This window comes from Ptychodera flava, chromosome 8 (assembly GCF_041260155.1).
Source record: "Ptychodera flava strain L36383 chromosome 8, AS_Pfla_20210202, whole genome shotgun sequence".
In the NCBI taxonomy this organism is placed as follows: domain Eukaryota; kingdom Metazoa; phylum Hemichordata; class Enteropneusta; family Ptychoderidae; genus Ptychodera; species Ptychodera flava.
In genome coordinates this window covers 1,468,509-1,756,866 of record NC_091935.1, presented here as the reverse complement: position 1 = coordinate 1,756,866, position 288,358 = coordinate 1,468,509, and the positions used below count along the sequence as shown (strand labels likewise).

The window sequence follows — 288,358 nt, the reverse complement described above, 5'->3', positions numbered from 1 at the left end:
ACTCATGGATTGTTCTGTGGAAGATGAGATGGCCAACTGGTATCAGTCGCAAAAGTGTTGTCATTTTCAAGACATAAATATCTGATGCAATAAAACTGATGGCATGAACTGCAGGCAACACAGGAATTAGCAACTGGCCTAAAGGCTGACATCCATGCGTGACTGTAATGCCAATGAAGGCATCATCTGAAACACAGACGTGAGCCATATTCCCGGGACTCTTACAGCTTCTGCTCTCATAAATATACATCTTGTGATTGTTAGTTCTGTATAGCTGTTAGTTGTAAGACAACTGAGTAGCTGTTATTCATTAAAAACATGGAGAATTTTAAGAGTTTTTTTGCATTTGAAAACAATAGCTGAGAATGAAATTTTTTTGTGAATTTATTCAAATCAAGCTTGGAGGCTTACAGGGACATTTTTACAGGAAGTTCTTGTAGCCGTGGAGAAATTTGTGTGTCCTTCATCAATATCTTGTTTTATGTGTAGATATACACCACTGTAGAGTAGATTAATTAGGTCAGAAAGCAGTCTGGTATGCTTGAAGACACTTGTGAGCAATTGATATAATATTACAGATTATATTTAGGCAACTGGAGGGCCTTAATGATTGACAGCAACACATGACATGAAAGCTGATGTCAATCATTATATTATCATGACCATTACTATGGGTATCAAAATTCTTATTATCAACAACTTTACCTTTTATAGTTTTGTATTATGTTTCAACATTGATAAAAATTTTCAGCATTGTGTCCGAGCAGTTAGCATTAAAAAACTATTTAATTGGAAGGCTAAAGTCTGCTGGAAAATGTATTACATAATATGATCACTGTGCATTTTGCTCATCAGAAACTATATGTCATGTACATGTGACCAAACACACGATCACCGTCAGCCAATCACAGCCATCGATTTACTACATGAACACAATTCCACACTCTCAGAAATACTGGCAATCCTGAACAAGACACTTCTATTTCCTCTAAAGCTATTTAGGAGAAAGGACAAAATATGGAAAGCTACATTTTCACAAAAACAAAACTACATGACAACAATAAACTGGCATTTGACTTGGACAGAAAAAGAAGCTTCACTCACAACATTCCATCTAACCTCCCTACTGTAAGAACACTCTAAAGTTTGAGTGTCTCTCACACAGAGATCTTCAAGAAATATGAGTAAATTCTATAAAAAGCTGTTAACATCCAGCATCTCAGTGATCTATTTAATGGGAAATTTTCAATTGACTTTGTGAACTTGAAAAACAAAAAATTTAATCATTTCAAAAACTAGCCAAAGAAAAATCTGAAAGCTAAGACTGCATATTAGAGATATCAGATTTGGAAGTTACAAAATTAATAGCATTTTATTTCAAAACATGACAAAATGTCTATTGTGATATACAAAACACGAATGAAAATTTAGACATTGAAATAGCACCACAGTATGTACCAGGTATAAAAAATTAAAATGAAATAGTTCTCTCACTGTTTGCTTGACACTGGCAAAAAATTGTGAGATCATGAAATACGTTTTGATCGTGCTCAGTAATTGTACACAAAAGACAAAGTTCAAAGGTCATGCAAGAGACATACTGTGCCTTTCACAAGCAGAGTAGTTTCACTTGGATGTTTCTGAGTTGTGGTGGGATAATTACAGGAAAGATTTAGAAAACGGTACGGATCTCAATAGCAATAGATTAAACCAATTCATTAGACAGACTACCGCTATGAATGAGATCTAAAATGGAAATAGCATTCAAATTGTGAGTTGTATTGGTTGAAAATTGATAAATTGGATGATTGGAGAGATCTTTGTCGACTGGCAGCATGAGTCCAGCTTCAAATTGTAAATATCAGTTCCCTGCTGTTGGAAAATCATGTTTTTATCAGTGATGGACTTCCAGTGAGAAGGAAAAGAAAGACTGAAAACAATCTGGTTTGTTGAAAATACTGTTGAATTTCTGTACGTGAATCAGGAATTAGGAACAACATTTTGGGCAGTGAATCATGTTTAAAAAGTAACATTTTTTTTTGGTATTAATTCATTTCATATCTTATCAAATTATAGAGTACAGAATTCAAAGAAATATGTGACTTTGGTGATGAAGCTAAGTTTAATTTTGACACATTTTTAGTTCATTGCGTACCAGTCCACATCAATACTTGATGTGCAAAATGAAAACACTTTCTTAAAAAAGGAAGCCTTATGAGTGTCACTGATGCATCGCACCGGACAAGATCATGTGATAATAATCATATGACTCATTGCACTTGGATTGTACTAAATAGATTGGAACCGATGAAGATATATTTGGCTGAAACATGACATTGAAATATGTATATATTCATGGCATCATGACTTTTGGTATGAATTGGTTCATGTGAGTTCGGGTACATGGTGCTTTGAGTGTGAAATCAAGACAACATGAATCCATCTTGGACTGTGGTATGGTAAATGTATAAAAAACTACATAGCTAACATTGATATGCTGTAAATCCAAACATGACAAGATGTATACCTTAGTAACATAACTGGCAAAGTTAGTAATTAAAGTTAAAGTGAAACAGTATAGACTACATCTGTCTTAAGAATCATTACAAAATATTTCATGAATCCACATTATAAAATACTAAGAGAGCAAGCGATCTGTAGCACAGATGTAACTTTGGCATGGCTTGGTGTCTGTAACATCTACTATGGTATTGTAGTTTTCCTGTTCAATGCATTTTCTCTCAGTTCAAATATCTGTTAAGGGCCATAAATCTATAAGAATCTTACTCGACTACCGTCAAACAAACTTTATTCCAAAGAGATGCGCAAAATTCAAAAACATTATTCTAATTTTTAGTAAATTTTTAAAGATTTTTCCCTCTTTTTTTTTGTTGTTCTCTTTTTTCTGTAAAGTCTGACATAAATTTCACAACAGCGCCACCTATAAAAAGTTGAAGAAGTAGGTTGGTATTGAAAGACACGTACTCTGCTTCGCTTTATCTCTGAAGAAAGCTCAGCAAATGTTACTAGATACACCAGTCATTGCGGTAGTGAGAATCAGTAAGAATGCCAAACCAAAATCATAATTTATGACAGGAAAATTATTCCTCATCCCCATTCTCTGAAAAAAACACTGAACTCTTCACAACATTTGTAAAACTTTGAGTAAGTAAAAAGCACCCAAATTAAGCTGTATTGCTGTAATTCTGTCATTAAAGTTGATTTTTCAAATTTTACCGAAATTTTTATCAAAACCTAATCATAAAAGCGTTTAACTGCTGTTTTATTTGGCTCCATGTCAATTTTTAGTTGGTCTGACCACAAAATTGAAAACACTACACTTGGATCACAGCTGAATGAGAGTTAGTTTGTGTCTCCAATGTGAATCAAAGATGCATAATTACAATACAAGAAATGTTAGCAGCTTTCAAATCAGAAATAACATTATTCATTAATGTACATTTTATACCAAGAAATTGTTTGTTTTTTTTTAAACTCGAATTTACATTTTTGAAAGAAATATTTTCTGTAAGCAAGAGTGATGTATTTAAAAGGCACATCTGAGTGTTCCTAATAATTTGTCCTATGATACAAATCTCAGACAGAAAATACATGACTTTGCTCTAATCTTCATTAGTGGCATGGCTTCCAAATTGCAGAACAGACACAGATACATCGTCAATACAGCTTTATTTGTGACTTTTCTGATAATGAATAAACAGAAATCACATCAGACAAAAAACACAACAAAGAGAATGGGATAAGAAACCTAGTACCTGTTGATTTTTTGTATTTTTTTTCTTGGCTAATGAGAATATAAAATTGCTAGAAAGGACACTAAGAATGATAATCTAGAAATGGCGGTATAAAAGATCACACAAACTACATATTCTACATACCATTTATACAATTTGCAAATCTACACTTTGATATTGCTTGCATATATCTACTGGTACACTGTGTATGCAAAGATCTATTGTCTGGACTTACCCATATCTGCTACACTATCACAGTAGTCGTCCAATCACAGACAGTCAACAGTGTACCCCTATGGCAGATCTCTATCACCCATCTGCAGTTCTACAGACAGACAGTTTTCTCAGGTCCATAAAAATTTTGCATGAGACCTTTTATGTCCATCTGCAGCTCGTCCACTACAACAGCTCCTCTACGACCAATATGTACTTTTTTGCTTAATATATTTCTTAATATTTCGTCAGTTGCTTATATTCAAATGCTATACAGATTTTACAAAAATAATGATTGTCTTCATTTTTTTTGAAATGGTCAAGTAAATAAACATCATATAAAATTACCTCATTTCAGAAATAGTACCTTTACATTTCTATATTTGAACTACAATGGTGAAAAATATCACCCATTTTGGTTAACGTGTGAAATATACGGTTAGTGGATTATGAAAGCTACTTTGTACACTAATTTTCATCTAGGATTGAGATATATTTGCATGGATTTATAGTAACCAGCCAATAATGAATCCTTCTCTCCATAAAGACACTTTGATAGGCATTTTTTATTTGATTCATGAAAGGTAATGATATTGTGAAACTCTGGGATAAATTTTGTTGCCCAGCTAAGAGTTCATCTAATTATGTGTACCCTAGCTTGCTGAAAATTCTCAGTTTGTCCTTGTAGGCTTGCAGGGGAACCAAATGCACAGAGGGCATGTTCTGTGTTACTCTAAAATGCATTAAATGAAAACACAGCCTTCCTGTTGTAACATGATGGCTTAGATGAGCACAGAAAAACCACAGGATACGTTATTGGCTGGTTGTGCACAGCTATGCAAAACTACCATCGGTAGATGCAATCTTGGTATTTATACTACACTCCTAGTACACTGCTACAGACACAACTACTCTGGACTGGCATTGTCCAGTAAAACAGTTCTAAAAAATAGGCCAATCTTCTCGCTGGCCTGATGCAGTTGATTCCAGTGGTGTCTCTCCAACATTCAAATTGATCCCCCAACATTGGTACAGTGAACTCTGATTCCCAACAGTGGTAAACTGGGGGTGAAAGGTTTTGTATCTAAATCTGTTGAAGTTTCGTGATTCACAGTTTCTTGATCTCTATCGGAACTGACTGACAACTTTCACCGTCAACATTGATGACACATTTGGAGTCTTGTAATCAACAGTGTCCAGGATTTCCACGCAGACCTTGCCTTCTTCAGAATCCATTCATATCCATGATTTAAGGTTACAAAAGAGGAAGAAATTAAACAGCTGTAATTATAATTCCCTGGAGTCTAAATATCAAGGTCTGTCATGCTGGAAAATCCGAAATCAAGGAGAGGTGAAACAGTGGAATATTGTTCAATCCAGTTCCTGACTTGAAGGATAAGTACAAAATGTTGAGATGACATCGACCAGCGAGGTTGTCGGTGGAATTGTAGATGCACGACGATGAGTACCTTGAAACTTAGCGAGTGCACAGCACCCATTACATTATTCATAAAAAGATTGTCTTTGAAATATGGAAGAGTAGCCTTGTGTAGTAAAAAAACTGGCAGATTTAATGTTCATTCATCTTGTAATGTTTAATCAAAATGTGCTCATCAAACAGTTGATTCTAGTCTGTTCCTTGGTTTATTTGGCAGAGACTGATTTCCTTGGCTAGATCTCTTTGTACTGTCACTACTGTTGCTTTCAACTGTACTGCTATCAAGATATTCCGTCATGACCTCTGGACCATCTCCAAGTGCATCAAGGGATAGGTAGTCCTACAAGGTTCAATAAAATGTACACATTACTGAGCTCAGCAATGTTCCAGACTGGTGGTTTTGGTATATGGGTGGCAGTGAATAATTGTGTTTTACGACTGACAAAGGTTAGGTAATAGATTTAATCTTTACCAAACCTCTTTGCACAAAAACTCTCTCTGAGTTGCAGATGATAAAACATTCACTGTTATGTTTCCTGACTTTATAACAGCGTTTTTGACAGAACACCTCCTAAAAATCAGTTTGCAATTCAACCAATATGGTTGTCCTTGCCTGATCATAAACATGATCAATGCAATCATTCTCTGTATTCAGTATCTCTCAATGCTCTCTCTTCAAATCTACAAATAATCTAGTGGTCAGAATAGCTCTGCTGTTGTATTTTGTTTTAATATTTTTTTCTAGGGTGACAAACTTTGCTCTAAAAAAGTGAAGAAACTTCCACTTTCTAATGCCAAACGCCAGATATCAAGGTTGAAATTATGACATTAACGATATTCAAGCTACATGAATTTTTTAGTTGTAAGACCAATGGTACATGAGAATGCGATTTTTTGACAAAAAATGAGAAAAGTCGCGGCAACATTTTGCAAATGCGAATTTCATCATCATTTGTACAAAGCTAAATGAGGCTATCCCTGGGAACTTTACGTTAAATTTGAATACCATTAGACTGACAATTACACAGAAAAAATTTTTTGAAGAAAATTGAATAAAGAGAAAAATTCCCATAAATTTCAAAATGCAACGTTTTGCTAATAAAGGAGTATCAAAAAGGCAGCACATTGAATTTCAAAGCTATACGGCCCCTGGTTGAGAGAAAAAGTTTGACTGTTTTGACCTTCAATGAAAAAACCAGCCCAAAAAAGCTTACTATGCAAATTTCATTCTGCGCAAAAAATGAAAATTTATAAAAAATTTACAAATTGATGCAAATGTGTGTTCATTTTCACAATACTCTACAAATCTCTGCGAGCTAATCCATTGTAATATATAAACAATATTGGACAAACAGTTTCAGAAAAGAAGTTTGAAAAAATTGAACAAACCACAGAAAAATATCATAAAAAATCTACCAATGAAAATTTAAGCAAAACTCAGTATTTTTTCAAAACTCAATAAGGGCATCACCAACACCTGCGGTACCGTAGAAGCAGTCTGATCATAAAAGAAGAAAATTCCAAAATTTGCTTTTGCAAATTTTCTCATCATGAATGACTTGTTGACCAAATTTGAAAATTTCAAAACTTTGGTTTCAGAAAAGAGGAGCAAAGTTGACGCTAACGGAGAATCAACCTTTCTTAACAGCTCAGCATTTCCAAAGGAGCTTAGCCATATTGTATTATAAAATATTCAAAAGATACTTTTTCTTTACTGGCCAATGAGTGAATGCTTACCAACAGAAAAATCATCTCAAAGCCACAACTAAGTCTGCATCTGATGGATCTAATTTCTATGAAATCACTTTGAATTCTTATTTGTCTTTCAACCAAAGCAAACTATTCCTTGTCTCAGATTAATTAATCCTAATGACTTTCATTCATGTCTTGTACACATATGATTCTTATCTTGGTATTCAAACTAAAATGTTATCTCTATGATTGTTTTTATTTTCAAAACCTAATATAGATGAAACTCACAATGAAAGAAATCTTTATCTAAACTCCAGTATAATTATTTACACTCAGTAATTTGTTTCATTTAAACACAGTTTTATTTCATTCCTGCTAAAAACAGAAATATGTTTTATCAGCCAGTGTGAAAACTGAGACACATTGCTCACACTGAAAATAAATAATTCAATAGCTGAAATTGTTTCCAACATGTACTTGTCTTTTTGAAATATTTAGACCACATGCCTTTAGGCAATGAGTAAATATTCAACGACAACCACTTATGTCATGTGACCCCTTTCACCCTGATTTCAATCTGTAAAGATCCAACTGTTCTATAGAAGATGGAAAAAGGCCAGGAAAGGGTTCACTGAAAGAGGAAAATGTATCAGTTTCACAATAAGCTGGGATCATATCAAGACTGGAGTTACATTAGCAGATAACTTTGTCTCCTTTATAAAATAAACCTCATATTTACCTTACATGTGTGCACATGCACTCATGAAGACACACACATTGACATATGCATATAAATAAATATGTATGCACACATGCATGCATACACATGCACAAACACACATACCGGTACATACACACAACCTTTAATAATATTTAATAATATTTACCTGGTTGCTAGACTGTGTTAATAAACCATCAAGCGTTTGTACAAGTTGGTTGAAGTTTGGTCTTTGGTTTGGTGATGTTCTCCAACAGTCTCTCATCACAAAATATCTAAACATGAAAGAAAAACAAACAAACCACACGTAATTACTTTCAGTTTCTAGTAAGTTTCTCATATATTGAACAAATCAGATTTCCAGTACATTCTGATCCAGGACAGCACTTGAATCTATGCAAAGTCTTTAAGACTCATTTTGAGTTTGTAACGGAAGATGTAAATGATACCGGGCCTAATGGAATTGAAGGTGTTCACCGTAATGTGAAGACATGGGAAATGAGAAGTGTAACATGAGAACTTATCCCAGAAAGTCACAGCTGATATTTCCTTAGTTCAAGCATTTGTGTTCACCCCACACTGTACGTTTTGATGAATTCAAGTGTGTATCTGTTGGTTTGAATGGTTGTTATAAGTACCTGACTGCAGGCACTGAACATTGATACAACAGAACAGAATGGAAAAGTGCTTGATAAGTGGTACTTCTAACTGTTGTACAGGTCAAGAGAATGCTGGAAAATCAGAAATTTCGGTAGAAAGGGCAGTAAAGTAGTGAGGGAGAATGTTACCCACAAAACTTTGAACATCAAAATCTATTCAGTCATTCAACAACTTCACACATTTTGTTCAAGCTTTCAAATAAATGATAAAATATCACACTGTGATTTATTTGTGGTTGATACGAATGCAGTCTTTTCATGGAAGGAGTGAGAGGAAAACTATTGAATTATAAAAAGTAGTAAATTTGTGTTCAGCTGGCTCTAAATTTTTCAACCAGGCTGTGAAGTCTGATGAATGTACCGATTTACTTAATAAAGAAGTTACACACTTGAAAATGACAAAAACCTCTGACAGTGCTCACTCATAACCCCTGACATAATTTTGCCAAACAAGATGAATTCAATGATCACTGACGACAATCTGACGTTGATGAGTCATTGTTTTTTTTTCACAAACAAATCATGATTACAAAGTCACAAATGATGACTATCTCCCAATCTGGTTTGCCCTCTAGAAATTCAATCAGCGACTGCATTCTGGTAAACCCTACTCCATGTCTAAACTCATAAACTCCACAGTTAAAATCACTTGAAAACGTGGCTTTATTGGTTTTTTCTTCAAGATGTGACTGACGTGAGATGAATTTCTGGTACTGTTAAAAGAAGCTGAAGTATCTGTATGTGAGCTTTTACTCTTGCTGTTTTCAACTTCAGGAATGACCTCGTAACCCCAGTAACAATATTAACTGATCAAAAAACTACCACCTTTCCAGTTTCTGACCTCACTTTACGCTGAAGTGACTCAGTTCACCGCAAAAGTACACTTCCATCTGATTTTATTATCCCTCACCAATCAGAGCATAACACATCCATGCCTACAAATGAACGTCAAAGATTTCTGTGTTCGAGAAATTCTGCGGCTGTAATTCTCCTTTATCACTTACTCCCTCCCTCTATCCTTCAAGATTGCCCCCCCCCCTCTCTCTCTCTCTCTCTCTCTCTCTCTCTCTCTCTCTCTCTGACACTTACACTTCAGGAGAACAGCCATGTGGTTGTTCCATCCTCTTGCCAGCTTTGAGGAAATCAAAGAGCATTTCCACTGGAAGACTGGGGTACGGTGAGCCACCCAAGGTCATGATTTCCCAAAGCAGAATGCCAAATGACCATACATCACTCTGTATGGTGTAAACTCTGTCAAAAAGAGCTTCTGGTGACATCCATTTCACTGGCACTCGACCCTAGAACCAAGCAAAAAGAAAAACATCAACATTTTAAACAGGAAGTGATTCATTGAACTTGGGAAAGCTTCTTTTTTTCTACAATTTTACTGCATCACAATTGTGATAAACACACAATGTACTTGTGCTGGTATATCTCTGAGGCTCTGCTGATGTGCAGCGTGCTTGGAAGGTTATATCTGATTGGTTGATTGTCACTATTCACAGCAACTTAGGAAGTCTACCTTGGTTCTTGTATTTCCATGAAAACTGTTATGAAACAGAATTGACAACAACAGCAGAGCAAATCATATTCTTTTGCGTGTCAAAATCAGTAAAACAAGCAAATTGTATCACTTTTCAACATGAGGTATGGGGCTTCTTGTAAAATAAAGTCAAACCCACAGACAGTTAATTTTGTAACATCACCTTCCACAATGGACATCTCACTTACGTTGGTATTTTTTCTGTAATAATCAATGTAGTGAACATCTCTTGCAAGACCAAAATCTGCAATTTTCATGATGTGATCTTTGCCAACAAGTACATTTCTGGCAGCTAGGTCCCTGTGTACACACTGAGAAGAGAACACAAATATTATCTACATATATGCAGCCCAGATGCAGTGGAAGTCTGTGATCTGTAACATCAGGAAAATGATGGTATAGAAAGGAAAATGCAGCTGGCAGATGGTGTGTAAAGAGTTTCCTCTTCATTGTACTATATCCATCTTTTCATTTTGATAATGCCCTTATACATACACACTGCAAAAGCTACTGTGGCTTGTGAAATAAATGTATGCCATGTTGAGGAGTGAAGTTTGACATTCACACCCCTTGCAATGAAAGTGGAATAATCCACACCCGACCGATATGCACGACTTTGACTATGAAACTACCAAACATCACAGGAGTCTCTATTTCACTGTCTGAAAGGCAGAGATTTCTGATGTGACTTTGGTAGATTCCCTTGTTTTCAATGGGAAAGACTGATCAAATACTCTTGGAAATAGGGGAGGCTGGGTCGATACACTGGGAAATAGGGGAGGCTGGACAGATACACAAGGGGATGATAGGGGAGGCTGGGTCGATACACTGGGAAATAGGGGAGGCTGGACAGATACACAAGGGGATGATAGGGGAGGCTGGGTCGATACACTGGGAAATAGGGGAGGCTGGACAGATACACAAGGGGATGAAATGGTTAAACAGCGCATCCTGTTCAATAGTGAAACAGGATTTTATGACAGTTCATCAAATGACTCTTACGACAAAACCACAAATCACATCTTATCTTCTTCACTACAAAAATACAAAGTATGATGAGATGGGTATTTTATCGAGTAACTCCAACTACAAAATCACAAATATAAACTCACCTTGTTCAATGACAGAAATGACATTCCCCTTGCTATTTGATATGCAAATGACACTAAGTCTTTATTTGTGAGTAAATCTATTTTTGGCAGTAGTTCGGCGTTTTCATAATCCGCGGTCTGCGGCCTATGACAGCGTAGGAAGTCACGTAGGTTACCGTGTGGTGCGTACTCCACAATAACTAACAGTGGGCCTGTAGGTTATAAGTGAAATCCGTCAGTTAAAATAAACATACAACAGAATTATTATGATACAGATGTTGGGATGAGAATACAAATTTTTGAGAGATAAGCTCAGGCGACCGTATCTGATTTTCACTGCATTGGAGAAAGTCTCTATTTTTTGCTAATACATGTACAATATACAATTTTCAACATGAATCTATCAAGTCTACATTAGTATGTGTAATTTATCAGTTGTACAGTTGTAAGAAAAGCACATTGTATAGATCATAAAAAAACTATGCAGCATACAGAAGAAAAACATGAATTTTCTTTCATTATGCCTGATAGTAAGATTTCTCTTTGAAATTTCATAGAGTTTTAGAAAACAACACAGTTTACAAGTCCACTTCGGTGTCGACATGAGTGGAACGTTTATTAACGCTTGGTTCGTATGAACAGATGCTCCACAATTCTACACACTGCTTTTAGGTTAGTAAATTTACTTTCATACTGGCATGGATTACGCAGACAAACAGACCACATCGCTATTCCCCTTCATTTGATAAACTCTAACATAAAACTGTTCCGACAATAATTATCTTCTTCGGCAATGCATACAGATGGGCGAATTTGATTTGCCATTGAGGAACGTACAGGCTATCAAATTTGATTGTCCATTAGAAGAGCAGCCAATCACATTGTAGCTTAATCTGTAATGTCTCCCATGAATTACACCTTTTTTTTTCTAAAAGGTATCATTGGGACACATATATTACCCATGTGTGTGACATTTTAATAGAATTTTGGAAAATTAATGTGATTATCTGAACTTTTCCATTTTGTTACCCATGTCTTTTTTAAAGTTTCTTTCATTAGACACCCTTAACCTCTGCAAAATGATTATCAGTTCTGATTGAAACCGACATTATTTCGGGTCAAAGGTCATGCCTGCCTGCCCTTACAATATGCTTCAAACATCCAACTCCAGGGCAGTTTTATGACACATTGTGAATACGACAGAAACAACTTTAGAATTTGAATAAATCAGTTTATTGAACCACTTTCAGAATCTGCAAATTACCATGACATCATGTATTCATTGTCGATACGCTGTGAATTTTTGAAAATTGGTCCCTGGTAGGAATGCTGAAGCAACTCAGCCCAGACTAAGGCTTGCTGAATACAAACTATACCCTTGAGAGTTCACTCGAGACAGTCCGTGATTCATGTATTACTTTGCAAAGTGCTGAACATCCAGACATTGGATAACAATTATACTTTAAAGGGCCAGTAATGCTAACTTTTGATAATTTTTTCACCATTTTTGTTTTTAATGTCAACCATAATTCCTTGTTCTACTGCCAAAAGGATGTTGATTTACCCAATATTCAGCTTGTCAACTCAGCCTGTACATCTGTAAACTGCATTGTTATTGTTTAAAAGTGACTTCTGGTCTAGACTGGAATTCAAATGTAAACAATAAAATGCATTTTACACATTTTAACGATAAGTTGACAAGCTAAATAGTGGGTGTTTCAACATTCTTTGGGGAGTAGAATAAGAAGTTGCAATTGATTTATAAAATAAAAATAATGAAAAGATCATTGAAAGTTAGCAGTGCTGGCCCTTTAAAGTCAGATATGTCAATTGAAAAAATCAATCTGTAATTATTAAATCTACAGATAAGATTCAAGTAATCTGCATTTTTTAAATTAAATTTTCATCTTCATTTCAATCACAGAGTTGATGACAAATCACAGCTGTCTTTGACATAAGACTAACTAACCATCCTGAGTACAGCAACCCAGTAAATTGATAATGTTAATATGTCTTTGACATAAGACTAACTCACCATCCTTAGTTCAGCAACCCAGTACATTGATAATGTTAATATGTCTTTGACATAAGACTAACTCACCATCCTGAGTGCAGCAACCCAGTAAATTGATAATGTTAATATGTTTTCCAATTTGTTTCATCATCTCCATCTCTGAAATAAGGTCGTTCAACTCTCTTTCAGTGGCATCATCTGCAAACAATGGAAACAAAAAGTCAAGCTGATAAACGCTGATCAGCTCAGACAACTCAAAGTGTAAATGGAGCACAGTTATCAAGTATGAAGTGTTTATCATGATGACTAATTCCAAAATGCATTGTGACTGATTCAGAGTACTGATACACAGAATGCAGGTACACAATACAATGGTAACAAATTTAATTTCTGAAAAGGTAAGCCACTTCCATGGTTGTTCCTGTCAGTGAAAGGAACATAAATAACAGAAAAATAAAAGCATTGCGTACCAATTAGGGACAGAAATATTGCATATCTGTGATTCGTGATCAGAATAATAAGGATATCAGCTGAGGACTGCAATCTAGATATAATCAGGGTTTTCACATCATACACACACATCATGAGAAAGGTCTATCTTTCAATATGGTACTTTTCAGTCAGGGCAAAACACCGAGCAGGAATGAAAAACGTGAAGGTCAGACAGGATCTGATGTGGAAGTCCACACACAAAGCCATTGACAAAGTCTAGAGTTCTCCACTCAATGACTCAACAAGATGCAAAACATTAACACAGCACAGAAGAATCAGCCTAGAAAGCTTCCTACTCCAGATGAGGACTCTGAGCAAACATAATTATGATCTACCGTGACAGATTTGAAGATCTAAACTGTTCAATTATTGATGAGCAGCTCACAGATATCACTATAATGATGGATGCTCAAGCAATTGACAAAAAATTTCTTAGACAGGAAAGATCATAATTTCATGGTTTTTTACTTTTACGATATTAAGGATTGGTTAATAACTAATTAACCATTAAATTGTCAGTTGACACAATGTCAAGTTCTAACCATACACTGAGGATTCTGATCAAGAAGAGTGCTATTGTAACTCTCACAGTAATTTACAAATACCAAGATCATTACAGAGTTGTAGTAATACTTGGCTTAATATCTATTGAATCTCTGAGTTCTCTGAATACATGTCTTTATACCAATACCAGTCTCTGTCAGCTAACATGCTAATTAGTGACATTTTAGGAACAGCATCACAAGCAGAAGTATTCTATATGAATGATACATGGACATTGAACTCTATAGTTACGCTGTATGGCTACCCTATCATCTTTAATCAACAACTCAAGACAGACAGAATGAAATCATAGATTACACAAAGTATAGAAATAGATGTCAAATGCTATAAAGAAGTTGATATAATTTTAGTATGCTATCAATATCAATTTAACTGGCTCTGGATAAGGCAAATATTCTAGTTCATGCATATTAAAATGTCATATTTTGTTTCAAATCCACAAACTAACAAAAATCAATGAAACGATGAGTATCTAAACACATAAAAGATTCCCTTGAGAGGATCAGTAATGCGGAAAACACACAGAGGAATTTCAAATTCATTTGATAGGCTTCTTATCAAGGTATTACAATCAAAGCTCATCAACAATCATTAAGTCTTTCAACTGTGAAGAGATCACATGTGGTACATGTATCAAGCAACTCATACCGGTACCTTGCTTTAAGTTATGTTTGTTTGTTTGTTTTCCCTTACCTTTTAACATTTTTACAGCACATGTTGTCTTGGTAGTATTACTTTCTTTTTTCATGATACCAATGGCACTTGCCTCACATACCAGACCAAATGCACCCTCACCGAGCGTCTTACCTAACGTCATTCTTCAAGTTAAAAAGATGGAAAAAATCTTAAATAAGGATCTGTGTAAATGTAACAGACAACACATGAAAAGACTTGGTGAACACATGAAAAGACATGATGAACACATGAAAAGACATGGTGAACACATGAAAAGACACGGTGAACACATGAAAAGACACGGTGAATGCATGAAAAAATATACAGTAGTTCCCTACATTCATGACCTTATTTTGATTTTATTTTCACTTTGTTTCATGTCATGATTTTACAATAAAATTATAATGTTAGAAAAAAACACAAGATGTCAAGAAAATGTAACATGATTGAAAACATATCCTCCATTATTTGTAATCCAATTTACAATTCAAATGAATACTGTTATATCAGCTCAGTGTACCTATTCCGAGGAAACTCCCAGTTTTCATCATATGGAATCTCTATTTCCGAAATGGATGTTATGTTGGATGAAAGCCGCTGGCCTCGAATCAACAGATGTGATGATCCGACAGATGAGCTGGACTCCATAGACATCTGCAGACATGAAGACGGGAAGAATAAAGAAAAGAAAAGATGAATAGATTGGCATGACATTGAAAAGAATAACAAGAATTATTCTACCATGATTGTTGACAAGAGCAAGACACAAGATGGATCTGCTCTATTTAGGTTGACAGCCTTGAGACAGATTTTCATATTCACTCTTACAAAACCACTCACACCCTTTTTTCCTGCGATGACATTTGACAAAATTAATCCGTTAATAATAAAGATTGATAAATAAAACTGCATTAGCTGCTCTGAAGACTTCAACGACAAAAAATAGTGATAATGACTTTGAAGCTTCTTCAGTGATAATATACATTTATTCAGTTAAATGTATGTGTGAAAGCAGTGCTATAAAAGCTAGGAAGTTCTATGGTATCATGATTCTGTTTGATTCTAACAGTTGTTTTTAGCTCAAAAACAAATTAGAATACTTAAAAAAAATTTGATTTTGGACCTATTTCCTCCAGTTACACACAATGGCAAGGCTGTGCTTTATGACTTTTGAACTGAGCATAAAAGTTGATTGTCAGATGGAACATCAACGCAAAAGTTGACAGATTTTGATGTAGTTCAAAGACAGAAACGGGTTCAAACTGACGGTACCAACATGCTCAGTTCTTTTGTCCTTTTGAGCAAAAACAATGCACATAGATGAAAAGCTACCACTGGTACATCACATGGATACACATACCTGGTGCCGGATAATGGATGGGTTTGGAGTGATCCGTCGTTGAGAGATTCCCGATCTATATGGTTTGGACCAATACTTGCGGATCAGCAGAAGAGACACAATTACCACGACAATCAAGACCACTATAATTACAGCAATGATGATATATTCATAATCAAACTTGGGTGACATTGGAGCTGTTAAAGTTGGCTCTGATGTCGGGTCTTCTGTAGTTACTGAAAAATAAAGGAAAGCAATACATGAAGGTTGAGGGAACCATTGAAATTACTTTGAAATATTACATTAATATTGATAGTGTATTGGAAGCTGACATCAGTGATAGTCTAACAGTTAAAATGCTGCAAAATAATGTGCACTGACCGAGTATTGATGTAATGGAAAGAAGGACATGTAACATTATCATGGATGAGTCACAGATATACGTCAATAAGGGTACTGGGTACATTGAAACTGTTACAATGGAAAAAATATGGCTACCGGCCAAATGTCTTTCTTGATAAAGCGTCTAACTTTAAATTACTTTTAAAGTGTGTGTGCAAGAACACGTAAAAACATCACAGGTCAATAATAAGAAAGTGGAAGAAAAAGCTTTTGAGTTCATTTTGATGAACTGATAAAGTATGGAATGCTAATTCCCTGATAAATTGACAAACAAATGAGGTGAACAGTGCACTATGCATAAGCAAGTGCCTGTAGCATGGTACATGTTGCACCACAATGAATGTTTTTACACTGATCAGATGTACATTGGCAGATAGGTAAAGACGGAAATATGCAATTCAAAAACTTCTGAACATTACTGTATACAGTTTACTTGTTTGCATTCTGAATGACATTTGCAAGTAAAATTAATATTTATTTAGTTCAGCGTACAAAAAGTGTAAACTCCAAAATGTTTGCTGTCTCATTGTCAGGAAAAAGGCATAATCATAAATTTTAGAATGCTTTCCATGAAAACTGACCTAGAAACTGTATTTCAAGTGTCTATATCAATTCTCACATCAAAATCAGATCAAAACACATCCATGGCTCTACTAAGTGGAGTACAGCACCAGCAAACACTCAATCAAATATATTTAATACTTTGTGAGAGTAAATTTTTTTGAAAAATTGACAAAACACTCAAGTTGGAAGCCTGAGTGGAATGAAAATTCAGTCAGACCATTGAGATGTCAGGCTTTCTTTAGAGAGTTGAAATGTGATTTGAAAAAGGAACAAATGACATTGGGGACTGTGTTCAGAATTTCTATAGGAACTGCATATGCAGTCTACTCTACAAATCTCCACTACTTTGGTACAGAAAACTATGAAGATACAAAAATTTAGAGTGAGATTGTGTCATGTTCAAGAAGCTGACTATACAAAATGGAAAGTAGAAATATTTGAGACTGACACAGTGCCCTTTAGAATACACCGTACTAATACAGAAGGCAGTGTAAGATTAATTTTACATATCACTTTCATGGCAGCTCTGACACATACATAACACATTTAGAGTAGCAGAAAGTCTACAACTTTCAAAACTTGTCAAACTCAACTGACAATATGTCCTTAACCAAAGATGGTTTCTGATCTCAACCAAAGATGGTTTCTGATCTCAACCAAAGATAGTTTCTGATCTCAACCAAAGATAGTTTCTGATCTCAACCAAAGATAGTTTCTGATCTCAACCAAAGATGGTTTCTGATCTCAACCAAAGATGGTTTCTGATCTCAACCAAAGATGGTTTCTGATCTCAACCAAAGATAGTTTCTGATCTCAACCAAAGATGGTTTCTGATCTCAACCAAAGATAGTTTCTGATCTCAACCAAAGATAGTTTCTGATCTCAACCAAAGATAGTTTCTGATCTCAACCAAAGATAGTTTCTGATCTCAACCAAAGATAGTTTCTGATCTCAACCAAAGATGGTTTCTGATCTCAACCAAAGATGGTTTCTGATCTCAACCAAAGATAGTTTCTGATCTCAACCAAAGATGGTTTCTGATCTCAACCAAAGATGGTTTCTGATCTCAACCAAAGATAGTTTCTGATCTCAACCAAAGATAGTTTCTGATCTCAACCAACGATGGTCTATGAAAAAACAATTCTTGGTGATATTTATCTATTTATCAATCTTTTGTGTGAAACATTATGTGAAAAATTTTTGAAACTGAAGTCACTTCATCCAGCAAATGATTATGTGTTTTATCATATCAGTGATTATTCCAAACCAAATCAAATACTCTTGTGAAGAGATTTAATGTTGCCTAGATAATGAACCTATGCTTTGTGTTTTCATTTCTTTATTTATGCATGATTCCAAAATCACTTCAGCTACCTGTTTGTCAGCAAATTGAAGAAAGATTCTGTCATTTATTAAGTTCAATCAAGAACATGTGCCTCTAGTTTTCATCTTGAAAATTCCAATATCAGTATCTAAAAGTTCAATGAGTCAAAAAGTGTGAACACCCTGACAACTGCAGCAATTTAACCCCTTGACTACCAAGGCCAATGTATTCCTATATACCAGGCCCCTTATGTAAATATTGATAAAATCTGGGGTGTGGTCATTGCATGAACACTGCTTAGAGTAAAAATTAAGTAAGTACCAATAAACCATATATTTTCTTAATCAGCATGAAATTTCCCACTTTTTTATACATAAATTTTGTATTTCCAGGTCACGTGACTGATCACATGACACGTCATGTGACCAGAGTTGGCAAAGAATATGAATATTTGAAGCATCAGGACGTGTTTTGAATCCATAAAATGATGCAAATTTGACTACAGTTGCAATTTTCATGGCATTGTCTTTACATATATGTAATAATAACTACCCTTTACTTTATTTATAGATGTACCTATTTAAGATTTTTCTCACAAAAGGCAGAGTAAATGAACCATAAACATCAGCATCTGACATGATTCTGTATTTGAAAATCAACACATTTTATATTTGTAAACACCTGCTTTAAGTCTTCCTTGCAGAAACATGCATCTAAAATGGTTATGATTTATCAAAAAATATTTCACAATATTTAAAAATACATTTTAGGGAACAATATATCACATGACCAAACATAGACCAGTCATGTGACCAGTCATATTGATAATATGGCTGCTATAAAATTTCACTGGCTTAAAGTAAAACACTGTATTTCCTCCAGTTTCATGCTCGAATATTGCTGTTAATAGAACATATTTACATTATCATTTGTTTTCAATAAATAAACATTTCATTTCATTAAAAAAAAACGATAAACATCTTCGCGATCGTCCGTACTTCTGAAAACTGTAAGCAATCAGCGCGACGCTTCAGTGATCAGCCTGACCTTTCAGGGTCGAGGTCATGGGTCACGACATTTGCTTCCGGATTTTGGCCATATTCGGACGTACGGGGGCGCAATCACATGCAGGCCAGATCGGAATACATCAATCTTAGTTGCACTGCGTGCAGGCGCCGAAATTACGGGATTTTTAGCAACAAAAACGAAGCAAATACGCCTATTTAACTGTGCCGGATATTTCCGGCACTCAAGGTATATGGTAATTCAATATGGCGCCGGAAATATCCGGCGCCATAGGTAGTCAAGGGGTTAACCAGAAATTCAAGTTAACTAACAGTCTAACTGGAACAGAAACAGCAACATGAGGGGAAAAAAGCTGGAATTTCTACACACTTTCATTTTTTCACCCATGTTTAGTTGATACTTACTGGGTTTTACTGTAAGCCATGCAGTTCTGTAATCCACACCAAGAGAATTACTGGCCCAGCAAATGTACTTTCCACTTTGTTCAGTTGTAACATTACGTAGATATAACACATCTTGGTTTCCTGTGACGTTAGACTGCCAAATCATGAAAGAAGAAAAAATACATTAAAATTTGTTTCATCATTATCATACATGATGTAACCACAAAATTCTGATGTGCCACATTATCCAATGTATTTTACAATTTTTATGATCCGTCCGAAAATAATACGGATGATATGCCATGTATTTGGCAACACACTCTAAACACATCACCAGTGACATAAAATTATATTTCAGAAAAACGAAAAAAATATCAGTTCATATACTGTGCAAAAGAATGCATGTATGATTAATGTTTCTTTTTACTAACTTTGGTGGTTTGAGATTTAATGTTAGTCGCACACCTGGCTTTATGAAAATAGAAAACAAAGTAACTTTTGTTAACTGTTATGGTGAGTTACATGCATTACCTCTTTGAACCTTTTTGTACAGTCTATACTGACTCACCCTGTTTTTGAATTCTAGCTACAAGATGGCAAAAAAGACATTAAAAAGTGGAGGAGATTGTTATCCTTGACAAATGGTGGGAAAGGTACAGTGTATCAGTGTGGGATGACAGAAAAACATGAGACTCACGATGAAAGGAAGATAAGATTTTCATTAGAAGGGGCCATAGTTTGATTAGAATACATACATAGAGGTTAGGTGAAATTAATGAAGGATATCAACACAAGATTGGTCTTTTCTCAATGATGAATCATTTGACACAGTCCATCAAAGATCATTGCTTGCCCTCTTTTTGCTTGAATACATTGATTAGACTTTTTGAAGTACAGTGCAATATTCAGGTAAAGATTGTTATCAGTACACACTGTGTCTCAAGGCGGAGGAATTGAAATCCATAGAAATGAAACAAATAATTGTTAATGATGATGATGTCACTGCGTGGTTGAAATCGAGAAATCTTCAGACAGTTGGTATCTTTCTGTATGATTCTAAAACTTTACCAGTTAGAGCTAAGACTGTGAGATATCATACTCCTTCACAACAGGAGACCTGATCCGTGTTTTTTTAATTTGTCATTTCATACCTTAGAATGTTTTTGAACCAACAGATTCCGATGAGAGAGATCAAGATAGATATTGTGTTATACACTGTGAGACTTCACATGGTTACAAGAGGACACAAGTAACTTGAATATCTATTCATAGCTAGGTCTAATAGTTTCCAAAATTCAAAAAGACAAAGTTAACGTTTAAAGACAGAACTCTTTAAACACATGTTATACTTGTCCCACTTCCATGCCATTTTGATTTCAAAATTTTGACAAAATGATGACAAATTGTAAAATTAATAAGAGGATAATACAAATCTGCTAACTGACAGATGTATTTGGCAGATATTTGTTGAAATTGTGGACATTAAACCAATATTTGCAATTTTTGCAGGCACATCAAACTTGGCGCCAGTTATTGATTATAAGACACCCATACAGTGAATAATAAATTTGAAAATGTACAGTCTACTACACCATTATGATCAAGATATATTCAAGCAAACCGTAATTGATTGAATAACCGTTTTTATTTGTAAGAATTACAAGTAAAATGTACTTTGAATCAAGCCAGTATTTCAGGAGTAAAATCACTGTAAAAAAAACCAGTTTTATTCATTCAATGCAAAGAGTATCTGTGTAAACCTAACCATGGCAAAACTGTACAATGATTCAGTTCATCTCATTAATGTTTGACAAAATCAAAGAGATGCCTGTTTGAGTTTCTTTCCAAGCAGCCAAGATGCCGTATAAAATTTTACAGCAAGAGTCAAACTACCGTGTTTTGCTCAATAAAAATCAAAGGATGAAACGTAGAGCAATGACATTAACCATCGGTCGTTAGACTGCGGTATCTTATTCAATAGATGTGCAGTAATGGCACTTTGCTTTGATTTCAGAATGACGTCATGGCCGAGTGTGAAAGTCTTTGTGACTGGGGGTAACAGAATGAAAACCCCAATCCCCTAATGAATTTGCCATTTTCAGTTGACCCTTTCATTCAGGGATTCTACCCATCACATATCATGTTGACAGCATACAGCTTGCGCCTCTTTTTTAACAGTACCATTCTTGTCTGACGATGCCATTACCATGGAAACCAAATCTAACGTTTCATTGTTATTCAAGGTCTATTGTGGAGTGCATGCATTTTTGTGAGTGAATTCTCATAAAACTTCACTCTTTGAGTAAAAGAAATATTCATCATGTATTGACCATAAATAAGAGACCATAAACTACGACCACTTCTAGTGAAACAGTTCATTCCCAATTTATGGAAACAAAGCATGGCATTGGTAGTAAACTGTTCAGGTAAAAATTGAATGCGGCAAGAGATACTCTCCTTACGCAGTAATGAACACCCTGCATATGCACAGCAAATGCCTGCAAAGTCTTCAATCTGTGAAATGATTTTAAGATGAGGTGTTTGTAATCCAGTAAGCTGAGTGCATTATTTTTTGGCCAATTGCTAGGTCACATATGATGATCTAATCAGTCGATCACGTAAGGTTTTAATTCACACAGCACAACTCTTGTATTTCTATCATCTTAGTATCCTACAGGACTACTAAAACAGCTGAGAACCGGTTTATCTCATTGCACGCCTTTTGAAAAATCTGCTGTTTGGGTGTAATTCACAATTAATACAAGTGAATTGGTATTCTGTGATACAATCATTCCTTATGGTTTCTTAAAGCCACAAATGCTGACCTGTAAAAGCACTAAGCAAGAGACAAGTCAGGACTTCTACTTAGCTTTCTAACACACTTCACAATTTATTGCATTTTCTCAATTAACCGCGGCTTGAGTACCTTACTTGTGCATTAACTTGTGACACACTCTTTGTGTTCTTAATTGTATTTGTTTATATTGCTAACTGAGTGAAATTGAATCACATGGTTTTAACACCTGAAGTTCATTCTTACTGACCTCAAAACGTTACATTGTACTGCTTTGCTTCCTTGTTTCCATGACGAACAGAATTTGGGATCACATCAGCTGTCAACCATGATGTATTATTTCATTTTGACTGATTGCCTTGTTATAATTAATAACAGATTTTGCTTCTCATTTCTCTTACCACTAAGGGACCGTCTCAGATTGTCGCATAAGTTCAAAAGCAAAATTCGTTTGATTACGGGGGAGGAGGTTTGACATCTATTCAATCAGTGAGTGAACTTCACTTTCGCACTTTTATTTTGTGATCACAAGTTTTCTTTACATTGTGCGTAAAAATAAACAAGAACTGCACTCTTGTAACAACAAATTTTGCTGTAACTGTTTCCAACTCGTTCGTGTTGTGCTATGGTTGATTACATTACTTGATGATGTAATGTGGTCAGGGGATACATATTCTTCAGAAGCTATTACAAAATGCTACATTGTACTCTCAGGCAGACATCAACATTTCGCACTTTTGAACTTTCGTTTAGGGGGAGGGGATTTTGATCTAACTGAAGGAATTTCATTTCTTGAACTTATGTGACAATGTGAGATGGTCCCTAAAAACTTGCAAAAATGATATTGATTTGACATGTGATTAATGCATGAAATTATGTATGTAAAACATATGTACACATAGATGTTGCAATATAAACACAGTTGAGGTGAACAAAGAAATTGACAATCAGTTTACTGTTCTGAAATTGAAAAAAAATAAAGTACACCCCAACTTCCACAGTCTTGGACCTCTCCTTGATTAAAGGTATACTGTCATCTGTTCCAATTTTGCCACAGTTTATACCATGGAAATGGAAAATCTAACCAATCACAGATTTTCAGTGGATGGCCGCTTTTAAAAAACAGCATCCTCACATGAGCATTTTGATTATCAAGGAAAGCTTCTTTGACCATATATGGGCATATTTAGATTACAGGTGACCTATAAGGTGTATGCTACGCATACACCTTAACCAATGAGAGGTCCTAGACTACAGCCACTAGGATTTAGCCAGGACATGAGAACTTATGGTACGTGCTCAGGGATTATCAAATGAAAATAAAATCTTTTCCCATAAAAAAAACATGAATGGCTCTTCATTTTTTCATTTCTACAAATTTAATCTTTCGGCAGTCAGTCATGTATTAGTCCTCATAGACTAAATCTTGTACCCATATTTGTATTTATTTATCACTGCTTGAATTAGTATTTCTGATATTAAAACCACACATGTATGTGTAATCAGGATTATTCTCAAGCACGAACGACCACTCCCAGGGACTACTGTATATTCGTAACTTGCACTGCCACTTTATGACTGTTTGTCCAACGTAAACCTGATTAACATACACAACTGTGTGTTTTGGTTTTTATCACAGACAGTAAAACCATAAAACACCTATACCTCAAAACAAGTCCAAATACTGGTTACAGAATAATTTATTGAGGAACATATACCTTGTCATATTAGTTTGAAAACACAATATTGAGATTATGATGAAACTAACTAAAATATACCATCTGTTTATTGAGATTACAATTTAAATCTCACACAAAATAATATTCTGAATTCCATAAATTACTAGACAAACATTTTTATATTGGGCCAGATGGTCAACTGGAAATTTTCAAAACCTGACTGAAATACTGCAGTGTGAAAATACATGCAAATCAAACAATATCCAACAGGTACACTTGTTAATGGAACTTTATATTATTTTCACACTGAGAGGAACTAAAACCTAATTTGCATTTCACCTGCTATTTCAGAGTGAAAATTTCACAGAAAAAACTGCTACTGGATATAATGCAACTGCCTTGTTAACTGTGATTACGTTGAAAGCTATATGGAATGGCATTCAACATCTGTATTGTAAACATTTATCACCAGTGAAATATTGGCTTATAGATTTGAAGAGCATGCATGGTAATGTTAACATGTTTTGTCTCCATTATGTAGAAATGAAAATTTAGAGAATTCTTCTAATCTTTTTCACAAGAATTGACAAATTCAAGACAATCAAAGATAGCTGACAACAAGTCTGTCATGTGGACTAAAGGCATGTGACAGCACAGTGCTTCACTTTCACACAAGCAAGCCAATAAACTTCCTGTCATTTGTTGATTTTGCATGAAAATCAAATCATAACCAAACATTGATTTCAAACTTTTAAGCTTACACTGGTGATTGCTGGGAAAATAAAACAGAACCGGAATGCAATTTCTTTTAGGATTAGTAAAGTTTCCTCATTTTCTTCCTAATTTCATGAAAGATTGACACATAACTTTAATTGCCATCATTACTTAAGATGAAGACTTCCACTTTGCCGATCCTACTGCATCCAGCATAACCACTATTGGCATGCTGTCATTTGCCGGATATCAACAGGATATTGGAATGCCACAAATTACAACACCTTGAAACATGCGACTTCAATGCATGGAAAAATTTTTAAGTCGCAGAAAATCTCGGCAGGGAAGTTGTTGGAGATATCACTCAATACAAAATTTATTCACAAAAACTTGTCATGCATGAAAGAAAAACTACCTGATTGTATTTGATTTTGCAGAGTCACCGCACAAAACATTGTATTTGGTCTTGTGAAATAACCTTATGTATGTTTCACTTAAAAACATTCATATGTGTATATGACGTCTAGATTTCTGTAAACTATCTATTTCTATTTTACCTATCTAAATAAACAAGTTAAAATGGAGGATCACTGACAGTAAAAATCATTACGAAACGAAAAATCCATGTGAGGGTAAGAGTGGAGACTTAGGTCACAGAGGGAAAAATCCAGCTGCATGCCAGTGTAAAGGATTCTATTCCCCTCTGAGGCATACAGGGATTAGATGTGTACTTCTACACGTATCACAGACATACATCAGTGTGAAATGAAATTCATCTTCTCTACTATAGCAGAGCTTCATGTGTGAGCTCAACACTACACCAATGAAGTCATGTTTGTAAATTTCATGAAACCGGAATTAAATTAGCGCAATTAATACATCTGCTACGGTTGCAAGACTGACGTCATGGATAAAGATAAGTGAAAACTACCCAGCTTAACACTGGTGGTAATCTGATACTGGTCATGTTATCCATACCTTTTTCAGTTACTGAGTTGGTTCAGAAGAAAAGGGAATTTGATGTGATATATCTTGCATGTGTGCATTTAAAAATGTTGCGAGAAAATCTCAAAGCATGGCAGGAGAGTTTATGAATAGAAACCATCTCAGTTCTTCATCAGCGCATTGCATATCAATTAAAGTGACTTTCAAATATGTGAGGAGACATCTAAAATCTTCAAGTGGATAACATTTTTTGGATAGCCAGCTTGCGTAAGCCTCAGCCAGGATTGCAGTCAGTGTGAATTCAAACCGTTGAATCCTGATGAAGCCATCAGTCTGTGTTTCTGTGCAGCGTAAGAATGTAGAAGTCAGCATTTGATATTTCCTGATAGACTAAAATTTATTCTCCCTTGCGATGGGATTTGTCTGAGACAGTGTTCACTATTTTTTTTTCCCAGGTAAGGATTGACTTTGTCAAGTCCCCTTTCTATACCGTACATTTTGTAAGGCTTCTCAACTCAAAATGATATCACTAATAATCTTGAGATAATTAAACACAATTTCTAAATTTCTCAGTTAAATGTAAAATTATTTCTCCTGCAAGTGCCCTTACCATACACATATCCAAAACAGAGTAAACTGAAAAATTATTGATAGTAATATCTGCAGAAATGAATGATAATGCAATAATAATGCCACTGTCTATAATGTGGCTAAAAATCGTCCTAATTTATGTGATTAAAGATTACATTCTAGATATTCACAGAAATCAGGGCAAGTTTTCAAGAAAAGTCACTCCAATATCAACAAACTAACTTTCTAGGTTCAGACATGTAAAGACTACCTGCAGCTACAACAGACCTTTTCAACATTTTATGAAGCTGCATTTTTAAATGCACCATGTTGCCATCAGGTGATGGAGATAAATCACTATCATACTACCGTGTGGTATTCCCAAACTGCCACTGTCGTGCCGTACTGCCCATTCCAAAACTGCCACTGTCGTGTAGTACTGCCCATTCCCAAACTGCCACTATCGTGCAGTACTGCCCATTCCCAAACTGCCACTGTCGTGCCGTACTGCCCATTCCCAAACTGTCAATGCAGTGCAATACTGCCCATTCCCAAACTGTCAATGCCGTGTAGTACTGTCTATTCCAAAACTGTCAATGCTGTGTAGTACTGTCTATTTCCAAACTGTCAATGCCGTGCTGTACTGCCCATTCCCAAACTGTCAATGCTGTGCTGTACTGCCCATTCCCAAACTGTCAATGCCGTGTAATACTGTCTATTCCCAAACTGTCAATGCCATGTGGTACTGTCTATTCCTAAACTGTCAATGCTGTGTAGTACTGTCTATTCCCAAACTGTCAATGCCGTGTAGTACTGTCTATTCCCAAACTGTCACTGTCACGCCGTACTGTCTATTCCCAAACTGTCAATGCCGTGTAGTACTGTCTATTCCCAAACTGCTACTGTCGTGCTGTACTGTCTATTCCCAAACTGCTACTGTCGTGCTGTACTGTCTATTCCCAAACTGCTACTGTCGTGCTGTACTGTCTATTCCCAAACTGTCAATGCCGTGCGGTACTGTCTATTCTCAAACTGTCAATGCCGTGTAGTACTGTCTATTCCCAAACTGCTACTGTCGTGCCATACTGTCTATTCCCAAACTGCTACTGTCGTGCTGTACTGTCTATTCCCAAACTGCTACTGTCGTGCCGTACTGTCTATTCCCAAACTGCTACTGTCGTGCCGTACTGTCTATTCCCAAACTGCTACTGTTGTGCTGTACTGTCTATTCCCAAACTGTCAATGCCGTGTAGTACTGTCTATTCCCAAACTGTCAATGCCGTGCCCTACTGTCTATTTCCAAACTGTCAATGCCGTGCTGTACTGTCTATTCCCAAACTGTCACTGTCGTGCTGTACTGTCTATTCCCAAACTGCTACTGTCATGCCGTACTGTCTATTCCCACACTGTCGATGCCGTGTGGTACTGTCTATTCCCAAACTGTCATTGCCATGTGGTACTGTCTATTCCCAAACTGTCACTGCCGTGCGGTACTGTCTATATTCCCAAACAGCCAATACCCCGAAAAGCCTAGTATTCAGACATAAGTCTACTGTCCTGCCCTAGGATTCTATTAAAATAAATATCTCCCTAGTGTTGGCTATTTACCAATATTCACAAGTGAACAGTTAAAATTGACATTTCACGTTCCACTTTGCATTCATTGGTCATCACTAACAATTTAAATATCTTTTCATGAGGGCAGTAAGAATTTCTTCAGTTTGCTGTTATTGATCAATACATAACAGCTGAAAGACCTCTAGACTGGTGTTTATATCTCAGACATTTTAAATTTTGTGTTACATTTGCAATTAAGTATGACAAAACAATCAAACTTCAATATCTTATTAACCTCACAGAAAGCATCTCCTTTTACAGAATGAAGAGCAACTAGGTGCAATTGCCACACATATACCAGTTTTTCAAATTTGGAAACTTTCACTTATAAATTCATTCTTGATGACATGAATGAAGAGAATCCCATAATTTACACTGGCTTACAACTGCTCTGATATAATTTTCAACATTATTGCACAATCATTTCTGCTCTAAGTAATTTCACTTTGCCGAGTAGAAGACTTGACCAGACTACATACTCAGCTGTATCACTCTGCCATTTGTTGACACCAAGATATCTTGAAATTTTCTTACATATTCTTTGAATTCTACCCATTTAATGAAATAATCCTTCACTTCATTATAAAAAAAACATTTATTTGTGACTGAATTTGCAATTAAATTTGCCAGTTTTTCCTTAATTGAAAATTCCCACCAATTTCTTAACAGCTGTTCATGATACAAAGAATACAAATGAATACAGCATCTATATGTGGAGGACATTCAATGCCCTCTGTTACACAGACAACATGTTATCTCTGTGTAAAGGATCCCAATATCTGATATGTACCATAGTCGAGCTGGCATTGCGCATATTATTTTCCTTGTCTATATCTTCACATGTACCATAGCTCCGGCCCATGATTGATAATACTTGTGCACACATCCTTATTTTATGTACATGAACAAGAACTAATTTCATTTTGAAAGTAAGATCGTAAAATGAATGCGAAAAGCAGCAGCTGATGACCTTAAAAACAATCAAAACCACTCAATTTGAAAGTACTGCCATATCTTACAATCAATACAGCTTTCTCAAATGTGACCATTTGTCTGATTTTTACAGAAAAAAATACCGCAATTATACGGTGTCGCTCAAATTTGATCAGAATTGGTACATACCAGTATGGGTACCAAAGATCAACAATAAATGTTGTTTCTATCTGTTCAGTGCCCCCTCTACTGACGGTCTTCCTCCCCTCTACTGTCTATGGTTTGAGCAGGTCTGTTAATATGTAACAGTTCATAAACAATGACAGGAAATGACTCTAGTCAGTAGAGTAAGATTGTTTCAAGCCTGTTTCAGAAATTCGCTTTTTCTTACCTCATTTGCACATTTTTGACACTGATGTGTTCATTTGAACAAATTCACATCTCAACCTCTACATCTACCTGTACACCAAATACTGAGATGGTAGCTTTAGCGGTATGGGAGCCTTTGTGTGTGACGGACATATACATCCGCACATACCCACAAATATACAGACATATAGACTCATCATATAAGCTCTTTTTGGTATTTATATATAAAACCAAATATGAGCTAAAAATGAAGTTTCTGAAGGGCAAGGATGATTTTTATCATCATCAGAAGACTTTATACTGTGAATGAGAATATAAAACCCTTCAGTAAACATGGCTGGTTCAGTTAAATGGTGACATCAACACACTTGACATCTTTGTGTAAACCAAGGAAACATTCCTGTCTTGGCGTTATGCCAAACTAGCACCAAATAAACTCTTTTTGCAGATGAACCATGACCTTTGACTCATAACCTTTCAAGCAATTGGTTACTACTTTTATATAAAAGAATTATGCTGTCAAAGTTAAAAGCTCAAAGTCAATGTTGATAACATGACTTTGGACTAAACATTTTGAAATCTTGAAGTTTCACAGTTAAACTACTGTTCATATAAATAATTGTTCTGATGCTAAAAATAACACAAACATCTGCTTCTCTCCCTATCAGCTCTAGTACTGACAGAAGTTCAAAGAGTTGCATTTTGTGACTTTAATGCCATCAATTTTCTGACCAGTTCGCTGACAAAACAGCTGTATCCAGAACTGAGATGGCATAGTTTTCAATCACCAGAAAAAAATTCTCCCTGTATCTGGAATTTTTGCCAATCAAAAAGCAATTTCGTTTCCTTCTGTGATATGATGTATGTCCCTGGAATATTGATTTGCAATTGATCCATACCTTTTACTGTCAAAAGACGTATCACAGCTGCTGGCAACATTTCAATTTGTTCATTTCACCTCCAAGGCAAACAAAGTGAAAATTGCAAACAGAGAGAAGGGACTGCTATCATGTAAGTGACCTCTGACCCCGTGACCAAGAGACAGGTGTTCTGGTCACAGTAAATAATTAAAGGCTACAATGTCCTAGTGTGATTAGAGTAATTCACTCAGGAATTTCCCAGGCAATTTTTATTTGAAAATATTACTGATCGTTCTATATTGATAATTGGTGACTGATTAAGTCTTGTTACCAGGTGACAAGCTCTCTAATGCAATGACTATACTATTTTGTAATAATCAGAGTATGCCTGGTGGGTTAGCACGTTTGCTCCTTCTCGTCGCGGAAATGCCTCAGATACAAAGTGTAAGACTCCATCACGTTCTACTTTTCTCACAAAATTCAATGCAATTTCTCACTAAAACCAATCAGGAAAAACAGAGATTTTAAGGAGTTCAACTGTAGAATGCCAATAGCAAGTCAAGGGATACATAATTATATATTGCCTCAGTGTAATCAACAATGAAAGGTCTAACTATATGCTTTGTTCTGCTTTTGCTAGCTACAATAATTTAAGAACAGAGATGTCAAGAAAATGGTTGAGTTGTGATTTTTTTAACATAGTCTAAATATGCCAGGATCAGTTGTGGAAATCGCTAGCTAGTCACACACCAGTTGAAAAGGTAACGACTGTCCCAGTCCTAGGGCTAGACAGCATGCATACCTAGCAATCATCAAAATTTCATCATTTGAAGATGTCGTGCAGAAGACCACAGAGATTGGACTCAATGAATTGGCTTAGTCACTGAAAAGACACTGTCAGTTCTGGTGAGGCAAGCTGTATGAGTTGGTTAGCTGTTGAATGTTGAGGTGACAAAAAAAAAAACGCCACAGCCTTAACACCACTGTAAACAACAAATTACAGAATTTCTGGATAGGTGCTAATGATGAATTCACAACAAAACAATGGGTTACAGCCCCTGGATGGCAGGAGAACAGTCTGGGGTAAGCGTACCTGAAATATACACATACTTACAGAATTCAAATACCGGGAGAGTGTGGCAACATGATTATTTTTGCATCTGCATGGCAGGGAGCCTTACGGTCCAATTACAGCCTCCAATATCTCACTTGGCAAGCACTGTTCATGCTATGCAGACACTGCGGTCTACTGTACATACTATAGCAAAGATCAGGTTTCTCTGTCCATTTACAGAAATTAGAAATAGCATCTTAATCCCTACAACGTAATAAGCATCGCAGCATGGAGCTCAGTTTTTTTGCTGTTGAAAGACACACTGAAGCTGCTTGCTCTGGTTAACTAAAATGACTCAGCAAAAATTGTTTAAATTCTATCAACTGTTGGGATGTGATCTGACAGGCAGTTTCACTGTATAATGAGACAACTGACATTTGCTGATGAAAAACAAATAAAAGAAACATATTTGAGACGGTAGATTTCATGCAAAAAAGACTGTGACCACGAAGAAAGATATTTTTCTAGCTAGATAACATTTCTACCATTGTGAATAACAGCCTTGTTTTTATCAAAGACAAAGAGAAACGACAGACTCACAATGCGGCTTCCTCTTTGATCTATACTCTGTCTCAGACATTTTTGTGGTTGAAATTCCTATTCTGGTACAGTATTTTGCTGTCAGGATCATGCAACAATGATCATGCAGCGACTATCATGCAACAATGATCATGCAACAACTATCAAGTAATAACTGATACCCAACAACTACCATGCAACAACTACCATGCAAAAACTACCATGCAACAACTATCATGCAACAACTACCATGCAACAACTATCATGCAACAACTACCATGAACAACTATCATGCAAAAACTATCATGCAACAACTGTCATGCATAGTTGGCGATGATCATAGAAGATTATGTGACATTTACAAATTGATTCCCAGGAGTTCCCTGTGTGTACCACAGCTATAAAGTCAACTGAAGCATTGCTTCTCTGAAAGTGAACAACGCAGATGCTGTTATCAACAATGCTACACAAGATGATACAACAAACTGATGGTCTAAAATTTTGATAAAATCTTTAAAATTCCAATCCAAAACATGCTCATTATATTCATTGCAAAACATGAGTAATGGAAACTTGAAATAGTGCAACCACTTTGCTTGGCTCTGTCTTACAACCATTGTAGAAGAAAGACGATTTAAAATGACTAGCACATTAACTTTCACATAGACAATTTACTCACATGTTAATTGGCAAAAAACTGAAACTTACTGAAGAGTTCTCTTTTGTATAATGTTTGTAAACTCTACAAACAGACTAAGATCCAGGCTTTATTGCTGAGATGTCACTGATCAGTGAGAGTTCTTAAGATATACTGCTGACTTTTATGTGAGGCCAGTGGTGGAAAGAAAGCCATTATTTATTGATAATTCATAGAGCAAAGAAAAAAGTAGATAGAGTTAAAAGACAAGCACATCATCCTCCAAAACGTGACAGCTTTTGAGTTAATCCTGGTGTCCTGTTATATAATTCAGAATTAACTCTGATGGACACTGAATAATCAAACATCATCATCACTGTTGGCAAATCATTCCAACATCACTGTCTACGCTATGCTGCATAGATAATGCATGCTTCTTTACCAGCCATTGATATTGATACTTTTATTTCAAGAGGAGCAGTCCAGTCTTGTGAGACTCAACAGAAAAATTTTGTCTACCATCTGAACAACTCAACAGCAACTGAAGAATGCACAGTGTCAATGATATACACACACAGAGAGAAAGTAAGATGTACCATGTCAAAGAATATACCCCTTACACAGATAAACTCAACACTTACAGGCTGTTCTTAGCAGTGTATGGATTAGCAAAACCTCAGAGGAACTGCCCTCCATATTGAATTTGCATAAAGGTAATCAACACCAAACCTATATGACTGATATTTCTGATTGACTAAATGATTGATAACTGAAGACGATGCAAACAGATGGAACAATTAAATCATGCTTTGGTGCCAGGGATTATCACTGCATCTTCACTGCATCTTTGATGTCAATGAGAACTGAACTGTGAACAAAATACAATGCCTTTCAAATCAGACAACCTAGTTACAAAAGACTGCTGGTTTTACTAGTAGTACATCATCTGTTCAATTGAAACTCAAAGATGCAGCCAGTCAACAGCAACGCATCATAACACCGTGACGATGAAATTAAGATTTGAAGGTACCCATATAGCAACCAGGTTAAGGTTGTTAAGATGCTAATTTAGAAAATTCCTGCAAACTTAGAATTTCTTTTTAAAAAGTTTGGACCTCAATTGTATTGGCAACATCATCATAGACCTTGACAGCAGAACTTGTCATAATGCAACTCAAAGTAGTACACATCTTGATCTTGTGAGGAGGAAATTTCAATTAGCATTTGCCGGGGTAAGATGTTCGGAAAACTGAAAACTTGGCAGATTAAAAACACTCTAGGGAATGGACTTTGAACTTGCCGACCATCTCATCTCTACGAAAACAGCCAATCAGGTATGACACCTGTCTCTCAGGCAGTGGCACTTTAAACTCACAGAGAAGCGTAGCAGGAAAACAGTAAATTGATGGACAAAAATTGCTTGAAGGCAAAGACAGCCCAGTTAAACTTGCCGCAGTTCAGGTGTATTCAAAGAAAGCACATTGAACTGTGTGACTGTGTAGCTACAAAACACTCAATGGAAATTTCTTTGAAAGCACTAACGTTGATGAATAACGAAGACAACAAACAAAACCATGTTTTAAACCAATAAAAATAATGCACTTTGAAGTTTACTGTAATATCACACATTGAAACAATGACTACGTGCAAAAACTGTTTTTATACAAGAGCTATGAGAATCATATTTGAAAAATATTCCTGCTGATCAAGCTTCAAACTTATTTTGTACAAATTTTTTCACAAAAATCTCTACATACATTCAGAGATTAATTTTACAAAATCAAAATGGGTGAATAACTGAAAAAAAGAACAGACTATGGAGGACGAATAGGTGCCACTGACCTTTGTTTTAGGTGCTATATATTACATTGTTAGATAAATGGATAGATGGGTAGATAGATAGGAAGATAGATAGAATGAGATGGTATACAGAGAATATGTTAAAGTTATCAGCATATGATTGCCAGTGATGGCTCTACTTAGACAGCTGTGATACACTGCACTTAGAGAACTATCAGCAATATAAAAACCTATTTTCAATATCTAGTGATATACCGGTATTGATATGAAGTGTTATCTAAAGATGTAAAGGGTTTACTCGCTGGATGAATGTTAAGTGAGTATTGCCCAGAAGTGTCAATGAGACAGTCAGACTGACTGCAAATCTTTCAAGAATAGCAGAGGATAGAGTCTGAAAATAACAGAATTACCATTGAAAAACCCCATGGGTACTTGACAATATGTGACAGACAGCATAGCAAATCAGTTCCAACAAGCCTTGTGGCTTCTATCTAGCTATCTTATCTAGCTATTGGTGATTGCAGAAAATGATACTTTGAATGACTTGCAAAGTATAAATTGAATTTCTAGTGCCCTTAGAGCCTGAATGCTAAAAGTCAAAAGTTACATTAAATCAACAAACTATGGTGAGTAGGAAATCCTTTGAATTTTAAACTAGCTTTTACATTTCACGTCTTGTCACTCTGTTCAATTTCTAATTCTTTCAATTTTTCTGAACAAATTCATGTTCACCATTTTGAAGGACCAGCTACAACATTTGATGATTTTTTCATTATTATAATTTTAATTTCATACCTCAATTGCAAGTGTACGCACTGTTATTGTTTACATTTGAATTCTAGTCTGGACTAGAATTCACTTGTCAACAATAACAATACAGTCAATACATGTACAGGCTAATATTTATTTTTACCCGATATATATCTCTTTTTTAGATTCTAGCATAAATATACTGGGGATCATTTCACAATAAGAAATTATATAAATTGCTAAAATTTTCATCATTGTACATATTATAACACTGATACAGCTATATCTACATGTGTGACCATATTGACAGGTGGTATATTCCTCAATATTCATAAAATATGCAAATGTGTGACTTATACCAGTCACTTGCATTTTATAACTTCAAACACAAGTTACTAGAGCATGTATAGCCACAGCACATTTTCAAGAGCTAAATAAATTGGGTTTTTTGTTTGATGGCTATACCTCACTCAAGTCAGTGAGTAGAAGATTTCCTTCAAATTACTCAACTGAAAGGAATTGAAGTCCATCAGCTGCCCTCATTAGATGACATGGCATTGAAGCAAATACAAGTGTGGAATGAGAACTGACAGCCGTGACATCATCCTGAATAAACAACTGCCGCTATCATATCCTCATCTAAGAAATCATCCAACCTCCACTTACCAACACTTGTGTTTGATACCCCAACACATCCTGTAGAAGAAATCTGCGGCAAAGTGGATCGATATTCAAGGGCAATGCGGTGTCAAACTGTAATGAGCTTTATTGATTAGCTTTGAAGACTAGCCCAAGAGAATAACTTGCTTATTAACCCATTGAATTGATTCTCTAGCTGATAATGAACATCAAACGGAAATACTCTTGCCCCGGATGACCAAGTCAGCTACTGTAAAACCAAGTCAACTTTGTTTGATTTCAACATACATTACAGAAAATAGATATATACATGTGATAAAAGGTCAAACAGGTCATTAGGGATAGACTTTGTCTGTATGATGACTAAAAAATCACATATTTTACTGTGACTCAACCTGATAAACAGCATATTACTAAATATGATTAGGTCACTATTGGAAGTAATAACTCCTAAAATTGCATTTATCACCATGAAAAAGTCAAAAGATGATTTAATAGATAGTGTCCTTCTGATTTCACAATACTGGGTTGGTAGATGGAGTGATAAATGCACCAAAATGAGGAATATAGAAGAGGGCTTGAAGATAACAGCTTGACATATTTTATGAGAAGGGACATCATATGTTGCTGACAATTTATAGCATTTCTACTATAAATGGGTTGACAAATTTGAGGGGTATTATATAGAATTACACATATAATTCCAGACATTTTGTGAATCCTGGCATTTCCCACTGTGCATTTATGTCTTTGAAATTTTCCGAAACACCCCAGTGGTCTTTAAAAACTTCCGCAATGTCCCCATTTCACCTTGACTGGAAGATCTACCTTGCCAGAATGTTTCGGTGTTTGTGATCTCAGATTGAAAACCCACCATATGAATGCCATCATTTTCATATTTATTAAAAATACTCAACGGAATTTGGACCATATGATATTGTAAAGTTATGATTCACACAGATGTTCAGTAATAACAAATCATGCAGTTTTCACAATCTTTTTTCATTTTATGATGAAAAAAACATCACTTCAATGCTGATGGCTATGGTAAATTGAGCTCAAAATAAAATTTTCATCCTCTGGAAAAATTTAATGAATGGAATACATTGTGCATCGTTCCCTCAATTTTAGGGGCAAATATAATTTCCCTGAGGAAGGTTTATAGTCTCGTTGTGGAAAAGTTACGTTACACATTGCAGAGTAAATGTCATTTTTTTATTCTAGTTTGGAAAACTTGATCTACTGAAAAATAAAATTACTTTTGGGGAAAAATGGAAATCACAGAGACATGCAAAATTTGTCTAGACATTTTATTTGCAGAAGTTCTCTTCACCACTGAAATCCATTTCTCCTAGTCATACACCCATATCAACTCTTGTCGGTGTAATTTACTCGCATCATTCTTTGATGTGATCTGCCGTATCTGTTTCTGGGAAAAGCTGCAGTTTTTCATATCCGGTGTATGCCCTAAATCCTTGCCTGATTCACAATCCATTTCAAAACTATCCTACATTCCAGCACTTCCTCAATCTCCTTCTACCAATATTCCATAAACAATTTTCCTTGCTCCCATGACAATTTAACAAATGCAATCTTAAGCGAAGGTCTCTTTGATCCACCATTAATATCTCATAACTCTGAACTCACTTAAAATAAAATCACCACCAATCCATTGTTAATTTCAATCAAGCCTGTATTTATCTGATGCCTGAGATTCAGCTGCTGCTGTTTCCAAGCAGCGATTTTACAGGAAACTTTACAATCCATGGGCAATGTGCATAAGCCTGGCATTCAGCACAAACAAAATCTCACCGCTGTCACTTTAGACGCTGATGACAAACGTCCCTTCAACCATCATCCATTTTCACAGCTGACAAAAGCAATTGCATTTTGTCTCTGCATTTCACAGTCCATAATTTTTCACCAAAGCTCTGATGAGCCGTGTGTACAGCTCTGTAATCTAATTGATTCACACAACCTTGCTGTCACGAAATGCTCCATTCTACTATATGTCATCAGCAGACTTGATTTCCTTCTGAATGCTCAAAATCATCATCATTTATCAACCGCAGTTAGCATTTCATTCCCAAAATGCGTCACTCATGCTGTTTCTACTCATTGCAAGTTGAAGCGAAAATCAGAAGAATTTTCCATTACCACTTTGTGTGCAAGCATATTCCTATTATTAGAGAAATATTGATTCTTTTCTCCAATAATCATCATTTGAATACAATTAGTTGACCTTTGAGTAGTCAATGTGTAATAATATTGTTGAGTGTAAAACAGGAATTGTTCAACTTCTACATGTATATACACTAGTTGAAATTCACTTGACACAGTGTATCCAACTTTTTGACCTCAACAGCCAATAACATTTGATGAAGAAAAACACGTTGTAGTTTGGCACAGTGAAACACTTGTGACAACATGACCCCTTGGTGACTCTTACAAACAGCCATAATCAACCTCAATCATAGCTGTGCAATTGTTCACAGATCTTGATGGAGTGAACAGAAATGTTGGAAAAATTTAAGAATCGGTGAAATCAAGACAGAACTGAGCCAAGAAAAGTTTACGTTACATCTAAGAAAACAGCACTATACATTCCCAACAACATGATAACATTTTCAATTGTTATCATGGCCTGAGATTAAATAAATTGATGCACAATGCATCAAGACTAAAAATTATTGTACCTTTTATAAAATACCAAATGTTACTTTGAATTCAAAATATCGGGGCCATTGGTACACCAATGCAACTAGGCTCACAGATAAATCAATACAGAGATATCATCAAGGCATTAAAAATGAATTCAATCATGAATTCTGATTGTAACTGCAAGGAAATTCTCATCTCATCTGCTACCCATTACCTTATGAGATATTTCACTCTGAAATTATGATGAGACCATGGGGTATCGGTTTATCACAACCTTAGCAAACCTCCACGAGTTTAAAAATTTACAAGCAAGCCTACAGGTGGGACAAAAAATTCACAAGCTGGTGACTGAATTATTGAAATCGTGAAAATCCATTCCTTCAGAATATTCCAAATGAAAGCTATTTCTGTCAACTGCGGAATTCAAATCCGCAAATTAAGACAGTCAACGACCATCAAATCAAGCAGTTCAATCTGATAGTTACATACAACTGTCCATGTTCATTTCATTACAACCATTTTACTTCATCAGAAGGTGAGAGGAATTCATGATGCATCATGGGTAATCTGATTCTGCACATCAAGTACAGATCATGTACTCCTAAATTTCACCTGACTAAATCATCAACAGTCATTGTAAATTATGCATCCTCACTTTTCTCAAACAAAAGATAAGTAAGCGTGTCTCTTTTATCAAAAGAATTCCATCATGGCATCTGATTGCTTGAGTAAACTTCTCAGGTAAATTCTGAAGTTAAACAGGTTACAACACTGATTTACGATTCTTTGATGAAACTTTTCTCAGATACAATTAATGAAAATGTTTTCAACTCTGCGACCGGCCACTCACTGCATAGAATGTCACTACTTACATGTAGCTATGGCTGATCTGCCATACAGCAACAACTGTTGTATTATTGAATAATATTTTTCGTTTCTGTTCTTAAAAACATGAACATTCTCTGATTTGTCTTATTCTGCTAAAAAGAGTATCAGCATTGCAAACATCATTCATAGTGTAGAGACAGAATGCAATTGTCAACAACACTGGATGTTGCGCACATACAGACTGTGATGACAAGCTGGATGCCATGCATGCATTTTAAATGGATTTCAGGAACAGAATAAAACGCTGTACTTCACTTATACGGAATGAAAATACTGGAAAGTATATCAAAAGTTATGGCTAACCAAGCTTTCATTTTATTTGGTACGAGGTACAGCAGATTTGTATTTGCCATGGCAAAAAGATGATGATCCTGATAACTTCTTGATCATATTACGACTATAGTTTACAACAAATGAAATAACTTTTCCATGGAATGACTTACCCATCCTCACTATTAGATATAAAGGTCCACGGAAAATGGTTTCCCCATCATTACACTTATATATGTCAAGATTTTCAAGGTCATTGCACTGTGAGTTGCTTTTAATCTTGGCAACAGACAGTAGATCACACTATGGTCTGTATCTATTACAAATATATCACGGGCAGTGACTCATAGGGAGTAAACTATTATAAATACTCACACTATGTGCTAAATTTTGCTCAATAATTGCTCAAACAAGTCTGGGGTAGAAGAGTTTTGCAAGAAATAAAATCCATGGTGTCTTAACAATAAAATCCCTTGTAAGGCGTGTCATGACTCAGGAGTGTGTTAACAGTGCATTCTACTATGCATTCATGTAAAGGAAGACCAATGAATTTTGAAGAACACGGATAAGAGCCCTTACTCACTCCCCATACTGCATGAAAACAAAGGAAAACATTGATCTACTGTTTCATGTACGAAAATGACTACTTTAAAGGAGACAGTCCAATAAGTGCCACTTCAAGTTCCTGGGAAAGATGAGCTGACCAGCAAAGAGTGAGCTAACTTAATAGCTTTGACAGAGCTGGATTCTTTTCAATCTGATCTTTTGTTGACAAAATTAAAATTGCAAATGTAAATGTGGTTTGCTCACACAGGTTACTGCCATGGAAAGTCAAGCAGCTGATGGCATGAATGTTCACTTGTTCTCATTTGTGTTCTCCAATTAGGACTGCACCAGAATGCATTTTTAACAATTGACAGAATCTTGTACAACTTGAACCATACAGACAGGGATAATTTATTCATATTCCAGAGCCTGATGTTACCTCAGTTCATAGGGCGGACACATCTTTGTGAATCCCTACACTTACCGGTAAGGACTTAGTTATCATACGGTATGTTGGTTTCAATCCAGCAATTCTCTGTTCTGTCTCTTACCTTTGTCAGACACTCCAACACTGATGCTCCAAAAAGTTCATCAACCATTCGCTGGCAGGACCAATCCGCAGGCTGATGTACAGGCCACGCATGCTGCAAAAAGCCAATCATATGTGTTAAATTTTTTTATTACTGGTAGACACAGAACACATGATATCAAAATTCTCCCCTATCAGCTGGATTGCCTCTAACCATGCTCAACATTTTGATAGGAAATAAACATGGTCAGAAATGTTTTATTGAAAATGAAGCTTGTGCTCTCTGTCTCTCTCTCTCCCTTTCTCTCTCTCTCTCTTCACATATATTATGATATATATATCATAAAAAGTACACACATTATTAGTATGTCTTAGAGCAAACAAGCTCATCATGAAAAATGATAATAGTATCTGATCAACAAAGGTGTTGCTTACAATCACAGAAAGTTGTTAGCTCTTATGCAAATGTAGCTATTTAGCTACATTACTGTATCACTGCGGTGTCTGCTGAAAAACAAGAAAATCAGGAAAGATTTGGATATTTGCTGCCAAAATGTCATCACTTCCCTGGAGCTTGTTTTTTACTTCCTAACCCCTGCAGTTCACAAACTTGGATGCTACTTCCATTTACTGTAATTTAGTTTTGTTCGTTTATATCATTTGTGTTGTTATTAAGACAATCAATTTTCATTTGAGATATAATGCATTTGTGCTCGGAGCAAGTTTAAAATGTGAGTGTCATTTCTATCATATTTCATGGCTAACATTATCCCATGAGAGCCATAAAACTCTTGAGTCACAGACAATTAAAACCATCTAGGCAACTCTCAGTGGTATGTATATTCACTTTTGCTTCTCCAATCTAACGGTACATGATCCATTCACATTAGGAGAACACTTGCATGATATAAGTTTTGGTTCATTGCGGATAAAGCAGTGAAACTCTCCTCAGCTGGTAATACCATTCCATTATTTCACCTGGCATGTTACTTACAATTTCAAGTTATTACTTTCACTTCAGAAAGTTGCCTTGGATCATGCATTATATTTTAGGTCCTATGTTACAGGCTGTTTCAACACACAAGACAATGGCCTTGATGATACATCAATCTTATTTAAAGTAAATTTCAGTGTAACCTTGACAACAAGATAGATAAACAATGTCTTTCTTGTCTTTGAGAGTCTGCGGATCAGGCGATATTTTACAAGTAAGTGGCTTCAGGACATTTTTGAACATGATTTTTAATTAGGTACAGTATAAATGCTTCTCATTGTCAAGTTCACTGTTTTCTCCACTGAACACAATTGCATGGTTTCCTGCTATTTCACTTAAACTACATTCAAATCACATCTACCGTGCTTTTATTAAAGCAGTAACAGACAAGTCAGTTTATCACATAACTTTTGTTCTATGTCACTAAGTAGGCCTATAGTATCACGGCTTTAAATGAATTCAGCTATGTAGAGGCAGTCATGTACTGGGTGCATCCAAAACATTATGTGTACATTCAAATTTATCCACACCCTACTTTTAAGAGGGGAATTCCACGCAGACTTGCATCTCTAGCTGTTATAAGTACAACAACATGAAATAATGTTACTTTGGAACTAAAATGACGAAAATATTGTGAAAAGTCACAGATAATTAGGGTTTAATCTTACCTGTAGTGTTTCCATTGGTGTTCTGCCATCGACTAAGGATTGGTTGATTTGTCGAAACCACTGCATATGATGGCTCAGAGTGAATGCCATTACGGTACACGTCAGACTAACATCATCTCCTTCAGAGATGGTCCGATTCGTAATTACTTTTCCTCCAATATATGGTGGATTGTTTACTGCAAAAGTGAAAAAATTGATGTGACGATACAGAAAGTTGGATATTTTCATTATTATTGTCACGCTACCGTTATGCTTTTCTGAAGACAGTTATAAACCAGCTATACAGATTATTTGTAGAATAAGAGATGGGACATCACTGCAAGTGCCTCTCCAAAACACTTTTGCTCTTTTTTCTCACATTTACAGAAAAGCTGTTTCTTTGTTTAGATTTTTGTCAATAATGTCATTCACTCTGATTGTAATTGCTAAGGCTAAAACACACAGAATGGTGTCAAAGGAAGAAAGTTATCCAATTTTCAAATGATCTGTGCAGCAATCATCAGAGTTGAGAGTGATGATTAAAAGCAGGGAAGTTCATGGGTCATGAAAATGGCCTATTACAACATATTTGTCACAATCTGATATACTTTGGCTTAAGCCAGCAGTGAAATATCTTTTTATTTGTGAACCCCTACACCGATTACCTAAGATATAGAGTTCTGAGAAAGCGCTGGCAGCAGCTAAAACAGAGAAAATACATGTACACACCTCTCTCGCCAACAATGAGTTCATAGGTGAAGTTCAGGGTTCCATACAGGTTGCTAACGATACACATGTAACGACCACTATCGGATTTGACGATATCTCGCATAATCAACGTGTATCCCTTATAGCGTGGCTGTAACCATCCATGAAAGAAAAAATATAAATACAAGGGATGACATATTAGTTCATCTCTATTTCTTTGTTTTTCTGACACAGGTAAACTATATTTCTTGGTGTTATTCATTACATACACTTTTAGAACACAATTCATTATTTTCCACTAAATTTCAATTTGCTAAACAGCCTATAGCTGTGACTTTTAAAATGTTTCCATTCTTTGGTTTTAATGTCAGCTACAATTTCCTGTTCTATTCCCCAAAGCATGATGGGATACATAGTATTCATCAACTCAGCCTGTACATGTGTAGACTGCATTGTTATTGTCGTTTGGTGAATGGACTGTATTCAAATGTAACTGATAACAGAGCATTCAACACATACAGACAGTGTTGGCAAGCTGGGTATGTCAACATGCTTTGGGGAGTAGAACAAAAACTTACAATTGACAAGCCCAACACAGTGAAAAACTCTTGAAAAGTTAAACCTATTGGCCAAAGAAATAAACAAATAAATAAAAAAAATTATATATATATATATATATATATATATATATATATATATATATATATATATATATATATATATATATATATATATATATATATATATATATATATATATATATATATATATAACGGTTAAATAACACAAATTACTTCAAGTACAAAGTAATAATATCTGTTATTTAAAGTTTCATGCATCCTGCAATTTTCACACAGAAGTGAAATTGCAGTCTGGAGTCTGAAGATTATATATATATATATATATATATATATATATATATATATATATATATATATTATATATATATATATATATATATATATATATATATATATATATATATATATATATATATATATAATATCAATGATTATACCATAATATAAGAGTGTACATGTGTAATGCACAAATATTCAATACTGACATCCTATCAAAATCTACAAATGAGATTCTGGCTCTTACAAACTTAATTTCTGAAAAGTTCCTTGCTATGCCCTACACAAACACATAGATGTTTAAATGTCAATCATCATAACAAATTTTTAGTGCAACTGGAACGTCAACTGAGAAAAGAAGGCATTCTGGTCCACTCATGTCATCTCATACACCGCTATTTGTAACAGCGTGAACAATTATTGAACATTTCTTGGACAGGTTATATTTAATTTTATTTTTCTCTACAAAGGTCACACGCAGGTTGCAAAACATATATGGGAAGTATCAAGTGGAGTACATATATATATGCAATACATGTATAACCAGCTTAATAGTGATTCAGCCACTGTCAGTGTAAAGACTGGCTATAAGCCGCTATAAGAACTCTCTCCGATTACTAAAAGAACTCATCTACTGATATTACTGGTCCTGTAATCTATTCTCATTCAACCCGCTGCCCAGGATTTAGACTACAGACAACAATTGAATAAATGAGGGCACTTGATATTGCCGCTGGCTTTAAAGTAGTCGCACTGAAATTGTGAAACTTATCAAATCCATCTATTTGTGTGTAATCATGTGTAGAGCTCACCAAATCTGAAACTCTCTCTGCCTTTGCTTTCAATACAAGATAAGCCGAAACACTTATGTCTCTGTATTAATAGCTTTGGCTCGGGGCAGGATCAACTGTTAGTGCACATATACAAAGCCATTACAAGAACATGGTTAAATGGTGTATAATTTATCTAATATTCTAGAAATATTTCCTTGGAGCTAGATATAACTGATTAAAATCCAGTATGGTACATTTTTGATAAATCATATCAATTCCCCTTTAGAATCCCCAACCAGATAAAATGTGCAAGATAGGCTGCATTTTAGTATCACACTGCCATTAGACAGAGATACCGTATTGTAAACCACTGACAACTCAATATAAAATTTCACTAAGTCTGATATTTCCTGTGAAATGCTCTGAGGAAAAATCTAATGCTGGGTTTTTCATCGTTAAGTTTTCATCGACAGAATTCTTTGATATGCTACAGTACATGTAACTGACTGACATATTTGTCTAGCTTTCTTTCATTTCATGTTCAAGGCTATGGATGCTACAGCTGTATTAAATCCACTCTTGTAACAAGGATCACTTCACCTTTATGCTGATAATCCTTCAAAACATTTCCCCATCGTAACACATTTACGGTTAAATTCCATTCTTAATGTTTCGAGGCGCTGTAAGAATTGTTCAATTCTGCATAAACATTGCCATTAACAGTTTTATTCTCTTCATGACCGTTCTATATCTCAGATTTCAAAGCCCTGGTCGACTAATTTCTCTCTTATAAAGTTAGCTGTTATAGGAATGCTTTGAGGGTAAACTGAAACATAGAGTAAACAAAGTCAATGCAATTGAATGGTAATTTTCTCTACATAACTTCCATATCCAAAAGACATATTTATGATACATTAAAGACAAGTGACATAGTGACTGATATACATCTGCTAAAACCTGAAAGACTTTATTTTAATTCAAACTTTCCTCAAGGGAACTTTCAACTGTAGTCTTCAAATTATGAACAACAATCAGCAGTCTCTGTGCAAACTTTGATACTTGAGAAACAAATGACCTAACATTACTGATACTTGAAATTCAAAATGGCCACCATCTGTGTTTTAACTCTATGGGGAAAAGTGTATTTTTGATTTTCATGAAATTGACATGGTAAAAACTTAACACCTCAAAGAGTTTCAAAATGAGCCCAACAAGTGGTAGATCAGAAGAATATTGTAAAAATTTGAGAGTCCAAATATCTGTCCCAGAGGCACATATACATTGTCTTCTCCATATCGAAATCACCTATCCAGAAATGTGAAAACTATGTCTGAAATAACACCAGTTGGAGGTAAATTTGACACACTTCATGAATAATTTCTACATACTGCCAGTTGTGAAATGAATGACTAAAATAGGAAGAAAATGATGTTCCTTATTTGAACAATTCTGTATTTCTCAATTTATACTTCCACAACACAGAGTACAGCTAAATGATATATACTTTATCTGCAGGTGGCTTAAATTCAACTCCATTAAGGATAAGTATTGGGGCGACTATGACACTGCATTTTAACGTGGGCAAAAATTTACAAATCACTGTTTAGTCTTTCGCTTGGGAAGAATATTCCTGCATTTGACGTCACCTCCAGGGAATTGTTATAAGTGATATATATTGATTACAATACTAGGTTGGACTACTACTATCTCTGCCATCTTTAAGAGAATGAATTCACTTCAATCATGTTTCCACTGTCCTACAGATATTGGTCAAAGTTTATCGCATAAACTCTCTATCACTGATAGCTCATCATTCTACTTGGAATTTCATCATTCACAATCCTCGCAGGCTACCTTATCAAGATTTCAGATTTTTACGGTAAGTCATAGAAAGTGACCAAAAAGCTACACTCACTGATTTATGATAAAAAGTTTCCGATTTCCAATCTGTAGAGAGCTAATAAAGAGCTATTCAAATAGGAATTCAAACAGAAACATATGGTTCTGGGTAAATTATTAAAGGAAAATGTATGTCCAATAATTTCCGTTTGAAATTTGAATGATCTAACAGCTTTTTTGTTCATAATCCAGTACACATCTGTGACTAAAGAGGCCACCTTTGGATGAAAGGACACAGAAACGTTGACTTCCAGTATTTTTGACACGATTTGTCCAACGTGCATGTACGGCATCCACTGCTGTGCACATATGACTTGAAAAGATAAGTGATGATAGCTGGTTCTGAGAACAATGAGTAATAATAATAATAATAATAAATAACAATTTTATAATAATTGTGAAACTACCAGCATTTACAGGGAATGGGGTGAACTGGTTAAAAGCACGTAAAATGATTAATTTTCTTAATTTGTCTGTTTTATAAAATATAATAAAACTGAAAACTTTTGAGTCAGTCATTCTAATTTTTCTCTTAACAGATAAATACTACATCAATAAACAGTGTAATTCTAACTATTCATTTGTCATTTGATATTAATGACTGTGTATTCTTTAAGATCACAATGGTGTTATAAATGGTTTCATAAATACAACACCATCTCATTGATCAGGCCGTATATCGTCACCCATTGCATTATCAATAATATTCAATCTCTTTCAACTACAATCATCAAATGGGGATACCCTGTACTTGCTCCACTATATCATTTCATGAAATACATCTTGTAAACTGTAAGTATAGACATCCTAACCTCTGATAAAGAACACACACGCATGGATCATTTCATTGCAATAACAATGGTTAACCTTGTATTCACTCCAGGATAAATTCAAATTGTTTCCATTGAGTCTTCTTTATTGGCCTCTGTCCTCACATAATATCTTGCTATATGACACAGAACTTAATAAAACAAATAAATCTTGTATGTACTAATTCCTATACTCCACTGATTTATTTTAAATAATTTAACAGAAAACTCTTTCCAGAACATGTGGTACAGTTCCAAATAATGCTACCAAGCATTTGTTTGATCTGTCTTCAATGGCCATTTCCCTAATGGTAACTACCTAGGCTGTCTTGATCAGTCATTTCCATGGTAATCACCCGGTCTATCTTGATTGGTCATTACCATGGTAATTACACAGTCCATCTTGATTGGCTATTGTCATGGTAATTGCCTTAACAGTTTGATTGGCTGCATTTACAGCATTGACTTTATTCCAATGTTATCGTGATCATTGTTTTGTTGCTTCAAATTACAGAAACATGATTAGAGGTTTTCACTGGGAAATCTAGTTGTAGCTTCATTGAACTGTATCTCCACATGAAATTTATGACATATATGTGACTTGCAAAGTTGGCAGACCAATATTTTATTTTCACAATTATTACTGCACCAGAGACATAGAACATTCAATACCTAGACCTGTTGGCTATTTGTTCAATGTGACATCAAATTATTGATATAAATATTTTCCTGGAATGATGATTACAACTGGTACAGCTGACATCTCTAATAACTCTAATAATAGTCTACTATTAAAGTTATTTTAATCGGCAGAGGAATCCGTATTTTTGATTATCTATAATTAGACTTCAACTAGAAAATGACCTATTTACTTGGTGCAAGTTAAATATGCCAGTTTATGATCAACAATTAATATTCCGGGACCTGCTGATAAATTTGTCAGAATCAGAGAACAGCAGCTTACGATGCTGACAAATGAGCTGGTTGACAGGATTGTGAGGTGGGAAGTTTATCAAACAATGATAAAAGACTGGCTATAAATTGGCACTCAGTATATCATGCTTTGAATATTTTTAACGCATTGAAACATGCATCACTCTCATTGTAGACATTAATACTACTAAACTTGGTGCGTGAATTTGTATATATCATCATAAACTTTGACAGACGCACCAATTTGAACCAGCATTCATCACATTAAAACAGTAGATGTACGTGAAAGGTCGTGAAAATAACAACCATGTTCCCTTCAGTCTCAAGTTCTCATTGGCTTTCATATCACATCTAAAAACCCACTGAAATGAATTTTTATGAATCACTGCTCATGCACGCAGCCAATAGAGATTACTTGCAGAGCTGTAACTTATAAAGAATTTCCACAATTCCCAATGCTTCAAAGTAATCTAATCATATAACAATACCAGTGAAAATGAACTTGACTAAAGCAAACTGTACACGTAAAAAGAAGCAAAGCATATCTGCAAACAATGACATCTACTCACAAAGTTTTCAAAGCCGGCATGAAGCTTCATTACCTGTCCTAAGTTTAGGTTTTCCGAATCCTTGGGATGGACAAAAGCCAGAATGGATTACTATTGATGTTGGAATACCCTATGTATGCTTCACTACACAGAATACATTCAACTTGTAACTCATGAAAGTGATTGGACGAGCCATTTCAACAAGCAATAACATTCCACCGTACCGTACATAGCTGGAACCTAGTGCAGGACTCACAGACAGGTATCTGCCTGCGTTACAATGAATGAAACTTGTACATATCACACCTGTACATATGAAATGAACACGGACATTTTATCCGTTGAAACTCAATATTCTCTGCTATTTAAATTTTAAAAATAATCAAGAAAAAAGTACTTGTTCCTTTTATTTTAACTGGACACAAATTGAATACAATATTTGATTGGCAACCGGATATGAATTTATTAAATGACATTTAATTTACTAAATCCTATAACTTTAAAAAGGTTTGAAATGAAAGCATGCAAACCAATAATAAAAAATGTTTATCTACAAAAGGACCTGAACGACAGGAATGTTACAAATACCAGGATTCCTTGCTCAGTTTTTATAGGTTATAGTAAGAAATTTACAGGGCAAACCCTTCATAAATCCTACACACTGAGACCATAAAAACCCTTCATACATAAATTATAATAGGAGTTCATTTTAGCTTTCCAACTGGAGCTATTAATTATAAACATGATATGCTAAAGGGGTAATTCATTTTTATTACACAGGTATTGTGTCCTACTTTTTTACTGACATGAATATTGCTTTATCTAGAAGTGTTCCAATCAAAGCTACTTAAAAAGAGTCCCTGCCCAGAGACATTGCACATTGGCTACAGACCCTACACGGATACCCTACACAGATACCCTACACAGATACCCTACACAGATACCCTACACAGATACCCTCCATACAGACTCTAAACAAAGCATAAGATGTTATGCATATAGCTCAGTTTAACATTTATACATCAACAATGCAAGCTGCCTAGCCTACAGATTGGGTAATTTTCAGCACAGCTTTTCCTGGTTCTGCCTTCCCTCAATCTTCCTGATGACCCCTGGACATTAAGATTTGTCGCCAGAGTAGGAAATTTGCTGAGAAAATTTGTAAAGATGGAATACGGGTGTTATCATATTTACAGAAATCAGAGCTGATTACTTTGATTTGAATTGGACTCAACAGAACAATTTAGAGTAACATTCACAGATATTACCAATCGATCACACTGATCTCAACATATGCAGGATGTAATTAAAGTTTACATGCAGGGCTTCTGGACAGACACGGTCACACAGGGATCCAAAACACAATCTTTCTTCACAGTACTATTGCTCCCTTCTAAGCTCTATGTAGACCATACAGTATTTAACTAAACTGAGCTTTGTTTCCCTAAACTGAGCTTTGTTTCAAGTTTATGTTGGCCCAAGTGGAGGGATCACGGTTGGCCTATACAATCAACAGAAGACATGATGTCACTTCTCTTGCAGACTAAATGAGTTGCGAGACCATGTCTGACATCGCACAGCTCCCTAAGTGTGTACAATACCTTGAAGCTATCCAGAATACATGTTTAATTATCTATTGGTTCGATTATCTCAGACTTAAATCCTATCCAGCCAGACTCTAGAACTGAATAGTATACAGCCAGTCTTGTATTGGTAACAGAATCCCAAGGGCCAGCCTGAGGTGGAAACCACTGACTAAAGTCTAGACAAAATCAACTCATAGCCCAACATGTTCACCTGATGGTTGTACCACATCTATAAACGCTGGCTAAACATGATGAAAGCATGGTGTCTTCAATGGGTTTGATCGTCCATAAAAATAGTGCCAATGGCATGTAGCTACCATTGACTTACATTTGCATATGTAACACAATACCAGTTGGCAGTAGCAAACAGCTCCTTTAAAAATATTCTCATACTGTAGTCAAGGTATTGTTTTAGTACAGAATATCCTCATACTGTAAAGCATTTCATTTTAGCTGGCATCCTTTTTTAGCAAATTTATCGAATTCTGTCAATTCGCTGATTAAAGATACTGGTAATCTAAACTTTTCCCAAGATTTCCCAGAGGTTAGTACATCTTTGTCGCTGAATTAAAATCCTGCTGATTGCATGAAAATCTGAAAACAGTAAAAAGGCATGCATCTTATTCAAAGTGTTTTACAGTACTTGCGAACCCTACCCCTCTGCAAGCATACACAGACATACCATACTAGGACATATGATAGGCTGTTTCAACCACAGTCGCCATTCCCTCGCTTGAATTTACATCATCAGAGTAACCAACTATACAGGAAAGATCTTTTTGCAGATCAGAAACTACTGACTATTCCAGATAGGCTGTTCCAAGAATCATCAATACTCTCTGCAACAGACTTACATAAGAAGCATTAGCTTTGTACAACTACAAAGGTATCACATTGAATGTATCAGGATGGCAACTGCCACTCTACAAGAATTACTTCAAAATGCAATCCTATTTATTTCACCTCAAAGTGAACAAATAAGTGGACTGTAGTCAACCCCAGGATCATCTACATCAAACATGAAAGCACACATGTAGACAGACAGATTTTGAGATGTTCTTTTGACCAAAAGTGCAAAAATTGTCCCAAAATACAATCTCACCTATTTGCCATAATTTGAACAAATTAAGCTAGGGTCATCACAAGGATGATGATGTCCACCAAATCTCAAATTTATTCAACAAGTTGATTCTTAGAAAAAGATTTTTGACCAAAAATGACAAACTTGCCTTAAAATACTAATGCGCATACTTCATTACACTTTTTTAAGTTTCCAGTATCCATACTAGAAATGCTGCCATGAAATTATCATTACGGTCTTGAAGACAGATATGGAATATCAGTGCTATAAAACAAAGCATCAACACTTAACCCCAATATCACACTAAGCTAGAAATCGATACACCATGCTTGGCAGCCAGACAGCCAGCAGCAATAACATTGCTGTTTGCATGTAAAACATTATTTGAACTATTTTAATGACAAAGAATTAATGATTGCTAACATTACGGTAGCCTTGTTTCCAGACTTGACATTGTCGGGGAATCAGTACGGAATAAATGCTTTTTCTGTTTTGATCAAAGCTCAAAACTGACTACTGATGAAACTGTCATTCTTCACAGATATGTAGAATCTTTAAACAATATAGCTTAGCTACAAATTGGCAACATTGTAACTCCTGTGTCATTCTAGCTTTAATACAGAAATACACTGCCTGTAATTGACTGTTTGGAAGCGACAAAGGCAAAATGACACTCTACATGCTGTGAGGGATCCCAAGGGAATCGTTTTTCATGGAAAATGTTCTCATAACTCATTGATTTCAGGTTGATTAATGGTGTACTATCAGTCACACAAAGATTAATAATTACAAAGTTAAATGGTCTGTATAATGAGGTCATGATCACCTTACATGTACAGAGAAGAAATAAATTTTGAAAGTAATGCATTTTGTTCAGTAGGCTCCCTTCTGAATAATTTGAATGTTTAGAATACTTAATACTTTTGTCCACAAATTTGCATCTTTCTTGCCTAGGGACATATTGTTATAGATTCATTAATAACTACTGGTTTTATCAGAAAACCTGTTTGAACATCTGCATGACTCTGTGCATATGGCTTCACTTATGTACAGTACATGCAGTTGGATAGTTGTATATACACATACATGTACATACACACCTGCTACATCAGTGGTTAATCTTTGTTCAGTAATTTTTGCAAATTGTTATTATTATCGAATAATTCCAAACCTCAGCATACCCCGGTACTTCAGTCAATATAGTGTGGCAATCTATTGACCAATATATTCCCTGGTGATTATAAGTTGCAATCCACTATTTCACAGGATTCCCCATGACCCAATCCATTTCTATTCCATCTCATCAGCCCTAGGATACGACTCAGACTGGTTTTGTTTTATATCTTTCTACCCCTCCCCTAAAACCAGTTCAACACAGCTTGAGCCAATATGACAGTGACATCAATAAGAAGGTAAGTTTCACACGGCAACTACATGCACGGTATTTGTGTGTATAAGTAACAGCATACCAGATTACAGTAGATGTATTCAAAACCACAGTTTTTGAATTTCATTGGTTACTTCTTCCTGAATAATGTACTTGATTCAATAATATGTCAAATGAATTTACGGGGTTAGACCAGATTAGTTGCCACGCAATTATTTTCAACTCCTTTTTCCTCCTTATAGCCATATTAACTTGTAAATGTACTAATTTTCAGTGTACTGATGGGAATAAAGAACTCAATATTAATATCAATATCAATAAATGCTTTCAAATGTCTAATGACATCACTTCCAGAACAGTCAGTGTTACCAGACTAAAGGATTTCCCCACTTCCAGAACAGTCAGTGTTACCAGACTAAAGGATTTCCCAATGATCCTGCAGTGACCCCAGAATGAATGTGGGAAAGTGGTCTGGTTGTAAAATGAAAAGCTAATAGCTTGATGTACATCTTGCTGATCATTATACTGTCATGTTCAGAGAAGTTTGATCACTGAGAATCAGTGTCTTTGCATCCTAATCAAAGCGACACAAACCAAGACATTGTAACTTGTGTTTAATAGTTAAGTAAACCCTTTCAATAGAATGGAAATCATTGTGATATATAAAAATGAAGATATGTTATAATACTCAAAGATCATTATAGCTTACAAGTAACATTTCATTGCTAATATAAAGTCAGAGATGTTTGAAGTGTACTATTTTGTATTTATTATTCAGAAGAATGGTGTACAGAACTCACACCAACCTGTTTTGACATTTGACTTTCATGTGAAATATTACATAAGGAAATACACCATGAATTTTTTTCCTTAAAGAATAACACCGTTTAATTTGACACTCTTACAGCCCCTCTCTAGCTACATACTGTGGTTGATGCAGCCTGGCTCAGTGAGCTGGCAAGCCAGAGAGGTTACGCAAGCTTGTGCAGAGCTAGGCTACATTGTTCGTCAACTACGATACGCTGCCAGTGAGCGGCTCTGAGAGAGCTCAACATTGAACATGCAATTAGCTCTTACAAGTAAACAAGTGTACATTTGTCATGTATCATGAATTTTTAAAGTGTTACACAGAATCTGTTTGTACAGCATGCACGTATTTTCAACTGAGTAACCTCTGTTAAAGGGTTGTTGTGAAGAAATCAAGCTCAGTATTTGGCCGTTAGGATCAGGGCGATGAGGTGCATTGGGAATCAATGAAGTGAACCAGTATGGGAATCAACACAACACTGTTTATCACTGCCAGATTAAAATGACCATGTACGGATAAAATGTGAGAAGTACACAAGAGCAAAGTCACCAGACAGAATGACAAGTATTTGAGTCTTTTTCTACTTTCCCTTACCAGCATACATATGACATACAATCTCTGTCAGGGGGTGAGTATTGTAGAAGAAAAGGCGATGGTAAAATCAAATCCAATATGCATTGCCAAAAAAGTAAAAACATGATCACAGCTACATCAATGTCATCAAATCTAAATGTAATCCAATTCCAATCATTTTCTGATGATAAAGACAGGCATCTCCATCACAGCTACAGAGATTACAATGTTGTTGATGAGAAAATGAAGATGAAAGAAGAATTCAACATCAAGCAACAACAGTAATGCAATGGTTAGGCTACTTTCCTTGTTACATGATCTATAAATTTTCCGTTTGACAGATTGGAAGGACTGTCTGGCAAACGTGTCCTTTGATAGAACTTGTCAATTAAAATTTGATGAGATGGAATGTAAGTACATCTCGGTGTATTTATACAATGTCACGGAGATTCCATGACTTGCATAGGATAGTGCACTTTGATGGATGTCCGTGTCTTTCGAAGAAACGATGCAAGGCCTTAACGGAGGAAGCTCAGATAAGATACTAAGGCTAAGTTTATCCATCCTTCTCTTTTACAGGCAGGTGGTAACTTTACATACATCATCAAGAGATAATGATGAAAAGAAAAGTCATTTAAGTCTCAGAATTTTTTGTATTGATGAGTAGAACACAGGAAAGTATGCTAACCATGTGCCATCCAGGTCTATAAAATGTTATCGTTGTACCAGACAATAGCACAGGCTGGCAGGAGGGGTGATTGGGAATAAAGCCTTGGCAATAACACGTTATCAAGGGTTATAACGGATTACTGCCGGAGGGTAATAGTGAGTGGAACAGTGATGGGAAATTAACAGATCAGTGAAAGGTCAGCGGAGGGTCAGTCTGTCTATCTATTGGTGATCAGCCATAGCACTGGATCGAAATTCAGATAGGTATAGACACAAAGGTCAGTACAGGGACAACTAAGGGTCAACTGAGGTGAATTAGGGGTCAATCTATTGCTGATTTGGCACTGAATGCAATAGTTAGGTACATGTAGACATAAATGTCAAGTACAACTGTCTCTGCAAGGGGGATGTTCAATTCAAAAGCAAAGAAGAATTGGATCGCTTTCAATACAGATTCTGCATGCAGCAAATTTGTCCAACGCAGAATGATGATGTAACTATTGGCAAAAGTGTGTGCTAACCACAGTGTATGGCAGATGATAGGTCCTTCACAAGTCTGAGGTTTCATACAATTTTCTATGGCACTGAATACTTTCGAGGGTTAAAAACAGTAACTTTTCTCTGATTTTGGAAACATAACACATACAGCCATCATAATGGTTTCATCCATGAGACAACAGGAGATGCCTTGACTCCTTAACTGGCGATACTTTAAAACTAAATTTTCAAAGCACTGAATACGTTTAACTAAGGCAACTAATATTCTGGCAATACTTGTAAACCAAGATATCCTCACTGATGCCACACATTTCATACATATGTACAAGAAAAAGCAGAGAAAATTGGATGTTAAAATCTTCCATGAAATCCATGCGCACAGGAAAACTAGGATGCAATTCCATGGAAAACCACTAGATATGCGTCATCCGGAAAGGAAAGTTTGAAATGTTTATTTTATTTCTTGATTCAAAAAGTTTATTGACCTGCCAATTCTGATTCAGTGGTTCAAGTTACCATGACGAGTAGACATCTGAAGAGAGATAAAGTTATTTCCCACACACTCATTGTTTAATCTTTATCTTTAGTTGTTAGAGGATGGTTTCCGACAGCAGTACAACTCACAGTTTGTGTATACACAATGTACATAGCTTCTGGCATATTTCCCACAATGCCCACAGTTTTAGCAATTTACTCTCTCCCCTGAAGTTTAAGCCAACAGACAGAAATACCTATAAACAACTTAAAAAGGGACTCTTTTCTTTTTTTCGATATTTTGCAAATCACAGAATCAAATTTTATCAATTATTAATCTCATGCAGATGGAAATGTATATTATCATTGAAGATTATGGAAAACCCCATAGATTCTTTAATTAACTTGTGTGGTTGCAACGAACAAGCACCACTTTTTCCATGGTTTTTAACATTTGGTCAGGCAATCTAAGAGTCTGAAAAGCCTGATGCTGATGAAGTGTTGTATCTAGTTGAATACTCTAATGTTACTCAGTGATTACCCATTTCTAGAACTGACTGGCCTTTTATCAACGGCAAACAGAGGACTTTAACCCAAACAACTCCTGCAGGACCTTTCAATAACCCCTCACTTCAAATATTGTAGACATGCTTCAGCTTTAATCATGCTGTTTCATGTCACGATTTCAACCTACCCTGTCATCCAGCAAGTGTGGTAGTTTTACTCTTTTCCCACAAAATCACGCTTTTCTGCCATGTATCTCTTTCTGCACACTGAGCCCTGCAATTTATGACTGCAGAGGACATTACAGGGTGAAGGACAGTCAAAGTGGGGGGTGTTCAAGGTGGTGATCTTTGAGAAACAATGATTAACAAGTTCTGTGTTTACAATTGTGTTTACAATATTGTAAACTTTCATTATTAAGTACAAAGAAATAAACATTTGTCAGCTAAGCCAGTAAACGCACAGACAAAACTCTTACACATACATGTACCAGCCTTCAACCCAATCAACCAACAACTGCTGTTCAGGTAACCCACCATGAGTTCATCTTCAAACTGACTGGCAGAAAATGCTAATAGTTGCATATAGCTACATTGAAAATTTACATGGATTTGTAAGTCACGTCACATTTACTCCAGATCACTTAACTGACATTTTTTACAGGCCATGACATTTGGAAATGCTTAGGGCAGATGACACTCTGAAGAAATATCTCAAATAATATTCTGAGTAGATCATCCCAAATGGAAGAAGATTATGTGAAACTAGAAACGTCTTGAGAAAGTTGACCCACAAAATGAAAGCCTAGAACATGACAATATCTGAGTTTATTTGAGTGGTCAAGATGTATTCGTTTCTGACAAAAAATCTATCCATGAAAATGAAATGTATCATAGTCACAAATCATTGAAATGTAAGATGTATATCAAAGCATGTACTAATGACAGAGGCAGTGCTTTCAAACTTGGGTTATCATCTTCCTGTGACAGAATAGACGACAAACCGCCATTTCCATGACACAGCAGTAAAATCAAGACAAGGAATATCATTAGATGACACTGTTACTGTACTTGGATGAATAGAAAAATACACAAAGACCAGATATCCATGTTGTAGAACCAGTCCTTATATTGCCTTTACTTTATCATATTTCTGAAAATGTTACCTGCAATTATATTTCAATTGTTTGTAGACTTTGATTAGACTTCCTTGTAGTAACTTGCTTCAAGGCTGTTACACTTATACACTACAATGAGTCAAAACAAAAACTTAGGTGTTCCTTGTTCTCTTGTAGGATCTTTAGTTTAATTTTTATATGAAACTATGATAAAATATGGAAAGACAGCCTCCAGGTTTGATTAAAGGTTTATTAATAAATGAACTGTAAGTTACTTTACATACCTTTTGACCCATTCTCCTTGTTTCATTCAAGCGGACTCCATCTTTCAACCATTCTATCTTTGGTATGGGATTTCCTTTGGCCGCGCAGCGAAAATTCACTGACTTCCATTTTGACATTACTTTGTACTGATCCCTTTCCATTTTGTCCAACTTTGTCCATTCTGGTGGAGACGGTCCATCAATTCTCTGACTTGCAAGTTCTGTCTCTCTCTCTTCCTCCTCAATATCCTCCACTTCCTCATAATAGTCTAGCTCTGTTGTCATTATGGTGCCCTCTGAAACTAGACAGTATTGGAAATGCAGATGAATAACATCAATACAGAATTAAACAAATAATGACTACACCAGTGTCCATACACTCAATGTCACTTTATATAAATTCAAGGACTTTCAGAGATTTCTTCAGCAATTTTCAAGGGCTTCATTGAGGTCCAAAATACCATTTTCTGGATATCATCTTTACAATTTATTATGTATATCACATTTCAAGATATCATGACTGATAGTCATTGACTGACTGACAGTCATTTGCTGACTGACAGTCAATGGCAAACTGAGAGTCAATGGCAAACTGACAGTAAATGGCAAACTGACAGTAATTCACTGACTGACAGTCAATGGCAAACTGAGTCAATGGCAAACTGACAGTAAATGGCAAACTGACAGTAATTCACTGACTGACAGTCAATGGCAAACTGACAGTCATTGACTGAATGACAGTCAATGGCAAACTGACAGTCATTGACTAAGTGACAGTCAATGGCTAACTGACAGTCATTGACTAAGTGACAGTCAATGGCAAACTGACAGTCATTGATTTAGTGACAGTCAATGGCTCAATGATGGTACTAACAGTCAATGGCTAACTGACCGTCATTGGATAAGTCAGCAAAATAAAAATATACCAATCTTCCATGGAACAAAAAACTAACCCAAAATGTAAACAGACTTAACTCTAGACAGGTCAATGTCCTGACAACAAACACTTGTGGGAAAGAGAAAAACAGAAATTAATTAAAAATCAGTAAAGCTACTGAGTTTCCCACACAGCGAGGCAGGAAATATTGGTTTGGTACTGGTGTACATTTACAATAGTGAGGTAAACCAGACACTATTCCATGACTTGATATTCTTACACACATTCAATGGATTGGAATTTCAAAATAATTATTGCTGTTCATCAGCTACACTGCATTCTTGGGAGTTTGAAGCACAAAAGAAGGTTGCTGGTAATAACAAAGGATTATTTCAAAAACAGCAGAACAAGTCAAATTGCATTAGTTACCATAAAGTTTAGAAAAGCAAGCCATTTTCCACAGTATGTACCAGTCACATGCGTTTGAAGTCTAAACGTAAAATTCATATGAAAAAGACTTCAAAAAATCTTATTGCATCAGTTTCGTCAAATGTCTAGACAGCACTGTGATAAACTGAATCATGTCTTCTGAGCAAAACTCAATTGAAGTTTCAACAAGCAATTATTTCAGGCAATGACTTGAATCGAGGCAAGCTTAACTGAAAATTACAGCGGCTTTTCAGACAGACCAGAGTTTTCTCCGCTTCTGTAAATTCCTTTACCTACTTGAGGATGCTTGCCAGCCATTTTTGAAATGGAAACTTGTGAAGCCAATCACAGAACTTTGTCAATTAGAAACCTTTCCCTGAAGTGACATTGCCAACCTCTATTTCAGCAGGGCTCTGAAAATAGTGTTGCCTAATGACCTATCGGCAGTTTGTGCCATTATCAAGACATCAGCAAAGAGACATTTTCTACAAGCAGTATGAGTTTCATCCAAATTCACAAGAAAGTAGTGAAAACACTCAACAAATTCATCACGTCATCACCAAATTACTGCCCTATCTACGGCTAGATAGAAAATTTGCTCGTCATGGCCAATGGGTTCTAACAGCCTCAGAAAAAAACACTTGAAAATTTCTTCATGGTTATAACACCAGCTGCTTTTACAAACATCCTAATGCTCTTGATTAATGCTTGAAAAATCATCTAGTCGTATTGCATGAAAAGAATGTATCTATATTTCTGTATGGTCTGTATGGATAATATGGCACGTATACACTGTTATCTAGCTATCCTTTTCTGAACAGCTTTCTTTGCATTATGCATTCAGTTAGGGGTTCCACCTGAGGATTCTACAAGCAACAGCTTTGGTTATTCTGTTCATCAACGCAGATGAAATGATCACTGTGCTGCACTCTTCTTCAAAGAAAGTTATTATCACCTTCTGTCAGTTGCTGTACAGCATCTTTCAAAGTTGGTTAGCTTCTTTCTCCTTATACATACAGATTTCAAATGTTTTGAAGACAATATGAATACCACAGTGTAATTCAAACCAAAGAAATTCGTCTGATAAGTCTGAATATCATTGATTAAACTGGAAATCCAATCTTACAAGAGCAATGTGAATAGAGAATGCAACAGATGTTTCCGTGGAAACAGGACAACACACAAATGTTGCATTGTTGATTAACTTAATGCTAATCCAAACATTCCACTATATTTCAAACTATCAAAACTAAATTAACTTTTCCAATGTTACCTGGAGTGAGTTTGGTCACCAGTATATTCTCAATTTTCTCATACTCCCCTTGACAACTTAGCTGATACATTATTTTTCTGTATGTTTGTAGAGACTAAACATTGACAGTGGCGTTAATTTTCAGTGGGCAATAGCAATTATATTGCCTTAAATACAATATATTATGAATGTTGCAATTGTAATATTTACATAAATACTGAGGACAATGGTAACGTTGCCATAAATACAGAGGGCAATAGTAATTTTGCCATAAATACAGGGGCACTAGTAACATTGCCATAAATACAGAAGGCAATAGTAATATTGCCATAAACACAATACTAACATTGTGATAAATAGAGAGGGTAATAGTATTATTCTAATAAATACAGATGGCAATATTAATTTTGCCATAAATACAGAGGTTAGTTAGTAATTTTGCCATGACAAAATAGCTGAGAACTTTCTTTGTGAAGATGAATTGATCAAAATGACTGCAGTTTGCCAGTTTGACCATATTAGAATACGCTGTAGATTAAGTCCACCTTTCATAGTATGACTAACAAGAATCTTCATGAACTGTTGGTATACTGAACCTATTTACACCACTCTATCATGACCAAAGTAATAAAAACTCTGTTGTTGAACAAATCCATCACTTTATTGCCTGCGAAAATTATGCAGTACTTATAGGGTCAGAAAGGAATTGGTTCTTGTAGCCAAGAGTAATTTAATCTTACCATTTCCAATTTTCATAAATGTAAGACAATTTTGTAATGATAATCAATGAGGTAATAACCAAGTCGCTTGCTTTCTGCTGGGCATAAACATAAAATTACTTTTTTACCAAGTTACAAATGTCAAATTACTTCTGGTGTACACATTTCAATATTTCCAACTAAAAAGTGACCTGTTAAATTGACAGGAGAACCCACAAACAGAAAAATTTGGCTCAAAGCCTAGATTTCACTTAATGATGAAAGAATTAGAGTCACTTCAACAGTTACACAAAGGAGATATTAAGTATTCAATTGTCTACTTAGAAAAAGTTACATTGAAAATATCCAACAAAAGTTGATTACCTGTCTCTCTTGCCAACGAGGAACTATTATCTCCTCTCACCATGGTGATTGCCATGGCAACCATGATGCTAATCTTCATCAACAGCATGTCTGCAATTGTTCACATTTCCCAGAGGTCCACTAAAAAAATCTAGAAGACAGAAAACAGAAAAAAGTTGGCTGTTAAGCTGAGAAAAATTTCTTAATCTTGTTTCCTAGGAGATCCCAGAACATGTTTGAATGTAATGTCTTTAATCTACTTAGCCTACACTGAGAGTTCTTTCATTCTTTTGATGTCTGCACTTTGGTCAAAGGTTTTTACCGCATCTACAATCACAAACCCTAGTAATCCAATAATGGATTAATCTTTTAAATTTGAAGCACTTCTATTCTATAATCTGATGCAAACGTATTTACTTTCTCACTCTGATTTGTTTGTTTGGTATTGTCTCCTCCAAGGTCTCACCTTATCACTGCATTGTAACAAAATTATACACAATTGATATTGTAATTTGCATGTTTGGTACACGTTTCTATTTCTTGGCCGGCCAGTTTCAATTAAACATATTGTTCTTTGTTATATGAAATTCGTATGTAAGATGATGCTTTCCTATTGAAATTGTACGCATCCTTTAAAATCACAATATTTGCATTCTCACTGATCCAGGACATCTCTTTACAGTTCAGTATTTCATTTTATTCAAATGTGTTATGCAATTACGAAACGAAATATGAGGAGACAGTATGGTGTTCAAAAGTTGTAAGGAAATCATGCAAAAACACATACAATAATATCTCAGCTAATGTATGACTTAATTAACACAATAAAACAACTTGTAGGCTAAAAAACTTCTTGAAATTTTGAGAATTTACGTTTTAACACCATCAGACAAAAAAATCAGTTGCGCATGAGAATTTACCAGTTCTAACATTTTGATTTAATTCACTCTGCACATATAAAGTCACTGATAACACAACTCTTTCATGGGGTGACTTAGAAAATGATAAAGAAAATCCGTTAAGATAAACTGGATTTGGAAGACAGGAAGGTCAAAAGAGGTCACACAATTTGATTGGAAAAAAAGAGCACAACCATGGAGTCCCTTTCCAGCGTCCTAACAGAAATCACTCTTGATGTGATGAAAATTGTGTAATTGACTCACATACACAACTAATTCCAAATAATTTCCCAAGTGTTAAAACTTCAAACCTGCAGAAAGTATTCTGCTTGAAAACTTCATCTTCTCTCCTGTATGGTACAGTTACAGCTGGGAAATTCAAAACAATTGCCAAAGATGGGTTTGGTCGCATTCCTCATCATCTTGATTCAGTCTAAGAACTATTTTGAACTTCACTGCAGTAGTTAAGATGGATCTATTCAATTTAATTTACTTTTACATTCAAGTTTCTAAGGGAAAAATAGTATACTGCAATATGAAACGCTGAAAAGCGGACTCCATTTTGAATAATGGATCTTCTCTGAAGGCCAGAGGTTAAAGACTTTTGTGTTAACACAAAACCCCAGATGTAATTTTTATGCTACAATTTGAATATTTAAAATGGCACACTGTTCATTTTATCAGTCAAAATCATGGACCTCGACATTATTCAAGTTTAAACTTTCCCATGCTAAGATCCAATCCTTTGACCTGATATCAGCTCCTGTCATCCTGCACACACAAAAGTTATTCTGAGGTCACATGAAAATCAATCTAAGAAACCAGTCCGCATAGACATATTTCATAAACAAAATGAACAGAGACCTTAGACTTAAGATGCATCAAAAAAGAATTTTAATTTACCGAAATGAAGATACAGAAATAGTGTGCATGTCTGGGCCGCATTGTACCATGAACCATATTAATCTGTAATATTAACTTTTCTTTCAATACTTAAGGGGTCATTGAGCAGGGAACTTGCTAAGAATTGAAAAGCACTTACGACATCTATGCAGGCATGATTGGCCAACCTATGTTAATACCATTAGACTGTATTTACAGATGCAGGGACAAGCTATCGTACATACTAAAATGTAATAACCAATATCACTTGGATCGTATCTCCAAAACAGAGTTCTTCAAAAACTTGCAAATTTTCATAACTATATTGACTGTATGGCAAGGATAAATCAATTTCCAAACTTTCATTCCTGTGACAAGATGAGCAGCTCCAATCAGCACTGTCAAATCAATGTGGGATTTTAAAATGACCAGTCTGGAGTTGAAGAGACAAAATTATTTACCATTATGGTTTAACAAAACATTAATTTCCAAAATGAATTACTTTCCAACTGATTCACCACACCTTTGTTGACTAAAGCACAGGAAGATTGAAAGCAATTTCATACTGCTGTAACAATTCGGGCATTCAGGCATATGCTTGATACCCATATGTAGATAATTTCTTCATCCATAACAGAAACAGTACTGTCTACCTTCCAAGAGCAGCCTTCAACTTAGTGGTTGGCGGTTTATCTATTTTTAATCAATTTCAAAATCATTTTTGATGAAAGTTATACATCAATCTCATTTCAGTATTTCACACATGAATTTGTTCAGATGGAATTAAAAGCCATGTTTTCAAAGTATATATATATTTATTTTGTTAAGATGTAATTGAAAGCTGCGCTGTAGAAGTACATAATATATTTGTATTCATAGAAGAGGTCTTGCAAGGACATACTGACAATTAGATACAATTAACTAAAGAATAGAGATACGGAAAACATGGGAATTAAGGCAATATTCCCAAAGCCTGCAATCTTCACATCATTGAGAATGGTATCCCTATCAAGCGTTTGTGCCTTGATGAGTAGCGCAAGCATTAGTATGCTGACCAGACCTGAGGTTGGCAAAGTCAATTTACTCAAGCAATTCTGATCGTAGGCAGAACACACTCAAGCTTAAATTGTAGTTAGGAATTCTCTGTCAGTCCTGGCGGCCTGTCAAATATAAACTAACCTGATCATTAAACTTCAAAGTTGGTCTTTACTCAGACTTTATGGCATTGCTGCCATGAAGATTTGCTTCAGAGCGTAATTTCATGAGACTTTACAAAGTGAGTTAGTTCCCGCTTCTAAACCAATATTTCTTGGTTATCAAGGGAGTAAATATCTCAAGATACATGTACAGAGCCTTGGAGTTTACTTAATTCAGACAAACTTTGACAAGAAAGAATTATGACTGTGTTATGCACTCAGAGTCCTGTGAAAATTATGGGCAATACAGAACCAAATAAACATGGGTGAGTGTAAACATGGCTGTCTGAATATCTCAAAGATCAAAATGTGTGGAATTCCAAGTAGCCTCTTAGCTTGTAGTGGACATTACTCAGACTGTTGTGGAATCATCCACTTCAAATGGAGTTGTTTACTTTATTGATATTGGAACAAGCAGACCATGATTTCAGTGTTTGCAGTTTTCAGCACATCCTTCAATGGCATTACATGTAACTTTAGAAAAGGTAAAAACATTCACTCAAAGAAGTTTTTTCCTAAAAGGAAGTCCTGACAGACTGTCAGTATGACGTCCGATATTTGGGTTTCATCCCTCGTTAATACATTCATTTAATCTAACACCTGAACCCCCTCATAAACAATCCTAAGCTGTATAAACTTGAACTGACACTGTGTTTTTTGTGGTTGAGACTTTAGCCAGTGTAAATCATTGACTTATTTTGAAAGGTGCATTGTCTCACAACGATATCACATGCATGAACCAATAACTCATGGTGCAAGATGTCAGACTCGGATATTTATGTACATCCATGATTGAATGATAATCAGTGACAACTGTAAGCCAATCAGATGATTGGAATAACTTTAACAGCTTGTGCACAGTCACATGACATCTTCCAGCCAATCACTGACAGGCTCTCCAATGTACGTACTACTTGTTTCACCTTGACCCAAAAATACTATCAGAACGGAGTGTTGCCAGCCCACAAAACGATATGACATTTCTGAATTCCTGCAATAATCATGCTCACCTACACTGAATCTCTTGAACACAATATTAAATTCAATGAATACACAACTGAACTTCAATGACGATAGAACTCTTATAACGTCATTTTGCTTCTTAATGACTGTTCATTGGGTCAAGTACTGTGTACCCCATCGTATAAGGTTAAGGCCATCTTTTGCAACAATCACTGTACTTGGAACTCAGCATTGGAGGGAAGCCTTGCCAATACTTGCATATACATCCCCTTGTCCATAATGATTTCCTACACAGCATTATAATGGCTCCCCGTGGATATTGTTCTTCAGTCATGAGCTAATCCTGAATGTCATCATGACATACCTAGACTGTCCAAGTCAACAAGTACACTTTGATTATTATACAACACAGCTTTCCCTGCACAAATCAATAAATTCCTCCCAAGTATTATGATTATCCTGTTGATTATTTAAGGTTTTCTTAACTCTCATGATACGACAAGCCATAAGCATGGAGTATTCAATTTGTATCGTGTATCATATGAGTACATTTTACTGCCTGAGTACAGAGTTGCCTGGCATAATACAAACCTATCTAGCCAAGAACGCGGGACGACACAAACTTACATTAAACTTGCCAACAGAACTATACATAATATGCCAGCAATCAAACTTGCCCACAGAACTTTGAGTCAGCGTTCGATACTTTGCAATTAATAGACCTTAATCTAGGCATGCTAGGAGCCCTTTATAACAGTAATAAACAGACTAGGACCATTTTAACGACCTTAGATGACATTTTTACTCTTGGTGGAGGTAAACAGGGTTGTTTACGATTGCCTGTGGCCTGCTTGTCTTGTTTGACCTAGATAACAATTACAGTAACTTCTTTGTGTTGTTCCGGAAGCGTTACTCTATCCAGAGGCCAAAGAGTACCTGATACTGATATGCTATACTGACCGTCTGTCCACAGGCCAGACAGCACCTGATAAAGATACCTCTACTGACTGCTCTGCAAATCCTGTCCCCCTCAGGTAAAACTAGATCAACAAAAAGTACAGGAAGAAAGAGTTTTAGAATCGTAGTAAGGTCTGTGTTGGAAAAGGTTGGTGTCTTTCAGTAAACACAGCATGATGGATGTATCTAAAGGTTAAATGATGAGCTCAGAGAGGATTACCATCGTGGGTGATGCAAAATTTAACTGCATGTTATACACAATGTTCCATTCCTACTTCCCAATTCTTATGCATATCAGTCTATTAAATGTTACTCCAAGAAACACAGACTGCCCAGTATACAGTCATTATTTACATCTCTGATAATTAAATGCTTGGGAATAAAAGACAGTGTTCAAAACACTGTGGTGAACCAGCATTTGCTAATTTAAACACTCCCTTCTGATGATGAGAGGAAAATTATCACTACGGTAACCGACTGAAATTCCGGAAGATAGAACTGTAAAAGCTTCAGGGATTTCTGTATCTGAGCCAATTATCAAGATACCAGCGGCACAAAATCTACAATGTGCGTAGAACATGCAGTTTCCATGACAACTTCATTTGCCGCAATAATTATCAATGAACGTCTATTGATCACCATTGTATTGCTATAAAAGTTTAAAATTAAATCATTTTGTGTACGGAAAGAAGAAAATTCCTAAAAGTCGGTGTTACAAATATGTAATTGAATATACTGGTATGAGATTGCCATACAGGTATGTGGTATAAAACCACTTTATAATTTCAATTTGAGTTAAGAACTGAACACATACTGAGTATATGTATATGAACCTTGCCGCTGAAAACACATCAACTATTACACCGCACAATGTAGATACTCTTGGTATGTGTCATTCAACTCATGGCATTGGCAAGGTCTTGATAATTATCAGTTTTGTGTGTCACATATCCTGCTTACTGCACTTTTCACCTTCCAGGTAGAAAGGAACTGATAATAGTACTACTGTAAAGATGTTACACAAAACACCATCCCCCTTTCAAAGTTAACCAAATATTCGATAGTTGTAATTTGAAGCAATTAATAGTCTGCATTTTGAAATGACAAATCCTGAACACTTTCAATGATGATTCAACATTTCCTTAAGTCTGATTGTAAACTTGGACAGCTGAACTCAATATGCGTCAAGAACCACTGCTATTTCCACTAATGGCTCTATTTACAAGACTGGCTGCCACGCTAGAGCCAAAGACGCCTTATCCCTGAGACTAAACCTGATTTATGAAAGCTCATTATTTGCAAATCAAGCACACTGTAGGCTCTCAACTCATGTCGTGTTGGTGCATTGTGTGTTTTCCACACCACCAATGCTGATCAAATTGCTCCCTATTACCCTCACTAAATGCTATCCCCAGCACAGCACTATTTCATGAAAATTTTTCCGTCCTTGCTGAATAGTGAAATTTAAACTGTGCCCAATGCCTCAGAGCTCTACTCTCTGACAAACACAAGCTTAAATTGGATACTGGAGAGTTCACCATGGTTCAATACCAATTTTACACTGTTTGTATTATTCAAGTTTTCTTAACTCCCAGAACACCATTCAAGACAAACTAGCATATACCTACAGTGCTGTGTCACTCAACCTCAGCTACAAGCCATGCGGAATACACAGCAAAAAAGTGAAATAAAATTCAGAATATTCCTTTGTCTGACACTGTTATGCTTGGATTTACATCTGCAACAGATCAAGTACATTTAATACTGAAAATCTGACTGGTACTGCAAGGGGAGCATGAATTTCTTCAAAACACTCTATTTCTGATTCAAATCAATTTGAACGATATCCACTAAAAACATCACTTCTAAGTTCTTGCCATTGCGTGCCACAACCTGGCTGTGGTACAAGTACTGTATTTTTTCAGTCAGGATCTTGTCAAGTACACACAATTAAACTCTGAAAATGAGTAAACCAGGTCATAAGCATGTGCTCACAGCACTGTTTTATAGGTGTCTATGTTATCCTGGAAGATATTTTTGTGGCTGAAAAAAGTTACTGATTCCCGGTATTCAAAATGATGAAACCTGTGACTTTCTTTGCAATGAACCTGGGCACTATGTTGCGTAATATGTATAAATTACCCTAGAGCAAACTCCTCTGTGCATTGGAACTGAAAAACTCCACAAACTACCTCAGAAAACAGCTATGTTAATCAGAACAGGAAAACACCCTAAAGCTACCTCAGGCAGCAAAACACCACCAACTACCCTCAGCAAAACTGACATTGTGGAACCCAAAACACTGAATATGTGACAAATGATATTGAACTTTGACATTAAGATTGGCATGCAAAGACTGCAGCAATAGAATGGATATGTACATATAACCTGACAGGACATAAACCATTTACTGGTATTAGTTAGTCTGTAAATCTCAGGTCATCATGTCTACATTCAGGTTTAATGACATTGACATTGATGTCTAGTGAGAGAATCATCCAGTTTCTGTCATCCACTCGTCACTTTGAGGATGATGAAGTTTTAATGGGATGTATTTTAATGTTCTGGATAATTTGATTTCAAGCTCGATTTCCACGTATTTTGCAGCACACATGGCACTAGTACTTCAACGGACTTTCATAAAATGTACTAATCTGTCATAATGCCTCTCACACTGAAAGACTGGTCCAGTGTCAAGCTGAATTGACAGAAAAAAAAACACTTGTCATACATGTGACAACACATCTTTGTCAACTGATGCAAGTAAAATTGACTGTAAACTGCTCATCCTTGAAAGACGATGGCTGTATTTTTTTATCCTGTCTTGAAATCATACAAATGCCACAATATGAAACCATTTGTGTCAAATTGTGCATTTTTAATCAGCAAATATCATCCGCAGCATGACAAGATTGCAAATTATGTGGATTACTAGAGACAGGAGGGAGAAGTACATGTAAGTGGGGAAGAGAATATACTGAGGCAATGTATAGTTAATATTGGACGGTAGAGTAGATTATTACATTGGCTCTGAGCAATTTGTCACTTTGACCAGGGAATACCCTATGTTGTGAATTCACATGGTCTAGCTACAACAATTCATGTCTACCTGTATGATATTGCACAAGGGAAAGGGGATGATTTTCACAGCCCAGTGAACCAATCATGTCTCGTTTTCAGGGGAGTGGAACCGTTGCTACCTGCTTTTGCAACGCATCAGTGTTCACAAAAAGAAAGTGCTATTTCCACACAACTGCCAAGAAACGCATGCACAAGATAGATTATGGAAACCCCCATGGCTATCATTCTTGGATTTGCACTGCTCATCTTGGCAAACAAAAGACAAAGATATAAAATTCAAGCTAAAGGGAGTGGTGAACTCTTAACCATTTTAACTTTGAGATGGGATAAAAAAGTTGACAGCACTGGGCAGTCAGTTGTGTCATCTGATTCACTAGATCTTTTGTGATTCCATGAGAAATACTGAGCCTTTCAGCTTGTCTTGTCTTAAACGTTTTGCTAGCTCTCTACCATTCTCATGTCGAACCAATCAAGCTTTGCAACAGAAGACAACATTGTAAAAGAAACATACCAAAATGTGGCTGTTCAATACGTAACCTCATTGATTTGTTTCACAATTAACTTGTTTTAGATAATAGTTGATATTCAAACTCTAAACCAGATAGCACTGTCACAGTGTATGATTTTATAGCACTACGGTCACTATGCAATATATCTTGAAAACCCTTGATTCAACACTTGATCCAACACTTGTTCAAAGGACAGGTACATACTGCCACATCACTTCGCATTCCATAGCGCTGAAAAATTATCTAGATGTAGCTCAGCATATTACAAGAGCAAACACTGCACGCAGATGAAATCAGTTCTTGAAACCTGTGGGAATTTTATCAAAACGCAACGTGTCAATATCCTGTCAAAAGAACACTTTAAGTAAAGTGATACAAAACACACCAATTAAAATGCCCCATCACGAAGCCCTACTTCACACTCATTCACACTTATTTACCATCTCCTTGAGCTGTACAAAGATAAAAATATTTCTGATTTCAAACTTTCAGGTTATTAAATTTTCACTGCATAGCTTTGTAGCGGAAGATTATACCAGTTGATAATTTAATTATGACCCACGGATATTTGCTTTGCCTGAGTTGTCTTTGCATTGCCTAGTTCCGTGCATTCTCATGCATTTTACACATCAAATAAAAACCTTGGAAAGAGACAACCAGCAAGCCATGCCCAGATCATTCACACATAAATCCTCAATTTAACCATCCGTGATAAGGCTATCCATCAATTGACTATGATGGACAATCCTATCAAATGGTGGGAAACAAACTGTGCAACCTTGCTGGCTGTTTTTAGATCTATACCAACATGTAGAATCCAATCTCACATGTTTAAAAGAAAATAAACACTTTGGAAAGTGTTATCCTCGGTCAGTTTTCTGTGAGCAATTAACCTTGAAAGTCAATTGGTAGACAGCACATACACTGTACTGGTACCAGTCTGTATGAGACTCTGCCACTCAGTATAGGACACTACATGTACCGTACTACTAGTCAGTATTAAGACTCTACTAGTCAATATAAGACTCCACAAGTCAGTATAAGACTCTAGCAGTCAGTATAAGACTCTAGCAGTCAGTATAAGACTCCATCATTTAGTACCGGTACAAGACTCTACCTGTCAGTACTCTACCAGTCAGTGTAAGACTCTACCACTCTGTATACGACTCCACCAGTCAGTATAAAACTACATCAGACAGTCGTAAGACTAGTCAGTATAAGACTTCACCAGTCAGTATAAGACTACCAGTCCGTAAAAGACTCTAACAGTCAGTATAAGACTTCACCAGTCAGTATAAGACTCTACCAGTCTGTAAAAGACTCTAAACAGTCAGTATAAGACTCTACAAGTCTGTATGAGACTCTACCAGTCTGTATGAGACTCCACCCACCAGTCAGTATAAGACTGCACCAGTCAGTATTAAAGACTGTGCACCAGTCTGTATGAGACTCTATACCCAGTCAATAGAAAACTACCCAAAGGAATCACATTACCAGTGACAAGTAATGTAAGACTCTGAAAAGTGAATTGAAGTGAAACAATGCAGGTGCACAAACCAAAATCTACTCACTGCAAACTGCAAACTGCAATGACAGAAAGTCTCCTATCCCCATTTTCGCACACACTGAACCATGCACACGCCTTTTACATATTAAATTAAGAACAAGAAACCAAAAGTCTGTAGGAGAATTGGTTACAAAACAACCATCTTCCATTAATGTGGGAGGGGCTGAGATATTGCAGAAACTTGCATGCTGACCACAAGTTTCCATCTGTCATTTTAAGACCAATGATCTATACATATAGCTCACCCATGAACTTGTCAATCAGTCTATCTAACCATCCTGTGTTTAATTCATCTGATATGTTGTATCCGATCACATCACATATTGATGTGATTTCAACATTAAATTCAGTCAAAACTTTGAATCAAGTTTTGTAACACTGTGTCATCAGTAGTGACTGATTATCTTTGTAAGTTGTAAGAAATCCAGTCGATAAAAACCATGGAATACTTTTTCCTTCCGTCAACTGCTATCAAATCCAGACTTCACAATGGAAATACCATGTACAGTCACTCACAAGGAATGCCTTTGGCTTCCTTCTTGTATACACTACATACCAGTCAGCGAGTCACTCAGCCTTTCTCAACAGCCTGTACACATGGATAAACAATGCAGAACGATCAAGGCTTGCCAGCTAGAACTCAAAGAGCTGAAAATGACTTGTCCATTGCATAAACAAGTGATTAGATTTCACTTAGAAGGACGGGAAGTCAGCATGAATGATGTATTTAACAAAGGTGTATTTCACCTGCATGGACAAATGATGTTCACACAAACACTGATGATCTGCAGATGGGTTGGGTGACATCTCATCAATGTGGTAAACTTTACCAGTGATAACATGGTGTGAGGTAAATGTAATTGCCAGGTAGCGATGGCAAAAACATCCCTGGCATGTAACTAAGTGATTTCCAGCAACCCTTCATTGGCAATGGCTAATTGACGTTTTACCGTAGCTTCAGAGGAAATCCAAACAGCTGCAGCATAAATGTTGATGTTGTCAGTGTCATTCCAAGAGATTCCTCGATACTAATATTCGGAGCTGTTCTCACATACTGGAAAGGATGATAGCTGTGTACGCACAATGTTCATCAAACTGCTGGCTGAAACAGGAATCACCAAATTTGGAAAATTTATATGGGATTTAAATAACAAGAAAGGACGATATTTCATTGGGAGATTTGTGGCATATTCACACAAAGGAGGGAATACATTATGCCTAGCCTCTTTTGTTAAACGTTCCCATTTTCTGTAAAAGTCCGACCGCATAATTTAAACTCACCAACGCACGACGCGTGAAAACAGGGATGATACAACGTGCAGTGAATTGCAACGCAGTTCTCTTTGAAGTTCAGAAACAATATGCAACAGACCAGTGACTGACCACAAAGAATAGATTCAATCTTCAAAAAGAATCATTCTTTCAAACTAGTAAAGACTACTTTTTAGGAAAATGTTCGCGCTTCCAGGATTCTATAAAATAATTTCATTGCTCTGATAGTTACCTAGAATCACAAGTTGGAAAACTTGGCAATTAAACTACGTAGAAGACCAAAAGCCAAAAGCTCAGTTTATAGGAACTTTGATTCCCTTTGAACATTAAATGTTTGTAAATCTTGTATTTTGTCTATGGTTCAGTTATTAACTATAGTTTGAAATAATTTGAAAGAATGGTCTAGGAGAAATTCTTTCTGGGAAATAGAAAATAAAAGGTTGGCATATTATTAGTTGCATGTTAATGACAATTAATGATTTGAACAATCTTAAAGGCCATTTTCAGGTACTTTTGATGATTTTTTTCACCATTTGTTTTGTGTGTCAACTCAAGCTCTTGTTCAACTAACTGAAATATATTGAAACACAGACGGTCACTACAGTGTAATAGTATGTCACAGCTGAATTTTGTGTATTTCAACATGCTTTAGGGAGTAGAACAAAACTATAGTGACATGAAAAACAAAAAGTGAAAAAATCATCAAAAATATACTTATTGGATTTTTAACCCATGGACCATGGACAAAATACAAGACATACTACAAACATGTATTTGACACTCACAATCAAGACAGGACACAGATTAAGTTATAAGCATTTCATTTTTACTTAAAATCAACAACTCATCAGAGAATGATCACTAAATTCTGTAAGCTGGAATGTGTTTTATCACTGATTTGGAACAGAATTTTGTTTTGAAATAGTTAACTCTTTACCAATGCAAATATCGACATGCACGTTTTTTTTCTGAATATTTACATGTATGGTTTAGTTCAAACCCACAGATAATGTTGAGCGTCTTGTGTCATGTATCCCCTACAAAGGGTATTATCAAATTATCAAAAGCCATGCCAACATATCTTGAAGAATTCCATCACCATGACAACCTGTGCAAGTAATTTCATGAACTTTTAAAACATGATATATTTTAAAAGACGTGTATTTATGTGATAATATGTAACAAACCCTAGAATAATAGACATAAATCTTCTTAAATTGATTAAAAGCTGGAACGCATAAATTGTTCTGGAGTTAAAAGAGACTGGTGTACTATAGAAGTTCAGACCAATTTCTGCAATGTTATCATCTACCACAGACTAAAGAGTACATGTTCTGCACACATGCTACACAGCTTGAAAATGAGTAGTTTTAACAACAAGTTGTTTAGTTTTCTAGACTTTGAAACAACTGCCTTCCAAAACAGAATAAAAAAAACTTGCAGTAACTATGAAACTTTTTGTTATAGAAGCCAAATTACCCACAATTATTTTATTTGAAATTCAAAAATGGCTGCTAAATCCATGTCAATGAAATTGCTACATGTACTAAGTGCACTGTGATCTAGAATGGCTCTGACAAGTCAGACAGATAGGATGAGATTGCGAGGTAAAATCTCAAATCTGGCCCATCACCATATATACTTCATTTTAATTCATTTTAAGGGATGAAAACTACACTTCCAGACAGTAGTAGCTGTAGATCTACCGAGTACAAATGTGAAATGGCATTGCCGGGCACCACTCGATACAGTTATGACATGAATTACACCCTGGAAAAACAATTTAATCTGTGCAATCAGGCATCGTTTTCCACTGATGATTGCCTATGCTACCAGACACAGACTACGTAGGAAGCTTCAACGCTAAAATCCCTGACGTCCAAAAGTTGACAGTTCATTCAGTGCAGAGAGCACCAATCATCAGAATGACAATTACCAGTAACTGTCAAAACCACAAGATGTTGAGATCTCCGAAGGAATTCATCAAATCAAATATTAATAACCTGCAAATATTTCAAGTGCACAATGTGTAAAATTGACAAACACTGGATGTTGAGCTGTGAACTGCTGCGGTTCCCCGTACAGAATAAACCATTACTTCCCTTCATCACTATTAGTTACTAGTAAGATGTTTACACGTTTCATCTTGGCATTAACAACATTAATTTTCATTTCAAATGTTCATAAAAAGTAATGCCGTCATATTGTTCCACTGCTAAGAAAACTATACTGCATCATACAATAACATTTCACTTCACTCTTTAAACACATTTTATTTGCAAAAGTTGCAATATTCAATATTTTGCATGACCTTTGACCTGCAATCTAGACCCAATGGCTGAGTTTTATGTACCCATTACTTTCCCTTTTCTTTTATTACAATTACTTGCAAATTTTGGAGGAGATAGTTTAAGAGGATAGTTAAATTAAGACATAAGGTGTAATTGACTCCTCATTAACACACATCATTACTTCTATGGCCCGTCTGTGACAAGATCCTTTACATGGTCATAACAGGCAATAATTTCAGAGGGACAACAAAATCCTTGAAGCTGTTATTTTCTTACACATTCATTTGAAGCACACAAACTTCAGGAGAGAAATTATTAGAGCTATGGTACATGTACATCCACTGCTATGGAAATTCTAACTTCACATACAGAATGTCAATATCACGACCTTCTCTGGGTCGCTAGGCATACATCTACACTTTGTGTTCCACAAGTCTCCTTCTCTTACATCAAAAACTTGATGAAAAGGAAAGTCAGGTTCTACAGAGAACAAGTCTCAACGCAGTTCAATATACCTAAAAGTATGCACAGAGATGCTCTGCATTGGATAAGCACAATAAAAAGTATCAAAAAAAGTATCACAACGCTGGACAGTTGACAATATGCATGTGTACACGTACATTGTTTCATTTCACAGCTAGAACAGTAAACCGCACCACAATCACAGGACCAAAAACAACATCTTATTTAACACAAATTACTCATTTTCTGACTCTGAAAAACAACTGAACAGCATAACCAAACATGTTATTATCATGTGATATGTTGCCCATAACATCTATAAAGTACATGTACAAGTGTTGCTAGTAGTGTGTCAATGATTTCCACACTAATACGGTATATATCTGTGAGAATTACTGTACACTGCTACCCATCCTGGCTATTACAAACATACATAGCTAAAGGTTTGAAGTTCTTTAGCTTATTGACACTTTTATCGCTAGCTTTAAAATACACATCATCTTCCACTTGAACTTGATTCCATGTACTTTCTGTGTTGTCACAAGAGATCACTTCACGGTCAAGCGCAGTTGAATTGTTAAGTTTGCCCAGTTGGACATGTTCATACCTCGTTCAATTTAATCAAGTTTCATTCACGGTAAAGCATTTGGGAACTCTTGAATTGAAATGAATTCAGCACAGAGCCAATAATCTTGCACAAGAGTGACGAGAGCTTTCTACAATTATCCCTATGATTATCAATTCTGTAAAATCCATGTCAGGGTAAGAGAGCCACTGATACAATTCTCAGATAAATCCATTGAAATTCAAATATTCCTCAACGGCAGCTGCTCCAAATCGCATTCTTTCCATTACGCCCACAGTTCTCTCCCAAAATAAAAATTCCTGGCCAGTTTGCTGCCGTTTCACCGGAAGGAACGGTCTAAACGTCCATTGAAAGACCATGACATGAATAGCCAATGACAGCTTTCAGAGCAAAGGGCAGCCACTTCGACACGCATTCGCATCATTAAACCCTGTGATAACCTTTCTTTGCAATTACTGTCCCCAGTGTCAACCATGATTCCATCTTATAATTTTATGTAATGATTGATCCTGGCCGTAATCAGCAACTCTTTTATCTTTATGGCGCACAGTGACTCGTTACCATAGCGATAATTACCATGACCCCTACAAGGCAGAAACAACTCATGAGTTAGATCCATTCATTTTAATGTTGGCTGGACTCAATGTCATTAGTTTCCAACACTGTCTAATTTCCCATTATTTGTACATTGCGAATACTGCCTCCATTGGCCTGCATGAGAACTTATAGTCTGGTATTTATTGTACATCCAATTGAAACACAGACAAAGTTACTATGCTTTTATGCTTAGACGGAGCACACAGCACTGCACAGATACTGTCTGAGTGCCATTACTAGCCTAGAATCTATTCGTCCACTTGCCTCTGTACCTCTGACCCTCTCCCGGAGGTACAGAGGCAAGCGGACGAATAGATTTTAGGCTAGAGAGCCATGCAAACACAAACCCATCACAACAACAGCAATACTCCGACAGAGGAAGCCCTTCAATAACATCATTTCATAGTTGCTGCATTTCTCCCTTTGCATCCCCCCTCCCCCAAACAATGGACATGAATTATACCATGATGACCACTTTCCACTCTGCATGCAATGATAGTCTGAACCAATTGCAATACTCAAAGAAACTCATTAAGGGTGAACATTTACAACAAATCGATTGAGAAAGATAACCAGCCTTATTAGGTTACCCGTCTCCTCTCACAACAGCTGTTTCAGGTCACACATCTATTTTTTTGTCCCTCTTTTCCCCCAAACACACAGGCACTGCATAAAAGTTGATATCTTATGCAAGCAGTTATCTCTTTTCAAGAATAAACAATTGCAGATGATCAGTACTTGACTTGGGCGCTAGCCACAGTGTACTCAAAAGCCCGGCCATTACAAACACACCATCCAGTGGTAAGCATTGACAAGTGGGACATCCCTTTGTGGGATAATCACTGAGACTAATACATTAATCTCTATAGTGTTTCTTATTCATCTTCAGTGAGTCATGAAAAATGGTGGGATAATATGCACTACTTAAAGTCCTTCCTTTTGTACCATCACATCTGACAAAACTGTGACACGGCTATTACATTCTCAAAGCATGCATGCATTTTAAACTGACTAGTGAACATACACATGTACTACATTGTATGTATACACTCAGAATGCCAATTACCTTTCACATGCATCACACCCCACCTTTTTTTTTATGTCCCAAAGACTTTCCCGCCGAAATAATTTGTAATTATGCATAAAAATGTCCCGATCGTCTCTGACAACTATTTTTTAGAATCACAGGACACTTATTAAAGTTGATGGAGTCATGTCATGCTCTGGTGATTAAGACAGCAAGGGAATTTCGACAATTCTGAATTTTCTTAAATTTCCCCAAGTTGTGTAGAGTAATGTCAGAAAATCTATCCTGTTGTTAAACTTAAACAAAACTACATAGTCCTGTCAGTGCAGAAAGGTCATAGGTAACACTTTGGTTGGAGCCGATATTCTAGAATGACTTGTTACATTAAACTGAAATTCAGTTTAAGTAAAATCTTTGTGTAAAATCACTATTGAATATTTCGTAGAACGTGTTTCAAATCCATAGTATGACTGTTTTTTTTTCAAAATTCAGTTTTCCTTGCAGTACCAAATACTATAATTCACAGACATGACATCATTGCATTGATGCAACAAATCTTCTTGAGCAGCCTTTGAGGAGATACACAAAACTCAAATATCCATACATGTACCCTTTGTTCTACTTTTAGGACAAATTTGTCACTCATTTGAACTCACCAGTAAAAACATTGCTACTTTAAATCAGTCTGTGGCAATTGTGCCACACAAACAGGATGTTTACTTTGTCCAAAAGATACATTGTACATCTCCATGTGTAACTACATCACAGCTGATCCATAATGATGCAATTACAATATTATTCAGGACATAAAAATTAGCGAGATGATATCTTCTGTCATCAACAACAACATATTCACAGTTTATGAGTACAAGTGCTATCTTTCTGCACAATCACAATCAAAGCTTGACGTAAATGTTCATTCATATGGTTTTCCCTTCAGTGAAACTGACTTGGATAAAATATTTAACATTCTCATCAATTTCAATCATTCCATCTCTAGAAACTCCATAAAGTCATTCTCAAAAGAAAAACTACAATTGCATGCCTTTGAAGAACAATTTGTCAGTGTTATCCTAAAATACTTTTAACATCAACAAGAATTACACTATAACTTGTGGATACGACGTTACTTGGTTGTAAACTGCAACTACCATGGCAACCACACACACATAGATGCCTGACATTGTATCTCACCAAAGGGCAAAACAGACATGATTAACTTGAATTTCTCAGAGTAGCCTGCCCTTACAGCAATATTTATTTTTGGCACGGAGAACCAAATATGAAAGCATCTCCATGAATGCCTGGCTAAGTCTGGAGTAGATTGTTTTGCTAAACTTCACTCACAGAAAGTTTCAATTTTGAAGATTCTCTGAGAAAGCACAAAGAAAAGGTTCATTTTATTCAGGGTTGTCCATTTCAATCTTCAATGACTCTGTAAATGAGTTCAGCGTGACGGTTCTGACACTGAACAACAAAGACGGCAGTTACACACTCATCAGTTCAATTTACATGTACATCATTGAAAATCAATTTTTTTGTCAATGCCGGCACCTTGAAGAACTCTATATCTGGAAACGACACATTTGGGAATACAAATAGATAATAACTAAATGTCAAAGATCCTTACAACAGACGGGGCTTTCATTCAACTCACAACTGGTAAATTTTACAACTCCTCCTCCCTCTAATTGTAAACCATGGTTGCCACGACAATTTGCGTGGAACACATCTTTGCTGATTTTTCATCAGAGCTTCTGGTAATACTATTGATAATCTTCAAACCACCCCCACCCCTGAAATAATTGCTTTTGTAGATACACAGCAAAAAAAACCATGAAAACTGAAGAGTAATTTCTAACATACAATGAAGAAAACTTGTGTCTGAAAACCTTTCTCTGCAGCTTATTGATCTCCGGGGGATAAGTAGCCATTGATGTCATCAATTATGTCGCCTTGATAGTTGACACCGTTCAATTTCCATTCCATTTTTGTCTCCTAGCCATTGCGTAGGTGTCAAGACGGTGTTGAAAGAAATAGACTGCCTGTGACTCAAACCATGGACAGTAAAGAAACTGTCTATGTTGAAAACTGACAGCATCTGATGATATCCTGATACTGAGTATTATGAACCCTTTGAGTGTTGTAATTTTTCCCACCAAAACTTTAGTGCAACATTTTACCAATTTTTATGAATTTTTCTGTAATTTTTTTCATAATTTTGGATCAAATTGATATCACATTTCATTGGCTACAGTTTTTTAATCAAAATTTTAGCAAAAATCTGAAAAAATTTGACAGGGGCTTGTTTTATAAAGGCGACAAAAATTGACTTTGGCGCTCAAAGGTTTGACAAGAATTAGCCTCTTTTGAAGCAAAATGTCTTCAAAAAGACCCTTACAGACTCTTTGTCCTGCATGTTCTTGTGTGAAAGAAAACTGATGTCTGTGACCATGGCAAGCAAACATCTTACAGCATCCACAATGTCAGATGTTGTTGTAATTATTAAAGCTATCCATGATAGGCACTGCCTTTGTCATCAAACTTCTTTTTCCAAAAGTTCAGCACTGAACACAAACACTTATTGATCATTTCGTTTATAACATGCTTTATATATCATAACAATGTGTGTACAAACCTGTCTTTGCCAAATTTTACAGTATTTTTTGTTTTAACACTACAAGCAATTTATAATGCAAACTTTATTTGCATATGGACACACAAGAACAATATATAAAGGTAATATAACACTAAGACCACTATGGGTAGCAAAGTAGAATTTCAGGGTAATTATTTCCCGCTTGATTATTTTTACAATAAATTAATGAAAGTTCATGCTCCACTTCATTTTTCAGTTGATTTTTCAGGTTATTTTTAGAAATATACTGTGTACTCTAACCCGCACAGTCCAACTTTCATCCCAAGACAGACACTTAACAACATGCTGGTTCACGAAAACAATTAACTCCCATTTGCAAAAAAATTATTTCTCCCACACAAATGCTAAAAGACTGATATACAAGATATTTTTAAAAATTAAACACACTCATTCAAATACCTGAGGGAAATTTAGTTTATAAATAACAACTCACATTTCACTATAGACCTCCTCCACTGACTGATGATGAATTACTAAACCAGAGAGGAATTCAATCAAGATGTGGGGCAACGACCCAAAATTTTTGACCAAAATTCAATAGAGCACAGAATTATTCACCCTTTCCTCTGACTCATGGTACATACAGCATATATATCATAATTTTGCTGTCAATGAATATAAATGCTTGGCAGGGCACATGTTTCAATATGATTGACATTTTGCAATTTCATCCTATAATATCAAAAGGAACAGTTCTTGGTGCAGCATATATGTTTAGCCATTCTGTACAAAGATGAGAACACCAAGTCCAAACTTTTCATATTAAGGTGTTAACCGTTTTCAGTACAATTTTCCGGTGATGGAAGTCAAGGAGCAATGTAGCAGTGTTGATGGGTAGATATTTTATTCATTGCACACCTCCCATGGGAATCATTGTACTATTGAATTAATGACAACACATGTACATGTGTACAGTCAGCCACGCCAAGCAGTTCACCAGCACGGAAGTGTTTGATCACAATGGATGGTGCAATCTTCTTGACCAAATTTCATATTCTGACTTAGCCATCAATCTCTTGGAGGTAATTGAAAAATGGTGATATTTTCATATCAGGCTATCAAAGCAGTATTTGTCATCCAATGTGTAGATCATTGTCCTCATCTCTTGAAACAACGCTTTTCTAAAGTTAAGAATATCTCCCCTGCTAAGAGTTAACAAATATTTACCAGTCATAAAAAAACAAATTAAAGTCAAAATATTTGTTCAAACAATTATGTTTGTAGTAAACATAAAATGATCTGAAGCATTTTCCGTTCATCAGTGATGGCCAACGCCAGGTCAGTTCACACCATGGAATTGTGCCAAAGTTGTAAAACCTTCACAGTATGCCTTTGTCTTGTAATATTAACATTACAAACAACATCCTTCAACTTTGATGCAGACATTGTGTAGATAAAGGCAAAAATTTATAATTCATTAATGTGCAAATTAACAATTATTTGACCTTAAACTGAATTTTGTCTGTGCGTTCATTCATATACTCATATAAGTATCATTATGAGCATAATGATTTTAATTAATCTGATAACTCACCATAAATTATGGCTTTGTTCAAAAAGTGTCATTAACTATGCAAATTATTAATTAGTTGACACAAAACATCTTTGTGTTATCAATATCTGAAGCAAATTCTATGAATTTGTTCTGGGCCAACAAATTATATATTGCTAATTGCTAAAGTTAATTATTGCAAAGTATCAATCACTTCACATGAAACGGCTTTATGTATTGCACTATTGTTTTATCTCACAACAGGTACCAGTACGTTGTATCATCAATGTATAGTGTGTTTCATTAACTTTTTTAACAGTCATGTTTCTCAATATAAATATCTTTAACTGTGAGTTTTTGAAAATGCAAATATTCAATGCTATGATTTTAAAATCTGTCATGTTTTCATGATCAGTATTTGTACAGAAATTTACAAGATTTCATGCACAGACTCTGAGATTATGCAAATGAGCATTAATTATGCTAGCCACACCCAACATAAGCTAATCAGTTTTTGCAATTCCCAAACTGAATCTCCGTACCAGATAATTTATTCCAATCAAATGTGGAGTTCTTGAAATATGGAACTGACAAACAAACATACCGACAGACAGACAGACAACCAGCAGAACAAGGATAGCTAGCATGTCTGAACGCATGAACTAAATAAGGGACTGTCACAAATTGTCGCATAAGTTCAAGAAACAAACTTCCATCATTTCCATCAAAACCCTCTTCCCCTAAACAAATGTTCAAAAGTGCAAATTGGTGCTGTCTGCCTGAGATTACAATGTAGCATTTTCCTCTATCTAATGCAGAATATGTATCCCGAGGCCATTACATCATCCAGGAATCAATTGAATTTGAGTATTGACCATAGCATGACACAAACAAGTTGGAAATAATTACTGTAAAATTTATTGGTAGGAGATTGCAGTTTTTGTTTATTTTCCCACAAAATATACAGAGAGATTGTGATAACAAAATAAAAGTGTGAAAGTGAAGATCACTGATTGAATTGGTCAACACCCCCCATACACACACCCCCCACCCAACCCCCACCCCTGATAAATGTGCGAAATTTCACTTTTTGAACTTATGTGGAAATCTGAGACGGTCCCCAAGGCATTGCATAACTCTCACTGCAGAACAAAAATCTAAATATTCAGAGTTAATACATAGTGGCAGTTTACACGGCCTGTGGGCATCCAAGACTGGAAAACATTCCTCTCATATCTGTAATCTATTATTTCACTCTTAATATGGTGTGTGCATGTATTTCTAGTACATTCTTTCCATATGAATAAATAGTTCAGCTTATCTTTCACTCATCCATAGCTTGCTTAAAATAGAGTATGCATCACACAGAGCAAAAATTTGGATTCAAACGATGATGGATATTAATAGTCATGAATGTTATGTTGGATAAATTCATTTCCATATGCTGAATACGAAAAGGCATCTTCTTACAATTACATGTACACTGGCCAGAAGTAAATTATTTACCACCATAGCACCAGTTTGCAAATACTATGTTCAACTTTTCTCAGCAATTTTTTGAGCAGACAACTTTACAGGTTGTGGTCTAATTTTTTTCAACCGTCATTTCCACTGTGCAAAATGAATTCCAGTCTTTTTCACTTATGTTTCCCATTAATTAGACTTTGTAAACTTCCATGCCTTATCAACAAACTCTCTGCCCAGGATGTTGGCTCTCAAGAGACACACCAACCTGCAAGTATTTAACTTGGAACACTTTTAACAGACTGCAGACTATGGTGACTGACTGCAGGCTAAAAACTTGTAGCAAATAATTGCAACACTGTAACAAGTGGCTTTGTTTGTTTCCAATGGTGACCTTTCATCAGAGTTAAGATGGCAGACTTGATTGGACACAGAGGAGCCAGTCTTAATGGAAAAATGATATGGAAGCCATGTTGAATATTTTCTTTGTTCTCTTAATACTTCACAGATTTTTTGAATATTTCTGTGATTAAAAGATTACTAGTACAGACACCGTACATGTACTTACACACAACGCTGTCTTTGCAGCCCACGCATGTAGGAACTCAAATACGATTTACATTAAGATATCTAGTGACTGCTGGACAGCCCTGTAACTCAAAACTGATTTGCTTTAAAGATATATCCATGTTGACTTTAATGGAAGGAGGTTTTGAGTATTGTTTTTGAGTTAATGTGGAAAGCTGTTATCAGTTCAGATTTGAAGGGTAATTCAACATCACAAGAGTATACTCAATGTGGGAACACAGGTGTTGCCCTTGGCAACACACACAGTGCAAGTATGGCTTAGCCACTGCAGAGAAATGCCCCCAATTCTTTCAAACAATAGCTTTTCAAATTAAGCACTTCAGTTATTAAAGATCCAATTACAGGTCTAGTTCAAGTGTCAGGTTTCAGGTATTTTTCTTCCAAGGGTAAGTGATGGGTCAATGTACACAACACAGGCAGAACACAAGGGTTACCAACACAACCATAGTTACAAAAATTACGCAAATTTAAAGTGGTTAGATACATTTGGAAATATTTCAGAAAGTTTGTACACATGTAATACATTACAGGGCACTTTGTTTCATTTTTCAGAAAAGTATAAGAATTAAGATGTTGATTTTTAGGTGCAATGTTTGACTTGTTTACCAGTGGTCAGCTGACAAAGCAACTGGTAAACTGAAAACAAAAACACCCTTGTAAAAATATTTATCACAGACTTATCAACATACAATAGGTTTATAAGCATTTCAAAACTTCTTTGTCACAAATATCCTCAGAGAAGTGTTTTCAAAATGTTTGAAAAACTTAAGGTCACCTGTCCTTGATAATAAATCACAAAGTGTGCTTTCAATCTTTATAGTTGCATACATTTGCATATTTGTATCCCTTTTATTTATCAGAATTTTAGTCAAAAAAATACCGCAATTATACGGTGTCGCTCAAATTTGATCAGAATTGGTATATACCAGTATGGGTTATCAATGATCAACAATAAATGTTGTTTCTATCTGTTCAGTGGAGGAAAATTCTACGTTGATGTTTGCACATTTTTGACACTGATGTGTTCATTTGAACAAATTCACATATCAACCCCTGCATCTACCTGTACATCAAATACTGAGATGGTAGCTCTGGCAGTATGGGAGCCTTTGTGTGTGACGGACATACATCCGCACATACATACCCACAAATATACAGACATACAGACGCCACCGACTCATCATATAAGCTATTTTTGGTATTTATATACAAAACCAAATATGAGCTAAAAAATCAATTTGAAAGAGAATAAAAAGTAAGACCACGTGATTCAACAGGGTTTATTTATAATGAAATGTCAAGGTCCTGTCACTAGTATGCAAAATATATATTTGACTGAAACTTTAAACAAAACTTTCGGAAAATAAGTGTATGAGAGATGATGAATACATTACTAATTGTTATCACTGATGTCTTGATGAAAATTACTGAAATTGTCTTTCTTGAAACTGACTACTAACTGTAGTCTTAAATACGGAACAGACAGTATTGTTTTCATGACAATCAGCAGCAGCAAATTTTGCACTCACAATTCTATATTTAGAGTAGTAACACATTATTTATAATGACAATCAGCACAACAGCATTGGCAAGTAAAGTGCCAATTTATTTTTAGTGCAGCATCCATACAACCTGGACTGACACTAGATTACCATGTGTGTATTTAATTGTTAGTGTAATTAGGTGACAAACAAAAGTGCCGGTAAGTCTAGTTTGCTAATCACACCCTGCACAATGGTAACCATTGCAAACTGCCAGTTATACTCAGAATGTTTATCCTAAAAAAGTCTACATATATGTGTACACACATCAGTGTCTGGTCCACAACTTGACCACTTCCTGTACAATATTTTCAGCAACAACCATTACATTTCAAGCACTACAGTTTCAAATTTATTGCATTTTTATTGACACCCATAACTCAGCTTAAAATTAGTTCATAATTTCACTACATTTGATCAGCAACTCTGTGCATTGATACCGAGTAACAATGCTGATAATGCCAAGTGATAAACACTCACAGTCTCATGATCATAATTTAAAAATAAACAATAAGCGCATTGTAGGTCATACCCAATACTTTATTTTCACATAATACTAATATTGTGAGAGGTCTGAGAGTGGAATTTCTAAATCACTTGGACGACATCATGTTTGCTAGATCCCTGGAGATACATGTATTTACTGTCCACTGTGGAGTCACTCCTCAGTAACCAATGAGAAATGGTCCAAAGTTTATTTCACAGGTTGTAACATTGCCTCATCTCTAAGAGCGCACCGTTTTGATGAGGAGATTATTAATTGCAGTATGTGCAGAGAATAATTTTAACCTGTTCACCCCTAATTCCCTATAAACAGGTCCACAATTGCCATCGATAACGATAGGGTTGGGCCAAACCATGGCAATGAAAGGGTTTACCATTGGATACAAGTCAACACACCAAACATGAACATTGGAACTTGACAAGGCACACACCCATATAAATTATGAATTGAAACATTAAGTTATCAAGTATATCCGTCAGAAAGACAATTTTCAATGGTTGATGATTTGACTTCATCATAGAGAATTTCTTAAACTTGCTATCACACAAAAATACCTTCATGACAAGCTGATAGAAATTTTTTGTGAGCTTTTGCTGATACGTGTGAATGGCAAAACTTCAGAATGCTTTGATTTGCTTAAACAACATTTTCTTGAATTCCCAAAGGCTGCAAAAAGCCTGTAAAAAGGTCTGTTTAGTTTACAATTAGTAAGCTTTTAGCACTTGTAATTTCAAATCAATGCTGACTATACACATCACTACTGTGACTGGTAACAGAAAATCTGTAAGGAAATAGCCACTGGGAATCGTTTTACAACAATTTATGATTTTGTTTGATCTCTACGAGGTCTACAAAACCTTCATGCTGACTCCCAAAGTACCAGACAATAAAATGTTGTAAGTTGTCAAGGATTTTTCAAGCATTTAATATTTTTCTTCTTAGTATTTTACGACTCTACCCTGCCTTCTCTGGTCATAATTCAAACTTCTTTTCATGTTTCTTGATACAGTGAACTGTAAAGAAAAATCCCAAGCCACTAATATAAATTTACAGCAGAGTGCTACTGTATCGTACGAATGAACTTTGAATATGTAAATGTCTTTCAGGTCACCAGTTGGGGATATAAAAAGAGAATTTAATTTTTTTTTATTTCGAACACCAGCTGACACACCTTGACTACACTAAGGTTATCTTGTATCTTTGATGAAGATGTCTACATCGGTTCATGTTTTTCAATTAGGTGATGATGCATGGAATAATTGTTTTGGTTTTATGATATGAAAATCCCTCCATTGTGAAGCCTGCAATTTGGATTTTCATACTTGAACTGCTAGGTAAAGCTTGGCAGTTGCTGGCTCTGACAAAAGTTTGAAGTTGAAATCTTAAATCCATGAAATAACAGCAGTGGAGCAATTCTAAAACTCAAGATTTGTTTTAAAAAATTTGTTATTGATAAAATTCAAAGCATCAAAAATGATCGGTGAATGTTGACCCTTCCATCCCTATTCTGCAATCATGGATTCAGCCAAACTGATCGAAAAATGCCAGGTTAGAGACCAGTCAATAACAATGCAAGGGGTAAAATCCAAGATACTGTAACACATTTCACAATATCAGAGACAGATGGCAGCAAAGCTATACAGACTGTGCATTTCACAAGAGATTCTCCATGAAAGAAGTGAAAACTTACACCCAAGTCTTCACTCCATCAGAGTTGAAAAACTGCCAATAAATGGTTTTATTCAGAATTTTCCCAAACTGATATCATGCCAATCTGAAAAACACTAAACTGGTACATGTAGTGACATACAAAATGTCTTTCACAGACAACAGCATTCATCCAGTTGATTTCATTTCTATTTGAAAGTCTCTTTTTCCAAATCCTGCATGATGGACCTGCATATATCAAATAACACTCTTTGCTACGGATTATGACCAAAGTGTAAAGTAACGTACTACTTGGAATGTGTGACTAAACAAAGCTTTGGTTTATGCTGTCTGGTCCTGACATGGAATCCTTCACAGACACTGCCTAACCTCTGGCACTGAGTCAAAAACTACCGCTAATGTGCTAGTTATACATCTACACTACGTGATTCTGATATGAAGAGTAAAATTGCAACCTCCCCGTGGTCACTTGATGAATACCAGTCAATGCTTGACTATAACCAAGGTTTTTGGTGTGACACAGTGGAGTCTGTTTAGCTTCCACTAGGGTTTCTGGTCCACTTCATGCATCAAATTACAGTTGGCAAATCATTGTTGGAAAAAAGTTTATCACCCAAGAGAAACAAGAGGAGGCCAGGACTCCAGCAGAGATGTGCCTAAGCTCTTAAAATACTGACAGGGAATAGATGGCAATTGTAATTTACGGTTCAGCCTTCATGCATACATGCATTTGGCATTACTTACACGGTATATACGACGACTCTTTCCCAACCATTCAACCAGTGATGTCAGGCTTCATTGGATCAGTAAAGTCTGCAACTTTCAGTGACTGTCAATCAAAGAAAAGGAAGGAATTGATACTTTGATGTCAATTGCACTAGGATGGGTCTTTTCTAACCCAATTCAAAATGCCCTCACACCCCCAGGATGCGATCACTATCTCTGACCTGAGCAAATAAAATCTGATAACATTTGGTCTCTTGAACATAAAAATTTTGTATCAGTGAGCTGCACAGCAATTGGATTTTTTTTTATTTTTGATGATGCCTCTGATAGGGCTATTTCTCTGCGCTGGTTAAGTGTAACAGTTGTAACAAAAGTAAAGTTAGTGACAGATTCAAAGCATGTATCAAATGATATCATACAGATCAATTAGTTATAACTGATAAAAAAGAGAGTTACGATTTAAAGGTTAGGGTTTTTTATTTGCTCTGGATTTTGTCTGTGAATATCTGTCATATTCTGCTATAACTAAGGTAGAAGTGCCTCGGGCACAGGTATTTGGACTCGCAAACTTTTACAATTCTTTTCAGATCTACCACTTGTGGGGGTTCACTTTAAAGCTCTTGGTGTATAAGAAACATTTCACTGTCTCAGTTTTTCGAAAATCCAAAATTTTATTTTTCTATATAGAGTTAACACAGGGGTGGCATCCATTTTTAATTTCAAATATCGGTAAATCTAAGGTAATTTGTTTCTCTGGTACAAAAATTTGCACAATGACCCAAGATTTGTATTCTTGATGTTGAAAGAGAATGGTTGAAAGATTCCTTGAGGAAGGTTTGAGTCTTTCACTTTTGAGGCGCATACTACCTTAAATCACATATTTAGGGATACCAGTCACACTCCTGGAGCCAGAGTTGATAATTTGCACAGTGACACCTAAAACTACGTATTCAGTATCTATGTGCCAAACTGCTGTTCCTTCATACAGTTTTACATTTTAACAAATATATTGAAGAAAAATGTCTTGGTTATTTTCTGTATTTGTGATATTGAACAAGGCCTTTCACTTCACAAATATTGTTGAGACATTTTTGAAATATCTTGTATATGAGTAGATGTACATGTAGCAATGGGTGGATTGTCTGTGCCTGACATGGCAATGAAATCATGTTCCCATGTGGGTATCTGTGCTACAAATTTCATGTTTTTCCATAAGTCATTGAATATCTGTGCCAGACATGGCATGTAACTGTATTCCCATTGAGTATATGTGTGCCAGACATCCCATATGAGTATACCGGTATGTGTGCTGGACATTGCATGTTTTTCCATATGAGTATCTGCACCAGAGATGGCATGCAACTGTGTTCCCATATATGTGTGCTCAACGGTATCTAGACTTTTTCACAGTCAGAACTGACTGAAAAGCACCTTGGATCTCAAAAACGTTGATAAATACTCTACAACAGGGTTTTTCGGGCTGAATTGTTCAGTCCTGTTTTGCAGTTACTAATGAAATTTTTGAAAGAGTTTCGCCAACTTGGCTGAACATCTTTGAAAATCTACTTTACACCAGTATGGCAGTAAGACCTACTCCTAAGTCAACACATGCACAGTATAATGGTGACGGCGCAATATCATTTCACTACTCCCCAGTCAGTCGCCCTCCTGGCGGCCTTTATTCATGATGAAGATTAGAATCTATGAAATTAATGTACACAATGCCAGGAGTGATATCATGTAGTTATTGTAATGTATTGTATTGTTTTCACACCATCTTGCCAAGGGACAATCAAGGACTGTCGCCCAAGTTCAAAAGCAAGGACTTTATGCTCAATGCTATCAGTGAACTTCACTTTAATAAATACATGCATTTGTGACTGAGCTCTGAGAGAAATTTTTAAGATAAAAAATTGCAAACTTCTTCAAGATCGGTTCCACTTTTATGCAGATATTTTACTAAGGGACCTATAAATGACCAGTATTTAATACATACATGTATCTTTCATAACCTCAGTTTCAAGGTAGAGTACATGCATTTTAGGAACTGTCTTTGATTTTCACAGAAGTTCAAACAGTGAAATTATTTTGTTTATGAGTTTCAATTCAGTTCAATTACTGAACTTAACTTTTGAATTTATTTTGGAGACACCCCTTTTTTCTTCCTTTTTTTTAACCTGTACATTAAACAGAAAACCGCACATTCATACAGACGAATTTTAAAAATATTTTTAGTGCCTGGTTTCCCACTCACTCGCATTTTAATGATAAACCCTTATCTACGCTAATATTGTAACTTAAATTTGCAAAGAAGTGACAAATTTTTACATTAAACTCCGTCGATGACATAAACTGCACTTTTCAGGTTTTGCTGGGGGGAAGGTGTGTTTTCATCTCGACAAGAAATGTTGTTTGTTGAACTTACGATCTGAAACAATTTGTCATGGTTCTTTTTTGATAGCTGCTTCGAAACTTACAGTACATTATTTGTCAAAAATCAACACTTCACATTTTGAACTCTCCTTTAGGAGAATGGATTTTGATCTAAATGAATGAATTTTGTTCACTGCGACAATCTGAAATATGACCAATCTGTCTGGGTTTTATGTTAATCTACCAACTCAAGAGTACATCAGCTTCAGCAAACTTTTATGCAATCTGTGACAGATACATAACTTATAAATATTTGTTTATGATCTAAACTATGTGAAAAGGTTTTTTTGTCATTATTTGCACCATCCTCATTCTTTTGTACAACTCTTTCTTTAACCGAAAGTACAAGACCAGAAGCTCTTTGTTTGCATAATTTACATACTGTACTTTGGTTCCTGGACGTTGCATTATTGCTATTACCTGTATGTAAAATGTGAGGTGTATTGTATCTTAGTCTCTCCCTACACTGATTTGTCAAAACAGAATACACCGCCAAGATTTCCTGCACAGAACAAGGCCTATAATCAATTAAGGTTTCATACAAGACATAATGCATACAGCTTCCTAGATGCAATTTGCCAGACAGCCTAGATGCTATTCTCCGCTTTTGGCCTTCGTCGTAGTGTTGACGAAGGCCAAAAGCAGCGAATAGGGTCCAGGTTATTCACCAGAAAGACCCTCTACTTCCTTCCCGTGAAAATACAGATACAAGTATCTGTTTTACCAATGATGTCCTTATTTCTGATGTTTGTTATTATAAGAGGCAGAGGACTGGTACGCAAAGCAACCAATCAGCTGATAAACGCAGACAGACACTTCATGAGGGCATTATGACACTTTGACTTTCTTGTCACCCATGTGTTTACACAAGACTTGTCTTCCCACTATCACTACATAACAAAGTTACAGCTTGGCAAAAGATGACCTTGCCATATAATTAACATGTGTAAACATTCTCCCTAGAGATATTTGTAACCTAACTGAGAGTGTCAGCAGTGACACACCAAATAACAAAACGGACTAAAAAAGATTGATTTTCCACGAAAGCCCTCATTATTTCCTCTTTCCTATTACTGTAATTATACTTTCAGAAGAGACAAGAGCTGTCCATGATCTCCATGGTACATGTCGGTGATCTTTGACGACAGTTTCGGGTCTTCACCTTGCACCATCCAGCAAAATGAAAAAGTGAGCTTCAAATTTTGATTTACCGGAGGACAAATATGTTGGCAAGCCTAGATGAATGTGTGGCACACATTACTGAAGGACTACCATGTACCAGTTTTACTTCAACCTCACTCAAACAGCTATGGCCCAAAGATGAAAACTGACAGTGGGGCGAGTAGGCTTACACATGCCCTACTACACGCCTGGTTAGACCGTACAGACCTACTAACGTACACATGCATATCAAGGTGTCTGTATTTCACTATAGTAACTGCCACTTTGTGACTCAACATACACACAGCTCTGAAGAACATAGCGCTTTCTTATGCAGAGGTGGAAATCTTTGATAGCTCACTCAGTGGCCAGACCAAAATGGCAAAAAACAGCTGCAAAAATACACAATTGATGATTTCATTATAATTTGAACATATCACATTAAGATCATCCCTGAGAACATATCAACAAAAGCTATGAGACAAGTTCTTTTGAAAAACAATTTCTTTGACCAAAAAGGGCAAAAATTGCAGATTTCACCATTTCAATACATCATATAAAGAGAACCTCTAGGAACCTGTATACCAAATATCAAAGCTATCAGATGAGCAGTTTTTGAGAAACAAATTTTTTAACCAAAAATGGCAAAAATTGCCTCAAAATTACAAAATTGTAGATTTCATCATTATTTCAATACATCACATTTAGTTCTTATGTAGGAGCCTGTATACCAAATATCAAAGCTATCCAACAAGCAGTTTTTGAGAAATAATTTTTTTACCAAAACTTGCAAAAATTGTCCCAAAAATTTCAAAATTGTACATTTCATCATAATTTGAATATATCACATTTTGAACATCCCTATGACCTTGAATACTAAATCAGACAAGTGCTTTTGGTGAAATAAAATTTACAAAAATTGCCGTAAAAATACAAGTTTGCATATTTCTGCACAATTTGAATAAACATGAAAAAGGTCATCCCTAGGGACCTATATGGCAAATATCAAAGCTGTCTGACCTGCAGTTTTTAAGAAAATTTTTAAAGATTTTTTGACCAAAGATGACAAAAATTGTTTTAAAAATACAAATTCATATATTTCACCACAATTTGAACAAGCCTAACTCAGGTCACCAAAAGTAAACTTCATATCAAATTTCAAATCAATCGGAAATGTGGTTTCAGAGGAGAAGGCCATTGTTGACAGATGACAGAGGCAAATCAGCCTATTCAACAAGCTTCGCGTCACTGACAGCAGAGCTAAAAAAATACCGCAATTATACGGTGTCGCTCAAATTTGATCAGAATTGGTACATACCAAAGATCAACAATAAGTCATGTTTCTAATCTGTTCAGTGCAGGAAAATTCTACGTTGATGTTATGACAATGATTTCCGCACAACCAGAAAAACAACAAGAAATATTTAAACCAGAAAAACAAGATGTTGATGACACAGTCCCCACTTGTTAATAGGTACTTTGATTACAGTTCCTCAGAGAGGATAGAGTCCTCTTCATTAGGTCTGTGATAAAAATACTTTGAATAAATTCGCTTGATACATGTCTGAGTTGTAGTTCAGGACATGAAAAAATGGTATAAAATGGCCACATGGTGGCCATATTGGATCGTATCACAAAACAAATCAATGTGCATATGTATGACTTAGGTCAATGTCCTTGTACCAACTTTGATTAAAATCGGTTGAGATATGCCTGAGTTATGGCTTTGTACATGAAAAACTCATAACAAAATGGCCACACAGCAGCCATATTGAATCGTATCACAAAACAAATTAACGTGCATATGTATGACATTGGTCAATCTCCTTTTACCAACTTTGAATAAAATCGCTTGTTACATGTCTGAGTTATGGTCCTGGACATGAAAAAACGTAATAAAATGGCCACACGGCGGCCATATTGGATCGTATTACAAAACAAATCAATTTGCATGTGTATGACATAGGTCAATGTCCTTGTACCAATTTTGAATAAAATCGGTTGAGATATGCCTGAGTTATGGCTCTGTATATTAAAAAATCATAACAAAATGGCCGCACAGCGGCCATATTGGATTGTATCACAAAACAAATTGATGTGCATGGCTATGACATTGATCAATGTCCTTGTACCAACTTTGAACAAAATCTGTTGAAACATGCCTGAGTAATGGCTCTGTACATGAAAAAATCATAATAAAATGGCCGCCTGGCGGCCATATTGGATCGTATCACAAAACAAATTTACGTGTATATGTATGACATAGGTCAATGTCCTTGTACCAACTTTGAATTAAATCAGTTGAGATATGCCTGAGTTATGGCTCTGTACATGAAAAAATCGTAACAAAATGGCCGCACGGCAGCCATATTGGATCGTATCACAAAAAAAATTAAAGTGCATATCTATGACATTGGTCAATGTCCTTGTATCAACTTTGAATAAAATCAGTTGAAACATGCCTGAGTTATTGCTCTGTACATGAAAAAATCGTAATAAAATGGCCGCCTGGCAGCCATATGGATCGTATCAGGAAACAAATCAATGTGCATCTGTATGACATATGATGTAATCCTTGTACCAAGTTTGAATGAAATCGCTGCAGGTGTCTCTGAGATATCTGCGTGAACGGACGGACGCACGGACGCACGGACGGACGGACGGACGCACGGACATGACCAAACCTATAAGTCCCCTCGGATGATGTCCGTGGGGACTAATAACTCTGAAACTTTAGGTACTGGTGGTCAACTTTAGCAACATGCATAGCAGAGAATGTTTCAACCATGGATGTACAAAAATAGACATCCATGGTTTGAGCAGGTCTGTTAATATGTCACAGTTCATAAATAATGACAGGAATGACTAATAAGCTGTTTCAGTTACTGCCACCACTTCCACACATAATAGGTACCCTGCATACAAATAGGTTAAAGGTCAATAAACTCTTACTCAGATGTCTGGGCTGTTTAAGTTACTGCCACCACTCCTGCACATTTGCAGGATTTCCCCTTTTTCGTACCTCATTTGCATATTTTGACACTAACATGTTCATTTGAACCACCTCACATCTCAACTCCTGCATCTACCTGTACACCAAATACTGAGATGGTAGCTTTGGTGGTATGGGAGCCTTTGCGTGTGACGGACATACATACGCACATATATACCCATATACATACATACAGACGCCATTGACTCACCATATAAGCTCTTTTTGGTATTTATATCAATACCAAATATGAGCTTAAAAGGGATTGATAACTCAAGGCCAAAAGAAGTCATTTTGAAATGTAGGTGTATCAATTTTTCATAAGCTAAAAAGTTATATAGTGGGAGAGCTGCTAAAAAGAGTGACAAACACAACTAGAAAAGTGGAACAAATAGTACTAGCTGACAGCTCAACAGTTCACAAAGTATTCTATCGCAATTAAACTTAAATTATGACTGAGTTGGCATTTCACATGAACAATCTTCATGATAAAATATAACAGGATGTTAATACCTTAGAAAAGAAACAACGCGTCCAAAAACTCACATTTGTTTCTGCAGCTTGAGTTTACTATGCTTCATTGAACATGTGAATTTACTCTGTAAAAAAATGTCAAACCAATTTTACAGTCTTCAACGATGCACAGTGGCATAAGACTGGCTATGACGTCAGTTTCACAGGTATCTGGCATGTTTTCTACTAAATGACGTAAATCAGCAGAACACTGCAAGATGATGCTGTTATGATAAATCACAAATATCAAATCCTCAGGACAATGATAAAATGTCTGACTCTAATGCTTGATGAGCAACAGCTGCAAATGGCTCTGAATACCAGCACCACCGACCGACTTAGCAACTAAATTGTCAATTTCAACTGTGATTTGCATATCTCATTTAAATATTGCCATGGTAACAAATATCATACAGAAGTTAAATCATAAATTGAAAATATATTTGAACAACACTATCATTTCAGTGGGAAAGTATTCATAGATTCAAATGGCTTCAAAATGAATGCAGTAAGTTATAAATGAAATTTACATGTTTTGCTGATGTGAAAAAACATTCAAATTTAACACTAGCTAATTGCAGTTTACACAGTGTATAAGCAAACCTGATATGCTAAGACTTGGAAAATGTACATGTACAGTATAGAATGTTTCCTTCATGGGTATTTTAACACAGTATAAAAGACAGTGTGTGCAGTAATTTGTGTAACTGAACAGCTAACATAGCATTTCTGCAGAATAGAAAGGTCACAGTATTGCATGGATTGCACCTATATCATATTTCTCTTCCAAAACTACTCATTTTCGATAAAAATTCTTAACCTTTTCACTTACTGAGAGGGATGTCGTCTCTCCTACAAACACAACAAAATTCTTGTTGCTTTCTGTACATCCCTGAAACGGATGGTGTTGCCATAGCAGCTGAATTTTTTATTTCTACACAGAATTGCTGCAAGGCATCAGAAGGTAACTCTCCAAAACTTCGATATAAAAGTTTATGAGCTTCATGGGAAATAAATCATTTTATTGCAAATACATCCTGCAATCATATCGTCTTTAAAAATGTCAATAATTACGATGTTTTTTCACTCAGAACAAGGAAAAATATGCAAAATGGTGTAAATGAAGATGATCCGTAAGACAAGCAAGTATTTGTCATTATTGTACACAGAGCAAAGTCTGACAACAGCTGAAAAATAGCTGTGAACTGATTACGCAGCTCAGATCTACATTTTTATGAGTTAAAATTAAGAATTACACCCGAAGCCTCTCTTTTTATAAAGGATCATAATTCACACTTGTCATGGCTAGTGGAATTATCCAGTAGTGCCTGGAAATAGTGCAGCCAAGGAAACAAAGAAACACAGTAGCTGCAGCTACACATGCATGTTGGATTAAGACAGATTCTAGATTTACCCACAAACACTAAAACCACAAACAAGCATACAACAATTCCCTTACTCTGGGAATGTAAGTTGTGCAATACTTTACAATTTGTTACTGGTTACATATAACCTTCCAAAATTTAAAATAGGGAATTCAATAATATTTGACAAACATAGAAAAACCACTTCTTATCTGGTTTGACCACATTCACGTACCCTGGAAAGAAGCTTTCTAGGGTCTATGCTTTGACCTACCATTGAAGGCTATTCAATGGAAAGAGAAAGATCCAGTGTTGTTATATTTCACTTTGTCTTTTTTCCCCATAAAAATAATCATGCGCTACACGTCAGTCAAAAGAAAACAATGAGCCGCTTCAAAAAATGTGGGTCTTGTAACTTCATGTATTTGTATGCTATGCTCAGCAAATAACTATAAAGCAATCTTTTCTAGACAGACTTCATTACCGTGCTAAAACTTCATGAATTATGACATGGAAGTCATCAGATCTTTTTTCCCACTCAGGATGGAAAAGAAACAGGACAGTAATTGTGAAGGAAAATATTGTTGGCTCATTCATTTTTATCAAAATACAGAAAATTTTCACTAAATATTCTTGAGAAACTTTCGGCCATTTCCAAAACTGAATCCTCCTTAAGACGAAGGAAGAAACCAACAACAGCATGCGTTGCTTGTTGACTAAATTGGTTGTATAAACCTAATCAAAATTCAGGGCAACAACCTCTGCTTTGGCAAACAGAATTTTAATTGGCTTTGTCACAATTAACTGAACACCAGGGTTTTACTCAGGGTGGAAGAATATCATGTTCAGAACTGAATAAATATCCTGGTGTAATTTGAAATCAACGGCAAGGTCTATGGTAATTAAAACTTAAACGATAAAGCAGGCTGAAGCAGTTTCTAACAGTCTTTCATAAACAATCACCCAGTCTTTGCTACACTGGCCGCAATGATGTTCTGTGCTAGCTCAGAATCACAGGAGTATCACACACTCTACAAAGTACACTTGCTTGCAAATCTATCAGTCTATCTAGCTATCTATCTATATAGTTTTAATATTTACATATTGGAGAGTGCATATAACGTACTTTCAACATATGTACAGCTATCATCTATAAATTCTGTGCAACCATACATACAATGCTCTCATACATACATAAATATTCACATCAGCTTTTTTCACAAACAAACAGGACTTGCACTTGAGCAGAAGTCCTACAATTACACACCAATTTTGTCCAATTTGCTACTTTCTAACTATTATTTGATGGGTTCAGATTGGAGATGTGGGTGGCCAACTTATCATGACAAAGGATCTTTTGTTTTAAATTTGCATATGAATGCCTAGTACTTCCTCTGGAGAAAGACTTCTTGGAGTCAGAGAGGAGTAGGAAATTATCCTTCCTTCTTCAAACCTCTCTCTTAGACACTTGCCAGTCAAGGTTGCCAACTGCGTGCATGCTGTACATGTGACATAACACACACACACAACTTTCTAGCATTGAAAAAACCAACTACGGCTGAACAGACAGAGCGGATGGTCACTGCATGCTTGTTGTAGCAAAGTTTGAGGTCCAGTGATTTTTGCCAGGAGTCAGTTTCCTACACTACTTCCTAAAAGTATAAATCAATTGTACACCAAAACGGATAACAACCTATTAATTGTTACAAGGAGTTTAAGAACACCTGTTGAAAAACGCCTTGAAAATAACTGATATCTTTTATACACTGCAGTGTATACAGGGATGCTTAAATTAACGCATCGTTGTAAATTGACATGAAATTACACGTATAAATTAACCTTATATGCGCGGTTTGCACTTCATCTATACCTCTAAACGCACTGACTGACTAGACAATCTTTTTAAAAGAAAAGGGAGGATTAGCACAATGTATATTCTATGTCAACAAAAGCATGTGTGAATTGGGGATTGCGCTGAGAACAGCGACGTCATGAATGTTACATGGTAGACTGGTACGGAGAATTCTAGTCTCCATATATCACAAACACCCATCTATTTTTTTGCTATCGCTGTAATAATGGAAGCTTAGAAGGGCTTAATCAGCCTTGCCGATATGTTCCCAGTGCAGCGGCAGCGTTCTGTCAAAGCCGGTACTTTTGAACCATGCACCACGCTCTCGTAGCCGTAGTTATGAATTTCGACGAAAATTATGGCGGTACAAAGTACGCGACAGCAGGCGGGTAGTTGAGATCGTCGTTAAGGGTCGCTGAAAATTGCCAGTAAAAATAGCGATGACTTTTCTGACGCAGACCCAGCCACAGAATTTAGCATCCCGTCCTACACTTTCATATCATAATCCATGATCTCCCGCATGCTGGGTGATTCGGGGTTATTTCACGGTAAAGGTTTTTACAAGGCCGTACGCGATCGCTTAATGATCGTTTCGGCCATGACATTACTAAGGTTGGAGTTCTCGAGACCCCGGTGAAAATTTATGTTTACCGGACGAACGACACCCATTGACTCCTCTCCCGTAAATTTATTGACTTGCCGATGCCGATGCTACGACAGGCGTTCAGCTACGGTTACTGGTTTTTACTTTTGGAAACAGTATCTTGTTTAGTGGTGGAACAAACGTCATTCATTGCAATACGCCTTTCAATACGGTCAAACTCTGCACAAAGTTTACACTATGGCACTATACACATCGTCGTTCATTGCGAGACAAACTTGTTTGTAAAATCGCTTATAAAGTCGACAAAAATCATCAATGACTAGATGTATTCACGGTATTATCTCTAATGTCTTCATGACATGTGACTTGTCAATTCGATGAAGCACGGCGCGATCTTTGGGACAGTGATCTTTGGGACAGTGGGTTTACTAAGTAATAAAAACAAAAAACGGTCACCCTATGTCCCGAACCCTTTGCAGTGCTCCCATGTACACAGGACCCGAACCAGGACTGTCAAACTGGGCATGGCTGGATGACATTTCTGGTGATTTCTCGAGTTTCAACGCGCATTTATCACTTAATACAAATGTTGACAACTCGATATAACAACTGTTATTACTCGATACTTGCTATTTTAACGGGAAAGATTCTGACACATGTTGAAATGCCGTTTCCGGTGACACCGACACTGTCACACAGTTCGATCAGAGTATGGTAGCTTCTTAAGTTGCCCCTTGCTTCATTTGGCCCACAAGAAAACTCCCAACAACACACGAGTCGAGACAATAGAAATAAAACTGCGTAAGGTACATAGGAGGCACTCACCAGAAATATGTGCGAAGGATCCAAAGTAATTTGTGTAGTCCCGTTTGCCCATTCTCACTTGTAGACGGGACGATCGCGGAACAGCACGGCTACATTCCAAGGCATACCTCTAAGTGTTAGACAGCCAAACTAAGACACGATACTCGCAAACTGTCTAACAAGACCCCCTATGCATCCGGACAAAATCAACAGCGTGGTTTAGCAGGATCACGAGTGCGTGGTTCGCGCCGCGCCGACGCGTTCACAATGCCATTGTTAGGTTTCGCACTCTGACAGTTTATTTCACGCAAGCAATGACGTTTAATGGGTTACAGATAACGAATGGCAGTGTCAAAATGAAGAAAATGAGGGCAAAGTCAGGGCTTTATAATATCTCCACACCTCATGAACAGTCATGAATGGCGGGCGGTTTATAGTCAACATATAGTATTCATCAGTAACCAGTCTAACGTACTTCGCACCTTTAGGCCTATAGTAGTGTGCAATCTTGCCAGACGTCACAGTCAGACACGAGAGTTGACGTCATCAAACTAAGCGATAAACGATGGTACCGAAAAAAAGGAATTCGGCTCTTCAACCACCGGAAAGGAATTGTAGTGCATGCACGATCTTATGGTCAAAGCGATCGGAACGTCTGTTTTTTTTAAAGAGAAATAGTCATCGGAACTGCGCCTGTGCGGGTTTCTTGTTTACAAACAATCAGAACAATGTATTTCATGCATGATATCTAGATGCACCTCATCATCATAGCTGCAACATTTGAATTATATGATGAAGATTATGACAGACATGTTTTAACTTTCATCAATCACCATCGGACCTTAGATACAATGCTGGTCGTATGGGTCCCAACGACCTTGAGCGCAGTTCGGACGACTGTATTCCTTTAACACTTACTTAAGGTTGTCTCGGCATACATTATCAAGTCTATGGTTAGAACCCGATTTTGAAGTCCTTCAAAACTGAAAGCTAAATCTTTCAGTCCTGGGAAGGCACCGAGTGAACTGTTGTAATACTTGGTCTGCGAAGACGGAAAAATTTTCTCTGTTTTACGAAAATTCCCTATAACAAGTGCAGAATACCTGCATCTCCGCATGTCGTTTCCCAATACATGCATAGAAGCTTTGTAATTGTAGTATAGACCACGGTCCCTCCACAAAAACCGTATATAACATTAACATTTAACATGTATCAGTACTCAACATACGGCAGAGTCACTGGAGGAAGCAATTGTATTTTTCAGGAAAATTGCTAATGGTAATGTATTATAACTGATGATGTTGATGATAACAGTTTTTCTCTTGTAAACATCACTGAGTCTGTCATCTGTAATTTCACAGCTTCACAACTATTGTATTAATGTTTTCTTTCCTTGGTAAAATCAGTACAAGCAAAAATATAGACGTAGGCCCTGTCCCGGTTTTGGAGGGACCGTGGCTCTCTGAATTAAAAAGATCGGAATTCTCCACAGCGTGAACACCTCCTCCCCCCCCCCCCAAGTGTCCGTTCGTCACGTCAGTGAGACTTCGCATATTATCCCCAATCGCTTCATAAATGTGCGAATGTTTTCATTCACAATATAACAAAAGTGTCGACATAATTACCGGCAAACACATAAAGACGTAATTAGTACACCTGTAAATTACTGTTTTACATGTGCCGAAGAAGTCAATGTTATTTACTACAAAGCAAGATCTGTTCTATGTTAACATACAAATGATGGCCAAAGTCAATACGAACATTGTACATCAATCATCGACCCTTGGAGGAAGAACTACCTGGTGGATCTATATGGCAATCACTACAGTGCCCAAAGACGCAGAATACATCGACATTCTGGTTACCATGGAACTTATTCAGGAGACAGCTATCCAGGTTGGATTAGAAATGGCAATGCCTGTTCATTTCGAGGAAAAGTCAAATTCGGCCTTCATCATGTTATGTCATATGGTTGTCATGGAGTCTCGCTTACATCTCCATCATCCATGTGCTTGAGAAGACTCGAAATTCTAACTTCTAACGATGCAATGTGTGAGCGAAATTACCCTACAAACGAAAATTTCGTATGAGTCGAGATATTGAGCGCACTGTAATTTGCAGTCACGGTGTACAGATCGTTTCTTTCAAACAACCTGTCGCGGAGCACTGCAGATAATTGTAGTAAATTTACAAGCTCAGAAAAGCAAACGACGACATGAACATTCAACAAGAAGATTTGTCTTTATATTGGCCGTACAAACATGGACTTTTGAGTTGAAGGAATCGATCATGATACAGTAAAAATGATTCCATAACTATGTGATAAAAGGTATGATTGTGGTAAGATTTTCATTTCATAGGAAATTTAGAAAGAATGAAGGCGTAACCACTTTCTCGGCACGCTACAGCCTCTGGGTCGACGGGGAGTACCATTTGATTTCCTTGGAATGGTGGGGGATTTTTTGGGAAAATAACAAAATCAAAACCGTATTTTAAAGCTATGTGCTAAAACTACAATATTAGACCTAATTTAAAACTGCGACAGTCACGTTTGACATTGTTGCCTTTGACGGTTGGCTCAAACGTTTCGCTAGGCGCAAGCCTCGGTGCCTTCGGCACTCACCTTCGTCGGAGCCTTCGGCCCCCGTTTGTCGTAGGGAAAAACATTTTTGTTGTACATGTTTTGTCGTAGGGAAAAGCATGTTTGTTGTACATGTTTGTTGTAGGGAAAAGCACGCGCACATTCTACTGCCTGTACTGCACATGCAATGTCGGTATTTCAGGCAAAGCCGACACGAGGGACTGCCGACAGTCTCCATCCTAGGTTTAAGGCACGAAACCAACATCACCACGTGATTTCAAACTCCTGAAATCGTAGAGTGTACTCCGCATTATTTCTAAACGTTATTATGGCTTTCAGCCGTGTTTTCCACTTATGTCGTGAAATATGATAACATCGTTAGCTGGTTGAGTTACAGTCTGACAGATATAAATAAAATGCGCCGTGCACCATCGCAGGTGCAATTGGAAAGAACGCTATAGTACTATGCTGCTGGGTAAGTCGGTAGAGTTTCATCTTCATCCCCTGAGGGCGCAACACATACTAGTATTCAGACTTACCTTGATCCCCTCCGGTGTGCCGCATAGAGGCACATGGGGGCCAATGCCATCACTCGATCAGTCTGTGTGTCAGTCAGTCTGTCAGTCTGTCTGTTCATCCCTCCGTCCACCTGTAGTCCACTTTTGGAGCTCATAACTAAAAAATTAGTACAATAAATGTGACCAGCTTTATTGTGTGGAATGTTTGGATGATTATTTAGAAGTGAATGGAATCTTACAGACGTTGCTTGCAGAATTAAGAAACAGTTGTATGATTATGATTTTTCATAAATTTCATTATTATTTTGATAATTGGTACATACGTTGGTAGGAACAATTATTGAATATGTGTTCGAATTAACATAAAATTTGCATATTTGTATTTTTACGATTTTTTGCCATTTTCAGCTCACATTTGGTATATGTATATATCAAAAAGCGCTTATATGGTCAGTCGGCAGCGTATGTATGTATGTATGTATGTAGTAGTATGTATGTATGTATGTATGTATGTATGTATGTATGTATGTATGTATGTATGTATGTATGTATGTATGTCCATCCACATCCAAAACTCAAGAACCAAAGTACCTACAATCTTAGTATTTGGTGTACAGGAGCACCAAATTGGGGGGGGGGGGTTTGAAGTGTTCAGAAACATGTTTACTAGTATGTTGAAAGTATGCAAATGCGGTTAAAAAAGACAAAAGCCTGCATACTGTTGAAATTCTGTAAATGCATGCCAGATTGGGTCAAAACTTAGCGTGCAAGGTACTTTGGGTGACTTGAGTTAGGTCTGTTCAAAGCAGGTGACATTCGCACTGAAACTGCTTGTCCAATTTGAAACTTGGTATGGAGGACCTTAGGGGTAACCTCTGTCAGATTTTGTTCAAATTGTGTGAAATTTGCACATTTGTAATTTTGGGCTGTTTCTCCTGTTTTTTTTGCTCAAAAGTCTTCATCTCTGAAACCGCTCATCCAATTGCTTTGAGTTTTGATTACAAAATCTTCTTTGCAACTGCATGCCTGGTCACTTTGAAACTTTATTTGAAGTTAGCAGGAATGCCCTCTTCCAGTTTTGCACAAATCATGGCAAAACTAGCCAAGATATATTTCGCGGATATTTTGTCAAAATATTTACTTTTTCAGAATCTGCTTATCTGATTGCTTTGAAATCTTGTTTAAGGGTCCTTCGGGTATTTTTGTTATGATGTATTCAAATTATGGTGAAAATGTCAATATGGTTGATTTGGGGCAATTTTTATCGTTATTGGTCATTTCTTCTCAGAAAGCATTGAACCAATTGGAAGACAAAAGATAGTGAACGACCAGTTGTTCATAATTCACAATTATACAGGATGACATAAATATATACACATAAAACAAAACTGTTATCTCTAAAAATAGCAAACTTGTTCCCCTTATCCAGCTGCGTCAGGCTATGAATAGCAAAAGCAAACATCTCAGTGGATGTAGATATATCAATTTTGTATAAAAATTGCTAAGATTGCTGTGAAGATTGGTTTACAGGGTCTTTGTTATTTTTCATTATGATATTGTTTATTTATTGAATTGTTTATCACGTCTCGTTTAATTCTTCTTGGTTTGCAGGCTCCTAGAATACATATCTGTTGAGGCTCCTTTGTAGATGTAGGTTTTGTGCTGGACATTTCCCGATTTGGCTATGACACTGCCATCCTTGTTAAATAACCTGAAGGCACATTGGCGCAAACCTTTGTAATGCACGTTTGGCAGTATTGTTAGCACTTCAAGATTGTTCTCCATTGTTAAGGTAGAACACACCCCGGGGACAGATAGTCATACTCTCAAATTTCAACAATTCCTTTCTGATCTACCACTTGTGGGGGTTACTTGTGGGGGCTCTTTTTAAAGCTCTTGGAGAAAGAAAAACTTTCATCGTCTTAGTTTTTCGAAAATCCAAAATTTAATTTCCCTCAGAGAGTTAACCGTCACAAGGAATGGCGGCCATTTTGAATTTCAAATATGGCAAAATGCTGGGTAATTTGATTAGCTAGCTTTCAAACCTTGCACAGTGACCCCCGAATTTTATTGTTGATTTGGTAATAGAATGGATGAAAGTTTCATTCAGGTATATGTTTGAGCAAAAGTTTGTCTTTCACTTTCGAGGCGCATACTACCTTAAAGAAACCGTGCAGCCAAACACTACAGCTGGCATTGCGAGTACTTTGACCCACCACATCTGATCAAATGTGAGCACAGTGTCCTTGATGCTATTTTTTGTCAAAAGTCTTCAAGAATGGCTTGTCCGATAGGTCTGAAATTGCAATTTTAGGTTCCTCATATCCAAGTGGTGGTGAAATTTGATTTAAATATTTAGACCCATTTCGCCATTTTAGTCAAAATATTATGTTTTCTAGAACTGCCTGTGTAATAGCTTTCAAAGATATTGATAAGTTAAAGTGTAATTTGATTTTGACTTGTGCAGATTATTATGAAGTTCGTATATGTAAATTTTTAGGGTATTCTTACGGTGTGTGTGTGTGTGTGTGTGTGTGTGTGTGTGTGTGTTTGTCAGAATTGTTTTCGTAAAATGCCAGCCTAACAACTTTTAAATTTATTTTACAGGTTCCTTTACCTGATTACATTCTATTTGCGCAAATGATGATCAAATTTGCCCAATTCTTTCTTATTTCTAGTAAAACAAGTCGAGGTTATACCTTTTACAGCGTGCTCAGTTATTTCCATACTTGATTTTAGGTGCCATGGACTGATTGTCACAGAAAAAAATCTCGTTGATTACATTGTATTGTCTTTTCATCGTCACAACCGTGAAACATGACGGCATTTATAAAGTCTTACTTTGATTATTGAACATCGCCTCCGTGCAGGATGACATCCGTAATAAGGGCAGTGTCATGCCTGTAATAATGTTGTTTACATCGCAACGTTCGTTCCTTTCTGTCGGCAAAGTGCAGTCACCCTTTGAGGGAAGGTTCCTGCAAAAAAAAATACATCTTGGCTGGCGAAGATATTTACGTTATAGAGATACATGAGTTCATCCCTTTTCGGGGTTGGCGCCAAGGACAGTTACATGAACAGTTTCATCAACGAAAGGTATAACATCGTGATGTTTTCATAAAATATGAATAACGTGGTTCCCTTGGTGCGTGATAATAAAATTCTCATCCCGCATCTGAAAATGCGGCAAGTCACGCAGCTGTTTAATAATAAACCTGACAGTTGTCATTTGCTTATAATATCGGGCACTGAAACCCTGTTTTTTATTATTCACTCAGCACGTTTTAGTCGCACATGTTAAACATTTTGCACCACAAGTACGCGGCACGTAGTTCTGTTTAGTCACGGTCGTTTTGGGAGGGTAGCGAACCTGATCACCATGGCAGGTTTATCAGGTAATACGCCAGGTTGGTATCCGGCGGAGGGGGGGGAGCATTCACCCTCGGAAGAAGTACCCTGAATAGTGTGACCTCCAAAGTAGAAACTCTAGAATTTTCCGTAAAATCGCGGAGGGGGTGTTTTTAAAGTTTACGTTATTGCCTAAACAATGACGTTAAAACTCTACATTTTCTTCAAAATGATGAGTCAAAATCATTCTGGAGTGAAAAACAGGGATCAACAGTCTACATTTTACCAATATATCCTGATCAAAAGTGTAGTAATAAATGAGGCGGGAAAACCGCGATGCATATATGTATATACCCTTCTGATGGCAGTGCAACCCCGGGAGTGGTACGCGACATGGCTGACATCGCCAGACATCATTGACAAGCTTTATGAGTGACGATACCACAGGAAGTGCCCCTTTCGTAAATAACCCATTTGCGTCACAGGCAGAGCTTATAAATCTGTCAGTTACAACACGTCCTATGCAAAAGAGCGAGACCGCTTTACTTGCCCTGGGAGATTGTTTTCTTTGAAAGACTGGTCATGAATCTTAAGCTTGTTGCCGGTACAAAAAAATAAAAACATGTTCTTTTTGGATATCAATCGTCCAGGGTATCCTTTGGCCATTTCAGATTCCCTCTGTTGCAAGAAACTGTATGTCGCCTTTGTGCAGCACAGTGTTTATGGGTATGCAGTTTGACGATATTGACTGTGATGCGAGATGAGATATATAGTCAATGCGTTGTGAGTAGCATTTAGTGCTCACATATTACACATAGAAAAAGGTAGACAGAGAATGCTCAATTTGCCGAAACAAACAAGTAGAAGATGAGATACATTTCTTTTTTCATTGCAAAGGCTACACAGACATTAGACATGATTTTTCAGTAAACTAAACATTTGTAAAAACACATTCAGAGACACACAGACCTTATAAACACTTTTTCAAGAACAGATAGATCAATCATTATTTGAATTGGGAAAGTACATACATACATGTTTTAAGCTCAGACAAAAAAAATGAAAAAAGTAAAATATTATTCGACATGTAATATCCTCATATATATATATATATATATATATATATATATATATATATATATATATATATATATATATATATAAGTATTTTATTTAATACTATTTTGTTGTTGATTTTGCAAAACCTTTATTGTACTTTATGATCAAGATCCCAACTGGGATACAATTTCAATAAGAGCTTACTTTACTTTACTTTACTTTTACGTCTTCTTACCCTGTTTCAGTCATTTATTTTATGGGATATAAAGTGTACACTCCTTGTACATTGAAAAATAAGAGATCTTGCATGAAAGTTAATTTTTCACTATTCGTTGGAATATCCTTTGTGAAAGCATAATACTGACCTTGTTTGGCGGAATATTTTGCATATGATCCCAACTTAACTTGAAATGCCTTTTTGAAAACTTCTACTAAGTTCGGAACCAATTCGTTTGAAACTAATCTTGTCTTTCTATAGTTTTACAGTAGTAAGAGATTTGTAGTAAGGGATTTCAGATCCAAACATTCGTCGTCCTCATGAAGATGCGGTAATTGCATTTTCGAGACGTCAATCACATAGCTGGATTGTCAATTATTCTTGCCCCTCCGTCAAAATTGATGACACCTTCAGAAGATGAAGATTTCATGCGCCCTACACCATTGCAAAAGCAAATAGCGATAAATTTTGTTGTTGTTCTTGCGAAGGTAGAGTAACTGTAACTTTTGGCGTGTTTTTCAGTATTTTTGTTCAATGTTTCAACTACAGGTCTTTCTTCAACATTAAGCGAGCACGTGCCTAATTTCAGCAATATAGCATGCCATTCTGCGAGTAAAAACTGTCATGCTATAACAAGCCTCGTCTGTAAGATTTGCCAAGACAAGAACTTAAAGGGACAGAAAGTATTCAGACCGTTGTGCATTTGTACTGACTTCGGAGAATGAAGCAATGTACAGAATTACATTTATTACCCGGAACATTTTTTACACTTATATAGGCTTTTGGACTGGATGGACATTTTGGAAAATCAAGTGAACCCCCATTGTACCACTATATGTACGAAAAAGGCATGATCGCCTTCGCAAATTTCTAGTTTCAGATGATCCCCGCCCCACCTCAGAATTTTTTCTGTCCACTACAGCCATACACTGAAATGTTCCGCTAGTCTGTAGCGGGGAGTTTGATTTGCTTTATTTGTCACCTTTACATTTGATCCAACAAAACAGCATCGGCGAAGCGTGTCAGTGATCTACAAAGCATACTTTGACCACAGTCTGGAGGGAATTGTGCTTCAACTTTGGACAGATACCGTGATGTGATATCATCCAATAAGCCATCAAGAGGTCTTGTTGCTTACGAAGGACCATCCCCCTAAAAATCATAACCAGCGCTGAAGACGCCTTCGGGAGAACAGACGAACAGACGAAGCGGCTCAGAGATACTTTTGCACCAGAGATACTTTTGTCTGATCGTTCTATAGATTCCAGTTTAATATCGGTCTCCAAAGAGCTGCGAATATTTTCTGCAAGAATACTTCATTATATAATACGTAAAGTAGACGACATTACTCGATATCGGTTGTCAGGGAGGAGGAATGAAGGAGAATTTCACCAGGAAATGCCAGAAATACCATTTCTATTCTTGTCATTTCCGTGAATAGCTAAGTCAAAAGAAATTAAACTCCGCGATGTACGAAAAGCATCGGTAAACATAACTGCAACCATTTTGGGGGTTTTCCCCCAAATTCGCTACTTTATACAACGTTATGTTACAGAGTTAGCCTTATATTGTTAAATGTTTTTGATAATTATCACAAATCAAGACGAATATAAAATTCCAAAATGGACGACAGGTGGGAGATTTTCCAACTGTAGTGATCGCAAATTGGCAATATTAGCTTTGGTATTCATTTTATTTGTCATTCTTATCCGTGCGCCTCGCAATGGCAAATATACATGTAATGTGTCGAGTTACATTGCATATTAGTTGTAAATTTAGCATTTCAACACGATTTTGTTGGTAGAACAGGCAACTTTGTTTGAAAGCAGGACAAAATGGTGGGAAAATACACATAAGCTCAAAATACTAGAACTTAAGTGAAAAGAGGAGGTTTGATCTCGTACAACCCAGCTCACGCGCAGAGCAAAATGACAATTTATACGTTGGCTTAATAAAGCCAACATTTGCTAGTTTTTGATGTAGCAGACGTGTTTAATTTGAGGTGGCAAATATTGATTGAAAGCCGAAAACGGTTGTCGTACTGCTGTTATGTTCCAAATGAATCTTTTTTTTCTACAAAATACTCCGTACTGTAATAAATAATTCGATCTTGAGAGTAGTTGCAGAAATAATTCCCAATACGTACGCTGTATATAAAAACATAAATAATATCTATTTCGTGAACGGGGAATTAAAATATTTATGTGAATCTTCTGAAAAAGAGTTCAGAAGATTTATGAAATATTACGTATTCTTTGTTCTGTGTGGGTTTATGCAACACCTCCCACTTTGAAAACTGGAGGGTCACAACTTGACTGTTTGACACTCTTAAGCTGATAAGGAAAACGCCAAAAGGCGGTCATAGTATGTGCAGTATATGCGTAGGGAATATATTTTGAGAGGTTAACGACCGACATGCAAGGAGACTAACGTACATCACGATGTCAATGACAACGTGGGCTAACAGGCTAATTATTCTACTTGTATGCAATTTCTGTCATAAAGGGTTTCAGACGTTTTCAGATATACCATGAAAAGGTGTTTCCCTAGTAACCAATCGACAGGTGGTTCACTTACATAAGTTGTGATATATAGTTCACAAGACGTATTAGCGCGTGACATTTACTTCACCTCGTCGTGACTTCAGGATCTTAAGGCGTCGTGAAATATCGTGACAGAGACTACTTAAATCTTGTTACAATTCATTAATCGCATCACACTGGGATTTCCTGTTAAGTTAGATATATGGAGCCGTTAAAGAGTCAATGTCTAGCAACGCCCACTCTCCATGTAGCCAGAGACATAACAGTAATTTGTAATTGATGTTTAATTTATCGCTGTAGACTTGGTGGAACCCAAAATACTTGGAGTAGCTCCATCACGAATTTTGACAACATTGCTGGAATTTACACACATGTTTGACGGGTCAGGACCTCTCACCTCCCTGTTTGACGGGTCACGACCTCTCACATCCCTGTTTGATCGATCACATCAAACCTGTATAATTCTGTTTACCTGTCTATCTATCTGTCTATCTATCTATCTATCTATCTATCTATCTATCTATCTATCTATCTATCTATCTATCTATCTATCTATCTATCTATCGGTTTTAGCGTATTTAAACTTATTTTGCATAGATATAGTTTGATACCCACTTTGTATCGGAAATAAGAATTTTATTCGAGTCATTGGAGGGAAGAAAATCTAACAAAATCGAAAGGCTATCTCTTGGCAGTAGGACACGGCCTAATGACGTCATCAACCATAAAGTACAGGTACTTGGAGCATTTGATAAAGGGACACCGACGAAGTGAAAGTCTTTATCAAGGAAAAGATTAACAGTTCACACTTTTCTGTCTAGGAGGGTAGATCGTAATAGTTTATGAGTCGATGGCTGGCAGATACCTTTCCTGATATAGCGAATGAGCAAATAGGTTGGGGAGATATATTTTGTAATTTCCTCGCACCACTACACAGTATAAGTTAGAATTTTTGGACCCCTTGTTGCCGAATAAACACCTGGAGGCTGTATATGGAATCTATGATGCGTACGTGACGTTTTCTGATATATGATTCTCTTAAATCACTTTGAATGTGTGCAGTGACCTACAACCGTATCGACACATAACATGCAAATAACTCGATATATCTGTATGATGATGGGCGGACACTGAGAAAAAATTACAAAATAACTTTCTACACTGGCACCTCCAAATCTGCCGTCAATACTGTTGTACTTCATGCTGACACCACTGTTGCCACTAGAATACTAGCGATTGTAACAAAGAAGGCCCTCCCTAGAGATTACAAATATTGACAACCCCTCCCCTTTTTATCCTAATTTTTATGCCCCCATTTTACGTGTTTATCCCTACCTTTAGTTATAGTCATTCTCTCAATCAGGAATTGCTAGATGTCAACCCCTTGATTGTTGACGCACTGATAAGCAATATTTCTAATAATTCTACAAAATACTTGCCTTTTATTGTCTAAAACTCAAACATGAAAACCTGCTGTGGACCAGTGCATGACAAGCACTATAATAAAACTAAAATCTCGGGATTGTTTTGTTAGATCTCGATGTTTTTACAGATAACAGAAAACAAAAACAAAGATATCGGAATGCTATGTTTAGATTACAAAAAAAAGCTTACTTTAGTAATTTGAGAGCTCAAGATAAATTCGATTTTCTGGAATCTGAAAAAATAATTATACCTCCTACCGCTACTATTTTGCATGTCCCATACATGTTTCCATACTAAAAGGTTTAACTCCGTCGAAAACGTTTACAATGAACAAAATGTATATGAATAGTTTAAAACAGTCTCTCGATTGAATCACAGTGAATGCGTGAAACAAATAATGTGAGGTCAGAGTGAAAAAAGTGTTGTCTCTGTCTCCGATGGTTGTGGAGAGTATTCTTTTACATCAGACACCAGATGTAACCCGGATTCTCAATAGTTAAGGTAGAATACGCCTCGGAGACAGAAATTCCGACTCTCAAACTTTTACAATTCTTTCCTGGCCTCATTTTAAAGCTCTTGGTGTATGTAAGGAAAGTTTTCTCCGTCTTAGTTTTCGAAAATCGAAAATTTTATTTTTCTCCATATAGTTCACACGGGGAACTTGAAGGCAACCATTTTGAATTCCAAATATCGGTAAATCATGGGTGATTTGTTTCTCTAGCTCCAAAACTTGCATGGTGACCACCGATTTTTATTCGTTATTCTGAAATGGAAGATTCCTTGAGGAAAGTTTGAGCAAAAGATTAAGTCTTTCGCTTTCGAGGCGCATACTACCTTAACAATAAATGCGTAACCATGGATTGAGAACACTGATGGACGTGGTAGAAAGGACCTCAACCACAAGGGGTAGACCATTTGATATCCTGGGGGGGGGGGGGTCTGGAAGATTTTTTTATGAAAAATTTTCCAAGAGGTTACCTTTTGGAAAAAATGCTGCCAAAGATGACAGAAAAAAATAGCAAGCAGAAATAAGGTAAAAGATAACGCACCGATAGTTTCGGCGCGCCCTTCGCTCACTACATTTTCATGATATCGCTGATTTCGTTGCATATATTTCATTAATGCCGTGTTATGATTAATATTTTAATTAACATCTTTGCTTTTGTTTTACACATGTGCAGAGTTTTTCAATATGACACATGAAGTAGTAGTATTCATTTGTTATGCTCTGTTACATTTTCTCTGCCTTACTCGGAATCCCAATCATCTGGAATACGCAATTCTGATTGTCCAAATAGCCTGCATTGGATGTCTGATGTCAATTCTTATTCTTTACATCTCTGTCACCTGCCAACAAAAGTATTTGTTGTACATAAAGTGGTTTCCAAACCTACGCTATATATTAAATATTTCTGGAACTCATCTCTTGCAATTTCCAGTTACTTTAAACACAATATTTGCAGTGCAATATGACGAGGGTTAGGCAAAGGCGGAAAAATTTGCCTTCAAATAGAATGCTTATTTAATGATTTATTTTGTCTTTCGAGAAAAGTCATAGGATAAAACTATTGATTGTCAAATAGAAGCTGCATTCTAAAATGAATTACCATACCCTAATTTGGTCCCATTTATCCTCATAAACTTTGAAACGATAGAAATCCCATGCACTTCTGTAGTGTTTACATATGCAGAAGCTGCATTTTCTTGGCTTTAACAAAGAGTGTTGAAAAGGTTTCCTTATTTAAGATGTAGAGTCAAAGATATGTTTTTTCCTATTGGGATATTCACTTGTCTCTTTTGACAAGATAATTAATTATGGGAAATCATTTTGTGTCTAATATACTTTTGAGTTTTCATAAAAACTGCTTGTTTATAGCACTGAAAAATGGTCACCAAATGACCCCATTTTAATGAGTAATATTCTCATTTTTCTGTATCAGAAAGGGACTATTTTTGTATCGTTTCAGTGTTTATAATTACACACTCTTCATGCATTGTGCATGCAGTCTCTCAAATCCTCGGTGGGTTAGTGTCACATACTTTTAAGCCATTATCTAGAACAAACTTGACACTGAACAGTGGTTGTGGGGTTCTTAAAAATTGAATCCACTATGACTTGATTTTAGTTCTCCATCAGTAATCTTGCTGCAGTACAGCATTGTTTCTCTTCTCTTTCCAGCATTCTGAAGCAGATGCTGTTTACCTACAATTACATGCCAACATTGTGCTCTTGTACATTTAAATTTCTTTTCCAGCTGGCATTTTGTCGTGTCATGTAAAGAAAAGAACATCCTAACAAAACGAACAGGGAAGGTTGGCACATGAAAGATATCTCTGAAAGGGGAAAAGGAAAAACAATGTCAGAATTCGCACGGTCGGAAAAATAATTTCGAGTGAAGCAGGGAGAAAAATAATTCTCCAAAGTCAATCTTCTAACCCCTCGGCCACATTAAATGGTCCACCCCCGTCACATCAAATGGTCCACCCCCGTCACATCAAATGGTCCACCCCTAACCACGTTACACCGAGTATCGAACTGTATGGAAAAACGCTGTAACCTCGCGTTCATCTCCCACAAAAGCTGGGAAAGCAACACAGAATTATTGATTCAAAGCAATGAATACACATGGATGTAATCGGCTAATGAATTCTCCAAGGTAATGCGTTGAACAAAATCTTGTTTTCGATGTGACGTTCGCACGATGACGCAAAACTACTTTAGGGTCCTATTAAGGTAGAACGCGCCTCGGGGACAGAAATTCGGGCTGTCAAATTTTATCAATTTTCTTCTGACCTACCACTTGTGGGGCTCATTTTGAAGCTCTTGGCGAAAGAAATGTTTTCACCGTCTTAGTTTTTCGAAAATCGAAAATTTTATTTTTTCCCATAGAGTTAACACAGGGATGGCGGCCATTTTGGATTTCAAATATCGAGAAATCGCAAGTTATTTGTCTCTCTAGTACCAAAGTTTGCACGGTGACCCCTGATTTTTATTCTTGCTTTGGTAAGAGAATGGTTGAAAGTTTCACTGAGGAAAGTTTGAGCAAAAGTTTAAGTCTTTCACTTTCGAGGTGCATATTACCTTAAGTATCAAGCTCTAGCATGCAAAACACAACGAAAAACGACAACGACAAAGGAAAAATATTACAAACAACGACACTATAGGAGTATGTTTTTAGAATCTTTCACGACAGCGGTAAGCGATTGCTAAAATTAGATCAGAGTATTTCAGCTGCTATGCCCACGATTCATTTGCATCACAGAGGTGAGAGCTCATTCCTATCTCCATGACTGCAAGAAACTCTAAAATTTTGGCCAAATACTAGATAGAGCAGTTAACTCACACACTTTTGTGTAAGCACTTCTACGGAAAAAACACGAGCGCAGTCATTCCAAACGTTACTTACACTTGCAAAGATGTGTTTGAAAACCCAGTGATTATATTAAACCCATTAAAATCGGTAATCCCGGCTATAAGGAAATACGCCTAGCAGACAAATCCATATTGACTGTATTGACTATAGTGTGCAGTCACAACCAACAGGTTAGTGAACTTCGCTTGGTTCTCTGAAAGTGCATGCTTGTGGACCGCACTGGGATTTTACGGTAAACGGCAAGTGAACCCGATAACTTCCATTGCAGTAAATCGACAGGTAATTTCACAATGACGACACCACTGGTGCCACGGGACTCGCCTGGCTGTCGCATATCTACTGAGTACGAAAATTACTTTGTTACTTAAAGGTGAAGCATCTCAGGTGGCTTAACCTAATTTTACTTATCATCGACCACAATTTGTTTCGATGATCGAGTTTACAACACATAAATGAATGAGTCATTGGAGTGTCGTAACCCTCTATCTTTTTTTTCATATACCGAAAAAATAACCAGCATGCGACTCTTTCCTGTACTCTTCAAACCCGATATTTGGAAAATATTTTGATGTGATTATACATGAGTGATCTGGGTGATAGTATACTCTGTGGTGATAGTCAACACTGTGAGTACACTGTGAGAGTACACTGTGAGTACACAAGCACGGCCACAGGCTATGTGAGGACAGTATCCGTGGACCCACGGAATACACTCAGATAATAAACAATAAAGTCGTGTAAGGTCAATTACATCTTTCTCAGGCGAACTTCTCTTATCCTTATTCTTATTCTACCCTTAAGATTGAAGTATGTTTTTTACGTGCAGAAGAAATGAATAATTTGTATAATGAGTTCAAGGGAATCATATATTTGAATTTACTTATAGCAGTGCTGTGATGATCACGTGGAAGAAAGTCGTATAGATAATCATATTTCAAAAGTTCGGTGTCTTTCCGATTTTCCAAAGCATTTGAGTCTTGATGAAAAGAGAGAGAGAGAGAGAGAGAGAGAGAGAGAGAGAGAGAGAGAGAGAGAGAGAGAGAGAGAGAGAGGGGGGGGAGGGGAGGGAGGTAATAGGGTTGTTATTGATGAGAAATTTTATCCAGAAGATTCAGTCTCCGATATATAGAAGCACTGTAATAATTACTGAATGAGACACGTGGAATTCGCAATGTAGGTGATCATATACCGCGTAAACAGAGACTTTATCTGGTTTTTAAAAAAATCGATTTCAGCAGATCATTTGATAAAGGACAGAGTAGATTCTATACTTATGATAACAAGTTAATCAGAATAAATGATCTATGTCATTCCCTTCTAAAATTGACGAAAAAAACTATCTTTGATGCAGATAGTGTGGAATTGCAAGAATGAAAAGCTAACTGTGATAATAAAACACCATCCTCATTATCTAAGAAACACTGATAGATTGCTTGCTTGGAATCTGGTTATTTTTTCGAAGAGATGGGAACTCACAACCTAGGATACCATTTACCAAGCAAACAAGTGTACGCTCAAAACAACGCGGCTACATCGCCGCCTGAAATAACAATACCACTGGTGAAATTCAATAACCAAGCTTATTACGTTGTTGCTATACTAAGTATGAAAGTGTACTTTGAGATAGAGATCGCATAGGAAGAGTTATCAATATGCTGATTAATATGTAAATTAAAGATTGGCGTAGAAGGCACTGAAAACAGCTATTCAGTCATAATTATGAGATGATGTCACAGTTCAGTGGTCAACAAAAATTAATAATTAATAACCGAAGACTATGAATTGACTAAAATGACTTATTCATGTGTAAGTGATAAAATTAAAGATTGTGCCGATGTAACAGTATTCAATTCATAATCTCTACGAAAAGCGTGATACATGATCCATTCAACGCTGTTGGCGTATTAGAGAAGGAAACCCGTATGACAAGAAGGTTAAGACCATATACTGCCATAAGGATGACTGGAAGAATTATAAATTCTATTTACAGAGTGGGTTATTATCTCTGTAAAGTCAGATAAATATTAGTCTTCAAGTAAAGGCGCTTGCTGCAATGATCCGTGAAATGTGAAGTAGAATGACCCATGGACATTGTCTGCCAATCATGCATGCATGCATCTATTCCCATAAACCCTAGTTACATATTCGATGCCAAATGATACATATATGGTTATCTGCCGATTCATGTCGAGTTTGACGCTCAAACTTTAATATCTATCAAGTGCACTCATCGTTTATGTAATGCGACAAAATACTACATTCATGCCTAACCGTAAATATTTGACGTCACAAAATTGAAATATTTCTTACCGTATTTGCAAGCGGCATTCATGGATCAGTTTATCCAACCATAGTTTCTCTGGGGACATGTCACACAAATAACACCATTATTTTTAGATGCGTACTACCTGCACATAACCTTATTGGGGCCAACATCATCTCGGAAACAATAAATACCAAGACTTGGAGTAGCACGTTGTGGCTGTAGGTTAAGGGGTCAGTTTCGTACGTTTTCGGTATTTCCCTGTCAGGATTTTTTTTTGTCGAAAGCAACTATTTTTCTTCCACTTCTTCTCGCAAAGCAAAGACCCTCTCTTTAGGCTCTATGCGCAAAGTATGTCGAAATACGAGGTATACCAAACACACATATATTTTGACACATGGCACTGTACAATAAGTAACTCTTATAATCAGGACTAGAATTTACTTGTCAACAATAACATGGGACGTTACATCCATTGACAAGTTGAACCAAACACTTTAGACAAGAGTTTAGGAAAGGAATAAGCGGGGCTAACATAAGGTGGCAACCATATGAACTTTGTTGCAGAAACCGACGCCACCTAAATTTCATTGAAAAAACAAACAAACATGGCTTTGACTTGGAGACACGATGTGTAAAGACCGATGACAAGAGTCGCAATATGACTTTTTAATCCATTGGAAGAAATGCAAAAGAAAACACCAACTTAGCTTGATGACGTGAATCAATAAAGCCTTTTATCCCACCCACGGTGCTAATAGAGCTGCCGAAATACAATGGATTGAAAACAATACGAAAGTACACAATTCAATTCCCGATATCTGCCAATACATTACCGCATCTCAATACAAAGTTGACCAAAATCATAACTACCAATTTTTAAGTGTGCACCTGTTCCTTCATATTCACAGTTGCTTGCCACACGACTCAGGCAAGAAAGAGAAGGAATAACAAAAGGATAAAAATACTGGTGAAATAATAAGTTTGCATGTACGATCATTTTGCACACGATCACTCAACATTAGTGAAGAGCAATTGATAAGTGTGGAATAATAACTCGAGTAGTTTACCTTACCGTTTAACCAGCAGCAACTTCCTCAACCAAACCTCACTGATAGACACGGCCACTTTGTTTTCTGAAAATTCCCCTTGTTGTTCTTATTAATCGAACAAGACCTGACTCATGCATAATAAATGAGCAAATTAATGACTTGAAGTAATAAATGATAGTTATTTTGAGAATCACAAAATGTCATTATATCTTGACAGGTGATATTTTATCTCACAATGTATCCTGAAATCAACTTTAAAATGATATTGTAATTGTGGGAGATGGGACATCTGTTGACAAAAGACTTTAATATTTCATGATCGTGGAAATGCCGAATCAACATCGTAGCATAATTTAATGCGATTACACCAAATCCCATGACACCTGTCTTTCACTGTTCGTAATGAATCATGTCCAGGAGCATGCGCACTCGGAGATTTCTTTCAACCGCTGTTTCTGGAGGCAGGTGCGGACGATAAAATTTCACACCGTGAAGATGTTAAATGATGTTTTCGTGGGTCAAATTTGTGTTTCGGTATCATTTGCGCATTTAAGACCTTGATCAGGAAACTGCATAAGGCAAACTTCGATATGATCATGCATGACGTATTGGGTCAATTGAAATTAATTAATGTATGAAGCATGTTTTTGCATTTCTTGGTAAAGATATCTAATAATTCACCTCACGTTTTCTTGCGTAAAGAAAATCCAGTTCTTCTGTTAAGTTGAAAAATATATTGGTGCTCCGGCGTCAAATGATGTTTGGTTTTGAAAATAAATCTGCAAAAGTTGCAGAACATGAGAAGCCTTGGTTACCTTTCTGTATTGTCTCGGACGAACCTTCATATTTATATGTCCCTTCGCTTCAAACACGCAACAAACAAACAAACAAACAAATACAAGATCCATGAAATTTCTGAAAATGAGCGGAAGGTACTTTTCATTCAAGACTAACTTCACTTTCAACTCTTGGGTTTGGTTGTTTAATATTCCATGGTGCCTTAATCATTTGTAAACCATATTATATATATATATATATATATATATATATATATATATATATATATATATATATATATATATATATATATATATATATATATATATATTCTTTATATATTTCATATATCATATTATATATGTGTGTGTCTGTATGTCTGTCTGTTTGATAATGCGATTATTTGTACTATAATGTAAACCATATTCTTTATATATATATATATATATATATATATATATATATATATATATATATATATATATATATAAGAGTAATATGATTCAGCGAAACATACACACAAGAGTAATAATATGATTCAGCGAAACATTAATATTTAATATTTCTATTCTGAGATTATTTGCTTTCCCGACGGAACGTCTTTTATGTCTCCTTACCACGGAATCACTTCAACCCACTCTATATGATGTATACTATCAACATTCATTAACTATCTTTCATTTATATTTCATGAAAAAATAAGTAATTTGGCGATTGTGAATGCTTGTAGTCTGGTGCCGAAACCCTGATTTTTGGTCGAACCCAAAATTTCGGCCCCACAATGGTTCTCGGTGGTTTCTGTATCTTCAAAGCCTACTGAATCAGGATCTGCATGATGCCACCCTGGCACCCTTGGGCATTTTAATATATTCAAGATGGCCGCCAAGATGGCCGCCAAATGTGTAAATGGTGATATCTCAGCTGTGTGAAAAGTTATCAAAATGATGTTAGTGTCGTATGCCAGTTAAACAGGGCCAAGGAATTCATTTCTTTCATTGCCGAACATGTGCAACCCTTAATTTGCATAAAAATCCAAGATGGCTGCCAAAATGACCTCGAAAACAGGTAAAATGCCATATCTCAGTTCCATTAGAAGCTGTTGGAGTCATTGTGGTCTCCTTTGCCAGGCGAATGGGGCTAAGGAACTCATATCTTTCATTGCCTGATATGTACAACCCTTAATTTGCATAAAAATAATCAAAGATGGCTGCCAAGACGACCTCAAAAAAAGTTAAAATGTCATATCTGAGCTCAATGACTAGCTGTTGGAGTCATTTTGCTCTCCTTTGCAAGGTATATTGGGTCAAGCAATTCATATTTTTCATTAGCTGACATGTGCAACCCTTAATTTGCATAAAAATCCAAGATATCAGTTTGTAACAAGTCATATCTCAATAAACTATGCCACTGATTTGGTGTCTTTTGGCATGTTTTAGGTCAAAGAATCGGTATCTTTTGTTATATTTGCTGTAAAATCAAACATGAAAATCTGAAATAGATACTTACAATCCAAGATGGCTGCAAAGCTGGTTTCCACAACAAATATTAAGGTATATCTTAGCCGAAATTGCATCCTGGAGACTAATACATTAAGGGTTCAAGGCAGAAGGATAAGTTTCTTTCGTTATATAAAATGTAAAATATTTCATTGAAAGCCAAAATGACCACCCAATATCAACTATGGCCACAAAGATGGATGCCACAAAAACATTGAGTCGCATCTTAACCAACCAAGCATTCTTGAGACCTATTTTGTTTTGTTCCACAACAAATATCAAGGTATATCTTAGCTGAAACTACATCCTAGAGACTAATACATTTCAATATTTGTCGCAGAGTTTTCATTTCTTGTTTTCATGTTATCCCTCTAAAGTTGTACCCTTAGCTTTGCAATCATCATGCTGCAAACAATTTTATAGTGTCTGCCATAGGGGCATCAAGAATATGAATGTTTTGCGCTTGACACCCATCCATGGCACTTTTAACAGTTTAGTTGCAGTCAAATTATCCAATCTTTAAATGAATTGTTGTTGTTTTTATAATTAAACGTATAGACACCTTGCTCCTCCGAAAGCAATCTTCATCACCAGTTCAAATCCACTACCTGACATAAAAAGGTCTATACTGATGAGCATGTGCAATTTTCCTTGTGTCTTGGAATGAAACTGAAAGAACATAACAGTGCTGACGTGTTTCTTATCACCTCACTTCTCCAATAGATGGATTGCAGACTAACCTGTACTGTTTTGATGGCTTGTGCCAGCTTTATTGGACTGATATGATAAGAAACATACCAACAACCAAAATGTATGCATACAACGAGCCACAACTGCTAGGTGCCCATGCTGTGTCTTGTTATGGTGCAGTGGCCTACATGCTAGCCATGGGAGCCGCAACACATTAAACTGCAAAAATAACGGGCATAACAACTGGCACACTCATAAATATGAACGTAGACAAGAAAAAATGAAAAAGTAAAATATCGATGAACATGTAATATCCGCATATATAGATATTCATATTTATCTCTTATCTCATACTCTTTTGTTATTGATTTTGCAAATCTTTATTCTACTTTATGATCAAGATCCAAATTGGTATACGACTTCAATAAAGGCTTACTTTACTTCACTGAATTTATATATATATATATATATATATATATATATATATATATATATATATATATATATATATATATATATATATATATATATAAGGAACGCTTTTGTGAACAAAGATGGAAGGTCTCAAACGGATTTCTGTGAGTTCGGTTGGCTTAAAGATGAATCAGTCAAATCACTTTGCATTTAACTTTTAGTCGAGGCTAACCAGCTCCCTAGAAGTGCATACATTCATTCCTAATGGATATGCAGGTGACCCTTCATATTCCACAGGAAGTTACATATGCTCTTTAACTCAACTGGCTGTGACATCTGTATTTTCTACGAGTATAGGATAACAAGCAACTGTCAATAATAATGGCCCTGCTAATAACAAAAGCGATGAAGGATGATTTTGTGCAAGAATCTTACCGAATTTTACAGTTCTGGTCGAAAAATTGTAAATTAGTATTTGGGTACATTGTACAGATAAGTATTATAAACGTGTCACCAAATGCCACCAAAATCAATTTCATTAAATACTCAGTCAGCTGAAGTATCACATATTATTTGATATGGCAGCTATTCCGGAGATCATATTTTCATTGAATTGATAAATGGTAGGTAAACAGTTCATGTAATGGGAAAAGTGGGTTCCTCGGTACCTATCATGCCGCCAAATATTAAGAATCAATCTCAAAGATGAGCAATGATAATATAAGTTAAGGCTACATGCCTGTTTTGCAACTCTTTTTAGGGCATCGATGATGTTTTGACTTCACTTTTGATATATAAGTTGCATTGAACAGTATTATATACAATTGACCCTTAAAATGTATCCAAAGACGCAAAACTTGGTCTCGCAAGCTACTTAGTAAATAGAGACATGATGTAATATTTTTGACACCATTATAAGCATTAAAAGATAAACTCCCTGTTTGCAATGTTCTTGAAAGTTTTTTTCAGGTCAGATAACAAGAGATTCAAATTCTGCGACTAATAAAACATGACCATACTCATCAAAATAGGTCTTAAAGAATGCTTGATTGGCAAAGATGCAACTCACACCTCACTAAATCTAACATTGGTGTTTGTAATGCAATTAAACCGCTCAAAGTGCTCTGAATTGGTGCCAAATGCAAGAGGTTGGTATTCCTGCTGCCTATGAATGACACTTTAGCAGAAACTAGACACTTGTTTGCAGCATGACAGTTGCATAGCTCAGGGTACAACGTCTGATGGATGACATGAAACCTGGTCGTCATTGTCAAATCAGAAAACCATACCCGCAATGATAAAGGTATTTATAGAATGACTCTGCCACACCCACTTGCGGTCATATATTTAAAGGGCAGCAATATTAAAGATCCTGCTGAAATTGACCTGAGTGACTAAATTGGTGCAAAGATAAACAAGACAGATTAGTCAGGATGGCTCAAAGATGACCGAACAAGTCACTTCTCTGCAAGTGCACAAGCATGCTCAGCAAATTCGCCTCGAATAACTGAAGCTCATTTATTGTGGTTGATTGATAAATGATAAAATGACCCTTCACATTGTATGGAAAGGTACAGTTCATTATAATTTAATTTAAATGGATGGTTTGACAATTTATATGAATGAAAATGTTAATTCAATGACCTCTCAAACGGATCCAAACACATACAGCCTTGTTTCGAAGATGCCAGATAAATCTTGTTTGTAATGTTTTATGAAACCGTTATAGCGGCAATAAGGGATAAAATCCTTCCATTAGAAGTAAGATTTTTCCAGCTCAGAAAACAAGTAATGAAAAACCTGCGACCAATAAAACCTGACCAAACACAACAAAATAGGTCTCAAGATTGCTTGGTTGGTTAAGATATGACTCAATGTTTTTGTGGCATCCATTTGTGTGCCAATAATTGATACTGGGTGGTCATTTTTGCTTTTCATTTGTGCATTTTTGCTGAAATATTTTACATTTTATATAACGAAAGAAACTTATCCTTCTGCCTTGAACCCTAAATGTATTAGTCTCTAGGAAGCAATTTCAGCTCAGATATAAATTGATATTTGTTGTGGAAACCAGCTTAGCAGCCATCTTGGATTGTAAATATCAATTTTAGATTTTCATGTTTGATTTTACAGCAAATATAACAAAAGATACCAATTCTTTGACCCGTAAAACATGCCGAAAGACACCAAAATCAGTGGCATAGTGTATTGAGATATGACTTGTTACACACTTAAACAGATATTTGATTTTTATGCAAATTTTATGCAAATTAAGGGTTGCACATGTCAGCTAATGAAAGATATGAATTGCTTGACCCAATATACCTTGCAAAGGAGAGCAAAATTATTTAAATAGCTAGTCATTGAGCTCATATATGATATTTTAACTGTTTTGAGGTCATCTTGGAAGCCATCTTGGATTATATTTATGCAAATTAAGGGTTGTACATATCAGGCAATGAAAGATATGAGTTCCTTAGCCCCATTCGCCTGGCAAAGGAGACCACAATGACTTCAACAGCTTAATGGAGCTTCTAATGGAGCTGAGATATGGCATTTTACCTGTTTTGGAGGTCATTTTGGCAGCCATCTTGGATTTTTATGCAAATTAAGGGTTGCACATGTTCGGCAATGAAAGAAATGAATTCCTTGGCCCTGTTTACCTGGCATACGACACTAAAATCACTTTGATAACATTTCACAGAGCTGAGATATCACAATTTACATATTTGGCGGCCATCTTGGCGGCCATCTTGAATATATTAAAATGCCCAAGGGTGCCAGGGTGGCATCATGCAGATCCTGATTCAGTAGGCTTTGAAGATACAGAAACCACCGAGAACCATTGTGGGGCCAAAATTTTTGGGTTTTGTGCTTCGGCACCAGACTATTGGTTTATATGACAGCTGGAATTGTCGAAGATTGTTACGTCGAAACATTGACTACTATCAACGATGTGACAGAACCATTAGAAAACAGATTGAAAAGTGTCATGTCGGGACATGGTGAAGCTAGGAAAGAGAGACACAGACGGAGTCGTCGTCGATCACAAGAGTGGTCCTGGAAGGGGGGAGAGAGAGAGAGAGAGAGAGAGAGAGAGAGAGAGAGAGAGAGAGAGAGAGAGAGAGAGAGTGGAGATTGGACGACGCACAGCTCTGGCACGCACAAGCATACGTGTGTGGAAGAGGTGGCGTTGGAGGAACGTCAAAGGAATGAATAAATGAGAAGATCCGATTAGTGGGTCGATCCACTGTGTAGTTCTAATAAAACAAGTTGAAGGTGGAATAGAATGAGAAGGTTTGACTCCTCTGGTGGTTGCTGCAAAGCTAAAAATCAACATTGAGTCGATGGTGGGAGTTTACTATAAAGGGTTTCGAAAATCAGGAACAGCTGACACGTCATAATCCACGATGGTGTAAATGCGAGTAATTCTACCGTCCATCACGACGTCTGTTAGCTTTGAGGAGCTTCAAATGTCAAACGATCCAGTGAAGATTCTCTTTTTATCGCATATTTAATTTGCAGTTGCCATCGACGTTTGACTGTTCAGGGACCGTGGTTACCGTCACTGTTTGTATAGAGGACCAAGTTGTTTCAAAGTCTTTGCTAATAAACATCACACCACATCAAAGTCCCATCTGAAAACTTGGAAGTGGTAATTTGGAAAAGTGCCATCCAAAAACGGTCGTAGACGACATCGCGCGTGAAATCCTCAATATCTTGCTCGTCCTTACGTTTAGCAGCAGAAGGCTCCTAGTAAATCGACAAGGCCAAGTATAGTTTGTTCGCAGTAATCTGGCATTCTCGTAAGTGGCACAGACAAATATAGAAACAGACCAGCAACGCGGCATGCCTTTTGTTACATGGTCGTCTCGGTAGACTATGGCCTTTTCATATTAAAATGATATTCAAAGGTGTTAAACTTTTTGGAGACTTTGTTTGTGGTTGATAATTGCACGAGATTATGCGAAAAATGGCATTATGCGAGATGGCATCGTGCTGCCAGTCACGTAGCAACCATACTTACTTTGTGAGCTCTCAGGGCAGAAACACTGCTTCACGCCAATCAAAACATAACACGCCAGTAGTTTCATAAACATGTTCCTTGACGAACGCGTAAAAGACGGTATGACTGACCGTAAATCATTGAGTAAAACCAGACAGTATCGATAAAAGACTTTCAAATTTGGTTCAAACACACTCATTATATATTCAAAAAATATGAGAGGAATTTTTAAAACGGTAGAACTCACTTTCCTGAAGCTCAAAACACTCCCGTTTTCGCCAGCACGCCAATTCCGCTCAGCACCACACGACAACAACAACACAAATTTTGCCGAACATACTTTCGCTTAACAATTGGCGAAAATCCGAGTATTACCGAAGGATGCATGGTCGGCACTCTTCGGAAAAGAGAGGCGAGAGCAACCTGAGGCGAGGCGAACATGTATGGGTTACGTAACCGCTTCACGCCTTGAACAATACCCGTTGCTAGTCTGTTTCTATATTTGTCTGTGTAAGTGGTAAGTATATAAGAAAACATGAGAGCGTTTGTTCACAAAGAAGATGCGTATTCCCATTGTATGTGTCAGTTGCATGTACAATTTATTCACTTCATCAGTTATATTTTCTACTTGCTCTCTTAATGGCCTACAACGGACGCCTTTGTTGTAACACTGAATAACGTGACATAAAACTGCTGCTGGGGCACCAGCGTAGGCCGAAGTAAAGCATCAATGTATTAATTATTATTAATTGGGCATTGCGGTGATGAAATCTTATTAGCGCAATTTCCCTAGAGCTATCAACATAGAAAGGTACAATCGAGTTTTTTTTGTGGTTGCCGGTCTTTTACCACTGGCGTTCGACATCCAGATTCGTGGTGGATACGCACACTCAGAATTTCATGCACATCTGGACTTCCCTCACCTGAGCTGTCCTTGTGCCAGGCGCCATCACCGGCAGCTTTCCATGGGAATGCAACGTTATGTCCGTATATATATCTATGAACAAGACTTCAAGTGTAACTGAAATTTGGTGTACTGGTTAAGTAAAAGTTGATTGAAGACTGAAAATTTTACTGATCTGTAATCAAAACATATGCTAAAATATGTTGACTAGCTGTATCTAGATATCATGAACGAAATACACACGCGCAGTTACGACGACTGCACTTTTGTAATCGCTTAGATACCTCGTTTTGTATTCCTTTTTGAACAAGTGATCTTTGTATTTTGGGTTTTCAACAATATTGGTCAAAATATTTCACACAGCACTCATCCTAAAGCCTGCATTTGGTTTCAAGGTGTCTGAGAATGGCTTCACTGAAATTTATCCAAACAAGGTGATATTTGACTCTATGTAAATTTTCTGGGGTGACTTTCTCCTTTTTTGCTCAAAACATTTTCCTCTGTAGATGTTCATCTGGTAGCTTTCAAATCCGGCATAATTTCATCCAGGTGTGTAACACTTACGACAAATTTGCATATGCAAATTCAAGGAGGGGTGTTAACTTTGACAAATGATATCATTCAGAGATATTAAAAATAATAAAATTTGAATTAATAAATATTTGGAACCAGCATTCTAAATTATAAGTGGAAATAATTTTCTTGTAAAACCACCAGCCAGATTGTTCACAGAGTTGGTATACATGTTCCTAGGATAACCTCATTCACATACTTTTTTAAATTTTCTTTGTTATTTAATTCAGGAATTGTCTTATTTATTCAAATAATGAAAACATTTTCAAATGTAAATTTTACAGCACATTTTCTCATCTTTTGTCAAAACATTTCTCTGAAGGAACTGTTGATGCACTTTCACTGCATATGTGTGTGGTTAAAACGCAAAACATGAAAATTAATCATGGCAAAAAAATCATACATTACATAATTGCAAAAGAAAATATGAAATATTTCTTGGTTGACAGTATTTAGTTTAATATATATACATCATGAAGTTGCCATAAGTTCATGTTGAGAATAAGGATAAAATTCAACAATAGATGTGATAACTAAAAGATGCTTTGACATTCAATGGAATACATGAATGACTTCTTTACTGATGAAAACAAATAGCTATTGATAGATTATTTGGAATTTCATTCTCTGGGTTTTGGTACTTAATCTAAATGACAACGGTATCTTCATTTTGAACTTTTGTTCCGTGAAAAATAAGCTATCATGGAACAAAGACAATACATCAGTTTGTTGGATATTTTATGGGACTTGCTACACATATCAAAACTTGACAACCACATCTGTGTTTTAAAGTGATGTTGTTGAGATAGAGACATGTACCGTCTTTCAAAAGCAGAGAAACAGCGATATTTCTAGAAACATCACACTCAGAGTTGTATCATTCCTGAAGAATTTATGTTTCGTCTCTGTTCACCCCAATTGCCTGACAACAGGTCCACACTCACAATTGATAACAACGGAGTTGGGCCAAACCATGATTGTGAAAGGGTTAACAATTGTTTATCATACACTAATGCATTTACCGTACCAGTATAAAAGAACTCAGCCATCATTAGGCCAGCCATTACCACTCACTCCAGATGGGTACTCAGATGCATTGATCCCCTCCTGTTTAAGGTAAAATGCACCTCGGGAACAAATAGTCGGACTCTCAAATTTCTACAATTATTTTCTGTTCTACCACTTGTGGGGGTTCATTTTAAAGTTGTTGGAGAAAGAAAATCTTTCACCGTCTTAGTTTTTCGAAAATGTAAAATTTAATTTTCCCCCATAGAGTTAACATTGCAGTGGTGGACATTTTGAATTTCAAATATCGCAAAAGGTTGGGTAATTTGTTTTGCCAGTTCCAAACTTTGCACGGTGACCCCCCATTTTTATTGTTGATTTTGTAAGAGAATGGTTGAAAGTTCCACTCAGTAAAGTTTAAGCAAAAGTTTAAGTCTTTCACTTTCGAGGCGCATACTACCTTAAAGGGGCAAATCTTCATACAGTTATCCTGGTGTGAGTCATTGAGAACTTCCAAAATTTCTCAATTTTGCAGCTTTTTCACTGTTAAGCAAGCTGATTAACCCTTTGCACCCTGACCCCCTGGTACTCTATGACGTCATCGGACATTTCTCTCCGAGCCGGGTTCAAAGGGTTAACATACAAAATGTTCTTGACTTCCAAGTCTGCAATATAATTCTACTGTCATTACTTCAAAGGCTGTTTGTCATATCATTCATTTATGCCATATGGACCAATTCTATTGGCTGTTTGTCATATCATTCATTTATGCCATATGGACCAATTCTATTGGCTGTTTGTCATATCATTCATTTATGCCATATGGACCAATTCTATTGGCTGTTTGTCATATCATTCATTTATGCCATATGGACCGATTCTATTGGCTGTTTGTCATATCATTCATTTATGCCATATGGACCAATTCTATTGGCTGTTTGTCATATCATTCATTTATGCCATATGGACCAATTCTATCACGCAACAAATACCCATCCTAGTTTCAACAAACATTGAGGTAACTATCCAATCCAGTGTAAGTGTACCCATATGGACCAATTCTGTAACCTATTTGACACTACATGGTAACCACTTCACAGTTTTTGACTTTTATTGGCTGGTACCAGATAGCTGTGAAGTAAATTCATTTCCTCATCACTTAGTTCTTCATTCATTTTCCTGTCACTGCTTGTGCCATCCACAAGTTTCATTCCGGAGTGTCCACAAAGATTTCCCATGGAATCTTTCATGTCAGAAGATGGGTGCAAAATCAAATCCGCAATGTCAACATCTCCGGACAACATTGCTTTTGAGGTATTGCGTCGCATTTTACTGTTTCTTCCCCTGAGTCGTAGCCTGTCAAGTTTCTTGTCATGGCATTTACTAACATCTGTAACATCAATTTCATCATCAAATAATGGATGGTTCCGTGATGCAAACTGAATAACTGGAAAGTCATTGACCTTATCTTGCTGACTGATTTCCATGGAGTTGTGATCAACTTTCATTATCTTATCTAGATGAGAAATAAGAGTAGAAAGGACATGATTATCTTCTGACCAACACAAAAATAATTGTCTAATCAAAAACGTAATTGAATAATAGAGTAATTGAATGTGGTAAAACAATACATTATGAGATTTCATAGTCACAAGATTCTGTGTAATTTTAAGTGAGTAATTTTTTCTTGGAGTGGAGTCATTCTTAATTTCCTATCGTGGAGTGTAACCCAGAAGACGAGACTGAATACTGACATTTAATACTCAAGATCACAACTTAAAAAGTGATGTAGAATTGATCAAGACCCTCATCATTTCACCCTGCACATTTATCCATAGAAATTTCCTACAGTTAGTTGGTATATGATTTTACCAACATGAAAAGACAAACCTAGAAGTAGTTTGTCCAATGAGCCAGTTGATGCACCATTTACTCAAGAAATATTTACACTTTACATGTAGTAATGGTATGGAGCTGACTTGGGGAAATTTTGATGAAATCCCTACATGGACTCAAAGATTCACTAATATTAAAAGACAGAATACATGCCTAAAATAACTTACATTTTTTGTATGGATTTTTTGTCTTCACTGTTTTATGTTGAGTGTACATCATAATCCATTCTGCCATCAACGCTTCAGCCCATCCACATGTTTCAACTTTGACCTCATCAGCTATTCTGTTTTGTATTTTCACCCGTCTTAGAGTGGTGTTTCTTTCAAGCTTAGAAATACCACCTTCACACTGTTGCAAAGAAATGTATGTACATATTTACAACAGACCAACTCACCGGTACCATATTTTGATCAAATTACCAGTACCATATTTTGACTGTCAATTTATTAACATCTCTTTTAGAATATGAACAGTAATACTAATTCAATTTCTTATGTGAGATCAAATAGAAAATGTTCATTTAATTTTGATCTGGCAAAATGCTCTTCATGAACTATGCTTAACACACTCAAACAGTTAGACAGAAACCACAGACAGCACACATTATAAACACTATGACAAATGATTCAAAATGCCCAAGTGTTCACTTACAGTCAGTTTTGACGCAGACAGATCAAGAAAATCCAACATCTTGAAAATGAACAGGTAAATCACACATCTGTCTGTCAATTTTGGATTTCCTACAAAAGATCAACAGTACAGTACAATGTTCAGGTTTGTCTCAATACCTATACTACGAGATATTATGATAATATGCAAAGATTATTGGCCAGCAACAAGTAATAGACATATGATGAATGCAGGAGAATCAAAACAATAAATTATTCAAATACAATTCAACAGATATTTTAATGCAAAGAATGGTATTTTTTGTACAAGTAAAATATATTTCTTAGGGTTCTCCACTGGGATTTTGAGGACCTCTCTGCTTTTCCAAGGAGTGAACACTACATTGTTCTCTGTGTTTCAGTCAAAACCACTCCAGTGAATTTCAGGGATACACTAAACAGAGACTTTCTCAGTAAATAAAAAGAAGGTAGGTCATGGATTTACAATGAACACTTGAGGTCCAGGTTCTACAATTTTATAACAACTCACCTGAGAGATCTAGGTATTTGAGTTTACTTGGCCCAGTGCCAAACACTCTCAACTTTGTTGTTAACTTTTGGATGCCAATATCAGAAAGATGATTCTCCCTGAGTTTCAGACATTCTAAGCTGTGTAATGAAAAGTGAAATATTATAACAGAGCTAGATTGCTAACTGATCTTCAAAAATGAAAGAAAGCATGATCACTAAGTATCTGGTAAAAGTTTAAAACAAATGTGATAGAATAGCTGACTTTATTCATTGAAAGCTTAAATGTTAACAGCTGAGTACTCATTTGGATGATGCCATCTGCACCTAAACTATACAGACATCATTGAACCAAAGACATTCAATATTGATGAGATAAATCTCACAGATGGTAATGGTCTGGAACATTAAAGAGCCTGATTTACGAAAAAAAAAGGTGTTTTATAATAAGTTAGTCAGAAATGGTCACAACTTTAGAGATAAATTGAACTAAGGCCAAGAAAAATAAAAAGTTTGTTTCTCATCCTTGCGCGCGTCAATTCAGACCCGCCGCGCCATGTCAACCTTTTTTTCTGCTCATGAGGAAATAAAATAAATAAATGCAAAAATATGCGACGATAGTGCATAACACAGTGCTGTATAAAACAGAACGGTAAACAAAATAATTGACACTAACATTCCATTCAGAACTGTACACATATGTCACTGTTATATTATGCTGTCAAAACTGCATTGCTGCACTGAAGGTCAAACATCAGAACTGTTGCTATACAAAAATAATAAAGCAGCATGTGCATTTATCTCTGCGTGCATTCCTGTTGTTTTCAAATTTTTTTCTGCGTTGTTTATTGAAGAATAAAAAAAAATTTGAGAGTAAAAAAACACCCACGTCACCACATCATTTTTTGCTCACGTGTTGACACATGTGAGCATATGTCGCAGCGATGTCTGTCTGTCTGTGTGTCTGTCTGTCTGTCTGTGTGTCTGTCTGTCTGTCTGTCTGTCTGTGTGTCTGTCTGTCTGTGTGCTCAATATCTAAAAAACGGCTCACCAGATCAGAATTAAATCTGATATATAGATTCAGTTTGCAAATGGCAAGAACTGATTAGTTTTTGGTGGGTGTGGCTTGCTTACTTTTTGCTCATTTGCATAATTAATTATTTTAGAAAAAACTGATATATATTGACAACGATTGCACACAATTTAATGAGATTTGCTACAAATGTTGATCACACCAAGATATATCAGCTGTGAAAGATATTAAGGGGTGACATAAAAGATAATGAATAATTTGCATATTTAATGATCTTTCATAATTAGGATATATATCACATTTGACTTGATCAAAATTGACAAAACTTGGTATGTATATTGAAGATACTATGATTTAACATTACAGAAAGTCATTAAGCATTCCTACTTCATCAAACTCTTTATTTGCATATTTAACGAACTTTTGGAATTAGGGATATTTATTTGAATTGACTTGACCAAAATTGATGAAAGTTGCTATGTACATTAAAGATACTATGATATAACATTGTTGAAATTCATTAAGCATTTTTACTTCAGCCAAATACTTATTTGCATATTTAATAAACTTTTCTAATTAGATATATAAATCTGAATGGACTTTACCAAAGTTGATGAAACTTGCTATGTACATTGAAGATACTATGATATAACATTATTGAAAATCATTAAGCAGTTTTACTTCAGCCAATTCCTTATTTACATTTTTAATGAACTTCACTAATTAGGGATATATATCTGAATTGATTCGACCGAAGTGGATGAATCTTGCAACATATATTGAAGATACTATAAAACAACATTATTAAAAGTCATCGTTTACATCAGCCAATTCCTAATTTGCATATATAATGAACTTTCCTAATTAGGGATATTTATCTGTATTGACTAGACCAAATTTAACAAAACTTGCTCTGTACGTTAAAGATACTATGATACAGCATTAAAAGTCATTAAGCATTTTTACTTTAGCCGATTCCGTATTTGCAAATTTAGTGAATTTTCCTAATTAAGGATATTTATCTGTCTTGACTAGACCAAGGTTGATGAATTGCTTTGTACATTAAAGATACTATGATACAACATTATTGAAAGTCATTTAACATTTTTACTTCAGCCAATTCATAATTTGCATATTTAATGAGAACATTTCAGTCAATTCCTAATTTGCATATTTTAATGAACTTTCCTGATTGGGGATATATACTTGGATTTAAAATTAATCTGTGGTGAATATTATTCATTATGTTGATCATAACACTTTCAATGAAGTTGCAAACATGTGGCAAAGGTTCAAATTAACACATAACTTCAACATATAATTAAACACGTGAGCATTTTCAGTTCATATCTGGTTGAAATATGTCGAAGATGAGAAACAAACTTTTTATTTTTCTTGGCCTAATTTATACATTCTACAGATGCAGTAATATCAATATCATAACAATGTCACTCCTAACCAGATATGTGTTTAACTCTTTCACTATGGTTTGACAGAATCCCATCGTTTTAAATGATGAAGATCTCCATACAGGGAACTGAGATTGAAAGTGTTATTGGCTTTATTTTTCCAATTATACCATATTCTTAAGACATATCACATACATGTACCCTTACATTGCTAATACTTACCATGGCATACCACCAATATGGAGTAGATATTGATGATCATCTCCAAGATCACAGTCACTGACATCTAACTTGACAAGATGATGAAATTCAAGTAGTACGTGCAGACACTGATTGACAGCAAGGTATGATCCATGTAGATTTAACTCACAGAGTACTTCTTCCTTGTACGCATTGCAGAACAACTGAGCGGCTTTGATTTGTCGGTCGTCATCAAAAAACATTCCATGCTTTCTTGTCAGGTCAAACAACTGCTTGCCAATGAGAGAAGGAAAGTCCCTGAGAGACTCAACCAGATGGATATGAGAAGCTACAAAGTCCATGGCTAAAACAGCAGTGATTTAGGAGTGCTTGTTTGTCCATGACATCCTCCATGACTGTATTGCATTGGCTGGTGACTGTCTGTTTGAACAGTTCTGACTTTCATTTTCTTTGCTGGTTTTTCAGTACCTGACTGACTGTATTTCTGATAAAAAATGTCAAGATTCTCACGTCCTGTGCCGTGGCTGACTTCCATCACAAATTTACTGCCATACAGTTCAAAGTCATCCACCTATTGGTAAACAAACAATATCCAATATTGGTACATACAATAGTAGTCGTACTATAGTTGTTATACAGTATTTTTGCATGGCAGTAAACCAATAAATATTGAAATTAAGTCACTTTGTGTTTTCTTTAATCAGTAGATCAGTGCGATATTGGAAATTGGGGCAGAAATTTTCCCAAACATTTGCAAAAAACAAACTGATAAGCAAGGTATGAACAAAGTGTTAAGTTTTAAACTATACTGCACATGAACACAGGAAAAGTTAGCACACCAAAACATATAAACTATGATAAAGCAACCAAGTAAACATTGTACTCTTGGAAAAAAGTATATAAAACCAACAGAAAATCACAAAGTATTAGGCCTAATAAATGTTTACGGTTTCCTTACCCTATTTAAAAAAAAGAACCATAGACTTGTTTTTCCCTTTTTCAAAAATCACACAAGATTTGCTTCATTTAGCTTTTTTCCTGTGTCACAGGCAATTAAAAAATAAAACAAGTTCCTGATCATTTTCCCTTATTTCATGAGGGCATGTAAAACGGAAACACTATTTTTTATGAAGTTACTCATTCATCTCTGAAAAAAGTTTGCTCAGTCCAACTAAAAGGTGATTTCTTGTTCGTATACTATACCGCTAGTATGTGGCGACTGTCTAGGTACATTGTATAGGTAGAACAACAGTTGGTTGTATCACCATTTTTACATCCATGGTATCACTGACTCTCAACTTTGTGAGATTTAGGTGAGATTAAAGATGAGTGATCTACCACTGTATGTGCAATCTTCATATTTGTCGCGCCGCCGGCATAACACAGGAATATGGCAGACCGGGATTCCTGACCCGGTGTGTGCACATTCAATGCGATACTATGGAGGCAGAAGAACTCCATGAGTCCTAACCAGTACTTTCATGGGACAGACAAAGTTGGGGTGACGATGGTGGCGCTATATACCATCCTACGTTTCAATCCTGCGCAGCACATTTCAAGAATTCAAATATCAAGGCAGAGTTTACTGTTTACCGGAGGAATCGCAGGTTGAAAGTGCAAACTGTCAAAAGAACCTTTCAGATTTTCGTCAAATTTGTCGATATCTACCCAATACGATACATCTACTCTCTTCAGCCAGGGTCCGGCTTCGCGGCCGGCGTATGTAGCAAGTGTCGCGCCAGAAATAAGAACTCTGCACTCTTATACAATTATCAGTACATTGTCATTCCCCAATTCCTCTAAGAATATTTGCTATGGTCGTGTCAGCGCAATATACGCGTTATAATAATTCTAACATGTATTTAAAATAATCATAATTTAGTTATTACGTGTCTACAAGACATTATGATTAATATATTCGGACCTTTTGCATAGGATGTCGACGAATGCCCATCTCAATTTACGACATCAATGTAGCAACGGTGTCCAATATGTCGTCCTCTGCGGGAAACAAGAATTTTCGCATGAGCGAAGGTGATTGGGTATGTTCGGACCAAAAGTAAGTTGAACCATCCCGTAATTTGCCGTTGAAATGGAATTGACAATTTTACGATTGTTTTTGTTCGTCGGTCAACTCTGCAACCATGAGAATCATTGGTTTAGGGGCAACTTCTCATGTCCACACAGTGCCGCCTGAACAGCTGTGAGACAAATTTATATGTGTAGCAGTAAGGAAGGCCACTCTCAGTACAGGACATACCGTGAACATAGTGCCTTCTGCTCTATACGATCGGCATCTTTGGCATTTATTATACATATCGATGTCAGATGTACCGGTCGACACGATGCTGTATTTGTCCCTATCTCGGCACTGCGAACTGACGACAGTGCACATCAGACTGTCAATACTAGACATCCGTTCTGCCCATGGCAATTTACATAGCGCAAATTTTTTTATGGATATTACCCATACCCTTCACCTGCTGTTCTTAGTTCATCAACTAAAGTCTCCCTATATACATTGTATTGTTGTTGCAACATTATGAAGAAGACGTAATAACAATGAATTTATAAGTAGCTAACCTCCACCTCTGACAGGTGACTGTTTAAGTTCAGTTGACCTTTCACCCAACCACCCCAATGTTTGTATAGAGTTATTCATTATTGTAGATTCTGTCGTGGCACTAACTTTATGATTCTTTTATATTTGTAGATGCGGTAATGTGAACTTTGCACGGAGAACAAGTTGCAATCGTTGTGGCAAAGGTATGTCTCTTTTCTGTTTGTGGTTGTTTGTTGAATTTGATTTCTCATGTGTGGTGCAAGAGAAATAAAATGAAGAGCTTTGTATTCACCTTCTAAAGGTAGAATGTGCCTCCAAAGTGAAAGACTTAAACTTTTGGTCAAATTTTCCTCAAGGAATTTTTGAACAATTCTCCTTCAAAATCAAGAATGAAAATCGTGGGTCGACCATGCAAATTTGGTACTAGAGAAACAAATTACCCAAGATTTACCAATATTTAAAATGCAAAATGGCTGCCGTCATCCCTATGTTAACTCTATGGAGAAAAGTAAAATTTTTGAATTTTAAAAATTAAGCCTGTGAAAAGTTGTCTTACACCAAGAGCTTTAAAATGAACCCCCACAAGTGGTAGATTAGAAAGAATTTTAAAAGTTTGAGAGTCCCAATATCTGTCCCCCAGGCTTGTTCAACCTTAAATTACATAAAAGATAGAATGTCTATAATTTTGCAGTTGTTTTAATTGTTATAGCATTGATCTTGTGCAGATAAAACCAATGTCAAGGTGAAGGCTGGTGGCATTGAGATTGGTAAAGCAGCTGCCGAGAAAAGCAAAGGACTATTTAGTGCCAATGATTGGCAATGCAAAACGTAAGTCCTTGAAATCTTGTGATGATTTTCTGTGCAATACACATCTTTTCTTTGGCACAGTCTCTAGGTAGTTGGTTGTTCTAAATTCTGTAGGTAGTTGGTTCTAAATTAAACAAGGCAGCAGCTTGAACATCTTTTAAGGGTGGTGCTGATTCACAGAGATATAAAATGGTACAAGCATCCAAGAACATGCAGGAAGAGATCTGTATCATTGTGGATTGTTTTGGAATGCCTGAAAATGCCGGCTATGTTTTGTAAAATATACCCTAGTTATCCATACCTCACATATCATTATTACAGGGACAAAGGTCACTGTCAATTTATTCAGTTATTATTGTTACATGTAAGTTTTAATGATTTATAATATTAACTGAATTGGTGGTTGTCATATAAAGTCTACTCAAGCTGTACCAACAGACATAACATTTACAAATGTGTAAATACTTTGACTGTCATAATGTCTGGTTTATAGAGAGGTTATGTCACAAAGGTATTTTTATGCTCTAGACAGTCACCAGGGCAATGAAAGCAAAGGTCTTACAGTAGGATGCTCAACAAACGTAGGTTAACAGAAAACAGTTGATCACATTTCAAATGAAACAAATATGACGAAAATATAGTCAGCAAGCGATTACAACACTGACCTTTGGTATGACATGGCTATTTTTATGGGTGCCATTTAAAAGCAAAAGCAAATATTACTAGGTCATCCCATCAGCAATTTGCTAGGTCATCCCGTCATCAAATTGTAGTTCTACTTCATGGTATCTGAGGAGCATTATAATCATTGTCAAATGGGAATACAAGTGTGTGAGATGAGTTGGATCTCATTTAGATCAATAATTTTGTTTCTGCAGATGTGGTAATGTCAACTGGGCACGGCGCTCGACTTGCAACATGTGTCACACACCCAAGATTGGCAAGGTAGAAGAGCGTACTGGTTATGGTGGTGGCTACAATGAACGTGGAACTGTTGAGTACAAGGAGAGAGATGATTCAGATGGAGAATATGATGAGGTAATATCTATTTCAAATAATGAACATTATAGAGTCTGTGTTCCGTCATTCTCTTCCCATCTGCTCACTCTCTATCATGTTGCATGTGAGAACATAGACTCTCACAGCCCCTCAATAGCTATGCCTCAGACCATACATGCACCTCAGAAGTTGAGCCGAGCAGAGCTGTTAACACTTGGTTTTTCGATTTTATTTTCGATATTTTTTATTGTTTATAAAAACTCCACCCATACTTTTCCATTGTGCTTGCCATTGGACCATGCTATAGAGACATGAGATAACAAGGGATATCAGTGTTGATACCATGCAGCTAAAATATCTTGGGCTTGTATTACACAATGTACTGAAATAGATAGCGACTACGTGCAATTATGGTCTTTATGGTGGAAAGTCCATGGTTCAAATGTCTTATACGTGAAAACTTACTGTGTTGAAAAGACCATTACATTGTGAGACCAGCAGTAAGAAGCCCTGTCATCATGTGCTAACAGCATGGATACGCTAGTAATACTCTCAACGGGCGACAGAACATTACTCTGCTACCAATTACTTCTTTGATGCACAGCGTGTTCAATAGTATCACAGTCCAGACTGTAATTATGTAAACTGGCAAGTATAGAGGTCCTATGTTTAAATAGAATACTGAACTGTTTGTCCTTACCTTGACAGCTGCATCATGCTTATGTTCGATAGATAACGAGCCTGTCAATCACTATAGGGGTGGAAAGAAAGCCCTATGTTGGGCCCAAAGAGCACCCACAATATAGCCAATCAGAAAACTTGGAAGGAAATTCGAAAAAACAGGTGTTAACAGCCCCACATTCTGCTACATGTCAACCCAGCAAGCTTGGTGAGCCCATTGACGGCGCATCACCATAGAATTAAGGACAGAGTTGTGTAGCTTATGAAGGGCTTTCAGAGAGTCCAGTTAGAACACAACAACAACAAACATTTTTATGATTACATTTAACCCTAATCCTGCATATGCCGAATCAGTGAAAAGCAGTATAGAGCCTAGACCTATAAATATTTTCACCTACTTGGCTTATTATGTTATAGCAGATTATTAAAGTCCGTGAAATCATGTTTACAAAATGTTCAAGTCCTTTCTAAAATAGGATATATGGGACATTTCACATGGCTGGTTATAACCAACTCCACCTGATGAATTTGACAGAAAAAGAGTTAAACTCACATTTTGTTGAAAAAAGTGGAATCCAAACAAGTCTTACTTGACACAACCCAATGTGAACTTTGAAATACTTATTGAAAAGGTGAAGTATTGAAACTTTCAACAATTGTGTGTGATTTATTTCAGTTTGGAAGGAAAAAGAAACGGTTTCGTGGAAAACTCGATCAGTCAGGGGGCAAAAGTGACTTTGTTGAAAATTTGAAGAAAGCAGAGAATGAGGACAAAGAGGAAGATGATGAAGATGATGATGAAGACGGAGACATTTCCAAATATAAATTAGATTCTGATGAAGAAGAGAGTGGTGATGATGCTGATATTTCAAAATACCAATTAGAATCTGACGTAAGTCCAGTGCTAAATTATTATGTGACGTGTATTTTATGAACAGATAAACCGTTATCTGTTTGTGTTCTAATAAAATTTCACTTCATTATTTTATTCACTTAAATGGCAAAGACATTTTTTGAGTAACATAATTAAGGTATTGAGTTTAGTCTGTGAAACTTCACAAATCATTTCACCCAGTAAAAATATCATTGATTTCATCTTTGAAAAGCTTTCTTCAACATTTTATGCACTGACAGTAGGAAAGCTTTTGTGACTCACAGGATTGTGATTTGTATACTTATATAATCCTAGTTTCATTGTAGAATGGTTTTTCTCAACTAATGAGTTGATTGACAGCAGATACATATCTGTGGTGTTGAATTTATTCTGATAAAGCTGCAAAATTACCGACAACAAATAGTACAGAAATATTAGTCCACCTCTAGTATGGATAATTAGTCCCCACGGACACCGTCCGGGGGACTTATAGGTTTGGTCATGTCCGTGCGTGCGTGTGTGCGTCCGTCCGTCCGTCCGTTCACACAGATATCTCAGAGACGCCTAGAGCGATTTCATTCAAACTTGGTACAAGGATTATCATCTATGCCATACATATGCACGTCGATTTGTTTTACGATCCGATTCAAAATGGCCGTCTGGCAGCCATTTTGTTTCCTGTATTTGATGTCTTAGCGTATGTTCACGCAAATTTCTCAGTGATTCTAAGAGCGATTCCATTCAAACTTGGTACATAGATTACTCTATATGTTATACATATGCACATTGATTTTTATTCTGATCTGGTCTAAAATGGCTGCGTGGCGGCCATTTTGTTTTACTATATTTTACGACTGTACGTTCGTTCATGTAAATTTCTCAAAGATGCCGGGCGCGATTGCATTGAAAGTTGGTACCTATATTAATCCTTATCACATATATATGCACGCCGATTTTTGTAATGATTCGATCATAAATGGCTGTGTGACGGCCGTTTTCTTTCCTGTATTTGATATCCATCCACAGGGTCCCCAGGTATGATCCACAGGGGTTCCAGGATGAAATTAATACTAATGCTGTGTCTATGCATAGGGGCTCATGAATGCAGATATCTGAGATATTCCTGTGCCAATTCTTTTTAAACTTGGTACAAGGATACTACACTATGGCATACACATGCAGGTCTATTTATATTGGTGTGGCATGCATAATTAGGTCTTATTTGCATATTTAAGATTAGAGCGCTGTTTCTGGTACAACTGTACCAAATTTGATGAAACTTTGTGCAGATGGTTTTAGTCCCCACAGACACCATCCGGGGGGACTTATAGGTCATGTCCGTGCGTGCGTGCGTGCGTGCGTGCGTCCGTTCACGCAGACATCTCAGAGATGCCTGGAGCGATTTCATTCAAACTTGTCACAAGGATTACTTCATATGTCATACAGATGCATGTCGATTTGTTTTGTGGTACGATCCAATATGGCTGTCGTGTGGCCATTTTATTACGATTTTTTCATGTATAGAGCCATTACTCAGGCATGTTTCAACCGATTTTATTCAAAGTTGGTACAAGGACATATACCGATGACATAGATATGCACACCAATTTGTTTTGTGATGCAATCCAATATGGCTGCTAGGCGGCCATTTTATTACGATTTTTTCATGTACGGAGCCATTACTCAGGCATGTTTCAACAGATTTTATTCAAAGTTGGTACAAGGACATTGACCTATGTCATACATATGCACATTGATTTGTTTGGGATACGATCCAATAAGGCCGCCATGTGGCCATTTTATTACGATTTTTTCATGTCCTGAACTACAGCTCAGACATGTATCAAGCGAATTTATTCAAAAGTATTTTTATCACAGACCTAATGAAGAGGACTCTATCCTCTCTGAGGACCTGTAATCAAAGTACCCATTAACAAGTGGGGACTGTGTCATCAATGATGACTTGTTTCAGATAGTTTACAAAGAGACTTTCATCATAATCCCAGTGTCATTGAATTCCTTTATCAATTGGATTTGATTTCAGGATGATGATGATGATGATGGCGGTGACCTATCTAAGTATGACCTAGCTGCCAGTGATGATGAAGATAACAAAGACCACAGGAGGAGATCACGCTCCAGATCATCATCTTCATATTCCAGATCTCGTTCCCGTTCCCTTTCCAGATCCCGGTCAAGGTCCAGATCTCGGTCCAGATCCAGATCTTACTCTAGGTCATACTCTAGTAGAAGTAGAGGCTCCTCTGGGTCTAGGTCAAGGTAATTCATGTATCGGTGACATGCAGCTCAAAATAAAATGGGACTTTGCAAAAAAATTGACTGATGCATTATCTTCTACAGCTTGGTTTCCCCATCAAACATTATCACACCCATAACCAGTGATGTCAAAAGTTCTTCACTTCACTGAATTCAGCAACAGAATCTGTCCTAATTGAGTTTCAGAAGAATGACAACATCGCGTAAATCTGTTAATATGTTAATGCAATTAATCTGAACTGAAGACTATTACTGTCTGTCTCAGTCTTAATGTCTCTCATAAAAAAATACGTACAGTTCAGATAAAGCTGTCCTTGGCATAATGTTTTGGACTTTGCTTGTATACTTTCCTTTTTCAAGTGGATTAATAATAATGAATTGCTGAAAATTCTTGTATTTTCCACTCGAACAGACATTACATTTTAGGACAGGTTCTGCTGTTTTGGTGGATGGGTGTGCTCAAAGCAATTAGATGGCTCTGTATCCTGAATTTTGTTGATGATTTTTCTGAATTCTTGCCTGCTCTTTCAGATCTCGTTCTAGTTCATATGATTCACGCAGCCGTTCCAGATCCCGCTCTTCCAGCCACAAGAAACGATATCACTCTAGGTCCCGCTCAAGTTCACCCTCAGACAGGAGAAAGCGAAGAAGGAGCCGGTCCAGTTCCCGATCTAGGTCACGTTCAAGATCACGGGAAAGGTTTGGGTATGGGTAAAAAAAATCATGAGGCATTTTTTGCCAGTAGCATGTACCTACATAACTGCTTTTGCAACTGGCGTACTAATTGGTTATCATTTTTATGCTACCTGAAACACAGCCAAGATCATCAAAACTTGATTAATTAGCCAAGTTGTTAATTAGGATGAATTACTGAAAGTAATTTCTTCAATAATCAGTAGACAATTAAGTACAATACCAGATGATAATGGTAGTCTGTGGCCATTTAAAGCTGCTTGCTTCACACGAGACTGAAATTAACCACATTTTCCATGAATTTGTTTACATTTAAAGACACAAAAGAAAACAAAAGGATGAAAACAAATTGTAGTTATGGATGAGAGGGTAAATTGAGATATAAAGTTGCTATTTTCAACACAAATATCACATAATTTTATTGGTTCAGGTAACATTTGGCTGAATTTGAGAAAATTTCCTCCGTTATATTAGCTTCAACAATAGATTGGACTATCCAAAATGTAGACACGTGTTCAGCAGAGCATTTTATAGAAAGTTTTGAAAAATAGAAATCACAACATCTGTCATAATATATTAAAATGAACACCACTCATGAAGACAATCGTGATATTTATAGTTTCAGTTTTGCATGCAAAGAGAGTTGTGCCATTTAAGGTAGTATGCGCCTCAAAAGTGAAAGACTTATTTGCTCAAACTTTCGTTAAGGAGTCTTTCAACAATTCTCTTTCAAAATCGAGCATAAAATTCTGATGTTACCTTACAAATTTTGGTACTAGAGAAACAAATAACCCAAGATTTACTGATATGTAAAATTCAAAATTGCAGCCATCCCTGTGTTAACTCTGTGGAGAAAAATAGAATTTTTAATTTTCAAAAAACTTAGCCAGTGAAAAGTTTTCTTACACCAAGATCTTTAAAATGAACCCCCACAAATGGTATATCAGAAAATAATTGTAAAAGTTTGAGAGTCCAAATATCTGTCTCTGAGGCGCATTCTACCTTCATATCAGTTAATATTAAACCTCCAGAGTGACAATTTGATTTCCCATTTATATTTTGCAGAAGCAGTTCAAAGAAGACATGACATAGGATGGCCAAGGTTAACAGGATTTGTAAACATTAAGTTGTAAAAACAATTCTGAATAATTGTACTCATGTCTGGGTTGCTGATAATAACGGAGTCTTTGTACATTTCTCAATTGTAATGTTTTTCGTTTGTTTGTTTTGATTATCAGCTTGCCAACAGTTCAAGCCATTGTTCAACAATACTGTATTTTATCAAGATGTCTTGCATAACACCTTTCACTCACCTTTCTATACAATAACTCAGAAAACAAATTCTACAAATCAGATGAAGCTTTGTTTCCATATCCTTGTTGAATATTTTCCTGTTGCTTCAAAAGTAACTTAAACTGGGAGTAAGAGAAGTAATTGCTTGGAGGGTTCTGAAGAGTGCGATTTAGAAGAGAAAGTGTATTCTGTTCATGCCACAGAACAGATAACTTTGCTAGGATGTACATTAAGTGAAAAACCTGTCCTCATAGCCACAATAAATACTAATTCATTCCCTCCCCTCAACCCTATTGTGCAAGATATGGGGCAGATTATTATTAAATTATGCAAATTATATTAATGAGCACTGTTTCGGTATTAAAATTTTGTGCTAATTATTCTTTATCAATATGGAATATTCATCTGCCCCAAATTGTACATTATATACCTCAACTCCTCATTACTCTTTTTCTCCTCTCACTGTTTATGTCACCACACTGTCACTGTTAATGACGTCTGATGTCCTGTATTCTGTCTAGTCACATACGGAAGCCTTGCTCATTGCGCTTTCCAGGTTTCAATCATAGTCTCTCTGTGTGGAGAGACTGCTCCAGCACTGTCTTTTTGGGCTTCTGCAACAAAATAATAAAGAGACTTGCAAATTCCAAGCTAGCCTCTTGATGAATAATTTTACAAAAATTTCCATCAATTCAATCCCTATGCATAATAAGCATGTTACATGAACTAAAATTGTCCTGTGTCACTGTAAAAACGATTTTTAATTTACAAAAATTATCATAAAAAGTGAACTGACTAATCAGATATCAAAAGGCCATGTACAAGGGACAAGTTCATTTTTTGTAGCTCCTTTCAAAAGATTGTATCTGTCCCTGATTGGTAAATTTTTGCATTGTTCTGAAATTTGATAACAATTTCACAGGAAGATTTTCACATAGTACGTGTTGCAATCGTCTCATGTGTGCCCCTGTGCCTCAGCTGTTTTGACTGTGACAGAATTTGCATCTGTTGTGTCTTGCTCTGTGCTGGATTACATAAGGTCAGGGGAAATTTTAGTTTTACACAGATGAGTGTGTATAAATATGTACCAATTATACTGGATATGTTTCACATTTTTTTGATTCAAGTTGCCTGAGATATAAATTAACTCGCAAAACCCACAAGTATCCATGGAAATTAAATGTGAACCATTTCAGTAGATGTGATTTGTGTGATTCTTGAAACAAAGACTTTGGAGTTCAAAATTCTTGCAACCTAAGAAGTTGAAATCTGAAACTTCTCCCTCAAGAGTACATAGATGTAGTATATTTAGTGCATACGTCACAATCAGTATCTTCACTTCAGTGTTTTCAAGTTGTTTTTGGTTTGCAAATTAACTTGTGTCATTTGAATATGATAGTTGACCATACAAATAGGTGTCAGTATGTTTTAAACATTTCAAGGTAATTTAACAGCCCAAGTCCTGTTTGCAAAGTCAAGTACAATTTATGGGTTTGAAATTGTGACTCACCCCACTATACGGATTTTATTTATTTTGTGGTAAATGAAATGAAAATTTATGTTCAGCTTGCCAAATGGTCACCAAAAAATCATCTACAATTTCTTCCAAGGGTAGTTTTGAGGATGGGACTTTCTTCAGTTGCCATAAAGAGATAACATCTTGGAAGAAATACTGCCTAGTCACACAGTCTTGGTTGTAATTTAAACTAGTAACTGCTTGATTTAGTTGCCATGGATTTCCTAGCATTGGTTTATCTGTAAACATAGTAGTAGTATTCAGTGCATTGGTTACATTGTTGTAAGCTACAAAGACAGTTTATGTTCTTTTTTTTGTACAATTCATGGTATACCTGAAGCCAAATTCCATCCTTTGTTGTCAGAGTATTGATAATATTGAGTATTGCACTCCTTGAAAATGCACCCCTAGATGTAGCTGTGATATCACAGTAGTGCTGTGGCATCTATCGAATGCGCTCGGGGGTCAAGGGTCATCGCCACAGAACTGTTCTGTGGCGATGACCCGTGACCTGAGCATGTTTGATAGATGCCACAGTACTGATGCGATATCACAGCTACCCAAGATTATGCAAGTACTCAATGTACTCGCTTCTTCCTCTCAGCCAAATTGTGGAACAAGTCCATTTTCTGTGCAAAGATGGAGCACTTTCCATAGGAATGGGGAAGAGATAGGCACGATACTCTGACAACCAGCAGTATAGCAAAGTTGACTGAGGGTAGTCAATTCTTGTAACCTTACATGGCATAGTACGCTAGGGAAAATGCCATGTACATGGTGGATTGCGCAGAGTACTTTGGAGAAAATTCTGTGAGAATGTTTCCGAATACTTTGTAAAAAACAGCAAGTTGAAAAACTGGAATAAAGGTGCATTTGTACAACTGAAAACAATTGGATAGAGAAAAAACCCTCAGCTTGAAATAAGGATGGTTTTCATAGCTGCTTGACTCCATGCAGAAAATGAAATATGCACGGATAGTTAATGTGGTACTGGTAAGTATTACAAACAGGATAATTTCCCAGGTGTAATGCCAATTTAACATCTGAAGGACTGCTTAACAAGCTGATGTTGTGAATATACATGGAGATTAAATTCCAGCAATTGTCAATAAATTCTGATTATTTTTAAGTGAAGAGTCCATTGATAAACAACTTTCATTTTTAGCTGCATTTAGTACTGAAGTCCCATCTAACCAAGGAATTGTCTTCATTTTCAGTAGTGACCCACTAGAGTTTTAAGTTTTGTGTGTAGACCTGTCATTAAATCTGAATAAATTCTTTTTTTTCCACAAAATATCTCCAGAGTTCTATGTTTAAAAATCTTTAACATGCAGCATTATCAGTTTTGACTTTATACTTTGATGTGGGAATTACAATGAAGATACATACTATTCTGGAAGAATTTCAATGGTGGACAGTTCCTCCATAAAAGTATGTCAGAACACGTGTAGCTCATTGAAGTCTCATTTTGTAGAAGGTAGCACACAAGTATTGCATTGATGCCTCAATTTGAATGTGAAATAGTAGTTGGAGATTGGACTGCTCATAACATTGAGTCAACCATATACCCTAGGGTCTATGGTCAAACAAGGTCTTTTGTGGAAAGTCCTTAAATTTCAAAGCCTCAGAGAAAAGTCCTTGAATGTGAAATTGGTTCGTTGGAAAGCCCTAGAGAATTCATAATGCCCAAGATTTTCAAAAATTTCATGATGCTAATTAAAAACCTTGGACCTCATAAAGTCTGTGAAAATAGCTGAAAAGTCCTTGAATTTGAAGTACCTAAGTGTATGGATCCTGGTTTAAGTAGACAAATACATGTAGTACATGAAAGTACTGGATCAAAGTGATCTATTGTGACCTGTATAGTATAGTTACATTAATCAGCATTGCTTCGCTGCAGTTACCTGTTACAGTTTTCATTTATGTGAAACCAATTTATGGGTAAAAATGCATCCAAAGTTATTTTCTATTATTTTCGTTGAAGATGATGAGATAATTGAATTTTCACTTTTTAAGAAAGTTATTCTGATATCTGTTTGGATAGCTTTTGACTTTGTTTTGTAGCTGTTGCAGTTTGTATGTGGATTTTAATATAATATATATATTTGTGAATTCTTTCACAAATTTTATCCAAAAGTGCTGGTCTGAGAGCTTTTGAGTAAGTAGTTTCCTACCTCGTACAAGCATACTGAAATAGGGATTTCAGTTCCAAGTATGAATTTGAGGGCCCGATTTATTTATTTTTGTTTAAAACAGTTTCCCCTCTGATGCTGCTGGTCCCTGAATTTTCTAATTACAATTTCCCATTGATATCCTTATGGTGATTTTTTAACAGAAACATGAAATCTGACGACTTTTATTCTTCAAAAATGTTCTTCACTGAAACTGCTCGTTTAATGACTTTGACATTTACTTTGTATGCTCCAAGGGATGACCTCATTCAAGAATTTAAAATAAAGTTTAAATTTTCATGGGAGATTTTTATCGTTTGTTTGGTGGTGATATTAACTCTTTGAGACTGCTTGTCTGATAACTTTGAGATTTCGTTTGCAACTTGCTCACACTGACCTTATCAAATCTGCTTGAATTGTGTAATTAATTTGCTTTTTAAAAATTTTGGTGCTATGACTCTGTTATTGGTGATAAATTCTCTCTTTCTGAAACTATTCATACATGAGCTGTTGATTCTTCATTCAGGTTTGTTTCACTTTGTGACATTCTGTTATTGAGATTATCTTTGTCCAAAGAATCTGTTCCAGTAATTATCAAATTTTGAAGTTGGTGCTGTATCATTGACTTTTGACCAGTCATGTAGGCCTATTTACTATACCTGATGATATTGCAATTTCAGTATTAAGTATACTGTGTGAATTAATGAGTAAGGTCTGCGCCTCCATCAAATTGCCGAATATTAATTTGCTATATATGCTGAGACGTTACAAAGCCGGTTGGAATTTCGTCTGGGGTAGCAGACCAACCATTTCATGGGATTTCACATGTCAGTAAAGACTAATCCGTTAGTATCTTGGCATCTGTGTAAAACTTTGCTCGTGCGTACGTGGTAGTTCCTAGCTCGCCATTACGGCTTTCGCGATCACTCCTTCAACACGACATTCTGCAGAAGTTTATCGCATCAGTTTACTCTGTTATAATACTTATAAACCTACAGAATTGGGGCAAGTCTACAAAACGTACAACGCTGGCTGAAGTACTAGTCTGTGAAACACATTTACGAAGCCCTCCCTCCTAACTCCCCTTCACATAATCGCCCCCCCTCCCGACATAGCCCTGTCATTCCTACTCCCCAAGAGTCGCATCATTAGTTTGTCAACACCCACGTGACCACGACAACTCAAATGAAATAATCCACGTGCATTCATACAGGATCCCAATACTCCGCTGAAAACCTTTAAAAAGTTTGCTCGCGGACAACTATCGCGTAATCCCCGGTCGTGGGTTTTTTAGCTATAGGTTCCAAACGCAGTGTGAAAGAAGATACGATGACAAAATTTACTTTCGCTGGATAATGGCCATTGAATGAACACCTTTAACACAGCAGAATTTTAGCCGAGCCGTCTTGGTTATTAATGTGATGGAAACTGACATGCTTTATAGTTGTACCGTGGGCGCTCGGTGAGGCATGGCATTTAACAAACAATACAACTGTTATTAAGCATCTTCCCACCAGCGACTCTTTCACGGCATCGTCCTAAACAAGAGAAATAAGCAATAAAATGCGGCGTGACTATAACAGAAATCCCAGAGGGGTAAAATCTCACTGTAAATTTCATGACGTCCTGAAAATATCAATTTGGTGATAAGAATGGTGAGTAATAAAGATATTGCATATTTGATTTTCGATACAGGAACTTACCGCCTATACTAGTTACAATTACGTCGATATATCTTTGTTGTCGATTGTTTATCGGTAAGAATTATTGGAACAGCCACCAAGCAAGATGAACGATGATACCATAATGCTGAATTGAAAACACTGACTCCCTCGGATAAAAAGTTAAGTTTCAAAATTATGAAACGCTTATGTTTATGTAATATAACCTGATGTTCCCGACAATGACGACATACATGTGACAAAATTAGAAATTCTTAGGCGCCTCGATTCATCCGTGTTCCATATCTCAGCAAAGAATTCTGTTATAGTTTATTCATAGTTTTGTATCACTAACACTCTCAGAAGTCAATACTGAGATGTATATTTTCTTTTTCTGTTTTATCTAATGCTTTTGACAAATCCCTCTCCTGACGTCTGATTGAGATATTTCATTGAATCAAATTTATTTTTAATACAGGAATTTACCTGTTACTCAATCTTATATATCTCGCCATCCATGATTAACTTGCTTTTTTCTGGCTACGTCTCTAAACGAAACGATCCTTTCAAAGAATCGTATCCCTCAAGGACGACAGTTCCGCATCGCCAATGAAAGACATTTTTATCTAGGCTAAAGCACGCATTTAAGACACGTTACTGTTTACACGATTTTAAATCTACTTTTTTAAATATTTAAACTGCATTTAATGAAGTGGTGTATCATAGCGTTTATTGAAAAGATCTAATCAGTTTATCTTGGATATGGATTCGCAGTTTCCGATTAATTAATTAATTATCCATGCATCTTAGTTCAGCTCAATGGTTAAGTGAACTTTGATATTATATCTACGCATTTGATTTCAATGCAACTTCATTGAGTCGGCGGGAAAAAGTTTGATTCAGCCCACCTTTCCCAATGTACCGCTTTAACAGATATTTAAAGAGATTTGCGTAGGGGTTTTGCGATGGCTTTTGAGCTTTGGCGTGAAAATAGTTCGAATGTTTGTGGGTTTTGCAACTTTCTGCTGTTTCTGGTTCAAGCAAGCCTTTTATGTAAAGCGGTTTACTTAATCGGCTTATAAAAATCCATGATCGAACCACAAACCAGTATCATTTGTACGGCCTAGTTACTTTGAATATTAACCCAGGCTCACTATATCGTGTGTGCATACTGCAAAGTTAGCCTGGTCAATTATCTGTGTCATTCCATTCACGGTTACTCAATAGTTAACATGTCCTCGTTTTCCTATTTCCAAACAAATCCACAGGAGTGTGTATTATTACTCATTTTGCTGATTCCTATCAGCATCCATTGCTAAATACATTTAAAATCAATGATTGACATGTCTATACACGAAGCGAATACACTTGAATGTATACCTGAATAACACAGCCATCATCATTCAAGGGTGAGCCTTCTTCATGACATCTTTACCGCATTTTAGTAAGCTTACATGACTGAATTATTACCTGCACAAGTGATTTCACAACAGAAAAAGCTACCGTGACAATAATCCGAATAAAATCATTGATTATAATAAGTAAATTCCAAGCAAACGCCCATGTAGCATATATTTCATTGCTTTCTGTATTGCAACCTTTCTATAGGCTCGGGTTATAGGAAGCTGCAACAATGAAGGCACATTGTAAAGATCTTTCTAGCCTAGCGTATCTCGACGACTCTGTAGGTGTATATTCGAGAGTCGATGGAACCTGAAGAGAAGAAGGCAGATAGAGGGCGCATGAAGAAATTACATTTTCGATACTTTCCGACAAAGATTTAGCTGTTTTAAACCTACACAACACTTGCGATAACATCATACAGCGATTAATCTATTCCTAGCCTACATCACTAAAGCACGACTCTCCACAGGACGTATAACATAAATATTATTATCGACATATGACTAGTACTACACATCTATGACGTATTGCATATCTGTGTAGATCTCTCTTCCACAATTAACTGAATCTGTTCAAAACGTCATTCGTTCAATCAATCAATCAATCATTCATTCATTTATAGACTAACTAAGATTACTGGCTGTCGCGTAGGTCTATAATCCGTCCATACATCCACCTCATGACATTCAAGAGTGTTGCTCGTAGCAGAAAGCTGGACCAGCGGAAACGAAAATAGACACATTTCACTTCAGCATAAAGACCCTCGAGTTCTTCTCGAGGGTCTATGACTTCAGCGTTCATTGAGATTTTGGAAACTAACGAACTATTACTCTCTGTATGATTATCGACAATAGTGAAATGTGTTTGAAAATGCGTTTGTTTCAGTTTTGGCAACGATAAGAGATTTACATTGAACAGTAAAACGACATCGTTCAGAAATTTCTTGTATGCGGTGAACCAGAAACTCTCCATGCATGCTTTCAGACTTTGAACAAGAAGATCACCAGTACCATGTCGTCTATACACTTCAAAATTAAACTAAAATTTTGACATTATTTCCACTATTTTGCCCTATGAAAAGTTCCTAGTTCTTATTTATACTCTGGTATTATACAAGGTATTCGCCCTGCCAAAACAATGCGCCGAGCACAATTTAAATTTGACAAATTTAATGAATTCTGGTCCGGACTCAAACTCTGAACGCGTTTACTAATATCGGACATACAGGTTTTGGTGACAAGTTGACCACCAGCCACTTTGACATGATTTTAGTAGTAGAACAGGAAACTAAACCTAACAAACAGAACAAAAATGATGGGAAATGCATTAAATGGAGCCTTCAATATACGGAATAACCGAGTTTATTATGTGTGCAGTGACTCGGCTAAGGTGTCCATTCACACCCATTACTTTACATTTCTTCAGCACGTTGTCAATGTAGTGTGAAGGAACTTAGTGCACCTTAGTTCCCGTCACATCGCTCTTCGTATGCACACTCAACCGGAAACTTACACGAACATGAAAGACAAAATTGTAGAAGAGGTTGAGCGAGCCAAGGTCTTTGAGTCATCACTGTCTATCTGTGTATTCCTTTCTTTGGTAAACATTGCTGCCTTTATCAACCATTGAGATTCTGTTGAATGCAAGATGCACTGAAGTACTGACCTACTAAAAGATCTTGCGCTGTACGCGCAATCCATAATACCTCTATCGACTCAATTGCATGTAAAATGAGCGCGCGGAGTAACTAGAAAACCTACCTGGCGGACTCAACAACGTCTTCACTTTTGTATACAATCACTCTTACCGTCAAGTATAGTCTTCATGTTTTAAGTGTAAAATTACAAGATACTTTGCGATGTCGCCGCCGCCAATGAATACCGACACTTCAAGAGCTTTGTGAAGTATTTGGTGTTTCGTGTTTTCGTCCTTTGATATTACTTTAAAACACTGAGCATAAAATTGCTTTAGAAATTATTAAAGATCAACTCAACTTTAAACCACGATGGCGCATGCGTACAAACAGTAAGCAATACACACCTACAGCAAATGTTGTCTCCTTTTTTAATTTCAAAAAATTATTGCTTTCGATGATATACCGTTATAATTGAAAGTATTTTGTCTTATGATTAACCTTTTGAAATAGTTTCCTCATCGTGAACAATATTATATTATATTCTCTCTGAACACAAAATCTCAAATTAAAGACGAACCGGTTAACTATATTTATGTTACTCTGTGATTTACATATTCAAAGATTATACCCCTCCAATCAGAAAACTCGAGACTGAGGATTGGTTAATCATGGTCACTCCAATTGCACAAAACCTTGTTTAATCCATCGGATACTGTTATTAAAAAGACTACTCTTTCCTTCCTTTCCTCTTTATCCTCTCTCTCATATTCGTTCACTCATCGAAACTTTCTCACATTTTTAATCGATGTATGTAAACGGTTAACTGCTTGAAATACTGTCGTTATGGTTATACTTGGATTGGCTTTGACGTACTAAAATCATGAAATCTATTTGACCTACAACAAAACCCGAAATCTGTCAGTATCACTGATTCCGGCAGATATTATTGTCACCTCATATGATCCATGATTCATGTACCTTGAAGAACTGTCATAATATTCTTTCGGAACGAACAGCCATCTTGACATTCATTTCAGTTAATATAAAGCCATGGCACGGCTTCGCTATTTCCGATCTCTTTTTCTCTGCGCCATGAATTAAACATGACTGTCTTCAATCGGACTGGTTAAATGGGTAAGCATTTGCCTTACTTTTCCCTAATGGACCTACTTTCTTCTGTCTTCACAGCTGTGCTAATTTCCAAACTTCCCACATCTTTCCTGCTTAGCGCGACATTTCATGTCAATACAAAGGTACTGCAACGGTTTCCATTTACTAGTATTGCAACGATGAAGATTTTTCATCGTCCAATGTGCTTGAAATGTTCTCATTTCAGGGTATTCTTTAAAAACCACCTGTCAGATTTGTCCAGTGGCATAAAAATAGAGATTGTTATCGTTCCTTCTAGCCGATGATTTGAATTCAAATGTAAAGTAATAGACAGTATTTGCATTTAACAGTACCATGAATAATTTCAGACCTTTTCTCATCCACGTGTTATTTCTTCAATGGACTAATTGCCTCACCGATAGACAGCACCTCTTTGCTGATGACCAGTCCTCACCACTCTGTAACCATTATTTCCCACAACAGCAGTGAATACCAGGTAAGTGTAGATTGTTTCCTGAGTTCAGCTTTCCTCAGAACTATTATGGAACTGCATCAACAAAACTTTTAGAGTGATGGTAACGGAGCGCTTGTAATGATTGAGTCGTTTCTCGAAATATTTGGAGACAGCGGGTCTAGATAGATAGATACTTTGATTTCTGTACACGCATAGTAAAAGTACGGCCACAGGCTAAGCTTTGTTTGGCGGCTGTACCAGCTAGAAAGATGACAGTACTGTGGTTGAGTTCTATTTATAAATACATTACTGTCAGGTTGTCATAATGGTACGTCCATCCCAGTGACGTACGCTGTAGTTTTGATACCAATTTATCACTGTTACATGGATGTGATCGACCTAGATTGTTGGCGTTTCTTCGTGACTTCTTCATGTGCGTCGTAATATATTGAATCAATAGACGCATGTTTCTTTTGCACCTCAAGAGGATCGAGGAGAATATAGCTTCCGGCAAACTCGGTTAATACTGGGTATACTTTTATCTCCGCTGACGTATGCAAGACGTACAGCGACGCTAATAGACTTGTTATGTGTGGCGCATGACTTTACGATTGTCGATGGAGAAATCACATAGCCAGATTTTCTGCCTGACGTGAACGTTAAAAGGTACAATGCGTGTACTAAATACCATAAAATCACGTCTGCATGACATGCTGAGTATCTGAACCTTCAACGATTCTGCAAATCTTAGAATGACCATAATTGCGTGTCATGTCCGTCAATTTCCAATATTTCCTGCTTACACATGCGTATTTCGCCGGACTTATTAGGCAACATATTGTTTAAATCTCTGTTTAAGGGCCAGTGTTATTAAAGTATTTGATTTTTAAAATCATAGAAATATGATTGCTGAATTATGACGGTCGACTTGTCTCTGTGTTCGGGTCAGTCTTCAGCTGCATCAAATCGATCATCAATCAATAAATCGATCACTAATACCGAGAAATATGTCAAACAAAAGATTGATCAGTTTTCGACATATAAGTAAAATTGCGGTACCGTTTCTTGTATAAATGACAAGGCCACATTCTATGCAATGGTTTTCACATTGTTATTGAGATCCAGCCATAAGTAAAATGCCCATAAAAGCAGTTTCGAGATTCTGGTATCCTGATGTGATAACCTCCGACCCTCCATCAGAAGAATTCAGGTTCACTTTGATCAAAATGTTTCACACTTCACTAACTTCAAAATGAAGCTTCTAACGGTACTTAAAAACTATCTACTGTTGATTGACCAATCAGAGTGCTCAATTCAGGGTGTTTTATTTACTCATAAAGCCTTGGTCACCAAATTCCAAAAACGAATGACAGCGCCGTAGTAAAGTACTGTCCAATCACAAGTGAACATGTCATATTCTGTAGACATCTGGTACATTTTAACATTCAAATTTGGTAACACAGCGGAAACCAGCTGAAAAACAAAATCTGCTGTGCCCTAGGGCATTTATATAATGTGCACTAGGGCATTTATAGAATGTTTCATTACATTGGAAGGCTATTTCACAAATAAAAGTTTTAATTCATATCCTAAACATGTTACATTGACAAAGGGGACGGTTGACGTAAACACTTTGAAAACGAAAATACAACAGTTAGGGGCGATAGTTTTTAAGTCGGATAAAACCCTCGTACTCGGGCTCTGCTGGTATATAAAGTCCACCCTACGATAAAATGTCTCGGCCTGCGGCCTCGACATTTTATCGTTGGGTTGGACTTTATATACCAGAAGAGCCCTCGTACTCAGGCTTTATCCTATACTTAAAGAACAGAGGGCCCAGTCCTCATTATGGTGGCACCTTATGACGGCACCTTTCCATGCTGGATAATTACAAACATACCCCTTAATTTAATGTTGAATTATACCAGCATTAAATTGCACCCAGTGTCCTTCAGTCTCGTCAATTTAACATTGCCAATGCAAATATTCTTAGACTGATCAAAAGAAAGTAATCCGACTATCCCCAGGCCACGTAGTTGGATTAGTTTCTATGTTTAGCTGGCCCTCAATGACCCTATTGATGTCATTGTGACAACAACCAGCAATGAGAACATAAGAACTCTGAGAACTCTTCATTGGATTTTTATTTCCGAGAAATACGTAAATTTAAACACTAAGTTTTTTCATTTTCTGTATATGTATGTATGTATGTATGTATGTATGTATGTATGTATGTATGTATGTATGTATGTATGTGTGTATGTATGTATGTATGTATGTATGTATGTATGTATGTGTGTATGTGTGTATGTATGTGTGTATGTATTTATGTATTGTGTGTGTGTGTGTGTGTGTGTGTGTGTGTGTGTGTGTGTGACACGTGTAGGTGCACAAATTACAAGCAGGGTGTAGGTACGCTGGTGCTTATTCTTGTGCAATCAGCACATTGTCTATTTAAGATATTTAGATGATTGGTGTGTGTGTTGGTCACTGACAGCGACAACTGCTTTCAAAGTGTGAACGAAAAATGTCCGTATTTGTAATGATATGTTCGTTGTCACGTGTTTGCGTTCAACTCCTTACACTGCGGCCATTATAGTGTCATCGATTATAGGACTATTACATTTGCAATCTGCTTTTTCCTCCAAATGACATATTTTAAGTTCCTTTCTGAAATTTCTTGAATTTTGACAAATGAAAGCAAATCATGGGTCTTATTCCCAAGCATTTACTTGGAATGTGTGCAGTGTGTGGAAAGTACACTGCACTTTAACTGCTATCCTGTGGGCTTGCATGCTGTAACTGGCCTTGTATGAAAACCTACGTGCAAACTTCCATGCAGTAGTGAAAAGAGTGTTTGCAAAACCTTGCGTAAACTCAGACAGGTATAGTTGTGTGGGACTGAAGTAGTGTTAATTTTATTAATGATGGTACCTGAAGTACCTAGACTGATATGGGTCACCTTCATCGGCTGCATGGTACTGTACATACCTCCATTCGTAAAGTTTATTTTCGTATGGAGAAGGTTGTTCTATTTCTTGTCTTTCATGGTAGTAAATTATATATAGCCCAGGGTTCCGTCCTTTTGCATCTATCAGCATTCAATTTACAATGTATTTGCTTTGGTTCTGACGCAAATGCGATCTGTACAAAAGACGTACTTCCTGTGGCTACTTCAAAGCTTTCACGCTATCAGATCTAAAGATGTCGCCATACAAATCCTTCTGACCGTGTCGCCAATCTGTTGTAAAACCATCATATAAACCTGTCAGGGTCTTGAACTGGACGAAAAGTTATGTCTCGCGGTATTTGCGAATTCAGGGTCCTGTCATTGTGCTGTTTCTGGTGAATTTTCCTGAGGCTTTCAGTTGTTGACCTGTAAACTACCTACCTCCAAAGAGTGCGAGACTCGTCCTCAGCAGCGTTCGCAAGTGAAGGGTACAGTGTTGTCGTCGGTGCCAAAATATCGTGAAGTAAGGACACACATTGAAAGTAATTATTTCTGCCAGCCACCGCACCACGATGACGTTTGTGTCATAAGCATGATAAGACGCCCAGCTGCTTGAAACTACGAGCTGCAAATTGCAGATCAATGTACTGTAATGTACTGTAATGTACTGTAATGCAATGTAATGTAATGTAATGTAATGTGATGCAATGCAATGTAATGTAATGTAATGTAATTTAATGTAATGTAATGTAATGTGATGTAATGTAGTCCGTCACTGAAATCTCATCCCATACGGGATTTGCAAGAAAGGTGCCCTAGAAATAAAGTAACAGTTCACTCCAATTATTCTACTGTCCTAAACTACGGATGACAGTCTTGGGTAAACCTCACTAGCCTTAGCCTGTTAATCGTCACCATGACGATGGCAAAATGAAACATCATCATAAATTGAAGATAAAGTTGTCTAACATATGTTGTAAACAGATAGGTTGTAAACAGCACACTGTTACGGTAGAGTTCACCTTGGGGATCTCAAATTTTACAATTCTTTTCTGATCTACCACTTGTAGGGATCATTTTAAAGCCCTTGGTGTATACAAATTTTTCATAGGCCTAGTTTTACGAAAATCGAAAATTTCATTTTCCCCATAGAGTTAACGCATGGATGATGGCCATTTTGAATTTGAAATATCTGTAAATGTGTTGTCGTTTGTTTCTCCAGTACCAAACTTAGCACGGTGAGCCCGATTTTTAATCTTGATTTGGTGAAAGAATGGTTGAAAGCTTCATTTAGGAAAGTTTGAGTAAAAGCTTGAGTTTTTCACTTTCGAATCGCGAAGCGCACACTACCTTAATGATAACATTTAACTTTTTAAATTTACCTGTCAATCTTCAATGTCAATTTCGTGACAATCACTCAAACTTCGGGGTTCTGAGGCCATTCACTGATGTTGCGCCCTCAGGTATCATGTTAAGAGAGCTGACGGCTACTGCAACCTGTATGAAAATACACGCGAGTCGCGTGTCGTATGGGAACTCAGCGAAAACCACGTGGGCAATTTTCAGTGTCCTTGCCGGAACTCGATCGAAATAAGGCGGGAGTCAGATAAATCGCTTCGAGGGAAGCAAAATGATTGACCTTAAGTGTTCTCTGGTGTTTTGTGATTTGGAACTTTCTTCCGCTAATGTGGTTACTTCTATGCAAGAAGTGCCATTTCATTCGATGTACGAATATTACTCAAAAATACCGAAATAATTGACATGTGTTGGCTATAGATTCAATTGCATGCACACTCGTCCATACACATAGAGACAGGCTCCCGTCTGTCCGTCCATCTCCAACCTATTCTCTGTCAAAGTGCATTTGTTGACCGCACAATACACATGAAATCAAACTCGGAAGTTTTTTTACAAAGCATACAATTCGGTGTGGTCTCTAGGGGCTTGACTCCGGAAACCGGAGCAGTGGCACACTGTAGATGCCCAGTTAAAGGCCCACATCACTTCTCCGTACATGAATGGGGATATTGATAATTTAAAATTTCCGGGACAATACGAACTTTTCGAACAGCAGAGACGTTTTCATTCGCTTCCTATTTACCATTTTCCTTCAAAATACAACTTTACAGTAAACTGAAATAGAGATACAATTATAACTACAATTCGGTGTCCAGAACTTTTGAAATTTGGTGGAAACACAACCCCTCCCCTGAAAAAACAAAACTAAAACAAAAACAAAACAAACCCATACACCAACCTTTGAAACGATTCGATTGAGTTGTCTAAACGTAATTTGCATCCACCAGTCGGTAGGTGGTAGGCCATTCATTACAAGGTTCATTTCACAAGTACACGATAAATACTTTGCAACTGTAAAGGCACCAGTCTAGTTCTCCCCGGGGGCGTATAGCGGACCACAGTTTGCTACAGAAAGAGATTAGGGTACTTGAACTAGTTACCAGGGACTGTTTCTGTGATTTTAGGAAAGGAGGGCATACAGCGGCTAATAGACACCTATAATTTGGGTAACGATCGACAGTGCAGTGCCACGTTCAGTAATAAAAGAACGCCACAATGGTGGTGAGCCTACATTGTCGCCATGGCGATAGCTTCTTTGGTATGTAATTATTTTTCTCCGATACACAGTAGGTACACGTACTATTAGTGACTTTCAGCTGCCATGTGACGGACCGCAAAAACAGTTCCACAATAACCGATCTATGAAATTGTATTCTTTAACAATTGGTAGTGATATAGGCATGCAGAGGGTGCATTTTAGGTTTTGCGAGAATGGTTGAAACTTCGGAAAGTTTGAGCAAAAGTTTTACACTTCACTTTCGAGGCGCATACTACCTTAAATACATATATTTTGTAAACATAAAGGTGTAATCGGAGTGTTAGTGACAAGACTTATTTGTTTTTGTGGCGATCACTAGATCGTCCAGGTTGTGATGACATCACGAGCCATGCATCGGTACCTTCTTGCATTCACCGAACTGCGAAAGTCTGATGCATCCACTTGGAAGATTCTAAACTTTACCAACACTTCACTCTATCCACCATGGTTTTGTAAAGTATAATACAGCTTCTCATCCAGCAACAAGTAGGATCCAAGCGCGAATTTGGTCAGATATGTTCATCAGCTTGTCTCCATCTGCCCTCCTCTTTCCCTCTCTCCGCCCCAAGAACAGGGAACTTCGGGTTAGTTTTTGTACAGAAAACTGAACATTATGTTCGAATGAATCTTTCATGGAGTTCCTACCACAAATTGATGTTAAAATTATAAAAAACCTTCACATTACAATTGTGAATAGAAAAATGTAAAAGTATTTCTAGTCACAATGATTTACTGCTAGCTTTCAATGAAAGAAAACTTTTTACGCACACAAACAAACAAACGTAATTTGATATTAGCTGAAGTGAATTCCCTGTGATTCAACCGCCCCTCTATAGACAGCTATGAACTGTGCCTAGTCGCCCTTCGTTATTATGTTGTACGTGTCCATCGCATTGAGAATGATTGCCACATTTAAAAATAAAACCCTTATATTGCAGACTGACTCTCAACGAAGCTGTCCAAACCATGAGCACCAGAATCCATAATTTCCAAGGGAATTGAATGCGAAATGTCGAACGGAAATAGAATATCTGCTAAGAAATATAGGTTCAATAAAATGAGTGAAGTTAATAATGTATCTTCGGTCCCATTGGATCACATAACAAAATTGTCACCGTTCCTTCACGTGACATTCGCAGTAGTAAAGATCTGAGTTTGCTTTTTCAATTATGAAATTAATCTTGATGACGTATGTAGGCCTATGTTTCTAGAATTTGACTGTACAGCGTATACCGTACCATGTCTTTTCTTCTTTGAAATTTAGTGATTGATATTTCGACCGAACCGTTGGCTTGTCAATTCCGTGTGAGAGAACTGCGCAGACTGTTTATCGTGAGTTCATTAATTTTTCAGTACTGTTGACCGTGAAATAACGTCATATGACGTGAACGAAATAATGTCACAGCGAGACTGACGCCTCAACGGCGGCGGTGCGAGCAACAACCTCCTCTGATTTTCCCAACTTACATAGGGGGTCGTAAGACAGTTTACGGAAATCGTCTTCTGGTTCTAAAGTCCTGCGCCTTGACTATGCCGTGGATTATAAGCTTTGTTGGCAGTTATCATCCAATTCCGTCGTGAAGAAATGTAAACTGGACTTCAAAATGTAAGCCGGATATTCAACAGCTATAACTGGTGGGTTTTTCGGCATTTTTAGATTTTTATTGCTTTTGTTCGAGTCGATCGCCTCCTTCAGCAATCGAGTCGTCTGGCCTGTTACACAGGCAGCACTGCAGCGCACCCCATTCGATCAGATCTCGGAACTAACTTTTAAAACCCTGCCACTGTGTTTACGCCTGTGCTGATCGCGAGTTTTGAGCGGACTTTCGCAGCGTGATCGGTTTCCAGCGAGCAATTGATATGTATTCCGACCCTGGAGGTCTAATTGCAAGTTGTTAACGTGTGTATTAAGTGACGGAACTGTATTGCGGTGTTGGAAATCGGCAGATTTTAAAATGTTGATCAGCGATGAATGAAGTGACCGGTGTGAACAAATCAACAACAGCTCCATGAAACTCGTAATCGCTGTTGTTCCAGTTTGTTTATTCGCTTAAGATCTTTTCTTAATTTGATTTCATTGTCTTGTGAATGAGATTTTCAGCTGTGAAAGTCTGTCGCCGCCTAATCTCATCTCGTAATCCGTTGTCCATACTGTATGTAATGTATCCCAAATGATATACATATTACTGAGGTGTTTATTCATTTGATCGCCGAATAGGTTCAGAAAAAGTCAGCGCATAGGTATGCTAAAGATCTGTTATAATATCACGGGATCCCTAAAACGAAAGAAGGAATACACCTTTTACATCGTAAACGCGCCAACATGACAGATATAACCGATGGGTTTGATGTTCGTGTTGGTGTATATAATTCCGAAGTGACTTCAGAACGCCGGGCGGTGCAGGAGAGACATTGACCGCGTAACGCGCGCTGTGGGTACACCCACAGCCTGAACGAGTGGCCAGTGACATATGAGCCGTGCCCCCCTGTGATTTGGTAGATACTAGCTGCACGTCTGTGAAAAACAGCTGTCCGGCGTCTGCCACCTACCCGCTAGACTCTTTGCAAATGTTAGCTTCCCTCCAGTCACTTGTAGGGGTTCCAACGGAACGTCTCTCACCTCAGCTCGGCCCGGCGAGTGCATGTTTTCTCTGCATTTTTAAATGCCGTGATTTCTATGGTGCGTTTGAACGCCGTGATTTGCCATGACGACGCGGTATTAAATGCTACGGTCTTTTAAACACCAACACTGAAGAGAGTCACAAAAGACGATGAATGCACGATCTGAAATGCGACACTCTGTGCTTAAACATCATAATTTACTGTTGTTTTCTTTAAAGAATTCTTATAACTTCACGCAGCGCACGGAGTTACATGCTGTAATACACAGATACGGTACGTTCCCAATGCATGTAGAATAATCGAAAGAACAAATCTAACAATTTACATGTTCGTTGCACTCTGCAGTTTGCTACATGTAAATTGACTGTCTCGGTGGCGTATATCATGATCAATGGACGGGTGTATGATTTCGTACCGATGATGTTTCTTTTGCAGCCGTAGGCTTAAAACATTCGCCGCGGACACCACGGCCAGTCTGCTATTAGTATTAACGAAGAAATTCTCTTGAAAACCGCTTTCCCTGAAATGTCTTTGGTACATCGCCGCTTACCGTCAATGCACAGTGGAGTGCGTGCCCAGGCTGTCGTCGATTATTTGAAACGGTTCCCAATCAATGTGGTGATCTCACAGTTTTTTCAGGATATAACAACCCGCAGGGGCCTTTACAACCATTCAACTCGAACGGCCTTGTCAAACTCGTCACCCCGTGGTAACCTTGACTCACCTTGACATTGGATGCGTCGACAAGAGATACAAATGAATCAGTTCTTCCAACTTTCACATGAAACGTAATTTTCTCCAACGATTGAAAATTAGTGACATCGATTAACTTTAGGCTGCTTGCAAAGTCGCTGTTTTTAATAGTTTTTTTTCTATCAATAGTTTGTAACTCGTTGGCCTGCACTAAATTGGTGGAAATGTTAAAGCGCCGTATCGAGTTACCGCATGAACGCTCACCACAATAGATTATCATGGCAGATTCAATAGAACGCCCACAATGTGGACACATTTGATCGGGCATGGCTCAGGCTGTGCCTGTCTGTACGTGTCGAAGGTACAATCTTTAAAATCCTAGTGAAATCTTTTGAGGTTTTTCGATCATGACATTGACAGGATCAAGGTCTAGAGATATTCAAACCATTATTTCGTTGTGTGTCTGAAGAATATATCACCACAACATTCAACTATGAAGTTATGGTTGTTGAACTATCAGGCATTCAAACAGGTGTGATGCATAGAAAGATTAATATGTTTAGGAAGCCCAACTTTGGCCCTCGGCTTGTCTTTTGGTTCTGTTCAACTGTAAATCAGTGAGCTAAAACTACTTTCAAGACAAAACATACACTCTCCATATGTACGTATATGTAGCTTGTCATTGAGATAAACTTTATAGATTAAAACTCAGAGAAACCATTTTTTCAGTTGCCATGGCAAACTAGAAGTACTACAAATGCTAGAAAACCTTGAGTATTTCACGGTTTGAAAACTTTACAGTCTTGAATTCCCGATGTTTTGCCTTCAGGATAGTTTGTCAGCCTCCTTCAGCATTCAAAAGCCTCCTCAGGATGTAGTCACTTATGTTAATTAAGAAACAAAAAGGCTATTGTAATGCTAATTTGGATGCAATTGAAATGTTAATTTGGCCCACCCAGTCATCCTTGGTTGGATATTGTTGATGTAACATTTATGATGACCAATGAAAATTAAGTATTTAAGCAATTCAAATGTAGCTTTATTAGTGTCAGGACTGTGGTGCAACTATAGATTTGGTATGATGCGTTTTGGAAAGACATCTTTTAATCATCTTGGAATGGACAGTTCTGTGTTTGTTATAATGATCTACTTTATATGCAGACAATGTATAATGAAGAATCCACTGTGTTTACATCCTGTGACGTGAATTCACAGTGATGTAAAAATCTGTTTTCTTGTTTTTGCACACAGTTTGTGATGGTTTCTGTGTTCAGTCTACACTGAGCAAGGTTATTTTGTAATCAGCATCTTACTGCTTCCAGCTAAATGTTCATTATGCATGGACATTGCTGGGGCCATCTCTTCAAATGTTGATGTCCAGGGCATTTCACAAGTAAACAACCATTTAGCAAATAATTACCAGTGCTGCAAAAAGTAATTGCATCTTGTTTTCTGACAACTTTGAATAAGAGTACCACCAATACATGCCAAGTAGCAACACAATGCACCGTGGTTTTTTTAATTTTCATTTTCAGATTAAAGAGAGATCTGATTGTGCAACTTATAGATATATTTTGGAAAATAATTTAGGAATTATTCAAAATTTGCAAATCACACTATGTTTATCCAATAGATATCATGTGCATGAAAAATGAAACGTTATGACAGTCATGAAACCATTTTAAAAATATTATTGATATCAGTGTGTTAAATCTCACCTTAAAGTGATCTCATGACTATCGATTTATGAATTTATAATTCTTTATCAGAAATTACAGATTTTAACAGTCTTCTGGATCTAATTGTATATAAAATATTTTCGTTGTAGTTCTAGTGTTCTCAGATTGGATTTGATCAAAGTCACAGGTCTGTATTCTGTTCTCAGTGAGTATTAAATGGTATGATTTCTAATATCGAAAGCTAATAGAATGTAGCCTGGAGTGTATTAATTCTGGATTAACATTCCAACAGTTAGTCAAGTCAGACGTTGATTAATTTCCTATGCAGGTATTTGTATATATAGTGTTTTAGTTTGTAAGTTAATTCATTGATTCTGCGTCATGGTGAATTGATGGAATGTTGTTTGAAATGTACTGTAAACTTGAGGCAAATTTGTTTAGTTGTTTGTTATTTCATTTATGTATGTTTGTTTGCATTCCAATGGTGCATTATCCTGTTAACATAGATTGTCCAGGTAGATATTTGACATATCTGATTTGAATGTTAGGTAAATTTATGACACAATTTAAACCTGATTTTCCATTTTAAATCAGCTACTTTGCAAATTATTCACTGTTCATGTTTTCTTCAACCTCACAGGCAACTACTGATGTTAGGCATCTCACTCCTGTCATCAGAACTGTTTTTATTCGTTCTGCAATTTGCATACAGACCAAAAACATCTCATCTTTAGTTTATTCAGGGTTTACGTCATCAGTACTGCTACTAGTATAATTGTCCATTGTGTTATGGACACATGATACGCAAGAGAAAAGCAAACTGAATTTGAAAACAACTTGTTAGCTGTCAGGCAAAAGTAACATCAGGATCAAGAACCTAGCAACAGCTGTAATGAGAATTTGTTACTATCTTGCATGTTTCTGGAAGTTACTTAGAGACTAATTCAAAATGATATAAAGCAAATTAAACAGTCGCTGAGCATATGATGTCACCAAAATGCAAATGAGTTGAAACAGTTTCTGAACTGACTATATAGCTGTTCTGCTTTTATTGGTCATTGCTGAGTGGAAACATGATACACACACACTTCTCTGTTGTTGTAGCTAGGTAGGGCTGCCATCAAGGTATTGTAGTGTTTTCAACTCTGAATTAAATGGCCAGTACTAGATGTAACTTTTGAGGAGTTTTATTCTGTTTTGTTTTGCACATCAAAATCAAGTTCTCTTTCATCAAAACTTTTCAAAAACTTATCCCATGTTAAATTCACCTGATGTTCATTTCTATTTACGAGGCATTGGTTTTTTTTGCTCCATTAAGAATTTATTGTCAATCGATTGAACAACTACGGTCAAAAAGTGTCAAAAAATGTAAACAAACAAAACTCTACTTAAGATTGATTGAACGATCAAAATAGAACAAAATCAATCACATTCATATTGTAATCAATCAATCTGTCAATCAATATTGTAGTTCCTTTTGGCAAATACTACAGATCAAAACAATCTATAATTTCTTGTAACTTAGAATGTGAAGAAGCAAAACATAAATGTTATTATTGTCAGTTCATTAAGCTGTAAGATTAAGTCACCTGATTTTGTCGATGACCAACAACCTTAAAGTAATCACAGTTTAATCATTTCATTTCTGGAAACCATAAACTCACATAATTTATGTCATTCCATGAAACCATACATTGCCCAATGTATTCTGACGGATCATACATGGTGCGGAAATGTAACCTTAACTAATAGGCTTTTGATATGTTGTTTGTTTGAGGGTCTATTTAGCAGTTCCTGTCACCAATGTCAGCCAAGCTATTCAATAAAGCAGTGTCCACACGGCCATTGCCTTCACGCGTACAGCCATTATGAGAAATATTTCTTCCAGGTTTTCAGTCACGGTAATTTCAAATTGTTAAATTGCTTGTCTAACTTTTATTCTTCTCTGGTTTCTTGTCGGCACTCTTGAACTTGAAGTTAACCATGTCAGGGTTTTAGTGTGCATTGCCTCCTGAAAATAATTTCTAAGTTAAGTGGGTAACAGAGACTAGGAGTGGGTGTCTACATGTTGAAACCTGTTCTGTCTCAATGATATATAGCTACAGATAACTCTTCAAATGTTGTGCTTCAACTGTGATAAATCCTTCAATCTTATCAGATAACTCAAAACTCACTTGATAATGTGGATGGAATGAAATCATATTTATTGTTGTTTTGCTACAATTCTGATAGTATTCACATAAAAATGTAAAACAGTATGTCAGTGAAATTGATTGATTCACTTGATGTGATGTTGTATTTTTCCATAATAAATTGATACCACATTTACCAACATACTACCATAATGAGAACAATTTTCTGTTATGCAGTTGAAATTTGATAGATTTTCTGAAGGGAAAATTTAATGCAATGAATTGTTAAGGTATTATGCGCCTCTAAAGTGAAAGACCTTAACTTTTGTTCAAACTTTCCTGAATGAAACTTTCAACCATTCCCTTACCAATTCAACAATAAAATTGGGGGTCACCGTGCAAAGTGTGGAAATAGAGAAACAAATTACCATTTACATTTTGCGATATTTGAAATTCAAAATGGCCACCATTCCTGTTTTAACTCTATGGGGGAAAATTAAATTTGGATTTTTGAAAAACTAAGCTGATGAAAGTTTTTTCTTTTTCCAAGACCTTAAAAATAAACCCCCACAAATGGTACTGGTAGATCAGAAAAGAATTGTACAAATTTGAGAGTTTGACTATCTGTCCCCGAGGCGCGTTCTACCTTAAGAGATGCTTTTGATCAAAGAAGCTGAGAAACAAAACAGCTTTGAAATGAGCAAAAGTGTTTCATCAGCAATCATGTGATGGTTTGACTGAAACAATATATATGCAAAGTTTTTGTGACAAGTATACAGGAAAGAGTAACAATGTGGAACAGTCACTGAGTGGTGAAGGAAAGTGTTAAATATTCATCTTGGCAGAGATAATTTGATGACGCCAGAGATGTTGTGTCTTTTATGTTTGTTGTGGCACTGAATTGACAAAAGAAGATAGCTATGACCATCATAAACCACAGATACTCTGTTAACCAACAATGGATCATCAACTGTGTTGTGCGTCCTGATTTTCTCATGACTGTCAACAACTTAAGTCTGAATTGACCAAGGCGACTAATAAAACTGGTCTGGTAGTTTTTATGAGAATCTTTTTATTGTTTGTTCTTGAGATTTGAGAAGGCAGTTCAAAAGTCAATTGAGTTTACTGCTCATAGTAAATACAAAAAAGTAGGGCATTGATTCGTAAGGTGATAATACTTGTTTGTGTTTGTCCAAACAAACGGTGGAATACTTGCAGTTTTTGAAATATGGAACAACCTAAACATTGTCAGTTGTCATATCTGTTAGAATAGCAACAGTGGTTTAATAATGTGTTAGTTTGTCTCAAAACACTGTCAAATAATATGTGGACTTAGCATTTGGAAATGATAACAGTGTACACAATATGCATGTGAAATCTGTTTTGTGTTTGTTTCTGAGCATTTGTTTTGTCAGTAAGAATCTGTCTCTGGAATAGATTAAAATGAAATGTATCATGTGTATGTACGGATAGCTTGTTGATAATAATGTTGAAATAAAACTATTCAAATTGAGTAAAGGGAATCTACTGCATTTGCTGGGTGGATACATTGACCTGACCCTTGTATCAGTAGTGAATCATGATGCGGCTACTAAACCTGCGTTGATCAAGTGGTCACATGCCCTCCTCTTTTAATTGGTGTAATGACAAAATTTATCGCAGCATGATGACCCGATAACATTTGAATTAGATAAAAACCACATTTTGCCCAGATTGACGTCACAGTCATGCAGCTTTGTAACAAGGTATTATATGTCCTGGGACCTCAATGTTTAATAGCTGCACGGTGTATGTGTGCCCAAAGTTTTAGATTTGCTGTTTTTGTGAAGCTTGAATACATGCATGGAGTGGAATCATACAGTTTACCACAAGTAATGTAAGTACTGTGTATGCATATGTCTGCATCTGCTCATAAAATAAAACTTTTCATCTATTTCATGTCAGAGTTAAAGAGTAAAGGCACTTCAGGATTGTCAGTAGTTGAAGTTACTCTCAGGAGAATGCAAGATTTTCCTGCCACAGGTTTTGCAAGTTGATCTCAGAGTCAGTTGAAATGCTGCATCCCTCTGCAAATGCACATCTGCATACTGCCTTCATCAACATCAGCCAAGAGTCCATGCATGCATCAATCCTGCTACAGTTTGCAAGCTGATCTGAACTAAAGTGGGTTTTCCCTTTAGGTTGACATATAGCCCAGGGGTGGTGTTTGTAGGAGTATATTGTTTGATGAGTCGACAAGTGTTCAGCTGCTTTGTTCTGAAAAAAGTGTGAGGTACACGTCTAAGTAGGTAGACACACTGTTGAAATATCCCTTCTGTGGACGGTGCTACTTGATCCAACCGGTCCGCTGAGGCTCATAAAAAATGTACTGTACATAGATACTCTGTGCAGTGCTTGGCGTTGCCATGCATTTCACATTGCATGATCCACTCTGCAAAATCAGACCTAGCTATATTTGTGTGCGTATGTGACCTAAGTCAGTGACTCACTATTTTCGGAGACATATAAAGTCTTGGATGTACCGTTTGCATGATTCATGAATTAATTCATTGAGGACTTGCAGTGGGGGATTTCGCCTTTTCTTCTTGTGCAGTCCCTGAGAAAAAAAGACGGCATTGATGGCGTCACGCACAGCTTGTGAATTGTCAATCTAAAGAAATGCCCAACACACTTTAGTCATGCCTGATAGATCTTGGAAATGCAGACTCTTAGAAACAGTATCAGTGCTGTTTCCATTTAACTGTTATGCAAAGAAACTTTCATGGCTTTCCTTGTATTGAATGCATAAATTTAACACAGAAACTCAATATAAAACCTGTCTGTGTCAGGATCGATGACATAGCTTAGGAAGTGTGTCAGCTGGTTTTGCAAAGCTACTTGACATAGGGTGCTCTGTTCACAACGACAAGGTTATTTGTGTTTGAATAAAAGAAAAAGCAGTTTAAATCATGAGACGGGAAATCATGAGATAGAATTATGTGTAATTTTCAAATTATTCTCTTCTATAAACTTTTGATCCGTTAGTTTCCATAGCTACAGTGGCAAATATATTTCAGAAAAGTAATGTAGTCTTTCAGAGAAAATTTTGTATGCTGACTATCTCAACAAATTGTCCGGTGTGCAGTTTGGAATATATTGTCTGTTTTCTTAAAAAAGTCACTCTTGATCAATAATAATCCTGTTGCAGTCCTGAATTTTTGATTTTGGATAATTGGATAGTTTGAAATTAAGCCAACAAATTGCTTTTGAACACTTTCAACATACAAGCAGACAATATCTCACAATTTTATCATTTTTAAAGTAGTAATTGTGTTGAGCAGATGATGTACAACTGTGTCTAAAATGACTACATCGAGGGCCTTTGCTTTGATAATGGATGAACTACATCGAGGGCCTTTGCTTTGATAATGGATGAACTACATCGAGGGCCTTTGCTTTGATAATGGATGAACTGCTTTCTTCTTCGAATGTCTTCCACTTAACTGTTTGATCAAAATACATTTTTATTCTGACTTCATAATCGAATCCTAATTTTTGAAATGATGCGGGAAGGGTGTCCTGCGATTGGGTGAGAGTGACCTTTGGCCTTAAGTTAAAGAGAATGTACTGGTCATACATCATGCATGCAATTATTTTAACGGTGACATGTTTTTAGCAGATCATGGTCTGTAAAAACTAACTTTCATATCATGTCTGGGTGTTTTACGGATGTATTTATACAAAGAAAATTGATTCCAACTGACATAAAACTGACAATATTTTTACATTTAGGAGCCAAGGAATATGTTATCCTGGTATTAAAGCTTTCCTCCATATGTTGTCTAAAACAAGTGTGGATCACATGACAGCTGTTTACATTTTGGTTTTCACATGTCATCAGTGGTAGCATGAGATGAACAATGTTGATCTTCTTGTTCCGAAAAGAACCATAATTTGATCAAATTTATGTCACAGAGTCTCAGCTTCCACACAACTGAAGCATTATTTGACACAGAGTTAATTCCTAATTTCACTGTAATGAAAAAGGTGCTCCATGTTTCTGAAAAAAGTTACTAAGTTTTGCAAAATATTCAGTTTTAGGGTGAAGATTATAACAGCAGTCAATTATCAACTTCCATGATGAAATTTTTGTTCCCATAGCGAGAAAATCTCAGTGATGAATTCAGGGACCATCTGTCTAAGAATTGTTAGTCTGGTCAGAAATTTGGTTGATTTGGTTATGCGACACATAAATCTCTTGAAATTTATGGTATGTAACTTCTGCATCTAAATTAAGACAGAGTCCAAATCCAAGACAGGAAATTGCAGCACTGTTTTCTGATGTACCCAGACAGATGACTGATTCCAGGAAAAAGGGAAAGTGCCTGCTTTGACAAACAAGTCATTCTAGCTGTTGAAATGGTCACGTGATGTAGACTGTTTTGACAAGACACAGAAAGTTTTCCAAGTCAATAATCCTTATTGTCTGTTTCAACATAAATATCAAATAAAATCATAAATATTTCCGACACTTTGATAATTCAAGAAGTCCTCTCACCCTTAAATCCATCTGTATAGAATCATTTGGCTTCATACATATAATATTTATGAAGATTGTTTCCAGATTTCCATATCTAATATTACAGTGATCTATTACATTGTCGTCTTAAAGCTAATGTAAAAACAACAAGAGTTGGTTCTTTAAATATATCGTATGTATCACATAGACAAAACTAGCTGTTGGAGTTTTTGCTGGGACAACCATCAGTTTTTACAGCTGTCAAAATTTTCAGAACTTGCCAATGAAATAAATAAACTGTACTACCGCCAATGAAATAAATAAACTGTACTACCAGCCAGTAAAATAATTTTGCCATATGAACAGATGGCAAATAATATGACGCCAGCAAGCCTTTCAAGCTAAGTCTGGTATACAGTTTATTTATAGTTCTGTAAACCCCAAAACACTGATGTTCAAATTGGAACTGTAGATACCGGTACTAGATTAATACACTACACCCTATATGGTTGTAACACTACCTACCTGCTTGTTCTCAAATTTATATTTTAGACTCTCTTCCATGCATTGACTGATACAACAATAACAATTGAACCGGGTCACTGTGTTTATTTTTTAAAGAGGTCAAGTTATCTCTAGAAAGTCAACAGTATTTTACCAAAGGTAGCTGGTTTATGAGTTAATACTGTGGTATGTACATATCTGTATTTAACATGGTTCATGTACTAATAAATGTTCATACAATAAACATGATAAAACCCCATGTATTTGGACCATTACCCTTGGACTTTTTTATAGTACAAAAAGTGTGTGAAAAGTCATTTTACCTACAGGATTTCAATAAATTTTGAAGTTGAATTTAAATTTGTGATTGTCCTAGTTTCTGACAGTGAAACAACATAGATAGTAGAGTCCATGGGGAAAACTTAACTGTTTAATACTTTACTGACAAGCAGTTCAGATGTTCAAATCAATGACATTGCCCTGTGTAAATGTAACGTTTTTTTTTGTATGCTGTGTATAACTTATGTGGTGAAAATACAGAGGAAGTCTTTCTTCCTCATAGTCTTTCGAAACTTCAATATTGGGGAAAAGTAGAATAAAGGATAAATGGATGCAACATTTTGAAAGCAAAATAAAATAGGTATTAATTTTAATTGTAAAGAAATTATATTTAATATTGTGGTACCATTACAAGATGGAAGATATATTTAGTTCAGCTTAATATTGAATTGTTTTCGCATTAAGATGGTTGTTTAACCCTTTCACCCCAATTCCCTGTATACAGGTCCAACTTTACCATAGAAAACAATGGATTTGGGAACAAACCATGGTGGTGAAAGGTTAAAATAGGTAATAAAATTTTAATTGTAAAGAAATTATATTTAATATATATTTAGCTAAGCTTAATATTGAATTGTTTTCGCATTAAGATGGTTGTTTAAACGTTTTACTCAGACCAAGTATGCTGTAGACATGAACACCATGTTTGGAATGGTATTAATGACCATAAAATATGATGGGAATGTTTTCTAACCTCATTGACTCATATACGCAGTGGCCTTCCGCATTGTAACAACAAAATATTAATTCCGATGGGCATTCCACTTACCCACACAGTTCTTGCAGTGTCCAGTGCTGAAAGCTAGCATTGTTTGAAGTGCTTTAAAAATACATAAACTATAAATGATTACATTATCTTCACAGCCATTAATAACTTTAGTGATTCAAATGCTTTATTGCATCAACCATTCAAACTTCCTGTCAATTACAGATAGATCAATTTATATTTCGCAAATCTTTCCATTTTTGACATAAAAAATATGCTCTAAATACTAGCAAAGATGTCAAATAATAGTCCTTGACTAAAATATATTTTTGCCATTTGCCATATTTCTTCTCAAAGTGATTTTTCAACGGATGTATGTTGTAAAAGTTAGTAGACAAGAGATCATCAGAGATATGCAAGTTGACAGCTTACTTAAACATGTAAATGACCCATACAAAAGTCAGTCACCTTCCATTACCCATAGTTCCACACTGAACAGAATCATAGATGTGAAAGGCCATCACAGAACTTAACACCATGACAACACCAGGGCTGGAACCCCATCATGGCAACGCCAGGGTACAGCTACATAGTTTGATGTAACTTGTACTCCTAATGAGTAATTAAGTTTTCTTCATTTCTGTTTGTGTAAATGGTGAATATTTTCAAATCCATTTTTCAGTTTAATTTATTTCTAAAGTGTTTTATCCACTGGCAATGTATGAATTAAGAACAAATTCAAAATATTACCTTTTTTTGAAATATTACCCTTCCTGTCTATTTCATATCTTGAAAGATAAAACTGTTGGCAAATTTACTGTTCTTCCATCCTTAAAAGTTTATTAGTCTAACATTTACTATCAGGTAATGATGAAACTGAACTGTTTTGTGGAATTCTCAACACATCAGAAATGGAAAAGCAGCAGCAAAATGTCAAGTATCTTAAAGCTTGAAGGCTGTTAGTGTTGGCATGTATTATGGGAGATGTTTTACCTCACCAGTCATTGCTCTGTTGCTAGCTTTGCAGTTATTTTGCTTCATCTGATCTCATTGCTTGGTAAATTCACCGGGTTTTAGTTTTCCCCAGGGATGAAACCTGTAAAGTTTATAGTTGATACATGATACGTTACCAAAAATAGCCTAGAATCAGCTGTGAATAAACCATGCATATCATATCTTTTGAAGTTCCTTTGAACCACAATTTGCACTATCTACTGTTTATTTGGGAAAAATGAAACAAGCCAGAATGATTAAATCTTTATTCGTGGTTGTTGACTGAGCAAGCAGAGAAAGAAATTTTTTTGCTTTGAAAGATTCTATTATAGAAGAGAGAAGCAGAGTTCATGCCAAAATGTGTTTGTGTCAATTTCCGCAGGGTAAAGTTGCCGACAATATTGGCTCTTTATGTTTAGCACTGGCAGCTATGTTTTCACACCTGCAAAATAAAATAACTGTATAAATCCACGGTATGCAATTTGAATGGTGCCAAGTATCGGCATGGCATAAGTGGTGACAGAAGTGTGTTTACTCCATAGGATACAGTTTCATTATAATAGTTGTGGTAATCTGTACTGAGAACGTTGTACTTGGTGGGCGGCCTTTACTTTATCAGTGTATATAACCATGTAGTCAGCACTGAACAGTGTTTTTTCCAAGAATAATCCTGAATATATATAAGTGTTTGGATTTAGTGAACATTGCCACTGTGAGGAAGCTTTTACAGAATGAAATTGAAAATAAATTTGGGAAACAGATTTGCTGTTTGTGTTCACCTCTATCATTTTTTAGGATTTTTCTTACACCATTTTGTTTCAGCCATTGTCAATCAGTGAAAATAAAATATTTATTTTCAGAGCTTTATCAAAAATATTTTGACCATGTGATCATGAATCCATTCAATTGCAAAATATTTTATGCCATATTTCCTATTTTGGGAGATTAGATAATATCATGTACAATCTGATCATGAAAACCAATCACAACTCAGTAATTAAATTCATAACCATCGGACTCAAAGAGTACCGGAAATTTATTATAAATTTTAGTCACCTCACACCTGTGCCAATCAAAGGGAAATGAAAGTTAATGATAGACTTGCTAAGTGAAGAGCAATATATTTTTGAGTGAATGCATAGTGTTCCCTGAAATCAAGCTTCAGTCGGTAAGACTACGTTAGTGAGCCCACAATGAATAATTTTACAAAGCAACATGATCCTAGAGGGTTCAGTAGCTTCATAAAGCTATGGGAGGGCCCACTAAGAAAATTTCATTTTCACTTTCGTGTCTTACATGTGAAAACTACGAAATGTGTGAGATTTTGAAAAAACCTAGTTAGAATACATAATCTATGCATACGTAGATTGTCATCTTCAAATTTGTGATGCTGAGTGAGCAGAATTGATAAGTAGTGATGACCTGTTGTCAATTTTTCATTGAAATGGATCATTTGGGAACTAAAGTTAGTCTACAGAGTGTCTGCTTCATATTTCATATATCCTCTATGTGCTCATACTGCAACAATCAGCATCATCTCACACGGCAACAAAACCAGCATCATTTCACAGAACAACAAAACCAGCATCATCTGACATGGCAACAAAATCAGCATTACTTACATGGCAACAAAACCAGCATCATCTCACACAGCAACAAAATCAGCATCATTTCACATGGCAACAAAACCAGCATCATCTCACACGGCAACAAAACCAGCATCATCTCACACGGCAACAAAACCAGCATCATCTCACATGGCAACAAAACCAGCATCATCTCACATGGCAACAAAACCAGCATCATCTTACATGGCAACAAAACCAGCATCATCTCACATGGCAACAAAATCAGCATCATTTCACATGGCAACAAAACCAGCATCATCTCACACGGCAACAAAACCAGCATCATCTCACACGGCAACAAAACCAGCATCATCTCACATGGCAACAAAACCAGCATCATCTTACACAGCAACAAAACCAGCATCATCTCACATGGCAACAAATCAGCATCATCTCACATGGCAACAAAACCAGCATCATCTCACACGGCAACAAAACCAGCATCATCTCACACGGCAACAAAACCAGCATCATCTCACATGGCAACAAAACCAGCATCATCTCACATGGCAACAAAACCAGCATCATCTTACACGGCAACAAAACCAGCATCATCTCACATGGCAACAAAACCAGCATCATCTCACATGGCAACAAAACCAGCATCATCTCACACGGCAACAAAACCAGCATCATCTCACATGGCAACAAAACCAGCATCATCTCACATAGCAACAAAACCAGCATCATCTCACACAGCAACAAAACCAGCATCATTTCACACTGCAACAAAACCAGCATCATCTCACATGGCAACAAAACCAGCATCATCTCACATGGCAACAGAACTAGCATCATCTCACATGGCAACAGAACTAGCATCATCTCACATGGCAACAAAACCAGCATCATCTCACATGGCAACAAAATCACCATCATCCCATGAATACAAGTACCATCTGTTTCTGGATGTATTACACTAATCTTGAAGCATTCTTACAGATTTCATCAAAAAATATCCTCGCAATTTGTAATAGAAAGAGTAACGGTTGTTTCATTACAAACTTTGTTGAGAGTTGCAGTATGTTATACATTAACCATGGACTTTTCTAGCACTACTACAGGCAATTTTCCTCGAAAAATAAGCGGAAGAAATCAAGGAAAAGGAATGGCAATGATTTGAAAATAACTCCAAGACTCAGTCCAGTAGCATATCTGTTTGGTCACTTTCTGTTGTTTATTTTTCTTTTCAAGAGTATGTATAATTGCAGGAAACCCTACTACACTGACCAATGTGACTTGAAGTAGGGCTTCCGACATTAGGCTCCACAGTTGCACATATGTACATCTGTAAATGTTGTCATGCTGACGTGTGCACAAAACTTTTTTTTCCTCATGTAATGACAAAATTCCCTAATCATGAGTAACTTGAGCTCTGCATGACCATACATGTACAAAGGGCTGGCTTTGCACACAATCACAAAACTTGACGGAGTTTGTGAAAGTCAATTTGCATTCTTGAGATAACAAATATTTGCATAAAGTGATTTTGAATTCATCGCCTGTGACTGTTTGTTGCATAGTGTGTCTACTGAAGTTGTGTTCAAATGAATTCTTATTCTGTACATGTTGAGACTTTGCATTCTTAACATGCTTGTGAATTTCCACTTGCTAATCGTCATTCTCACAGCTTCATTCAGGACACTCTTGTTTCATTAAAATGTGCTAAATGTACCAAATTTTATGTATTCCTGTCATCAAGCCCTGCCAAATAGGGGCTGTGACAAAGGTTGAAATACACATTACTATAATGATACATTTTTGAATCATTAAATCTAAAAAATAAAATTAAAGAGCATTTGGATTGATTGTACAGCTGATTAGACAAGTGATGAGTTACTTTTCAACCAGCTTGTGTGTATAAACCGTGGTGAATTGTCATTTTGGTGTAGCTGTATCGACGAAGTTGATTACTATGCTGTACCTCATGAATTCAAGGAACTGTGGTTATTCAACTCGTAAAGGTGACTTCATTAATTAAGAAATAGCCAGGCTTGAACCACAGTGCCTCTGTCACTGTGGATGGACTGACATGGCTGAAAACTGAAGGGATACAGAAAAAAAAGCGGTGAACAGCTGTTGTCAGCAGGGAGAGGTAACTCAATATGTAATTATCTTCCTCCATTGATTTGCTGTGTGTGGGTTCATGTACATTGTAAATGTGAATCCATAATGAGTTGCCAAGTATAGCTTCTGTTAGGCTTTGTTTTAATTTGGAAGGGGAAATTCTCACCCCAATCCACCTGAAGTGAAGCCTAGTATAAAGAAAAGCAACCCCAAGAGGATTATAAATTATATACGAAGAGGTTTATATCATGTATGTCTGTATTGTGTGCACTGGATAGTGTCATCTTGTGGATTATTGTGGACTTTCCCAGAAATGGAAAAACCCATGAATTTGATCTGCACATAGGAAAGAATGTCAGCCCTAACTTTATCAGTGGAATGTCAAAAGATCATAGAAATGAAGCCACAGTAATTTAAGCAGAAGCAATGTTGATGAGTAGACGGTTGTAATTGTTGCCACGGTGATAATTACACTATGAAGATAAATTGTTTATTGCATGATTATCATGAAATTAAATCATGGAGGGTGATTTAGATGAAGTAAATGGTGGAGGAAGTTATTTAACAATTGATGATCCAAATTAGTGTTACTAAGGGAAGGCGTGTGGGAGATGTGAGTATAGGTACTTGCTATTCATGTCAGGTAGGGCATTTGCAGTGGACAATTACAGTCATAAACAGCTTCTTCCGGTGAATAAATTGTGAGGGGGGGAAAAAAGGAAAGACGGACCAAATGTTGGCGTAATGGACAAAGGTGTGATTATAGACAGGTGCAATGGTGATCTGATGAATGTATGAATTTTAATAGCGTAGCTCATGTTTAATTGGTGTGTGTGATGTGGTCGTGTGAGGGTCATTTGCATAAACATGAACTCTAAAAGGACAGATAGGGTGAATAGATCAGGGGGTACTGATTAAGTGTAGACCACATTTGTCACTGTCATGCAGTAGTGTGAGCACACAGACCCTCCATGTAGAATGACTGTAGTTGGGGAAAACTGAAAAAAAGCGAGCTTTCTCAAGGGCAATGAATTATTTAGTGACCACTCACTGCACAGTATGTGCCACAATCATATCAACATATTTTTGGTTCAGTGACAATATTGCCATTGTCCTGTTTATGTCGCTGACCCAAAAAGTATGTGGATGTTGATAATGGTCATTCAGTTTGAAAATGTCCGTTTGATATTTAATGAATCGATAAGAGAGATATTAATATTGCATCAGGTCAGAGTGATTTCACGAAAAAAAAGGATGTGGCACGTACCTTTCAATTTACATGTCAATCAAATCAGATAAGGTAGAGTTCATCCTGTTTGACAAGAATACTATTTCCTTTTACGCAGAAAAGGGCTTTATGAAACTCTTCAGCATCAATGAACCTCCATTGAATTTATTCAAATTATCCTTTTTGGGTGTTTTTTTTGACAAGGACAGGTCTATAATTGGCTTTCATTTAAATTCACGTGGCTATAATCGGCTTTCATTTAAGTTCACATTGGAAATGGTGGTAGCCATCAGGACATTGACATCATTGACTTAACTTTACGCGTCCTGTGCTTTTAAAAGTCTGCAAAATTGTGACAATCAGGAAAAGCAGCGGCAAATGCACACCTCAACAGCTAATATTTGATTCAGAAGACAGCTATCAAATATTTGTAAGATAATACATGGCCATAGGGTCCTCATAAATCAGTGTTCAGTATATTCAGCTGTCTTATAATAAAATCTAATATTTTTAGACTTCACTGAGTGGGGTTTGATTCTGTTTTATCATGTATGCAAATAAACTGGAAATATTAAATGAGACATTTGCAGTCACGGTGGCTATAATGCAATACTCAAGCTGTATGAATTCCAAACCATGTCCTTTTGATAAAAGATATGTACTTTCCACTTGACAAAATAGCAGTGAGTGTTTGTACATCAGTTTTTACAAAGTGTACGAAACATCTGAGTAAAATGTAGTGTAATAAGGGCATACAGTAGAAGATCTCTGCTAGAGTTTATATCAGGTCACAGTCAATAAAACAGACTGCATAATGCAGCTTTTATAAGGTACTAGTACATATACTGCATGTGTACGTGATGTTAAAATTCCAAGGTTTTCCATTTATCCTTGTATGCCATGGATTAAGTCTATATATCTGTACTGAAGTATGATCCTTTCAGAAATTTACATTTTCAAAGTCGTCTTTGAAAATTGCACAGTAAAATATTTTATGATATTTTTTATGGTCGTACATCTGCTTCCATTGTAGTGTGCTTTGTCGACATTTCAAAAATGGTTTTGTTGACTTGTCTGTGAGATGCAAATTACTCTTTAAGTGTACAGTGAATTAACTTTTGTTTACTTTTCATGAAGCGTCATTTAATTGGTTCATTAACCGATGATAATTATCGTACTCATTTCAGTAAGAATGTAATTAAAAGTATCAACATTGGATATTTCTCAGTGAAGTTAGTATCTTTGAAACAAATACAATGAAGCAGGATAGATTTAAAAACATGGCTACCGTATGAGAACATGAAGATAATTGTAACGAAGGTAAACTTAAGATACAGATGTTTTCATTTCCTTGTATTGCAATGTAACAGCAGATGTTGATTAAAAACCTGTAGAAATTAATTATTTTATGTAAAATAACATTTTCGCAGCAAAATAACTGATTCAGAAACATCATCTATTTTCTGTGAATGAGAAAAAGCACTGGATTTGATTATATGCATTGATGACCTTGTATTCATGACACTTAGACATACTGTACAGATGTATACAGCCAACCAGATATTCATGTATTTATTATAAGTTGACTGTTCGATTCTGTCATTAATGATCAAACTGAAATGTATGAATCAAATTATTTACAATCTGTGTCCGATGAAGGAGGTCCCTCATAAATCATTGTTGAATAAACAGTGAATTGTTCCATCCAAATAAAATCTGATCCAATGATGCCAGGCACTAGGTGATACCATGTACTTGGGTCATAAACATGTCTTATTTGTTTGATCAATCTTTATCTTTTGATTGCTGTTTGAGAAGTGTGTTGTGGCATAATTTATGGCTCTAAATAAGCAGCCCACACACCTAGTTAAATTGTTTTGTTTTGAATTATCTAATGGAATTTGTAATCAATGAACTGTTGATTAGTTAATTAATGTTGTTTCACTGTGTGAAGTGATTTGTCTGTAGGGTTTCTCTGTTTTGGTTTGTCAGAGTTGGATGCTTATCTGTTTTTATTTAAGTATAGAATCCTGGAAAGCTTGATCAAATGTTGAAAACTGCCCCCAGATTGATCTCATGTCACTATACCTTGTATTAATCAACCCTTTGAGTGCTGTAATTTTTCTAACCAAAACGTTTGTGCAAGATTTTACCAATTTTGTCAATCTTTCTGCAATATTTTTGATAATTTTGGAACAAATCGACATCACATTTCAATACCAGCAGATTTTTATCAAAATTTTGGCTAAAAAAAATTGACTGGGTTATATTTTATAATTTTTAATAACAAAATTTAACCTTTGTGCTCAAAGGATTAATTCAGTCTCATTTGCATCTTTCCAATCTGCTGTATACTTGTATTTTATGCTGAATTTTCATACATTGATTCAGATGATCATTTACATTATGTTATTAAAGTTATAACACTGTTCATCCTATATCAAGGGTAACAAGACCAATCATCGCAAACCAATGAAACATAATCATACTAAACCAAGTTTGGGAATTGAAAAAGTTGAAAACTTCACGATGGCAGATGTTTGCAGTATGCATTTAATTTGTTTGCTTGCTTTGGATGCATGGATTGATGTCATTCAAAGCGTTTTCAACAACATTACGATTCAATTCACGTAATTTCCTTCCCTACTGTGATGCTGCACGGCCACCATATGCACATTGCCTGCCGCAGTAAACCAGCAACTTGAAAGGAACTAGGTTACCGATAATTTATCCCAACCATTGTTAAGATTCTCACAAATTCACCTTGAAATACGGCCCTTAATGAACATTCCATTTCATGATTTAAATGCCACATAAATTAAAAAAATTTCTTTTTGAAAAACACCGTGAGGTGGTTTTTCTGAAGTGTATTTGTAGCTGAACCATTATGGTGTGTGGAAAGTGATTTCAACTGGGAATTCTCTATCTTTAGCTACATTTACTGAACGGAAAAATCTGAATAGTTGTGCACAGGCAATTCCAGTGTGGATCATTCAACAACGTCAGTTCCTCTCGACTCTTTTTTTGAAGTCACGGTAAATATCCATTAGCTGGTATCTCTTAGCGTTGCTAGAAATTGCTCCGTGACACACAGAGAAGTTAGTCTTCACTGTATGTCAGTAGCTTGTTTTGTCAATCAACACCAACATACGTCATCATTGTCAAATTTTATGCATTGCTGAAAACCGCAGAGTGTGATAATACCCTGATAACTGTCTGTTTTTATTCAACTCCAAGTAGCTCCTTAAAGTTTCAATGTGCCATCTTTGCACTGTATGGAGTCAGATCTTAGAAGGTGGCATTGGTTTGAGAGTTCTTCAAACTTGTATCTGTCGTAGTTATTATCCTTTTTCTATGGCAACAATATATTCATGCCATTTGTCGCTTGGATACACCTCTATTTTATTTGCCATCATGAAATCATTGTGCTGGTGGGACCTTGGATGTGACTCCATTGAAAGTTGTTCAAGATGGTTCCCACTTGATTTTCTCAGAGTTTCAAAACATCTGATGAAAAGAGGAAACTTCCGGAAAAACTTTGTTTTCTTTTCAAGCCAAGTTGGCAGTTTTGTTTATAAACATTTGGCATCAATGTCATGTTTTGAATGAACCAGCTTTTAATTTCCTTGCTAGAATGTTGTTGAAAACACCTGTCTCAAGGTTAGGTTACTTGAATTGCGACAAAGATCTGTTTGTGTCAGAGTGACAGTCAATGAAGACAAGATGGATGGTGAATTGAATGAATCTGAGGTATATAGCTGACTAGCTGGGTAGGTAAATGGATGGAGTGATGTGAAAGATGCAGGAACTGAAGGATGCTTGATTTGAAAAAAACAAGCCAATGGAAAAGACTTGAGTTGAATGCATGGAAATTTGATCTGATGGCGTGGATGTAGATGAAATGAGAGGAATGATAAATGATGAAAGAGAGGGAGACAATAGATGGATGTGTTTTCAAGTTCACATTGTGGAAGAGAGACAGTCATGATGTAGCTTTGTTGGGGATTAGGATTTAAATAAATAGATTATTGGACAGATTTGTGTTGGCTTATTGGATTAGGGGGATATGGATCGTCTCAGTGGATTATGGATGTGTGAATGGATGGAACAATTAATGAATGGATAGAGAGATGAATGGATATCCCAGGAATTAACTGATCATCCAATTAGAAGTTGAAGTCAAACTTAGATAACCAGCATGTTATTGCTATTCAGTTGATTCACGCTTCGACTGAAATGTATTTTTGTTAAAAATGTTACAATTGCTAATCCTTCATTTTTGTTTTATAAAAAGACTTCCTCTGCCGAACATGAATTTTTATCTTAGAGAAGCATATCAAATGTGGTGTTTTCTTTGGAGTCATTTCACATGCAGGTGAAGGAGCATATCATGTATATGCCAAACTTGAGTTGTAGTTGATCTGTTTACACATGGTTCTCAGAGTTTCAGGTTGGTTCACACCGCTATATGTATCACTCAGGGCCTTTCTGTTTGTTGTTTCTTTCTCATTGCCATATCGGCACAACATTTTTCAGCTTTCCCAAATTTTCGGTTTGACCACGCAAGCAAACATGTATTATGATGATAAAGTGCAATATCATTGTATTTCCGGTAGTGTAATGACCTTGCAGTATATGAAAAAGTATGGTTTTATGAGTTGATCAGAGCATTAATTGCGGTACAATACCTGCAGCTGTCAAAATGATATGAGAAAGTTTCATGAAAATACTTTTACAACGCTGAAAGGGAAGTACATAGCAAATATACATGTACCATACAAGACTATTTTCTCGGTAAAGCATTAACAGCCGGCTGAATACACAAGTTGTCCTTTTGCAAATTATTGCAATAAGACAAATTGACAGGCTGAGACTCTATGACTGCTTGCCAGGTGATCATGTAGGGTAATTTGTTGCTAGGCAGGCACTGACATGCTTAGAATCAACATTTTCAATGTTCGAAAAACCAGACCTGTGTTTGATATACTTGTCTCTTTGAAATGCTTGCACAGCAAGAATGACGAATGTGTGATATATGTGGATTGGAGTGTACTGTGGAGCCACTAAACTGACTCCATCTAAATATCCATCATCAGATGAAGTTACAGAGGCTTTACTCAAGCACTGTTCTTTTTCAAACTGCCATTAAAACGTCTGAACTGCTCTTGAAATGACAAGCCTTTGCTGTCACCATGAATAAATCCAACATTGCATGTCCATCCATCTGTACCTAGCTGCGTCCCCTGCCTTTTAAATGTCATGTATAATTTGTACCCACGTCACGCCCGATCTAAGAATTGGCCAATTAGAACACGCAAGCCTCATCCCGTTTCTGGACGTCTCCATGGCAATGATTTTGATGTAAGTGTTTCCGGGCAATTAAAACGTCTGTGTATCTGTATTTTTGAGGAGCATATTAAAAGCTTATGTCAAATGCTGCACTAGTCAAGATGATTGAAAATTAGCTCTAAACAGAGACACATGGCCCAGACAGACAGATTCATCTCATCAATGCATGTGATGCAGCAAAGGTCTTAAAAGAAGTGAGCTAACTGCAACTTCAGGAGAAACAGACATAAAAGATATTGTGAAATAAATGAAATTTTGTGTGCCATATAGACTGGTTTTAATATTAAGGTAATCAAACTAGCACCAAGAGCTTGCTCACAAGGAATTTACAAAAGCTTGTCGGTAGAAATTTCGTCGTCTTTAATGAAAACAGAAGCTCTCAAAAAAGGGAAGGTGATTTGGATAAGAGGAAAAAAGTCAAAAACATACAATTCTAGATGTCCTGAGATATGAATATTCTAGATGTCCTGAGATATGAATATCTGTAATATAAAATTTACCACTCTGAAAGCTGTATGTAGATGAAATTATATTGATATGAAATTTTAGTATAGTTAGCTGTTAGCAGTATTGTGATACATTAAAATGGCATAAATAGGTAGTATTAGAATCTGTGGGAATTTGTGGGATGCCATATTTGAACCCATATGGTGCACCAATAGCATGATTTAGTGAAAGTTTTTTTATTTAATGTGTTGGATCTCAGTAATTAATAAAGATTATAGTCTCCTTCATTCATTGATTTTATCATGACATGTAGGAATGAAGCTGTTACTCTGTTGGACTGGTCTCTTGCAATGCTCTCTCTTTTTATGCATATTTTTTCAAGAAACACTATTTGTGGCTGCCATGTGTTACTACAGCTATTGCTATAAATGTTTCTCTAACTGAACTGGTTTATCAAAATAATGATTTCTTGCACTGAAAAATATATGAATGCATAATGAGGTGAAAATCACAGTTCTCAATCCATGGATCTTGTATCAGTGGTTGTTGACATTGATGATTCATGTGACATTGGTCTTTGTTCTCCTTTGAAAGTTGTCTTTCAATCAATTTGTTAGAGATCAAGCTGATAAGAAATTGACCATTCACACGCCAATTGTACGCATTGCATTATTTTGAATAGCCAAGTGAATTTGTTTACAATTCACAATTTGTATAATTTTGAAAGGATGGAAATTGTTTATTGGATTTGAGAAAGTCCCCCAAATAATATCTTACTCTCTATAAAATAGTAAATGTTAAAATTTGTACATTTATGGATGTTTGCTGTGAGAGCCCTGTAACATGCATAATATGAAATTTTGATACAGTCTGGTTACTGACATTATCAATCTTGTTCACAAAACTATCAATCCAAACTTAAACAATGAAAAAGATTCAATTTTGGTTTCACAATTTCTTTTATGCACATATAAATTTGCATGTTGACCATCTGGATACAACTTAGGTTTATAGTGAAATGGCCAGATGATAAATTTTGTAAAAACATGTTTTGATGATGCTTGTTATTTGAAACAGCTAATTTGAAGTGCAGTGAGAGTTGTTATGGAAACAGCATGTTCTGTTCACAGTCCAAGTATACCAGGAAGATTGTCGAACTGTGTCATTGAAAATTAGTGAGATGGTTTATCTCAGATCAAAGGTAAAAGTCAAATTTTTACTTGTTTTCATCAAACGTGTAGCACCTTGTTCTGTTTTGTCAGTTCCTCTGTGTTATCCATTTGATCACTTCTGATTATTGCACTATTGGTTTTTTTTCTCTGTTATAATTGCCCATCTGCTGCGAAATTAGCATTGCAAGCACAAACACAGTATCTCTATCCATTGCTGTTTCAATTATCTTTGGATTCAGTGAGTAACCTTTAGATTGGGAGTTCCTGCTGACATGAACAATACAATCACAATATGCCATCTTCCTCTGTGGAACAGAAAAAACAGGAAAAAAATTCCTTTGCATTTTCAGCAGCATCTGTACTATTGGCACGTGTTGGTATAGTTCTGAAAGAAAAGAAATCATTAAGTATTTAGGGTGCTTCTGTCATAGAGGGATCCTATTTGCATATGGATTGACTTGTCGCTTCCGGTTTACAAAAGAAACTGCCAAACCGGTGAACATGACAGAATGGATGAAATATGACAAGAAGGACCACAGCCACTCGTAAACAAGGTGGTCACAATGAAGCGGCCGTTTAAATGCCAACTGAGGTCACCCAAAAAGTTCAACACTGTTTATTATCGGTGTAAAGAGCTGCCAGCATGTGGGGTGTTTATACATGTACTGGGCACTATCAATGATTATCATAGTGTATCTGATTGATAGGTGTCCAAGCCTTGTTGACAAGTCCAGCTTTATGTTTTTTTGCTCTGTGTGATATCAAGTGTGCTAACTAGGTCAAGAGATCAGTGTTCAATGGCGATGGTCAAAAAAGGGAGAAAATCGGACTAATATAATTATAATATTAAATGTATGATTTTTATGGCAGACTGTTTAAGCACAAGAAAGAAAAGTTAACTGAAATTATGAATGTTATTTGCAGATAAATCTTGGCCATTTTGCAAATAAAGTTGTTTTGCAGATGAAAGGAAATACATGAGTATGGATCTTCACCTCTGTTTTGAGTAAATAGTTTAAACCTCAGTGTTGATTACAAAAGGTTTACAAAAGGTTTTTAAACCATTGCTTGATTATTAAAGGGTAAATACTCTTATCTACTTGGTCATCACTTATCAGTTAGGTTTGTATATTCCAAATTTATGTCATACATGGATGTTTTAGTCATCTGACATTGTTCAGACATGTCTGTGGTGTTTTTGTGGTTAAAAAAAAAATGAAGCTTGTAACACCAGCCTTATAACCATGCAGTGTGATGTGTACTTCACCAGAGGCTGAGAGGAGAAAGAACAAAAGTCTCATAGGAAGATTAGTTGATGACATGATGTCTAGGAATGAGCCAGAGTTATTTCAAATCCTCAGGGAGTTTTACAATTTGTCTTAAATGCTACTGGAAAGAGTATCAGAAACCACAAGGATCACAGGCACTGGAGGAAACAACACTGTGGCAACACCCACATGGTTAATAGAGTCAACGTCTGGCAGCTGTTCACTACATCAAGTCTTGGCCGAGAATGTTCAGCATGTTTTCCACTCTGTGTTCTGAACTCATTATGATATGACTAGCTTACCATGTGCTGTACTTCCTACCAATAGGCTGAGTCACAGAAATATCTTTCTGGTTACAGCTGCAAAGCCAAGAAAGCTGCCTTATATAATATTTTCATTTTAAGGTAGAATATCCCGCCTCAGGACAGATATTTGGACTCTCAAATTTCTACAATTCTTTTCAGATCAACCACTTGTGGGGACTCATTTTAAAGCTCTTGGAGAAAGAAAAACTTTTATTGTCTTAGTTTTCTAAAATCCCAAAATTTATTTTTACCCCATACAGTTAACACAGGGATGGTGGCCATTTTGAATTTCAAATATCATAAAATGTTGAGTAATTTGTTTCGCTAGTTCAAAACTTTGCATGGTGACCCCTGATTTTGTTGATTTGGTAAGAGAATGGTTGAAAGTCTTATTTAGGAAAGTTTGAGCCAAAGTTTAAATCTTTCACTTTGAAGGCACATACTACCTTAAAGTAATCATGGTTTAAGTGTTCACTGATTGGCCAAAAAGTGGTAAAAAGAACAGAAAACAAGAATTATGGATGGTAACAAATTGAGACATTTAAAATACTATCAGCGAAGTGTTATGCATACATAAATATCAATAAAAGTGCAACTTCTAGTAACTGCTGCTAATAAACAGGAAAAAATACTGCTAGGTAGGCTGTTGTTGTACCGGTATATGTCTACATCTACTAAGAACATCTACTAAGAACAAATGTTAAATGCCAATTTCCAACCTATTCATTTTATGAATAAGTATAAAAAAAGCTATGTAAATGATTGCAAAACCACACTCTCACATTAATAAAGCTAGTGTAATAGGAGCTTCTACTCATCTGTTATATCATCTTGGTATTCTAGTAATTTAAATGTAGGCAATGATTAACCCTTCTGACGTCATCTTCTAAATCTTGCAAATCAAACAAATTGACATCCTAGAGGGCTTCTACAGTCACTATAGAAGAAGAGTTATATATGCAATCTGGTTAATTGAGCGTTTCAGAAGTACATTATATCAATTAGATTGTGGAAAGGTCAATCGTAATGATGGAAAGTTGTTCCAGTTTCTCGTTCAGAAAGATAGATTGGTGTTAGATAGATTGTGGTACATATAAATTACTACCACTGGTTTGCAGCTGAATGTAATAGTTAGACTTTGATAAGTTGGTATGTATGCAAGTACATGTAATTGCCAGAATGAAATAGCAGGCTCCAGTAAATGACCATTCTTTGAATAACTAGAATGGCTGTGATGTCTCAATCTAGGTTTTATTTTGATCGAGGTAGCATTCACTCAGCACTTTAACGTTTTGAGTAAGCTGTTATTTTTCCCACCAAAACTTGAGTGTAACATTTTACCAATCTTTATAAATTTTTTATAGCTTTAGACCAAATGGACATAACTTTTCATTGGTTACAGTTTTTGACCACAATTTGACCAAAATTGACTTTGGTCCGCAAAGGGTTAATCCAAAAATCACAGTATGAAATTAATCTTATCTTAGCTTGCGTACAATGATTAAGTTAATGTTTGTCTTTGATTGTCAATTCTATCAGTAGTTCACTCGTCAACTCTGTCAGTCGTTCAGCTGTCTGCTCTTTCTCGAAGTCGCTTTCATTTCAGAGGTCACGTTTATATCAGAGTCACTTTCATCTGCTATCTGTTTTGATGAGAAGTGCAAACTTTGAAGCTTTGTTGAGATGTCCTGTACAAACTGTTATAGACTTTTAGCAATTTTGTATTGTTGAGAATGATATTTGTCATTTTCTATCCAGAAACCTATATTTGCTTGGTGTATGTTTTTGTTCAAAAACTCTCAGATATGTGTTTTGTTCAGATAAGTTAAAATGAATGATTCTATACTTCCAGGATAATTGAAATTTAGTTCTAGGGAAGTTTTATCTGATATATGATCCCTTTTGCTGGTTTACCTTGGATAACCTTATTGATACTTTAGTATTTGATATAATAATAATAATAATAATAATAATAATAAAGAATATTTATAATGCGCCTCTCAAAAGGCAGCTCTGGGCGCACGACAAAATACACTATTCCTTAAAAAAATATGTCTTGAGGGCATGGCGGAATGAAATATGTGAATCCACATTGCGTAGGTTGACAGGCAGACTGTTCCAAGTTTTTGGTGCTGAGTGGGAAAAAGACCTTTCACCGAAGGATTTTGTGGCAACACGCGGCATTCTAAAAAGACGTGTGTCAGATGAAGAACATAGGTGTCTTGAGGGAGTATACGTTTGCAAAAGGTCAGAGAGATATTGTGGTCCAGTCCCTGAAACCAAGTCCAAAAAAACTGTAGAAAGTTTGTACTGTGTATGACTAGCAATGGGCAACCAGTGCAGCGATTTCAAAAGTGGTACAACTGTATGTTGTGTGATTTTTTGGCTTGGTAGACAAATCTAGCAGATGCATTTTGACCATGTTGCAATATAAATGCAAGAATAAGTTGTTTGAAGTTATTTTTGTCTTTATCAACAAAGGTGTTCTTTTTTTTCATGGAAAAATAACAAGAACAAGTTGCATTTAAAAGTTTCAAGAATTTTTATTTTAAAATACCAAACCAATCTTTTAGTAAGAATATCTAGCCAACAAGCAAGAAGTAAAATGTGTGGCTGAAGGGCAAAATACTGTGTTTGTAGCATAGACATGGAGCCCTGCCATAGACAATCAGCGCTAAAACCAGTGAACCATATTACCTCTGGACTGAGATGTCGATCTCTTTTGGAATGACTTGTCTGATGTAGTAGACATCTGCTTGTATAAGTAATGCCTCAGGATAACACCCCCTGTTGATATGTTCCGATTTTGACAAAATGAGCAACATGTCGGATGTTAGGCAACTGCGTCAGTTTTTGTCCTTTGTATAAACCAAGGAATGATACCCTTGTGATATTTTCCAATATTTAGAATCCTAGAAACCAACCCTTCATTGTTATTTCTTAAATCTCCCTGTCTGTTTTGTGATCTCAGGGATAATTCAAATATGTCAATATGTTCTGATTTCCACAAACTTAACATCATTTCATCACTCTTCAAAGTGGAATATTTGTGATGAGATCATTGAACAGAAACGAAATTGTTTCATCAGATTCAACATTCAATGGAAAATGAATGGCCCAACATTTTACCTCCAATCTTGTAAATTTGTGATGTTCATGGCAAGAATGAACAGCCTTTCAATTTCATCCAGAATTCTCTTTTTTATAAAGTAATAAACAGACCCACACTCAATTGGAGACTGTAATTTAGTTACTTGATAGGTTTCTGTTTTTCCAATGATTCAATTCTGAAGATTCCGGGAACATCAATTTACAAATTCAGGAATTAGTGGGAGGTATAGATCCCCCTTGAAATGAAGTGGGATAATTGCGTGGTCTATGCATGACATCGAAGTTATGATGGTGAGTAGGATGTCTGTATTCCCATGAAATGATGAGAAAAGGTCCTGAGAGAGTGTTTGAAGGTTAACATCATGATGGGTTTTCAGATTGTGATACTAGACACACCGGTGATGGCTTCCTTTCTGTCATATTTGCAGTCGTCATCAAAAACTGATTTGAAATTAGAATCAGAAATAAAACTGGGGTATCAATCTTGAAATGTGAATAATTGTTCTATTGTCCTACGGCACTGTTTGCCTTCAACAGCACTGTTTCTATGCCATGGCACTGTTGTAGAGAGATTGTGACAGGATGAAATCAAAGCAGCACCCACAGGTCATGTGACCAAATTCTTTGCTAATTATGTTAAATTGACACGTGATTAAGAATCAGACTTTTTTTAATGAGCGCAAGGATGTTTTCAAGACCCAGACACTGTTAACCCATTGCTAATTACCTTTTGCTGTTATCAGTTGTGTATGTGAATCTATGGGAAGACTTTCACAGATTGAAACACTGTTGAAATCCAAGGAAATTTCTTCTGTGCATGATCAGTATGTGGCACTTTCTTATTTGTTTTATTTGACCTTTACATAGTGTCTCCTAAACTCCTACCATTCTTTGTTCAACTCATGGAGACCCGTTTCCCTTCTCATAGATTGCTGAATTCTCCTTGTAAACGATATGGTTGTCATCATTCAGTCTTTCATTTAGGGCCAGCATTTTTGTTAGTTTGTTTGCTATTTAATCTCACACCAGTAGAATGTTTATATAATTTTTTTTTCATGGAGAAGAATCCATGTACCTTGCTGAGACTATGATTATGTTGGCTGTTGTAGATTGAATGTTACAGACACATGTGACTGCAGGGTTGTAGTGGACATGCAGCAATTGTAAAATTTGACACCATTTTATTAATGGGGAAACAGTTCATGTAGAAATCATGTGAATCGTGTCTCCCTATTTCCCTTATAGAGAAGTCCAACTTGGCAGAAAAATCTATTGGTTTGTACCAAAGTTGAGCAATAAAGGGGTAAAGATATCAGAAATAATTATAAAATACTATAACTTAAGGCAGTAACCTCAAAATTGGAAGTCCACTTTTGCTCAAACTTTCTTTGGAAAATTTTAACCTGGTCCATTCTCTTTCAAAATTATGAATCAAAAATAGGAGTCACCGTTCAAAGTGTGGTATAAGAGAAACAAATCACCCGATATTTACTGACATTTGATGTTCAAAATAAAGAAAAGTAAAATTTTTGATTTTCAAAAACTAAGTGAAAAATTTTCTTACTCCAAGATGAGCCCCCATGTGTGCTAGATCAGAAAAGAATCGTACGAATTTGAGAGTCCAAATATCTGTCCTTGTCGACTCAAGGCACATTGTACCTTGGTAAGAGTGAGAGTTATACCATGTGAGGGAGTTAATTATGCTGAGTCAGTACTTTACCAAAATCCACATTTTCTATGATTATGAAGAGAGATAAACCAGTTCAACAATTCCAATTTGCTGCTTCTTTACTGGTTGAATGAAATGCCGGAATACCGACAGAATGACATTATAATCCTAACGTTGGTTTTGATTGATACTGATGCCAACATTAATATTCCCATATGAAGTATTGAAATGTTCACATTGCTAAGATGATAGTTGTGTAAAGAATTACATAATTACACAGTCATTGTTATGTTCCCTTCTTTTAGTCAATTTTCATGGTCATTTTCAACAACATTTGTTCATGATATTTAACTCATTTTGAATCTTCAAATTTTATCTTTCAACTGATTACAAGTACAAATAAAGCATTGCCTCAGTTTCAAATGTTAAATTGTTCAAAGCTATGTATATATATATCTTTTTAAGCCTTTGAGTGCCAAAGTCAATTTTTGCCGCCTATACAAAATATATCCAAGTCGATTTTTTTCAGATTTTTGCCAAAATTTTAATGAAAAACTGTAGCCAATGAAATATGTTATCCATTTGGTCCAAAATTATCAAAAAATTACAGAAAGATTCATTAAAAATTGGTGAAATGTTGCACTAAAATTTTGATGGGAACAATTACAGTACTCAAAGGGTTAAAAGAATGACTTTTTAGTAAAGCAGGTAGAAGTTGGTGTTTGAAAGAATTTGAACAGACGCTGTAGCAATTGCTGCCTTGAGAGAATTAGGGTCTCGCTTTGACAGCTTTTTTGACACTTTTCAGGAACGTGAGATGAGTTTCTGCTGAAATTGTGTAGGAGGGAAACTAGATTTCCACAGATAAATGTCAGATAGGCAACCTTTGAAATGTGCCTCAAATTTTATGAAGCCCTTCAGCGTTACAGAAGGTTGTTTTTGCTCAAAGTGTCAGCTGGTTAGAATCTACATGGTACAAGCTGATGTAATGATATCACAGTTAAAAACTAATTACTTAGCAGTTTTTCAACAGTTGATTTATTTGTGTTCATATTGACTCTGTATGAATTTCATGTGCAGGAACTGCTGTAGTAGTCTTTTCTTCAAACATTGAATTAAATCTTAAAAATAGCTCGTCCAAAAAATTTTGTTCTGATTACAAACATGTGTACACTTCATCATAGAATACATGAATGACAGAAATATATGTTGTGAAACACATTACTGGGAAAAATATTTTTCTGATAAATTGTTAAAAAATATACTTCTTTGAAAAAGGGTCTTGAGAAAAGGAGAGGGACCTGTCGATCTTGTTAAACACTCTTTTTTTACTCCCTCAGGAAAATGATTTAGAAATGGTCACTGATTAAATGGTAAAATATATTCTTATTCTCTTTTTTACCAGATTTCGTTAGTTCACCTTTGGGAAATGTAAGCAACTGCAACCATGCTCATCATGAAGATTAGCATCATTGTTGCTGTGGCAATCACCATGGTAACAGGAGAGGATAATTCCACATCTGAGAGCGGGACAGGTAATTGACTTTTGTTGGAGATTCCGACCGTGTAACTCTATCAAAGTAGACAATTGAACACTCTATAGCTCCTCTGTGTTACATTGGAATTGACTCTAATTCTTTCATAATTACGTGAAATCCAGGCTCCGGGTCAGATTTTACTGTGTTTTTGGCTTTCCTGTCAATTTGGAGGTCAGGTTTTTCAGGAAATAAAGTAAAATGCATACCCTATGAAGCATAGCCCACGAAGTAAATTGGTTGTCGTTAGTCAATGGAATAGTAATTTGGTGTTTTTTACTTGTCACATATTAACTGCGGAGTTTGTCATTACCTCATTGACCTACCTTTGTCATCTGACTGTACAGTTTAATATGAAAATTGAAGGCAAGGGCTAATTGTCATGAATATTTTATGTACAAAGGGATATAGCCTGAGCAACTTTATAGAAACACAAATTTTTGTTTTTTATACGGATTTGAAGTGTTATATACTGAGTGTTTCCCAATACACAATATTAATTATGATCATTATTATTATGTCACCAAACCCTTCTAGAATTATCACTTTTGTTTCATACAAATGAATCTGTTCAGCTACAGTCACCTGTAAACAGGTCCACAGTTATCATCCATAGCTGCAGATTTCGGTGATGTTAATCGTTATCCAAGAATGTGAAAATATGAGACAGCCTTCTTACGATCCATTCAAAGATGAAGTATCTTAGAATATAAACCTGAGCAACAGCAAAAAATGAATGTCATCAATGGAGGGTCTATATCATCAATACTTTTTCTGGCATTCATTGATTATTTTGAGGACTGGATTCTCAGAATCTGAAATTGTTGAACTGCAAATACGAAATAGTGCACCATGTAATTTAAAGAGTTGAAGTCTGTTGTTTTGTGCTGTCATTTTGAAAAGTTTGACCTGCAGAGTCATCACAGATTTTGTTGAAAAAGAAAGAAATAAGTCTGAAGAGCTGACGTACCGAGATGGACAATAAATGTTACAGAGACTAGGAATAAAAATTGCAAAAAGTTTCTGTCAATATATCATTTAGAGGTTATAAACGGCAAGTGAGGGTGTTATTGGATGTGGATATAGCATATTTGGTGGGAAATAATCACTAACTGAAGCGAGGTGATTATTTCACCCAAATATGCTAATTTTCACCCTAGAGGTCTTATGTCCACTACAAAATACACGAGCGTACCATTTATAACCTCATTATAACATTTTAAACTTAAATACAAGTGGACAATGTCGTTATTTAGGACCAAAGTTGGACAAGGGTTCAGGCGCCCAGCCTGAACACAAACACGAAAAGGAACGTTACAGAATGCGCGCGCGTGCACAGTTGATTCCATACAATACGGTAAAGCAAGGCATTGATATAGCATGATAACACAATCAAACTTGAACAATTTTACTCGAAAAAACACTCAAAATATTATGTTGTTGCTACATCGCCGTCACTGTTCATACAAACTCTTCATTTGTGGGTTCATTTAGCTGCACCAGACTAAAATTTAAAAATCAAAATCAGTCTCAAGCTGTACACTTGTTCGACATTATTGTGCGTTGAGCTCTCAAGCTGGCGTTCAAAATTTGCACAAGGTCAAAAATGTTCTTAGTATGCGGGTCTTCTTGTTGAGACTATAAACCCTGGCCCCAGCCAATCAGATTGCTGGATTCCAGCTAAGCATATTATAATTATCAATAGAGTATTGGAATTTTTTTGAACCATTATGTTAATTCACAGTGTCATCATTTTCCTTGAAGTTGAAAGGAACTCAACAACTTAACCAGTCCACCCCAATTCCCTGTAAAGTGGTCCACAATTATCACTAATTACAATTGGTTTGGGTCAAACCATGGCAGTGAAAGGGGTGATCATTCCTCAATTTTGATGTGTCAGCAATTCAGGTAGTATGCGCCGAAAGACTAACTTTTGCTCAAACTTTCCGCAATGAAGCTTTCAACTACTCTTTCACCAAATCAACAACAAAAATCGAGGTCACTGTGCAAAGTTTGGAATTAGCGAAACAAATTACCCGACATTTTGCGATATTTGAAATTTCTGGGTTAACTCTGTGGGAGAAAATTAAATTTTGGATTTTCAAAATACTAATATGGTAAAAGTTTTTCTTTCTCCAAAAGCTTTAAAATGAGCCCACACAAGTGGTAGATCAGAAAAGAAATGTAGAAATTTTAGAGGCTGACTATCTGTCCTTGAGGTGCGTTCTTCCTTAAAGAAGATAAGAATGTACATTTTGTACAGTTTATAGCATTGCATGTGTGAAAGAATTAGGTAATTGGTATTGCAGTAGAAGTTGGAAATCATTCAAATCATAGCTTTGAAATGGAAAACATCATGAAAGTTGCTTGAGTTTATGGATTCCACATACCACGGATGCATGACTGAATATTTGTTAGTCCCCACGGACACCGTCCGGGGGACTTATAGGTTGGTCATGTCCGTGCGTGTGTGCGTGCGTCCGTGCGTGCGTGCGTGCGTGCGTCCGTCCGTTCACGCAGATATCTCAGAGATGCCTGAAGCGATTTCATTCAAACTTGGTACAAGGATTACTTCATATGTCATACAGATGCACGTCGATTTGTTTTGTGATACAATCCAATATGGCTGCCAGGCGGCCATTTTATTACGATTTTTTCATGTACAGAGCCATAATTCAAGCATGTTTCAACTGATTTTATTCAAAGTTGGTACAAGGACATTGACCAGTGTCATAGATATGCATGTCAATTTGTTTTGTGATACGATCCAATATGGCCGCCGTGCGGCCATTTTGTTACGATTTTTTCATGTACAGAGCCATAACTCAGGCATATCTCAACCAATTTCATTCAAAATTGGTACAAGGACATTGACCTATGTCATACATATGCACATCAATTTGTTTTGTGATACGATCCAATATGGCTGCCAGGCGGCCATTTTATTACGATTTTTTCATGTACAGAGCCATAACTCAGGCATGTTTCTACAGATTTTATTCAAAGTTGGTACAAGGACATTGACCTATGTCATAGCTATACACATCAATTTGTTTTGTGATACGATCCAATATGGCCGCCATGCGGCCATTTTGTTACGATTTTTTCATGTACAGAGCCATAACTCAGGCATATCTCAACCAATTTTATTCAAACTTGGTACAAGGACATTGACCTATGTCATACATATGCACATTGATTTGTTTTGTGATTCGATCCAATATGGCCACCATGTGGCCATTTTATTACGATTTTTTCATCTCCTGAACTACAACTCAGACATGTATCAAGCGAATTTATTCAAAGTATTTTTATCACAGACCTAATGAAGAGGACTCTATCCTCTCTGAGGACCTGTAATCAAAGCACCCATTAACAAGTGGGGACTGTGTCATCAACGATGACTTGTTATTTTTAATTAAATTCAGTCAAGCTTGAATTGCTCATAATTATTTGTTGAATAAGTCTAAAAATGTCTTCATGGTGTTAATCAGTTATTCATGATTCACATTGAAATCTTGGTACGACTTTATTTAAGAAGATCTGTTGCTTTTACCACTTTCCCTTGCCTAGACCATAATCCTTGCCACGGTTACCACTTTAAACCCTGTCCTTTATCCAATTGATCCATTTCCAGATTATACTTTCAATGAAAGTAGTATTGATGGATCTGACGCATCAGCCTCGGAATTCTTGGATCCGAAGGAACAGGAGGAGGAGGAAATAGAAGAGGAGATTACGGAGGAGCCGGCAGTTTCTGAAGGTGTGGGTCCCTCTCCACCTTATTGGTTGAAGTATGAAAGAATGATCGTTGACAGCTTCAAAGCCAGACCGGCATGGAAAGAAGTTCGATTCCGTTGTTCAGCCGGAGGTCATCCTGTTCCGGAAATTGAATGGCTTAAAGATGGTAAACCTATCATTTCCGATGGAAAGATGGTGAGTGCCTTTTTTAAAATTCTTGATTTTTCAGAAAGTTCTGATTCTCAAGGTGACACTATGATGACTATGATGACTGTGGCTTAAAGGTATATTGTCACCTGTTCCAATTTTGCCACAGTTATCGTGGAAAGGGAAAATCTAACCAATCACAGATTTTAAGTGGGTGGCCGCTTTTTAAAAACAGGGCCCTCACAAGGGCATTTTGAACACCAAGGAACGCCCCTTTGACCATATATGGGCATATTTAGATTACAGGTGACTGTATACCTTTAACTGCATAATTAGGGGACTTTGCAAATATAAATATTTTAAATACAGTGACTTATATCTTGTAAGTTTACTGCTTTTGATGTGCATTACCTTTCTGATCAAACAAAGATAATACAACTGAAGGTTCATGTGATCTTGAAAAACAGCAAGCCTTACTATGTCAAACAGTTCTAAATTTGTCTGAATTAACCCTTGGAGTGCCAAAGTCAAGTTTTGATGCCTCTACAAAATATTACTCCAAACAATATTTTTTTCAGATGCAGACAATTATTTTCTCAGATTTTTCCCAAAATGTTGATCAAAAACTGTAGCCAATTAAAAGAGATACCCATTTGGTTTAAAATTATCAAAACATTTATAGAACTTCACACAAATTTGTAAAATTTTGCACTAATATTTTGGTGGGAAAAATTACAGCACTCAAAGGGTTAAAAGTAATATGCTCCTCAAATCTCAACAACTTAAGTTGTTCAGTTTTTGGTTGCATACAATTTATTCCGGGTACTTTCAGTAACTTGTTTTCTCGATATCAGTAAAGCTATTGTTTGCTACTTCATTATCACCCTGAAGGAAATTCGGCGATTTACTGAATACTGAAATATTTTTATGTAAACAATGATTATGCCTGACATTTTAATGATATGCCAGCAATCAAAATTCAAAAGGACTGTGAAGTTTTATCCAGCCATTAGGGAAGTGAAAAAGGGAAAAAATTTACTTTTCAAGGTGAACTGAATTACGTGAGTGAATTCAATTGATCTAATCAGTAATGGAGAGACAGGCTGATGGTCTGTGGGGATGCACTATATAAAACACATATGATGATCAGAGTACGGCATATGAACCGATGGGGCTAGCGTGGTCAACGTTTCAGCATTTATTAGGCAAAGAAGTGAGGCGGGGACAACCTCAATAAATTGCATGGATTTAAGCCAGGATATCAGGAGACAAATGCATCATTTATCCAGGAAAAAATATGCATATTTCCTTACTACGGTTATTTTCTGGTAGTTGAACCATGTAATTGCGTGACAAATATTATAAGAACTGACAGTTGACAGAATCTGATGAATTGAAAGTCATAATGTGTCATCTCCACTGAACTTTGAAATATACAAGATGACATGGACATCCCACTTTGATGATTTTTGCCTCAAGCTTGATGTGGCTATGCAGCGGAAAATTGTCACAGTCTGTTTTCACTCACGTCTAATTGTTGTCGTGAAGTCAAAAAAGCATCAAATTTGTTTCGTTTAATTTTTTTCGGAGGATTTCACCAATTGCTTTTAGATGCCATCAAACCGTAATGTCACATCCAAATCTTTGAGTGGACTTATTCAGAGAATTTGAAATGTCTGATATGTAGGAAGGTTATTTCAAATCAAACATTTTGGTTCAAGGGTACCTCAGTGGTTTCAGTGCATGAGAAATTGGAAATACAACCACCAAATTCCTGGGATTGCACACAGCCTATATATGTACGTACATCAATGCTCTCTTCCAAAGCTGATAATAGTCAGTGATGTCGAGAGTAAATTATTTTACGTAGTTTGGAGGTAGATGTAGATATATATGGATGTTGTGTCAATTGATCTGATTTTCAAATGATGAGAAGCAGTGTATGTGGCTGTGCCTCACAACAGTAATTTGGTGGTCAGATTTACTGGATTACACAAAATTTGTGAGTTTGTATCAATCTTGGACAGGTATAACAAGCTAGCTGGGAACCTTTACCCATTCTGGACACTGGTACCACCATTGTAAACTGTCTTCAAGATGACCCTTACAATCCTTATTGTCATTTTCAAGTTACTCCTTGGGCACAGTAAATTATTTATTTACCTTGAATGATTATCGGACCACATTTGAGGTCTTATTACTTCTTTTTGGTACGTAAACATCAGTGGAAACACCTGCTTTCTGAAATGTACAAGGACAATGAGATGATTATCTCAAATTGAAGTGTACATGTAATATTGCATGAAATGGGAAGCTGTTCCTGAAAGTCCATGTATCAATCAAAACTTACATCAGATATTTCATCCTACATGATGCTAACATGCCATTGAATAATCTACAGTATTTAACCATTAAATGCATTACGTGTATTACCTTTGCATAGTGTTTTTCATATTTTTTTAATTTTTTGATTTGCGAAAAGTATAAGAGGTGGTGAATGTGCCTTAATATTTCATCAAAAGGTCAGATACTTTGGGCAAAACTGAAATGAAATTGTGTGATTCCCTAATGATCTGATACTGCCACTACAAAAGGACTTAACAAATCTCATTTTAATTTCATTTCAGCTACTGGCACTATTTGTTGGTTACCAAAGGAAATTTTTTCTTTGAAAAAGGCATTTATGTCAAATGACATATGTGATACTTGCTAACAGCATTTGTAAAGAAAATGTAAGAGTAGTACTAGTATGCGTATCTACTCAAAACACATATACATGGCATTGATATTTTGCCGAAAATTTATGAATATCACTTTATTTCATAACGAGTCAAGAGCATCAGCAGAATTTTGAGAAATTTATACCTCCAAATGATTACAGCATTTGCGAGAACAAAAAATGACAATGTTGTCACATTCGCTGGAAATACAAGTGCTGTAATTTTCCATTCCAGACCCACGCACACTCCCTGATATTCCATTCCGGATTCACTCACAAGCAATTCCGACTTTCCATGCCAGACCCACGCACACTATCTGTATATTCCACTCCAAACCCTCTCACATTTTCTGATATTCCATTCCAAACCCTCTCACACTCCCTGATATTCCATTCCAGACTCACTCACACTCTCTGGCAACCTTTTCAATGTCTGCTTTAATCCCTTTTAAATTCCAGTAACACAATCAAGATAACAGCATTTTGATCTGAAAAGATATTTCACATGCTGCGTACATCTTTAAAAGTTGTCCCACAAACATAAAAGTTAATGTGTCTAGCAGAAGGTCATTTATGAGGTCCTGGGAAACGCTAGGATACTGTCAGTCTGGATCAACTATTCTCTCACAGATGGTGATTACTGTTACAGTAATGATGGAACAGTCATTTCTTGTTTAATTTTAATGCCTGTTATATTGTTTTTGTGTCATGGTTGTGATTTTGATTCATGATTTTAACATTGACATATAAATTCCAGGAAATTTTCCCTTCACAAATTTTTCAAAAAAGTCCTAAGATTTTTGAAGATAGATCAAAGGAATTGTGCTTTTTTTGCAGTTTGGATGTAATACTAATATTGTATAAAGATATAATGACTTAAGCGATTTTAATTCAAGGGACCTGGAAACAAATGGAACATTGTAGCTGTACGTTATAGAATTTCTAATGAAATGTTATTATTTATTCATAAAAGTTGCTTGATCTTAACATACAGCTGCATGCTTATCTGAATATATTTGACCCTAGTTTTCCTTCCAAATGAAAATGAAAATGTAAGATTTTACATGAAAATATTACCTGAAGAGGCAAAATCCAGCTGTTAATTGCTTTAATGGTGTCATTTTAATTTAGGTCAGATTTTAGGAGTTCATATAGAGACAAAGCAGATGTCAAGGTGACAGAGTTCATGAGAGGTCAAATGAAAGTTGACAGTGACTGTGAATGTGTCATTAGATTCTAATTATTTATCTCTTTATATGTCATTTAATGCTCCCCAATCAGTATTAACATTCAAGTCTGCAAGAAACAGATACCTGCATAGAATTTTAATCTACACTAAAAGACTTACCATGCATATAGATGTTGCAATGGCAGAAGTTAACTACCCTAAGGCTATCAATTCAACCAGTGTTCTATGAATTTGACCACCCTATTTTTTTCTCAAAATTAATTTATTTAACCCTTATCAGTTTGACCATTGACGGAAGTTTGGACTTTCTCAACCTCTAATAATTCGACCAACCAATCATGACAAGCTGCTTGAATATTTTATTGTCAATAAAATATACACAACAATACAACATACAGCACAAAATGTCTAAGTTGGGACTTCAAGAAAGTCACCTTTACATGTTTCAATCATCCAAGATGGTAAGCATATCACTTATGAACTGTCAAAAAAGTTGAAATCCCTAATAACTCGACCACTAAAATTATTTTGGATTTGTTAATTTTTAGTAATTCGACAATTTAAACTTTGTTCAGCAGAGCTACGAAATTGTATTCTTTAGTTCTTATTGTTTCTTAAATTTCTTAGAATTTTATGGTTATATTCAAAACTGACTTTCCTTTTATTTTAACAAGAAAACTCAAAGATATACATATAGGATATGGTCTTGTAAATTTGCTCAATACCTAAACTGCCTGTATGCTGTTTTGATCACTGCACAAAATATTCACCAAATTTCAGCCATATATCTGGCAAACATTCCAGGATAATTTTAAAATTTGTGGATAGACATGTCTTCTATTGTGAACTTGGAGAATCTGATCTCTTCCTCTTTGATGAGAGATGTAAATTTGCAACAGTGAAATAGCTGTACATAAACTTCCCTGACAAATTGACTGATGAGATAGAGGACTCAGAAATGGCATCAAGCCGGGTAGACTTGCTGCATGGACAAAGTTAAGCTGATTCTGACCTGACATCAGATGATGGATTGACAAATGATGACCAGCTACCATGTAACCAGCTGGTTTGTTTACTAGCCTAGTAAAATGTTAATATAACACTATTGTGCATTATTGATTGACAATGCCATCCATGTTTACATTTGACAATAAGTGATGGTGGTGTCACTTTGTTGTGGTTTACGTTTTGTCCAGTCAATAATTAATGGAATGTAGGTTTGTTGATGCGTGATATTTGTACGTGGTCTACTTGTTCTCCCTCCCTCCACACAAAAAATGAGACAAATGCATTTTATTTCTATAATTATCACATCAAACATGAAATGATTTCTGCTTCAAATAATTTTCTATAATGTTGGGTAGGCATTGAAAGGTACTTTGAATAATGTGAAGGTAATTAAAGAGATCAACATTTCCATGGAGAAAGCTAATGTCAGGCATGAGTTGATGTTGCTCTTCATATGAATTGTCTCTCACTGTTAAACACATATCATTTGAAACCTCGCATGTGGCTTGGAATGTATGGATCTTTGTTCTATAACCTGAATAGTACATCTACAATTTGAGAGGCTCATCTGTGCCAGTTTGGTGAAACCGCAAAGGGGAGGTGATATTCCTCCGTTGAATAGACAACGTTTTCATTGGAAAATCAACCGTTGATTTTGACTAGTGGTAAATGTTGAGAAAAATATGACACAAACTACCCTATTTACACTACTTTCCAAATAAATAAATAAATAAATTATAAATAAATAAAAAATATGACACAAACTACCCTATTTACACTACTCACCAAATAAATAAATAAATAAATAAATAAATAACAAAAAAAATATAACAAAACTACCCTATTTACACTACTCACCAAATAAATAATAAATAAATAAATAAATAAATAATAAATAAACAAAAAAAAATAACACAAACTACCCTATTTACACTACTCACCAAATAAATAAATAAATGAATAAATAAATAAATAAATAAATAAATAAATAAATAAAAAAATAAAAAATATGACACAAACTACCCTATTTACACTACTCACCAAATAAATAAATAAATAAATGAATGAATGAATGAATGAATGAATGAATGAAAGTAAAATAACAGGTATCATGCAAACTGTTCTTAGTGTGTCAGATATAAATCATTGAATCTTGGTGATCATAGTGTACATGGTCAATGTATGTGCTAGAAGTGGTGACATTTTCCCAGCATGCTTCAGTGTTTTGGTGATGTCATTGGTTATACTTCTGAACTTTGCAGTATAGAACTCACTATTTTAGAAGTGTTTCAGTCAGTACATGTGGTTATTTCAAACTATATTGCAGTAAACTATTTGAATGCAACCAAGTTTCCAGTCACCACTTATTGTGAATAAGACGTAAGGTGATTGGATGAAACAATACTTCTGATTTATTTTGAATCATATGAATGAGGAATACCAGGATTCTGCAAAGTTAGATTTTAACTCAAGTTTGTTTTCAGACCAACTAAATACTGAGATTTCATTCTCTGTGTAATGCTGTTATCATCTAAAACACTGATATTCCCTTTGGGCAAATATGAGACATATTATATGGTTTAATTATTCCTATTTTCCATAATTGGTCTATCTAGCTCTTTGCATGTAGATTTGGTTCCTTCCTATTCAATAATCATTCACAAATAATATTGATTACTGTCCAAATATAAGTCTGTTGGCCCTGAGGTTATGAAAGGCATGACATCAGAAAGATGCCGATTTCCCAAATGGCAGCAATTCAGACACAGCGTCCTGTATCTTGCAGCCACTACCAGCATAATGCAGTGTCCTACATTCAGCCATGGTACTACCAGCATGCAGCTACAGCATGCAATATCCATGCCACTACCAGCAGGGTATACTGTCCTATATTTTAGCCATGCACTACCATTAGGGTACACAGTTCTATATCCAGTCAGCGTCATTGCATGTTTAATACATCATAATCCCATAAAATAGTTAATTTTACGAGATCATGAGGTACAAAAATATCCTAATATGCAAATTTACATCAATACAATATCCAACATTTTTATTTCTAACTTTATAGCAATGTCATAAAATACATGTACATAGTAACCATAACTTGCACAACTGATGCAGACAATGTTTCCTTTTTACACAAGCTGGTTTAATTTTTGTAGATCATAAGTGTTCAAAAATGGGTGTATGGTATAGCTATCTAGTCACAGTTAAGTTGATTATTTACCTGGTGCAATACCGAGGCATGTACAGTATCCCTGATGATACATTGTACATCATGCATGGTGTGACACAATATTTGTTTCTAATTTATATACTTAGTTCCTTTCATATGATGAAAAGATAATTTTTAACATTAAGGTAGATCGTGCCTTGGGAACAGATATTCAGACTCTCAAACTTTTATAGTTCTTTTCGGATATACCACTTGTGGGGATTCATTTTAAAGCTCTCGGTGTAAGAAAACTTTTCACTGGCTTAAATTTTTGAAATTCAAAATTTTCTCCATAGACATAACACAGGGATGGTGGCCATTTTGAATTTCAAATATCGGTAAATCTTGAGTTATTTGTTTCTCTAGTATTAAAATTTGCATGGTGACCCCCGTTTTTTATTCTTGATTTTGAAAGAGAATGGTTGAAAGATTCCTTAAGGAAAGCTTTGGCAAAAGTTTAAGTCTTTCACTTTCAAGGCGTGAACTACCTTAAAGCACTGATCTTTAGACAGAAAAGTAGACCCTTGCTAAGCTGTAGTACAAATTAACATCATATTAAGGGGTAATTTTTTCATCAGTTCCCCATAAAAGGTACCCTTTAATAGACAAGCACTTATTGCTACCCTAAGGCGGACAGGTTGAGTTCAAATAATACAATCTTTCAATATTCAGGTTGAGTTCAAATAATACAATCTTTCAATATTCAACAGTGTGCTTGTCTTGAGTTATAGGCTGTTAGAGTATATATTTGCAATAGCATGATCAATACTGATAGGTGATGGCAATATTTGAATAATTCATGTTTGTAAGATTTCCAAACTTTCCTCACCTTCCTGGCAGTTTGAATCTAACAAATTTATTCAAGCGATGTTTGTGCTTACAGTTCTGGCAGCAGTGGTAGATAAATGAAACCATGCAGCATTCAATTCTAAGTTTACAAAGTAGGTCTAACACATTCAGTCTTGAGTTTCAGTGAGTGTCATGAGTCAATGCAATTAAACCGTCCTAGGTTCGACCGAGCTTAGAGTCAGTAGGCAAGCATCAACAGCAAATGAAAACAGCAAGAAATGAATAAAGGTGAAAGCATAGCCACCTCTACATCTAATTTGAATCAGATTGTGTCATGAGTGCATCTCGTAAATTTAGACAGGCTGATATAACTGATCTTATACATGAATAATTCATAACATGAGTCTTGATATCCTACAGACATATATTTGAGTGAAGTATCTTTTGTAATTATGTAAATCCTTATCTGAAACATAACATTAAAAATGTTAAAATCAAAAGTTAAAAGTTCTGTAGACTTTGTGTGACCATGAACAAAAAAATGTGCTTTCTTTGTGTGCAAAGCAGCATTTTGACAATGCTATGAATAAAACATACACATTGATTTACAGTCTAGGACACTGATGGGAATATCTGCAATGTGTGAAATTTTCAACAGCAACTGTGAGAGTCAATAATTACATACTTGTCATGTACACTACATATCTAGTGTTTTATATTGCTACTTGTACTTGTACCTGAAATCAATGATGAGTTGTCCTGGAGCGTTTGAAGAAGACTTAAAATATGATTGATTTATAGGACAACTCACTCTCAGCAGTTCCAGTTGCAAATTCTGATCAGAAAAAAATCTTTCAGTTTTTTTATGCCTAGACTGGTGACTTTAACATTAGCCAATCAGCCTTCAGCAAGGAAAATGACACCATTGCCATGGTGATAGCTAATCAGGAAAGCATGAGAGTAGCAAAAGGCATATAACCAATCAGAATTTTGTATAACAATGAAGACAGTAGCACTGATTATAGTAATAGCCAATCAGCTGAAGTTACAATGAAGACAGCAGTAGCACAATCATAGAAATAGCCAATCTATGAAGCCAAGCTATGAGTATGAACTGTCAGAATAAATCTACAGTAATGAACTTGATTTTATCAAAGTGAAGGTGTGGTCCTACAATTTGTATGCAGTTGCATTGTGGGTAGCAGCTGTATTTGTTGAAAGCATTCAGTGTTTGCATTTTGTAATGTTTTCAGGGTAGCCTCACAGCTCCAGTATAATTGTAATTAGTAGTGCTAAATTATTCATAAAATGTAAAGAATTATTTATTATTAACATAGTAATTTATATTTTGAAGAAAAAATATCAATAATTCATCACAAGTCACAGATTTTATGTTTGTCACCACTTTACTATTAAATAATTCAGACTCTTTGAAAGATGTGATGTGATAAGCTTGACTGAAAAAGACTGTGTGGTAAATAATGAAATTCCAGATAGAATAGCAAGTTATTGGTGACATAGAGTTTTCATGTGATAAACTTTGACCAGGATCTGTTGAACAGCAGTAGAAACATGATTGAAGAGGATTCAGATTTGTGAAGATAGCAGAGATACATCTTGTTAGTTGTCATCAAATGCCACTGGAAGCAGTTATCCTTTGTGAATTTTTCTGTAATTTTTTGATAATTTTGGACCAAATGGACATCACATCTCATTTGCTACAGTTTTTTTTCTCAAAATTTTGGCAAAATCTGAGAACAATTGACTGGGGTTTAATTTATAAGGGGCACAAAGATAGACTTTGGAGCTCGGGTTACAGTTTAGGTGATGCATCTCCGGTTACGTGGCAAAAACATCTTAATCCAAGAACTTCATGAGTATATCATGAACTATTGGTACAACAGTAAATCTGTATAGAATTCACTGACATGTTGATAGAGGCTTTGTTCAGTAAGCGTTACATTGCAATTCTATGCAAACATTTTACATTGCTGGGAGGCAGAGTTGCTAAACTGAACTCAAGTGTTCAAGATTAGTCTGCAACAAAAGAGAACATGACAAAAGGATAGATTTCTGATTTGAAAAAGGCGCTCAGCATCACAAAAACACCTTTGGACTGGACAATAATGACAGTTTTAGGATTTTTTGTTTTGTAGAGCCAGCGGTAACATCAGTTGAATTGTAGACAGTTTCTATATCATTTCCTCAGTAGCAACGTAATGATTATTTACATGTAGTGGAGGAGAAATCGGTGCCTGCCTGTAAAAATTCATGACAGTTTTTCTTGTGATTCTTAGTACATGTCACAACCAAACACTACCTGTCATGATGGTATGTACCTTGATTCTGATCTTGAATGAGGTTACCATGCCAATAATGTTCCACATTATGAGAGAATCAAAATATGAAATTTGCCATTTTGCCAAGTTGCTTGACAATTTCATGACAACAGCTTTTAATTTCCTGTCCAATATCTCTTGAGTAACGCGTGACAATTTTTTCTTTTACAGGGTATGCAAGCATACATTGTCTTATTATTATATCTTTGTCAATACCAGTAAATTTTGTGACGTCATCCCCAAATATTATTACTGACAATGTGTCTGATTATCCAGTATTGTGCCCCAGATGTTTTCTACATCTACAAAATCACTGGCATTGCCAAAACTATAAAATAATTTATAGCAGTAATGTGCTGTGCCTCTGACCGATAATGTAGTCAAGTAAATAAACTTTGCTCTCCGTTATGTATTCGGCTGAACCTGGTACATTGTAATTAGAAAACTTTCCTTTTGTCCATTGTGATCTAAGATAGGGTACATTATTGCTTAAATATGTTGAAAAACATTTCAAAAACAGATTCTGTTGTGTTCAGACCAAGGTTTTATAGTTTTATAGGCAAAGATTTAATTTAACGTGAGACTATTCTATCAGATGCTATTCAATCCCTCATTCCACCTTGTTTTGAAAAAAACGAGTGAGTAATAACATATTGGATTGCAAAGTTTTTATCAAATCAAATATTATTTTTCTCATGATGTTATTAACTTTTTGTTCCAGTATGAAATGAACAAGTGGACGTTGAAAATGCTAAATGCAATACCTTCCTACAGTGGTCTTTACACTTGCATTGTGAGAAACAAATACGGAAGTCAAAATTTCACCTTTGAACTTGACATTATCAGTCCAAGTAAGTCCTTAAAGTATTTTGCTTTTAAGAGTGATAGTATGCTGTCACAAGATACATGTAGATGTATGATAACAAAATTTAATATTTGAATTTTGGAGTGGATATTATGCAAAAATGTTCGTATGTGAAAAAAGTACATTTTTTTCAAAATTCTTGGGTTCAAATCAGATACGAAGGGTTTCAGGTAAAACTGATTATACCGTATGTTTATTTCTACATTGAAGTTAGTGATATATGTAAAGTAAATCTTTTTGCAAAGGCTTGAACACATACACTGTAAATACATCGTTACTATGTAAGTTATCCAATGATGGAAGACAACACACACATAATGCTTACTGTATACTAAAAAATAACAGGATAGAACTAATGAAATTATGTTTACATGATCCAGATTATTTACATTGTAACTTTGTGGGTTTACCAATGAAACAATGAAAGCAGCATGTAGATAACTATTCAATTTTCTCCAGGGTTTGGCTTAGACTGTATAGATAAACAAAATACTGACAAACTCAAGTTAACAGGCACTTTGTGATTAGTTGTATTGTTGATGTAGAAGTGAGTGTATTCTGTGGTAAAAACACGCTGTTGTTCAGCAGTGACTTTTACAGAATGATGTCATTTACTGGAGGCTATTATCAAAGAAGTCTTACCATTGGTGACGAATAACTTCTCAGATCAATGAAGCAAAGTCATACTGTGTCAAAGCATAGTACAGAATCACCATGGTAACCTGCCTATGACATTGACCTTGGTCTTTTATTAATTTTCAGACCGGGAAGGACCACAGATACGACCAGGTTCACTGATGAACCAGACAGTGTATGCCGGGGAAGACGTCCGTTTTCAGTGTGACGTATGGATGACTGAACTTAGTTATCATATGCAATGGTTCAGACAGTTGAATGAAGACTTGTTGGATGGAGCGACACCGGAAGAGGTTCTAAAAGTAGGCTAAAAATCATTCATTTCAACTTAAAGGCTGGGCTTGCATACCTAATTGATGCGGAAGTGTTTACTTTGCACCTTGAATAGACACAAATTTAATCACTTTAGAAGGTGTGAAAACCTTTGTGTAAGGGATCAAACCACGGGCCTTTAACATTCTGGTACTGACCACATTAATGTTTGTGTGCCTGTGCAAGTGGTTTTAGCCTTGATCGCTTAAAAAAGAATTATCCCATGTTTTAAAAAAATGCCAAAATATTAAAGAATGAAACATAAATGTGAAGATGAGTATGATTTGAATGCTGAGCCTTTGATTGAAATACAAATTGAATCTTTGCTGGAGTTAAAGTGAATGATAATATCTCTGATTGCAGGAAAAGTGGCCGCAACATCAACCACATAATTGGACTTGTGACAAGATGGTAGCCAAAGAATTCAGTGTGCCAACATTTGAGTGTCTAACCAAGGTAAGGCACAGCTCAGAGATACATTACATCATGAAATTTATATCTTGACACTGATTGGTCAGTGGTTTTGGGTTATTACCATATCTTGCCCTTATGAACAGCAATATTCACTACATTGTCTGCCCCTGAACATGAATTCTTTATCTGATGTCATAGAGTGGTGATGACTGTAGAATGAAAATGCACGTTAAAGGGCTATTGTTAGTATGCAGGTCTAGAAGAGATTGTCTTCGAGTCTTTACGTATTGCAGTTGTGTGCTGGCAAATCTGGATAGGCTGTTAATTTTGAAATTGGTTTATAAATCTTCCTGTACACATGACAACAACCAAGTCATTGAACCGACATACATGATATGATTGTATTTTCTATGTCTGCGTAATCCAATTGTATGTGGAAATTCAATTTACCATGAAGAAAAAATGAAATTGAATTGCTGCGCCAGTGGCAGGGTTGAAAAGTTCACCATATTCTGCCTACTAACCCTTGTTTTTCTAAAGTTGAGGTATGCAGTATGATTTTGTTGTATAAATGAATATTGCCTTTAATCTTGCCATAGTTGCGCAGTGGAGTACGTAGAGTTGTATTTTTGTTATCACATGTACAACGTAAGGAAAGTACTGTGTATCCATCACACATCATCACAGATTATAGTAAGCTTGATTTTTGTTGTGTGTGTATCGTAATCACCTAAATGCTATCAAAAAATGTTGCCAAACTTAGCTAAGGGAATTAAGCTTAAGAGGCTTCTATTATGTCTATGTCTTTGAGACTATATACATGCCTAATGCACATGTAATACACACCGTATTTTGACATAGAGCGCCTTGTAAGCCACTCTCCCTTCAGCATAGACCATTCCCCTATGAATCACCGCATTCATAACAAAATCTGATGATCAAGACAACTTTACTTACACCATCTTTTCACTTTTTGTGATAATGATAATGGTTGTTTGTCCTTGAAAAGCAATGATTCACATTCAACAAAGATGAAAATGAGAATACTTGCAACACGGCACAGTCAATCAGAAATCCCATGATGAATTTGATGAAATGTGCATGTTGTCTCCAAAATCTTGGAATTGTAGTACATGACATACACATTAATTAATTTGTGCAAATGTGTCCTACCATTGTACTGCAAAATATCTGCGTCTATAACTTTCTAAAAATGTTAGTCTTTCGTTCTTACAATGTGCAGATTATACATGTGAAAAACATTGCTGTAAGACAAAACAGGCGGCTTATGTGCATTACAGCCTGAAAAATCGGCTTTCTTCTCACTCGCATAATTTCTCCCACAAATGCACAGACATGAATTGTCAAAGATAGAGATTGATATAATTCTATACACTTTGTAATTTACATATTGTAATTTGAAATTGATACTAGCAAAGTTATGAAGATACTTAAAAGTAGCTAATTTGATTTCAGAAAATTGTTTGCAAGAATATGATACAGATAAAGTGCATTACATCGGATACACATTTGTCCGGGTCACTTGATTGTTGGATTGTCAATCCCATGATTCCATGCAACATGCATTTCCTGTCGGAATCAGCAAGTTAGTGATGGAAAATGACCTCACATGTCAATTGCCTTGTCGCTGTAAACATGTGATGTTAATGCAGTACAGGTTCTGAATATTATTTGCCAATATTTCTAGATTAAGTGTTACACTGATAAACCAATCAGATCACGCCAACATACATCTTTAGATGCATGGTGCGTAAACTTAAGAAAGCTTGCTGTATTTTCAATGTAAACGTTTCATTGCATAAAATCACCTATATTGCTTTGGTCAATTTGTTGACTCAATTGACATGCATAGACACTTAGATTCACAATCTGTATATGAAACTTGTGTTTTGCTTTGTCAATTTGGCCAATTCCTGTTCAGTGGTGTGACAAGGTGCTGATGGCGTTATTTCTTTCATGCCTTTTTTTCCTGTAAGTCATATTCACATCATCGCTATCGACAACTGATGATTTCAGTTCAGTGTATGTAAGGCCAAAAAACAAAATTGTTTCTGGTCCTAGTGATGCTGGTTTGGCACTATTGATGCAACAGTTATTGTCTTTCATCACTGACAGCACAATACGATCACTTTCTTTTTAGCATTTTTGTACATGCAAACAGGGATATCAAGGATAGCTGTACTGATGAGTATGTAACCCCAAAATAAGCTGAAATTACGTGCATGGTGACCAGAAACAATCTTGTTTTTACTGGTAATTGCCCTGTCAGTTCTAAAATGCATGTTTCACACACAACAATGTGATCCTTTTACCAAGTCAGACAAAAATCACACCAATAATGCCAAACCATTGTAAAGGGCAATTCTACACAAGAAATAATATCCCACTGACAATTGTACATTAAACATGAAAAAAAAAACCACTAGTATACTCACAAACTTCAAATCTGGTGCTCATAATGTTACAATTTTTGGTGAGTGATTTCCCCATTAAATTTGACCTATTAGAAAATGAGGAAGCAATGGTGTGCAGTCTGTACTGTACTTTGACATCTTCCAATCCATCAAAGAAAAGCAAAGAACAAGATATGACCACAGTAAGCTCACTTGAAATTTTGACCACGTACGTCCTAGTTTATTTTATTCAACTGATCAAGATACAGAATATTTTGCTGCCAGGATTATAAAGGTTATGATTAACCCTTTGAGCACTGTAATTTTCCCCCCAAAATATCAGGGCAACATTTTATCAATTTTTATGAATTTTTCTGTAATTTTTTCCATGATTTTTCACCAGATGGACATAAATTTTTATGGGCTGCACTTTCTGACCAAAATTTTGGGAAAAATCTGAAAAAAATTGTTGGCGTTGTATAGTATAAATGCAACAAAAATCGACTTAGGCACTCAAAGGGTAAGGTACTGCTTCGTCTACCAGGGTCAGTGAAAAAGCAGTAATGCTCGCACTTTACTGAAGTGACATGTTACTCTTTATCTGTGCACACGATTCTGTTTTTGAAATCACATAATTACATTTGCATATGATAAATTTCAAGGTCTTTGGAACAAGGAAATAACAGCATTCCAATAATATATAGAGCTGTGAGTTAGGCTAGGCGTTTGCACTACTCAGCCTTACAGAAAATGTGAAATAATTAAAATACCATTCAGTAGAGAATGGAGAAATTTAATGAATTCATACATCCTTCCTTTATGATGCCATGGAGTGTGTATAGGTCAATAGTAATTATCTATACATCAGTGTCAGAATTATTGTCTTGCATTTTCATAAAAATGAAAATTAAATTCATGAAGTTGTTGGGGGAATAAAAAATTCCTTGTTAATTATGTTGAGGAGTGAAATCGTTACCTGGTCAACAGCAAATAGTTTCCAGAGGGTTCAGAAGACAGAAATCAGCATGGCTGTTGACGTGACTCAGAAAGCTGCATTTTTGTGACAAAGTGACTGGCTAGATTAAGCTTATTCTGCTGTAAGTATGAATGCACGGTGTGTCCGGACCGTCGTTAGACATCAACTGTCAAAGTCAGAACACAAAATGGGATTGTAGTGTTTGCCGTGAAGTGCCAGCCATGATGGCAACACCATCAGTGTCAACTTTCTCACTGTATTTTCAGTGGGAGGAAATTGGCTTAGTGCACTACCATGTAATCTGAACAAACATGAAGGAATTTACTTTGTATCCACAATGATTTAAGAAAGGGATTGGGAAGGATACATTTGATGAAAGGAAATGGCAGCTCATTGCTAATGAAATCACTTTTAATATTGACAAATCTAATTATTTAAGTTCTGAAAAAATATAACAGGAATAATATTTTCATGGCTAGTTAAGGATATTTATTTTGAAATGTTTCTTTTAAAAGTTGCAATTATATTCCAGAGTGCTTGAATCTGATATCAGATATTTAAGGTACAAATTTACAGAATAATTTTACGGGTGGAAGCAAAATTGATGATCTTGGAATTCAGATCAAGAAATAAATTGTATTGTTTGATAGTGTACTGGTCAAATCTGCCTGATGTAGTTTTCCTTCAGTGCTAGTATATTTCATGAGAATTACTGATATCAGATATTTATTAAAAGGCCTTCATGTTGAAAATAACAGAGATTCCTCAACATGTGTCTTTTCAAATATTAAATAAATAAATAAATAGATAAATAAATGAATAAAGGTTTGTGTTTTGGAGCAAGGTGAAATGAGTCAATACCCAAGTGGGTCAAAATAACTGTATTTGAGGAACAAAAGCAATTGAGAATTCCTCAAGTCAGAAGGTAAATGATTCACCAACAGACACATATCCCATACTTGCCGTCAGACATTACATTTTCTCTAGATCACTTTCATGAATAAATTTCTTACGGCAAGTAATATCGTCCTCATTTTGTAATCTATACGTTAAATACTTACACTGATAATTTTGTGTAATCCTAATAATAAAAAATGTGTGATGTTCAAAGTACATATTATGCATTGTTCAGATTTTTATTCACAAGAGGATTTTTGAATTAAAGTGTAGGTGGTATTATTTCATTGTTTTATTTATTATGATTCTTTTTCAGATTTGAATAAATTTTCATTCATTGAATGCTTCTAAATTTTGATGTGACATTACAAAGCATTGTCATGTTTATTCATATTATTTTACACTAATATTCGGTAACTTAATTTTATTTTGTACAGTCAGTAAATTCTAAGGCAAATTACCTTTTAATAAATATTGTCGTTTGACAATTTTCATTACCCATACATTATTATTTTTGCTTTCTGTATACATGACTTCTGTAGCAGGTATATATTTCCATCACAATTGCATTTTTGACTTTATAATTCCCTTCATTTTAACTCATAATGCCGGCTTTCCATTTCATTCCTTATGGCTCCATGCCTGTATCCTACATGACCTCATCTATCCCTTTCCTGAATTTCATTCCAATATTTTGTCCCAAAGCCCATTAGACTAATCTTTCATTGAAATCTACATAAATTCCATTGGGCTTTTAAGGCGGTTGAACTATCCATTTTAGATTGAAGAGTTCCCTATCTTTCATGTTCATTATCTGCAAGTGTGTCAATTTAGTGGGTTAATAAGCAAGCTATTCTCATGGGGTATTGTCAAAAACTAACTGATAAATCTCATTAGAGTATGACATTGTGTGGCCCTGAAATATTGAGTCGCCTCACTTGACCTTCATACGGAAGATGAAATAATGGAAGATATTATATTGATGATTGGTAAAAACGCGAATGTGTTACTGTCAAAAGATGAACATGAATGACCCTTGAGGTGAGAGAGATATGCTGGTACATGTCTTAAAGTGATGATCAACTGTAGATATATTAGCCATGGAGACACAGAATTTATACCCATGGAGACAGTGATATGGCACTTACATAACTATGGAGACACGGCACTACCGGTAATAGCCATGGAGACATGGCACTTATAGCGACAGCCAAGGAGACCTGGCACTAAGCCATGGCCACAGAGTCATGGCACTTATAGCTACGGGGACCTGGTACTTATAGCCATGGCCATTGAGACATATGGCACTTTATAGCTATGGTGACATGGCACTTATCGCCATGGAGATATGAAACTTATTGCCATGGAGACACGGCAACTTATAGCCATTGAGACAATATGGCACTTATGTGTGCCTGTGATAATGCATCCTGATTTGTACATACAGTGCCAAATTTACTTCTCAGTAATCGTCGAATGGTTTCAATTCATTTGTATTATCAGTGCATAGTTGTATGTCTGGTGAATTAAACACTTCTGTCGCATTGGGGCTATAATAAAAAAATGTAAAACAGTTGATGGACATAGTGAATGTTGAACAAGGTTTGGCATTTTCATGGGAAATACATGTCTTAAAATTCTTATGTAACCATTTTCAACTCAGGAATAGAACATGTCAACATGGCATTGTCATTTAGGATTTTACATACACTGTTGAATGATGCATTATAATTATTGAGCCATCAGATTATGGTAGGGTGATACTCGTGCAGATTGACTTCTAATTTTTGTGAGATTAACTGCAATATTGAGCATTGTTGTGGCTCTCAAAACAACTTACAGACTACCATACAGTAATTTTCCTGTGTAATACATGAATATTGTAATTACAAGTAGGTGTGAATTTAAGAGAGTATGACCTCCAATGTGCATTCTAAAGGTCTGACTTTTTTCCCACCTGCATCTTCTAAGATCATTAAGTGCTGTTTTAAGAGTAATACTGGACACTTATTCACATTTGAGGATACATCATGCTCAATGGGAAGGGTACTAGACTCACTGTCAGATGATGATGAGTTTGACACTGGGAAGGGTACTAGACTCACTGTCAGATGATGATGAGTTTGACACAGGGAAGGGTACTAGACTCACTGTCAGATGATGATGAGCTTGACACTGGGAGCTTGGCAATATACATTGCTTCATTAGGTTATGATTAGTAGGTACTACATTTTGTAATTAGGTTTTACCTGTCGGATGTTGGAATGAATGAATCAATCAATCAATCAATCAACTAACAATCAATCAATCAGTCAATAGTCAGTCAATCAACCACCCAATCAACTAAGCAACCAACCAATCAATCGATCAATCAATCAATCAATCAATCAATCAGTCAATAGTCAATCAATCAATCAGCCAACCAACCAACCAACCAACCAATCAACCAACCAACCAATCAATCAATCAATCAGCCAACCAACCAACCAACCAACCGACCAACCAACCAACCAATCAATCGATCAATCAATCGATCAATCAATCAATTAGCCAACAGCCAATCAATGAATTCAGCACACTCAAATGAGCTTTTCCTTAATTGTAAAGGTGAATACCAAAAAACTATTTATGAAGAATGGAATAATAACCTAGTTATGAATTGATTGACATACAGAGGGTATACATAGTCCAAGCGGCAATCGAAACGCAGCTATCTGTTGGCGGGGTAGCGGGGATCGCTATGCGGGTCAAAGGTCAACCCGCCACGGATATCCGTGGCGGGGTTGACCTTTGACCCGCATAGCGATCCCCGCTACCCCGCCAACAGATAGCTGCGTTTCCACAGGTATACATAGTCCAAGCGACAATCAACACGCTGTTATCTGTTTCCATGGGTACTGGACAAATTCAGAAAGAAATATAGTTATTTCAATATTAAATAACCACTGAAAGCTAAATTCTTAGGCCTCATTCCCAGCAAACAATCATTTAGTCAATATTACATATTAGGTAATGATGTCTGGGCAGTCTAGGTTTGAAGTTAGGAGTGTAATATTTTGTGTTTCATCTGTCTTATCATATTTTCATAACATGCACAGTGGCTGGCTAAGGAGTTAACTATTTATCAAGAGTTGTTACATTGTAGAGATCTCACAGCTGTCATATTAAATCAGAATACTGAGTCTTCTTTCCAAGACACCTAACATTTTACAGATACTGTACTTATGAATATAGTGTAAACATGTTGATACATGCAGTACAATATCGCATTTGATTCACAAAATGTTGCCATTAAAGTTGGATTTCCTATCAATATTGAGACAATGTGTTTAATTTATGAATTTTGATAGAAATAAGAGTTTAAGACTAAGTGCACCATATCTGTGACAGAGTTAGCAATGAAGCATATGTCGCAGTTAAGTTTTTGTTTATTGGTGACGTGACCTGGATAGTTTCCAAAAATGACGCCACAGTATTTATTTTTTGCAACTCTGAAATCCTTCACAGTGCTGTTGATCCTTACATGTATGCCATCGACAGGCAGAGTTGAATGCCAAATATACTGTACATGTATGCCATTGACAGGCAGAGTTGAATGCCAAATATACTGTACATGTATGCCATTGACAGGCAGAGTTGAATGCCAAATATACTATGCATGTATGCCAATGACAGGCAAAGTTGAATGCCAAATATACATGTATGCCATTGACAGGCAAAGTTGAATGCCAAATATACTGTACATGTATGCCATTGACAGGCAGAGTTGAATGCCAAATATACATGTATGCCATTGACAGGCAGAGTTGAATGCCAAATATACATGATTCAATTATTGCAAATTCTGTTATTTTCAAGCAGACGGACCTTACTGTATAAATATGCTGTAGGTGATCTGCAGTTGGTCAGGCTCTCTCATTGAAACTGCATTTCTAACATCTATCTTAACTTTCTAAGGCTGGAAAATTCTATCAGCTATAAGTTATAACACATACATATTGGATGTCATAGAAATTTTGCAACATCGTTCAAGACTGTCTTGGTTTCTCTCAGATTGATCAATTGAAAATTGTATTCAAATGTATCTGTCCTATCATATAAACATTTCTTTATGCAAATTTATAATTAAACATGCATAGTAATAATTATGTATGCAGATTTGAAAGGCAAATTAATATCAGTGGTGTTTTCTTCACCAATATTAATTTAAATTGGAATTCCAGTATAATTTGTGCCTTAATTGCTTCTATCAGTCTCAGGTGTTTTGTTTTATACAGATGTCCGTTTCCTCTGTACTGCACATGCTATCATTTTTGATCCTTCGTCATTTCTTATTCATTCAGTATTATATGGAAGAATATTAACTACCATTCTCCTTTACATGTTCATCTGCTGTACCACTGAGCTCAAAGCACACATATCTTGAAATGAAATTTAAATATTCAAAGCTTTTATAAAGATATTTAACTAAAGTACATCCAGAATGGCTGCTTTCCTAGTCATTCTTAGTGGATGTTATATGTATCAACTTTTGGAGATTGAGTTTTTCTGTACATTTTTATTGCATAGCTTAAAAGTCCTGATGATAATCTAGCTATCCAATAATGGAGAAAGCAAGGTTTGGGTCAAACAAGGACACGTGCACCTAACTAGATCACGCTAGAGTGTTGTCCACCATTGACACGCTTTAAGGTACTCTTTTACAATTGTCAGCATCACCCCATATGACCATCTGTTGGCTCAACTCCAAAATGCTTTGGAAAACTATCAATTGATCACCAGATACAGACATCAGGCCCTTTTTATCAGTTTTTTTCACAGGCCCAGATCACCTGTATGCAAATGTGCTTGGTCAGCAAGTATTCAAATGATAAATTTATGTCCTTTACTGAGAGCTTTTATGGTCAAAAGGCTTGAATCATGTAGAGGTTACAGGTCATAGTCCCTACCAGTGTTTAAGTTCACCTTGTGTTCCATTCATTAGGGATTTAAACTTTTCATGAAACGTCAGATTTTAACATGAAATTTACAATCAGGATGATTTGAGAGTTTGCATGGAGTTGTTTTGGCTCATGTGGCTACATAGCCCTTCCCCAGTTTGTTGTGGACAATGGGTTTTATGGCATAATTGGTGTCTTTCTGGTTACTCAGTTTGCTTGTTTTGAAAATCTGTACAATATTACTCTGCCTTTGCCCCAAAGGTAAAAAAAACACACTATTGACTCCTGGAATGAACAGTATTTTGGTCCAAAATGGTATCACACCAAGCTTAAACCTCACCATTGGGTTTCCAAAATAGTTTTGATTGTAATCTCACCATGATCAGCTTTAAAAATAAAAATTGTTTTGAAATTTCAGTAGCTGCAGCACTTCTGTCAGAAACAAACCTGTGGTAATAAAAGCACCCAGATTTGTATATTTACAATGGAAATCTGATAATTGAAAAAACCTAAACTTTGATGATACAGAGTACTATATGTCTACTTGACAAAACATTTTTAGAATGTACATTGATAAGATGACCCCATGCAGACCAACAGTGTTTGTTTATCACCATGTGATCATGTAACAACCTCTTATACGTAGCTTTCAGGGTTCACAGAAGTGACAAAAGACCCAAACAGAAAATGCCTTTCTCACCACTGACTCTGTGAAGTAGCTTTGCTGAGAGTGAAGTATTTCTGTGCCACAATCTTTGTTTGCTCAGATTTCATGGATAATATGTCACCAGCAGAAATTTGTGATTGCTGTTATAGACTGTCTTTTGAAGTGACTTTTTTGTGTAAATTGTGATAACAATATTTGTGGTGTACCTATTGTCATCTTTGACTTCGAGATATTGTGTATTAAATACAACGAGTGTTGGTGAAATTTTGGAAAAGTGATGAAATGTCAGAGTGATTGGGAAAGGAATGATGTCACATGTTGAGAAATAATCATGACATTCAATTCAGACTTCATTGATCTTTTGCTACTGTGATATCTAAAAATTGTTGTAAAACAAAGCTGGAAATTTATATTTGACATACTGTATTTAAAGGGAGGGTGTCATCGGAACTGAGCGTGTGCGACTTTCTTGTTTACAAACAATGCATTTCATGCATGATATCTCGGATGCATCACATCAACAGAGCTGCAACATTTAAATTTTACAATATTCATTGTTAACAAACGTGTTTTAACTTTCATCAATTGCCAACGTACCCTGGATGAAATGTTTACATCAGTCATGGGGGTCCCTGGCAACCTTTGAGCAAAGTTCCAACGACACCCTCCCTTAATGTATTGCACTCCCTTTAATGTATTGCCCTTTATGTAGAAAATTTCACTCAGTGCAGGCATTCTATTCTCAGATCATGCCAACAGCAACTGATGTGTATCAGGCAGTATAACCTGGCAAAATATTAATGTGCAGCATTTATGAAATTCATATTTATGCAGTCTCTGTATCTGGGACCTAAGAATTTCTGTATCCAGAATTTGAGAGTAGTCAGAAGACTAGAAAGTTCTGAAATCATATGATACATATATTTGCATGATCACATGCAACCAACCAAAAAAAGAGAAAATTACTTGTTTTCACTCTCAGTTATCAGCATATGTTTATTAAGAATAATGTTACAAGTTTCCCCTTACTTCATTTGCATATCAAAGACTGTAACCTTTGTTTCTGTTGATCACCTGATCTCAGTTCCAGCTTATTGTGGAGTCTAGAGTTACAGATTTGTGTTGGCTTGTTTATGAGTTAATGGTGTCAAAAGTCAAAAACCCGATATGATAAGATCATACTGTAACTATCTAGGTTTGGGTGTGATGTCAGCTTTTCTACAAAACAGGTATGCAGAAAGATAAGAACTGGACATAAACACCGTAGGAGTATACCTAAGAAATGTTGAAGGCTAAAAATACAGGTTTATTTGTTTTCTGTCAGATTCGATCACATGCTGTTTATTAGTCACCTTACATTTACTACAGTCATCATCATTGTATTGAGTCAAAGTAGAGGAACCGTTGATGTGTGTGTTATATGATGGTATTGTTCAAATATGACACTCACTTATTTATGCATCAGTGTTGACAACTGATTCCACCTGAGAGCCGCTGTTTATCCATTGAAATAGGATTGTAAATCGTAGACAGCAATCTGCAAGTTGACCATCTTGCAAGAAATGGAACTATGTCATTGAACTCTGATCAAAGAAAATTGACTCTCCTAGATCCTTCCATTTATGTCAGGAAAATTAATTGAAGTCATTCTTTTCAAGAATAAACTAGATATTTAATCATTAATGATAAAAATATTATATTCCAATAGAGGTGTAGATTTTTTGATCTATTAATGTTGATTGGAACAGCCATGCAGTGTTTACGTCTGTGTTTTTGCTGAAATTAGCTGCTTCGCTGAAATTAGCCGATTTAAATTTACCACTTAGCAATAAGGTAATGATATATCCATCGCATTGTGATATGTGGCTTCATTAAAAATACAGGTGTTTCAAATAATAAATGTTTATCATTGCTGTAGGCTGGTTGATATCTGAACTGCAGATGTCAGATTGCTGAACATGATAACAGCTTGATTATAGATCTAGTTTTTCTCTCCATTGACCATTTTGCATGTTATCTACAGTTGTGTCATTAAGTTCACTACCTGGCAGACATTGCTTTTCTTTTATCTTTATCCTGTGCAGCTGTCAAAAGGAATAATTTTAATTTCAGATTTCTCAGTGATTGAATATTTATAAGCCTGCAGGGCAATATAGATTAGTGCTTGGGAGTGTTGATTTTTCAGCAAATGTTAAGATGTTCTTTCAGGGGTGATATTGGTTCTGTGAAGTTACAATGTCGTCAAAATTGTTTGCTTGTGGTTGTGGTTGACATCTGAAACATGAAACTAACTGCATCAGTGAATTCAACTGAACACATTTTCAGACTTCAAGTTCAATATTGTCTTTGCTGTAAATTGTGCAATGTCAAGTTAACTTTAGTGTTCACAAGCTTCTTTTCAAATGTTGATTTTTAAGTTACTGAGATTTATAATTCATAGTTTGAACTGCATGTACATAATGGAAGATTGCACATCTAGAATATCTGTTGGTAATTAATACTATTGCTTCAAAGTGTAAACAGAAGTGGTAAAGTCAATACCTGATTGAATCCTCAAGACATTCGTGAATGATTGCATAGCATAATTATGTTTTAGCAGTTTTCAAACCTCACAAAATAAAAAAACTTACAAATGGATATTTTTAAGACCACAATTTTGTCACCTCACTTATTTGATATATATGAAAATTGTTGGAAAACACCTCATAGATTCTTTGTTTTTGAGAATAGCTTTTGCCATCTGCATGAAACAGGAATATCAAAAACTAGAAGCAATTTAAACAAATTTTATTGCTAAGGAAACCAGCAATCTGAAAATGACAGATTATCAATAACCTTTGAAGTCATGCTAACTGATCTGTTTACACAATAAACTAACACTTGGTATTATCAAAACACTTTTCCATGGAAGCACTTGGACATGTGAGGTCAGTTGGTGCATTAATATGGCCAGTATGCCCTGCAGTAGTGTGCTTGCTTTCTGACGACATGTGAGGTCAGTTGGTGCACTAATCTGGGCAGTATGCCCTGCAATAGTGTGCTTGCTTTCTGACCACATGTGAGGTCAGTTGGTGCATTAATATGGCCGGTGTGCCCTGCAATAGTGTGCTTGCTTTCTGACCACATTTGAGGTCAGTTGATGCACTAATATGGGCAGTATGCCCTGCAATAGTGTGCTTGCTTTCTGACGACATGTAAGACTCATTTCAATCATTAGTTTGTTTTTGTAAAAGGCCCGGCTCTATATAATGTTACCTCTCACGCAAATTTTTGAGCAGCAACAGAAAATTAGAGTGAGAAAGAATATCGGTTTACTGGATGGGATGTATGTCAGGGCCTACTGGACAGGATGTTTGTCCTGGCATAGAAACAAAAATTATATCCTACTTGTCACTTCAGTGTATAATTTCTCAGATTATCTCACAATTGTGTTTTAGCAAATGATATACAATTGGTAAACTGTTCAATTGACTGGTGTATAATGAGCAGTGTTCCTGTCTAATTTTATCAATGTCCTATCAATATAGCCGACACATGTCTAAGTGTTTGTGTTATTTAAGAAAATGTGTAATTTTCGGTAAATATGACTACTGTCTTTTGAGTTATCCGAGCTGGTTATCCTGTAGAAGTGAAAATAATCGAAAGAAATGGTGTATTGAATGGATGCAGGATTACATACATGCTCTGGAAGGGAAATTAAGTAATCTATATTTGTATTTTTTCATGTTGTAAAAAGGAAACATGGTATACTTTTTGTAAATTTCCATGAACTCTATGATAATGTTGTGTTCTAAGAAGTGTCAAATGTTACTCCATGTTTCTGAATATTAAGGTTCACACCAGTCAAATGCTTAATTTATTCTGAGACACAGAAGAATGTACTTTACATTGTCATTTCTGTTACTTCTTTGTTTGTAAGCAGAACTTAAGGAAATTATGTGTTTTTTCAACCTCTCTTTTGCTATTTTTCAAGATACTGGGCACTATGAAGTGACCTGTCACATGACTAAATCCTTGTCCCAACAAACTCATTCCATATGCTTTAATGTGCAATACTTTTAATCTACAAAGGATTTCATCTCTGTCCAACAGTGCCTAGCACAGCTCAAGCTTGTCAATTAACCCTCAAAGTTTTTACATTTGATATAGAAAATAAGTGCTTTCTTTGGTGACATTTGAAAACTAATAAGATTGATGAACTATATAAAACAGTAGCACTTTGTATACCTGTGGGAGATGAGATATATGACCGGGCACACCTGATGGCATCACCTACTTGACACTCAAGTCAGTTGAGGTACATTATGAATTAATAATTAACACCTGAAGGTCACTCAGTTGCTTTGAACTTTCGTTACACTTTGAAGGGTGTAATTCTGTATTTTTGTCATATATTTCAAACGGAAGGCGACCTTATCTGCAATGTATGGACAATGAATTAAATTGCCTGCATGGAATTGATGTAGCTGATAAAATGTCAAGAAACTTGAAATTCATACATACATTAGTGATCAAGGTAACAAACCCCTTCCCCTCTGAGCCTTTTAATCACACCTCAAGTATGCAAATGTGTGTGCTGGCTTTTAACAAGTCTTATAGACTGACAGATCTCTATCACAGTTATGCTAATCCAGACGTATTTGTCCTTGTGGAACATTGCAGATATCTGTGAGACTTAATAATTACAATATAGCAAGACTAAGCCAGAGGTGTTGAGAATTCCCAATAGAAACAATGCTGAATGAGCTTTGAAATTTAAATGAAGGAAAACCTGAATAAAATGTATTTAATAAATGATTCAAAATAGACTTAACTTTCTCTATTACAAACATCCTCTAACATTTCACATTTGAAAAATTTTGTATACATAGAAGGCAAGCTCAGCGGTAAAAAGAGAATTTGCTCAATATTAAAAAGACTAGTTTTGATATGTTTTTATATTTGAAATAAATCTTTTAGATTAATCAAAGACGTGTATGAATAATCAATCATTGAAATACAGTTAATGCAGACAACATGATTCAAAGCAGAAGACAATGATGTAAGATGAATGCCTAGATAGACAAAGAAGAAACACCTTTGACAGCGAGGAAAATTCAGAATGGCATTTCCAAATATCATGGGAAAATCATGTGTTCTTTATGAAAGGGAACTCAGGCCTTACTTGTCAGTGCACACGGCATTTAGAAAGGCTGTAAAATGTTATACCCTGTGAATTCTGTGATGGATTCAACGTAAAGCATGCCTTAGGGATTTGCTTCTATTTAGGCCACTGTCAACCAACACTGCCGACAACGCTCTCTCACTCTCTGCTGTGACGTCAATCAGATATTAGGCTAAGGGCTATTACATCAAATTTGTTGAACGTGGACAATAAGAGATGATGAAACCTGATGTAGCCGTCAGTTTCTGTTCCACATCCCATAATGCAAGATAGAACAGTCAAAAACACCAATTTACACCATGCTTTTATGTAAGGTGTCATGGAATACATCTACAACTAAACTGTTTGTCATTTCAGGTAATCTTTCACAGTTTACATAATAATGTTGATTGAAACAGATGAAAGCTGAAATGAAAATGAGTGTTCCTTTCATCAAATGGCTTCTCACCAAACAACTTTCTCTCAATGATGAATATCAGTGGATTTTAAAATTGCAACCACTTCATTATGAATTAACTGAAGTCTAGCCTAATGTAATTCCTTTTTCAGTATGACAACTAAACCTACACTACTTAGAATAAAATCAAGATCTTGATATACAGGAATAGCACGCTATAATAACACATATTGGTCAGGCAAAATAGTTTATTGGTTCAGCTAAATAGCATTTAGTTCAGCTCAATAGTGTATATTGGCCCAGTTAAGAGTATTTGGTCCAACTAAATAGTGTATTGGTCCAGATAAATAGTATATTGATCCAGTTAAATACATGTAGTATATTGGTCCAGCTAAATGGTATTTATTCCAGCTCAACAGTATATTGGTCCAGCTAAATAGTAGATTGGGCCAACTAAATAGTGTATTGATCCAGCTAAATAGCACATGGTTACAGCTAAATAGCATGTGGGTCCAGCTAAATAGCATGTGGGTCCAGCTAAATAGCACAGTGGTCCAGCTATTCACCATGTTTTGCATAGATCCTTTCAGGTCTAATCATCAAAGATGTGGTAACAGTATGCATTTTTGCACTAATCAAACTTTTGCCTTCCAGGGAAAGGAGCTGTTAAAAAAAACGCTTATTTTCCAGACAGCTTTTGTCTGATGTATCATCCTGATGTTAATTTTGTTCTGTTCATAATGCATACATGTGATCTGTAGAATTAAATGCTAGTGCTGCAGTCTATCAGTATGTATAGATTAACAGGAGCTCATAGATAATCTTTTGATGTAACTAACTATAACCTCCCCTACAAAGAAACCTGCTCTCATATCTCTCTTTAACACTTTCTTCTTTCTCTCTATCTACTAATCCCATGCCTTTTACAGTCATGACTCTTTCTTCCTGTTTTGAATGATAACAATCTCCTCTACTTTTTAATGTCTTTTTTGCCATCTTGTAGCTAGAATTCAAAAACAGGGTGAGTCAGTATAGACTTTAAAAAAAACAACAGCAACAGAACAAAAACAAGCAAAAACGACAAAACAGCGCAGACATGTAATGCATGTCACTCACCTTTTGTAGTTTGGAGAAATTTTTTTTTCTATCATTGTGGACTCAGATGTGATTAGTGGACAACCATAATATGTCAACAACAGGAATTTCTCATCGTTTTTGTGCACATATAAAAACTAGTCTGTATCTTCTTTTGTTCTTTTGTTTTACAAGTTTAACAATTTTATGTGGGTTGTTGGACAATTTTTTGTGTTGCCAAATGCATGGCATATGATTACCATATCATCGTTTTCAGGAAATGTTTTCCCATGGGTACATTTCTGTTGTTACATTTTAAATGTGTTGCACAATATTAACATTTTGTTGGTCATGTTGTCTGTGTTTGTGTCTAGGACTGAAGTTACATACTTAGGTGTTTTTTCTTTTCATCCTCAGTCCAGTGTGACAGGCAATCAGGATGTGCTCGTTCTACGTAATGTCACCGTGGAGCAGAGTGGCAAGTACATATGCTGGGCTAGCAATTATTTGGGTGTAGGCCACAAGAGTGCCTGGTTGACTGTATTGCCAAGTAAGTGTTTAAATCCACTGTGATACAAAATACTGTTATAATACCAAAATCATTTTTCCACAGACCACAGCTCCCTCACAAGAATTATATTGCAGCTAACCGTGACTTTAAAAATACATCAAACAAGGTGTAGAAATGCGGAGAGTGAGCTGTAATGTAACCTGTAGGGATGTCATTTCTAAGAATTATGCAAATTTTGTGTTATTAACATTGACAATATTTATTGGAAATTAGTAGGAAGTTTAAGATAAAGAAACATTTATTAACTGCCCCATTGGCTGCATCTTTTGCATTTTTTGATAAGATTGTTTGAAATAAAATGCAGCGTATGTAAAAATGCAAACTGCATTGCGACTAGAGAATGTTTTTTCTATACTGGTGACAAACATAAAACATGTTTTTGAGATGTAACTCAAATATGGCCCCTGTAAATACGTGCATAAGTGGTTGACTTTGCTAAATCTATTGCCATGGATTGAACTAGTGACATTATCAAAGACATAATGAAAATATAAAACATCTCTTGGAAGATTGGATGGTAATATTTTTGTAAGCAAAAAGAGACAGCTATTGGGGTTGTTTACCAAACCATGAAAGAATGATTTCTTTGTTTTGACAGTATTATAATCTCCAAATAGTCTGCAGTTCACCTTTTATTGTTTTGAGGCTTCTGATGTGTTCAGATTCATAATTAGTCAGACAATTTTGAAATGTTTGGATTCATAATAAATCAGACGATGTCTTTTCTACTTCTACATTATGGTTCAATTACTTACCAGACAAGAGTGGTCTTTTGCCAAGACAACATGCTGACATAATGATACAGAAAAACTCTCTATGTTTAATTCTGGAAAATGTTTTCATGTAAAACATATTTGAATTGTAAATATATGTCAGAGCCTTGTAAATGACATTGGTGAATTGCAGACAGTTAGTGCTTGAACATTGTCATGGGCACAAATCATGACGTATTTTCTCATGTTCTGGAAGGAAGCATTATTACATTTGTTAAGTGTGAATCAGGCACTATTAAACTAATTCCAAATAACTAAGAAAACTACAGTAGGGCAATGCACAAAATAGTTTCCTCGCTATTCTTTATGAAAACATACTTAAACATCATGTTAACTTTTGAAGTTCAATGATTGGGATTCTTATATGTCAGTCAGAAGACATGGTGCTCTTTTGATATTGTCATTGAAACTCTCAGTCTGCATGACAACCGGGCTTTTCTGGTACCATTGCATGATGGGTAATGTTAGCAACAATGGTGTATTTCAGTGGTGTCATTGAAAATAAACAAAAGCCAGCAATATTGCCAGAATAAAGATGTGGTGTTCTCATAAACAAAATGAAAATGCTATAATTTTCAAGCCAATTTTCTTCCAATGTAGATACCATCAGAGGAATGCACACCTCTCCAATCGGCAATGGTTTACTTTTGGCAACATATAGCTTTATGATACTCATCCGGGGCATTAAGAAGATGAACCCCCCATTAAAAAATGGTTTCTGACATGATGGTGTAAATGCTAATAACCTGATAATAGCCAATCAAATTACTGGTATTGGCCATGCACATCTCTAAAAGCTGGGTTTTTGTGCAGACTGTATACAACATGATGTTACAACTGCTGTTTAGTGAATTGGTAGTTATCTCATTGTTTGTAGTTGCTTTTCTCAACTGCTGACTATTAAAATATAACTGTGGTGGCGCTCTTGATGCATTCAAAATGAAGCTGAAATGCCATTATGATACATTATAAGATATCAATATCTCTTACATAGTGAAAACTGATACAGTATAACTCAGTGTGAACCTAAAACTCAAAGTGTGCTGATCAAACAATGTTTTCGTCTGCCACGTTTAGTTAAGTTGAAAGCTTTGCATGTTCTGTTGTGATAAAAATGGCACTTTATTTTGACAAAATGCAACATCGGATCTGCCTTGTATCCATCCTTATGTCAGTGTATTCCAGTGTGAATACATTGACTTGTTTTAGAACGTTGAAAGAAATTTGCTGATCCAATAAATCGTTGACAGATTGGTTGTCAAGGGTAACCATTCCAAGGACACCAGTTTAAACTACAGTCTATAGATAATTTATTTTAAAAAGATATTATTCCTATTGGAATAGACCTTCATCTGCCGAAGGAATGTTTGCACACAAATACTTATCTCAGTGTAAAAGTATACAGTATGTTTTCTTATCTAAATTTTGCAAATCAAGTGATATTGATATGAAACACAGCTAGGCCTTACTTTTCTGTAATAGAAACTTGTTAATCGTTCAACTATCCAAATACCAAAACTTTTAGCTAGTTTGAGTAACCATTTAGTCTATTCATCAACATGGGAAAAATTCATCCCAGTCCATCACAGAGAGAAATGTGAGGGTATAGAGTATGTCGTTGAGATACAGTGTATAAAGCCATTTTACCACATTGAGTGGAGGGACTGTACCACATTGATTGGAGGGATATACCACATTGAGTGGAGGGACTGTACCATATTGAGTGGAGGGATTGTGATTATAGCACTTTGAGTATGATTATATACTCATGAAAATACACACTACGAAGATTGTGTCTGATTTTGGAAGGGGCTTTCCAATTGAAAAAAGGTTACTTTGGCAACTGTATGGCGTTCAGGGATTAGGGTGATCAGGTTAAAGAACCTATGCGTGATGGCAATTAATTTTACGACAGACATATTTGTATTGTATAATTTTCATGACTTTGTGTAACTTTTTTGTTCACTTTTGTTTGTCCATAGCGTCCAACATTTCTATTGAAGTATTTACAACAGATGTATATCCAGAAGACAATATTGATTTGCCAAAGGAGAAAGGATCACACATGTACATAATCATTGCCATAGTAATAGTTGTCGTACTTGTCCTAGCCTTCGCTATCTATTACATATATTGTCGTTTTCGTCGAAAGTCACAAAGACCAGGGCTTGCTCGGCGGCAAAACCCAAACTCAACAGCCATTCAGCACCAGGTAATTTTACTTCTAAATCCATGTCTTATAGAGTTTAGTTGAGTATGCATGCAATTTTGATGGCTTTGATGAATATTAGCAATAGTGTCACTGTATGAAACTCAAATCACAGCGGCAAGATGAACTCAACTTGATATGCAGGGACTAAGTCTTGCAGTTTGCATGCGTGATTCACAGAATTAGACAGTGCTATTTTTAGTAATATTTTCAAGTCTACTTAGAAGGTATCCACTTGCCAGTTACAATTTAAATGATGGATTGTTCAGTTTGCAGCTGTGTAAATCTTTATACTTCTCATTCATGCCGTGTGAACTTGAAAACAGAATTTTTCTCAGATCATTTTCTGAACAAATCCAGTAAAAATGAGACTGATTGTAAAAGCCTGGAGGTTGTGCTGTATCAGCATCCTCTGCATGTTTATGATCTTGCTGACTTATCATTTTCAGATGTCAATGGAGTCTAACTCTTCTGTCGGATCTTCGCAGCCCCTGATCCGTCGTAGTCAGCGGCTGTCATCAAACATTACGTCCATATCAGAAATTGAAATCCCGTATGATGAAAACTGGGAGTTTCCAAGAAACAGGTATGGATATAGATGATTAATTAATGCTACCCTTCCATCTAGCTATTAAAAATATTCTGTTACGGTGAGGTCACCATGTCAAGTAATGAATTTGATCGCTAGATTTGAAGTTTCTATCATGAAATGGGTTCATAAACCAGTTTTGTTTCCACTGCTTCATTGTGCAACTGTACAGAACAAAATTAATTTATTCAAGAATTATCCTATTGAAAATTTAGGGCCGACTCGCAGCGATTTCGAAGCTGTTATCCAATTGGTTGGCAGAATCGTACCGTTATAATGAAATAATACAAATAAACTCCCTAAGTTGCTGTGAATAGTGACAATCGACCAATCAGATATAACCTTGCAAACACGCTGCGAGTCAGCCGAAAATTTATGAAAGTCTCTTCCTGTTATAATATATATATATATATATATATATATATATATATATATATATATATATATATATATATATATATATAGATAGATATAGATAGATAGATATAGATATAGATAGATATATAGATATATACACAAGTCACATTTTGTTGTTGTATATACAGGTACCTACAGACACTTACACACATACTTTACGTTTTTGCTGCTGTTCCAAATAAATAAATTATCCTGGTGATGATAAAGGAATCGTAAAATTTTGAATTGCTAGACTGACCCTGGGTAAGACGCTTGGAGAAGGTGCCTTTGGTCAGGTCTTTGAAGCATCTGCCATGGGAATTATGAAGAAGGAAAGTAACACTACAACTACAACGTGTGCTGTGAAAATGCTGAAAGGTAAATTTCTGTACAAAACACTTCATGCCTGCAATTTATAATTATAGTATTTTGTTTAAACATCCAGGTCTCAATTAAGCTATCAATTATTTACACACTTCACGGTGTGTGACCAAATTAACCTTGGATCATCATTGGTGTTGAGTTCGTGCCCCAAAGCTACCCCTGGGAATTTTTCTTTATTTCCATAATCCTCCATCAAAGCAACTCTGTAAAGATTATGTAATTACAAGGAATTACTAATATTTTCACAGTGGGAACTCATCTAGTAATGGACTCTGCTCCAACAACTACTCAACTGTATCCATGACACTTTTAGAAACAGTTCAATATAACTATTACCATATTGCTAAATCACTGTACAAAAATAAATAAATCAACAACTTGTTGCATCTATGCAGTAAGGTCGGATTTGCAAATTTCTTTACTCAGCCATTGTGCCAATTCAAGTTTGTAACATTAGCAGTCACAATATTCATATTAAATAAGTACTGATAAATATTGGATTAGCACTTACACAAAGATTTTACTTAGGTTGGCTTTTGTTTGATGTAAAATACATTTCATATGAAGAGTGACTTCAACAAAAAAGTCAGTGATGTTGACGACCTGAACTAAATGCTGTAGGAAAGCAATTTAGCATTCCACATCAAGATAATAATTTTTGTAATTGAATGGTGATCTTGTTATTATCAGTGGTAGGCTTTCATCTCTAGTGAGTTGCTATGGATATTAAGGTACTCCATAATGCATATCAATTGAAACTCCCTGGAGATGTGGATGATATATTTCTAAGGATATTCAGGCAAAACTTGCTAAACTTAAGTACATTGTAGGCTTTGATAATTTTATATGTACATTTTTACTTTTTCAATCCTTCATCCAATAGGCAAAATCCCAATTACAGAGTTAGCGCCTTCCCATTACGTAATGAAGCAGAAGTTTTGTATTTCTCATTGAAACTCTAGTCATGATAGCGTGCACTCTTAGAAGTATTCATCAATATTCAGGATATTTTCTCTTTGGCCCCTTTTCTTTGTCGTATCACTGGAAATTATACCATGGCTACTCTCCAATCCCTATCTATGAAGGTTTTAATCAAATTTTAATGTGAGCATTGCAATTGGTTAACATTTTCTGATTATCCTTGTATTGTCAACTTTTCACACGGTAAGAGTGAGGACTTGTTTTACCTCTGTCAATGCTCTAAATTATCCATCCATGTTCATTGACAATTTGAAAGAGGGTGCACAATGTGTATCCTTCAAACCAATAGTAATCTGTCAACGGTGCTCTTTGATTTTGGAATAAGCTATCTAATACTGGTTCTGTAGTTCTGCAGGAAAATGAAAGGTTATTATAATACGTCTACAGCCCCTCCCACAATAGCAGATCAAAACAAATCTGCAGTGGCCATAATAGTTGATCGGATTACAAGATTTTCCCATAATGCACAATGATGTGTCCTTACATAACCAAGCATTCTTCCATTTTCAAGTATTAGCAGCATAATCCATGCAATAAAAGGAAACACAGCCTGGAGTCTCCATGCTAATCCTGTCCAGAACGTAGAAACACATGCAGAGTCTCTAATCCTGTCCACAACGTAGAAAGCCAATGTATTCAAAGCGACTGTAGATGTTGACAGATTGTAAACTTTCCATCCTGGCTTTCAACTCATCTTCTGAATCCATGTCTTCCTTACCAGGACTATTATCCCAAAGCAGTGGGATTTGAGTTGCATCACAGATGTCAGTGAAATCACCAGAACTAACCATGCGTCTTTTCAAACCAGTCACCACTTAATATTTCTTTTCCATATTGATTCAAACACCATTTGAGTATGTTATAGTCATGAATTGGTTACCCAATGCTCCTTTCAGTACTAGGGATTTAGTGTATATACATAAACTTATTAACTGTCAAAAGTTGAATCATGTTAATGCAGATATGCAAATTGCAATTTTGTGTGATTCGGTTACAGCCCTGTCTTAATAACCACAAATGTTTTCAATATTGTTCTAGTCCTATTAAAAGTGATTAAGAAATACTATTATTGTTCATTCTGTATTTTAAATTTCATATTTAATATCGTGGGCCCCAAGTTTTTGTTTTAAACCACATGTTAATGATAGTGTAGCAAAAAGTAAGCTATTGTAATTTTATGAAAATAAGTGTGATTTAGGTTTATAAGTTGTGCATCTCCCACAAGTTTTATCAAGGGAATTTTTGATGATTGATGTTCATTTGCAACTTTTATAACTTTGATGATGATTGAAAAAGGTAATTGCAATATAATTAAACACTTGAAAATTGTAAATCAGAAATCATTAAAGTCAATTGTCTTTCAGCGCAGTATGTCAAATGTACTGCTTGATGACTTGTAATGACTTGTTAAACATTCATAAATGATGTGTGTGAAGATGGATGCAGTAAACATAAAAACACTGATAAGAGTGTGTTATGGTTCATTGTGACAATGGTCACATTGTGTTTCGATGAGAATCTGAAGCAAGTCAACATAATTACAAAGTGACCAGCCAATTGCATTACTTTACAAATCGTATGTGATCCACATTTGAATGATGGGTCTGATAAGAATGACCAAATTTTATAAATCAACTGATTCCTAGGCGCTAGAGAATATGGTACTCCGACATTGATATAATACGGAGAGAAAATGAAAATACTATTTACATGAATCCATCATTGATAAAGTTGTCTATCATTGATTTTCTTTGTCATTGATAAAGTTATCTATCATTGATAAAGTTGTCTATCATTGATTTTCTTTGTCATTGATAGTTGTCTATCATTGATTTTCTTTGTCATTGATAAAGTTATCTATCAGTGATTTTCTTTGTCATTGATAAAGTTATCTATCATTGATTTTCTTTGTCATTGATAAAGTTATCTATCATTGATTTTCTTTGTCATTGATAAAGTTATCTATCATTGATTTTCTTTGTCATTGATAAAGTTAACTATCATTGATTTTGTTTGTATGAAACTTGCATTGTACTATGATGCTTTCTCAGAGCAGGCAGGGAGGGGTATTGTAGGTGATGTTGGGACGCTAGCTGAGTTTGAAATTATGATTCTTGTAGCTTTTATGAGTCTCTGTAGGGTAGAGTAGAGTTGACCCTGCATAGGTCACTCTCTGAGTCAATATGAAACATGCAGGATTTTTCAATCAGCAAAAAAAAACAAAACATAGAGAAAAACAAATTTGAAATGACTGTGGGTGTTTCAAAAATGTCTTTATGTCTTTGTGACACAAAAACACCATTACATGCCTGATTACAAAAGACATATGCCAAGCCTGTGTCCAGCTTCTTTATCTCCATGTTTCAGGAGAGCTTTTCTAACAAGTGTTAATTATTTTTTATCACAGCTGATGCCACTGAGAGAGAATTGAATGACCTTATTTCAGAGATGGAGATGATGAAACAAATTGGAAAACATATTAACATTATTAATTTACTGGGTTGCTGCACTCAGGATGGTGAGTTAATCTTATGTCAAAGACATATTAACATTATCAATGTACTGGGTTTCTGAACTCAGGATGGTTAGTGTATATCATATCAAAGCGATCATGAAGTAGTGGGCGCTTACCTTGCAGTCCCTGTGTGCAGTTGAAAGATATGTTACTGGTACATATTTACTGACATTTCAAATGTACATAAATATTCCTAGCAATTAAAATGGTCCAATTGCATATGGTATAGAGCAGCTGCTTGCTGTCATATCATAATTAGCAGGGTTCGTACGCTCCTGGAAAGTCCTGGAATTTAAAACCACTCCTGGAAACTCCTGGAAACTCCTGGAAAATCAAAATTTACTCCTGGAAAACTCCTGGAAAATCGCTAGTTACGATCGCACACGGTCTAGAACGGCCTGATCGTAAGGGCAAACGTCAAACAGTATAATTGTCGAACGTCAAAATTGCAAAAATGCGAAAAGATGTTTTGCGACAGGTGGGGAGCCCTCCCGAGACAAAATTTGGAAAGCGCAGTAGTGTTTCTTAAAATGTCGTAAAGGGGTACCCTTGTACTAGCGTGGGCGAGACCATGTTGTGTATTCCATTATCCATGGTTTTGCACGCACGTACAGTGACATCGAAGTATGCATGAGTAGGTTGTGGAGGGACCGTGTTGAAATTTAAAGCTTGTTCGGGTCACCAGTCACAGCAATGCCTCCTGCAAAGTGTTTATTCAGCGATCATTGGTTGAAACAGCCCGAGTACGTAGGATGGCTTGAGCGGGCGCAAGATAAATTCGCGGCAAGATGCAAACTTTGTGAAAAGACTTTCGATGTATCGGAAAGCCTAGCACTACGTATGATGTTCCGTGTTCCCGTGGCTTGCCATTCGGCACATTCATGCGAGATATTGCCGGCCTTTGTGCCCTTCACCGTGCATTACCAGCAAACTTATGGTTTTTGACGTCATGCGAACAGTTCTTTTTTGCAGTCTGTGAGCGGTTGAGTGATTCGGGTAGGCATAGATTGGAATCGAGTTGATTTCGGCCGAAAGTAGTTAGAAAAGTAGTTTTTTGTGTGCGGTCCAAAGTGGGACCGCGTGTCTATGGACCTCAGCAGGGCTGTAGTGGGACGCTTTATAATATAATGCAGGGAACACATAGCATCACAGTGTTAGCGCTAGGAATTTTTTCATTGTAGCCACAGTCTGTTAGTGTGGCTAAAATGATCAAATTTTTTTTTAGCCACAAGCAATTTTTATTAGCCACACCCAACAAATCAATTTCACATACAAATTGCACAAACCCTATTTTCAATAACGTTTATACTTTATTATCCACATGTTGGGCCAGGGCTGTTGTACATACACTTTAAGGATTCCTCGACAGATAAACTGCTGAGCACATTTTCTGCTAATTTTATAGCTGCAGATAATAATGACCAGGAGCACAGTAAAACTCCAGGTCCTTTGTGAAAGTTGTCTGTCCTTCAATTAAAAAATATGTATTAAACAAAAATTGGTCTTAACTCCGTTCAGATCTATATTTCATGAGTGCTAGTGAATAAATTGACCCCTCTCTTTATAGACAGGGACAAACAAACTTCTGTTTATTTTTAACTTTTATTATGACACAAACAACAAAGAGAGTTCTTGGAACAAAACTTGCACAACATGTCATGAAAAAATCATCAAAGTCTAATCATTGGCCATGACTGTTCCTCTTTTTTATTTTTTACATGATTTAAAAACTGCTGTATATACCAATATTTGGTGATCTGGATAAAATTACAGTGATTGCCTGACTATGCAAAGCATTGTCCATAAAGTATCAAAGAAAACTATTGGTATGAAAAAATTGCTTGGGTTTTGAGAATTAAGGTTTTGAAAATTAATTAAATTCGCAAACTCAGTGAAAATCAAAAGAGCAAATCGTCAATACGACAAATCTAGGATCAACCGACTCATCTGTAGTCTCACATTTTATACTTCCATGCACAGACAAAAACCTTGCTGTAATTTGTTCAACCATGGTATAGACTGGGTTCGTCTTTTTTCGTAAATTGGACGCTATTTTATACCTAGTTTCCTTCCCAGCTGAGAACAATCAACAAACTATTTTGTCGCTGCCCGCAAGCCGCATCGTACCGTGCATTTATAACGTATTTGCATTGTTTGGGTGTCTCGAAACTACCAAAACCGTAAATGGACAGGAGTATACAACTGGGGATCTTGAAACTTTTTCGCGCATGCTCATTTTAGCTCTGGTCAAACTACAACGCTATCACTTCAGTCTGTCAGTTACATGCTCAGGAACTCTGCCGTCGATCATCGGTCGACGTACGACAGAGCAACAAATTATTTTGTTCAAAGGCTAGATATTTAAATGACTGAATATTTCGATAATCTGAACGATCTAAGGGTTATTTTGATACTTTAAAAAGTGACAGAACCGGCGTGATTAACGAAGGTGCACGCTGGTTAAACGTTGTGCTGCTATGCTGGCCGTGTTAACTCAAATATACCCTTCATGCTTGCATCCTGACGCGACGTACGTGGTCAAATGTTTCGTACGATGCTTGCAGCGTTTATGCTGGAAAATTTGGATTGCGGAAAATAAGGTACACTTATTTAAAAACCGACTAGTTGTTAGAATAGTTGGCTACATAAATAATCCAGTACATATTTTGGATCGATCACAATGATGAACACCCGCATGTCGAAATTCTTGGTCCTTCGGGAAAACAACAGTCGGTCTGGATCGCAGGACCCGGACTGACGTGACTTTCGAAGACAACGCGCACGTCTTAGGTCAAAGATCCCAACACGGCACCCGGTTACGAGCTTTCGCCACGCGTGGCGAAGGCGTAGCAATTTTTTTTCGCCACATCGGACATTTATTCGCAATTTGCGACTGTGGCGAACGTTAGCGCGAACCCTGCATCATACGCGGAGCTATGAAAAGCCATGCTATAGCTACAGGAGCAAAACATCGAGCTCTGGTAGGAGAAAAACAGGAGCAAGTAAATAAAAAATTAATGATTTCTTTGCCCGATCTTCATCAAATGTAAAGTCGTCGACTAATTCTAAGCCTTCCCTGAGTTTATCTTTCCTGACACCACACTCGCAACTGCACAGTAAGTGAGGCTACCCACAATTCCCCTTGATTTGTTCACTCAGACATTTTTTACTCAAGGCTTTTTCAATTTTATCACTTTCTTAACAATTTTTAACTTACAATTTAAATTCAGGATTATTTGTTGACATTGTGTTCCTAAATTATTGATTATGTTTAAAATTCAAGAGTAAATTGAATGAGAAGTCGATGTTTGGAGGTGTTAAAAATTGCACACTTGTCAAGATAAAGTTATCAGCAACTAAGATGGTCTCATCATACCACCTGTCAGACATGCAAATTTCCTTTGTTACGAACATTAAAAAAATCAATACTCTTTCTTTTGCCAACACAGATGCAACTTATTCTCTCAGTTTCCTTGAAAATATTGTGTATGGCTGTCAAAATCTATGTCGACAAAATTACAAAATTGCTATCTCCTCCGAGGAAAAGGGGTTTATCATCTCATTATTCAAAGTGAGAAATCAGAAAATTATGATGATCAGAACTATGTTGCCAGAATTTTTAAATATTGTTCTGTGTACAGAAGAAATTTGCTTCAGTTCAGTGAGTGATCTACGTGTGTACAGATCATGGAGAATTGTGGGTAGCCTCACTTACTGTCTCAATCGTCAGCGATGTTATTCAAGATGTCATCACCGTCAAAACCTGTCAACTCGTCATTGACTGCATTTGTCAGCAAAATGATGTCTTATGGGCTGAAGTTTTGTGGACAAGGAAAACATTAGAAACAATTAGTATATGATTCTTATTAAAATTGCAAGCTTTATTGTGCAAACACTCCTGGAAAATGGCATTTTTCAACCACAATACTCCTGGAAAATGGCAAAAAAACTCCTGGAAAGTCCTGGAATTTTGATTTACTTGAAGTGTATGAACCCTGAATTAGGCGAATGAAAAATCTTTAATTGCTACAAACGTCAGGTCAAGAGAAAAACATATTGAACTGTATCATACATTGGTTTGCCCAGTGCCTCTTTATATAGTGCTATCATTTCAAATTGTTTCTTCCCCTGTCTGTGTTTCCAAGAACAGATCTTTCTTATCTGTGGCGTACGTTGTTGCCCTCACATTAGCATTTTATCCTGTCTGAGTCTGACAAAGATTCAAACAAACCGGAAATCAATTGCATTATGATAAGACTCAGTAATTAGGCAAGTGGATGGCAGAGGTCACTAATAGCTTGTGTGTGTGAAACCTGTGAGAATTGTAGATGCCATCTTGAAGAGGTCATTTCCTTCATGAAATGTCAAAAGAAATTCCATTAAAATGTCATTTAAATTGCTTCTGCCTGTAACCTGTGAGTGGTTTGAAAATGATATATGGTATATTAAGCAGAATGCAGAAGGCAGGATTTGATTGGCTGCTATTCTAATGGACAATCAAATTTGATAGCCCGTTCCTGAATGGCAAATCAAATTCCCCCATCTGCATGAGTTGCCAAAGATATAATCATCAGAACAGTTTTGTGTTAGAGTTGGTCAAATGAAGGGAATACCGCTGTCTGTGTGTCTTGGTCTTTTTGTCTGTTTGTCTTGTTTGAAGTGTCTCAAGAAATCCCAGTATCATCGCAGATGGGGTCAAAGTGTCATGAAACCTGCAGTCATAGACTTTTACTGTAGATTCTCTGTGAAAGACGAGGGTCAATAAGCTTTCTACTTACCCTGTAGTTTAATGAGTTTCGGTTATTAGTTTTTCTGAAGTTGCTTGAAACTTGGACATAAAATCTAATTCTGTGGCCAACAAGAAAAACAGATGTGTTTCTCTGCAGTATATATATACCGGTAGGCATACATTTTGATCAACGTTAGCGACAGGAAAGCTATTGAGGTTTTTCTACAGTTCTGTTGATATATTGTAGTGAAAAATAGCTCTGTCATGAGAAGAAATCATTTTTATTAAGGCCAAAAAAAAAATTGTTTCTGGTCCTTGACATTCAGCAAAAGTGATAAGACAACAGGGTTTTCTTTTTTTTCCTTTTTTTTGCTTTCTTTTTTTTTATTCCTAACAATGCTGGTTTGGCACTATTGATGTCTTTTATCACTGGCTGCATAATACTTTTCTTTTTAGCATTTTTGTACATGCAAACAGGGATATCAAGGATTGCTGTACTTAGGAGTATGTAACCCCCAAAAAAGACCACATGGGCAGGTTCTGAAATGACGCGTGCAGTGACCAAGAATGATCTTTTTTTTGGCCTAAGAGGTGCTATTTAAATAGACCTCTTCACAATATCAGTGATCCTACAGTGTGATTAAAAGAGAGACTTTGTTAATTTCAACATGGCACATCATTGCAAAGATAGTTGTATGTGATCAAAATGTCTGTTATGAATGTATGAAGTTTATGCAGTCAATGGACAAGATGTCTTTTAGAAGGTTGCTTTTCTATATTTATCATTGTATTGAATACCTCTAAATAGGCCACTTAATTTTGTAAAACAACTATCAGTGAAGACTTCACCTGCAAGTTTAAGATATCTTATTGTGCTTGTCATTTTTGAAAGAAATACTTTGTGTGCCATCTGCATGTTTATATTGCCAGTAATGTTAACTTTTGATGATTATTTTTTCACTAAGTTTGTTTTTCATGTCAATTATAATTTCTTGTTCTACTCCCCAAAAGAATGTTGAGATACACAGTATTCAGCTTGTCAACTCAGCCTTTACATGTGTAAAATGCATTGTTATTGTTGACAAGAGAATTCCAGTTCGGACTAGAAGTCAAATGTAAACAATAACAGTGCATATATTGATGCTCTGTTGACAAGCTAAGCAGTGGACGTTTCAACATTCCTTTGAGAGTGGAATAAGATTTGGCAATTGACTCACAAAAATAAAACTAATGAAAAAATCATCAAAAGTTAGCAGTACTGGCACTTTAAGTTTTGATTGAAAAAACAGAACTTTTGAGAATTTTTCATCTGTTTGTCATTTTTGCAACCATCCTAACATTCCTTCTTTTTTTCTAAGGTCCACTTTTGGTGATTGTGGAGTACGCTCCCCACGGTAATCTACGTGATTTCCTACGCTCTCGCCGACCTCAGAACATTGATTATGAAAACGCCGAGTTACTGCCAAAGATAGATTTACTCACGAATAAAGACTTAGTGTCATTTGCATATCAAATAGCCAGGGGAATGTCATTTCTGTCATTGAACAAGGTGAGTTTATATTTGTGATTTTATAGTTGGAGTTGTTTGGTAAGAACATCCTCAATGCTTTGTATGTTGATATTTAATACAATGATCTGGTTTTTGCTATGTACAGAAAAAATATCCAATTCGACATACTCAGCTTCATTTTTGAAACTTAGTGATTAGACTATAATCCTCATGCTGGACAGGATGTTGGTGAAGCGGTCACAAGGCATTTACTTTTCCCAATGTGCCTTTGACCCTTGCCATTGCCAATGTGCCTTTGACCTTTGCCATTCCCAATGTGCCTTTCACACTTACCATTGCCAGGAAACTTAGACCCCTTTGAGATGAAGTGAAGTGAAAATAGAACTGCTTTGAAAAGGTTAAGAGTTACAAGCCAGAGGAATGAGCGATAAGCATACGCTAATAACTTCACAATCAATACTATTGACGGGTTGCTTGTTCAGGAAATACACTGCGTTATTTCCTATCTCTTGATAGTTTATATCACCTTGGTGATGCCATGTATCAAATTTAGCACAGAAGAGTTGTGTGGGCTTTTTTATGACGCTATTGTCACCATAGCAACAATTTACATAGTGTATAAAAGGAGCTGAAGTAGCAAAATAAGGAGAAATCTTAGTATTCTGTGGATGTCAGATCTGTCTGGCAGTCTGTTCTCATGGATATTGAGCTAGCTATTGGCGACTGTGTAGTGTACTGCTAATAGATGTATATGTCTTAGACTTTAGAAGAATTCAGAGATCAGTGCTCTATAATATCATAGGGATCTAAAAACAGCACATCACGTTGTAACTGTCTATTGAACTAATTCAATCAATCTTATATTACCTGTTTTTAAACAAAATGTAATCATTAAATTAAAAAAGCTAACTAGACACAACGCTTTTTAGTTTATCACCTTTAGAATATCTGTTTATATCGTTGAACAGTTGCCATGACACTCAGTACTGCCTACCATTTCATATAAGATGTGATACACTAATCATCTCTGTGTATTGAACTATCTGGGAATTATCATTTTTTTGTTCTCTTTTCAGTGTGTACACAGGGACCTAGCTGCCAGAAATGTACTTGTTGGCAAAGATCACATCATGAAAATTGCAGATTTTGGTCTTGCCAGAGATGTTCACTACATTGATTATTACAGAAAAAATACCAACGTAAGTGGAAGTGGTCCATAATGCTGTACCATATTTTTTCAATTGAATTTTTCAATGACATTTATTGTGCTACTGTCTGATACAAACAGTAACTTCATTACTACCAAAGACAATTGAAGTGAAATCAGTCTCTCATTAAAAAGTACTTTAGTTTTGACAGTTTCGTATAATTTTGTGATTGAGTAAAATTACATCGCTTTCCAGCTGCCATAGTTACTTATTATTGTATCGTTGTCATGGCAATTTCATCATCCTAGTGAGAGCCCTGATTTGCCTGTCTGCACAAAGACTGCATGGTATCCAAGTCTTTTAATGAGGTTGATGAAAGCTTCTAGTTTGAAATGATCTCTTTACTGTTCTGGTTCTAGGGTCGAGTGCCAGTGAAATGGATGTCACCAGAAGCTCTTTTTGACAGAGTTTACACCATACAGAGTGATGTATGGTCATTTGGTATTCTGCTTTGGGAAATCATGACCTTGGGTGGGTCACCCTACCCCAGTCTTCCAGTGGAAATGCTCTTTGATTTTCTCAAAGCTGGCAAGAGGATGGAACAACCACACGGCTGTTCTTCTGAAATGTGAGTGTTTTAAGACCAGAAAATATTACTTGTTCATCTGAAAAGGAAAATACTAAAACTTTCTTTGACGCTCTTGAAGAAATGGGAGCAATTGACTCTATCATGATACATGTATATGATTGATTGATTGTTTCACTTGAAAAAAGTGTTTTAAAACTCAATGACTAGTAGATAACTTAGAGTTTGGATCGATGTATCATATTACCTGGGTTACAAGGTCATAGGTCAAACCAATAGCAGGTGGCAACAAACATACTGTATGTTAATAAATTGCCATATATGGTAATACAGACTTTTCCAAGTATTTTGTGTGAAAAACATGTAGATTGATATGTGTGTCGACCACTTTGAGTTTCAAATGTAGTAGATATCGAAGATGATCAGATGGTATGATTCTGTGAATGTACAGTTACTGATTAGATCTGCAGACAGAACGCCAGACTGTAGAATAATCTTCAAAATTAAAGTAATAGTGTAATCTTGATTTGCTTATGGAAAACAATGACTCATCAGCAGCAAGCTGTCGCCAGAATCAGTTGAATTCATTTCATTCAGGAAATTGCACTAGGGCTGTGAGTGAGAATTTTGTAAATGTGCGCTGATGTAAGTTCATTAACTGAATCAAAGCATTTATTGTTCTTGTCAGCGTAGTCAGGCATTGCTGACAATATATGAGGCTAAGTCAACTCTTTTACTTCTGCAGCCATTCTCTTCTCAAATATTTCGCGATCTTTGTGATTTGTTCCACAGAAACATCATTTGACATGCTTAAATTCATCATGTTCATTGTGACTATTAGAAACAATCAATAACATGAACCGACTGGAAAGTTTGTGACATATTTTGTAATTTCTTTCACAAAGATATTCTGTGATGAGAGACTGTTGGAGAACATCACCAAACCAAAGACCAAACTTCAACCAACTTGTGCAAACACTGGATGGCTTGCTGACACAGTCCAGTATTCAGGTAACTCTATAAGTTCACAAAGCATCACTGTCTTGAATAAATCCTGACTCTCAATTTAGCCATCAGTATAGACTCATGGACACCTTCAAAGCTCAATCTTTGAAAATTCATTCAGTGTAATTTCAGGGGTTGTGATTGGCTAAAATGTGTTCTTATTTGACTAAAAATGAGGCTAGATCAATGTTAATAAAATGAGGAAGTGACACACCAAAAAAAGAGGAAAATGAAGATCTAAATCTGCAGGTCACTTTCCTTAACGCAATGATGGCTGCCTAAACTCTGCCATTTTCCAGGCACAACACCAAACATAGATAAGTCTAATTTAAGGGACAAAACAACTGATTTGACATTTAGTAGCTGTTATTTAAGTGAAAAGTTAATTTCAAAATTGTACCACAGACCAAATAATGTGTGATTTCCCATTAAAACAATCTCCAAGTACATATACTGACTTCCTCATTTTCTTGGAAGGAAATGAAACTAGGGAACATGTACGGACACTATGCCTTGAAGTATAGCGACACTCTCAGTGCTGGCATGTATATATCTGTAGCTCCTTGCATCCACTTGAAAGTTTCCATGTAGGCTTGTTTAAAATTATGAATATCACTTGTTAACTTTCATGGCCAATCAAACATTTTTTTTTATATAAATAATAAATGGTGAAGTTTATGCACTGGCTTCTGAACAAAGTGTTATTCTTACTATGGTTACCTGATTTAACAGCACCTTATGGCTGTTGCCCTTTGTGAAAGAGAAAAACAATCAAACAAAGATATTTTGAAATCAGTTTACTCTGGAAAATACCAAAAAGCATTATTTTTTGAAAAGAATGTGCTGAGTATGTCCCTAGAGCTGGTCTGTGTGTTGACTTTAAAAAAACTTTACTGTGAAGAACTGTAATGAGTGAGAAGGGTTATTCCTATGGAAGAGAAATCCATGCTTAAATACAAATGGTGTAAAATCAAAGCAAAAATTAATTACATCATGGGGAAAGTATCTTGAGGGTCATATTGAAAAGTAAACCATGTTTTATTAGATTCTCCCGGCGGCATGTCAAAACATTTGTGAGTTAAAGCTTAGTTGTTGAATAAATGGTGTAAATCTTGTTATAGTGCTGAAAGCCATTAAACGTCTATGGAGTCAGGACATTTAACTCAACCTCTCAAAACTTTTGTAGGAAGTCTGTGAATATGTCAAATTATTACCCACTAAAGGTTGTGTATAACCAGGGTCTGACCTTCACTGTGCTCATAAATGTGTAAACTTTGTTCACTTTGCAGGATTACCTATCTCTGGATGCCCTTGGAGACGGCCCAGAGGTCATGGTAGAATACCATGACAACAACAGAGTTGTAGAGGGCGCTGTTAGTAAGAATTATTACACGGATAGTCGTGGTCATCAGTATATCCAAGACCAACCGAAGACGAAACGACTGGAATCAACAGTCTGAGAAAAGTACCTATTTTCAATAAAAGTGTCACTCACTTTGTCGACAGCATGGCCAAAAATGTTATTATAAACAAAGACAAACACAAAACTTGTGACATAAACTCTGCCAAAGTTATCGTAGTTGTACATATATGTGAGAAAATGACCCACCTCTGGTGTGTAAGAGTACTTTGTTTCGTTGAACTAACTTTGTTTCTGCACATCTTTGACTTGAGTGCTGTGCACTTGAATATGGTATGTATAATGAGTGACAGTACAGCATTGAGGCACTTTACAATTAACACAGTGCTACCAGACTGATGAACTTCAATATCAGCAGGCAGTGCTAGTCAGTGTCACCCACGTGCATCTTTGAGTTTGTTAATTGTCAGGATGTTGATGTCATCCCATGTGTACACAAATGGCCATCTAAATTCACGGCAGCTGTGTATCTATAATGATAAAGACCCGCTGTGTGTCTGTGAATGATATCAAAGTTATCATGAATGATATCAAAAGAAAACTTAAAAAATTGTTGAGCCCGTGTAGACTCCTGTGAGACATGCCGAGATGGATGACCTAGACTTTGAAGCCTACAAGTATCAACAACAATGGCCGGCAACAAACATGGATAAGCAACATTGGGAAAATTGGTCGTCTGCTCACTGAGAGAAGATTTGTCCGTGTAAATAGTGAATATGCATGCAGAGGACTGAGTGAACTTGATAATGCTAATGTTCAAGACTTTATAAAGTAGTGTGTCCAATGATGGATGGAAAGATAAGAAGGCAAATATCAAAGGAGGAATTGCTTCAGAGGATTAATTTGTTGTGTAGATTGGCATCACATTCTGCACTTCTGACATGCCAGTATTAGGTGATGAATCTACTAGAGTGATAGTTGACGTGCCATTGAGGTGTGGAATCTAGTATCAATGGTGATTGCTGCAACTGATGTGACATCGTCAGGATGAAGAATCATCATCGAAGAGTTGTAGTACAATAACACAAATATGAATATTCCATGATATTCACTAAGATTTTTGAGATACTCCTTACTGCCAACTGGGATTTCTTATTTGTCAGTTAAGCTTTGTCAGTTCATGTTGAAATGAACCACAACAGTTTCAAGAGGCAGCTACCTTGACTTCAGTCAATGTATATTTGTATCACAAAGCTTCTTGTACAATTGGCTCTGAAATAAATCTTAAATCTTTACTTATCAACACAGAATTCAACTTGATTGACTTGCAGGTAAATTTCTGGCAAGCTAGGTATAAACAAACATAATTCATGGACAAGCTGCAGGGAATGCATATACTGTGATAACTTATAGCAAGCTAGGAAAGCTGACATACATGTAATTTATGGATGAGCTAGAGGGTATTTATTTGTTTTTTGCAGGAAGCTGGGGAGGTGTAGGGAAAGAAGGAACTTTATTAACGAGCCATAGAGTATATACTGGTAAAGAGAGAGAAGTTACAGGTATCATCATTTCATAGAATGTTGAAGCAGATGAATTTAATAAGTACAGATTTAAGGCAATAGTCAGGTCCATGGGGGTATCTAGGTCAACTCTCCACAGAAAGTTAGAACATCCCATAACAAGATATATCCATCAGAATTGTTGTGAAAGTTGGTGTTATTGAGCCGAGACTGTCCATATATACAGTTACAACTTGTCATGAAATGAATATTGATTGATATTCATTCTAGTATTTACAATAGATTAATGGTGAAATGTAAATCATGAGTTATTTTTAGTAATTTGTATTAATTTCAATGACATTGAAACGAAAAGATAAATGTTTTCATTTCAAATGTATGTGTGCTTGGAAATGATTTGGAAATGAGTAAGCATTAGTTTTGTATGTACAGCATTTTGAATTTTGAATTGTATTGAAACACTGAAGTTGGTTTATGAGTACATTGTAATCTGAGATGGAAATTGTAGCACTTGCATTAGCATATTGTGCTGCATATTGGCAGCAGCTGAGATGAAACACTGGTCTATTAACAATGAATCTTATCTGCAAACTTTAACCTCAAGTTAATTCTTGAATGAATGTGTGTAGTGAGAGAGAGAGAGAGAGAGAGAGAGAGAGAGAGAGAGAGGCGTCTTGTCGTCCTGCATATAGGTATTAGGGGAGCTTGCTGGCAAGCGGGAACTGCAAATTTGCTCAAGCAATAAAATTGCTGATAGTTCTGTGAAATGTCATTCAGTGATTTTAACGGAAAGAATGTTGTGTGACTTTCATGCCGTTGTTTGTAGCATTTGATGACTTGTATCTTGTTTCACAGCTGTCTGTATCATCAAAGCATCATACCAAAACAAAAGCTGTGTGAAAATTGTTTCTCATCCAAACAGAGTAAAATTATACTGACTTGCAGGGTGTGATCTGATAATATCATACAAGACTGCTTCATTTATTGCCACGGAAAATATTTTTTTTTCCTCTCAGTTTTTTTGTTTTGAAAGTTGACATTACATGAGTTTTCAAATGTTATTTCTCTTACGCATTTCACCCCTCTGAACATGTGAAAAATTTGCTTCAGCGATGATTTTGAATGGCTGGGCTCAAACTTTGTACAGATTTATGGATGTGACATTGATCCAGATTCATATTTAGAAAATAACTGGTGTCTCCATTTTGCTTCTTTGTTGACGCAATTGATCTGATTCATATTCAGAAAATAACTTCAGTCTCCATCATGTTACTATGTTGACAAAAATTGATCAGTATTTTTCCAATAATTCAGTGAGACACACTGTTTTCTAGATTCTTGAGACTACTGTTGCAGAAGTTGTGGCTCAGAGATTGGATGAGGAATAATTTTCCTGTCATAAATTATGATTTTGGTTTGGCATTCTTACTGATTCTCACTACCGCAATGACTGGTGTATCTAGTAACATTTGCTGAGCTTTCTTCAGAGATAAAGCGAAGCAGAGTACGTGTCTTTCAGGCAAAAGTCACATTAACGTTCTGTAGAATATGGTATGTCACATCCAACAAGCAGCTTAAATGTCCCCGGTGGACCATTGGACAGCTAATATTTACACCCTGTCACTAACAGTGGTTTTGTCACTTGAAAAACGCCATCAAAACAGGTCTGGTTATCATGATGTCATTCAAGGGTAAACAAATTATTTACCAGGTTCAGGAAGCATTAGAAAATGACAAAAACAATACGGACATCTTGAACCACTGCTTAGTGGTAGTACCTGGTGTCCAGAATCAAATCAAATATCTAATTTTGATGTCACATCAGGGTTTAATTTATTCTTTTGCTTTCTCTCTCATTTGCTCATTTTCTTTTTTTCCACCGGTACAATTATGTTGCTCTAAATACTACAAGGTGTGTTTGAATATTGCATGCTTTTATGCAAAAAAGATATACCAAATTGAAGACTATTGTAACACATAAGTGCTTGCACCATTCAGGAAATACTTGGTTCAAAATTTTATGTGTCATCTTCACAAATTGTGAATTCTTATCGCTATATTCTGATTGCCCACATGACAACCAAACTAAATCAGTTCAAAAGTGTATTTGTGTGTGTTATGTAACGGATAATTACTGTAGTAGAATATCGTGTGAAACATTGCACACACAACATTGAAAACAATATCCCCTGTACATCTCCTGCCTTGCATTTCAAAAAGTATTGCTTTGATGTATGCTGTCCAAAGTAAAGAGATGGTTATCATCTGTGATCACTGCTGTTAATACTCAGTATTATTGAATTTTTTTGTATTGTTTCATCAAACCTTTGAGATTGTAGATGTGAGCATTGATGCTAATGTGCAGACTTAGTTAAAAAGATTGACTGCTTGTCATTGTTATTATGTGAATATGCGCCAAATAATTAGGCAGTGCATGGTTATTTAGTGACTGTATATTGGTGACCGGAAATGTTTCTGCTCAAAACTTTGACAAAAAGGTCATCATATACCTTTTTCAAAAAGGAAAAAAAAAAAAATTAGCTTTCAATTTTCACTGGAATAAGAGGCTTACCTGGAGCAATGAATGATGTTAGTGTGATGTCCAGTGATATGTTACAAAGATTAGGAATATGAAGCCCTTATGACATCCTTTAATCCCGTCATTTAAGAACGAATATCTCCCAATTAGTAATTGCTATTGATGTATATAGATATTGAGAATGGAAAGCTAAAAGTATTTGGAACTAAATTTAGAGATTTCCCCTCACATTCTAGCATTTTATCTGTGTTTGTCTTGCCACAGAGCTCAAGTTGAGTCAATGTTTGTCTTGCTACTGTGCTGAAGTCAAATTTTACAAAACTAAGGCATGATTTCTGAATGACCTTTGAACTCTTGAATGCATTAACCTATCGGATTTGGTGATGCAAATCACAAAGTATCACCATAGTAACTCCTCTTGAGGAGATGCTTAACCAAAAAAATAATAATTGTAAAAAATACTTAATGAAAAATATTAATTAAAAAATTTAAATGTATTTGGTGAATACCTTTGTACCTGATGTGGTGCTATCTGTAAGTTGACAGTTCATAGTGGCGTACCACACAGACTCGTACACGTACCTTGTTACGGTGCTACCTCGAATTTCAAAGTCATATGACCATATACTCTTTTCTGCACAATGTGTATAATAAATCGAGACTGCATTCTTATGTCAGTGCTGTCAGAATTCAGTTTTGTCAATATCATTGTCTAAGCCAGGTAGTGGGAAACAAACACTGCAAAGATGAGATTCATTGCTTTTTATAATTTTAGATAAATAGATAGATTGACTTATAGTTATGTAAATATCTGGTAGCTCTCAGTTTGTTGAGTTGATTTCATTTTTTGTATTCATGAACTCTGTGAAGATTTTCTATCAAAGAAGTCCAAGCTTAAGATATATATCCATCTATATAGTATATATAAATATATATTATATATAACATGATTTGTATATTAGGATTAATTTTAGCTAGACTGAAGAAGACTATTTCTTGAAGAAACTTCAGTTTTGATTTTTTTATATGACTTTTACAAGGTATGATTTGATTTAGCACCTCATACTTACTTTTTAACGACATGGCATACACTTTAAGGTTTGAGTTCAAGAAATGTTTATATTGGAACATGTTCAGGTATTTTTGCTAAGTTACAAGACTGCTTCTTTCTGATTGCTTTTAACATTCATTCCTGGTTCATCATATCTGTTGATAGCTTTACCTGTGTTTACAGGTCTAAGATTTTAGCCAAACTGGAAGTCATCTTGAATATGTTCTGTATTAATTGTGATGTTTCTTGAAGATCTCAACTGACTCTTGCTAGCTCTGAATTTTTGCTTTCCTTTGACAAATTTCATGTATTGAAATCACGTTCACTCTGTACGAGAAAATTTCAGAGATTTCCCATCATTTCCTAAGTCATGGCTGCAATGTGACTTCCGATTGGCTGTTGCCTAAGTCATGGCTGCAATGCGATTTCCGATTGGCTGATGCCTAAGTCATGGCTGCAATGTGATTTCCCATTGGCTGATGCCCAAGTCATGGCTGCAATGTGATTTCCAATTGGCTGATTACATTTTCTATGATGCTGCCAATCATCAGAGCCCTCTAGGTGCCCAATAATTGTCAATATGTACAGGTCTCCTTCAGATTTGTTTCGTCAATCTATGCCAGTTTAAAGTAAGAGTATCTCTCGTCTTTGTTTAAGACACCCTATGATGCTAAGGTTCTAATAAAGTTGTAATGAAATTTGCCAAAGAAAATTGCTTCAAAGTCAATTTCTTATATCCAATATGTAGATAGAGTGATCAGAGTTTCTCTCTTGGTCCAGGCCTTTCAAAACTATGTATTTAAAAAAAAACTTGAATATTTAAAATCAGCTATTATTGAAATCAGGTGATATGATGTTAAATGAGCTTTACAAACCAAATCAAGTGATGTTCAAAGTTAAGTGTGTGTTCCCTTCTGTAGTCAGTACCAAATAGTTGATCACCTAACATCCGTTTAACATAGTGACTGTAATGCACTATAGAAATATATTGGTTTCTTTGAGTATTAAATGTTCACCCCTTTGAACGGATTGGTCCAATTTGACTTCAAAGAACGTTGTTGTAATTGCACTATGATAATTGAGAGATGTTAAAGATGTTGGTGCATACCCAATTGTGTTTCCACAGAGATTTGATGTATGGCGTTTTAAATCACAGCATCAAAAATCTTGATGTTTCACCAAGATGGGCACACTGTATATGATAAAAGGGTGGGAGGTACTTCTTGGCCAATATTGTCATTCTCAAACTGAGAACTATGGTATTCTACAATATTTTCAGCCAAAGTGCTCTGTTCTTCCTCTCCTTGTTCTGTTTTTACTGAATTCATTGGCAGCTGCTGTAAGAATTTTACTTTGAGATTGACAAACATTTTAAAGAGAAGTCGGTAAATTCATGTCTGATAGCTCTTACCATGCTTTGTTTCACAGAAGTGAACTTGAACCTCAAAAAGACAATGAAGTTTTTCCCAGATGCATAGGGTCAGGGTCAAAGCAGAGATAATACACAATGCTGAAACCGCATTATCTTCACAGTGTACACAATACTTTTTTCAGGACAAAACCATCATTGAACTGCCTTCATATTGCATCAAAACATCACCGGTATTTATATCAAATCAAAACGTGTACAATTTTGATTTTTTTTTGACTTCATACAAAGTTATATCTTGTGTTTATATTTTACAAAGAAAGTTGAAGTTGTTCTTTTTTTTTAGTTTCGTGCAGAACTTTATTTTTGAAGAAAACAAAGCAAAAGTTTGTCATGTAGAATTCAATAGAAATATTGGGAATAAAGAAGTCTGTTGAAGAGAACCACAAAAAATGAGTTTATTTGTGTGTTTTTTATGTGTCTTAATCAGTTTATCTACTGCATGCAAAGCTCTCATGACGATATTAATGACGATGTGATATAGGAGTTGTGCAGATGAAGTACTTACTTTACACTTGACTTTGATAACATTTTCATTGTTCCTGTTCAAGAAAATAGCTTCTCTCAATATTACTGTATTTTCAAATGCAAAGGAATAGCCGTGCTAACATGAGGCATGTGTACAAGATGCAATGTTTCAACTAGTACAGGGAGGGCTGGACTGAAATTCAGTTGTCAACAATGGACTTTTAACACGTACTGACTGTACTCAAGTGGAATTTACATTTATATGCTTGCATGATTCTGTGAATAGGTCATGAAACTGTGTCATCATAAGACAGAACAAAAAAGAATGGATACATATGAAAAAATAATGATGACTTCACCTTTTTGGCGCAATAGTAACAAAGTTACCAAAAGAAAAATAGATTCTTTGTTTTATCAGCCATTAATTCAAGAGTACTGTATTGATGAAATTGTGATATTTCTCAGGTTGTTTGTTCCTTTGTTGTACAGATTTACCATTTTGAACAGAAATTGATGATAATTATTGCGTGAACATATTATATATCTGCCGCCAACAACAATACAAGTGTGCAAGGGACTAAAAAATCTTTTTTTCCATAACTTGTACAGTTTCAAAGTATCCTATGCACAATGCCTTCTGCAAGTGCCTCTGAGTTCAACTTTTTGAGAGTTTCAAGGGACCCATTGGATGATTGCCAGGATTTGTCTGGGCCACCAGGCTGCGTTCACAAATAATGGTGAGAGGGGCCTGGAAGAATTGTGATTGAAATCTTTTTTTTTCCGATCCCTCAGTACCCTTAAAAAACAATCAAATTTTCAGTTTGGTAACCTCATACATGCCAAAAAATCATAGCAAAATGTGCATATTGGTGTCAAAGGTAAATCAAAATGATTAACTTTTTCCTGATATTATCCAGTTTAAAAACCAAATAATTTCTTTCCCCATCTAAAAGTGATCTGAGTTTGAGACTGGATTCATATGCAGTTAGGATAACCTGGTCATTGGCATTGCAGATATCTTTGCAAACATCTCCCTGGATATTTTAGTAATCTTGAAATTATCAAAATGTATTTGGTATGGATCAAAACCTAATCAAACGACTATAACATGGAATTTTTGACAACTTGGAGTGTTAGAGATACCGGTATAAGAGGTGGTTTGTATGCTACTAAAGATCACCATCTGTTTGTGCTAGCACGTTAAAATGCAAATGAAAGAAAATGAACTCCGAGGATTCTTGATCAATCAATGATTGGAGTCCTTCGTTCTGTTGTGGATCAATTAACTCAAAACATCATCAATCATTCGTGAGAGATGTTAACATGCAGTTTCCATGGTGACTGGATATCTGATTTCACCAAGGTCTTGATAGTAATTGCAACATCGATTCACATGATTGATGAAATTCACAACACTGTGCCTTCTCTGTATCATTATTCATTGGAAGACTTGATTGACACGTCGCACAACAGGTCTCTCAGTAAAACGTCCAAGACTGCTTGCATCCTAAATTTTAACTCTTATAATTGATGCAGGCCATGTCAGTAACTGTCACAACTTAAGGTAACACTGTATAGCTTAATGAAAATTTTCAACCATTTCTGGTTGAAAATCAGAGCGAAGATTGAAGGTCTACCAATGACAGGGTTACATTGACGTCCTTCATGGTGTTGCATACTAGCTCACAGCAGATCATGTGACATGCAGCTAGCTGGTACCTTGCTGCGAATCCGTAGCCTCTGCCACTCGGGTAGCTTGGTCATTGGAGTGGTAGGCCCCACTCCCAGCAGAACACGTCAAGGAGTGGCAGGGCTCGTTTTCGCAGCAAACTGGTACCGATCGAGAGAGAGATCGTATTGAGGGACTCTTTCCCCAGGCAATATGCAAAGCAGTTGAGTTGAAAATGTTGATCATTATTGGCAAGGACAATGTAACACAAGACAGACACAGTGCAAGCCACACTGCTAATGATTGTCAACATCCTGTAACTGATCAGTTTCCATTCAAAATATAAAATAGAATATTTTAGAAAAAAACTAGAGACAGCATTTTGAAGTGGCTATCGCAGATTTTACCGACTCCAAAAGAGAGTGCACACTTTGATGCAGAAATTAATTTGTTTACTCTGTCACCTACACCTTAGGAAGGTCAACTGACCAAATAAAACGAATGTACAGTTTGCAAAGTGTCATTTTCCTAGAAATTATTCACCAACAGTAATTGAGCAGAACCAATGGCTACATTGAAGTATCCATTTCACCTTGACAGCTGACAGCCCTGGAATTACATTCTTCAAGTTTGAAATCACCTTGACACATTGCTCAGATATACTCTACCTGATATTTATCACAGAGTCTGATTTCATGGAGGAGAGTTATTGAGTGATTGATTTTCTGTACATCCAGCTGAGCCACCATGTAATAACAAAATTTGAAACTCAATGTAGCTGATCCTTGTACTCCAGTATAGTTTCTCATTATTGTGTGGAAGAAAGTTTTACAGAATGATTTAATTCAAGCTGTCAAGGGATGTATGTTCAAAAGGATTCAGAGCCATTTCATTACATTGAGCCAATACCAATGTTCATAAAGTCTGGCAAAAGTATATAATTGTCTTGTTCTCATTTTTTCCTGATCGAGATATTCTCAGAGTTGTGCAGCGATGTTTCTTGTTCAATTTCCATCAAATTTCATGTGGATGGTCCAAGAGTACAGTTCCTGTGAGATAAATAGTAACTACAAGGTGTTTTTGATGACAATTCATAGTTTTTATGTACAACATAATTTGTCCAGAATGACCAGCACAGTTGTGGAAAAGTAAAAACAGCATCAGTGCGAGAATAAAGTTTTTTAAGATCGACAAATTCATAGTGAAATTACAGTCTGGCTGTACACCCAATATCAAAGCAAGCTGAGAGCTGCTCTGTACCTGCAATGGCAGCAAAGACCTGTCAATTGATGGAAAAATATATTATTCACCATTTTATTATATGGAAACATATGCCTCTATAGGTTTGGGAATTTTCAATTCTGAACTCATGAAGACTTCACAAGCTGTTCTTGAAATGGAAAAATTGTTCTGTGTTTTACTGTATAATAAATTATTAAATTGCTCACTATTTTATTATTGGTATTTCTACGAATTTGGGTGTCATATTTTGCATCGCTGAGATAGAATTTGAAAACAGAGACATCAGAGACATCTATTCTGAGAACTGTTTTGATCTGGCTACATGCAATCTCTTCAGTTCATCTCATTGGACAAACCAATCGCTCTCAAAGGAAATTTTTAAAAGACTTAAGCACGGGAAAAAATCTAATTCGAGCATGGATACAGCTTGAGACTGTGTTACTAAGGCCAACGACCATCGTGATAAATGTTTACATAGTTTTTATGAGCATTGCATACACTAAATGTTGGCCAGTCTGACTCCATCTTTTATTATTGCTCAACTATATAGCTGAGCAGTAACATCAAGTGTGCTCTAGCTCATAACATTTTTCAACTCTTTGAATTTCTGTTAATGTCTTTGCGTCAATCTCACATGAGTATGTACATATATAAAATGTTCTTGCATCAGACAGAACACATAAAGTCTGTGGTGCATCAATTAAGCTAATAGTACAGTGGAAACTATATCAGAAATTGTCATAAAGTGTCAAACGTCTTTGTGAGAAATATCTCTTGAGTTTCAATGTCTCATGTTGTGTACCGGAAAAGAGCTAATTTTGTGACATCTCGGGGGAAGTTTGATCAAGGCAATCAGTTGATGTAAATTGACTGTATAGGTATGTGTCCCGTTTCATCTGTCAGGAAAAGTAATTCAAGTTGTTTTTCAACTCAGTAGTTGCATCAGACATCCAGTTCAGAAGTCATTGGTCATCTAATGATCCAACTGAACAAACATCTTTCAAGACAACTGACAGATCGACGAGGCCCCGGATTTTCTAAGAGCCTTTTTTTCACCTGTATGCAGATTTCTTGTTGGCCCAGATTCAACTATGTCACCATGCAATCATTGTCCTGACAGGCCAACGACCCAAGATTGTTTTGGCCAAGTATTTTATGATGTGTTTACAATGAATGGTACCATATGCAGCTGCTGTCAAACTATCGCCATCCACAAAACACTTTCAACTAATTCTGTAACAGCCTGTTTACCTCCTTTTGTAAAAATATACAGACCTTATAAAAATCAACATTCTCCTCCCTATAACACATTTCAGTGACACCCAATGTCATTTTAAATTTTTGTTAGCTTGAGGACACTCTCTTGAGAATGTTCTCATTCAGATTAATTATTGTCAAGAATTGTGCATCAGTTAAATTCTTGCCATACCAACCTAACTACTGATTCACTGTTTAGTTGTGACATCATCATGAAGTGCTTTAGTTGGACCTCTGATTTCATACCCTTCTTAAGTTTACTTAATCGGCCCTCAAAAAATCTGAGGTAGAATTTACACTAACTGTTCAGTCCTATGTCTGTCAATTTTTCTACCAATGTTTATAACAGGAGTAAAATCCACACAAAAAAAAAAATGTCTGGAAAATACAAATTTTGTCTGAATTTTTGTCAGCCGCAGTAAATATTGTATGCATATATATTATAAAGAAAATATGATCTTGATCAACACTAGGTAAATATAGTGATGTAGTCTTTTAAATTTTTCATTTTGGAAAACAAAATACAAATAATCATCATATAACTGTTTAAATTTATTTTAAAAACGGTTTTTGAAAGCTGTCAACTATAAAAATATTCTGTGAAATTACAAATGAATTTGTGAATCAATGCCTTTGATCTTTGTTTTGAGAATGTACATTGATAAAATCAGGTGTAAAAATGTTTAAAATGAGCAAAAATGTTTAACAAAAACTTATTTTAGCATTTCTTCTGTATTGCTAAACAGTACTTTGATCCACTTCACATGAAGTATCTGACCAATTCTATTCAAGGGTGTATTAACCCCAGGGAAATGCAGTTCTTGATTGAGTCTTCAGGATTGTTCAAGGATGGTCTTTCAGAACCTGAGGCATTACTTCAAACAGACCGAAAAGTGAATACAATGGGAGATCGCCTCTGGATTTGGTTTGAAGGACATGAAATGAGAAAAATAATTTTCACACGGATAAATGCGCACTGTTTTCCATCCTTGAAATTTCTAAATTATCCAAGTAGTTGCAATAAGTTGGGAGATGAAAAAGACTACACAAGTGAAGAATGTCAGCTCTGATAATAGTGAACATGAAAACCATCATATTTTTTGCAAAGGTAATCTTGCCATGATTGTGCAGAGGACTTCAATAAATCCTGCAAATATTACAGTTTCTTTACCACATTTATTCATGGAGACTACTTTTGTAGGGAGTTTAGCTAACTTAGAGTCCAAAGTTGGCAAGTTTCCAAGTCAGCTTTAACATTGATTATAGGGTTCAGTGTTGTACATTGTAAACTAAAAGTGGTAAATTCTTAACTATAAAGCATTTTTAGGTCAACAGGTACTGTATAATGGTGTTTATATGTGTAGAACCAACTTGATTTATTAAACTACAACAAAACTCTGAATGATTTCTTTAAACCACTGAGCTTTGTAACTGGCATTTGATGTGCTAAGATTTAATAAGTCTCCACGTCTACTTTCAGGAATACTAAAAAAAAATCTGAAGCCAAAGTATGGTTCAAAATATTTTTGGCAGCTCAGAATTTGAGCTGGTGTACAGCTGTGCCAAACTGTGACAGTTCAATGCAAATCTGAGGGTTTGGTAATTTAAGTGTCCTACCATGGTCTAATATCATGGCCGACCATGGTAGCATGACCAACATTCAAAAACCATCAAATACCATGTTGACCATGATACAGTACCATGGTTGACATTTCACCGGGGTTGTTTTGCCGCTCAATGAAGATTTTGTACCGAATAATCATAAAGATACAGTGGGAGATTCTAGTCTTAACGGCAATGTTTCAATTTCAGGATGAAGATGGCATGCATGGATTACTTGTGAAAAACTCTCAAGAAAAAAAACAGTATGTAATCTTTTGCAGATCTCTGCTGTAAAAATGACAAAAGTGAGATGTGAGATGCACTCTGTGATCTAAACTGGTGATTCACAGAATATTATTTTGACATATCTGTGGTGATGTTTTGCATCTGGTAGACCATCTCCATGAATAGGAATGCACCGATCACCATAGAAACATGTTTGTGTAATAGTATAAGGGTGAAGTGATATGACAAATATGTTGAGGGGCTACTTATACGTTTACAGAAGGGTTTACAAACGGAAGTCAGCAAGACCTGCGGAGCTGAAGGGACTTTGAGAGTGGCAATTGTGCCAGTTTAAGATCATCAATCAATGCGTGAATAGTTTGTTTTGATTCCACAGATTGTGATGCATATAGTGTATCTCACTTGGGGGAAACACAAAGATATTTTTTTACTTGTTTTGATCAAAATATCTCATGAATCATATTTTATATTAAAGTGGTGACATATTGCTTTTTAAATCTATTTCCAAGTGTGTTATTTTTCGTTTTGCTTTGGTAATTTTAGTAATTACTGTAAAATGAATTTTGATCATACTTGTCTTAGTCGATGTACGTGGGATCATATTGCAGTTGAAACCACAGACGGTGCATGAAAGAAATCAATGTCCAAGTTGGTCAAGATCTGTTGCTTGCCAGCTGAAAGGTACAGTTTCTTTCTGAACAGTAAGTTTGTATTTTTATCATTGTGACATTAATTTTTGGAACGTCGATCTTGTTTATCTTGAGTTCATGATTCTCCAGACTTTCTGTTCCCATCAAAACAAACATTAGTTACATCTAACCATTTTGTAATAATTTTTTGTCATAGGTTTCAGCATGGATTAACATAAATTTGTCTAAATGTTAGAATGATTTTTAAGATTTTTTTTAATTTTCATCTTTTCATCTTTTAAAATATTATATCTTTTTGCTTTAAATTTTCATCTCACAAGCAATGGTTCTCAGTAGAAGCAGAATTGCCAGTAGAATTGTACATGAACCATAACAGTGTTTCCTGATGGAATTAAATCACAGCAAAATCAAATTACAATTGTAACCTAAACTTCTTGATTTGACAAGCATTTCTTACTAGATGTACTGTGCTTAATATTTGCCAAGCAGAAAGGTTTACACAATAACAAAAATTAATAAATTATTAATTGAGAGTTTGTCAAAACTGCTGTTGCTGTTCTGGGATATTGCTGGTCACAAGAATGAATTTGTCACACGCATGAAATTTCTGCCCGTAGTCATTGAAGTAGTTGTAGCGCCCTCATAAGGTCATACTGATATGACTCAGTACGTTTGTTTTTCTTTAATCAAAAGTGTTTTTGAGCAAATTGGAATTTCTGTACGTCACACTTTGAACAGATCAAAATGAATGCATCATACTAAAAGTATATATAAGTATTTTTTTAGCAATCAACACCTGAGTCTGCAGCAGGCATCATAGTATTTGAATTCCATGAAAGACAAGCATAGAGCTGAGTTTTTCCATGAAAGAGCATGAAAATTTGTTTATACCAACAAATATAATTTGAAGATAAAAACAGACAGAACTGAGTTTTTCCAAAGATTTGTGTATTGGGTTTTGCAGATATCATGATAATAGTCAAGCAATGTGCTACAGGGACAGGGCCATTATTCAAAGCACTCACAACAAACTTACTTCTCGTAAAACATTTCAAACGGTTACTCTCATACTATCACTAATTTTTCTCTTTATTCAGCAGTCTATCAGTACATATTGCAAATCTTTCTTTTCTTGATGTTCCAGTGTGAAAAGGAAGATTTGCGTTTCATGTACAGTGGAGAAAACATTAATCTATGGATGACGGGTAGAATAATCCCTATTCCCGCCAAGTTCATATGCCATCATCAGCTGCATGTCAAGTTCATATGCCATCATCAGCTGCATGTCAAGTTCATATGCCACCATCAGCTGCATGTCAAGTTCATATGCCACCATCAGCTGCATGTCAAGTATGGTGAAACCATTGAGGCATAAGATAATGTTCCATATGTTGTATTCTAACAGAGACTTGTCAATGAACCAAGACGTAGATAAAGTAAAGGCCATGAGCGGCAACTCTGCAAAATTTGTCCAACCTCAAGAATTTCCTCAGATATTCATTGCAATCTGCAAACTGAACCGTACACAGTCATTAAAGGCGGAGCCTCCCTTTAAAAGGACGCCAAGGTATGACAGCATTAATTGTGTAAGTGGACACCAAACAGGCAACACGCGGGCACACGCTCCAGAAAATGCCACTTTTTAGTTTTCCCCGGCCGCAAAAACACAGACTGCCAAGCGGTCAGCGCGAAGTTGCTGCCGATCGAACTCTGTGGTTATATTTTAAAGTCTAACGCGACTAGAAGACAATTTTTTAGGAAATTCGAGCGTTTGTGGTGGGGAATCAATGACCATTGGCAATTTGAACCGACCGTCAATCAAAGGCTTGCATAAACTCTGTTTGCAGGATTAGCAAAAGGTGACAAACGGTTGAGATCAGTTTGTGTAATTAATGTTATAGAAATCAAAAATCGTACTAGCCAAGCGTTTGACTTCGAGGAGAACTCCACCTGGGATTGAAAAGTGTGGCTTTAACTAGTAACTATGCCTCAATGTTTGCTTAGGGCAGAATAGGCAAGACATTGAACATATTTTCATTCATTTTAAATTCCCCACCAATTTCAAAATTTTGCCATGTTATGTGAAAAGAGAGAATTTTTTGTCAAAGTGGAGTGAATCCCTTTCCCATGCACCATGTTGTATTTGTAAAGATTCAAATGTGTACATGCACCATTAACGCTGTTATCATGTAGTTGCATGGAGGCAGCCATATTTGGGTACAGCACCCGTTTATTATTTGTCTTACTGAAACCTCCCCATACATTCCCTCAGTGGATAATTATACTGGAGTAAACATCTCTGAGAAAGATCATTTCTATGAACCAATTTTGATCTAACAATAAAAATCATGAAAATAATGCCAAAAGTTGCAGCTCATGTGCCTTTAAACACAATTTTTATTGACCAAACCTGTTATACATGTAACATATCATGCCAAGTAAGTGAAAATATGTATAGGTTTTAGTTCAATACTGTTTTTTACTGTCTTTGAAGATTTGGAAATGACAGGTCTGGCAGGATAAGGATTAAAAGCTTTTTTTATTTCATTTCTGAAAATGCATTGCTATACGTTGATATGGGCCTGATCATTTGTTCTCACCACATTAATTTTGCAAGGTGCACTGACCTGACATCTCACTAATGTAACAGCTACTCAGACATCAGATTATAAAGACAAATGGTGGAAGATTTGTCACTGCACCATACATGCACGACATGATGTTAAAATACTGTACAATCTCTGCCAAGGGCAAACTTCCACTGTGTAAAAACATATCAATAATTAAAAGTTTATTAAATGTTATTTCACATGAGCTTAAAAACAACTGCAAACTTACAACCTCAGAGCTGAATAACTTATTAAACACATCACAAAAATCTTGTAGAATGCTTGGACAATAAAATAGTGATTATTATTATCATCATAAATTTAATGTTCCTATGCACCGTCCATAGACTTCAGTCTACTATCATTTGCTATTGACTTATTACATATTCCAAAATATTCAAGAGCTAATAATTATACAACACATGTAAATTTTAATTACAATAAGTTTTAAACATGATAATAATTAATTAATAATTAATTTATTGTAATTTATATAATTTCAAGTGACCCTGTGGTATTAGAATTAGTTGCAACACTGGCATGTCAGAATGCAAATAACATGGAAAGTCAATCATGTATGTATTTAAATTGTTAACAAGAAAATGGAAGAAACAGGAGTGCTTCAGGAATAGTAGAACATGGCATCCAAAATGTCATGTGAAAACTGATTTCTATGACTCATGTACAAGAACTGTTTATGTAATGGGCTATCTCTGAAATGAGTCAAACTTTGAATTTTTCATCAAGATACCAATACATGCACACAATATTATCTAGGCATTTCTTGGCTTTAAATTTTCACTTCAGAATTTTGAAAATTTTGTCTGTTCTTGTCTAACATGAGTGAGTTTTCTCTTGAAAAGTTTTGATGGCCTTGTGTTGAAATTATTTCAATACATGAGATTGAACAAAAAACCCGCACATTTGGGATTGTAATAGTCATCACATCTAAAATTTGAGTCTCTATTTATAATTATATCATACCAGTATATTGATGGCGCAAATACAGCAATTTGATTGGTCGAGACGCGAAAAGAACCGTGGTATATTGGCGATATACCACGGCTGGCATATGCGCGAGCTTTCAGCTTGAGCAAAAATCCAATTTTGACGTTCAAAATCAGAATTTCAATACACTGTTATGATATAATGGCAATAAATCACACCCAGCGACGGTATACCACTCGATTTTGACCAGTTCACTCCATAAATGCACTCGCTATCGCTCGTGCATACATATGTCGTGAACTGGTCAAAATTCGTGGTATACCGTCGCCGAGTGTGCTTTATTGCTTAAATACAACAGGCATTAATGAATAAATGGCTGATTTACTACAAATAGCATTAATATTGCAAATAACTCTTTGCCCCAGGTGGAGTGTGCCTCGGCTACAGATGCTTGGACTTTCAAAGTTCAACATTTCTCTTCTGGTCTAATACTTGTGTGGACTCTTTTTGAAGCTCTTGGAGTAAGTAAAGTTCCTACCATTTTACTTCTTTGAAAATTGAAAACTGAATTTTTCTTTCAGTCTTTGCTTAAGGTAGAATGGCACCTAAAGGTAGACACTCAGACTATGAAATTTTAACAATACTTTTCTGCTCTACTGCTTCTGTGGCCTCATTTCAAAGCTCTTGGAGTAAACCAAGTTCATACCATCTTTTTTTTTTGAAAATTGAAAATCTAATCTTTCCCGATAGACTTACACAGGGATGGTGGCAATTTCGAATTTCAATTATGTGTAAATGTTAGGCCAATGTTTTTTGCTAGTATCAAAATTTACACCATGACTCCGTATTTCTATTCTTGTTTTTGCAAGAAAACGGTTGAAAGTTTTGTGGAATTTGAGTCAAAGTATAAGTCTTTCAGTTTCAAGTCATATGCTACATTAAACAAGACATTGGTTCAATTTACAGAAAGTTTATCACCAATCATTCATCATAAACACTGACTTCCACACTTGTCGGTAATAATGATATCAAGCTTTCTAACACCCATATATATACAGACAAATCTATCAATCTCCATATACCAACACATTAATTTGAATTTTCTAACATTTACACCTGTTGAAGCAGCCAGTGTCTGAAACTTGCAGCAATCACTAAAAATCTTGTTACTGCTGCCTCAAGTACAGGACTGAAATAAATACAATACATTGCAAATATGGAAAGTTTAGAAAGCTCTCAGACAAAGAGTGAAAAACAGCATCTGTAATATTTAGTTCTCTATGCTTAGACATGGAAAGCTACTTGACATTGTGCTGTTCTGTTGAAGGGTGATAATTGACTTTTAACGCAAATAAGTATAAATATTTTCAAAGATACAAAAACTACAAAGGATAACTTTGTCTTGCTGCTTGAAATATTTCAAGATTCACACTTTAAAAGTCGGAAAAAATGGACCTAAAATTGGTAAACTGTAGTGTAGCAGAGAGGCCAAATTGTTAAAACGTATCTCTCTTCAAGACACAACAGAAAGAAAATAACATTAAAAGAAAACTGAAAATCCCCCAAAAAGTTAGTGGATGCAGCTAGGAGAAAGTTGTCAATAGATTCTGATTAAAGTACAGTGATAGGCTGCTTTGTGCTATATCAGTCCATTCACCCCTATTTCTGTAGTGTAATGATCCAACATTGACAAAGTAACAATTGGGCTGGACCAAAACTTGACTGCTCTAAGGGTTACTCTTTTTAATGTTTCTTGAGGAAACTTGTTTAAAGTATTTAAACAGCAAATATCAACATTTCTCTAAAAAAATGTACAAATTTCCAAGACTAAATAATCTTGGAAAGTAACTCCTTAAGTTATTGCACAAACGTTGAAAAAGAAGAAAAAGCTCTGTGATGTACAATAAAAATTGGGAAATTCACAAAATAAGTATGGCAGTGGCAGGTGGAATTAAGCTTTTGATATACACAAATGGAAATGACTTATCAACAACAAATACTCTAGCAAAGATTGAGGGCCATATCTCAATCGAATACTCTCTCTAGCCCAGGGGGAGGGCCATATCTCAATGAAATATTCTATCTTTAGCCAAGATTAAGCGATATCTTGATGGAATACTCTATCTCCAGAAAAGATTGAGGGCCATACCTCAATGGAATAATCTATTTCTAGCCAAGATTTAGGTGATATTTCAATGGAATACTCTATCTCTAGCTAAGATTGAGGGCCATATCTCGATGAAATTATCTATCTCTAGCTAAGATTGACGGCAATATCTCCATAGAATACTCTATCTCTAGCCAAGATTGAGGGCAATATTTCAATGAAATAATCCCTCTCTAGCCAAGATTGAGGACAATATATCATTGAAATACTCTCTCTCTAGCCAAGATTGAGGGCAATATCTCACTGAAATACTCTCTCTCTAGCCAAGATTGAGGGCAATATCTCACTGAAATACTCCCTCTCTAGCCAAGATTGAGGACAATATATCATTAAAATACTCTCTCTAGCAAAGATTGAGGGCAATATTCCGTTGAATTTGAGTAACACAAGTGAGTCTTTCTTGTGTCTCACTTTAATGATGACAGTCATGCATATTTATTGCCAGAATAGTCACTTAGAACAGTTCTATGTCGCAGCAGCAAAGCTACACCAGACAATACTATCAGATGAAAAAGTATCAGCTCCCCAGCTGTGTGATTTATTTATTTCACAAGTGTTCATCAATCTACCCAACCTAAATATTACTTAATGAAATTACACTATCTATAACTACTAGTTCAAGTAACTGACATTGATGGGGGAGAGAGGGGTGGGGGGATTAACATTATGTCAATGGTGAATACAATACATAGTCATCTTCATATTTTTCACTGCGGCAGAGGACATCAAAGACTCGTTGAGTAAAATTGTTAGTGGAGCATTGAAGGGAGGAGAGTGTTTCCGATGGGCAGCCTAGTCAGCAGTGTGTTATCTTGGGTTCTACCATCCCACAGGCCCCTGCACCTCCGTCTGCAGTGTCATCTGCTCCCCCTTCTGCTCCCAAACATTCTCCAGACGAGAGGTCCTCATTGCTGAGGTGCACCGAGCTTGTCATGGAACTGCGGAAGCGTGCTGTCAGTTGAGGCGCAAGCAGAGATGACGCTGGGCTCAGAGAGGGCGTGGTACAACGAGATGCACTCAAGTCACACTGGCCAAGCAGTTTGATCAGCTCTCCTTCGTTAGGTCCACCGACTACTTGATCTGAGTTGCAAAAGAATGCCAACTGTCAGAGCTATTACAAACGTCAAATCAGGAAATTTACCAGAAGATATTTTCAGTGAAGTAGTTATGACATACACATATATGACACAACATCACATATTTTCAATGTACTAATTTACATAAAATTGTGATGAAATCACCCACCTTGTTCTCCTTTGGTAAACTGTTCCATTGCTGTTGTTAAATCCCAGATCTAGGATTCAAAGGGGAAAATTATTAATGTCTTCTCGATATCACAATGACTTCAACCATATCTCAGGACAAATCATAGGCAGTCTGAGCTGTATCTAATTGCTGGGTAAGCCTGTTTTTCACTTCGCTACTCTAGCATGATCATTTCATTTCTCAACATTCATCACTTGAGCTATTTTGACATGCCATTGCCATGCTATTTCCATTTTCAGTTTTGCCAATTTGAAGTAAATTTTTGTCAACTTTATAAAATATAACCCAAACAATTTTTTCAGATCCAGGCAATTTTTTTAGCCCATAAAGACTAATGTCAATTTGGTCAAAAATTACCAAGAAATTACAGAAAATTTCTAAATCTTGTTAAAATTTTGCACTGGAGTTTTGGTGGGAACATTACAGCACTCAAAGGGTCAAACAATTCACCCTCCTCTTGATTCAGCCAGCCAGCCAACTGACCCGCATCACATTTCCCACCACTAGAGGGCGACATTCAAAAGTGGCATGCAGCACATCTTACCTGTATTGCACCATTGGTATGGCCTGTGAAGAGGTAACGTCTTGGTCTAGATCCCATTCTATTGGAACCCTCACATTCATGGACACAGAAACAGGAAATATTGGACGAATCGACTGATGTTATGATACAAACTCTGCACAGATAGTCAAAACCATCATAGAATGATAATGTGTTAGATAACTGAATCACTGTAGCATCTTATACTATCGTTTTCAAGGTTTGTTGAGGTTCCATTGAAGACAAAACTGAATGACTTTCAGTTGAAAATCAATCTACATAAACATTTTTCTCAAATCAAGTTTTGCTGAAATATACTGACAAGGCAGTTTCAAATGACAAAATTGATAAAATGTGCTCTTTTCACCACAGAACTTGCATTAGACGTATGGCACTTGATATGGAATTGATATAGAAGTATGGCACTTGATATGGAATTGATATAGAAGTATGGCACTTGATATGGAATTGATATAGAAGTATGGCACTTGATATGGAATTGATATAGAAGTATGGCACTTGATATGGAATTGATATAGAAGTATGGCACTTGATATGGAATTGATATAGAAGTATGGCATTTAGTATGGATTTGATATGGAAGTATGGCATTTGATATGGAATTGATATGGAAATATGGCATTTGGTATTAAATTGATAGAGAAATATTGCATTTGATATGGAATTGATATGGAAGTATGGCATTTGGCATGGGATTGATATGGAAATATAGCATTTGATATGGAATTGATATGGAAATATGGCATTTGATATGGACTTGATATGGAAATATGGCATTTGGTATTAAATTGATAGAGAAATATTGCATTTGATATGGAATTGATATGGAAATATGGCATTTGATATGGAATTGATATGGAAGTATGACAGGTAGAGTGAAATTGAAATACTATTATGTAATTCCTAGTTCTTACCTCTTTCCAGTTGATGAGAGTCTAACATAGACTTGATCAGTGTCTGGTACAACCTTCTGAATAAAAACTTGCATGTCATCTCTCTCTCCATGTGGACCTATACAAGTGATGTCAGAGAAAGCATGGTTGGTATTAACCCTGCAATCATGTATCTAATAAGATATGCACAGCTACTTGTGTGCCATACCATAAAACAGCACAGCTATCTTATGCCATCAAATAATAATTAACATTAAATCATTTTGACAGTGTGAGAAGTGTTTCTGATTCAATTACACTATACAGCTGTCTCTTTAACCTAATTCATGACATGACGTGACTTGAATTGGTCTTACCGATGTCATTACCAGCTTGGTAGCTACGATGTGGATCGCCATCTTCCAAAGACAAGACTTTGAAAGAAGCAACCGGAGTGGAGCCTGGTTGAGTTGACAACATTCCACGGAATCTGGTGACATTCCATGTACGAGTGTGGTTGAACTCTGAACAAACTGTCAAAGAGACCAAGAACAATACAATGTACATTGCATATTTATGCAGATCAAAACTTGCAAACTTGATGACAATATTGAAAAGCTCCAATATTTTGCTTCTAAAGATCTACAAATAAATACAGGCAACTGACATCAACAAATGGATGGCCAAGCTGTGAAAATCTGATGTTAGACAGATGGTGAAATGCTTGATTTAAATGTTTGATACTTGAAAGTTATGTTGATAACAAAGCACTCTGATATGGCTTCTTTACATTCAATGAGAACTTTGAGGATACCAATTTTTATTCCTATCATTAGATTTTTCAGACTTGCACTTTTTGTGACAACTTGAGAATTAATCCTACAGTCTGACTTTGCATATTTATCTGTCAAGGAATTTATCCGATGCCCTGGAAATATCCAAATGAATATTTTCAGAACTACCATTATACTGTGGGTATCGTATGTTAAGAGCGAGTTATGAACATGATTTTAAGAAACATGTATGACTTTGAATAAATTTTGAAAAAAAAGTTTTTATCTCAGAAATTTCCTACACATTTGCCGTAATTTCACATTTTCACACAGAAAATTGTCATAAATGCTTAATATATCAGTAGTCAATGTTTACATCTATAGTATGACATTTTTGGTTCCTTATAGTCAGTTTATGAATTTCTGGAAAGTTTTTGACTTCAGCCCTAGAGCCAGTATATGCGATATGTACCATTTTCACATCCATGAGAACTTTGTAGAGTCAGTGGCAGGTCAATTTATCTGACACCACAATCTGGCTGAATGGCTTTGACATCTCCATAGAGTCAAAGGACAGCTAGGGGCTTTGTCATGGCATATGTATTTACTTATTCTGGAACATTTTATGTTTTGTTTACACTATGATAAGTCATTTTCTGAGTGATACGATGATGCCATTGCTTTCAATGGTGTAGTTGGACTTTAACATAAGAAAAGGGGGGGGGGGGGTTAGATTGGGTAAAAGTGTCTATCAACAGACTGTCTTTCACTTTGTTTCCTCTGCTACTAGATCTAATATGGTTTAGATTTCTTCTTTTATCAATTTTGTCAGAAAACTACGAACAGGAAAGTTATTTTTTACCTGATACAAGGTGTTTTTCTGATAACATGACTTTCAAAACAGGACTTCTGTGCACCGTAAATGTCTGTAGAAGTTGAGGTCCATGTCCCACTGTCTCAGGATGCTGAACTATGACCCGAACCGTTCCTGAACTTGTGCCATACGCAATCTCAATCCAGTTGCCACTTAAACCTGCCAGGAAACATCAGTGTCAGTTATGCTGGTATGACAATGCTGCAGTGCAGCCCGTATGTTCTCATTTTACCAAATTCTACATCATGAAACTAAAATACTGTTTTTGATTGATGTAGTCATGAGACAATGCTCGTGGTGCAACTCACTCACTCTCTCTCTCTCTCTCTCTCTCTCTCTCTCTCTCTCTCTCTCTCTTTTTAACTTAGCTTTCCTGATAACACAGAGTCTGATTTGCTTCAGATCCCTAACACAATCATAGACTCTACATGTTGCTGCACCTGGTGATTATCACTTACTGGCCTAGCGCTGGTGTAGATTTAATGAATTCAACATTGCATGAGACATAGGTTCATCATTTCAGACTTGACAAAACTTGGGTCGTAATTTTAATAATAGAGTTCCAAATTCAATTTTTACCTAGGCTCCTTTTACAATAGACATTACTTCGGCTCACACAAAATTCACCTTATGTTTGGTAACCATGGCAAGTAGACAGGTTGAGATGTTACTTACTTGATTTAGGTGTCAAGTAGACACTGAGGGCGGTGATGGCATCGTTGGACGGATCATGGTATAATTCTGTCACCAGTAAATCGTTATCCTTCATGCGCAATGGAAACTTCTGCATGTCTGCAAAATGTTTAAAAATAAAGTGGTAAAATACAGGAAGAGTGAAACAGGTGATCTTGAAGGAGCTACCATGTGGTCCTACCTCTTCTTGTACCTATCAAGGGTGTCCATTATTCAGTGGCACTAAGACTTGGAGTTTTACTCAAATTGGATCCTTCAAAGATACATTCTAAATATCACATTAGCAAGAACACTTCTGAAATTCTTGTATCAATCTTTCTTCTAATCAGACTTATGTTGAAACCTGCTGTTTGTACAATACAACTAACTGACACAACTTTTGATGTTGTTGACATTTTCTAGTAGTGAACCTACACTGAACAATTGCTCTGTTTAAGCCATAATGCTGATAGAATTGTAAAGTATGTAACAGTAATTCTGACGAGAAAGAAGTAGCTGGTAGACAGGAGAAATCAACATGGCTAAATTTTGCCATATGTGAGTGTAACATTGGGCTTCATTTTACTGATTACACTCAATTCCAGAATAGGAAATATCATCTGAATTCCAAATAACAGTTAGCATTTAATAACTTTTACAGAATTTTAATAGTACAGTTGAAAGTAAAATTCATTACAGAATTAAATCCCATTATGATTACAAACAATTTGAGATGTGGCATTTATATAATCAAAAGCAAATTTAGACTCAAGAGGTCTCCTTTCATGTTTAATGGTGACAGTCTGAAGTGACATACATGTATACACACAAACATATGTAGGCATACTGAGAGAGAGAGAGAGAGAGAGAGAGAGAGAGAGAGAGAGAGAGAGAGAGAGAGAGAGAGAGAGAGAGAGAGAGTGTGTGTGTGTGTGTGTGTGTGTGTGAGAAAATACAACCTACCTATGTAGTAAACTGAACCATTACTACATCCCAGCAGTAGATTTGATCCAGCAGTATCACAGCTTGTCACAGGATGAACTTCTTGGACCTGGTAGAAATCATCAAAAAAATAATCATATTGTACTAAGTGAAACTTACATCTCAAAAGAAGACAGAAATTGTAGACTCATAAAAAAGTGATTATCCAATGCCATTGATGGAATCTTTCCACCCTATTTCTTTATGCACAGGTCCACAATTAACATTGAAAACAATGGATTTGGAGCAAACCATTCCAGTGAAAGGGCCCTAAAAAGGTCACGCTTGCTTCCCTGCATGTGCATAGTCCACTGTTCTTACATGTAATTTGACTGGTCAGCATGTTGCATAAAAGAATGATGATATTCCTCTCACCTGCCAATTCTGAGTCATAGCATGCCAAACACCAACTTTGCCAGTTGAACTGGTAGCAACCAACTGACTACCAATGAAAAACAGAGCATCTACAGGTACGCCTAGATTAAATGTTCCTGTAGGTGACAGATAACGGTTTGAATATTATCATTCAAAAATTACCTGGCAATACAGTTGTCACTGCCTTCACTTTGTAAAACTGTATCATCACAACAATTCACAGAGTGACACTCAAAAATTCATTGGACTGAAGCAACACAGTGACCTGTTTATGTGTGAACACATGTGACTGAATCAGAATTTTGAAAAGTATTCTACTTAACTGAATATTCCGTCAAGTGAATATTCATTATTATCAAAGGATAGCTTGATTTTACATTGTTATCTTATTGAAGTAATGAAGGTGAAATGTACATGTACATGTTTTAACAATGATCTTTCCAATTTTGAGATGAACACTTGTCCCTCCCAATGCATCAAGTAGCATACCCGTTTAATAATGGTGTGCACTGAAATTGAATGGAAAATGGTGTGGCCTACAATAAATCAGGAGGAATTGGGGGATGTGTAAGAACTTACCAATCTCATTTCGCATGCTGCCATCCTGACAACACCACAGCCTGACAGTAGACCCATACGACACAGCCACCATCTTCTCCCGATTGTCTCCTTGATTGACACCTGTCACCTTGGCATTGAGTGCTAGTCTCTCAACAGGACGGTCTAGGTAGGGACTTGTGAACACCAGGTGCCAGCCGGTGGATTCCTTGATGCGATAGCAGCACACAAAATGTGGATAGGCTACAGCTATCCAATTGTGGTGACCACGGATTAAGATAACTTTCCTTGGATCAAGCATGGAATCTGTAAAAGTTGGTTTCGTCAAGATCCAGTTATACATGTATGTTCAAAGAAAACAAAAATATCCAACCCATTTAATTTTTTTATTGGTAATTTGTAGATATTTGCAGTGTTTCATAACAGTCATCACTAAGTATATTTGTCAGATATCTTCAATGTTGGCTGATTATGGGTTACCGTCTATTCAATCATACAGCAACAGCACCACATCACTGAATGTGCATGCAAAGACAACTGACTCCAACTTTTGATGATTTTCCCCCACTATTTTTGTGTATAAATTGCAAGTTGTTGTTCTGCTCTCCAAAGCATGTTAAAGCACCCACTGTTTAGCTTGCCAACACACTGTCTGTACTTGTAGAATGCACTATTACGCTGTTCTTGTTAAAATTTTAATTTTAGTCTGGACAGGAATTCACCTTTCAACAATAACAATGCACTTTACACATGTACAGGCTGAGTTGACAAGCTGAATACTGTGTATGTCAACATTCTTTTGGGGAGGACAGCAAGAAGCTCAGCTGACATTAAAGACAAAAATTGAGAAAAATCATTAAAAGCTACAGCTTCTGGACCTTTGCAGATGTTTGCGTTGAACTGTTGGCAGTGATGACTGGACATACTGTCTAAATTGATAAGCTGCCAACACTGCCAGGTGTAATGATCATCTAGCGTTAATATTGGTTGATCACAGAGAAATCAACTCTGCAAAAGTTGAAACACTGTGTGGAAGAAGGTCAGATATAGTCAAAACAACACCCGATTTGCGGAAACAACCCCATGCAAATGATGCCTTCTGAGTGGGATGTGTGTGGATGTGTAGTGTAGTTTTGACTACTCATTACCTCCTTCCAGACAATGTGTCAACTTTTGCAGAGTTGATTTTTTTTGTTATTGAATGATATTGCTACCTAGACGATAATTGTGCCAAATTAATTACTGCCAACAGTTCAATGCAAACCACTGAAAGCTGTGAATGACAAATTCCATATCAGTATGGTTCATGGCTTCTCTGGCTACACGAAAACTTGTGTGCTGAACTTGGAGACAATTCTCACAAAAACACAAAGAAACAATCTGAAAAGACAAATCAATAGGAATTCCTACCTGTCAGTGCAATGTCAAGGTCAGATCTGGAACATGCATTGTCAGCTTGATGATTGATTGGTGACTCCCTAGCTGATGCTACTCTGTCTCTTGGTTGAGGTGTCACTGGTTGTTGACGACCTCTCAGCTCAGCTTCACTCACTGTATGAACTCGTCTGTCCCTCAAAGGAAATGCTGGCAAATGGGAAATATTCATTTATGTACTAATTTTATAAATTGTGTGACTCTTGAAAAGGAAGTACAAAAATAGAATTAAATACTGCTTGAGTATCAGTGACACTAGCTGTGAGACTTATAATGAAGTTTATAAACTTTAAGCAATCTCAGTACTTTTATTTATATATAAAAGGTTGTTCGAGTATCAAGCTGACATTTAATACATTTCAAAGTTACTCCTTGTTTTGAAAATTCTTGGCCTTTTCACACCATCAAAAATTTACAAATGACAACATAAAGTTAATAAATCTTGAAAGGTGTTAGGGTGCATTTGACATTAGACACTCAGTTGAACCTTGACCTTTGAACTTACCGGCAGCTGGCAGATAGCCATGGAATAAGACATTGCCACAAGATGACCTTTCTAACTCTTCACAGAACATCAATTTCTTCACTGTAAATATTTGAAGAAACCAGAGAAAACATCTTTTTATGATGTGAGCTTTGTTTTAATGTTTAAATCACACTGTGCGTCAGAGATGCCAATGGGTCATGGAGGCCCACTTCATGCATCAACAGTGTGTCCCTTGTGTTGTGATTGTCCTTTTTTGCACTTAACCTGGAAATGCTGAGCAGTTGTACACTGATCTTTGAAATATTCATCTTTATAATACATAAGGTAAAGTCAACACAAACCTACATGTCACTCTTGAAGTACATTTACTACATATGTAAATACATGTAAACTCAACAAGTCCTGTAAATCATACATCTTTATTTAAAGATGTACTGCAAATAAAACCAGAAAGAATAGATATGAAAATAGCTTTTTCACGAGTGAATCTTTTTTGCATTGTAATTTATCTTGCATCTTCATACCTTGTAAAGAATGAAGAATCTTACTCTTTGTTTCTGAAAGACTTGTAAAATTCCCAGCTTTTGCTATATAAATCATTAGAGTATGTAAATCACTTGACTACGTGTCTGACATATTTTGTTTATCTGTGAGGAGATGATTAGTGTTTTTAAATAAATACAGGAATGTCAAGAAACCACTCTTTATACCGTATACCGTATAATGTATAAATCTTGCTGTTTTAGTCTGGTAATAATGTCATACTGATTATTTGTCTTAGAGGTCTGATGCATGTGTTGAGTGTTTTCTCTTCTTCAATATTTCTCATGTGAACAAGTCATCGTTGATGACACAGTCCCCACTTGTTAATGGGTACTTTGATTACATGTCCTAAGAGGATAGAGTCCTCTTCATTAATTGAGACATGCCTAAGTTTTGGCTAAGGACACGAAAAAATTGTAACAAAATGGCTGCCATGCAGCCATATTGGATCATATCAAGAAACAAATTGACATACATATGTATGACATAGGTTAATGTCCTTGTACCAACTTTGAATAAAATCAGTTAAGATATGCCTTAGAGTATTATGGCCCTCGACAGGAAAAAATCGTAATAAAATGGCCGCAAGGCAGCCATATTGGATCGTATCACATAACAAATTGACATGCATATGTATGACATTAGTCAATCTCCTTGTACCAACTTTGAATAAAATCCGTTGAAACATGTCGGAGTTATTGCTCTGTACATGAAATATCGTAATAAAATGGCTGCCTAGCGGCCATATTGGATCGTATCACATAACAAATTGACGTACATATGTAAGACATAGGTCAATGTCCTTGTACCAACTTTGAATAAAATCGGTTGAGATATGCCTGAGTTATGCCTCTGCATATGAAAAAATCGTAATAAAATGGCCACACAGCAGCCATATTGGATTGTATCACAAAACAAATTGACATGCATATCTATGACATTGGTCAATGTCCTTGTACCAACTTTGAATAAAATCGGTTAAAACATGTCTGAGTTATGGCACTGTATATGAAAATATTGTAATAAATGGCCGCCTGGCGGCCATATTGGATCGTATCACAAAACAAATCAACATGCATATCTATGACATTGATCAATGTCCTTGTACCAACGTTTGATAAAATCGGTTGAAACATGTCTGAGTTATGGCTCTGTACATGAAAAAATCGTAATAAAATGGCCGCCTGGCGGCCATATTGGATTGTATCACACAACAAATTGATGTGCATATCTATGACATTGGTCAATGTCCTTGTACCAACTTTGAATAAAATCGGTTAAAACATGTCTGAGTTATGGCTCTGTACATGAAAAAATCGTAATAAAATGGCCGCCTGGCGGCCATATTGGATCGTATCACAAAACAAATTGACGTGCATATCTATGACATTGGTCAATGTCCTTGTACCAACTTTGAATAAAATCGGTTAAAACATGTCTGAGTTATGGCTCTGTACATGAAAAAATCGTAATAAAATGGCCGCCTGGTGGCCATATTGGATCGTATCCCAAAACAAATCGACGTGCATCTGTATGACATATGAAGTAATCCTTGTACCAAGTTTGAATGAAATCGCTTCTTGCATCTCTGAGATATCTGCGTGAACGGACGGACGCACACACGCACGCACGCACGCACGCACGCACACACGCACGGACATGACCAAACCTATAAGTCCCCCGGACGGTGTCCGTGGGGACTAAAAAGCTGGCTTCATTTCCCATACTTGGTTTCTTTGATGTTGATAACTAGATCTCAGCATACCATGCTCAGTGCTTTCTTCAAGGATGAACTCTGACCATAGATTCTTCTGAGAGAGATCTCAAGTTGACTCATCATGTATTTGATTGCTGCCAAAAGCACAACCTCACTCTCATTTTGTACCACAAAACCACCGTACCTGTCTATTCACGACGAGTGTAACTACATGAAAACATTAGGATACTACTGTTTCAAAACCAATGTCTTGAATGTGACTCTATGATGTACGGTATTTAGTATTCATCAAGATATAAATCTATGACAAGTGTATGCCTGCTGTATGGATATTTTACAATGGTAGGACAGTGACCTGGTGATCACCAACAACTAGAACTATATGACTTCAAGTTCAAATATGTCAGTCATTCAACAGAATTATGAATAATTTTGGTGTAAGAATGAAAACTTGAGACATACCCAACGGTGTAATGCCATAGAACTCCGCTTCATGTCGCAGTGCTGGTATATTAAGATCTCTGAGATCCAAATCTTTGGTTCTTAAATAATTGAGAATTGGCACGAACAGGTTGGGATCCCTGTCAATAAAGATCTGCGAATAAAATGAAATAGGAGTGATTCACAAAAAACAAGTAAACAAATGAAGGTCAGAAGCTCTCATTGACAATGATAAGTTATAATATGCATCTTTGCATTCTTGGAACAACCTTTACTCAAATGCAATTCCTGTCATCTTAGTGACTCTCTCACAACACTCTATCAAGAAATCTCTCTGAGAGTGTTGAGAGTGGATACATATGCATTGGCATGTTACTGCTCACATCAGATAATAAACACGACATATTTGATCTAAATGCAACATTAAAGCTTTAAGTTACAGATACTTGCATCCTCCATCATCTGATTCACTGCAATGCGTGACTTCCCTTGAGGTGACACAACATTATTTTTTTCCAATTCAAATCTTTTACTAAGATTTTGAAAAAATTCCCCTTGTGTGTTTGTTCGATCAACTCATGAACTTCCTCCAATTATGTATAGATAGGACTTTATAACAGTTTTATTTGGGGCAATTGCACAATTACAATCTTTCACAGATTGCAGTTATTACAGATATGAACTGGCAGCAGCATTGATTGTTTCAAATTTGGTTTTGGTTTGTTGATAAAAACCAAAGGAATCACACTTTATGAACAAAACTTGCGACCAACAAAGCAGTGTGTTTTACAATACATGATGTTCAAGTTAACACTTCCAACTGCACCCCATCATGTTAAAAGATGATAGCAAGTTTTGGACAATGTGATGAGGCAGAAATGCCTGTTCAACCGACGGTGATAAACTGGTTGAAATCATCTGATTGTTTAATGAAGTTTGAGGCATTTCTTTGTCAGATCCCTTGGCTTCCTGTACCAAATATATGCATTGAATCCCTAACCATATATATGATGTTTTTGTATTTGTTTTTATGCAAATACAACAACATGATTCAAATTGTGATCATGATTTAAAACATATTAAGGTGCAAACACCTGGAGAAACCAGCAGCAAAAATGTTGAAAATGTTTTGCTTTGCTTGACAAGGTATTTGCAAAAACACATGTTGGTAGTTAGCAAAGGATTCACAATCTCCTGATTATCTTGTATCTGCCTGCAATTTAAATCACAAAAATCTCTATTTTCATGGATTTGCCACATCCTACTTTCTACTTTCCTCAGCAGTTTTAATATTTTAATTTGGCATCTTGTCAAATAAGGTTCAACATATTCACAGATTATGAAAACTCAAGGATCAGACCTCATGTGGTATGTGGCTAAACATTGTCAATGATATGAAATTTCTGTTAATTTCTTTGTTACACATTGCTTTAGACTTCTGCTAAGTGATTTCCAATAGCCGGAAAAATACAGGAAGGCACATAATTTAAATAACAATTCCTAATTTGTATAAATTGTGATTTGCAAATGAATTCTTTCGTGGAGTTACAAACACACAAATATGTTTGTCAAGAAACTTGCAAAACCTGCTACTTACTGCTCCAGTTTCATCTTTTAAGGAAGCAATGCGACCACTAAGCAAGCTGTGAAAGAAGAACACAGAGAAAGAATCCAGTAGTTTGTATTCTGCAATTGTGTCAATCAATCTGGAATGTGTGCAACTAGGCTTGATTATTAATTATTAATTTATCAATATTTATATTTGAAAGGCTATCACAATGTGTTCAGGGAAAATGAAATCATCATGAATCTTAAAGCCATGAGTTTTCATTGAAATTTACCAACTTTACCTAGAGCAAATCCACAACAGAATGATGAAAAATTAGCCGTGATGAGCAAGGTTTATATTTCTAAGTAATTTGATATTCATAGGAATTCCTTGATATATTCATTCATTCATTCTCAATGCATGTACGCTGTTTACCTGGAGAAAAAAGAATCCACTACCCAGGTTAAGGTCTGTCTTGATGTTGAAAACCTGATGAAGAAGAACAAAAACAGAACATTTGAAAGGTTATGAAGTGTGGTACATAACTTTTCCTCCGTTGCTTCTAAATTCCCTCAAGAAACTGCAACATCATCTGAAACTTGTTTTATTGATACCCTGTAATCGACAGGATAGTTTTCATGTTGGAAGTAAATAGGTACACAGTCATCTCATAGAATTTATTTGAAACATTTATGGGATGAAGTCTCGATGTAAAGTGAGAAGTTACTACAGTATCGTGTGTCTCTGCTTAGGAAACTTATTGGTGTAATTTTCTGTCTTTAAAAAATGGAAGGAACTCTTCTTTTACCATGCAAAGTGATTTTTGACATTGAACAAATTGTAGCGTATTGCTCAGGAGTAAATTTCTTGCCATGAGGCAGATGATACCCTCTGTAATGCCTTGGTTGGACTGAACTTTGTTTATTGTTTATTTTTAATTCTTTTCAAAGTCCCTAACTTCTACAAGTTTTTGTTGTCTCTCATGTTTATGTTTTGTGTTTGGCATCATTGCATCATAAAACACAGTATTGACACAGAACAAGGACAATTGTGTTTTAAAATCTATTTACATTCACTGAATTGCAGTTCAAAAATATCTCATAAAGCACCCGTAGCTGTAACCTTGATGATTTTTTCACTATTACTGTTTTGTATGTCAACTACAATTTCTTGTCCTACTCCCCAAAGCATGTTGAAATACACAGTATTCAGCTTATCAACTCAGCCTGTACTTGTGTGAATTGCATTGCTATTGTTGAGGGGTGAATTCTGGTCCGGACTAGAATTCAAAGAGAAATAATAACAGTGTACTTTACACAGATGCTGTGTTTGTAAGGTGAATAGTGGGTATTTGAAAACATATTGGGAAGGAGAACAAGAACTTGGACTTGACATAAAAAGTTACAGATATTGGTCCTTTAATCTTTCATTGATTAACTGCATATACTGGTTTATCCTGTGTGTGCATCACAATGGCATGAAAGTTACAGTTATCCCTCCTAAAACGTACTTGCAAAAAGAAATCCTTGGTATTTTTAATTTTTCAGTTTTTTTTACATTCTTCACACTTTGACAAGCATATATTTTTTGTATTGCGTGACTGAGACACAAATGTAAAAACAGTTCTTAGATGCTTATACCATACATACAGTCCTTGTCTTCAATATATTTATAAGTTATGGTTGCCAAATAATCCAAGGAATGTTTTATGATAGTATGGTAATTTTGCATAGCATTATCAGACAATGTTTTTCCTTTACTGAAAGGGTAGTGGCCATATCCCTCTATTGATTTGGGGAGAATGTTAGATTTGGCAATGATATATGTGTAAAGGGGCATTTCAAATGAATTACAAGTTTATTAATCTCATGACAGTTCATTTTGAAGATGCAAAATATTAGTTGGCAAGCTTTGAAACAGCCTAATCATGACTAGTACAACCATTTAAGGAAAGCAAAGAATAGCTTATTTTTGGGTGAGGTGTTGGATGGACAGTAAAAACTTTTCAATAATTGTGCAACATAATCCTGAAACTCTTTTGGACTGTTTGATGTCCTCTACATGGAAGATGTTCGACCTAAAACTATATCATTAAGGATGTAGTGGACCAAGCAATAATTATATTGTAGCCAAGATGACAAAGTAGTTGTGATCTTATACTCTGATGACAACAGTGGATTCAACCCTTGTATAATGATGAACTGGTGTTGTGATGAAGATATACCAGCTACACTTGAATGGAAATGCTGTTTATCACATGAATGGAAAATCAAATGCTGTAAACTTAAATTGACCAAACGACATGATCAGGCTTGTGACCTTGTACATGTACTGAGTGATCCAGCTATGCCCCGACCATTTTAAATGGTGCCGATCTCCTAATACAATGATATGATGGTTATCACTATACAAGGGAGAGTATTAGGGTTAGGGATTTCAAGTTTCCGTGGAGTAGGACAAGGAAGGGTGTGTGCATGTTATAGATTTGTTGCTCGCTCTACACAAACAATACTTTTACATTATCGTCTCTACTCAAAAAGTAAATCAAACTGAGTTCAAAACAAATTATTACAGATTGTGTGGTTTGTCATCTAAATTTAAATATGAACATTCCATAAATTTTACGGTTGTGTTCGTTTCCCTTCAGAAAGTGAGATTTTTATTCCAAACTTTTCAGTTTACTGTGAAAATGATGCTACAGCGTGAAGATCTGCCACAGTTTGTTGACTCCTTTATATGTATGTATAACGCATGTCCTGGGTGTGTCGTCTCTTGGTCTATGTTGTCTGAACTGAGTCTGAGAGTAATTCGTTGACATCATCTTTCGTGGCTACATTGGCTCGACCGTTAGTGAGTCGAAGTGAAAATCTGCCTCAATGTGACACAGTTTTACGCAGAAAAGTAAGGGATCACTTTACGAAAATCGAGCATTTGTTCAAGATGTACTTAAAAGTGTAATTACACCATATGATAGAAAGCGAGACCTACCTCGTGCCACCAACATTGAGGTGGATGATCTCCCCTGGGCAAGGGAAGGAAGAATTCATTATTCCACACAGTATAACGTACAGCCTTGTATACTACTTCAGAACACGTCAAACTAACCGTCTCCTTTGGGCTCCGTTTCGGAACGACGACACAGACAACTGATGTACGGTGATAAATTTCATTCAACTAAAATTCAAATATTGACAGAGAGTGACAACATTTTACACCGGCGTCCTTCGCTGTGGAAACGGTGACCGTACAACTCGAGTTTCGGAAGTCGCGGTTTCCGCGAAAAAATGACAATTCAAACTCTATCGACATAAACTAGTCACTTTCACACGATCAAGAACACTTGAAATCGTCTAGACATCTAAATTCGTTAATGACAGTGGTCCACCCTGTGGTCGTTCAGTTCGCATTATTATGTCTCGTCTCGTCGGACATTGGGTCAAAGGTGGTCCGCATGCGCAAAAACAAAAGAGAAAAACCGGAAGTACTGGCAATACAAGAGTTTCGAATGTCAGGTGACCCTCAAATGCGCGATGCATTGTGGGTAGGGTCAAGGGTCAAGTGGGCATAAACTGACTTACGTAACCATAGCTGCTCATACCATAGAACGTAAACAATAACACGGAAGTCCGCTCGCTCGCTTGTCAGGTAAGTTATCGATTGTTTTAGATTCTTTTTTCAAATAGTTTTATCTAATGACAATCATGTATGATATTGTATATTTCATAAATGTGCAGAATTCGCATTAAACCGAACATGTCTTTGATAAATTTCCGAATGAAAATTCAGTCGGCCGACTCATCGTATACGGCGGGAAACAAACGATTATCGGCGCAACAATACGTCCAGCCACGATCACTCCATGACTGCATGACGCCATGGCGATATGGTTAATAAGCCTAGTTTCGATTCAAATATTATTGACAAAACAGCAATACATATTTTTCTGGAGTAACAAGCGGACTCGATACTGGCGTCAATAGTTTCGCCCAGGCCGTTCGCGTTGTAACCTCCGAGTGTAGTGTAGGCCTATATAGTTCAGAGCATGGACGTACCACACAGAAAGGTACTCGCGTTTAGTTTTCATTTTGATTTCTATATGAACATGAAGTTAAACCTCCATGGTATGATAGGGCACATTCGTATACTATAGATTTTTGATATACTGAACCGAACTCGTTGTGTTGGGTTCATACAAAGAAAACAAAAACTTAGAGAGACACTATTTTATTGGGCATTAGGCGTACTTCAGTTTGATAATTGATTTTTCAATTTCAGCATGCCTGGACACAGAAATTGTGTTGTTGTAGGCTGTGCAAACAGCGGGGCCAAATTGGAGAAATGGATGACCAAATACTGTGCAGTACACATGTGTAATCTTGGTCAAAGTAGATGTGACTGTCCAACACCTTTTCAACTGCATCCATTCCCTACGGAACTTTCCGATAAAGAAGGGCGGCTTCGATGGCAAAAACTGATAAATAGAAAAGACTGCAGAGGCAATAATTGGACACCAAGTCGATATTCAAGGGTATGTTCAGATCACTTCCCGGATGGAAAGCCAACCGCAGAGAATCCAGACCCAGTTCTTATTTGGGTTACAATGTAAGCACGAAGATGACGAGAAAAGCGCCAGTTGACAGAAAAAACACGCCCATACCTCAGAAGAAATCAAGAATCGTCACCGAAATGTCATCAACGATTTCACAGTTATCATCGCCCGAGTATGGATGTGACAGTGATAACACGACAATGCCCGAGTCAAATGTTTATCCCATGTATAGTGCGAAAGTTCCGAGGACAGATACATTTTCTTTGAACAATATGCATAATACTAATGAGCAAACTTTAATTTTAAGTGAACACGGTCATGATTATTTTACTACCTTTGAAAGTACACAGTGTGACAAAGAATCATGTAAACAGGAAACGAGCAAGAGGGATAAAGAGATTAAAACTCTGAGACAAAGAATAGGTGTTTTACAACGAGAAGTCAGTAATCTGAAACGAAAATTGTCAAATAACGAAAGACAGTCGTTTAGTCACACAAAGCTAAGGGATGACAGAAAAATTAAGGCTTTCACTGGCTTACCGAACCGCAAAACTTTCGACTTTTTATATGAAGAAATATTAAAAGATAAAGTATCAAAAATTACTTATTGGCATGGGCCCCGCATAACATCTTCAAGAGTGCGACGTTTTGCCCGAACACCAGTAAAATCTGGTCCCCGTCGTGTGTTGAAACCAAAAGACGAATTCTTGTTGGTCCTAATGAAGCTGAGGCTCAATAGTACGAATGTAGATTTAGCAGATCGTTTCGGTATCAGTGTGGGTAGTTTGAGTAAAATCATCAACACATGGGTCAGATTTTTGTCAAGAGAATTGAAATTTCTCATTCACAACCCATCTAAAGAAACAGCAATTCAACATTTACCAATGAGATTTAAAAACAAGTACAGGAACGTAAGGCACATCATAGACTGCACTGAGGTCTTCATAGAAACTCCTAGTGATCCCGTTTCACGTGCTGCCACGTTTTCAGAATATAAACATCACCAAACTATTAAATTTCTACTTTCTATTATGCCATGTGGTTTGATAAATTTTGTTTCTCGGGCATGGGGTGGTAGAACATCTGATGTTCATCTGACACGAGAGTGTGGATTTTATGATATTCTTGAATACAACGATGAAGTGATGGCAGATAGGGGATTTACGATAGCAGACGACCTTTTAATTCGTAATTGTAGGCTATATATCCCACCCGGTAAACGAGGTAATGCTCAAATGACAAAATCTGAAATTGCAAAGACGAAGGTGATAGCCAACTTACGTATATTTGTTGAACAGGCAATCCGCAGAATGAAATATTTTCGTATATTGAAACATGAAATGCCTATAACTTTGTTAGATAAAGCTGATGACATAATAGTAATATGTGCAGCTATTTGTAATTTGTATCCAAAATTGTGTAAATAAAAGTTATTGATGCTAATGTTGATTAAGCTTAATTCGCATCTCTCTCATTAAGGTAAGCATGTTGACGCCTGAAAAAACAATTGTATGAGTCAAGAATCAAGTCAAGAAGTCAAGAATACGGATTGTCAATGTGAAAGGACTGACATTTTTTCTGAGAGTAGCACACAATCATTAAAATGGAACCTGATCCTCGATCTACATAGTACCACCGACGAGGATATTCACGAAACGTACCTTCACTCGACATTATCTGGAATACAAACACATTTAAACATCGTTATTAGTTTCGTTATGAAGTTTATTTCAATCACCAGTTTTTACACTAATTAACTTTTCAGCCAAATATGTTCGAAAGAAAAATTCTAAATTCAACAAAATGTCAAACCAATAATTTTGATCAAAGTCAATTCTTTTTAAGTAATATCCTGCGTAGGTGTAAATCATTAAATCACACCACTTAGCACCAACGATGGCCATTTGGCCCTGAATCTGTGCATAATACTGATGGTTCTTTTTCATCTGGACATCACCTTGCGCATCAGCTATGAGATAATTTACATTGAACTCTGACGGACATTCGTGTCGAATACTGTACGGACACTTGCACTCAAGCAAACCCGTACCGCAGCATTCACAACCTACAATAAGGTCAGGTGACGCACCAAGATACGGTTTTTGTTTATCAATAAAAAAACCACATTCTCTATAGTTAAAGTTCACGTGGGTTTTCATGATGCCAACGTACTTTTTCTTTGCTTCTACTTCTAAAGTGCGACCATGTTTTATTGCTGGGATTTTCTCTAGCCACGGAGAGCACTCAATGAATGACCGAGCGAAAGAGTTAATATTGAAATGTTTTTCTGATTTTACAGTGTTGACTTTCGTATATACCGAATAAAATGTAGATGCGGTAATGCGTCCTTTGCGCTGTTCTTTCCAAAGATTGTTCTCAGCCTGACCTATCGTTTTATTTTCTATGGAGCTGACATCATAATCAGTAAATTTGGTTTCTTCGATTTTGGATAGTAATTCTTCTTTGGTAGTGCTACTATCTGCAAGTTTCAGAATTATATTCTCGTGTGGTGGAAGAGGGTCAACTAGCAAGGTACAGTCCGGTTCGTCGATCGCAACATTTTCAACGATTACTTCGTCAGACTCGAAACTCTTTAACTTTTTGTCATACATGGCCTCGTAACATCCTCCGGGAACGACGGTTTGTAACCCAGAGAAAAGCCTTCGACGTTTAACGTCATCACTTTCACGGTGACTTTCTTTAATGGGCTCAAACAACTTTCTTCTAACATCTACCAGAGGCTTTGTTACATCTGAAAAATAAAAACATGAATTGCAATTCAATACAATAAAATACGGCATCGTTTGATTGAACATTCATGTCGGGATATAGAAACAGAGTAGTGGCTTAAGTCTTCCAAGCTAATAGCGTTCAATTCTTATCCATCGATGTTACATACTAGTATTGCCTGGTGTTGATCCTTATCAAGTATCCGTTAACATATACCTCTTATATAGAGTGGCTGTTTACATGCAAGGAAAAATATAAACTCACCATATCATTCTCTGTTTATGTGGATATCATGCGTGATTAAACAGTCTCACGCTGCTGTGTCGGTATCATTATCATTTGATTCATGGTTTTGTTTATGATTTGTTGGCATATCGGTCACTAGATGAAAGTTAACAAGTGTAGGTACACATCTTCATAGCAATGTTGATAACCTCTGTAACATTACCTTTGTTGAATTTAGCAGCCTTAAACTCCATGTCACAAACTCGAATGGGATCGATTTTGGTTCTCCCTCTTGGTATATTCCATTGACATAACTTAGCTGTACAGGAAAAATTCGTTTGTCCGGTGCGAACTGCCGCTTCTATCCGGAAAAACATTGCAGTGATGTGAATGCAGGAAGATCCAAGTCTGAAATACAATTACAACAGAACCTACAGATTTTCGTGTCACTGACCAAAATCACACAGAAAAAGAAATGACCGTGAGCGGCTAAACTTGACAAACCTTCATGATGTCTCAGGCAACTTCCACAATATTTGTGATGTTGTCCAATTAAACGACAAATTACGTTTCTCGTGTCGTAATCGTCACTGAGAACATTTTGACAGTTATGATGTCATGCCATGACCGAGTGGCATAATAATCTAGCATTTGCCACCATAAAGCTCAGTGACTTTAAGTTCTTTTGCTATAAATTTTAATATTAATATTAGATCGAGATCATACCCTGCAGTACAGGAACAGTATGCACTTTTGATATCACCACTTTGCTTGTTAGCACATATCCAGACTGTGTGAGGAACGTCGTTAAGTTTCATTGTATGGCAGCACCTCGCCTTCAGAAAACAATACTGAGACTCTTCGGTTATATTATGGAAATATATTTCCTTTAACCATCCTCCCTGGTAGAGTCGGTATGCTTTTCCTTCCTTGTACTCGTTTAAAAGTCTCTTCTGTAAATTTATATCATTTCCAGGATGGTCTGCCATGATAAACATCGTAATGTCACTGAGAAAAATCGGAGGCCATTGTTTCATTCCCTCAGTCTCTCCGATCCAACCATCGTTTAGCTTCATTGGATCGGGTACGACACTATCCGATTCGGGAAGGGACAGAAGAGACTGCACCGATTTGTCGATCTCTGTGGCTATTTCTGAAGCTGTTTTGGCCACGGGAATATTTTGCTCGGCTGCCGCAAACACCCGCGCAACCAGTTCAACTTTCCGACCAGAAACTTTCAAGTTCCTTTTCCTGAGGAAACTTTTCAGGGCGTCAACACGCCACATGCTGATAGTGTCATAAGTCATATCATCATCCATCTTGAGAGTAAAGCTGAAGATAAAATGGTTTCGGTTCATTCACATTTTAAACACACGTTTAAATTAAAAACTGGGCATATAATAGGCTTAGATAGCACCACGTACGTATCGTAGCACTGAGTGTGGAGGGACCGTGGTCGTAGGATATAATCAATCATGATTGAACTTTAATTTCTTCATAAGCATAAATTCGAAAGAAACAACTTCAAAAGCTTATAAAAATACAAATTGACTTCCACGTTCTCTTGTCATTATTCATAAATACGCCTCTATGGATTTTTCGGCTCTGTTCATTTGCCTACGGAGGTATGATTTGCCCATGATGACTGAAGTGAATACATTTTCAATTTTCCCGCCGACGCGGGGCCAGTATATGACGATCGAAGCGATCGGTGCCAAGTTTACTGTGGATTTTTGGTATAATATTGGAAGAAATTTTGGAAGCAGCATATATTTTTAAATACAAATGATACATATATATCTCTATTAGATAAAACTATTTGAAAAAAGAATCTAAAACAATCGATAACTTACCTGACAAGCGAGCGAGCGGACTTCCGTGTTATTGTTTACGTTCTATTGTATGAGCAGCTATGGTTACGTAAGTCAGTTTATGCCCACTTGACCCTTGACCCTACCCACAATGCATCGCGCATTTGAGGGTCACCTGACATTCGAAACTCTTGTGCAATGCAAAGTACATTGCAAGTTGTTGTGAAAGTCTATTTCACTGCACATGCATCGACCCAGTGCTACGCTGCCCCAGTGACTCATGATCTTTTTTAGCAAGATGTATATAAGCCAAATTTATCCTTCTTTTTATTCAGACCGTTGTCAGTGACAGATGTGAAGTTCGTCAACTTGAGAAACAAAGTTACTATCCCTTAGTCAAGCAGTACTGTATGTAGTGTCAGTGCGTACACAGTTCATGTACACTGTACACACACTATTTGTGGAGATGTCAACAGGTGCTCAGGCAGCGACTGCCAGCAACAACAGTCTTCCCGCGCAGAATTTCGACTTCTTTCTAGTTTTAGACTTCGAGGCGACTTGCGATAGTGCTACCAAGATTGTACCACAGGTTAGGAACACTTATTATTCAAATTTCAAGTAAATTATATCCATGATTATATCTAACAAAAAACAGATATTGCGATTTTCAGTGTAACACTCCTTTTAACAACATGACATTCATTGTAGAATGACTGTGCCGTTTTCTTTACCTTTTCTTATGAGGTAGCACAGTCCTTCCAGTGGGTGGAAGGACTGTGTAGGTGTAGCTTGAGGGGAAGAAGAAAAGACAAATATAGGTGGCGTTGCACTCAATGAACACATTATTTTTTGAAGCAATATTAAAGAAGGTGGTATATATTTGGGTAGAAACCTCAATTTTGGTATTAATGATAAAAATTTATTTAAATCAAAAACTTTGTACTACTGTATGAAATTTAATATCTCGTTTGAAACTAAATTATTTGCAGGAAAAAATTGTTTTGCTTTATTAATTCTCTTTCTCAAATTAATTGGCAGAGATTGAAAGACTGACATTCTAAAAAGTGAATAAAATCATGATAAGCAAAATTGAAATAAATCTGATTCAAAATGTATGATTTTTACTGCCAAACAAAATTGTTGTTTTGTTATGTAAGACTTAATGAAACACAATCTGA

General features: G+C 36.1%; 8 protein-coding genes across 26 annotated transcripts in view; 4 read left to right on the top strand and 4 right to left on the bottom strand.

Moving 5' to 3' along the window:
* Nucleotides 1–4,365: 4,365 nt before the first annotated feature.
* LOC139138160 (fibroblast growth factor receptor 1-like) lies at nucleotides 4,366–100,321 on the bottom strand. Of its 5 annotated transcripts, none has more exons than XM_070706402.1 (17): nucleotides 100,150–100,305; nucleotides 88,424–88,508; nucleotides 61,495–61,624; nucleotides 57,876–58,156; nucleotides 43,097–43,226; nucleotides 42,389–42,564; nucleotides 40,749–40,841; nucleotides 19,914–20,046; nucleotides 16,215–16,429; nucleotides 15,375–15,508; nucleotides 14,873–14,997; nucleotides 13,211–13,321; nucleotides 11,131–11,321; nucleotides 10,207–10,329; nucleotides 9,565–9,773; nucleotides 7,986–8,091; nucleotides 4,366–5,746 (listed from the first exon to the last, which is right to left on the bottom strand). In XM_070706402.1, the coding sequence occupies exons 3-17, from the start codon at nucleotides 61,580–61,582 to the stop codon at nucleotides 5,582–5,584; spliced, it is 2,280 nt and encodes a 759-aa protein (XP_070562503.1). In that variant the 5' UTR covers nucleotides 61,583–61,624; nucleotides 88,424–88,508; nucleotides 100,150–100,305; the 3' UTR covers nucleotides 4,366–5,581. The 5 variants fall into 5 exon arrangements, with proteins under 5 accessions (XP_070562503.1, XP_070562502.1, XP_070562505.1 ...); XM_070706401.1 differs by having other exon boundaries at nucleotides 57,876–58,150; nucleotides 100,150–100,289; XM_070706404.1 differs by lacking the exon at nucleotides 88,424–88,508 and having other exon boundaries at nucleotides 100,150–100,321.
* A 27,246-nt stretch (nucleotides 100,322–127,567) lies between these two features.
* LOC139138156 (leucine-rich repeat-containing protein 42-like) lies at nucleotides 127,568–136,112 on the bottom strand. Of its 6 annotated transcripts, none has more exons than XM_070706392.1 (6): nucleotides 135,973–136,112; nucleotides 134,070–134,619; nucleotides 131,428–131,546; nucleotides 130,921–131,009; nucleotides 130,437–130,617; nucleotides 127,568–129,889 (listed from the first exon to the last, which is right to left on the bottom strand). In XM_070706392.1, the coding sequence occupies exons 2-6, from the start codon at nucleotides 134,387–134,389 to the stop codon at nucleotides 129,468–129,470; spliced, it is 1,131 nt and encodes a 376-aa protein (XP_070562493.1). In that variant the 5' UTR covers nucleotides 134,390–134,619; nucleotides 135,973–136,112; the 3' UTR covers nucleotides 127,568–129,467. The 6 variants fall into 6 exon arrangements, with proteins under 6 accessions (XP_070562493.1, XP_070562492.1, XP_070562488.1 ...); XM_070706391.1 differs by lacking the exon at nucleotides 135,973–136,112 and adding an exon at nucleotides 135,717–135,823; XM_070706387.1 differs by lacking the exon at nucleotides 135,973–136,112 and adding an exon at nucleotides 135,007–135,810.
* On the top strand, nucleotides 135,956–147,047 carry LOC139138157 (zinc finger Ran-binding domain-containing protein 2-like). Of its 4 annotated transcripts, none has more exons than XR_011553542.1 (9): nucleotides 135,956–136,107; nucleotides 136,762–136,814; nucleotides 137,337–137,439; nucleotides 138,297–138,456; nucleotides 139,775–139,990; nucleotides 142,017–142,252; nucleotides 142,781–142,948; nucleotides 144,008–146,215; nucleotides 146,280–147,047. XR_011553542.1 is itself a non-coding variant. In XM_070706394.1 (8 exons), the coding sequence occupies exons 1-8, from the start codon at nucleotides 135,995–135,997 to the stop codon at nucleotides 144,027–144,029; spliced, it is 1,071 nt and encodes a 356-aa protein (XP_070562495.1). In that variant the 5' UTR covers nucleotides 135,956–135,994; the 3' UTR covers nucleotides 144,030–147,047. The 4 variants fall into 4 exon arrangements, 2 of the variants coding, with proteins under 2 accessions (XP_070562495.1, XP_070562494.1); XR_011553541.1 differs by having other exon boundaries at nucleotides 142,781–142,954; XM_070706394.1 differs by having other exon boundaries at nucleotides 144,008–147,047.
* A 13,911-nt stretch (nucleotides 147,048–160,958) lies between these two features.
* LOC139138158 (fibroblast growth factor receptor 2-like) lies at nucleotides 160,959–249,447 on the top strand. 5 transcript variants are annotated; one of them, XM_070706395.1, is made up of 18 exons: nucleotides 161,253–161,389; nucleotides 185,717–185,840; nucleotides 193,570–193,699; nucleotides 197,337–197,635; nucleotides 208,571–208,700; nucleotides 209,477–209,652; nucleotides 210,026–210,118; nucleotides 226,535–226,552; nucleotides 227,023–227,155; nucleotides 229,932–230,161; nucleotides 230,608–230,744; nucleotides 231,397–231,521; nucleotides 234,916–235,026; nucleotides 241,111–241,301; nucleotides 242,339–242,461; nucleotides 242,830–243,038; nucleotides 243,902–244,007; nucleotides 245,291–249,447. In XM_070706395.1, exons 3-18 carry the CDS (start codon nucleotides 193,612–193,614, stop codon nucleotides 245,459–245,461), a joined length of 2,340 nt encoding a protein of 779 aa, XP_070562496.1. In that variant the 5' UTR covers nucleotides 161,253–161,389; nucleotides 185,717–185,840; nucleotides 193,570–193,611; the 3' UTR covers nucleotides 245,462–249,447. The 5 variants fall into 5 exon arrangements, with proteins under 5 accessions (XP_070562499.1, XP_070562498.1, XP_070562500.1 ...); XM_070706397.1 differs by lacking the exon at nucleotides 185,717–185,840 and having other exon boundaries at nucleotides 161,193–161,389; XM_070706399.1 differs by lacking the exon at nucleotides 185,717–185,840 and having other exon boundaries at nucleotides 161,245–161,389; nucleotides 230,647–230,744.
* On the top strand, nucleotides 175,428–176,471 carry LOC139139460 (uncharacterized). Its single transcript, XM_070708373.1, has one exon. The coding sequence runs from the start codon at nucleotides 175,428–175,430 to the stop codon at nucleotides 176,469–176,471; it is 1,044 nt and encodes a 347-aa protein (XP_070564474.1).
* Nucleotides 249,448–265,279: 15,832 nt separating the features above from the next.
* LOC139138151 (BTB/POZ domain-containing protein KCTD3-like) lies at nucleotides 265,280–281,278 on the bottom strand. The gene is made up of 16 exons (XM_070706381.1): nucleotides 280,854–281,278; nucleotides 278,301–278,354; nucleotides 277,914–277,959; nucleotides 276,338–276,470; nucleotides 273,634–273,714; nucleotides 273,105–273,278; nucleotides 271,716–272,000; nucleotides 271,137–271,252; nucleotides 270,744–270,831; nucleotides 269,784–269,900; nucleotides 269,097–269,267; nucleotides 267,839–267,994; nucleotides 267,504–267,600; nucleotides 266,572–266,704; nucleotides 266,007–266,055; nucleotides 265,280–265,841 (listed from the first exon to the last, which is right to left on the bottom strand). Exons 1-16 carry the CDS (start codon nucleotides 280,910–280,912, stop codon nucleotides 265,558–265,560), a joined length of 2,043 nt encoding a protein of 680 aa, XP_070562482.1. The 5' UTR covers nucleotides 280,913–281,278; the 3' UTR covers nucleotides 265,280–265,557.
* Nucleotides 281,279–284,118: 2,840 nt separating this feature from the next.
* On the bottom strand, nucleotides 284,119–286,769 carry LOC139138152 (uncharacterized). The gene is made up of 3 exons (XM_070706382.1): nucleotides 286,096–286,769; nucleotides 285,593–285,777; nucleotides 284,119–285,166 (listed from the first exon to the last, which is right to left on the bottom strand). Exons 1-3 carry the CDS (start codon nucleotides 286,725–286,727, stop codon nucleotides 284,145–284,147), a joined length of 1,839 nt encoding a protein of 612 aa, XP_070562483.1. The 5' UTR covers nucleotides 286,728–286,769; the 3' UTR covers nucleotides 284,119–284,144.
* A 608-nt stretch (nucleotides 286,770–287,377) lies between these two features.
* The window catches only part of LOC139138153 (ERI1 exoribonuclease 3-like), a 43,277-nt gene continuing 42,296 nt past the window's right edge, over nucleotides 287,378–288,358 (top strand). Inside the window, exon 1 of one of the 3 annotated variants that reach the window (XM_070706384.1) lies at nucleotides 287,378–287,769. In XM_070706384.1, the coding sequence (XP_070562485.1) occupies nucleotides 287,617–287,769 (153 nt within the window). In that variant the 5' untranslated portion in view covers nucleotides 287,378–287,616. The remainder of the gene's footprint in view (nucleotides 287,770–288,358) is intronic. The other 2 variants (XM_070706383.1, XM_070706385.1) reach the window with 2 other exon arrangements.

Excerpts from the sequence above, each read along its gene's own strand:
- LOC139138152 (XM_070706382.1), bottom strand. The coding sequence starts at position 286,727 with ATGAACCGAAACCATTTTATCTTCAGCTTTACTCTCAAGATGGATGAT. Across the intron at positions 285,778-286,095 it reads TACTGTTCCTGTACTGCAGG|ACTTGGATCTTCCTGCATTC; the intron begins GTATGATCTCGA and ends ATTGTATTTCAG. Across the intron at positions 285,167-285,592 it reads GGCTGCTAAATTCAACAAAG|ATGTAACAAAGCCTCTGGTA; the intron begins GTAATGTTACAG and ends TTTATTTTTCAG.
- LOC139138156 (XM_070706392.1), bottom strand. The coding sequence starts at position 134,389 with ATGGACTTTGTAGCTTCTCATATCCATCTGGTTGAGTCTCTCAGGGAC. Across the intron at positions 131,547-134,069 it reads CATATTGGTGGTATGCCATG|CTTAGAATGTCTGAAACTCA; the intron begins GTAAGTATTAGC and ends TTCATTACACAG. Across the intron at positions 130,618-130,920 it reads TGTCTGCGTCAAAACTGACT|TGTGAAGGTGGTATTTCTAA; the intron begins GTAAGTGAACAC and ends TCTTTGCAACAG.
- LOC139138160 (XM_070706404.1), bottom strand. The coding sequence starts at position 61,582 with ATGCTGTTGATGAAGATTAGCATCATGGTTGCCATGGCAATCACCATG. Across the intron at positions 20,047-40,748 it reads TGTTGGAGTGTCTGACAAAG|TCTAACGTCACAGGAAACCA; the intron begins GTAAGAGACAGA and ends ATGATTTGGCAG. Across the intron at positions 15,509-16,214 it reads CATCCATTATCCGGCACCAG|ATGTCTATGGAGTCCAGCTC; the intron begins GTATGTGTATCC and ends TCATGTCTGCAG.
- LOC139138151 (XM_070706381.1), bottom strand. The coding sequence starts at position 280,912 with ATGAATTCTTCCTTCCCTTGCCCAGGGGAGATCATCCACCTCAATGTT. Across the intron at positions 276,471-277,913 it reads TAAAAGATGAAACTGGAGCA|ATCTTTATTGACAGGGATCC; the intron begins GTAAGTAGCAGG and ends TTTTATTCGCAG. Across the intron at positions 266,705-267,503 it reads CTCTCATCAACTGGAAAGAG|AGTTTGTATCATAACATCAG; the intron begins GTAAGAACTAGG and ends CTATCTGTGCAG.
- LOC139138157 (XM_070706393.1), top strand. The coding sequence starts at position 135,995 with ATGCCCATCTCAATTTACGACATCAATGTAGCAACGGTGTCCAATATG. Across the intron at positions 139,991-142,016 it reads AATACCAATTAGAATCTGAC|GATGATGATGATGATGATGG; the intron begins GTAAGTCCAGTG and ends ATTTGATTTCAG. Across the intron at positions 142,253-142,780 it reads TCCTCTGGGTCTAGGTCAAG|ATCTCGTTCTAGTTCATATG; the intron begins GTAATTCATGTA and ends CTGCTCTTTCAG.
- LOC139138158 (XM_070706397.1), top strand. The coding sequence starts at position 193,612 with ATGCTCATCATGAAGATTAGCATCATTGTTGCTGTGGCAATCACCATG. Across the intron at positions 193,700-197,336 it reads CACATCTGAGAGCGGGACAG|ATTATACTTTCAATGAAAGT; the intron begins GTAATTGACTTT and ends ATCCATTTCCAG. Across the intron at positions 241,302-242,338 it reads CATTTCTGTCATTGAACAAG|TGTGTACACAGGGACCTAGC; the intron begins GTGAGTTTATAT and ends TTCTCTTTTCAG.
- LOC139139460 (XM_070708373.1), top strand. The coding sequence starts at position 175,428 with ATGTGCTCATACTGCAACAATCAGCATCATCTCACACGGCAACAAAAC.